General features: G+C 40.5%; 11 protein-coding genes and 2 long non-coding RNA genes across 32 annotated transcripts; 5 read left to right on the top strand and 8 right to left on the bottom strand.

The window, feature by feature from the left end:
• The first annotated feature begins 20,593 nt into the window (after positions 1-20,593).
• LOC131110193 (melanin-concentrating hormone receptor 2) lies at positions 20,594-25,417 on the top strand. Its single transcript, XM_058063027.1, has 2 exons — positions 20,594-21,161; positions 24,321-25,417. Exons 1-2 carry the CDS (start codon positions 20,770-20,772, stop codon positions 24,958-24,960), a joined length of 1,032 nt encoding a protein of 343 aa, XP_057919010.1. The 5' UTR covers positions 20,594-20,769; the 3' UTR covers positions 24,961-25,417.
• A 17,043-nt stretch (positions 25,418-42,460) lies between these two features.
• Positions 42,461-61,137, bottom strand: tspan17 (tetraspanin 17). 3 transcript variants are annotated; one of them, XM_058063029.1, is made up of 9 exons: positions 60,840-61,137; positions 60,648-60,745; positions 53,375-53,425; positions 49,840-49,986; positions 49,034-49,204; positions 48,516-48,641; positions 47,535-47,582; positions 45,930-46,064; positions 42,461-45,713 (listed from the first exon to the last, which is right to left on the bottom strand). In XM_058063029.1, exons 2-9 carry the CDS (start codon positions 60,732-60,734, stop codon positions 45,648-45,650), a joined length of 831 nt encoding a protein of 276 aa, XP_057919012.1. In that variant the 5' UTR covers positions 60,735-60,745; positions 60,840-61,137; the 3' UTR covers positions 42,461-45,647. The 3 variants fall into 3 exon arrangements, with proteins under 3 accessions (XP_057919012.1, XP_057919011.1, XP_057919013.1); XM_058063028.1 differs by having other exon boundaries at positions 60,648-61,136; XM_058063030.1 differs by lacking the exon at positions 45,930-46,064 and having other exon boundaries at positions 60,648-61,137.
• A 2,739-nt stretch (positions 61,138-63,876) lies between these two features.
• On the bottom strand, positions 63,877-126,560 carry LOC131110189 (synaptopodin). 6 transcript variants are annotated; one of them, XM_058063016.1, is made up of 10 exons: positions 126,463-126,560; positions 125,293-125,345; positions 111,873-112,908; positions 103,706-103,812; positions 92,355-92,387; positions 91,438-92,077; positions 89,390-89,505; positions 78,433-79,402; positions 69,556-71,492; positions 63,877-66,797 (listed from the first exon to the last, which is right to left on the bottom strand). In XM_058063016.1, exons 8-10 carry the CDS (start codon positions 78,593-78,595, stop codon positions 65,595-65,597), a joined length of 3,303 nt encoding a protein of 1,100 aa, XP_057918999.1. In that variant the 5' UTR covers positions 78,596-79,402; positions 89,390-89,505; positions 91,438-92,077; positions 92,355-92,387; positions 103,706-103,812; positions 111,873-112,908; positions 125,293-125,345; positions 126,463-126,560; the 3' UTR covers positions 63,877-65,594. The 6 variants fall into 6 exon arrangements, with proteins under 6 accessions (XP_057918999.1, XP_057919001.1, XP_057918998.1 ...); XM_058063018.1 differs by having other exon boundaries at positions 111,873-111,959; positions 126,463-126,535; XM_058063015.1 differs by having other exon boundaries at positions 125,849-126,530.
• Positions 126,561-132,638: 6,078 nt separating this feature from the next.
• dctn4 (dynactin 4) lies at positions 132,639-141,360 on the bottom strand. 2 transcript variants are annotated; one of them, XM_058063130.1, is made up of 14 exons: positions 141,110-141,360; positions 140,351-140,421; positions 140,072-140,250; positions 139,889-139,932; positions 139,376-139,483; positions 138,869-138,889; positions 138,081-138,154; positions 137,365-137,477; positions 137,167-137,276; positions 137,007-137,080; positions 136,016-136,070; positions 135,798-135,905; positions 133,460-133,557; positions 132,639-133,384 (listed from the first exon to the last, which is right to left on the bottom strand). In XM_058063130.1, exons 1-14 carry the CDS (start codon positions 141,242-141,244, stop codon positions 133,162-133,164), a joined length of 1,413 nt encoding a protein of 470 aa, XP_057919113.1. In that variant the 5' UTR covers positions 141,245-141,360; the 3' UTR covers positions 132,639-133,161. The 2 variants fall into 2 exon arrangements, with proteins under 2 accessions (XP_057919113.1, XP_057919114.1); XM_058063131.1 differs by lacking the exon at positions 138,869-138,889 and having other exon boundaries at positions 141,110-141,355.
• A 285-nt stretch (positions 141,361-141,645) lies between these two features.
• On the top strand, positions 141,646-152,637 carry gpx3 (glutathione peroxidase 3). The gene is made up of 5 exons (XM_058063132.1): positions 141,646-141,792; positions 142,525-142,675; positions 142,938-143,055; positions 150,700-150,799; positions 152,149-152,637. Exons 1-5 carry the CDS (start codon positions 141,709-141,711, stop codon positions 152,368-152,370), a joined length of 675 nt encoding a protein of 224 aa, XP_057919115.1. The 5' UTR covers positions 141,646-141,708; the 3' UTR covers positions 152,371-152,637.
• Positions 143,353-153,301, bottom strand: LOC131110236 (uncharacterized). Its single transcript, XR_009120861.1, has 3 exons — positions 153,152-153,301; positions 151,418-151,501; positions 143,353-151,333 (listed from the first exon to the last, which is right to left on the bottom strand). It is a non-coding gene; the product is annotated as an uncharacterized LOC131110236 (long non-coding RNA).
• A 481-nt stretch (positions 153,302-153,782) lies between these two features.
• Positions 153,783-169,302, bottom strand: tnip1 (TNFAIP3 interacting protein 1). 7 transcript variants are annotated; one of them, XM_058063124.1, is made up of 18 exons: positions 169,150-169,302; positions 165,032-165,213; positions 164,428-164,571; positions 164,239-164,324; positions 164,062-164,121; positions 162,713-162,922; positions 161,700-161,794; positions 160,731-160,950; positions 159,659-159,751; positions 159,517-159,582; positions 157,839-157,970; positions 157,621-157,749; positions 157,412-157,534; positions 157,206-157,331; positions 157,025-157,108; positions 156,442-156,675; positions 155,507-155,594; positions 153,783-155,272 (listed from the first exon to the last, which is right to left on the bottom strand). In XM_058063124.1, exons 2-18 carry the CDS (start codon positions 165,177-165,179, stop codon positions 155,157-155,159), a joined length of 2,154 nt encoding a protein of 717 aa, XP_057919107.1. In that variant the 5' UTR covers positions 165,180-165,213; positions 169,150-169,302; the 3' UTR covers positions 153,783-155,156. The 7 variants fall into 7 exon arrangements, with proteins under 7 accessions (XP_057919107.1, XP_057919105.1, XP_057919108.1 ...); XM_058063122.1 differs by lacking the exon at positions 169,150-169,302 and adding an exon at positions 166,247-166,364; XM_058063125.1 differs by lacking the exon at positions 169,150-169,302 and adding an exon at positions 166,247-166,364 and having other exon boundaries at positions 156,475-156,675.
• Positions 169,303-172,328: 3,026 nt separating this feature from the next.
• anxa6 (annexin A6) lies at positions 172,329-230,443 on the bottom strand. 3 transcript variants are annotated; one of them, XM_058062831.1, is made up of 32 exons: positions 230,408-230,441; positions 230,264-230,315; positions 230,120-230,171; positions 229,976-230,027; positions 229,687-229,738; positions 229,543-229,594; positions 200,254-200,323; positions 190,873-191,047; positions 190,382-190,433; positions 187,946-188,030; positions 187,782-187,876; positions 187,577-187,690; positions 187,409-187,499; positions 187,252-187,331; positions 187,117-187,173; positions 185,774-185,867; positions 185,525-185,620; positions 185,396-185,454; positions 183,803-183,925; positions 183,664-183,722; positions 183,487-183,565; positions 182,321-182,402; positions 181,060-181,154; positions 180,837-180,950; positions 179,716-179,806; positions 179,543-179,622; positions 179,338-179,391; positions 178,386-178,479; positions 178,151-178,246; positions 178,018-178,076; positions 175,363-175,485; positions 172,329-173,056 (listed from the first exon to the last, which is right to left on the bottom strand). In XM_058062831.1, exons 9-32 carry the CDS (start codon positions 190,382-190,384, stop codon positions 172,997-172,999), a joined length of 1,983 nt encoding a protein of 660 aa, XP_057918814.1. In that variant the 5' UTR covers positions 190,385-190,433; positions 190,873-191,047; positions 200,254-200,323; positions 229,543-229,594; positions 229,687-229,738; positions 229,976-230,027; positions 230,120-230,171; positions 230,264-230,315; positions 230,408-230,441; the 3' UTR covers positions 172,329-172,996. The 3 variants fall into 3 exon arrangements, 2 of the variants coding, with proteins under 2 accessions (XP_057918814.1, XP_057918813.1); XM_058062830.1 differs by having other exon boundaries at positions 172,330-173,056; positions 175,348-175,485; XR_009120846.1 differs by lacking the exons at positions 172,329-173,056; positions 175,363-175,485; positions 178,018-178,076; ... (4 more) ...; positions 179,716-179,806; positions 182,321-182,402 and having other exon boundaries at positions 230,408-230,443.
• On the top strand, positions 193,071-204,011 carry LOC131110112 (cationic amino acid transporter 2-like). Of its 2 annotated transcripts, none has more exons than XM_058062836.1 (13): positions 193,071-193,141; positions 193,761-193,829; positions 195,247-195,673; positions 199,337-199,492; positions 200,639-200,804; positions 200,949-201,085; positions 201,174-201,396; positions 202,302-202,438; positions 202,565-202,667; positions 202,741-202,874; positions 202,943-203,109; positions 203,194-203,302; positions 203,495-204,011. In XM_058062836.1, exons 3-13 carry the CDS (start codon positions 195,304-195,306, stop codon positions 203,623-203,625), a joined length of 1,833 nt encoding a protein of 610 aa, XP_057918819.1. In that variant the 5' UTR covers positions 193,071-193,141; positions 193,761-193,829; positions 195,247-195,303; the 3' UTR covers positions 203,626-204,011. The 2 variants fall into 2 exon arrangements, with proteins under 2 accessions (XP_057918819.1, XP_057918818.1); XM_058062835.1 differs by having other exon boundaries at positions 193,080-193,141; positions 195,244-195,673.
• On the top strand, positions 205,281-210,233 carry LOC131110113 (platelet-derived growth factor receptor-like protein). Its single transcript, XM_058062837.1, has 7 exons — positions 205,281-205,540; positions 206,564-206,721; positions 206,804-206,946; positions 207,023-207,174; positions 207,250-207,543; positions 209,691-209,830; positions 209,902-210,233. The coding sequence occupies exons 1-7, from the start codon at positions 205,459-205,461 to the stop codon at positions 210,109-210,111; spliced, it is 1,179 nt and encodes a 392-aa protein (XP_057918820.1). The 5' UTR covers positions 205,281-205,458; the 3' UTR covers positions 210,112-210,233.
• On the top strand, positions 211,104-237,238 carry n4bp3 (NEDD4 binding protein 3). 2 transcript variants are annotated; one of them, XM_058062833.1, is made up of 10 exons: positions 211,104-211,269; positions 228,742-229,013; positions 229,086-229,248; positions 231,469-231,678; positions 233,757-233,878; positions 233,949-234,144; positions 234,216-234,308; positions 234,380-234,631; positions 234,725-234,974; positions 235,175-237,238. In XM_058062833.1, the coding sequence occupies exons 2-10, from the start codon at positions 228,775-228,777 to the stop codon at positions 235,546-235,548; spliced, it is 1,899 nt and encodes a 632-aa protein (XP_057918816.1). In that variant the 5' UTR covers positions 211,104-211,269; positions 228,742-228,774; the 3' UTR covers positions 235,549-237,238. The 2 variants fall into 2 exon arrangements, with proteins under 2 accessions (XP_057918816.1, XP_057918817.1); XM_058062834.1 differs by lacking the exon at positions 211,104-211,269 and adding an exon at positions 215,742-217,701.
• LOC131110115 (uncharacterized) lies at positions 230,551-234,603 on the bottom strand. Its single transcript, XR_009120847.1, has 5 exons — positions 233,994-234,603; positions 233,725-233,891; positions 230,880-230,995; positions 230,707-230,758; positions 230,551-230,603 (listed from the first exon to the last, which is right to left on the bottom strand). It is a non-coding gene; the product is annotated as an uncharacterized LOC131110115 (long non-coding RNA).
• Positions 237,239-238,667: 1,429 nt separating the features above from the next.
• On the bottom strand, positions 238,668-246,341 carry rmnd5b (required for meiotic nuclear division 5 homolog B). 2 transcript variants are annotated; one of them, XM_058062838.1, is made up of 10 exons: positions 246,209-246,341; positions 245,094-245,274; positions 244,883-245,025; positions 244,047-244,184; positions 243,867-243,967; positions 243,627-243,793; positions 241,673-241,838; positions 241,456-241,558; positions 241,225-241,379; positions 238,668-240,197 (listed from the first exon to the last, which is right to left on the bottom strand). In XM_058062838.1, the coding sequence occupies exons 2-10, from the start codon at positions 245,230-245,232 to the stop codon at positions 240,134-240,136; spliced, it is 1,176 nt and encodes a 391-aa protein (XP_057918821.1). In that variant the 5' UTR covers positions 245,233-245,274; positions 246,209-246,341; the 3' UTR covers positions 238,668-240,133. The 2 variants fall into 2 exon arrangements, with proteins under 2 accessions (XP_057918821.1, XP_057918822.1); XM_058062839.1 differs by lacking the exon at positions 246,209-246,341 and adding an exon at positions 245,844-245,985.
• Between the last annotated feature and the right edge of the window lie 1,411 nt (positions 246,342-247,752).

Genomic DNA, 247,752 nt, shown 5'->3' with positions numbered 1-247,752 from the left:
GCATAGATAATTGTCTACAACTTTCTATATACAGTTTTAGCATTATTAGCCATCTTGACATGAAACAACAGCCAGTTTTATACTCATTCATTCATTCATTTTCTACCGCTTATCCCCACTAGAGTCGCAGGGGGTGCTGGAGCCTATCCCAGCTGTTTTCAGGCGAGAGGCAGGGTACACCCTGGACCTGGATACTCCGGTTTCCTCCCACATTCCAAAAAAAACACTTTACTAAAAGCACTGAATTCATCACACAGCAACTTAATGCAAAATGTGTACATACAAATATACAAACATGTCCCAGGGAGGGTCGCTAGGGTGCTGGAGCCTATCCTAGCTGTCTTCTACACCCTGGACTGGTGGCCAGCCAATCACAGGTCACATATAGACAAACAACCATTCACACTCACATTCATACCGATGGACAATTTGGAGTCGCCATTTAACCTAGCTGTGAGGTCTGCGCGCTAACCACATTCCAAAAAAAACACTTTACTAATAGCACTGAATTCATCACACAGCAACTTAATGCAAAATGTGTACATACAAATATACAAACATGTCCCAGTATCATTCATCCATACATTTCTATGCCGCTTATCCACACTAGGGTTGCAGGGGTATGCTGGAGCTTATCCCAGCTCAATTCGGGGAAGAGGCAGGATACACCCTGGACTGGTGGCCAGCCAATCCCAGGGCACATATAGACAAACAACCATTCACACTCACATTCATACCTACGGACAATTTGGAGTCGCTAATTATTAACCTAGCATGTTTTTTTGGAATGTGGGAGGACACCGGAGTACCCGGTGAAATACGGTCAGACTGAGCTGCACTAAGTTCTTGCCCGTGACTTAGTGCCCCATGTCGAGTATTAGGACAGGTTTCCCGTTGATTGAAATTGATTTAGCCATCTCTGTTTTCCAAATCTTTGCGCGTCCTTTGATTAAAAAGCTGTTAGTGTGAGTTAAAGTAAAGCCAATGGCCGTGTGCATGCATGTCACTACAGTCATTATTTATTTATCGTGTTGCAGTGCTATTAACTAGCCTGAGTATAACTAGAATAAAGGCATAATAAGTCATATGGACTAATATTAATTCATATTTAAATAGTTATTGATTGTACATTTAATGCTTTCTTTGCTTCTGTTCATTTTTTAGTATGTGTCCCTCGATGGGAGAATTTGGACACCCTCTGAATCGAGTTATTTTGAGTACACAATAAATATAATTTGAATTATATCAAGTGTAATTTCTTCACTGTTGTCCCATGAAACAATATCATAACATATTTTCAGAAACGTGAGAGGCATACTCACCATTGAGAGGTGGTGTATATTAGTGACTGTCACCCTTTTCAACTGTGGGGAAAAAAAAAAAAATGTCATGTTGACATATGATACATAATTTATATGAAACAACTTCAATGAATAGCGGTGGATGTGAAAATGTGTCAAGAGTGTTGTATTAAAAGTCGTGTTTTTGGGGAACGCTGGAACGAGTTTTCACACAGAAAGAATGTTATAAAATAAAAATAAATAAATCGGCTTGTCATTTTTATTTTTATTTTATTTTTTTTTTTAAATGATGCGTCTCTCAGCAGCAAAAATGAAAGGCAATTAACCACTCGGAATCTGTTATCCCAAATTTCCCATCAGCGATTCAGCCCTCATGACTGGATGTGTCACGATGTGGTTGTTTTGCTTCTGCAGCTCATGTATGTGTGTGTGTGTGTGTGTGTGTGTACATGCACATTGCCCATTTTATTAGGTACACTACACCTGCACAATCTAATTACGTCTAATAAAAAAGCTGTCACAGCTTTATGTAGATATATAAAGGAATCTATTAAAAACATAATACGTGCATACAACAACCACAACCATATGTCAATCAAAACCCGTCATTAGCATAACAAATGCATTGGAAAAAAAGTGTCGTAGCACACAAATGAAATAATGTCTCCATGATTTTAAATTATTCGCTGATTATTATTAGAAGAGGAAGCAAATGAAAAACAGATGGAACAAATACAATTTTAATAGGTAATCTTTCTCCGGGGACACGGCGGAAAAAGATGGTCAGTTTCTTAATTCCAGCGCGCGTCTAAATGGATAGATAGAGCTGACGATGCTAACATCGAAGAGGTGAGGCAAAAATAGCTGGGGAGAATTTTCATTTAAAAGCAGAAGAAGAAAACTAATGACTTTTCAATTGGATGGTGGACGTAAGTCATGGTTGAAAGTCTCCTGCAAAGCTTTCATCACAACGCTCCACTGGCTGTGATATATGTCTAATGTAAACAAGAAAAAAGGGGATCAAAAACTGAAAGAAATAAATGAATCCCGGCTTCCTCGTTGGGAGCCCCCAGGGATCAATGCTGCCTGGCCTATATTGCAAGCATATCTGGGAAATTCAGACAATAATATTTTACACTGACTGCATTCCGAGTTTGTTTGTTTTTAATCCAGTTTTCTCATTAAAAAAAAATTGGGTTTTAAAATATTATGATTCAATATTATTATTTTTAAAAAACAAAAAAAAACATTTGTGGTCTTTTTTTTTTCAGTGAATGAACGCCGTCCCTTTAAGAACTGCATTGTGCAAAGTCGAATGTTATAGTTCTGTGCTTGATGGGGTCTTCTACGTCCTGATTGGCTTTCGTTCACTGTCAATCAATCAATCTCCTGATGTTGTCATGGCCACCAAACTACAGTAGTAGCTGAGCTAACCGTCGGTACTGTAAACGTTCCTTCTATAAACCTAAGAAGGAACGAGAGAAGCTAACCATGTGAGTAAAATACAACGACAGTAGCGATGCTTTAACAAGGACACAAAAACGCTACAGCGAGTCACTAAATATCATCAAATTATCATAAAAATTGTGTTTTTTTTTTTTTTTTTTTTTTTTTTTTTTTTTTTTTTTTGTCCCGTCCAGCCATTGGGGCAGATAGTATTGTTGATCTAAATGCCCTTACATGCTAGACAGATTTGCTCTGTGTCAGGAAAGGTGTTGGCTACAACTTCCCTGTACCATGAAATTTTATTTGCCGTTATTTGATGTCTTTGTTATGCCATTTGGGACGACCGGACCGGAGCAAGAAGAAGAACAGAAAAGAAGAAGAGAGAAGAGAAAGGTGGGGTCGGGGGTCGGGGGGGGGGGGGGGGGGGGGGCAGTAGAGGGAGAGACAAAAACAGCAGCAACAAGAATTCCCAAAACAACAACAGTGACAAACAGAACAGTTAAATGTCAATGATGGCTAAGGGTCACACTGGAGATGATATCAGTGGAATGAAACAGTCCAACTTACCAATAGCAATAGTAACAATGAGGACATGACCCATGATAGTAAACACAATTGCAACCATACAGTTACAGTAATTAAAATCTCATTGCTTGGCATCATTATTACTGTAATAATAGCATACCAATACTATATAAACATCAGGGATAAGAGAGTAGATTGTATAGAGAAGCACCCATGTGCTGTGAGTGCCCATATGGAGGTGTGTTGTGTATGTGAATGCGAGTGTGTGAATGTGTAATTGTCACTGAGAATGACAAAAGGAGAGAGACTGCCTTCTACCACCCAGCAAAATTGTGTTTTTAAACTAGAGAAATGTTAGAAAATATTAAAGTTCATATAATACAGTAAACCTCGGATATATCGGATTCAATTGTTCCCACTGGTTTTGTCCGATATAAGCGAAATCCGTTATATGCGTATACCGGAAAATGTCCGTTTTACGCATATATCGGATTTATATCCGGTATATGCGTAAATCGGATTTTATCCGTTATAAAAAGGCACTTCCTTGACTATGTTTCCAATGTACCTGGACGCGCAGGCAACGCTGCAAACGCTGCAAATGACGTCGTATAGCGGCGATTGTCACGATTCGGCGAATCGGAGCGCCACGATGCGGCCATCCGATATATGCGAGGGAAATTTAATGGAAATGCATTGGAACGGGACTGGAGATTTTGTCCGAAATAAGCGAAATCCGTTATAAAAAATCCGATATATGCAATGAATTTTTATTGGAAATGCATTACAGAAAAATCGGTTCTTTTTTATCTGTCCGTTGTGAGCGAATTTCCGATATATCCGAGTCCGATATATCCGAGGTTTACTGTATAAAGTATATAATAAGGCATTTCACAGCCTTAAAACATATATCAGTGTTGTATTGAGGGCTATTTTGGGAACATATCCACCTCGATAAGCAAGGGAACACTGTACAAGCGCACTATCCTTCCTTCTCCTGGAAAAGTTCTCACGCCATTCATAAGTCCATAAGTCAAAAGAAAATATATATCTATATAAAACATGTACCGAGTTGAATTATAAAATATTAGCAAGCTGGAATTTGATCCTTTCCTGGTTAAATTTATCATATCGCATGCTCAGATATGATGTAACACGCAGATCCAGACGTTCTTCAGTTTTCAAAATGGAGGCCAGCAATCGGCACTGGACTGATACGGAAAGTTTGTTTTTGATTCAAACTAAATTTCAAGACTGGACAAAAGAAAAACTGGCAATACGGAGTTATTCCAACAAGTGAAAGAACAACTCGGTGAAGCCGGTATCACGGTATTTACAGGGCATGCCCACGTTGACTATTCCGGTTGATTATAGCGACGCATGTAGACAAGAGATTGGAATATTCCTTTCCATGGATACCATTGTTTCCGGAAAAGTCATTCGGAAAGAGAAAAACTCCTCATGTAAAAACATGGCTACTGTGGAGTGTCTGTGGTGTAAAGACTGGCAGAGCAATGTAATATCGGTCCGTGTGGCAACACCTGCCTTGTTCCTCCTATAGACTTAGTGATGTTTTCCAATGTAAAAAAAAAATGTGCCGTGGCTCAAAAAAGGTTGAAAAACACTGTAATAATGTAATGATGTGTAAAAGTCTCACCCTCCCTCCTGAAGATGCCGCAGCCAGCCAGGGTTCACAGCCAAATTCAGGAGCCCTGTTGCAGTAGATTGCGGGAGGACATTGTGAATGCATGTGGAAACATTTGCAGATGTAGTTTTCATGTCGGATGAGAACAGAGTGGGCAGAGACAACTGCTCACAAATGCAAACAATGGAAAATCACATTACCCGCCGTGTCGCTCTTTCTTTCAGCGACGCCGGCCAGCACTTAAAACTTCAATTCGGAATTGGATGGAATCCCGCGGTTGGACTTTGAAAAGTCGGCTGATTTGTTGTTTGAAGGTACGGCTCCAGACCTGCAGGAACACGGGGCCTCCTGAATGAAATCCAGTGAAAAGCTGCTATTTTTACCTGCATCACGAGACCCAGTCAATCCAAGCTTAGGCTGCCTATAAAGACGAGAAGCAATCTTGGTCCTGAATGGCTCTGAACATTCAATCAGCAATACATTGCTCTCCGAAGGAAATAAGGCAACCACTTCAAGCCCGACATTGATTTCTTTTGCTTCCCTTGCAGATATTGTCTTCATGAGCGGGGACTGTATTCCAATTATGTATTGACGCTGGGATATGCGCCTAAAATGCAACAACCGCGCTCGTCTTGCTTAGTTTCATCTCAACAAGTGAGCATCAACATAAGCTTGGATGACATGTATTCCGTAAAGTGCACTACAAGAATGTCTTAGGATGCACTCGACAAACGACATGCAACAGCATCATATACATATAAATACATATTTATGCATAGAACATAAACTTCTGTTTCACTACATGCAGTAAATATGTTCCTTCTTTACACACATGTCCTATGTTGATACAAATCTCAGTCAGAGACTGCAAAAAAAAAAAAATCCCTGATGAGTAATGGGGGGGTGAGAGTGACGTGCAGTATCAACACTTGACCAGTAGGTGGAAATACATACATATTAAGTAGATGAGTCACTGGCAAACAACCATTTGGACTGCAGTGCCACAGGCAAGGAAAAGAAGGCATTTGGGATTTAAAAGCATCAAAAATGTGTTACAGTGGCCGTTATTTTGGAACGCTTTTAGAAAAGGAAGCTGATTTATAGTTATATGATTCATATTAGATGATATATATACTATGTTAATGTATAATTAAATAAATACATAGCATAGAAACAGTTAAATAACAGTTCTAAATGATCATTAATAGGTTGGATTTATGGCTTCTACTATCCTATTGGTTAGTGCTTCTCTATTGGTTTGACTTCTTAAAGGGGAACTGCACTTTTTTTTGGTGGGGGGGGATTTTACCCATCATTCACAATTTTTGTTTCATTTGAACATGCATCAGATTACAATTGAATGCATCACATAATCAGTTCACAGTTCCACATGTCCAAAAGGAGTAGGAAGAAGCAAAGCTTATTAAATCCTACCCATCCATCTGGTACTTTTACAATCAGGAACTGTTACATTTGTTCACTTCCTGCTTTCCTAATTTCGTTATTATTATTATTTTTTTTTGTCACATACCGAAGTACAAGGTGATATGATCATACAATGACATAATGGTTACCATAGTAACTGTGTCCAAAAGCAGTAGGAAGAAGCAAAGCTTATTAAATCCTACCCCTCCATCTGGTACTTTTACGATCAGTAACTGTTACATTTGTTCACTTCCTGCTTTCCTAATTTCGTTAATTTTTTTTTTTTTTGTCACGTACCGAAGTACAAGGTGATATGATCATACAATGACATAATGGGTACCATAGTAACTGTCAATATAGTGAACTGTTACATTTGTTCACTTCCTGCTTTCCATAATATTTTTGTTTTTTTTAATAATGTACCTCGTACCGAAGTACAAGGTGATATAACCATACAATGACATAATGTGTACCATAGTGAGTGTCAATATAGTGAACTCTTACATTTGTTCACTTCCTGCTTTCCAATATTTTTTTTTATAATGTACCTCGTACCGAAGTACAAGGTGATATAACCATACAATGACATAATGGGTACCATAGTAACTGTCAATATAGTGAACTGTTACATTTGTTCACTTCCTGCTTTCCATGATATTTTTTTTGTTTTTTTTTTTAATAATATACCTTGTACCGAAGTACAAGGTGATATAACTATACAATGACATAATGGGTACCATAGTAACTGTCAATATAGTGAACTGTTACATTTGTTCACTTCCTGCTTTCCATAATATTTTTGTTTTTTTTAATAATGTACCTCGTACCAAAGTACAAGGTGATATAACCATACAATGACATAATGGGTACCATAGTAACTGTCAATATAGTGAACTGTTACATTTGTTCACTTCCTGCTTTCCATGATATTTTTTTTGTTTTTTTTTTTAATAATATACCTTGTACCGAAGTACAAGGTGATATAACTATACAATGACATAATGGGTACCATAGTAACTGTCAATATAGTGAACTGTTACATTTGTTCACTTCCTGCTTTCCATAATATTTTTGTTTTTTTTAATAATGTACCTCGTACCAAAGTACAAGGTGATATAACCATACAATGACATAATGGGTACCATAGTAACTGTCAATATAGTGAACTGTTACATTTGTTCACTTCCTGCTTTCCATAATATTTTTTTTGTTTTTTTTAATAATGTACCTCGTACCGAAGTACAAGGTGATATAACCATACAATGACATAATGGGTACCATAGTAACTGTCAATATAGTGAACTGTTACATTTGTTCACTTCCTGCTTTCCATAATATTTTTTCAGTTTTTTTTTAATAATGCACCTCGTACCGAAGTACAAGGTGATATAACCATACAATGACATAACGTGTACCATAGTAACTGTCAATATAGTGAACTCTTACATTTGTTCACTTCCTGCTTTCCAATAATTTTTTTTTAATAATGTACCTCGTACCGAAGTACAAGGTGATATAACCATACAATGACATAATAGGTACCATAGTAACTGTCAAAATAGTGAACTGTTACATTTGTTCACTTCCTGCTTTCAAATAATATTTTTTTTAATTTTTTTTAATAATGTACCTCGTACCAAAGTACAAGGTGATATAACCATACAATGACATAATGGGTACCATAGTAACTGTCAATATAGTGAACTGTTACATTTGTTCACTTCCTGCTTTCGATAATATTTTTTTTGTTTTTTTTAATAATGTACCTCGTACCGAAGTACAAGGTGATATAACCATACAATGACATAATGTGTACCATAGTAAGTGTCAATATAGCGATATATATATATAGCACATCATGACTGGTTCAAGACTCTTTAAGACCAGCAACCCAGTGAAAAGCGGTCCGCTATAGACTTAGCGCACACTTCTTAAGTGGCCACGTTAGACTCAAGAGGCTTATTTTAATGATCACTTATTGGACGTAAAAAAACATTCCCACCTGTTCTGTGCTGTAGGGAATCATTTATTGATCCTCTTCCTTTACAGGCTCGACTATATCTGAGACGTGAAAGCACTAAAGTCCGCGGAGGATCATGTTTAACGTTACAGCTGCAGGTCGACACGCTCAAGACTATTTGCACTTGCGGTCTCTAACGGAAACGTGGAAGGAAATTTGAAGCACATTCTGTTCAACATGCTTGCTTTTAAAGCCCGGAGGTTGCATTTTAGATTTGGGATCGGAATCCACCGGAGAGCCTTGCTGCCGTGTAGGTTTACCTCAATATGTTTAAATTATGCAAAATATTTGACCATGTATGCATTAGTACTAAATGATGCATTATAATATGTGAGGGAAAAATAGATTGGAATGACAGTGAATGAATCGGAAATATGGCAATAACGTGCATATCAACAAAGAGGGGGGGTGGGTGCATGTTGGGCACGCCACAGAGATATTTGCAGACCTGAAGGCGTGTGTGCGGCATGCTGATAGAGAGAGAGACGCTGTACCACATGCAACAGAAAGGTGAAGAGCGCTTGCTGTGGAGATGGCACGCTCTAATTCATAAACCCTGCAGGATGCGGCTAGATCAATATGCAGTGATTTCCACCCTTCCTGGGGGGTGAAGGAGAAAAAAAAAAAAAAAAACAACAACTAGATTTCCAACTGATGTGCAGTTTGAGCTGCTTGGAGGTATTGTGCACGTCCGACGCTCACTTTGATGATTTCTATAGCATGGAAATGTGTCAGTTGTGCATTTAAAACCTCTACTTAAAGGGGTCTCAAACATGCGGCCCGTGTGCCAAATGTGGCACGCAGGACACTAGTTTGAGGCCCCCGCCTTGATATGAAAGTTTAATGCGCAAGTTTGATGTGGATGCTGTATGGTATCATGTACCCAGAAAAAATGATTACGTTTGATTAATGTTCATGTTAAAGGTTAAATAACTGTTAATAGTTATCCTCCCTATCCGTGTGGAAGTGGTAAGTTTTTGGCTATTTAAGTTTAAAGGAAATAACTTGGAGGCTACCGTTTAGGTCGCTAGCGCTCTAGTTTGCGAGTTAGCATGTGTCTCAAGACCCTGCAGTTGCGCAATATGTTGTAAATAAAAATAGTATAAATGTGACTATAGTCGTGTTTTGTCATGTCTACAGGGCTCTAATAATGCTTTGTTCATTTTAATCTGAAAAAAATAATTTGTCTACCCACCAACTATATGTGGTTTCTTAAGTTTTTATTATTTGCTGTTTTATTATTATTATTATATTTATTTATTATTGATTGATTTTCTTTATTCTTGATTTGTTTATTTATTTTTCATCTTATTTTGTGCAGAAAAATAAAAATTAAAATATTTGAGAACAGTGGAATGTTTTATCAGAGCTTTTCTTGTAGAAAAAATTGTATATTTTTCTGTTTTTAATAAATGCGTTTTTTATTTTTTTATTTTGGGGGGGGGACCTGATGTGGCCCAGTGTCACCCAGACCCTAGCTCCAGTGGCCCCCCAAGTAAATTTGAGTTTGAGACCCCTGCTCTACTTGATAAAACGACAATGTTTGACCCATCCATCCATCTGTCCATCCATCATGGCCACTTTCTCCCGCTGTCTCCTTGTCTTTCCGTGGATATGTGTGCTGTGAAATCAATTTTTGGAATGGTTAATCAATTTTCAAGCATTTTCTGACACAGCCATCATATTTTTTTTCCTCTACAGGAAAAGTCAGACAGCTCAGTCTTGTCCTGGAGGAATCCATGCGACGGATGTCTGTGGATGAATAATAATGGTAATTCTACCTAAATGTGAAGGGGCTATGAGTCTTACTAAAGGCATCCATACATCCCTTCTCTACTGCTTATCCTGTCCAGTCATGGGATGCCGATCCCAGCGGACTCGGACATTGGACCCGACACCCGCACATGTATGTCAACAATGTTGATACACAGAAAGTGTTTATTTTGGATGTAAGAATTATTATATTATCTAAACCACAGCAATGATTTCAGTGGAACTAGAGGCGTACCTCATGGTCCACTGCTCTCACCACTTAATATCCTAAACAATGATATTCTTTCAATTACAGTCATGTCTCATTCATCACGGTTAATTGGTTCCAGACCCAACTGTGATAAGTGAATTTCCACCAAGTAGGATTAATTAATGGTATAGATAATTGTCTACAACTTTCTAAATACAGTTTTAGCATTATTAGCCATCTTGACATGAAATAACAGGCAGTTTTAAACTCATTCATTCATTTTCTACCGCTTATCCCCACAAGGGATGCAGGGGGTGCTGGAGCCTATCCCAGCTGTTTTCAGGCAGGAGGCTGACTGGTCGCCAGCCAATCACAGGGCACATATAGGCAAACAACCATTCACACTCACATTCATACCTATGGACAATTTGGAGTCGCCAATTAACCTAGCATGTTTTTGGAATGTGGGAGGAAACCGGAGTTCCCGGAGAAAACCCGAACATGCAAACTCGACACAGAGATGGCCGAGGGTGGAATCGAACTCGGGCCTCCTAGCTGTGTGGCCTGCGCGCTAACCACTCGATCACCATGCAGCCAGTTTTACACTCATTCATTTTCTGCCACTTATCCTCACGAGGGTCGCTAGGGTGCTGGAGCCTATCCTAGCTGTCTTCTACATCCTGGACTGGTGGCCAGCCAATCACAGGGCAAAAAGAAAGACAAAATAAGTAGCCAAAAAATTACCACTTCAACACAAAATAAGAGGAGAACTCATTCATTCATTTTCTACCGCTTTCCTCACAAGGGTCACGGGGGTGCTGGAGTCTATCCCAGCTGTCTTCAGGCGAGAGGTGGTGTACACTCTGGACTGGTCGCCAGCCAATCACAGGGCACATATAGACAAACAACCATTCACACTCACATTCATACCTATGGACAATTTGGAGTCGCTAATTAACCTAGCATGTTTTTGGAATGTGGGAGGAAACCGGAGTACCCGGAGAAAACCCACGCATGCACGGGGAGAACATGCAAACTCCATACAGACATGCAGAGGGTGGAATCGAACTCGTGTCTCCTGGCCTGCGCGTTAACCACTCTTTCGCCGTGCAGGCTGTTTTACACTTATTCATTTTCTACCGCTTGCTAGGGTGCTGGAGCCTATCCTAGCTGTCCTCTACACCCTGGACTGCTCGCCAGCCAATCACAGGGCACATATAGACAAACAACCATTTACACTCACATTCATACCTATGGACAATTTGGAGTCGCTAATTAACCTAGCATGTGCACGGGGAGAACATGCAAACTCCACACAGAGATGGCCGAGGGTGGATTTGAACCCTGGTCTCCTAGCTGTGAGGTCTCCGTACTAACCACTCGACCACCGTGCCGCCCCAAAGAAGACTTTCCTTGAATAAAATAAAGTTCCCAAATGGATTACATTTGTTAATCGAGCTAACAGGTTTTTTTTTTTGCTAAGAATACACACATCCGACCCACACAAGCATCGGGTGAACATTTAGTGTTCACCCGATGCTTGTGTGGGTCGGACCTTGTGTGGCTCACCTTTATGTCGTGAGCCACCACTGCACCACCTTCAGAAGAACATCCTACTGTTTTGTAAGTGTCATTTCCGCTGAGAAATGAACCAAATGCCCTTGTGTGCCTGGGAGATATCCATGATTCATGTGATTAGCTCATTTTAAAGAAGACTCGCTGCACCGAATTGTAAATCACACAAAGTGAAAAAAGATCAGAGCCAGGTGAGCGCGACAAAGTCTTTCCCCTTCCTGCCATCGCCGCCACTGTGAAGATCACAAGACAGGGTGAGTCAGGCTGCACCTCCCATCTGCTCGGTGGTCGACGGCAGAGGACACCGTGTGACCCCCGGTCATGGATGCGAGGGCGTGCACCTGCGTTAAATGTCTAATACCCAAATCCAAATTCTATTGGCGAGGAAATAAACATGATGAAGTCATCGCTTATTAAAGTGCTGCAGACCATCTCAAACTTTGTGGCAATGAACTCTTTAACTTGTTAATTGGAAGCCGCCTCCGATGTGTTGTTCCTGATTCCTGAGATGAATGCACACAAAGCTCGACTACCCCGAGGCGGCTCATAAAAACTTCAACACATTAATTGGGAACTTTAAATGGTCCATAGGTGGAGACGGGTTTCTCCCAATGCGCAACCTAAGGCCACCAAGCCTTCCCTCAAACGCTAGCATCATCAGTCATTAACTTGCCATGGACCCCAAGGCCAAATCCTGTTGGGGGGGGGGGGGGGGGGGACAGATGTCCAGAACTGCCACTGCATCATTGTGAATGGCTCTTTACAAAGATCATCTATTCTATGTATATTACTGACTGGTGGCCAGCCAATCACAGGGCACATATAGACAAACAACCATTCACACTCACATTCATACCTATGGACAATTTGGAGTCGCTAATTAACCTAGCATGTTTTTGGAATGTGGGAGGAAACCGGAGTACCCGGAAAAAACCTGCGCATGCACGGGGAGAACATGCAAACTCCACACAGAGATGGCCGAGGGTGGAATCGAACTCGTGTCTCCAAGCTGTGTGGCCTGCGCGATAACCACTCTTTTGCAATGCAGCCAGTTTTACACTCATTTTCTACGCTTATCCTCATGAGGGTCGCTAGGGTGCTGGAGCCTATCCTAGCTGTCCTCTACACCCTGGACTGGTGGCCAGCCAATCACAGGGCACATATAGACAAACAACCATTCACACTCATATTCATACCTATGGATAATTTGGAGTCGCTAATTAACCTAGCATGTTGTTGGAATGTGGGAGGAAACCGGAGTGCCCGAACATGCACCCGAGGGTGGAATCAAACTTGGGTTCGTAGCTGTGTGGCCTGCACGCTAACCACTCAGCCCGTGCAGCCCGTTTTACACTCATATTTCCCGGAGTATCCGGAGAAAACCCACGCATGCACGGGGAGAACATGCAAACTCCACACAGAGATGGCCGAGTGTGGAATCGAACTCGGGTCTCCTTGCTGTGTGGCCTGCGCGCTAACCACTTGTCCAACGTGCAGCCTATGTATATTATATTGTAGGTGAAATTAAAATAAAATGAATCATGCATAAGGCTTGTTCTTTTCTTGACTGCTGATTTAATGCTGGATCGGGGAAAAAAAGATACCGATATCAACCGATATCGCATTTTTATGCAGATATCGGGCCAATAATTATCAGCACCGATAATTATCGGACATCTCTATTTTTAAGTCACAAGACTTCAACTTGGCAAGCATCAGAGTATGTTTTTCTTTATCAAAAAGCCCAATAGAGATCTATTCAATCTATTCATATAGCAAAATGGCGGATGTAGTTGCCAGCTAAATGAGCTAACCCATGACGACATGGGAGCAGATTAAGACCAAACAAACAGAAAGCCAGAGGTGAACAACAACTAACACTAACTAACATGTGTACTAACGTGTACACACAGGAACATTTATTCCACCATCTTGTCCCTGGTTGCTGGACAGCGCTACTATTGTGTACTGTAGTACCTTTGGGCCATCATAAGACCTGCTTCTGCAGCAAGACAAATTCACATATTGTGATGAATACATTCCTTCGGGAATAAAGCAGACATTTATTCCGGTTTTACAAAACCATCACTGTGCTCAAGTGTTGAGGTAGCACAGAAATATGTGCTGGCATTTTTATCAGAATCAATGCAATGCAATAAAAAATCACAACTATAATGATAGAGGTGATTGGAAAATACATTTACCAACATGGAATGGGAAAAATAGTTGTATAGTCTCATTTCTTGCTACTGGTACTTGATAGGAGACCAGGGTTCAATTCCACCCTTGGCCATCTCAGCTGGGATAGGCTCCAGCACCCCCGTGACCCTCGTGAGGATAAACGGTAGAAAACGAATGAATGAATGAGTTTTCCTCTTATTTTGTGTGGAAGTGGTAACTTTTTGGCTACTTATTTTGTCTTTACCCACCCTCGGCCATCTCTGTGTGGAGTTTGCATGTTCTCCCCGTGCATGCGTGGGTTTCCTCCCACATTCCAAAAACATGCTAGGTTAATTAGCGACTCCAAATTGTCCATAGGTATGAATGTGAGTGTGAATGGTTGTTTGTCTATATGTGCCCTGTGATTGGCTGGCCACCAGTCCAGGGTGTACCCCGCCTCTCGCCCGAAGACAGCTGAAATAGGCTCCAGCACCCCCCGTGAACCTCGTGAGGATAAGCGGTAGAAAATGAATGAATGAATGAGTTCTCCTCTTATTTTGTGTGGAAGTGGTAAATTTTTGGTTACTTATTTTGTCTTTCCCCATCCTCGGCCATCTCTGTGTGGAGTTTGCATGTTCTCCTCGTGCATGTGTGGGTTTTCTCCGGGTACTCCGGTTTCCTCCCACATTCCGAAAACATGCTAGGTTAATTAGCGACTCCAAAATGTCCATAGGTATGAATGTGAGTGTAAATGGTTGTTTGTCTATATGTGCCCTGTGATTGGCTGGCCACCTGGCCAACATTCATCAATTATTTGTACAAACGACTGTTTACGCTGTACATTGTTCATATTTGATGTCATCTATTTATTCTCCACATTATTATTTATTATTAATTATTATACGGGAGCCAGGCAACAACATTTCGTTGGCCATTTCACTGCTGTGTTATTGTGCAATGACAATAAAGAAAGTCTATCTATCTATATTGGGTAATCAGAGTGTAAATATGACTATAGGGGTGTTATTTCATGTCTAGAGGTCTCTATGTTAAAAAAAAACATATATATAATGACAAACAGGGGTTTTCTATGGTGTAACTACGATGATTTTTAATTTATAAATAAGGACCCTTAATCCCGGGAAATCACTGGAACCAATTAGCCGCCATAAACAAGAGAGCGATTATGAGAGATTATGCTAAGGGAAGTAAATAAAATATGATTGACTGGAGCTATTTCACTGACTTCACACAGATTTTAGACATGTCAGGGTCCCTGTTTGAATATCAAAAATGAAAAGTAATTAACAAAATTCATAATTAAAGTCCAATATTATATTATTTTGCCAAAAAAATTAAATGAGTCTCAGAGGTCCTACAATAGCGTATTGAAAGCGTGTTGACCCAAATCTAGCCTGGAATTGCTGTTGGGGTTGAGACAGTTTAAAAGTGCTTTTAGTAAGCCCTACTGGGAAGACGCAGCGTTCATGCAAATGAGCTCCGAGTGCGAGTCTCCAAGACACGCTATTTTTACATATATACTGGAACTCTGCACTTGTATAGCATAATAGATGGCATATATCATATACAACAATGTATCATTTAGGAATGGGGGGGGGGAACACAAATGAAATGATTTTGCTTTTCTTCATTATTATGCTCGAGCCGCTGTAAACTCTTGTAACAGAAGAGCTTACAGTGTTCCTCGTGCACTGTATGATGATCAGATGAGCAAAAATATTCCGCAACTAGAAGATTTAATCAAGGACTCTTGATTAAAAACTGCGAGTGCTGTGAAACTCTTGAGTGCGTGCTGAGCTCTCTGTGGATCCGGAATATTCAACGGCATAATGAAGAGGGCCACAGTTTCGAAAATGTAAAGGGCCCAAGGACCGGACCTTCGCCATGGACACCATGTGACTTTCAAACATGGCTGTCGGCAAACGCTGAACTTAAAAGTGCATTTGACAAAAAAAGAAAGTGTATTGCAGAAGTATTTCAAGTACATAAAACAAAAGTGTATTCAATGAAAAGAAGTCCTTGTGCAAAAAATGTTAGATTCCAGCATTTCAAGTAAAAGTGCATCAAAGAAATGACGAGAGTTGGCCACCATTTGCATACGAACCGATGCTGGTGCCAAAGTGGTACTTCGGAAATGTTCTGGTACTTTAACTGGGCCCAAATTGGTACTTGGAAAATGGGAATCATACGCCCATCCATCCATTCCTTTTCTATGCCGCTTATCCTCACTAGGGTCGTCTTGGGATGCTGGAGCCTATCCCAGCTGACTTTGGGCGAGTGGCAGTTGGCGACTTTTTTTCAAAAAAGAATGCCTCTTTAGTTTTGAACTGACTTGTGTGACATGCAATTTGAACAGAATAGTAATTGAAATACTTCAATAATACTAAACTACACTACAAAGTAAAATACAAACATCTGGATGTGACTTTAAGTACATATGTACGTACCGCACAAGTTAACCAGATATTGATCATTGGTACACAAAAATACAGTAGTTACCGAGGAACTAATGACTAAGGCACATACATTTAAAGTAGTTAGTGAGGAACTCAGGCACATTCATTTAGAGTAGTTACTGAGGAATAAAGGCATATAGATTTAGAGTAGTTACTGACGAACACATGTATATAGATTTAGAGTAGTTACGGAGGAACTAAGGCAATACATTTAGAGTAGTTACTGAGGAACTAAGGCACATGTGTTTAGAGTAGTTATTGAGGAACTCAGGCACATACGTTTAGAGTAGTTACTGAGGAACTAAGGCACATGCGTTTAGACTAGTTACTGAGGAACTAAGGCACATGCGTTTAGAGTGGTTACTGAGGAACTAAGTCACATACATTTAGAGTACTCACGGATGAACTCAGGCACATACATTTAGAGTGGTTACTGAGGAACTAAGGCACATGCGTTTAGAGTGGTTACTGAGGAACTAAGTCACATACATTTAGAGTACTCACGGATGAACTCAGGCACATACATTTAGAGTGGTTACTGAGGAACTAAGGCACATGCCTTTAGAGTAGTTACTGATGAACTAGTGATTAAGGGACATACATTTAGAGTAGTTAATGAGGAACTCAGGCACATTCATTTAGAGTAGTTACTGAGGAACACATGTATATAGATTTAGAGTAGTTACAGAGGAACGAAGGCACATACATTTAGAGTAGTTACTGAGGAACTAAAGCATATACATTTAGAGTAGTTACTGAGGAACTCAGGTACATACATGTAGAGTGGTTACTGAGGAACTCCGGCACATACATTTAGAGTGGTTACTGAGGAACTCCGGCACATACCTTTAGAATAGTTACTGAGGAACTAGTGATTAAGGGACATACATTTAGAGTAGCTATTGCGGAACTAGTGAGAAACCAACAGGTAGAGTAGTTACTGAGGAACTAAGACATATTGATTTAGAGTAGTTACTGAGGAACTAATGACTAAGGTACATCTGTTTAGAGTAGTTACTGAGGAATTAAGGCAGATGAATTTTGAGTAGTTATTGAGGAACTGATAAATAGTTACTGAAGAACTAATGAACTAATGAGGAACTAATGAGTAGAGTAGTTACTGAAGAACTAAGACACATGCATTTAAAGTAGTTATTGAGGAACTAATGAAGAACTAGGCTAGTTACTGAAGAACTAATGAGGAACTAAAGAGTAGAGTAGTTACTGAAAAACTAAAGAAATAATTAATTACTAAGGAACATACATTTAGAGTAGTTACTAGGGTTATGTAGCTTGGTTCCTCATTAACCATTGTAATTTTGTGTTTAAGTGTTACCAATAATTGATACATTGATAAATGAATGAGCACTTCTCTAGTGAGACTGAACGGCCTAAGTGTAGCCCACGGGCCACCAGTTGATTGACCCTACTGCAGCTGACGGGAGCGCTGGTGTTGCCTCGAATTTGAGCGTCCAGGCCGACACGGAACGAGCACAGGAAATGAATAGCCGTTACCTGGGGGCCGCACCAGCAAAGGAAGGCTCACTGATATTTCCTCCAACTGCTGATCTGAGCCCAGGGGAGTCCAGCTCCTGCATGCTTGCATCAGACTCCTCATCAGACTCTGCCATGAACGACTGATTGCAGGTTTTGTCAGGAGAAAGCTGCAAATAAAATCTTCATGCTGAGGTCCTACGGTAGCCTGGAGGGTATATGTTTCCTTTGAAACAATTAGTCTAATTGCTGGTGACAGCCAGGATCACTTCAATTGCCATCTAATTAGAATTCAGAGGCAAAAAGACCCTCTGGCGTTGGATTTGATATAAATGCTAAACACAAATCCTTGTTTGTGTGATAAATGAGCCAAATGTTATTTGTAAAGTCCACAAGAATGTGCTTGCATATTGTTCAACATTTAATGGTACAGACCGGGGCCGAGGGATGAAAACAACAAGTGGAATGTACCAACTCCTGCATTCACGGGGGATGACAACATTGCAGATCATCTGATATGGGGATTTGGTACATGGTACATGGTACATGGTACATGGTACATGGTACTTGGTACTTGGTACTTGGTACTTGGTACTTGGTACTTGGTACATGCTACATGCTACATGGTACATGGTACATGGTACATGGTACTTGGTACTTGGTACTTGGTACTTGGTACTTGGTACTTGGTACTTGGTACTTGGTACTTGGTACTTGGTACATGGTACATGGTACATGGTACTTGGTACATGGTCCATGGTACTTAGATTGGCGGCCTTGGCTCGATTCTCTTCCTGAACCATTTGACATGGTAATGTAATATATAATATATAATATATAATATGTATTATGTAATAAGTAATGTAATTTATGGTAATACCTGAAATGCTAGTTTGTTTGACCTTTAATGTGTTTTGCATATCCCAGCCATCGTAGTTTAATTAATTAGTATTATATAATGAATGTTTGGTCATATTTTCAACATGATAGGTATTGTGAGTATATACCCTTTTAGGGATGTTAGAATCCATAAACATATCACTGGTACACAGGTATGAAAAGGAACATTTGTGGACTATGAAACCCATGATTTTTTTTTTTTTTTGGGCGGGGGCACTAGATTGCTGTCTGGGCTCATCCACCTGGAAGTGTGGTGGCCTTTAAAGGTCAAACATATTTTTTTTTGGCTAAAGTGCGAAGAAGTTGGACTTGGGTTAATGGGTTTTTCCCGGTAATAAGATGCATGTTTCAGCTGTTATGCAAATATGTCATGTTGACTATGGGATATATTCTTATATTGTTTTTATCCTAAAGGAAGTGTATAAGCGCTCCCGCTTTTTGCAGCCGTGATAACGCGAGTGACCACAGAATGGCCAAAAAAACGGGACTAATTGATATTCCCATAAAATGACTCCTTTTGACAAACCCTCCTGCTAGCCTGATGTTGATGTTCTCCGATTTTGGATCAACATTTGTCATAATTTGGACTCACGTTGTCGCCATTCACAAGACACAACTATTACTATATGATGCATTCAGGGGCTGCCAAACCAAGTGTGAAATTTCAACATTTCTCATAATACCGTTTTTGTTGGATTGGACACATATAGCACATATAGACAAACAACCATTAACACTCACATTCATACCTATGGACAATTTGGAGTCGCTAATTAACCTAGCATGTTTTTGGAATGTGGGAGGAAACTGGAGTACCCCGAAAAAAACCCACGCATGCACGGGGAGAACATGCAAACTCCACACAAAGAAGGCCGAGGGTGGGGAAAGACAAAATAAGTAGCCAAAAAGTTACCACTTCCACACAAAATAAGAGGAGAACTCATTCATTCATTCATTTTTTACCGCTTATCCTCACAAGGGTCGCTAGGGTGCTGGAGCCTATCCTAGCTGTCTTCTACACCCTGGACTGGTGGCCAGCCAATCACAGGGCACATATAGACAAACAACCATTCACACTCACATTCATACCTATGGACAATTTGGAGTCGCTAATTAAGCTAGCATGTTTTTGGAATGTGGGAGGAAACCGGAGTACCCGGAGAAAACCCACGCATGCACGGGGAGAACATGCAAACTCCACACAGAGATGGCCGAGGGTGGGGAAAGACAAAATAAGTAGCCAAAAAGTTACCACTTCCACACAAAATAAGAGGAGAACTCATTCATTCATTCATTTTCTACCGCTAGGGTCGCTAGGGTGCTGGAGCCTATCCTAGCTGTCACAGAGATGGCCGAGGGTGGAATTGAACCCTGGTCTCCTAGCTGTGAGGTCTGTGCGCTAACCACTCAACAGAGTCATAAACTTTTATTTTTTTAATATTTTCCTCAAAACTTCATACTATTATGTATTTCAAATTGACAGTAATACTCCGTGGTATGATTTACCCCAGGAGGGGGTGAGTTCTTGAAGGGAGGGAACTTGGGTCCTGCGAGGCGCATCTCCAGACATGGCAAACCCACCCAGCGCGCCTTCTGGCTTTTTTAGTCAGTCCACTGTTGTCTTCCACGGAGAGATAAAACACGCTTAACAGACCAGCACAGTTAGATTAAGTCCCGCCTGTTTTCAATCACAGTGGGCAGCTTTGAGTGGCACAAAAAGGTCGAGCAAGGCATCGGTGGTGACTTCCACTTCCACTTTGGCTGCTGTGACGCGCCGTGCGCACTTCGACGCAGCTCGCAAAAGAGAAGAGCAGGACGCCGCACTCCACCAAAAAAAGATGAATGACACGGATATTTTTTGCCCAAAGAACTTAACCGAAGCGCCATGCGGAAACGCAACTCTGCGTCCACTCAGCCACATCGACATTGCCACTTTTATGCACATTTTCCCGTCCATTTACGGCATCCTGTGTTCGGTGGGAGTTCTGGCCAATGGCTTGGTCATTTACGCGGTGGCCGCCTGCAAAAAGAAAATGGTCTCGGACATCTACGTGTTGAACCTGGCTATAGCAGACATGCTCTTCTTGATGGTGATGCCCTTCAACATCCACCAGCTGGTCAGGGACAGGCAGTGGGTCTTCGGGAACTTCATGTGCAAAGCGGTGGTTGTGGTGGATGTCAGCAACCAGTTCACCACCGTGGGAATTGTCACTGTGCTGTGCATTGACCGGTAAGCCCACTCAAGTCTTCTATTGCTATTAAATGGAACCAATAAGCCCGGTTGAGTCATCAAATTCACTTTATTTGAATAATTGAATTAATAACAGTATTTTATATTAACAAGAACTGTAGTATAATTAAAATACTATATAATTACAATTAGGTCTGTGTATATTTAACACATTCTGTGGCAAATTTACACACCTGAGGCTTTCATTTAGCAATAAAATAATTTTTCCTGGTATTAAAAGTTGTAAAATTTAGATTTTTTTTAAACCCCTCATTAAAATACAACATAATTCATGGAAAATTACAGCTGTTTGATCCCCCATTTTTGCTGTTTAAATTTTCTAACAATTTAAACTTTGTTTTAATATAACATAACATAATAATAACATAATATAAATGTGCCCTGTGATTGGCTGGCCACCAGTCCAGGGTGTGCCCCGCCTCTCGCCCAATGACAGCTGGGATAGGCTCCAGCACCCCCGCGACCATCGTGTGGGAAAAGCGGTAGAAAATGAATGAATGAATGAATGAGTTCTCCTCTTATTTTGTGTGGAAGTGGTAACTTTTTGGCTACGTAGAAAATGAATAATATAACATAACATAATCTAATATGATATAATATATAGGGCTGCATGGCGGACAAGTGATTAGAGTGCAGGCCACACAGCCAGGAGACCCGAGTTCGATTCCGCCCTCGGCCATCTATGTGTGGAGTTTGCATGTTCTCCCCGTCCCACATTCCAAAAACATGCTAGGTTAATTAGCGACTCCAAATTGTCCATAGGTATGAATGTGAGTGTGAATGGTTGTTTGTCTATATGTGCCCTGTGATTGGCTGGCCACCAGTCCAGGGTGTACCCCGCCTCACGCCCGAAGACAGCTGGGATAGGCTCCAGCACCCCCCGCGACCATCGTGTGGGAAAAGCGGTAGAAAATGAATGAATGAATGAGTTCTCTTATTTTGTGTGGAAGTGGTAACTTTTTTGGCTACGTAGAAAATGAATAACATAACATAACATAATATAATATAATATATAGGACTGCATGGCGGACAAGTGATTAGAGCGCAGGCCACACAGCCAGGAGACCCGAGTTCGATTCCACCCTCTGCCATGTCTGTGTGGAGTTTGCATGTTCTCCCCCTCCCACATTCCAAAAACATGCTTGGTTAATTAGCGACTCCAAATTGTCCATAGGTATGAATGTGAGTGTGAATGGTTGTTTGACTATATGTGCCCTGTGATTGGCTGGCCACCAGTCCAGGGTGTATCCCGCCTTTTGCCCAATATAATATAACATAATATGAGTAAACACAAGCTGAGGGATATCAGTGCCGTACTACGGTGAAAAAAAAACCTTCATTGGGGACATTTAGAGTATTTTGGAGCCCAGCCGTCTAACAAGTCACCGTCCATTGTGAAAAAATGACGGACAGGAACGGTAATTGCGAGCCATTATTGGAACCATCTTAAACCACTGCACTTAGTCGTGTCAAGATGGTGAAAAAAACCTACAGCTAATTTAAATGCATTACTTTTTCACACAGCATGCTTGGCTTTTACCTGAAGTCATGTCTGTTGTGGAGCTAAAGTGACCTCCAGTTAAAGTAAGTTATTTTCAATAAATACATTTATTTCAGGGTTGGACATTGAAAGAAGAATATAAGACCAGAGGGCAACATTTCAGTACTACTGTATTGTGTATTTAATACATAAATACCTGGCTGGAATAGGTTTTCTTTGTGTTGACTGCATTTAGAGGTGAAAACAACATGAAAACCAGACAGCTGTCAATGTGAGAGAAGGTGACAACAACAAAAATAGCGAATATGGGTTGAATTTCCTGGAAGCACAATGCTATAGCTAATGCTATATGCCATGTAAGAACTGATGTGATTTTGGTTACTATCAAGAAAAACATAAACATTGGTAGATATCAGCAAAACAGATCAATAAAGAATATTTGTAAAGAAGTAATGTAGAAACATCACGTATCAACTCTTTGTCACCCCTATCCGAATTCTGCTCTCATTTCAAAAAATAAATTATCTGGCTCCATCACTGATTTTGGGATCTATGGTTATCATCATCATGAAGATTTGACATGACAGTCGAAAGACTGGGTCACCAAAACCACTCAACACAAACACTGACATCACAATTTGGACGGTAATATTAGCGTAAACATTACAAGACTCGGCTGCACAGTGGGCGAGTGGTTAGCGCGCAGACCTCACAGCTAGGAGAACAGGGTTCGATTCCACCCTCGGTTATCTCTGTGTGGAGTTTGCATGTTCTCCTTGTGCATGCGTGGGTTTGTGGGTCCAAAAACATGCTAGGTTAATTAGCGACTCCAAATTGTCCATAGGTATGAATGTGAGTGTGAATGGTTGTTTGTCTATATGTGCCCTGTGATTGGCTGGCCACCAGTCCGGGGTGTAGAAGACAGCTGGGATAGGCTCCAGCACCCTCACGACCCTCGTGAGGATAAGCGGTAGAAAATGAATGAATGATTTCTCCTCTTATTTTGTGTGGAAGTGGTAACTTTTTGGCTACTTATTTTGTCTTTCCCCACCCTCGGCCATCTCTGCGTGGAGTTTGCATGTTCTCCCCGTGCATGCGTGGGTTTTTTTCTCCGGGTACTCCGGTTTCCTCCCACATTCCAAAAACATGCTAGGTTAATTAGCGAATCCAAATTGTCCATCGGTATGAATGTGAGTGTGAATGGTTGTTTGTCTATATGTGCTATATGTGTGATTTGCTGGCGACCAGTCCAGGGTGTACACCGCCTCTCGCCCGAAGACAGCTGGGATAGGCTCCAGCACCCCTGCGACACTCGTGAGGATAAGCGGTAGAAAATGAATGAATGAATTCCAAGACCCCAATGCTATTCATTGTATACTAATTGTGTACCAAGCAGGAAGCTATGATATTGCTGTGTATAAAGTAGCTATACAAACATACAGTATACTGTATAGTCGCTATAGTAGGCTTTTGCTATATTTACTAGCATGCTGAGATATCATAAGTGTTGGATTTGACTGCATTTGCATGCACGGAATGAAAAGAGATGTTGCTCATTTGAAGTCCACCGGTGATGTGCTTATCAACCGAGTACCAGACTGCAGTACAGGTCTAAAAATATCCCCTCTTCCCCACAGATACATCGCGATTGTTCACCCCACCTCAGAGCGGAGGACCATCCAGTGGACTATCATCATCAACATGCTGGTGTGGATTGGCAGCTTCCTGCTCACCGTACCGGTCATGATGTATGCAAAGGTTGTACGCAGACAGCGTTTGGAGATCTGCATGATGTATCTGGACGGACCGGAGGATATGTACTGGTACACGCTGTACCAGTCCATACTGGGCTTCATCATACCCCTGGTCATCATTAGCACCTTCTACTCTCTTACGCTGTACCATGTGTTCAGCTCCATTCGTCGTGTCAAGCGGAAGCAGTCTGTATGGGCCAAAAGGGCCACCAAAATGGTCCTGATGGTGATTGCGTTATTCCTGATCTGCTGGTCGCCGTACCACGTCATTCAGGTCATCAACCTGAGCAACAACTCCCCAACCATCGCTTTCATCTACGCCTACAACATCAGCATCTGCCTCAGCTACTCGCACAGCTGCATCAACCCGCTCATGTTACTCATCTTCGCCCAGAATTACCGTGAACGACTTTGTCACAGAAACAGCATGCATAGTTTCCAGCAGTCGTCCAAGGTCACTGTGGTCAAAACTGAGGGTTCCAGTGTGGCGGCGGAGATCAGTTATCGCTCTACAGCTATATGAACTTCACCAGCGTGGACAGCAGTCAACCATCCGCGGGTGTCTGGAGCCTATCCCAGCTGAGACAGGCTCCACTCTGAACCGGTCCAAAGCTAATCAATTATTCATAAGTACCGTATAATCCGGACTATAAGGCATACCTTTTCCACATGGTTTGACCGGTCCTGCGACTTGTACTCCGAAGCGACGGGGAGAACCCACACACAGGAAAACACCGTAAACTCCACACAAAGCCAGAACTGGAAAATGGAGATAAGAGTGTTGGGTGACTCTCAAAAAAGGACAACCTAATGAAACTGTGACTAAATCGGGGATTCTAGCACTGGTTTCAACTATGAAGACAATGGAGCAAGGGACAGTGACTGCAGCTATGTGACATTAAAAGTCGATTATTTTCAATAAATACATTTATTTCATGGTTGGACATTGAAAGAAGAATATAAGACCAGAGGGCAACATTTCAGTACTACTGTATTGTGTATTTAATACATAAATACCTGGCTGGAATAGGTTTGTGTTGACTGCATTTAGAGGTGAAAACAACATGAAAACCACACAGCTGTCAATGTGAGAGAAGATGACAACAAAAATAGCGAATATGGGTTGAATTTCCTGGAAGCACAATGCTATAGCTAATGCTATATGCCATGTAAGAACTAAGAAGTGATTTTGGTTACTATCAAGAAAAACATAAACATTGGTAGATATCAGCAAAACAGATCAATAAACTAAAGAATATTTGTGATTTCCTAGTCTGGAGTCAAGTCCCAAGTCCAAAAATAAATTATCTGGCTCCATCACTGATTTTTGGGATCTATGGTTATCATCATCATGAAGATTTGACATGACAGTCGAAGGACTTTGTCACCAAAAACCACTCAACACAAACACTGACATCACAATTTGTATGGTAATATTAGCGTAAACATTACAAAACCCAACTGCATGGTGGTCGAGTGGTTAGCGCGCAGACAGGGTTCAATTCCACCCTATAAAAGGTATAGTCATAATTGATGTGACAAATATCGAGTGATGTTATGCTAAGATGTCTTGATGGTTCAGCATATTATATTATATATATATTTTTCCTTCTTTTCTATCCCCTCCTGCTCTCCAGTCAGCATATTATATGTATAGTATAAGTATTAAAAAATATGAGGGGGTCCAAACATTAAAAAAATGAGTGGCGATGGCATTTTGTTGTGTAAGGAAACACTACACGAGTGCATGTGCAGAAAAATTGCATATTTTTACAGAAAACATCATATTTAGACCAAAAATTTAAGCGTTTTCGATGCCACAAATGTTGAATCAGGTGCTGTTTGTTATCCTGTATGTTGTTATAGTCACAAAACATTAATAACTAGTGTTAATAATGAAAAAAAGTGATATGTAATTATGAATAAAAGTATTGTCCAGCGTACTGAAAGAGCTCCAGACATGAAAACCGACATGTGGCTATTGTGCACCATTTCATAAAAAGCAACAGGGGCTCATATTAAAGAGAATTTGCTGAGGCTTAATGGCAGTGACGGGAATTTGTAGAGAATTACTGACAGACACAGCAAGATCCAGTGTCTTCTTGCTTCACAGTGAAATGGCTGTAAAATGCTGCATGAAATCCATTTTCATTTCCAACTTGCAGCCCACTAACCTGAAGAATAACAAGATTTTTTTTGAGCTTGCAGAGAGATTACCGCAGTGCAGTGTGACTGCTTTGATAGTCCATTCAGCGTTTTTTTTCCCCAGGTAGACGAGTGGACGTGGTGCTTTTAAAAAAAAAAAAAAAAAGGTAGCTGAGGTACTCTTCATTGTTCTAAGCACCGGAGGATCATTGTGATGAGTTTGTCGTCGTCATGCGTGTTAACTGGATAACTGGGGATAACAATCATAAGATGAAATGGTCTCGCAGCAACACTTCACCAAAAAAGGAAAAAGAAGTGTTGTGAAAAAAAAGTTATGTTATGTTATGTGAAGGAACATTATTGTATTTATTATAATGTATAATACAAAATGTACTATAAGTTCTGCATCTTTTTTTCTAATTATATTCTTAAATGTCCTTTCATAATGTTGGAACTTTTTCACCCAATGTAATTTTCCAAAAATGACAACTTTAATTTGTATTGTTTTTTTCTCATATTCCGACTTACGTGTATTAAAAAAAATACATATAATATTTCAACTCTACGCTCCTTAATTATTTTTTTTTTTGCAGTTTTTTCTAGTGAAACCGCAGTTTTTATCCTGATTAGAATAAGACTTTATTCTTAGAAAATGACCTTTGTTTTATAATAATTATAATAATAATAATAATTTGATTCAAAAATTTACCCCAACCCGCTTTTCAAAAAAAAAAAAACAGCAAAAAAAAATATTTTTGAAATTTTTTTGAAAAATTAAAAAAAATAAAACCATATTCTTTGTTTCTCTTCATAAAATATCACATATTTCTGTAATATTTCAACTTTGTGCCAAAATTACAGTATTTTTACTCACAAAATTAGGACTTTTTCTCCTTAATATTATGACTTTATTTTTGTAAAACCAAATCTGAGTTTTCCATGTTTTCTGTTGTGTTTTTTTTTGTTTGTTTTCTTGTTAAAAGGTACCACACTTATTTCTTCTTATTATTATTATCATCATAGTTTTATAATAGTTTTATTATAGTTTTTCGTGGGCCGCATGACAGTTTTCCCGTGTAATTTGAGGTCACAACAAACTGCAGCTTCTTAAGTGTTGTGGTCACCATTTCTGTTTTGGGGGGTGTTTTTATCCATGGTTGTTGTTTGCCCCCCACCCCATGTGTGCTTTTGTTTTAATGCAAAATAGCAAATGTTAGTGAATATGTGTATTGTTATTGAACATGCAGATGGAAAATGTACTGCATACTTGAACTGTGTACTCGCCAACTGAGAAAACGTCAACTTAAAAATGTCACATGAACTTTCTTGGGATTAAAAAAAAAAAAAAAAGACTCAGATATGAAATATTCCGCTTTGCTATCTTTTTTTTTTGAAAGAGGTATTCATTGACAAAAAAATGCTGCAAAAATATTGTGGTTGTAGTTTGTCCTGTTCTAAATGAGAGTCAAAATATTAGAAACAGAGCATAAACTCCAGCCATAATAATAAACATATTTTTAATAGGCAGACTTTTACTGCCTGCTATGAGCATCATAGTAGATGAATGTACAGCAGAATTATGTATTTCTTACTAATCAGACAATAAAGTCCATAGAAACGTCATACGGGAGGCACTTACGGTACCGCTGCATCTGCTCCTGATGACCCCTGAAGGGGTCAGGCATGCATATTCATGCATGGAAGGTGCTTGTCACTGCTGTTCTTCCTTAGAAGAACATCAGCTCGAGCTGTGCTGAATGAATTGGATTGCCAAAATGGAGGATTATATACACAAGCTCACCAGGAGGTGATTAGACTTTTACAACTAAGTAACAGAACTTTTCCTGGAGAAGGAAAAGCTGCATGTACGAAAACACTATTTTTTCAAATTTGATATGTTTTTTTAAAACAAAGGTGAATTCTTTTCTTTTTCTTGTTAACTTATTAATAAGCAAGCTGTATTAACATACAAAAAAAAATCTCATCAGCCTCATCAGACGTGAGCCACACGTTTATTGGAGCGTCTATTCAAGCGTATTCAATGCCACAGCTTCTATTCAGTTTTAATGTTTATTTCCACTTAAGTGACTTTCACCTATGTCCTTGTTCCGGCCTGTGTCAAAGGCTGGAAATTCAACTTGTGATTTCCTGTTCTTCACTTTCTTTCACTTGCATCTCCACCCACCTCTTCCACTACAAATTCACGTGGCTGTCAAAGAGCATTTGCAGGCGATGATGCGCATCATGGTGTGACTTTGGTATGGTGGGTTTGGGCCACCAAGTTTTTTTTTCTTCTTTTCTATCCCCTCCTGCTCTCCAGTCTCCAGTCAGCATATTATACGTACATTATAAGTATTAAAAGATATGAGGGGGTCCAAACATTAAAAAAAATGAGTGGCGATGGCATTTTGTTTTGTAAGGAAACACCACAAGCGTGCATGTGCAGAACAAAATGGCCTATTTTTACAAAAAAACATCATATTTGGACCAAAAATGTGAGAGTTTGCGATACTACAAATGTTGAATCAGGTGCTGTTTGTTATCCTGTATGTTGTTATAGTCACAAAAACTAAAAAGAGCGATATGTATTTTTGAATTATTATTCTTCTTTTCTATCCCCTCCTGCTCTCCAGTCCGGCCACTCCATATAACAAGGAAGGTGTTACATTTACAGCTTGTTCACGGTTCAGGAAAAGAAAAAAATCAAAATGTAAAAAAATGATTAAAAATTAGGGAAAAGACTTAAGACTTTCTACCACGTCTGATTTCCAGAACTTCAACTTTCAGCAAATAAGTAGACAATAAGGCTTATTGTGGATGTGATATGAAAGCCAGGTTTACAGGCCATCAGAGGACCAGCTGATGCTAGCCTGGGTGGTATTGGCAAAGCTTGGGAAAGTCAGTGCTCGCTGCTGTTGTCTTGTGATGCTATTTTCCCGTGGCTATGAGACTTTGTTGATTGAACTTGACATTGGACTTGACTTTGCTGTGTCGGCGTATGGTTTTGGCCTATGGCTTTGACGTGATACATTTCTTGTGTCAGTAATGTTGAATGAGGCTACTGTACATGATCATTTCACACCGTTCAAGTTCTCTGTGAAGGCATAGCTTCTTATACGGCCATTAATAGTAATGTTTAGACTCGGGGGCGTACATTATTTTAATTTAATTTTTTTATTTTTTTATTTTTTTCCTCAAAAAAAATTTTTTTACTCCTATAACCACACCTTTATGCTTGTAAAACAATGTTGTTCTTTTAATATTCTAATTATAAATGACTAAATGTGACTTTAGGGCGGCACGGCGGTCTGGTGGTTAGTGCGCAGACCTCCCAGCTAGGAGACCAGGGTTCGGTCCCCGCCCTCGGCCATCTCTGTGTGGAGTTTGCATGTTCTCCCCGTGCATGCGTGGGTTTTCTCCGGGTACTCCGGTTTCCTCCCACATTCCAAAAACATGCTAGGTTAATTGGCCATTCCAAATTGTCCATAGGTATGAATGCGAGTGTGAATGGTTGTTTGTCTATATGTGCCCTGTGATTGGCTGGCGACCAGTCCAGGGTGTACCCCGCCTCTCGCCCGAAGACAGCTGGGATAGGCTCCAGCACCCCCCGCGACCCTCGTGAGGAAAAAGCGGTAGAAAATGAATGAATGACTAAATGTGACTTTATTGCAATATTTAGTAAAACCACTGCATTTTTTTTTCCATCTTTGGACATCTAAAGTTGGCCTACTTTACATTTACTATTGAGCATATTGTAATAAGTAAAAGTAAACAGAAATGTAGAGTAAGGAGTTATATTCCTTTATAGTGCCAATTATCCTTATGGGAAAAAAAATCATGTCTTCTCTATGGTCACAAAGAACAACTGTTACAAGCCAAAACAACAAAACAACAGCCATCATTGTGTTCCAGGATTTAGTCCTTGGGCTATGATGTAAACCAGGGATGTTCTACTTGGTTTTCACTCAAGGCCCCATCGCAGTTATGATTTTGATTTTTAATATTAAAGTTAACAAGAATTACACTACATTCATGAGATGTTTTGGACTAGACTCATCCTTCGTTTATAGTAGTTAATTGGTTCCAGACCCGACTTCGTTAAATAAATTTACGCTATGTAGGATTCAATGTTAATAAATTGAATATTTAAGTATTTGGCGCATAGAAACATTCTAAATATGAGTCTTGTAGACATAAACTAACACCCCTATAGTCATTATTCTATCCTTCTTTGTTTACATCACGTTGCTCAACTTGTATGCTGCATGAACTTGAGACAACTGCTAGCAAGTTAAGCTATTTTGTTAAAACCTAAGAAGTTAAAGAGTACCACTTCCACACGGGATAAGAGGATAAAAACACATACAAAAAAACGTAACAGTGAGGGAGGGATAATCAAACTGCAACATTTGGAGGGATGACAATACAGCACGCTTTTTTGATTCAAGTTCTTAAATATTCCTGAAAGTTTTCCTAGTACTCGTATTATTTCTTGGATGAGTCTTAGGCTTTAGTCTTTGTGTTCCGTCCTAGCTTTGTTTGCTGTTTTGTAGTTTGCTCATGCGGTTATCACTAGCTCAACTTGTATTTATTATTAACGACTGAAGTAACCGTTCGTCAGTGGCACGTCACCTGTAGACAACCATCCACGCTCACCTTCACACAGCGAGAACATCAAAAATCCACACAGCGATTGACGTGCCTCCCACAAGCGCGACGGTAATGCCTAATTTGTAGAACGATATTCTAATATAACCGTTTTTTTGCAAACTGAGTGAATAAAAGGAAGAATGCATTGCTTCAGCAACATCCAAAAGACCTGGAGGACATGAACTTGATGATGGCGTAAGACTTTCAAAGAGTTTTTTTTTTTTTTTTTTTACAACATTCAAGCACATCAAGGGAGCTTGATGTGTCCTTGCCGTAGTCCACAATACAAGATATGCTGCCATGACTACTACAAAGTCAAAAAACATTCATAGGAGAAACATTTGATGCAATATAATGGAGGAGGTCACATCCACCAACATCACATTAGCGGTTGCCACAGCAAAGCAGGTTTTAGTCCCCCTTGGGACAAGGCCTGGGACTGGCACTGGACATTTCTAATGGCTGCGTGTTGGGTATCGAAACTACACAGTCTCCACAAAAAGCAGCAGCGTGCTTATACACCCTTATACCACCAGAGAATACTAGTTTAATGAGCATAATCCCTCGTTTATCACGGGTATTTGCTTCAAGGACGTGATTGGGTCTCACCTTCCTGCCTGAAAGTCGGACACACATCTTCAAGAAATCACTGAAGTTGGGCCTGTCCACAGATTCCTGACTGACAGGAGGCAGTAAGTCAGGCTGTAACTACTCAACTACTCATTAACTACTCATTAGTTCCTCAATAACTACTCACTAGTCCCTCAGTAACTACTCACTAGTTCCTCAGTAACTACTCACTAGTTCCTCAGTAACTACTCACTAGTTCCTCAGTAACTACTCACTAGTCCCTCAGTAACTACTCACTAGTTCCCCAGTAACTACTCACTAGTCCCTCAGTAACTACTCACTAGTTCCTCAGCAACTAAGCTGTTCATCAGTAACAACTCAATTCGCCAGTAACTACTCTATAATTAATCAGTAACTACTCATTACTTCCTTAACTACTCATTAATTCATCAGTAACTACTCATTAGGTCCGCAGTAACTACTCACTAGTTCCTCAGTAACTACTCACTAGTTCCTCAGCAACTAAGTTGTTCATCAGTAACAACTCAATTCGCCAATAACTACTTTATAATTAATCAGTAACTACTCATTACTTCCTTAATAACTACTCATTACTTCCTTAATAACTACTCATTAGGTCCTCAGTAACTACTCCTTAGTTCCTCAGTAACTACTCCTTAGTTCCTCAGCAACTAAGTTGTTAATCAGTAACAACTCAATTCACCAGTAACTACTCTATAATTAATCAGTAACTACTCATAACTTCCTCAATAACTACTCATTAAATCATCAGTAACTACTCATTAGTTCCTCAGTAACTACTCATTAGTTCCTCAGTAACTACTCATTAGTTCCTCAATAACTACTCAGTTCATCATTAACTACTCAGTTCATCAGTAACAACTCATTAATTCACCAGTAACTACTCTATAATTAATCAGTAACAACTCATTAGTTCCTCAATAACTACTCATTAGTTCCTCAATAACTACTCATTAGTTCATCAGTAACTACTCAGTTGATCATTAACTAAGTTGTTCATCAGTAACGACTCATTAGTTCCTCAGTAACTACTCATTAGTTCCTCAGGAACGTGCCCATGGAGCATCTCCAAGCTTGCATGAGGAAGGGTTGCTCCAAATGATAGATGATTTGGACCCGACGGTGCCCCCAACGTGTGTTTTCCTCGCCATAGCTCATGTAGGTTTTAACGCAGGCACGTCTTAGAGACTCTTTTCCTTCACAGAGACGATAAAGCCTATTTTATCTTAACTATTGAAGACTGCTTTCTTCTCACCATCCATACACAGCAAAATACGAGCAGGTCAACCATCATAAAGCAACGCTGGCGCACCCAGCATCACGTCTGTGATTTAGCAAAGGTGCGCCTCAGTAAACAAAGCCGTGCTGCATAGCTGGGATGATAACAAGGGGCCAAATAAGTAAGATTGAATATTGATCAGATGCCTTTTTTTACAACCCCAAGGCACCTAAATATCATCCACAAAAGGTTTGTTCGATGCCGTGACAGAGGATGCAAGCTCACTTTTTCAGCAAATCCTAATTGGTGTGATCGTGTTAGGAAAGTTTTAAGATCAAACATTATGCCGAGCTTTTGTTTTACCTGCTGAGTGCATCCTTTTTTGATTGTAATACAAGTTTAATTGGACTTTGTCAGCAGTATTAAAAAAAAAAAAAAAAAAAAAAAAGAAGATGCGAGAGGCATATTGATGAGAGGCTTCTCATCTTCTTTCCTGGACACATCTCCTGCTGGGCATCCACCCTAATATGAAGTGACATTTCTCAACAATATCTCAAATAAATCTGCACATTGATTTGGACATTCAATTTTAGGGAAATATATTCCAGCTTTTATGCACACAGTCAGACACTGGAGTGTTTCTCTTGTCAAAAGGGACCCCCTGCTGGGGCCTATTATGTGCCAATACAAACTTGCTTTTTCTGTTTCTTCTTTTATTCAACTCAAAAGTCTCCGTCCCGCATTGATGTTTAACAAGTCCATCTGGCTCCGTCTAAACATTGACGTCAGACACGTGACTGACATCTGAGTAATGAACGAGATAAGTGAATTACGACTATCAACATCCAGTTTGCGGCTGCACGGCGCACGAGTGGTTAGTGTGCAGGCCTCACAGCTAGGAGACCCGAGTTCAAATCAACCCCTTAGCATGTTTTTGGAATGTGGGAGGAAAACCCACGCATACACGGGGGTGCTGGAGCCTGTGAGTGGCGGGGTACACCCTGGACCGGTCGCCAGCCAATCACAGGGCACATATAGACAAACAACCATTCACACTCACATTCACACCTATGGACAATTTGGAGTCGCTAATTAACCTAGCATGTTTTTGGAATGTGGGAGGAAACCGGAGTAGTGGGGGGGTGGGGAAACACAAAATAAGTAGCCAAAAAGTTACCACTTCCACAAAAAATAAGAGGAGAACTCTCATGCAAACTCCACACGGTATACTATATCATTCATTCATTCATTTTCGGCCGCTTTATCCTCACAAGGGTCGTGGGAGTGCTGGAGCCTATCCCAGCTGTCTTCGGGCGAGAGGCGGGGTACACCCTGGACTGGTCGCTAGCCAATCACAGGGCACATATAGACAAACAACCATTCACACTCACATTCATATTCATATCTATGGACAATTTGGAGTCGCTAATTAACCTAGCATGTTTTTGGAATGTGGGAGGAAACCGGAGTACCCGGAGAAAACCCACGTATGCACGGGGAGAACATGCAAACTCCACACAGAGATGGCCGAGGGTGGGGAAAGACAAAATAAGTAGCCAAAAAGTTACCACTTCCACACAAAATAAGAGGAGAACTCTCATGCAAACTCCACACGGTATACTATATCATATATATGCATTGTACTATTAATGATGTTCAAATTTAATGGAGGCGATCCAGGTTGCCATGGTACTATCTCAATATCGACTCTGACTACTGCTGTTTGTACCGTATACTGATCATTAAATACAACACCACATTTTTTGCTTGTCTGATTTTTTTTTTAATGGAAACACTCAAAAGTTTCAGTGGAGTTTTTCAATGTGGATTTCAACCAAAATGCTGTGGGGAAAAAATAGGCTTCAAACAACCGTGGAGTTCAAACCATCATAATGAACCCAGGCAATTCTCCACTCTGTTGGGACCCAAGGCAAAAAGTCACAGAGGGCCCACCCCCCCACCACTTCCACTGCTGTAGAAGTACAGAGTACAAAGTTTGCCAGCCCTCAGGGGTCGCCTACTGGGTTGGGACCGCGAGCGGTTGCATGCCTCGCCTGGTGGCAAGCAGCTCCCCCCTTAAGGAGTAATGCTACGTGAGACTTCAGCGAATCCTACTTGACTTGGGCTAAAGTTATTTCCTTTAAACTTAAAAAGCCAAAAACTTACCACTTCCACATGGATAGGGAGGATAACTATTAACAGTTATTTAACCTTTAACATGAACATTAATCAAACATAATATTTTTTTCTGGGTACATGATACCATACAGCATCCATATCAAAAACTTACCACTTCCACACGGATAGGGAGGATAACTATTAACATTTATTTAACCTTTAACATGAACATTAATCAAACGTAATAATTTTTTCTGAGTACATGATACCATACAGCATCCATATCAAACATTAAACTTTCATATCAAGGCGGGGGCCTCAAAGTAGTGTCCTGCGTGCCACATTTGGCCCGCGGGCCGCATGTTTGAGACCCGTGATGTAAAAGGTAGTAACCGGACTGACGATGACAATGCTCAGGCTCAAAAGTTTGCTTGCACTTCTCAAAAAGATGCAAAGTCAGCCACCTGCAAGTACTTGAAGGTGATATTCTGCAAGTAATGTTGTGTAACTTCATTAATACAGAAGTTTTGCATGTAGGATTAACTAGCCGGTGTGGACACCATCCCAAAAGGACCAATTCGGCACGGATAATATCAAAACAATACACATCCATAGGCACTATGAGCGTTCCAGGCAGGACCGCGTTTGATGCCACATAAAGCTCATCGGTACATGAAATGTGTCAGGATTTTTACAGCCTCGGGTTCAGTGGTTTTCCAAGTGCCATTAGCTGATTCCTTCATGGCGCACATGATCAATATCACGGCAATGTGATCATTACCTGTTCATTAACACCATTCAGGGCCTTTAAAAAGCTTTTACAGTTTAATTTGCCCGCAGGCGAAGACATAAAGACTGATTTAATCAGTCAACGAGGACATCTAAATTTGTGTGTTGAGGAGGAAGAATGGCTTGCGAATGTACAAAGTCGTACATTCTTGTGTGTCTTTATATCATCTGGAATCGTGCATGTTTTTTCCTCATTCCCGGTAAACAAATTAAAAATAATTCAGTTAATATTACTTCTAATTAACCACATAAAGTTAGTCTGTACCTCAGACAACATGACCTAATTTCATAAAGACATTTGAAGAAGACGTAAGCATGTGTGGCTGATATCCAATACCCCTCAATAAAGGTTAATGTCATTTCATTTAATGGAGGGCGGCGTCAGATGAGACGGCAGACGACCTGCTGAGGCAATTCATCATCTAGAAAAGTGACGCGGCAATTTTTGCATTTATTTATACTGTGAAGGAGCACTTTTAAAACCTAAAACAGAGCCGGTCTACACAATAATAACAACAAAATACTCCCAATGTAGTGAGTTTCCACTCTGGACCATAATCTTTTCCATCATTTCATTCAATTAGATCATTAACCAGAGCTGCACGGTGGACAAGTGGTTGGAGCGCAGGTCTCACAGCTAGGAAACCCGAGTTCAATTCCACCATAGGCCATCTCTGTGTGGAGTTTGCATGTTCTCCCCGTGCATGCATGGGTTTTCTCCGGGTACTCCGGTTTCCTCCCACATTCCAAAAACATGCTAGGTTAATTAGCGACTCCAAATTGTCCATAGGTATGAATGTGAGTGTGAATGGTTGTTTGTCTATATGTGCCCTGTGATTGGCTGGCCACCAGTCCAGGGTGTAGAAGACAGCTGGGATAGGCTCCAGCACCCCCGCGACCCTCGTGAGGATAAGCGGTAGAAAATGAATGAATGAATGAGTTCTCCTCTTATTTTGTGTGGAAGTGGTAACTTTTTGAAAATATTCAAATACGAGTCACATGTAGTACATATTCTGGTCAGTAGATGTAAGGTAATGCTACATTACCTTACCTTACCTTGTACCTTACCTTGACTCGCAGCCATCTAACATGACACACTGAAAAAAGGTTGTACATTTTTGCATTCTTCCTTTCGCGCTCTTCCCCACTCAGTTTCAATCCTATACAATAAACAAATTGGAGGCGAACTAGTTAGCTCATGCTATGTTTAAAGTGTAAACAAAGCTAGCAGTATTGTCAGGAGTTTACATCTGTATACCAGATTAGTGTCAGACTGAAGTCCCCATGTCTTATTATTGCTTATCGTGTCTACTTTATGAAGTAATATGAGTATAAAAGTGACCATAGGGGTGTTATGTCATGTCTACAGGTCTCTAATGATTTTCAGAAGATCATAAACAAATTTAGTATGCTCCAACTAGAAAAATATTCCATTTATCAACACTGAATCCTACTTCACTGAAATGGAGCCAATAAATGATAAATAAATGTATTTTGTCAAAGTGCATACGCATTCATGGCCCTTCCCACTTTGCCCATGCAACTGGCAAAGACCGCCTTTGAATGCAGCACATGAAAAGGCGAGTGATGAGCTGAGTGCTGTCATGTGGTGTACCGTTTCTCCGAGTCATCTGACGCCGGCGCCCACTGGTGAATGCGTACCATTGACTGTTTAGCCGAGTCATTTTGCATCAGTTAAATAATTTGCGAACAATCTTAACTGCAGGCTAGAGTGGGCCTTCTTCCTCGTGGACACCCACAGGGAATTTCGTTATTCCATCTCAAGGTGCTAGAATTCCTTGATGACCAGCATCGGGTCGTGGCTTTAGAGCAGTTTGGTTAAAAATACTTGAGTTGTGTTCATTCCCATAGGGCAGAGGTCGGCAACCTGTGGATCTAAAGCCTCCTTGTTAGTGGTGTGTCGGTCATGAACGAACGGGTCAAAAGAACTAGTTCTTTTTTTGTGAACGGAACGAATGAGGTCACAGCCCCTAAAATACCTGTTCAGTGCGTTCAGTTGCAAATGCTTTTAATTGATTGGCTGATGAGTCAGTTCACCGTTCTTACACAAGTACACCAGTCTTATCCCGGCTCTGTGGGTGGGCGGGGTTAGCTGACTGAAAAACCGAGACCGAGAGATTGACCGACACTCGTCGGCTGTTCATTCATGACCGACAGTTGAATCGGAACGAATGTGAAAAATGAGTGAACGGACTGACTCGACACGGCTAACCGGGTCTATGCACAAGCTAACGACCAATTGACCGAAATGAACGGATCTTTTTACTGAATGAACCGAAATGATCAAAGCCAAAAAATGTAACCACTTCACTTGTATTTCAATATGTTTTGACTAATAATGGACCATAATCTACCACAAAACAGTGATCATTTATTCATTTCTGAAAAAAAAGACGATAACTGAGGGACAAATGTATATTAAAATATTATGGCAAGCTAGCAAGCTAGCAAGCTTCTATCAAAGCCAAAAAATGTAACGACTTCACTTGTATTTCAATATGTTTTGACTAATAATGGACCATAATCTACCACAAAACAGTGATCATTTATTCATTTCTGAAAAAAGACAATAACTGAGGGACAAATGTATATTATAAAATATTATGGCAAGCTAGCAAGCTTCTGTCAAAGCCAAAAAATGTAACCACTTCACTTGTATTTTGATATGTTTTGACTAATAATGGACCATAATCTACCACAAAACAGTGATCATTTATTCATTTCTGAAAAAAAGACGATAACTGACAGACAAATGTATATTAAAATATTATGGCAAGCTAGCAAGCTAGCAAGCTTCTGACAAAGCCAAAAAATGTAACCACTTCACTTGTATTTCAATATGTTTTCACTAATAATGGACCATAATCTACCACAAAACAGTGATAATTTATTCATTTCTGAAAAAAGACAATAACTGAGGGACAAATGTATATTAAAAATATTATAGCTAGCTAGCAAGCTTCTGTCAAAGCCAAAAAATGTAACCACTTCAATTATATTTCAATATGTTTTGGCTAATAATGGACCATAATCTACCACAAAACAGTGATCATTTATTCATTTCTGAAAAAAGACGCTAACTGAGGGACAAATGTATATTGAAATATTATGGATAGTAATGGATTGGCTGGGGGGAGCACAACAGTAACAAACAGGCGCACCAGACCAAAATAAAGGAAAAAAGAAAAGGCCTGGCACATAAACGATAACAATCTGGTGAACGCGTTCTTCTTAGAAAGGAAATGGAGCAACATTGATATCATACTGCAGCCATTAAACATGATTGAATAATGTGATTTGGAATGATGGACGTGTACACCGCCTACTGTTTTCTCAGAGTCCACACACAAAGAGAAAAAAAACAAACAAAAACAAAACAGACCAAGGAAAATTTATTGTAAAGATAATATCCAAATAGATAATCTCCTCAAATCAAATCAAACAGAAGCAATCTAAATTGAAGCTGCTGTCCTTGCAGCTATAAAACTGCATGCTTTATGTTCACAGGTACGCCACCAAATCTATAAATTATCAAGCATATCTCGGGGTTGCAAATGATGCTTTGCTATCACTGACTTAGCACAGAAACAGCAACATTAATGCAACAAGAGCATACGTACATATGATACTCTAATGCAGTGTTTTTCAACCTTTTTTGAGCCACGGCACATTTTTTTTACATTGGAAAACATCACTAAGTCTATAGGAGGAACGAGCTAGGTGTTGCCACACGGACCAATGAGGACCATGAGGAGTTTTTCTCTTTCCGAATGACTTTTCCGGAAACAATGGTATCCATGGAAAGGAATATTCCAATCTCTTGTCTACATGCGTCGCTATAATTAACCAGAATAGTCAATGGGGCATGCCCTGTAAAACATAAACATATATATACACATATAGACAAACAACCATTCACACTCACATTCATACCTATGGACAATTTGGAGTCGCTAATTAACCTAGCATGTTTTTTGGAATGTGGGAGGAAACCGGAGTACCCGGAGAAAACCCATGCATGCACGGGGAGAACATGCAAACTCCACACAGAGATGCCCGATGGTGGAATTGAACCCTGGTCTCCTAGCTGTGAGACCTGCGTGCTAACCACTCAACCGCCGTGCAACCAAGAAATGTTACTATTTGCTCTAATTTTTTTCTTCTAATTTACCACAGACATTGTAGGGAACAAGTGGTTAGCGTCTGCACGCTAACCACTAGACGGCCGTGCCGCCCAAATGTTGATTAATAAATGTTAATTATAAAAAGTGATATTGGATAATTCCTCACGGCACACCTGACAATTTCTCAAGGCACACTAGTGTACCGCGGCACAGTGGTTGAAAATCACTGCTCTAATGGTTTCTTATTCCACTGTCAGACATATTGTAGGCAACCCGTTGGGCTCAGATTGCTATTGCTTTGGAGGCAAAAAGTGAAAGAGCATTTTAATGGATTCATCAGAATACTTTTTCTTTGATCACAACTTCTAAAAAGCAGCCGAGTTCAAGATCCCGGGCCACCAAATAGCAAGCTCACATCACACTTCGCTGCCTGCCTGCCTGCCCACTCGGTCTTATTTCTCTTTTTCTCTGGTTTCCAAAGCCTGTGAAGTGGCTGTCACTATTTGCCTCCCTCTATTGGCTGACTGGGGGTGTCATGTGATGAGTTCAAGCATATTCCAATAATGGGAAACCTCAAGACACACAGCGTGTCAGTCAAATAAATTAGCGGATAGACACTTTTGAGGTGGCTGGAGCTTTACTAAATGAAAAACAGAAAAGAAGAAAGAACATAGAGTGTCATAATTTTCAGTTAGGCCCCAGCAGCCTGAATTGGTTTCCACGCCACACCACTTTTTTTTACTGCATGTATGCAGTAATTCCGAGGCAAAATGAACATATTTCGCATCATCACATTACAATCCAACATACCTGCCATCTTGTTTTGTTTATATGGCTTAAAGTTGAACCTTCAATGTCCAGCACTCAGTTGAAACCCAGTGTAGAGTAGCGATGACAACACAGGCAGACTGAATCGAGTATGTCGTCCGAGGTATAGATAGTCTAAAGTCATTCTTTAAAGGACAAAAACCTGGCAGAGGAGGCGTTTGTTCAGTTTATTCAACTCCACGTGTGCCAACTACACTGTAACCCTTGGCAACCACAAGTCGCCTTTACATGACGTCATCTGTGCGCTGCCTTTAACAGCCATGACCAATACTTTATCATTAATAACGATAAAAAAAGAACACATATATCCATAGACAGCATTAAATTAAGTTCTTTATACGGATTTGTTGCCTTTTAGACAATGTTACATCGATATATATATCGTTTGGATTAGAAATCTGCTGTACAAATCAATGGAGGAATTTTCCTGCCACATTACAATAATATGCATGCTAGGTTAATTGGAGACACTGGAGCAGAGGTGCCCAAAGTGCAGCCCGGGGGCCATTTGCGGGCTACATTTGTTTAATATTGGCCGGCGGCACATTGTAAAAGTTGTAGCAATAAAATAAAAAAAATAAAAAAAATATATACATGGACACCCCTTTCCTAAATTGTCCATAGGTGTCATATGTGTGAATGGTTGTTTATCTACATAATAAACAACCATTCACCCATGTGAGGCTTATCTAACATTGTGTGCCAAAAAGTAAAATCAGGTAACTGGAGGGGGGTACTAAAAAAAAAGACAGTTGTTATGATATAAATCCTTTAATATATGAAAGAAGCACATTTCAACACAATGTACAGTGTAACAGACCACGTCCCACAGGTTTCCTACTCAATGACAGGCCATCTAACCCGAGCTGTGTTTACAATATTCATAGTGGTTTCTGCGAGGCAAAAGGATAAATGATCAGATATCCATCTCTGTTAAAAAGAAAAAAAAAATCATTGTGGGAAGATCAAAATCCAGACATCTTACATTTGATTGCTGATGCAGCGTTTGCGACCTGAACAAATGCAGTACTGTTAACAATCTCACTGGTTTGAATGCAGCCGCGGTTGACCACCAGTGAGATAAAACGTGTCTTGATAATGATGCTCCTGTTTCTAACTACAGAACTGCCTGAAGAGATTTTAAAGCGTGGGAGGGATGGCTTCTTTTATAAAAATATAAAATATGGGTCAGCCCACATGCCTGGAAACACAAAGAACGGAATGTTGAATTGCTTCATGCTCATAAAACTAAAGAAGAAGAAAAAAAAAAACCCCAAAGAAGACACCTTTCTATTCACATTCCTCATTTGTGTTGTGCACTGCTCTGCATAAAGCAAACTTGTGATGTGAGCGCCAGGTCCATGCTGATTCACACTTATACATTCATGGGATGCATAAGGCTGCTCCGTGGGAATGGCTGCAATGCTCACAGGGAAAGCGGGGAAATTATCAAGCTGGTTCATGATGAAGGCCCTTACAAAAAAAAAAAAAAAACGACTTATTTCTCCCCCCCCCCCCCCCACACGTTAAAAGGCATACAAAGGCAGAATAAGATGGACAGCATCAAGTGCCCAACAACATTAGAAGCTCCCTCCGGCCAGACATTGTCGTCTGGTCCGTTCCATATATTCCCTGTAGAAGTTGAGTATCAAGGTTTCTCTGGGACCTCCGCTCGAAGATCTCGCTGGAGAAGCATAGCAGGGTACTTTTTGGCTCTGGCTCCGGAGCAAACACGGGGGAAGCAAAGGAGCCTAGCAGGATGATGGATTTGGTATGTGGTGAGGCTTTACGCCGGACTCAAGGAAATGGACCCCCTCCTTGCCATGCATAGTCCTCTTAGACTCAAGTGCAATAACAGATGGGACAGAAAATTAGAGAAGGATCCTACATCCAGATGTCTCCACCACCTTGAGATGTTGCGGGGTTACAGGAGCGAAACATCAGCGAAGGGTGGCTCCTGGCTGATGACCACCCGCAACGTCGGAGGTGCGTCAGGCGGTGATGCCCAGCAGGAACACACACCTGTGCTTGTATCTAGCCCAGGGGTGGGCAAACTACAGCCCGGGGGCCACATCCGGCCAAAATATTTCATTTAAACTCAACATACAACCTGGCATCATGGCTTGAGCCAACCTTTTGATGGTTGAAGTAGCTGTTTTATCAATTTCGTAATAATAATAATAATAATAATAATAATAATAAATTCATTTTCTACCGCTTACCCTCACGAGGGTCGCAGGGGTGCTGGAGCCTATCCCAGCTGTCTTGGGGCGAGAGGCGGGGTACACCCTGGACTGGTCGTAATAATAATAATAATAATAATTCATTTTCTACCATTTATCCTCCGAGGGTTGCGGGGGTGCTGAGCCTATCCCAGCTGTCTTGGGGCGAGAGGCGGGGTACACCTGGACTGGTCGTAATAATAATAATAATAATTTTATAATGCACTTTACATCAAATAAATGATCTTAAAGTGCACGTATAGCAGACTGCATGACACTTTTATGTGTAAAATATGTGTAAAAATATATGTGTACAAATGGACTGTCACGTGTAAAATACTATATATTCGCCCCCCCCCCCGTCAATTTTATTAAATCAATGCGGCCCGCGAGTCAAAAAGTTTGCCCACCCCTGATCTAGCCTATCTAATATTATGGCATATTATCCATCCTGCAGACAAATATGACGCCATGGCCTCGATCTGCTTCCTAGACCCCTCAAAATCTGGTGGGGGATTTGTGGTAGTCGTTCCTCGTTTATCCCATTTGCCCCTGTGCATCCCACTATAAACACTTTCCCGCAAGGTTTTCCTCGTGTGTGTGTGCGTGTTTAAAATGACCCAAGTCCTGCGTCGATGGAGAACAAGCAAAGCAAAAAGTGGAGGTGACCACTGGTAGTGGTCCACTACCAATAGTAGACACCGGGACAACGGTGGAGCTCGGGATTGGACTGGAAAACTGCAAGATAATTGTGGTGATGCATCAGCCAAGCGAGGCTGTGAGAATTTAAAGTCAAATAACATTCTGTGTGTTTTCAAACAAAGCCTATAAAAAAAAAAAAAACATCAGAATGACAGGCTTCCAAACACCGATGTGTGGGCGAGCGCGACATGTGACATGTACCCACCGCTAGACATCACATGGCGCTAACAGAGTGAAGATCTTTACATATTTCACAGAAAAAGTGTTGCTGTGCTGTTCCCAAAATATGAACGCGGCTCGTCCTTCATGTATTTGGCTTAGTCTAGTTAAACGCATCCCACCGGTGTGCTGCATGGCTTCCAAGCGGATGCAAACATCCCGCCATGATGGGAAGCCACGTGGCGTGACTGACAAGGGGACACGATGCCGCTCCTCAAATTAAATGAGCGGCTTCAGACAAGGCGAGACGAGGCATGACGTCCGTTAAAAAAAATGGCGAGGTGCAAACAATCTGAATAATTCAACAACCTAAGGCCAAGAACATGTTAAAATGAAGTGAGCTTGTTGCTGTACTATATCGTAATAATCTAATTCAAGTTCAAGCAGCATTCATATTATACAGAGACTGTTCAAATGGAACATCCTTTCATTCCTAAGCTATTTTAAACACGACTGCATGGAGGATAAATGCGATGTTACAGCTACGTTCGCCGTCTTGTGTAAACAGGCATTAAAAGAGGCGGTAAATTCACATTAAGGCTATCTGGAAATACTAAAGTTAGCTTTAAAAGTCGGGAACCTTTGCTCGTGGGCAAAGACTGATATTATTTGGTCAAACTAACAGAGCAAATCTGTTGCAGCTTGCTCAAAACAATAAAGACAGGAATTTAAAAATCTGTATACTATACATTTATACGTACATATATCTGTGTGTGAAAGAAAAAAAAAGACATATTTGCAAATACAGAAGAAAGAATTTAAGCGTAAGACGACTGTAAAAGGCCCCAAACAAGCAATTCCATGTGCCTGAGGAATGCTCTAAGAAATAAAAAGTCTATGGCGGCTAACCATAGACGATCCAATCATACCAGTTCTGAACTGAAGTGGATGTTTTTCTGCATTGAGTATGTCCATTCCAATTCACTGGATGTGGACGGAAAGAGAAAGGTTTTTTAAAAAAGGCAGAGACGGTGCAGTTCCGGCCAGGTCCTGAGGTACTAAAAGGCTTGTTGCAGACAGAAGGACAATCACTGGAAATTAATGGCACTTTTTTACAGTTTGACTCCGGCTTTAAATCTGAAAAGATTTGAAGTGTCATACGGGACCAGCCAGTGTTCAGGGGTTAGAAGAGGTCATCATGGAGAAGATGACAAAACAAGAGGGATCCGTGCGTCTGGCACCGGGGGCCCCTCGCTGAGCGGTGAGAATTGACAATGTAACGCTTGACCTAAAAGGAAGGGTTCTTTTTTTTTTTTTATCTTTTTTTGTTTTTGTCGCTTCCTGTGGCTTCTAATCTCCCAGCTGACAGGTGTCCTTGTGCAACAACTTGACATAAACGCACTTATCCGAGAAGATGTCAAAAAAAATCTGATGAAACTGAGTAAAAATAAAAGTGTGCTGCATCTTCAAATCCCAGTTAGGTGAAAAATGAAAGACCTCACGAGGAAGTACATGGAGTTTGTTTGTGGATGTGCTACTCAGCTCAGAGGACATGTCGCTGCCGTCTGTCCTCAGCACAAGACACCTTGAAGTACTGGAGTACTGGTCTCCATCTTCACGGTCACCAGTTGGCTTTGACTGCTTTGATGTCGCTGACCAGGTTTTGAGCAAGGCAGATGCCAAATATCTGAAGAGGAAGCCACACAACAAAATTAAGAGTATTAAGAATGGTGATATTAAAAAAAAAAAAAAATGGGTAATGACTTCTGCTGTGCTGCAGAGAATGTGTTTTGACGGTGGGGTTCTTGCCACAAGGTGGCAGTAACAACACAAAATCAGTGGCACAGGTCTCATCTGGTAAATGTATTCAAGTAAATATAACCCCCATACAAGGTGACCATACCTGTAAAAGTGCAATACCAACAAAGATGCCAGCGACAATGATCAGGTTGTCCTGCAGCCACTTTTCAAACTGTCCCACGCAGCCTTTGGTGTAGATGTGTGTATGTATGTACGTATGATTTTGTCGATCCAGGACCTTTTCAAAGTAAAAACAAAAAGGCACATTATGTGATCCACTCTGACAGGACAGTGACCTGCTGAACTCTGACTTGTGACTAAAAGGGACCACAAAACAAACATGGCAAAAAAAAAAAAAAAGCGTTTGACTCCTGCGTTGCAGAGGAAAGTGTGAGTGATGGTTGAGTCACTCTCTCCGTGAGAACATGTGGGAGTGTTTCTCAGAGGGCACGGTCAGGCCTGAACAAACCAAGAGAGGCACAGTCTGTTTCCTGCTCCAGACAGATACTCCTACAGAAGTGCTGTTGTACACTATGACCGATGATGTGCTCGGTAATTGAAAAATGCCACATAAAAAGTGCAATGTCAGGCCGCGATAGTCTTTGTTGACGCTAAAAACGAGTCAAATCAGGAGACATTTTGTTCACGTGAACCTCCTGATGCTAGCTTTCAACCACCAAAGAATGAATAGTGCTACTCTGCAGCCAATTACCAAGGCAAGGAGCACTAAGTTGTTCAGGTGGTTAACTTTCTTACGAGCTATTTCGCTCTCTGCCCCGGCCGTGCTGTGGGCTTCCTCGTCTTTCTCCATAAACAAGCTGCACATTGCTGATAGCTCTGGCAAAATATTAGTGGCAGGGGCGTAAACATACGCGAGGAAAATGAATTCATACCTACTCTGTGGCCAGCGGTTCTCCGTGCTGCAGTGTGCCTAGCAACAAGCAATCTGTCGGACTGCAGTGCAGTCAGTCGTAACTGCCACACCCACGCTAACACGCACACACACACACACACACACACACGGAGGAGAGCGCACTGGCATAACCCAGCCGATTGCCAATTACAGAGTGGAATAAGGCTGCTCCCTAGGCTATAACGGGAGGCTAATTATACCTGCTAGAGGAACAATCTGTTATTAAGGCAGGAAGCGTGCAGAGGAGCCTGGGTAATTAACCCAGTAAGATTCAAGTTCTGCTGTGATGCTCCACTGATGTTTTTGGACATTTCTTCATTGAATTTTTAACATGCGCTGCATCGAGATGACTAGGCAGATTAGGCATTTAAAGCTCAGCAGAAATTAAAGCTGATTGCCACTTCGCCCTAGACTGCTCCGGTCGGATCAATCAACTTAACATAGTAGCATATTTAAAAAGTAAAGTAAAATACCTCAAATCAAATATAGACTGGAACATCTAGGAATATGCCCTGAGGAGTTCTGATCGCGACCACTTGAGTGGTGATGGGGGGACCCATGTAGCGTCTTCAAGCTATGCCTGGCTGAGCTCCATGGGTGAAGGCCCAGCCTTCTAGGCCTGGCTACAGAAGGGGTCTCCGTTGACCCGCGTCTGAGTGAAAGAAAATGTTTGCTTTCATCGTAGGGGTCTTTTAAGTACACTCGATTCTGCCTCAAATTAGTCAGGATTGATAAGCTGCTTCAAAATGCGATATTGATCAAAATCGGGGCGATTGTATGTGTGACAATACCTACCCCTTTACGTCGAACATCATAACCACACTGTGTGTTGATGACGTCCTCCTGTAAATAAAAGAAATCCAGCTGTCAAATAGCGAAACAAAAACAGCATGTAATGGATATAAAAATGTGCGATAAAAGTGACTGTTGTAATTGTTACATTCGCTATTAATTCGCTTAATCGCGATTGTTTATTCGTGATACAATTCTTTAAGTTTAAGCACTAAACATGCGTATGATGATGAGAGGCGTGGTGTAGCCTTTACAACCTAGCCATGCGGCTAGCGCTAGCGGCGTTTCTCCAAGCATTCTACATCATCCACACCGATTTACTGTTATAATTCCAGTAACGACTTGCAATATCGCTAATAGTGATGCTTGTGTTGACCTGGCGGCAAGTTAATATCAGTGATATTGACTGTCGCAGCATGCGCTTGCGTCAGGCAAACCAACTTTTGCATCGCACAGCACACAATTTACAGTGCATTCAACGACTGCAAAATCTCAGCGCTTGACAAAAATACATGATCTGTGAAGCAAAAAGACAAAATTGCGGGCATGCTGTGCATGCTGTACACTTTGTCTGAATTAGTACGTATTTATACATTATTACCAACTGTGAATGAGAGCATTTTCTGTGAAAAACCAGCCTATTTTGGGGGACAAAAAATTATTTGCAATATTTATTTTTGACCAAAAATCTGCAGATATGCAAATGCTGAACTGTGAATATGCAGGGTTCCATTGTATAGTCACAGGCAGAATAATTAGATTTGCTTGAAAGAGATGGCACAAAGTACATAATTAGCCTGTGTATCCACCTGTTGGTATCACTATAAAATTTTCGCTCAAATATGTGCCTTGGCACGATAAACGTTAGCAAACACTGACTTAAATCATTTGAACTCATCATTGCATTTCTTGGCCATATTACGTTTGACACCGGAGGTCCACTGTATTACATTTATGGCGCATTCATGTGTTTCAACGCCTCACCGCAGGGTCTTTGACACAGCAGGAGAAAGGGACACCACAGCGCTCCCTGCTGGGGTTCTGGTCGGTGCAGTTGAAGTACATGTTCAAGTTCCAGTCGTCGGGCCTGTGAGCGCCGCAACACAACCACTGAGAAGGCAATAACAGGCAGCAGTGTAACTGGCAATTAGCGAACAACCAGCAGACATGGATTCTGTTTGATCTGGTCTTGAAAAGGCTCTGCAAAGGCGGCCTCATTCATCTTGCGTGGGCATGCGCCTGACTGTGGCAAGACAGCGGCCACAGATAGCGAGACAACAAGAGAATCTAATCGGCTTTATGTAGTAACGAAGCCCATTGTTTACACATGGGAACCAATTATCTCAACCGCCCCACTCATATAATTGGATAAACTCAATTATATTAATCGTGACATTTATAGCAGACTTGTCCACTCTGCCCAGAACATCTGCCTGCAAACAAGGCTCGAGGACGGCAGGAATGCAGAACACAATGCTGCAGGCGGCAGAAACTAGACTCACATATTCCTGGGCAAAGTCAATGAGGTTCTGCAAGTCGATGTCATCACGGTAAGCCTTGATATTGTTGTTGATGAAGAAGTTGAGTTGGTCTTTGATCCAATCCTTAAAAACGAAGGCAAGGATTCCCGCGGTGAGCTCCAGGAAGAAGATCAAACCCAGGAAGACCGAGAACTGAAAAAGGTCACATATGCGAGGGTCAGCACACAACACCATACGTGTCACTTCACTGTGATACATTTTTAAGTCACACAATTGGTAATATGGTCTAATTCAAGGCTTAGTCTCAATTTGCTTGGCAAAAACCGCAGTCCCAGACGGGCCATTAAATCATCCCTTTACAGTAGACGTAGAAGGAGACAGGCTAATGATTAATGTAGCAAAACCCTATTAGCTCCTCTCTCTGACGCCTGACTTACTGCTGCTAATGGAAATCGGCTGGAGGTAATAGCTGCTCAAAATCGTAGCTAGCGAGTTTGTCTCTGTCAGCTGTCCATGGAACCAAAATAAATCTCCAGAAATGTAGTTGTCATTGATTTCGGGTCTCCAAACAATTCCGTTTTTTTTTTCACAACAAAAGGAACGGGGGAAAAAGGTTGGCGAGCTCGAATCAACATTTCTTTGATGTTTACATGCGAGACGTCACGTTTCTGCACAGCGCCAACCATCAATTCAGCTCGGGTGAGTCATCGGAACACCTGTGACTGCGACAGCCTCTGCGCTCTGGCCGTGAACTGCTCTTCTAAAGAGGTCTCGGGTGGTTAGAATGATGTGGGGGGGGGGTCTTTGAAGGTCACAAGGCGGCTTACAAATTTTAGCAGGACCGTGTTCTCTCTGAGTGCGCCGATGCAGCCAGCAAAGCCCAGGATGAACATAACCCCTCCGACGACAATGAAGAGCCAAACCGGGTCAAAACCTCCAAGATCTGTGATGGATGACAGATTGGACAGCACACCCTGAGGGAGAAGGAGACAAAAGAGGTAAAAAAAAAAAAAAAAACTGTAAAAATTCTGACTATTTCTGCCAAATGAGACAAGTGCGATGTCAAAGAGAAATAGTTAATACTTATGATCTTATGACACAGCCACGAGACCGACTGGGCTTTCATCTACCTCCAAAAAAAGCTTCACTTTTATTACAAAAACATTGTCAATGTTTGTAGCTTTACGAATCAAACCGTTTTTTTTTTTATTATTTGAACTTGACATATTTCTATCCAGATGACAAAGCTGTGGAACAAGTCACATTTGTAAGAAGCACAGTTCACAGCTTCCTGCCAACATTCACAAACGGCGTACTTCCTCTCTGCACATCCTGTCCACCATGTTTTCCTCTCACTGTCTTAAAGTAAATGTAGTCTTTGCAAGCCTGATAAAATGTCTACTTTTTATGTAAGGATGCCAGGTTATTGTGACTTTTATAAAATAACATCAACATCCAGACCCTGTCCTTTTTTATAGTACATGTGCAATACAATTTGAAATGGTTTGTGGACTGTCACAGCGTATACCAAATTTTTGTGGTCCAGCACTTGACAGTGTACACACTCTGTATGGACGTGTCATAGAAATAATGGGTTTTCCTTATTTCAGTGCTGTCAAACCAGCCATGTGACTGTTGCCGCTGACAAGTCGGCTACTGTAGTCAACCTGATTCTAGACAGGGTGCTAAGAGGCCTAAACCTTGTCAATTTAAGGCATACAATGAGCCCCCAATATCTTATCTTTCTACTGAAAGTGAGTGTTGTCACCCAAAATGTTGAAGTATATACCTTTTTTTCTTTTGTAAAAAGGCTAAAAAAGCATACATATTTTCAGAGAATGCTTTGTGTTGTTAGTAATTAACATCAACATTACTGCTTTTTCCTCTCTTTTTTCACTTTAATGGCTCTTCATCAGGGTTCATCGAAATGTGATCGAAATCGGAGAACTGCACGTCATGCTACGCATGGAGACTTTAAAGTATTTCTCCTTCTTATCAGAATGTTTTGGACATTCATTCATTCATTCATTTTCCGGGTGCTGGAGCCTATCCCAACTGTCTGCACGGGGAGAACATGCAAAATATAAAATAAGTAGCCAAAAAGTTACCACTTCCACACAAAATAAGAGAACTCATTCATTCATTTTCTACCGCTTTTCCTCACGAGGATCGCGGGGTTGCTGGAGCCTATCCCAGCTGTCTTCGGGCGAGAGGCGGGGTACACCCTGGACTGGTCGCCAGCCAATCACAGGGCACATATAGACAAACAACCATTCACACTCACATTCATACCTATGCACAATTTGGAGTCGCCAATTAACCTAGCATGTTTTTGGAATGTGGGAGCATGCACGGGGAGAACATGCAAACTCCAAACAGAGATGGCCGAGGGTGGAATTGAACCCTGGTCTCCTAGCTGTGAGGTCTGCACGCTAACCACTCGACCGCCGTGCCGCCCAGAGACTGAACAATGAAACTGAAATACCACAAACTGTGTACTTGAGAGTTGCACAACATGCATGCATGCTTGCAGGTCTGATGTCTGATCTTCTGTTTGAATAAAAAGCATTACTAATTCTGACTAAAACAAGAAGGTTCTGAATACATACAATACAATGTACTTGCTGGAACACAAGGCACTACACATGTACACATGTACTACACATGTGCAAAAGAAACGACGTCACGTTATATTAGCCCGCATCTAACATCTCTGCTATTGGCACTCCGATACAAGCAGTCGATTCTAGACGGATATCCAGCAGCGACCGGATAGAGCTCACGTGTGTCAAACATGGAGTAGGATTCACTTCGGCCGTGTGCATTTTTCGAAAGAAGTTCCTGCTGAGTGCAACACTTTCCCATGGTGGAACAGCACCAGGGAAGATTAACGCGACCAAACTCATTGCGCATTTGAAGCAGCATCATTAGCTATAATGGAAAAGACGACCGGCCTCTGTCTGTGGTGAGTAAAGTCGGGTTTAAACGCCTCATTGAGTACCTCCTACCTCCTTTTATTATGCCCAGTCACCACTATATTGTGGATAGAACTATACCCCAGATGCTTAAAGGGGGATAGGAAGTGAAAAGGTTGTATCGGGACACACCTAGTGAGCATGGAGAAATAACAAATGCAAACCGGATGGTTAAATGAAGCAGGGATGAAAATAATTATTTTAGTCCCCGAGACCCAACTAACCATTATGCCAATCCGGTACCTGCTATTCATCATTCAGGCTAATCCATTTAAATTATTCACGTTGTTCCACAAAGGACGCAGGTGCAGACCAATTTGCACAGAGTTCATGACCACGCGATACTAATCAGAACGTGCTACCACACAAATGCACTATTCTGGGGACCGGGCGGAATCATTTCCAGATAATTAATGAACAAATTTACTGTTAACAAGGACTGGGAAGAAGTTTTAAATGTTTTCACTGGTCCATTGATAACGAGAGGTTAATGACAAGAAGCGCTTTGATGATGGAATACGGTTACAAATGCACACATAGTTGTAACACACGGAAAAACGACTCACTTAAGGTACGTTTACACGGCAATGACCCGGTAAAAACAGAGGCACAACAACTCCTTAGGTTTTTTAATACTTTTGTTGCAGTACACTGCTGATGAAAACTTCAAGACCAGTTGAAATATTGCAAGAATTTACACTTTAACCAGCTGTCGTTTGACGCCCCTGCACAAACTGAAGCGCCGTTGAAAAAAGCACCGCAGGTCATCAATATCAGGTGTGATTTCCTTGTCATGCCAGTGATTTTGGAAGATTACGTTCTTTTCTCATCAGTGAATAATAATAAAACTTCGTTCTACCTTTCACTGTGCGTTGAAGGAGACAAGGCCTTCCTTATGCAGCTGAACAATTTATTGCCTTTGCCATCAAGAGATCACAACAGTGTGAACTGCGTGTGAAGTACATTACCTGACAGGAAATTATGTTGAATCCACATTTTTGCCAAGATTTGGGCTTTTAAAGGCTGTGGTCTTAAACGTATGATGAGCCGACTTCACTTTAATGGTTGAATAAATTGCTTACTCAAAACATTTTTGTCTCACTCCCGTTTCTTCGTTCTGCATTTTGAAGCTCTACTTAGAACCTCGTTAAGATCCAACAGTGCAAAATGAAAATACTTGTAAATTGTAATCAAAAGTGCATATGCAGTGAGAAAATGAAACGGTTGGTAATGTGAACAGAACAGTTCATACTCCGCATCCAACTTAATCATCCAAATCTGACTTTTTCTGGTAATAAAAAAAAAATATATATAGTGTATATATATTGGAAGAATCCAAGCTATGCTATTGAGCACTGTATGTTTGTGTGCATGTGTTGACACTTACCTTCTCCGCCCATGCCCACAGGCCTATGGCAAGGAATGCTGCTCCCATTAACTGTAAAACACAAAGAAGCGAGGCCTGTGTGAGATAGAGCACCCAACAATGCAACACTAACACGTATGCTTACAATTCCCTATCAACATACATAACACTTATTAAGCAATTCCATACATACACAATAGTCTATGCAAAAGACGGCACATCATGATGTGGACCTGAATCTCATATAGCAAAACCTTCTCAACCTGTAAAACAGGTTTCCCGAGTCTTTAATAGTGAACTGAATTCTGACAGGATGTCCTGTGGACAGACTTAATCATTGCATTTGCAGGTTGAATTCATTGCTCCGGGCAACTTAAAAGGTTGGGGATGTGATATCCTGAGGATTTGGGAAAATGTTCCCAGCATTAATTTCCTGTCCCTGTTAGGGATGTATGCAGGGGAAAAAAAAGAAAGAAATGTATGACTCTTTCTGGTCAAACCCTGCGAAACTCCAAGCTTTTGAAGAAAAAAAAGAGATAACAATCAACATCTGACAATGAAAATGATCGATATCTGGAATTGTGCTGTGTTATTGCTGCTACAAAGTGGAAGTGGTACTTCACTTTTTCTTTTGAAGATGAACAAACACTGAAGACAAAAGTCTACCATCCTTACTTCCAAACACCATAGCTAATTAATACAATGCAAACAAATGTACAGTCGTTCCATTCTACATGATGGTTCGAAAATTGCCCCCTCACTCGATCGCATTTTTGCAAAAATTATTTAATGACAAGTATATGATTGCTGTTTTCTTTGTTGACTATGGTCTATTAATTCAATTTAATTTAATTACCTTCCATTCCATCAGCTATGGATGCAGAGTCTGTCATGACACAGTGAAAACAGGTTCTCCTCCCATTCTGTGTGGAAGTGGTAAGGTTTTTGGCCGTTATTTTTGCTCCCAACTACAAAAAATATTAAATTTATTGATATTGAATCCTAGTTTGTGGAAATTCACTTATCGCATAGCGCTGGGCCTGAGACCAATTAAGCGCAATAAACAAGGCACGACTGTATATAATTTGTCAGAACCCAGTCTGATGTACGAGTATAAGGTGTTGGAACTACACTGCAGTGATGTGATCAGGTCAGAGTAAAAGTGTCAGATTGTGTGACTCTGTAGCGACAAAAAAACAATAATTTCATAATTTATATTTTGCAGCATTCCACTTGGCTGTGACCCTATTGAGGCCGAGCAGTATAGAAAATTACAAAAAAATAAAATTTTAAATACACGAGTTATCCCCGTTATGGCATTTTTAACAGTCCTATTATTAGTTCTTTTTATTTTTAGAATGAACCACAGCACAATAAAAAATTAACCCCCTGGTTTACAGCATTTGTAAGGAAAGTGCAAGTGCAGACGTAACGTGTGGGAATGAAGTACCAAAGGCTTCATACCGAAAATATCCTGTTGCACCGCTCGTCTGTATGAATCACATCTCATGTCCTGCAGCTGCTGGAGTGCGTCTACCTGTAGCTGCTGGAGTGTGTCTATCTTTAGTTGAGGTTAAATACCGTTAATAGAATGTTGATTAAGTGTCTTTTGGAAATGTGCATGGGTCTAATGAAAACTTTCTGCAAAATGTCAGGGTTAAAAGCGAACTGATGAATGACATATATAAAACTAATGGACAGTCACCAATATTTTCCAACCAGCAGCCCACAGCAATCATGTTTGCGTGCAAGTATGAGTTGAATGTCATAGTTAGACAATACTACCAATTATTAGCGCTGCTGTATCTCAGACTGTTAGCCAAGGTTGATATATTCTTGTGACTGACTGGATGTATTACTGTTTTTTTAATTATTAACACAGAGCCAAATGATGTATTTGCTACAAGGTCAGTAATATTATGACAAGTCGCTGCTAAATTGTATACATTAATTCCTTTTGAACAGCTTGAGGCACCCTGAAGGCAAGCATGAATTGAGTTGGTCTTATTTCTGCATCTTGCTATTCATAATTATTCAGAAAATGTGTTCAACACAGAGTTTAACAGAGTAAATATAGGCGGTCCTCGTGTTATGACTTTGCGTGTCATAAACTTTCATGGTTGCGTTGGCACTACAATAAATTACTAATACTGTGCAAGAAAAAGAGAACTAGGATACATATGTAGGCGGAAGAAAATGTGGGCTGAGTGATACGTAGTTGCTACACTGAGGAAGGTCGTTTTAGTTCACTTTTGCTCAAATGCAGTGACCATCATCAAGGATGAGAATGGTACCGTTAAACATGTTAAATAATCGAGTCCTGTGATATGGATAGTGATAACTAGGCAGTGTAGTGGTCTCATTATTGAGACTTTTTATGACTTTGTTTAATATGCCCTTCAGTGTTCTGTGTACATTGTGAGTGATTAAGATGTTAATTTCAATATAAGAGAACTCGTTCCTAGTCCAAGGACCTCCTGTACGCGTTCAACCAAACATCAGCAACTGCAGACATTTCCTGTAGTTACCTAAGCCTCACCGCAAGCTGCAACGTATAATATTTTGTTATTACAGAAGTCTTTTCAAACTTCCCTTGTACACCTGACAACCTGCCGTGTTTGCCTTCAGTCTTTTCTTTTTTCGAGACCACAAAAAACAAACATTCCCTCAGGTAAACAATTGGTTCTTGATTGAAGTGAACTTCGTCTGTATGTCTACATTCAAAGGGAACTGAAGTACCTTGTTGTAAAATGCTTAAAGAGCTTGACTTCTTCTTGAAATCCCAACACACACACACACACACACACACACACACACACACACCCCTTGTAATGTGACGGCAATCAAAACAATGGTAAAAAAAAAAACAATACTAATATGCAGCTGCCAAGCAAATTGTTTTGATTTACAAAACCAGTGTTTATATATTTCCCAAGACAATTATAATCATAAAGGATTACATTTTCAACAGAATCGTCATACACATGCGGTAATACTCGAGGATTTATTGGTCTTACAAGTTTAGAATCCACTATCCAATCACCTTTCAATCAACAAAGTGCTTTTATGAGTTATTGTAAAATCCTCATAATGCAGGTTCAGTGGCTTTGCTGGTAACTCATTCATTAATTTTCTATGCCACTTGCCCTCACTCGGGAGCCAATCCCAGCTGACTCTGGGCGAGAGGCGTGGTACACCGTGGAGCGAATGATTTCTTGGTTCAAATGTGCAATAAGTTTGGTCCTATGAAACTTTCTTGATTGGGTGCCAACACAAGAAACCCGTGCATGGCATGTTTAAGGACATGAGCTCACACATTGTTGTTGTGTTCAAGTGGGCTCTATGCTGCTTCTGCTGAATGGATGTTCTGGGGCGGAGTCTGCAATCGACGGCTTGAATCGGAGTGCCAATATAACCCGATACTCCTTATTTGGTAATATTAGCCCGATATCAATTTCGGATCGGATAGCCCTAGCTCTAATGGTAAGTCAAATGGATTCAGATGTGCAACCGAACCTCTATGTGAATTATATGATGATAACACTAAAAGTAGATGCCGTCCTTGTTTAGCCAGCCAATACTCTTAACTACCACTAACTACAGCATCAACCTAGACACACAACACACATAGGGCCGCCTTTCCATTGACCCATCCTGACAACACTAATGTGGCTTGCTGTGCGGAACCTTTCATCTGTGATGACGGGACAACAGCAACTGATGACACGGTCAATAAAACGTGGCGATCGCCTCCTCAGAATGTATTTATTAGAGCTGAAACTGCCAAATCAATGTGTCACTCTGACTGATGAATTACTATGAAAAGTGTTTAAGTGGCACTTAGCCAAAACTATCACTACATAGTCAAGTCTCAGGCTATAATCACAAAGAGCCGCAGCTAGTTCAGAGTTGTTCTCTGTCTAATTTTCAAAATTATTTTCAATATTACGACCGCTATTCACCATTTATTTTAGAATTTTGTGTTTGTCAAAAACTTTTTCTCACTCTGTCATATGTGGAATTGTGAATTGCAATATGTGATGTATACCAAATATATATATTTATATTTATCACATGGCCTGATACCAGACAAACCATGTGATGATCTTATTATCACATACTATTTAATCATGAGCTTATTATCACGTACTATTTAATCAAAAGACCGTTTTGTTTCCAGAAAATGTTCAGTTTATTACATGTAGTATTATATCTAAACAGTGTAAACACAATAATAACACAATAAACACAATAAAAACACAAAAAATATTTCAGCAATAATATTTTATCAACAGTCTTATCTTATCAATGTCTGACAATTAAAGTTCCATTAATCAAGTTTGGGTTTTTTGGTGACTGGAGAAGCACTGGGAATATTTATAGTTACAGTGACAAAACAAACGCTGTGTGTTCACGCTCGTGCGCTGTTCTCTGATTGGTTGTTTCACGGGCACGATACCAGAGCAGCGTGCTCTGAGTGGACAGCTACGGGGGCTGATATTGGACATGGTTAAACTCTATATTTTATCAGTATCACTGCCCTGGGCTTTGACACAGTATCATTTCGGCCTTTTCCCGTATCATTCATGGGCGGTTTCTAGGGTACAGGGCCAATTAATACTGTAGTATGTGATAAATATGTATATCGTAATATGAGTTTTGGTCCATATCGCCCAGCCCTGGCACAGATGACAAATCTCAGCAAAAGTCACCTTTGGTTGAGTAAACAGAATTGGGGAATCCAGCGACCTTTAGACAGTACAGCGTTTCAGTATAATCCACACAAATCTGCATGTTTCCAACCTTCTTGTAGACAAATTGTCTTTCTAAAACAAGTAATACTTATTAGAGGAACACAAAATTCTAATCAAAACCCACTCCAATACTCACTGCAGAAAATGGCTTCAGCAAAAGAATCCCATTAAGGCCTCAAATACATCCATTCACACATCACACAATAAGCATTTTGGTGCCAAATAGGAGTGTACAGCGAGAGTTATAGCTGGCTAATAACACACAGCCTCCATCCAAGCAACTCAGCAACCTGGTTAGAGCTTAACAAGCTCTTAATTACAGCACGCAGAGCTTCCAAACATTTCAGTAGCTCAGGCAGAAAATGTGATTAATTATGTGGATGTGAGAAATGTGTCTATTCCGAGGGACGACAGAACACGTTTTGTTCCTAGGCGAGAATGCCTGGCTGTCAGAACCAAGCATGCACAGGCACTGGAAGAATCCAAGTAGAAAGGATTTTTATTTGTCTGTTTCTCTCACAATATACGTGCTACGCTTTGGCATTTGGTTTCATTTTAGGCAGTATTTTTTAAGGCTGACAAGACAATACAAATCAAGACAAATGGGTTGATTTGAAGAGAATGAAGCGCATCTCTCGCCATTCAGCAAAGCACGGGCATGTCCGACAAGTCCAGTCGCACAGCACCTACACAAGAGAGCATCTTCTGCTGTTTCTTAACGAAAAAAAAAAAAACTAAGCAAGTCAAGACTTGCTGAATGAACCGAGAGAACGCAGAAACACAACCTTTAGCTCGGCCAGAGTGTCAAAACAAGAAGGCAACAGGAGTCAGGCACAACACATTAGCTCTATGACTCAATGCTTCCCACTTCGTTACTCAGCTCAATTGAATTAAAGCAGACTTTTTTTTTTTTTTTTTAAAGGAGATGATAGCGTGAAGTTCATACAGTCCATACAAGTATGGAGGACACTTAGAAGGGCAGTGCTTATTTACAAGAAGGGAGTGAAGAAAGGATGGGGAAAGAAAGTCATTTGCATGTGGACCATATGTGTCTGAGGAGCCTGACACAAGCAGAATATATGTGAGAAGACGACCGAGCACTGCTCTACCCCCCCCCACCCCTCTGTCATTGTTCTCAGCATCACTCTTTGTGCATTTATGGGTGTGGAAGTGCGAGAAACAATGCCGTCCCACAGAGGCCAGGCTCTGTATTGGTGGTGCGAGTAAAAGGGGTGCGTGAAAGGAAGAGGGCCAGGCTGTAGCCAGGCATGTGTGTGTGTGTGTGGGAAGACCCCGTGGGTCATGCAGACACGCCATCCCTTCACCCACAGACATTGTACTACCGCGCCAGTCGCACTGGGGCCCATGTAGACGGTTGAAGGGGTGGGGGCAAAGAGGGTGAACAGAAGAACTTTGGTTGTAAATGGGACATGGACAGAGGAGTGCATAAAGCAGATGGAACTTGTGCCATGTCCAACGGTGCCAACTAGGGATAGGCGGATTCGATCTTCAGGATCGGGATCACCGGCTGATCCGCTGTATTGTTTAAGAGCGTACAATATCGGCTTCGGCCAAGAGATCGCACAAATCAAACGTCCAAAGTGAAGTTAGCTTAGCTCCGTAGGTACAGTGGTAGTTACCCCTCACTGCATCCGAACTGCTGTGTCATGATGCAGGAAGCTAGTATGGGACGTGCCACTCTAACCGCCCGTCAATATATTACTATGGCAAACAATATTAAAAACAACATTATATGTAATAAATACGTAATTTCATCAAAGCTTTGGTTGCATTATTGTTAATGCTTTGAAAAGCTATTTTCATGACTATATTCAATTCCACAAAATCATACTTCATTCATGTTACAAAGCTTAGTATTACCGTTGGGGGGAAAAAAAGGATCGGTATCCAATCGGCAGTCCGATCGGAAGTCCAAAAAATGTGGCATCTCCTTCAGATGCTACCTCAGCTATTTTAGAAGCTCCTGGTTACATTACGGTAATAACAACCAGCCATTTATTATTTATGAATAGCTCAAGATAAGCCTGGAAGTAGGGTTTGATTCATACAAAAGTTGAAGTTATGGCAATAATGCCAAAAATAATTATTGTTATTATTTTTGTCCTTTAAAATGAGACAGGAACAGCAGCGTGCAGCAAAGTATATGAACTTCTTTATTGGCGTTACTTCAACAACCGAACCCTCAATTCTCGTCCGCGTGCACACTCTTCCGGCTTCCTCACTGCGCAAAGCTTCATGGGTAATATAGTACCGTAACCAACACAATTGACATCAACAAAAATAGGATAGGTAAACAAACTACGTATTCTACCAAAAGAAACCACGTATACATTATAAATAAAATTCCTTTAAGACCTTTATACACCATTTCAGTGAGTGTTGGTGCGGTTTGTCAACAACAATGCCGCTAACGTTATGCTAACGTTGCAAAATTAGGCTGTTTAAGTTAAACAATGAAATAAATGGAAAACATACATTGACAAGTGATGATAAATGTCTCAAATACTCCGATTACTTACCCAGAATATAATATTGAATCCGAACAGGAAGTATTTCACGCAGCAGCTGACTTCGGCTCCTTTAAATTGCTTGTGTTTTCTACTCATTCTTCCCAAGACTGTGGCAAACAATCATACTAAGTAACTACTACTCTCGCTTCTGAACAATCTCCACAGAAGATTCGATTTTTAAACACATGAAGCAAGAGTTACCTGGCTCCACAAGACAACAAAAATACGCTTCCTGCTCGGAGAGAGCTGTGAGCGACGAACATAATTAGCCTTCCTCGTTAGCCTGCTAAGCTAGCCAGCGCCGAACTTCCTCCATTAGTATTATTAACTATAAACAAAAAAAGGCGTGTCACTGAGTCTTAATTCTCATTCTTATTTCTCATTACCCTCGTTTTCGAGAGTATTGGCTAATTTACTAATAGTTTTCCTGGGCTCGTCTCCACCGTCTGCCGAACGGGACAACACCCATACGTCATCACTTGTCGTCGGGGCAGTTAGTAAACTAGTAGTGGGCGGGTCGATCCAAATATCGATAATATCGATACCGATATTGATATCAGTATCGATACCAATATGAAAAGATCGATACTTGGCCTTCAATGGTTTACGGTGTGTCTCTGCTGTCTGTCACAGCACAGATAATGCTCCCTTTGCTCCCCAATGGTTTACATGTTTTAATGTAATGTAATACAGTGTATGCAATAATACACTTTGTTGTATATAGTTATGTTGTATATAGTTTTTGTTTATCTTTTCTATTGTATTCTGCAACTCTGCAGTTGTATTCAATAGAGGGAAATTGGGGCCTAATATATAATAATAAAATAATAACAATAATATATAATAACAAACCTAGTGAGCCAATAACTCCCACTTTCCAAATATGGAAATGTTTGCCATTTGAACTTCTGTCTGAAGTCCTACAGATGGCAGTCTAGGAACCTGAGATGAATGAGAATTTGGACCTCGGATGCTGGCTGACATTTTGGCCAAACACTTTTCAAAGTATGTAAACAAATTTCAAATGGCCACCATTCCTAGTGGGGAACTCACCTAATGACACAACACATATCATAAAGCATAAAGCGCTTCATAATTTATATTAGCACTAGAAGCACCAATTCAAGTACTATACTTGAAGTCTGTAGGAGGACACAAAAATAACAAATGTAAATCCATTTGGGCCTTCAACCCAAACTGATTATAATCTGTCATTAGATTAAGTAAATTGAGAAAATGTCACAACGCTCATTTACGGTCATCACTTTGTTATTCATTGATTTCCTGACATGATGCAATTGTGGGAAATTAGTTGTGTAAAAATGCAGTTGCACAATCACAAAGTCCAACTTGCAATAGTCTCCTCCACTCGGTTCTAAAAGGTGTCTAAAGTGATGGGTTTAATCCTGCTTGAAGGTCAACACCAAGCAGGTGTCCTTGCCTCTCAAAAGACGCCCCGGGGTCTGGGATATGCTGGGTGGTGGATGGATGGGTGGAGATGGTGTAAAGAATGTGTGTCATTCTCTGAACTGATTGTGAAATAAAAGTGAGCAAACTACTTGGCAACCACCGGCAGAAGCGCCGTTGAATCAGCTAGTTTGTGGTCTAAAGAACATAACATCAGTTTTCTCGTGTTTAATTGGTTCTGGACCTGATCACAATCACTGAATTTCTGCCAACAAGTATTCCTTATTTAAATTGAATATTTTTGTAGTTAGAGCACAAAAAACTATTTAAGGACTAAGTATAGGTTTTAACATGATTAGAGACCTTGAGACAAAAAATAACACCCCTATTGTTAGGTCCAAGAGTTTTGGACCCTAAGATGCGTTGACAAAAATAGTTTATTAAACAAAAAGTGTCCAACACGTGGAAAAGGGCAAAACTGAAAAACGGATTCCAGGGTGACAGGCTACCTTTGACCCATGGTGGCCCCACTGGAGTACTTCTGACCTTAACTCAGGGGGGCACGATGGTCTCAATAGTCTCCCTTTTGGGCACCATCTGTGGCCTCGGTTACCGTCTTCTCTTACCTCCCACTGGAGCGCTGAGGACCCGGGCTACAGGTTTCATGGTCTCAGGGGTGCTTCCCGTCTGCGCTGGGCAGAAGACTCTTGTGGACACCTTGAACATTACCTCGTATCGTAGACATCATAATAGAAAATGTGACAAAACGTACGACAAAACATCCTCACGAGGGTCGTGGGGGTGCTTTCCCGTGGGGGAAACACAAAATAAGTAGCCAAAAAGTTACCACTTCCACACAAAATAAGAGGAGAACTCATTCATTCATTCATTTTCTACCGCTTATCCTCACAAGGGTCACGAGGGGTGCTGGAGCCTATCCCAGCTGTCTTCTGACGAGAGGTGGGGTACACCCTGGACTGGTGGCCAGCCAATCACAGGGCACATATAGACAAACAACCATTCACACTCACATTCATACCTATGGATAATTTGGAGTCGCTAATTAACCTAGCATGTTTTTGGAATGTGGGAGGAAACCGGAGTACCCGGAGAAAACCCACGCATGCACGGGGAGAACATGCAAACTCCACACAGAGATGGCCGAGGGTGGGGAAAGACAAAATAAGTAGCCAAAAAGTTACCACTTCCACACAAAATAAGAGGAGAACTCATTCATTCATTCATTTTCTACCACTTATCCTCACAAGGGTCACGGGGGTGCTGGAGCCTATCCCAGTTGTCTTTGGGCGAGAGGCGGGGTACACCCTGGACTGGTTGCCAGCCAATCACAGAGCACATATAGACAAACAACCATTCACACTCACATTCATACCTATGGATAATTTGGAGTCGCTAATTAACCTAGCATGTTTTTAGAATGTGGGAGAAAACCGGAGTACCCGGCGAAAACCCACGCATGCACGGGGAGAACATGCAAACTCCACACAGAGATGACCGAGGGTGGGGAAAGACAAAATAAGTAGCCAAAAAGTTACCACTTCCACACAAAATAAGAGAACTCATTCATTCATTTTCTACCGCTTATCCTCACGAGGGTCACAGGGGATGCTGGAACCTATCCCAGCTGTCTTCAGGCGAGAGGCGGGGTACACCCTGGACTGGTGGCCAGCCAATCACAGGGCACATATAGACAAACAACCATTCACACTCACATTCATACCTATGGACAATTTGGAGTCGCTAATTAACCTAGCATGTTTTTGGAATGTGGGAGGAAACCGGAGTACATGCAAACTCCACACAGAGATGGCCGAGGGCGGGATTGAACTCGGGTCTCCTAGCTGTGAGGTCTGCGCGCTAACCACTCGACCACCGTGCAGCCCTCCTGAATGTCTTATATTTGTATTTTAGTTCATGTCATAATTTATATGCTCAACAATACTTCATTTTGAATGTACTCAAATGCCTATTCCTTATGAATACTCGTCTTACGTAGACATGTATTCATAAAAATGGGGCAGTCAAAGCATTTCAAAATCAGGGAAATTATATGAAACATTTTTATGGCAAAAAAAAAAGGAACAGTGTTTAATGAAATGGGTGTATCGATCACACATCACATCCCGTTTCAACTCCCAGTACTGTGTTTCTGTAAAGATTCCATTCATTTCAACAAAGGCATTATATAAAGAAACACATACACGTTATGTCCAATTCATTATTGCACCAAGTCTTACAATTTTCCATGAATTAGAATAACGATCCGCGATTAACTCTTCAGCCGTGTTTGACAGTGTGATTAACAATCGGCGTACAATGAAAATGAATAGTCTCCAGTATGGAATGAACAGTAAAATACAGTAAACCTCGGATATATCGGACTCGGATATATCGGAAATTCGCTCACAACGGACAGATAAAAAAGAACCAATTTTTCTGTAATGCATTTCCAATAAAAATTCATTGCATATATCGGATTTTTTATAACGGATTTCGCCTATTTCGGACAAAATCTCCAGTCCCGTTCCAATGCATTTCCATTAAATTTCCCTCGCATATATCGGATGGCCGCATCGTGGCGCTCCGATTCGCCGAATCGTGACAGGACGCTATACGACGTCATTTGCAGCGTTTGCAGCGTTGCCTGCGCGTCCAGGTACATTGGAAACATAGTCAAGGAAGTGCCTCCACCCAGAGATGGCCGAGGGTGGGGAAAGACAAAATAAGTAGCCAAAAAGTTACCACTTCCACACAAAATAAGAGGAGAACTCATTCATTCATTCATTTTCTACCGCTTATCCTCATGAGGGTCACGGGGGGTGCTGGAGCCTATCCCAGCTGTCTTTGGGCGAGAGGCGGGGTACACCCTGGACTGGTTGCCAGCCAATCACAGGGCACATATAAACAAACAACCATTCACACTCACATTCATACCTATGGATAATTTGGAGTCGCTAATTAAGCGTTTGCAGCGTTGCCTGCGCGTCCAGGTACATTGGAAACAAAAGTGCCTTTTTATAACGGATAAAATCCGATTTACGCATATACCGGATATAAATCCGATATATGCGTAAAACGGACATTTTCCGGTATACGCATATAACAGATTTCGCTTATATCGGACAAAACCAGTGGGAACAATTGAATCCGATATATCCGAGGTTTACTGTAATAATATTTCAATCAAGGTACTGCATAGTTTCATGGTCTGATTTCCATATTCACTATTTGTTGTAAAAGTCTTTGCATTTTAACTCTTGTCAGACCAGTAAACAATAACAATAACATTCAAAACTATCAATGCTAATGAGCTAGCATAGCCTTGGTATGCATGTTGTGAGGCTGTAAAGTGTTACATTTAAAGTGAATATAAAAAACGATAATCTTTGGTTATTTGGAGTGTTGCTCTTTGGGTTCACCAGAAGCGTACAAGCTCCAACAACTGCATGTAAAAAGCTTGTTCTTGTCATTGTTAGAGCACGTTTTCATGGTCCAAACGTGAAGTTCATGGAAGCAAATGTGAGGACCTCACAGGTCGGTGGAGATGGTGCTTTTCTTCACCCTTAAACTTCCGCCCCAGCCGCGAGGGCAAGTGTTGTAAGAATGCATGCCAGGTGACCTCAGGCCCGAGTCTTCAGACTCGATGGAGGCATCAGAATCCGTGAGGGAACGTGTGTTGTAGAGCCTCACAGGAGAGCAAATCCCCTGCGTCGGTGTTGGTGGAGGACTGGTGAAGGTCGGCGACTGGGCCCCCAGTGGCCGAGAGTGAAAGGGGTTGATGGGAGCTTTGCAATCGTAGCCGTGGTGGGTAAATCCCACAGGTGAGATGGGTAGACTGTGAGAACTCAGCGCACCTGGAGACGGGCTGTTTTTACGTTTGGCTGCGTTGATGATATTCTTTGCTAGCATTCGATGGTTGGCTTTAGAGTCTAGATTATTATTGACTGGAGACATACAGCGACTGTCCTTGGATATTGAAGATACGGATAGACGCTGACCGGAATGAAAGGACAAACTACCGTGAGAAAGTGCAGGCGACTGGGAACGTGAGCCCCAAGGTGGAGAAACCGGAGAAGTGGTTGTGAGTGGTTTGGAAGATCTAGAAGAGGACCCAATGGAAGGTTGTATTACCATCGGTGACTGACTCCTTGGACTCCATGGAGGAGAGCGCTGAGATGAAGTTGCAGATGTTTGAAAAGGTCTGGAAGAAGAAAGTGAGGAGAGGGTGGCGGAATGGGTACTCGTGCTCGCCATCGGGGAATGGCATCTCGATCCCCAAGGTGGACAAAGCGCGGAGGTGTTTGGAGATGTTTTTGAAGAAACGTGCGGTGCATCTGAAGATTGCAGGTTGACTACCGGGGACTGGGATCTTGAACCCCATGGAATCGAACGGGAAGAATTTGATCTTTGGGGTTTGTAATCATGAACAGAGGAATTGATTGAGCCAACCATTGGGGAGTGGCACCTTGAACCCCAAGGCGGGGAACATGGAGACGTGGGCGTCTGGGGCGGCTTGGAAACTGATGAAACGGTGGAAAGCGGAATATTTTGGCTACTCATCGGAGATTGGCATCGACTACCGGGAAACCAAACAGGGGAAGTGACTGATCGGATGGGATTGGTTGAGGAGGGGCGGTTGTTCTGAAGGTTGGGCGGCCATGTTGGACTGTCTGCGCTGATGGACTTCTTGGTGACGCCGGGGTTTTCAACCGTGTAGGCCTCCTTTGGTTTCTGTTGGACCACAAAAAAAACATCTTTTACTACACATGTACACAAATACTACCATTCCTAACACTAATAACATAGAGAGTACTACACGGCCAAATGTATTAATTTACTGTACATATGTAATATTTGTTATTTATTAGAAGCCTAGTATTACTACATGTGTTTTTGCAATAACCTGTGTCGACCTACCCTGTACTTGCCACTCGGGTTACAGTTATGTAAAAACCGATGACCTTTGCGGGAACACGAGGTTACGTTCCCGAAGCTCCCGATAAACACAACAATTAATCTTCAAGAAGACAGCTGAAACTATCCAATTAAAGCTTGTAAGACTAAATTTGGGGGCGGCACGGTGGTCTAGGGGTTAGCGCACAGACCTCACAGCTAGGAGACCAGGGTTCAATTCCACCCTCGGGCATCTCTGTGTGGAGTTTGCATGTACTCCCCGTGCATGCGTGGGTTTTCTCCGGGTACTCCGGTTTCCTCCCACATTCCAAAAACATGCTAGGTTAATTGGCCACTCCAAATTGTCCATAGGTATGAATGTGAGTGTGAATGGTTGTTTGTCTATGTGTGCCCTGTGATTGGCTGGTGACCAGTCTAGGGTGTACCCCGCCTTACACCCGAAGACAGCTGGGATAGGCTCCAGCACCCCCGCGACCCTCGTGAGGAAAAGCGGTAGAAATGAAGACTAAATTTGGAAGGTGAATCGAGTCCACGATGACCCGTAAGACCTCGGGTCAAATACGTACTTTGTACCCCTGATGGGCAACAGAAACTGAATACAGTTATGCGAAGGATTATCAGAACCGTATTATTTATTAGTGTAATCAAGTGTCTGCGGTGTCAGCAAGAAAAGCCAAAGAAAGTGACACACGCATTAAAAGTGAAATAAATGCTTGAGTGAAAATATGAAATTAGAAAAAGGAGAACAAGGTCACAGACGAGTGAGCGCATGAAGTTTTAATCAGAGAAGAAAAGAATTCAGCTAAAAACACACAAAAAAACACAATTAGACCAGACAGTGAATGAAGGTTTATGAAGTGAAACAGACATGCAAACCCCGGATACTGAATCAACAACGACTGATCGTTTCCTGTGAACAAACACTTCTGGAATCGCTGCTTGAAGTCATGAAAACAATTTTCGATGGAGATCCCAGAAGCAAATTAGTATGCAGTCTGCAGATGGGAGACATCAAAGAATCCAAGTATGCAGCAACATTTGGAGTACAAAAAAAAAAAAATGGTGGTGAGAGCAGAGCACATCACCCTGAAGATATAGAGACATAAAAGGAGCTCTCTGGCTGCATTTTGGTGTCAGCGAGAAGCATTAAATTGCAAATCATAGCTCATAAAGCAGATGCCACATCTGTCAAAGGGTTTTGTAACAGCAGCACCCTGTTGTCCAAATCACTAAAAGACACAGTGGAAAAAAAAGGGGAGCGTCCTTATTCATTTTATTTACATACTCAACATGAAAGCATTTAAGCTCCTTGCAGCATCTGATTTTTTTTGTATTTTAACTAAAAAAATGCTTAACGCGGAAAAGTTGATAGAATATTTGTATTTAAAGAGCTCAAAGAAAGTAGACAGGAAGGTGAGGAAGCAAAAGGAACATGCAAGTATAAGGAAAATGCTGTAAATCAGGGGTCTCAAACATGCGGCCCGCGGGCCAAATGTGGCCCGCAGGACACTACTTTGAGGCCCCCGCCTTGATATGAAAGTTTAATGTTCGTTTGATATGGATGCTGTATGGTATCATGTACCCAGACAAAAATGATTACGTTTGATTAATGTTCATGTTAAAGGTTAAATAACTGTTAATAGTTATCCTCACTAACCCGTGTGGAAGTGGTAAGTTTTTGATATGGATGCTGTATGGTATCATGTACCCAGAAAAAAAATATTATGTTTGATTAATGTTCATGTTAAAGGTTACATAACTGTTAATAGTTATCCTCCCTATCCGTGTGGAAGTGGTAAGTTTTTGATATGGATGCTGTATGGTATCATGTACCCAGAAAAAAATTATTCCGTTTGATTAATGTTCATGTTAAAGGTTAAATAACTGTTAATAGTTATCCTCCCTATCCGTGTGGAAGTGGTAAGTTTTTGATATGGATGCTGTATGGTATCATGTACCCAGAAAAAAAATATTACGTTTGATTAATGTTCATGTTAAAGGTTAAATAACTGTTAATAGTTATCCTCCCTATCCGTGTGGAAGTGGTAAGTTTTTGGCTATTTAAGTTTAAAGGAAATAACTTGGAGGCTACCGTTTAGGTCGCTAGATCTCTAGTTTGCGAGTTAGCATGTGTCTCAAGACGCTGCAGTTGCGCAATATGTTGTAAATAAAAAGAGTATAAATGTGACTATAGTCGTGTTTTGTCATGTCTACAGGGCTCTAATAATGCTTTGTTCATTTTAATCTGAAAAAAATAATTTGTCTACCCACCAACTATATGTGGTTTCTTAAGTTTTTATTATTTGTTGTTTTATTATTATTATTATTATATTTATTTATTACTAATTTATTGATTTTTTATTCTTGATTTGTTTATTTATTCATATTTATTTATATTTATAGTTTATTTATTATATTTTTCTGTTTTTAATAAATGTGTTTTTTTTGGAAAACCTGATGCGGCCCAGCCTTGCCCAGACCCTAGCTCCAGTGGCCCCCCAGGTAAATTGAGTTTGAGACCCCTGCTGTAAATTCTAAATGAGATGACGTCTTAAAAAAGAAATGGCCTCCACACCTGCGGTTCAATCCCTGCCTTTTTGGCAGAAAATCTGGGCCTCGGTGCTTGAACTCCCGTGCGAGGAGATGCAGAAAAAGCAGCCGATGGCTGCCCACAAGCTGGGCTTGACGCTGGGTACTCTGCTCCTGTGGTGTGGCTGGGGGGCACCGAGGTGGATTTACACTGGATGCTGAAGTTCGAAACAGGGTTGCTGGGTAAGGAAGTCTGCCTGGAGAAAGACTGGGATTGGGACATCTGGTTCCTGGACTGTGGAGCTCCTCTGGGTAGGGTACTCAATGGGTCTTTGACTGGGTTGAGTATGAAGAGTGAAGAGTTAAGCTGATAGGGTCGATGTCTTGACAAGTCCATCTCGATCTTGGAGCAACCGTTCTCCAGAGGGGGTGGTTCTTGAACCTGAACTGTTGGTGGTCTTGGTTTTGGTTTGGTGCTTTGTTGGGTTTTTATGTTGTGTGCAAGTTGAGCGCATATGTCTGAGTTTTTAGCAATGGCTTTGACTCTACCCGGCATATTTGATGGATAAATCCAAGATGGCGGCAGAGACATTGTTGGAGAAGGAGCTCTCATACGGTGACCTGGATTCTCGTTCTCCACGACAAACTTCTCCATTCTGGATCGCCGTTTGGCAAACAGCTCCGCACCCTTCCCAGATGCATCGTTAAGGGTCTGTTCTGGTTTATGCTCCACCCTTGCATAGGTTCTGGCGCTCTTAAGGCAGGATGTCCACTCTGGAGCTTTGGCATCTTCGGCTTTGTCTTCCACCTTAGTAAGGAAGTTGGATGCCTCCGCGCCGAGAGCCAGTAACTCCTCCTCAGATGATGGTGGCTCGGGTATGGATCTCTGTCCACGTTTCTTCCTTTCATCTACGCCCTGCACGAGCGACAGAAGCTCCGGGTTTGGTGCTACAACCGGTTTCTCTTTGAACGTGAACATTGACTTTTTATTTGCTCGTCTGGCGGCAATATCTTCTAGTAGTCCTGTTTTTATTGGCGGTGTAGACCTTCTTTCCAGAAAGGACTGGGGAACTAAGGTGGACGGCTTCGGGGATGTAGGAGGTCCATACTGCAGCACCGGGGATTGGGATGGAGGAGCGAGAGGAGGAGATACGACCGGTGGAGAGGAGTACTCAGTTTTTGGAGGCTTGTTTGTGAAGGCCGGCAGTGGAGATGTGGGATATGCCGGAGGAGGAGGCGCCACTGGCTGAGGAGCAGTGAACGCAGAAGAAGCGTGGAGGTTCTCCATGACGGGACTGGTGGACTCTTGGATTTGCACCGTCAGCGGTGAGAAAAACGGCCTGGCAGTGCGATTGAGGATGGTGTTCGGCTTCGATGGAGATGAGGAGATCTTCTGAGGTCCATCCGTGCCATTAGGAAGCTTTGACGTATGACCTCCATTCATCTCCGCCTCGCTCTCAACGAGACTCATCACAATTGGATTTTCTCTTCCAGGGGGGAGCTCATGCTTGACTTCGTGTTCTCCTTCCTCCTCTTCTTGCTCCTCCACCTCCTTCACAGGGAGGAAATGTCTCTCTTGTATAACATTGTGCTTGGTGTCATCTTCTCTTCCATAATGGTCACCTTGTTCCTCCATGTTGTCACCGGCAGCCGGTACCCCGCCAGTCGGCACTAGTAGCGTCTTAGTGGTAGCGCAATTCCGATAGTTCAAGTCTTTAGTCTTCTCCTCACGACTCCTCTCTTCCCAAGTCAGTTTGTTGCATGAAGAGGAGGTGGCGTTCACATTCCTGGCGATGTCCTCCTTGGATACTTCTCCGCTGCTTTCCAGTGTAAAGGCGGTGACTCTCTGCTTGCGGCGGTTGAAGAGCTGAACGCCTCTGGAGTTGGAGTTGGAAGCGACGGTGAGCTGAGCCGCGATGATGTGACTCCTTAGGCGAGCCTCCTTTAGCTCCTTTTCGGATAAGCTGACACTCCTGGTTAAATCTGGGAGGGGACAGAAGCGGGAATCTGGTTAGTAGGAACAAGATAATCACAGATGCTTTCATAAGCAAAAATATAACTTTATTGTCCAAAACATAGGAGTGGTTAGCACGCAGACCTCACAGCTAGGAGACCCGGGTTCAATTCCATCTCTGTGTGGAGTTTGCATTGACTCCCCTGTGCATGCGTGGGTTTTCTCCGGGTATTCCGGTTTCCTCCCACATTCCAAAAACATGCTAGGTTAATTAGCGACTCCAAATTATCCATAGGTATGAATGTGAGTGTGAATGGTTGTTTGTCTATATGTGCCCTGTGATTGGCTGGCCACCAGTCCAGGGTGTAGAAGACAACTGGGATAGACTCCAGCACCCCCGCGACCCTTGTGAGAAAAAAGCGTAGAAAATGAATGAAGAACTTTATTGTCCAAAACATAGGCTGCACAGTGGTCGAGTGGTTAGCACGCAGACCTCATAGCTCGAAGACCCGAGTTCAATTCAACACTGGTATTACATTTCTACAGAGGTCTTGAGAAAGGCACTCCCAACTCATTCTACTGTATATGTTTCATAATTGCACGGTGGTCAAGTGGTTAGCGCACAGACCTCACAGTTAGGAGACTAGGGTTCGATTCCACCCATCTCTATGTGGAGTTTGCATGTTCTCCCCGTGCATGCGTGGGTTTTCTCCGGGTACTCCGGTTTCCTCCCACATTCCAAAAACATGCTAGGCTAATTAGCGACTCCAAATTATGTATGAATTAGGTATGAATGTGAGTGTGAATGGTTGTTTGTCTATATGTGCCCTGTGATTGGCTGGCCACCAGTCCAGGGTATACCCTGCCTCTCGCCCAAAGAGAGCTGGGATAGGCTCCAGCACCCCCCGTGACCCTCATGAGGATAAGCGGTAGAAAATGAATGAATGAATGAGTTCTCTTATTTTGTGTGGAAGTGGTAACTTTTTGGCTACTTATTTTGTCTTTCCCCACCCTCGGCCATCTCTGTGTGGAGTTTGCATGTTCTCCCCGTGCATGCGTGGGTTTTCTCCGGGTACTCCAGTTTCCTCCCACATTCCAAAAACATGCTAGGTTAATTAGCGACTCCAAATTGTCCATAGGTATGAATGTGAGTGTGAATGGTTGTTTGTCTATATGTGCCCTGTGATTGGCTGGCCACCAGTCCAGGGTGTACCCCGCCTCTTGCCCAAAGAGAGCTGGGATAGGCTCCAGCACCCCCCGTGACCCTCATGAGGATAAGCGGTAGAAAATGAATGAATGAATGAGTTCTCTTATTTTGTGTGGAAGTGGTAACTTTTTGGCTACTTATTTTGTCTTTCCCCACCCTCGGCCATCTCTGTGTGGAGTTTGCATGTTCTCCCCGTGCAGACAGCTGGGATAGGCTCCAGCACCAGAAAATGAATGAATGAATGAATGAATGTCCAAAACATTCTGATAAGAAGGAGAACTACTTTAAAGTCACTTTGATGCTAATCACTTCTATTATTGAGTGTTCCTTGTTTTCCGTGCTTAAAAGTCTCATTCCAGCCAGCAAAGTTATTTCCCCTGCAATCTGTTCAAGTCCCTCCCAGAGCATTCTTCCACTGCTGAGAAAACCCCCTGCTTAAACTTCCAACATGCTTGCTTTCTGACTGCGACGCCTGCCCCTCAAACTACAGCATAATTATCGTCCATAACCATATGATCCAATAAAGTATCCCGTTTACGCCTCACAACTGTTCTAATCTGATGAACAATGCAGATTTAAAAAGGATAATAACCGGCGCCGGTCACACATGTGATACATTATTCTGCTCGTTCATGTAATACCGAATAGCGGAAGAAATTCCAAATCCCTCCAGAGGCGTTTCTATGACAACCGGAGCCACCGCAGCTCACTCTTTCATCGATCAAGGCAGCTACATTATTAAAAGTAATTACGTGTCATTCAAAATAATGATGCATTGTTATAACAGACGGCATGTGAATGCAACTGTAATTGAATTAGCATGATGTCACATATATGTCATGTATTTATTTGGTCTTAAATGAGACTTTCCGAGAGTTGCCAGGTCCACAAAAAATGACTTTTATTAGTCATTAACTTTGAATAATTTGTCCGATTGGAATACATCAGAGCAGTGAGGCTTGAAATGAAATGTCCTGACTGTAAACATCCACCTCTAGCGGGGACCAGATTGGTTATCAGGTAACACGCAGGTGCAAAACCCAGGCAGATATTCACGTCCCAAAATAAACCTTAGCCACCCTAGCTAGCAATTAAATTTTGTTTGTTGATTTGAATCCAATCATGTCCAATTCGATGTACCACACCGACCTTGACAGCCGGAGCATTTTTTCCACATTTTAAATCAAATATGTGACTTTAAAAGATGTTTTCAGGGATAAAACTTCATGGATGTTTCTCACAAGAATAATATTAAATCAAATTATGAATTCATAATCAAGTTCTTGAAGTTTTTCCTTTGCTTACCTCTCCCTGGTCACATTCAGAGCTCCACGGTTTTGTACTTCCCAAAGAGTTTTCCACTGAACTGAACTGCGTCTGCTGGCCTCACACACCCCTTTCCCTTTCGGGAGTGTGGCACAAGCTCCAATTTCCTTTTCTTAGCGAGTCCAGCAACACGCAGAGAGAGGGAGGGAGGGAGGGTGTCTGCAGCTGGAGACCACGCCGCCTGCCTGCCCGCAGCTCAGTTGCACGACTTCAAACAGTGGTCTCAAACATGCGGCGCGCGGGCCAAATGTGGCCCGCAGGGACACTACTTTGAGGCCCCCCGCCTTGATATGAAAGTTTAATGTTAGTGCGCCCCGCGCAAGTTTGATATGGATGCTGTATGGTATCATGTACCCAGAAAAAAATATTACGTTTGATTAATGTTCATGTTAAAGGTTAAATAACTGTTAATAGTTATCCTCCCTATCCGTGTGGAAGTGGTAAGTTTTTGACTACGGACCGCGGTCTAAATAAACGATTCTGATTTGTCTGTTTCAAGATTTGCAAAGATTGGTTTGCACGCATCATTTGTGTCAAGAACAAAAGCGGCAGATCGTATATACCAGGGGTCTCAAACATGCAGGCCGACACTACTTTGAGGCCCCCGCCTTGATATGAAGGTTTAATGTTAGTGCGGCCCGCGCAAGTTTGATATGGATGCTGTATGGTATCATGTACCCAGAAAAAATTATTACGTTTGATTAATGTTCATGTTAAAGGTTAAATAACTGTTAATAGTTATCCTCCCTATCCGTGTGGAAGTGGTAAGTTTTTGATATGGATGTTGTATGGTATCATGTACCCAGAAAAAATTATTACGTTTGATTAATGTTCATGTTAAAGGTTAAATAACTGTTAATAGTTATCCTCCCTATCCGTGTGGAAGTGGTAAGTTTTTGACTACGGACCGCGGTCTAAATAAACGATTCTGATTGGTCTGTTTCAAGATTTGCAAAGATTGGTTTGCACGCATCATTTGCGTCCAGAACAAAAGCGGCAGATCGTATATACCAGGGGTCTCAAACACGCAGCCCGCGTGCCAAATGTGGCCCGCAGGACACTAGTTTGAGGCTCCCGCCTTGATATGAAAGTTTAATGTTAGATTGATATGGATGCTGTATGGTATCATGTACCCAGAAAAAATTATTACGTTTGATTAATGTTCATGTTAAAGGTTAAATAACTGTTAATAGTTATCCTCCCTATCCGTGTGGAAGTGGTAAGTTTTTGATATGGATGCTGTATGGTATCATGTACCCAGAAAAAATTATTACGTTTGATTAATGTTCATGTTAAAGGTTAAATAACTGTTAATAGTTATCCTCCCTATCCGTGTGGAAGTGGTAAGTTTTTGGCTATTTAAGTTTAAAGGAAATAACTTGGAGGCTACAGTTTAGGTCGCTAGCTCTCTAGTTTGCGAGTTAGCATGTGTCTCAAGACCCTGCAGTTGCGCAATATGTTGTAAATAAAAAGAGTATAAATGTGACTATAGTCGTGTTTTGTCATGTCTACAGGGCTCTAATAATGCTTTGTTCATTTTAATCTGAAAAAAATAATTTGTCTACCCACCAACTATATAAGTTTTTATTATTTGCTGTTTTATTATTATTATTATATTTATTTATTACTGATTGATTGATTTTCTTTATTCTTGATTTATTTATTTTTCATCTTATTTTGTGCAGAAAAATAAAAATTAAGATATTTGAGAACAGTGGAATTTTTTATCAGAGCTTTTATTGTAGAAAATCGGAACCAAAGCACTGATTTTTTTTTTTTTATATTTTTCTGTTTTTAATAAATGCATTTTTTTGGGGGGGGGAAACCCAGCCTTGCCCAGACCCTAGCTCCAGTGGCCCCCAAGTAAATTGAGTTTGAGACCCCTGACTTCAAATATATATTAAAAAAAAAACAAGGGTCTTGTGACTTCTCTTGAGAAACTATTGATATCAGCATCCATGTCAAGTATCGAACGCCTTATCTCCGTCTAATGTCCAGTGATAGCAAGAAGTGTTTGATGCTTGTTCTCGTCACCGGAAAAGGAGATCCTCTAGTTTATGTGCATATGGATTAGTGCACCGAGACGGCAAAAACTCCAGTGGCTGACCTCTGCTGCCCTGCCTGTCTGTGTGGGTGTTTATTGTGGACTCTCCCTGAGTGCCTGGCCTCTTTCAACCCTCTGGGCAGAAACTCCAACCTGCAAGGGCAGGGAGAGGAATTTCCTGTCCTCTAGCAAAGACAAAACTTAGCCCTAAGCCATGATGCAACATATTATATTGTTAACGCCCCAATCGGCTTTCACGACCTCATCCCGCTGCTATAAGCGTCCTGTCCCCCCGTCCCCACCTCGTCCTTCCGTGGGCTGGAAAACTCCCACACAGCAGGAGGGTTTTAAAGTGTGGGGGAGCAACCTTGCATTTTGTGTATCAAAGGTCAGATTACTGTGTCGGATGTTATCTTTCATCAGGCGCTGGCGGTGGGATGAGTGGCGATGGAAGCACTGGCCCCCACGGCCCCCACGGCCCCCACGGCCCCGGTGGCTGATGTGTGTAGCAGAATGGAAAGACGAGGATTAACAAAGGTCCTGGGATCTACCCAACTGAATGTGAGCTAAACTCCCGGTGGATCCCTTGGGGGGAAATAAAAGACCATGCAGCCCGGAGCCTGAAACCAACTCTTTAGAGCAAGGGGTCTCAAACTCGCGGCCCGCGGGCCAAATGCAATGAATTGGAACAAAATGCACAGGTTAAAAAGCTACAACATTGAACCATATTTCACCTTGAACTAATCTAGAGTGAACATTTTGGAACTTTGGTTCGCGTTATTAATTAATTCCAGATGTATTTTGTTCCGGAAAGCCAAAAGTATTAACAAAAAAAACATTTTTATTGTTTAAAAATGGGAACAGTGATGTTATTTTGACTTATATGCATTTAGAATTATTGCTTTATGTATGGAAAAATATAATTGCAAGTACCTAAGTCACAATTCTAAGTCATTTCTGTGGTGGTCTCAAACTTGCGGCCCGCGGGCCAAATGCGGCGCGCGAGACGCTACTTTGAGGCCCCCACCTTGATACCAAAGTTTAATGATACCACTCTGATACCACTGAAAATGGCCGATGTACATGGTTGAGTGTAGTGTAAGCATCATACTGAGACGTGTGTAATATTTTGCCGGTCTCATGTAGCAACAAGCTAAACCGTTAATCTTCTTAAGATTAGCTCAACACTTAGATTAGGGGTGTCCAAACTTTTTCCACCGAAGTCTACTTAGGGAATGATGAAAGGATGCGAGGGCTACTTTGATATTTTGTAAGATACCTAAGAAGTTGTATATATATATATATACAACTTTTTTTTATAATGTACTTTTTTTTCTTGATATATATCTTGATATATATATGTATATATGATCTTTTTTTTCTTGATATATATATATATATACTATATATATATATCAAGAAAAAAAGTACATGATATACTAGGTAAAAAAGCATATTATTGGTACAAACTTCCGTATTTGCTCTTTTTCCCCATTTAAATTTTTTTCTAAATATTTAAATTTTTCTTAAATAGTCTTAATAAATTGTCATCTCATATTATTATTATTTCTATAATATTATTAATATTTTTCCATAATATTTTAAATAATATTTAATAATGTTTTAAATAGAAAATAATAATATTATTAATAATAATAATTATAGGCGGCACAGCGGTCATGTGGTTAGCGCGTAGGCCTCACAGCTAGGAAACCAAGGTTCAATTCCACCCTCTGCCATCTCTGTGTGGAGTTTGCATGTTCTCCCCGTGGGTTTTCTCCGGGTATTCCGGTTTCCTCCCACATTCCAAAAACATGCTAGGTTAATTAGCGACTCCAAATTATCCATAGGTATGAATGTGAGTGTGAATGGTTGTTTGTCTATATGTGCCCTGTGATTGGCTGGCGACCAGTACTCTCGTCCAAAGACAGCTGGGATAGGCTCCAGCACCCCCCACGACGCTCGTGAGGAAAAAACGGTAGAAAATGAATGAATAATAATTATAAATAATAATATTTTTCTCACTAAATTCACTAATTTAATTCATCGGCTTTGCTGGTAGTGAAATTATTCAATTCAAATTCTATTCAAATTTCCTTTTGAATTATTTTGACAGCACGGTGTTTGTTGAATGGAAGCTAAAGAGGATTATCCCGTCATGGCTGCCAGTCAGTCGGTTGTATATTTTATTGATTACATTTCCATTCCTGACGGACTCGCTTGCATGGATTGCGACTGCATGGAAACAGATGTTTCATGGAGCATTGCGGTCTCCAGTTTCAGTTTTTTTTTTATTTTGTCGTCACCGTGACCTTTTCTTCACGTGTTCCATGAGGATGGAAGACACATGTTGGGGATCCATTTAAAAAAAAAAAAAGGTATTAAAACTCACTTGTTTTGCTGCTCAATTGCTCCATATTGAATCCGGTCATTTCCTGTGATGCGCCGCGCTCCCTCCCGGTGGCGTCTTGTGCCGTTTGGAGAGGCGTCGTCAGTCCTCCCGAGCTCCAGCTCACTCCTCTACGCAGAGACATGTGTTCCTTCTCCATCTCCATGGTTACCTCCGAGTATAAGTAACTCTTCTTTAGTCCTCCTTTGGATGAAACAGTCCCTTTTTACGCTTTAGTCCTTATTGGCGTGCATAGAAAATAAAAAAAAAAATGGTGGTTTATTTTTCCATTTGAGCACACATCCTTCCAAGTGTTTTCATGTAGTCAGCTGGAATTTGCCAAAAAAGTAACTGCCCTGGCGTTGAGTATTATTCCCGAACTGTCTAACTGAACCTCCCTCCAGGCAATGTTCCCCAGATGACTTCCACTGGAAAACCGCCACAAAAATTGCACAATTTCGCAGCTCGTCTTGGCCAGCGAAGCAACGAAACAGCCCGGTCTGATCTATTTGCATCTCTCTAATACTCCTTTTTTTTCTTTTCCCAGACGTTGCTTTTCCCTACTTCGCTATTTTTGGTCACCGCAGCGTCCAAATCTGCAGCCTACAGATTATTTTTCTTTCAGCGCGACGATCTGGTCTTTATCTCGAAGATCGTAACTCCACTGTGACATAAAGGGAGCTGTGCATATGACCGCTTCCTGCTGTTAGGTGAATGTGAGGAATAACAGTTCACTCTGCAAAGGTCATTCCAAAAACGGCTTTGCATTGAAACGCTCCTGTGTTATTAAAAGTTACTAAAAGCTGCAGCTGACTATTGAAATATAGTTATGATTAATACCAAAAGGCAATAAGGGAACGGAGTTGTGGTGCTTAAATTTGACTTTTGCCAGCCTAAATGTCTTATTGAGGGGATTTTGTTCCTGGAAACTTTATCGAATCCGTCAATGAAAGCAAGTCCGGTCCAAGGTCACCTGCAAAACAAGACAGACATATTTTATATTCTGATGGAGACTTGGTCCAAATCTTATTACTAAATCAAACATTGTGCAGAGAAAGTCTCCTTTTCCTGAAAAAAAAAATCTTCCTCAAAAGTCAAACGTCATGGATAATGTTCTTCCCAGATGTGTGTGGGTTTTCCTGGTTTAAAAAAAAACATGCATGTTAGGTTCATTGGCACCTCTTACCCTCCATATTGTCAAGGGTTTGGTGACCCAAAGTCAGCTGGGAAATATGGAACAAAATATCAGTCATTTCCGAGACATGGAAAAAAAAGGAAGATAAAATAAACTCTGCTTCTTCCCACTCCTTTTCAAACATTATTAATTATACATGTAAACATTCATTCATTCATTTTCTGCTGCTTTTCCTCACGAGGGTCGCGGGGGGTGCTGGAGCCTATCCCAGGCGGGGTACACCCTGGACTGGTCGCCAGCCAGCCAATCACAGGGCACATATAGACAAACAACCATTCACACTCACATTCATACCTATGGACAATTTGGAGTCGCTAATTAACCTAGCATGTTTTTGGAATGTGGGAGGAAACCGGAGTACCCGGAGAAAACCCACGCATGCACGGGGAGAACATGCAAACTCCACACAGATAATGGCCGAGGGTGAAGGGTGGAATTGAACCCTGGTCACATGTAAACATATACTGCGATTTCTGGACACTTTCCGGCACATCTGAATAGAAGCCCCACCCACTCAATCTGTAACATTAGATTTTTTTTTACATAGAAAGACACTATAAACCTTGCAATGATGCCTACAATCTGTGTTCGGTGATTCTATGTACAAAAATATGATATTAGCATCCGCGTCAGAAATTCACGACCTCATCATGGGAGCTGTTATTATAGCAGTCAAACACGTGGCCCGCGGGCCAAATGTGGCCCGCAGGACACTACTTTGAGGCCCCCGCCTTGATATGAAAGTTTAATGTTAGTGCGGCCCGCGCAAGTTTGATATGGATGCTGTATGGTATCATGTACCCAGAAAAAATTATTACGTTTGATTAATGTTCATGTTAAAGGTTAAATAACTGTTAATAGTTATCCTCCCTATCCGTGTGGAAGTGGTAAGTTTTTGGCTATTTAAGTTGAAAGGAAATAACTTGAAGGCTACCGTTTAGGTCGCTAGCTCTCTAGTTTGCGAGTTAGCATGTGTCTCAAGACCCTGCAGTTGCGCAATATGTTGTAAATAAAAAGAGTATAAATGTGACTATAGTCGTGTTTTGTCATGTCTACAGGGCTCTAATAATGTTTTGTTCATTTTAATCTGAAAAAAATAATTTGTCTACACACCAACTATATGTGGTTTCTTAAGTTTTTATTATTTGCCTTTTTATTATTATTATTATTATTATATTTATTTTTTACTGATTGATTTTTTTTATTCTTGATTTATTTATTTTTCATCTTATTTTGTGCAGAAAAATAAAAATTAAGATATTTGTGGAATTTCTTTATCAGAGCTTTTATTGTAGAAAATCGGAACCAAAGCACTGAAAAAGTTTTTATATTTTTCTGTTTTTAATAAATGCGTTTTTTTTTTTTTTTTTTGGAAAACCTTGCCCAGACCCTAGCTCCAGTGGCCCCCAGGTAAATTGAGTTTGAGACCCCTGTTTTATCCAAAGAACCACATTAGTAACGGACAGTAATCATTGTTATTAAATGCCTTTCAGTGTTCCCTTTTGGCTATGCGAGTGTGCAGCATAAACCTTGATGATAGCGGCGTATTAAGCATAGACGCTTGCCAGTATGTTAGTAGCTTAGTGCCCTTGAAGACAGTCTAAACAAAACAGTGCTCAGCCACAAAAATGCTCCAGTGGCGTGATGAGAGGCGATGAAGGCTGGTACTGTTTAGGCTCTCTGACAACAGCGCTCTTTGAGGCTCCCAGATGTGTCACTGATTTGGATCTCATCTTTTTTTTTTTTTACTGACTCCCTACCTTCATTAGCCAACATTTTCTCGTCCATCCATGCTTCCTCATCATCTGGGTATTACGTTTCTACAGAGGTCTTGAGAAAGGCACTCCCAACTCATTCTACTGTATATGTTTCATACTTGCACGGTGGATTAGTGGTTAGCGCACAGACCTTACAGCTAGGAGACTAGGGTTCGATTCCACCCATTTCTGTGTGGAGTTTGTATGTTCTCCCACATTCCAAAAACATGCTAGGTTAATTAGCGACTCCAAATTGTCCATAGGTATGAATGTGAGTGTGAATGGTTGTTTGTCTATATGTGCCCTGTGATTGGCTGGCCACCAGTCCAGGGTGTAGAAGACAGCTGGGATAGGCTCCAGCACCCCCCCATGACCCTCGTGAGGATAAGCGGTATAAAATGAATGAATGAATGAGTTCTCCTCTTATATTGTGTGGAAGTGGTAACTTTTTGGCTACTTATTTTGTCTTTCCCCACCCTGGGCTATCTGTGTTTGGAGTTTGCATGTTCTCCACGTGCATGCGTGGGTTTTTTCCGGGTACTCCGGTTTCCTCCCACATTCCAAAAACATGCTAGGTTAATTAGCGACTCCAAATTATCCATAGGTATGAATGTGAGTGTGAATGGTTGTTTGTCTATATGTGCCCTGTGATTGGCTGGCCACCAGTCCAGGGTGTAGAAGACAGCTGGGATAGGCTCCAGCACCCCCCATGACCCTTGTGAGGATCAGCGGTAGAAAATGAATGAGTTCTCCTCTTATTTTGTGTGGAAGTGGTAACTTTTTGGCTACTTATTTTGTCTCCAAAAACATGCTAGGTTAATTAGCGACTCCAAATTGTCCATAGGTATGAATGTGAGTGTGAATGGTTGTTTGTCTATATGTGCCCTGTGATTGGCTGGCCACCAGTCCAGGGTGTAGAAGACAGCTGGGATAGGCTCCAGCACCCCCCGTGACCCTCGTGAGGATCAGCGGTAGAAAATGAATGAGTTCTCCTCTTATTTTGTGTGGAAGTGGTAACTTTTTGGCTACTTATTTTGTCTCCAAAAACATGCTAGGTTAATTAGCGACTCCAAATTGTCCATAGGTATGAATGTGAGTGTGAATGGTTGTTTGTCTATATGTGCCCTGTGATTGGCTGGCCACCAGTCCAGGGTGTAGAAGACAGCTGGGATAGGCTCCAGCACCCCCCGTGACCCTCGTGAGGATCAGCGGTAGAAAATGAATGAGTTCTCCTCTTATTTTGTGTGGAAGTGGTAACTTTTTGGCTACTTATTTTGTCTCCAAAAACATGCTAGGTTAATTAGCGACTCCAAATTGTCCATAGGTATGAATGTGAGTGTGAATGGTTGTTTGTCTATATGTGCCCAGTGATTGGCTGGCCACCGGTCCAAAAGCGGTAGAAAATGAATGAATGAATATCATCTCGTCTACTTTTTCCATCCATCTCGCCTACTAATTACCTCGAACATCAAAAGGTACTCCACAGTGACACAACCTGTCCCGCATCTTTTCCCTGTTGACCTCCATGATTAAAGGGTATCATTTACAGTCTGGCTCGGAGGAGACTTTGGTGTATAATCCCAGTGTTCCTGTTCATTGTCAGCTCATGATGCATCCACATGCAGACAGCGCTACTAAATAAACCGTAATCAGTCGTTTGTCCCCTGTGGTCTCGAACATTTATCACACATACTGGATGCATCCATGGAAAGCATGTCCGCCTACTTTATCTCCGATTCCTTTGGGTGATCATGCAATAGGATATGTGATACGTCGGCATGTTCAAAGTGCCGTCTAAACGACTGTAAGCCTTGAAGACATATCATTTAACAAATATATGAAAGGACATCTGCTCACAATTGACGCCCTCGGGTGGAGTTATGGATCTGCTGTCTTTTACCTGCACACCGCGCATACCAAACCAAACCAAATTCCTGGCTTTAGTTGCACCTTCCGCCGTCTCAGCGAGACAAAGAACCATTCAACGCCTTTCTTGGCGAGCTGAGAAATGATTTTTTGGTTGGGATCCAAAATTGGCATTCCTGGTTCATTACTCCTGAGGAGGCCGTGATGGTCAACGTGCCTCAGCTTGTGCTGGGCGATGACTGACATCTATAGCATGGCGGAACTCCAATGAATTTCATGTAGGTCTTTTAAAAGTTTTTTTTTTTTTTTTTCCGGAAATAAAAGAACGTGGGTCGCTGTGCATTTCCATCTCCTGTTGACAGGTGGGAAAAAAAAAGATAAACACTTGAGCGAGGCGTGTATGTTCCGGTGCCAAGCGCTGAAAATTGTTAGACACCAAAGTACTTTTTAAACTATTATCCGCACTGCAGGAAACTAAATACTGTAAATAGGCAGGGGAACATACAATAATAATGACTGAAGTAAATATTTTACTGATATATCATTATTAAATACAGTAACCCCTTGTTCATCACAGTTAATTGGTTCCAGACTCAACCATGATAAATTAATTTCCACAAAATAAGATTCCTTGGATGGACTATTTTCCTATTTAGAGCATAGAAAACCTGTTTAGGTCAATATTTTATTAATAACTCATTATTATATACATTAACGCCTTGTTTATTGCGGTTTATTGGTTCCAGACTCAACCACGATAAGTGAATTTCCACAAAATAGGATTCCTTGGATGGACTATTTTCCTAGTTAGAGCATAGAAAACCTGTTTAGGTAAATATTTTATTAATATCTTATTATTATATACAGTAACCCCTTGTTTACCACGGTTAATTGGTTCCAGACTCAACCATGATAAATTAATTTCCACAAAATAGGATTCCTTGGATGGACCTTTTTCCTAGTTAGAGCATAGAAAACCTGTTTAGGTCAATATTTTATTAATAACTCATTATTATATACATTAACGCCTTGTTTACCACGGTTAATTGGTTCCAGACTCAACCATGATCAATGAATTTCCACAAAATAGGATTCCTTGGATGGACTATTTTCCTAGTTAGAGCATAGAAAACCTGTTTAGGTCAATATTTTATTAATAACTCATTATTATATACATTAACGCCTTGTTTATTGCGGTTTATTGGTTCCAGACTCAACCATGATCAATGAATTTCCACAAAATAGGATTCCTTGGATGGACTATTTTCCTAGTTAGAGCATAGAAAACCTGTTTAGGTCAATATTTTATTAATATCTCATTATTATATACATTAACGCCTTGTTTATTGCGGTTTATTGGTTCCAGACTCAATCATGATAAATTAATTTCCACAAATTATTATTCCTTGTATGGAATATTTTCCTATTTAGAGCATAGAAAACCTGTTTACAACCTACTAAATTTGTTATTTACATGATTAGAGCCCTCTAGGCATGAACTAACACCCCTACAGTCACCTTTACACTCATATTACCCAATATAGTAGACGTAATTACAGTAAATAAGTATAGTTAAGTAAGTATTTTCTTTGCTATAAATGCATTCGCTAGGGGAGCTGTGCGGCGGGCCAACAGGAAGTGAATAACAAAGTGGGTAACAATAGATGATATATCCTGATCTGAAGCCCCAAGGCAAATTATTTATCATCAACTCCTACAAAATAAACAATTTTCGCAAAAAAAGCACAAAATCAAAGCAAATACAGCCGGAATAGGTGCAGATTCTGAAAGATCTAGAAAGCTTTTTGTGCTTGTTAGCATGTGTAGCTGCTCTGTAGGAGTCCACAACTCATAATAGGTCCACTTTAATATATTTTTTTAAAAAGCGTGAGTGTGAAGCCACAAAATTTGAACTGCAAAGTGGTGACGGATGACTGTAATTAATAAAAAAAATGATAATTTTGAAGAAAATAATGTTGCAAGTATTCCAAGTATTTGAAAGAGTGCAATCAAAACACCAGTAAATATCAAAAATACAAATAAAAACCAATAACTACAAAACAAACCGTTTTCAGTTTTTCGGAAAAAGCACAAAATCCAAGCAAATACAGCCGGAATAGGTGCAGATTCTGAAAGATCTTGAAAGCTTTTTTTGCTTGTTAGCATGTGTAGCTGCTCTGTAGGAGTCCACAACTCTCCTTTAATATATTTTTTTAGAAAAGCGTGAGTGTGAAGCCACAAAATTTGAACTACAAAGCGGCGACGGATGACTGTAATTAATAAAAAATTATAATTTTGAAGAAAATCATGTTGCAAATATTTGATAGAGTGCAATCAAAACACCAGTAAATATCAAAAATACAAATAAAAACTAATAACTACAAAACAAACCGTTTTCGTTTTTTCGGAAAAAGCACGAAATCCAAGCAAATACAGCCGGAATAGGTGCAGATTCTGAAAGATCTAGAAAGCTTTTTGTGCTTGTTAGCATGTGTAGCTGCTCTGTAGGAGTCCACAACTCTCCTTTAATATATTTTTTAGAAAAGCGTGAGTGTGAAGCAACAAAATTTGAACTACAAAGCGGCGAGGAATGACTGTAATTAATAAAAAATTATAATTTTGAAGAAAATAATGTTGCAAATATTTGATAGAGTGCAATCAAAACACCAGTAAATATCAAAAATACAAATAAAAGCTAATAACTACAAAACAAACCGTTTTCGGTTTTTCGGAAAAAGCACAAAATCCAAGCAAATACAGCCGGAATAGGTGCAGATTCTGAAAGATCTAGAAAGCTTTTTGTGCTTGTTAGCATGTGTAGCTGCTCTGTAGGAGTCCAGAACTCCCCTTTAATATATTTTTTAGAAAAGCGTGAGTGTGAAGCCACAAAATTTGAACTACAAAGCGGCGACGGACGACTGTAATTAATAAAAAATTATAATTTTGAAGAAAATAATGTTGCAAATATTTGATAGAGTGCAATCAAAACACCAGTAAATAACAAAAATACAAATAAAAGCTAATAACTACAAAACAAACCGTTTTCGGTTTTTCGGAAAAAGCACAAAATCCAAGCAAATACAGCCGGAATAGGTGCAGATTCTGAAAGATCTCGAAAGCTTTTTGTGCTTGTTAGCATGTGTAGCTGCTCTCTAGGAGTCCACAACTCATAATAGGTCCACTTTAATATATTTTTTGGAGTTTTTTTGGAGTGTGAAGCCACAAAATTTGAACTGCAAAGCGGCGACAGATGACTGTAATTAATAAAAAATTATAATTTTGAAGAAAATAATGTTGCAAATATTTGATAGAGTGCAATCAAAACACCAGTAAATAACAAAAATACAAATAAAAGCTAATAACTACAAAACAAACCGTTTTCGGTTTTTCGGAAAAAGCACAAAATCCAAGCAAATACAGCCGGAATAGGTGCAGATTCTGAAAGATCTCGAAAGCTTTTTTTGCTTGTTAGCATGTGTAGCTGCTCTGTAGGAGTCCACAACTCTCCTTTAATATATTTTTTTAGAAAAGCGTGAGTGTGAAGCCACAAAATTTGAACTACAAAGCGGCGACGGATGACTGTAATTAATAAAAAATTATAATTTTGAAGAAAATAATGTTGCAAATATTTGACAGAGTGCAATCAAAACACCAGTAAATAACAAAAATACAAATAAAACCTAATAAAATCTTTGCGCATGTAAGTCCAGTGAACAACAACACTAATATTAAGAGTTGTCGGAGCAACTACACAACTTGTTGTCTAGCAAGACAACCACGCAATAAGAGAACAGGAATAACGCCAAACACAAACTTTTCCTGCTTTGTTTCACGTAGCTTCTTATGTGCTCTCTTTAAACAAAAATTGCATCTTACCCCGTGCAGATAAATGGAACGGGCCGCAGGTACCAAGCCACTAATAGCAGTATTCCTTGTTGTTCACGGTCATGCAGCTCACCTGTACTACTACTGGGTCTCTCACTGCGAGGCAGCAGCATAGTGGACTGCCCCCTTTTTTTTTTTTTTTTCGGTTTCCTATATGACTCTGCACACACCTCCCTCCCTCTGTCACCACCCCCCCTCTCATGAAACAGACGATAGATGGGGCGGGGTGGTGGGTCAGCTGGAACACAGAGAGCTCTTTGTCTGGGATCTTTTTTCATATGGTTTCCTTCAAGCTTGCATACTGAACGCATTAAGGCTGTAATATATTTTCATATTCAACACGAGGATGCTGAGCAGCCTGTGGGCTACACTTTCTACCCCCCCACACATACCCCATCCTTGTTGTCAATTCTTGACCCACTTTTACAATCCAAACAGAAACAAAAACAAATGTAAGCTCAAGTTTCTGTTTATGTTTTCTGTTCTTTTCATTCAATTCATTCCATATTGATATATCGACTACCAATAAAAAGCAACCTGTGCATCGGCATTGATCGTTAAATACAATATCTGCACCTAAACATATTATCATTTTCCTCCAAAAGCACCAAATGTATCTCCACAAATACCTCCAATATTAACCTAGCAATAATTTCAAAAGGGGAAACACGACCGGAATTGGTTCTAAAGACGCCATATGATGGAAACGTAGCGAGTAACTAGTGCGTGAAATTCTGAGTCGGATTAGTTTATTTATGTTAACCCAAAAACAGGGCAGCGACACAGATAATTCCGAGCAGACGTTGTGTGTTGTTGTCATGAACACACACACAAATAAATCCCACATTCCCTGAACATACATAGTTACAGTATAATAGTTGTCTCATTGACTTATACACAGACACAGCACACTTAATACATTTAACCGAATGAAGGATCCCATTCATGGAGGTTTAATATTCATGTTTCGGTCTTTGGTACATTTTTTGAGGTGGACATTTCTTATTTTGCTTTATGAACCTTTACATAAGTAGTTAGTGATGACTGTAAGGCCTGGAGGTGCCTTTCTACCGCTTTTTTCTCTGAACTCTGACTCTGAACGCTCGGTTTCAGAGAGTTTTTTGTAACACCGGCTCCCTGTGATGTCATTGTGAGAAGTTGCTGGCTGAATGGGCATGCCCGGGTACAAGCTATAGGCTGCGGAGTAGGCACGCCTGGAGTATTTGGGAATTCGAAGGATAGGTGCAGATTTCTTTGAAGATCTAATAAGCTTTATGTGCGGGTTATTGTGTGTAGCTGCTCTACAGGAGCCCACAACTCAATACAAAGGGCCGAAAATGAGCATAATAGGTCCTGTTAAATCTTATATTCTTGCGATTTACTGCTTATTCCAGTCAAAATAAGAATGAGACACGGATACACAGATACTGTCAGGAGGAAATACAGTAAACCTCGGATATATCGGACTCGGATATATCGGAAATTCGTTCACAACGGACAGATAAAAAAGAACCGATTTTTCTGTAATGCATTTCCAAGAAAAATTCATTGGATTTTTTATCACGGATTTCGCCTATTTCGGACAAAATCTCCAGTCCCGTTCCAATGCATTTCCATGAAATTTCCCTCGCATATATCGGATGGCCGCATCGTGGCGCTCCGATTCGCCGAATCGTGACAGGCCGCTATACGACGTCATTTGCAGCGTTTGCAGCGTTGCCTGCGCGTCCAGGTACATTGGAAACATAGTCAAGGAAGTGCCTTTTTATAACGGATAAAATCCGATTTAGGGCGGCACGGCGGTCTAGTGGTTAGCGCGCAGACCTCACAGCTAGGAGACCAGGGTTCAATCCCCACCCTCGGCCATCTCTGTGTGGAGTTTGCATGTTCTCCCCGTGCATGCGTGGGTTTTCTCCGGGTACTCCGGTTTCCTCCCACATTCCAAAAACATGCTAGGTTAATTAGCGACTCCAAATTGTATGAATGTGAGTGTGAATGGTTGTTTGGCTGGCGACCAGTCCAGGGTGTACCCCGCCTCTCGCCCGAAGACAGCTGGGATAGGCTCCAGCACCCCCCGCGACCCTCGTGAGGAAAAGCGGTAGAAAATGAATGAATGAATGAAAATCCGATATATGCGTAAAACGGACATTTTCCGGTATACGCATATAACGGATTTCGCTTATATCGGACAAAACCAGTGGGAACAATTGAATCCGATATATCCGAGGTTTACTGTATCAACCTGATCCAGCCTCACCTGGACATCACGTGTCGTCTTCGAGGATGGTGACCATCCTGTGCTTGAACATCAACCATCCAACTTCATGATCACGTCTTTTTTTCTCAGCAATGAATCTGCTGATGCACTTTTTCCTGCAGAGGAACAATAGAAAATGAATGGTAAAGCTGGAGCTTTATTGAGAAGATTAAGTTGCTCGAATGAAGATACGTCCTAATTTCCCTCCGGCTGTTGCATAAGCCAACCTTAGAGTGTATTTTCCGTGGCTGTGATTCATGCTTCTTTTAAAGAGAAGGTCACAAAAAGCTTGAGAAATCGGCTTCGCTGAAAAAAAAAAAAAATGAAAACGAATGGATAGAAAACGATGGAGGTTTACAGTGGAGATCAAGTCGCATTGGTGGTAATGGTTCTTGAGGCGCTGTCGGGTTTTAGGAGAAACATCTTAATTACCCTCCAGCCGTTTGGATAAGCCAACTATAAAGTGTATTTTCTTTGGCTTAAAAGTCTTCAATTCTAAATAAGACTGCAGTACTTCAGCCTGTAGGGACTTGGCTTTCAATCTGAGGCCCGCATGTTAAAGAGCTGCCACAGAAGAAAAAGCCCAACTTCTCAAACCACAGGGGCGCACCCCTTTTAGTGTCATTTGGATTGTACTTTATGTACTTCATGTTGAGGAGTGGCAGAACTGCAGGAAGTATTTCTTTCGGAATATGTATGCGATATTTAATAATGTCCCCGCCATTAGTATATCAATCAATCAGTCGTTTTCATTGGACGTTGCAGAGAACAGGTTTCGCTACACGTCTTAAAATAAAGCCTGGAGCTCTTTATATTCATGAGCTACAGATGTGAGATCAGAAAGCAAGAGAGACCTCTAAGTGGACCCAAACTTGGTGTGGGGTGGCCATCTGCCTCGACCAGTTGTGTTGAGATAGAGGGACAGAGTGTAGAGGGTAGAGGGTAAGGTTGGGATTGGGATGAGACACTGTACAGCAGTGATTCCCAAAGTGTGGGCCGTGGGCCATGAGAGGTCATTAAAAATTAATCCGCTTTTTCCTCATGAAGGTGACAGGGGGTGCTGGAGCCTATCCCAGCTGTCTTGGGGGGAGAGGCGAGATACACCCTGGTCTGGACTGGTCACCAGCCAATCACAGGGCACATATAGACAAACAACCATTCACACTCACATTCATACCTATGGACAATTTGGAGTCGCTAATTAACCTAGCATGTTTTTGGAATGTGGGAGGAAACCGGAGTACCCGGAGAAAAACCACACAGAGATGGCCGAGGGTGGAATTGAACCCTGGTCTCTGGTCTCCTAGCTGTGAAGTCTGCGGGCTAACCACTCGACCACCGTGCTGCCTGTCATTAAAAATATTATTTTTCATTTTATTATTTTTTAAATGGGCGGCACGGCCGAGTCGAGTGGTTAGCGCGCAGACCTCACAGCTAGGAGACCAGGGTTCAATTCCACTATCATTTCATGCTAGGTTAATTAGCAACTCCAAATTGTCCATAGGTATGAATGTGAGTGTGAATGGTTGTTTGTCTATATGTGCCCTGTAATTGGCTGGCTGGCCACCAGTCCAGGGTGTACCCCGCCTCTCGCCCGGAGACAGCTGGGATAGGCTCCAGCACCCCCTACGACTCTCGTGAGGATAAGCGGTAGAAAATGAATGAATGAATGAATTATTTTTTAAATGGGCGGCATGGCCGAGTCGAGTGGTTCGCGCGCAGACCTCACAGCTAGGAGACCAGGGTTCAATTCCACTATCATTTCATGCTAGGTTAATTAGCGACTCCAAATTGTCCATAGGTATGAATGTGAGTGTGAATGGTTGTTTGTCTATATGTGCCCTGTGATTGGCTGGCTGGCCACCAGTCCAGGGTGTACCCCGCCTCTCGCCCGGAGACAGCTGGGATAGGCTCCAGCACTTTTTTATATAGGCCGGGTGCCTGGTGAGCATTTTCTACAGAGAAATATTATAATAATATGCCGTATTATTTCTGTGTGAAAGGGTGTTAGTGGTGATTTTAGAGACATTTTAACAGCCGTTGCTCACCTGATGGATGGCGTCGCAAAGGTGTGCACGCAATCCATCACCTGGAGGCTTCTAAAGGATCATCTTCTCTGCTTCGTCTCCTCCCTCGTCACTTCTTTGCTCCTGCTATTTTTCTAACCTTATCCTTCTCATCTCCTCCCCTTGCTCACATATTGGCGGGCATAGATTGATTCCCCCTTTTTTTTTTTCCTTTTGGTCCCACTTGAGAAGACTTATTCCTGGTTTGCACCAAATAGCCGTGTCTCCATCACCATTCCTGTGTGTTGACCGAGCCTCTCCCGAAGATGTTTGTGTATGTTAGACTCCGTGCAGCTGGGAGCAGCCATTAGCGGCGGCGTCTGACTTTTTCTTCCCCTCCCTCTCCAGCGAGCGTCCTGCTTCGGCGGTGTCGTGGCGTGACTCTGTGAAGGGCAGCTGTGTGGGAGAGCAGGGAGCTGAGGGGAAATGTTAGCGCACATTCCATCGGAAGAGGGGTTCTTGCTACAAAGAGAGCGGCATGGATCTGGTTTGCATTGCTTCTCAAGTCAGATCCGTTCTCATCGCTCCGCCTGAAGTTATTAGACATCGTTTCCTACAAGGTCCGGGTCTGGATTGATTGGAATCATACACGGGCCGTGCTCTGCCGACCCTGGCTGCGTCCCTGCGGATGTAATAGGATACAGTGACCGCTTTGTTCAAAGGCAAAGTTTCGTCCAAACACACACAGACGGCAAGGAAAAGGAATGATTTAGCATGCTGGTAGATGTTTCACCATGATTAGCGATGATATGAGATCATAATCAGTTTGGGATAGGATATGCATCTAACAATAATTCATTTACTGCAAAACTTATTTTTCAGTTTCCTGTGTTTATTTTCAGTGGAATGGACTTGTGTATTTCATATAGTGTAGAACAGGGGACTCGAACTCAATTTACCTGGGGGCCACTGGAGCTAGGGTCTGGGCAAGGCTGGGCCGCATCAGGTTTTCCAAAAAAAAACAAAAAAAAAACGCATTTATTAAAAACAGAAAAATATACAAACTTTTTCAGTGCTTTGGTTCCGATTTTTCACAATAAAAGCTCTGATAAAACATTCCACTGTTCTCAAATATCTTAATTTTTATTTTTCTGCACAAAATAAGATGAAAAATAAACAAATCAAGAATAAAGAAAATCAATCAGCAATAAATAAATATAATAATAATAATAAAACAGCAAATAATAAAAACTTAAGAAACCACATATAGTTGGTGGGTAGACAAATTATTTTCTTCAGATTAAAATGAACAAAGCATTATTAGAGCCCTGTAGACATGACAAAACTTAAAAAATTTATACTTTTTTTATTTACAACATATTGCGCAACTGCAGGGTCTTGAGACACATGCTAACTCGCAAACTAGAGAGCTAGCGACCTAAACGGTAGCCTTCAAGTTATTTCCTTTAAACTTATATATTGCCAATCATTCATAATCCTTATATTATATTATAACACGAGAAAACAAGTTAATTTCAGCTAGCTTACAATGCAGTCATTGGGATACACCTATTTTGACTATGAAGCCCCGTAAAAAAAATAACAACATTGCATCGTTTGATATACACGCTGTGATCATACATTAACACATACAGTACACTGATGATAATATGTAATATTAATTTTTTTACAGTCAAAATACTGTCGGTGTATCCCAATTACTGCATTGTCAAATAGCTCAAATTAACTGTTTTCGGGGGAAGCAAAAAAAACAAAGAAATACAGTTGGAATAGGTGCAGATTCTGGAAGAACTAGACAGCTTTATGTGCTGGTAGGAGTCCACAACTCAATACAAAGTGCCAAAATATGAGCATAATAAGTCCCGTTTAACTTCATTTATCATTATCGGGGAGTAAAAAAAACGATGCCGTGTGAGCCGATTGATAATTTTTACGCCGATGTCGGGTGTACGATATTATCGGACAGCCCTAGTGTACAGTTAAAAAGCTTTTGTGATGGTTTAACCTTGGAACAGACGTTCTACTTGTATAATTTCCTACGCGAACGCCAATTTCAAAGGCAGCATTCCGACCTGAGACGTTCCAACACCTAATTTTTTAATATCTGGGACCCGGTACTGTTCCGATATGACGGATTTATTTGGAATCTCAGGACGGAGTCACGAACAAAATGGCTGAGCATGTCTGTTTTTCATCACATTTCAATGTAATACATAATACATGATGTTATCCACTTTAAAACCACACTCATCAGTGTTCACATGGCCCCAGGAGCCAAATCAAACAAACAGCGGATGTTGCCTTTCGGTTCATTGTTTCCATGTAAGAAGAATGCAGCAGCACCTATTACATGCGTGCGGCTTCATGAATATCTCCTGTGGGATGTTGGATTGTTATGAGGTGTGACAGCGCCGAGGTTTGTGCGCCACTATGCAACAAACAGCTCATTCGGTATTAAGAGTTTTAGTTGCAACATGATGAACACGATGCATTCAAATGCGCCTCTGACATTAAAAGCATGGAAATATCTGTGCGTGTTATGCGCAAACATACGAATGATTGCATGTGACAGCACTCCTGCTTCCGTTTGGTTCAGACCATTCCCATGGAAATGCCTTTCTGCTGAGTCGCCGGGCCTCTCGGCAGATGGGTGGAAACAAGGCGGGAATTATTGTCCCGACAAAGCGAGCCTCTTGTTGAGACAATGAACGCTGCAGAACGCAATCAAGATTTACCAGGAGTTGAACATGAAAGTGTGAATGTGGTTTGCAGACTTGCTCTGTAATGGCTTTATTTACGGCAGGGGTCTCAAACATGCGGCCCGCGGGCCAAATGTGGCCCGCAGGACACTACTTTGAGGCCCCCGCCTTGATATGAAAGTTTAATATTAGTGCGGCCCGCGCAAGTTTGATATGGATGCTGTATGGTATCATGTACCCAGAAAAAATTATTACGTTTAATTCATGTTCATGTTAAAGGTTAAATAACTGTTAATAGTTATCCTCCCTATACGTGTGGAAGTGGTAAGTTTTTGATATGGATGCTGTATGGTATCATGTACCCAGAAAAAATTATTACGTTTGATTAATGTTCATGTTAAAGGTTAAATAACTGTTAATAGTTATCCTCACTATACGTGTGGAAGTGGTAAGTTTTTGATACGGATGCTGTATGGTATCATGTACCCAGAAAAAATTATTACGTTTGATTAATGTTCATGTTAAAGGTTAAATAACTGTTAATAGTTATCCTCCCTATCCGTGTGGAAGTGGTAAGTTTTTGATATGGATGCTGTATGGTATCATGTACCCAGAAAAAATTATTACGTTTGATTAATGTTCATGTTAAAGGTTAAATAACTGTTAATAGTTATCCTCCCTATCAGTGTGGAAGTGGTAAGTTTTTGATATGGATGCTGTATGGTATCATGTACCCAGAAAAAATTATTACGTTTGATTAATGTTCATGTTAAAGGTTAAATAACTGTTAATAGTTATCCTCCCTATCAGTGTGGAAGTGGTAAGTTTTTGGCTATTTAAGATTAAGAACATGCAAACTCCCCACAGAGATGGCCGAGGGTGAAGGGTGGAATTGAACCCTGGTCACATGTAAAGATATACTGCGATTTCCGGACACTTGAGCACATCTGAATAGAAGCCCCACCCACCCAATCTGTAACATGAGATATTTACACAGAAAGACACTATAAACACGCGGGCAATTGTGCGGTTCCCCTTTAAGGCAGGGGTGTCCAAGGTGCGGCGGCGTACAAAGTGGCTTTTTAATGTACAGTACGTATACTCAAAATATCTTATGTAGTCGTTGTCAGTGTGTAATGTGGTGGAAGTGACTTTCATGGGATGTTCTGACCTGCTTTTTAACAATTAACACTTTCATTCCAGATTAGGGGGTGAGTGAGTACTGTGTAGACTGGGATAATAACACATCTCTCTTAAACCCCCCCCCTACACAAAAACACACACACACTTATGCACTCTTGCTTGCATTGCATCTGTAAGCAATTAAATTGATTGGTTCATACCTCCAACCATCTGGCCCCCCTCGCGTCTTTACTTCGAATTAAGAATCTACATTAGATATTTTCCATTCTGGGGGCTCATATTTTTTTTTCCAAGGACACTAGAAGCTTTGCTGCTTTTCTTTTCACCCCTTCGTTCGACATTTCTCAGGGTAAAATACGCCACCGGAGACGTGTTCAGTGTCAGCTGGGAATAACAATTACTGTAATAAGATTTACTTAGAAAAGTGGAAGTAATACAGCGGGAATTAAACGTTCTTGTTAAGTGATGTTGAGTGTGGTAACAATGTGGCACTGTTAGGGGTACGGATGGGGTGGGAAAATTCAATGGCGGCCATTTTTGGGAATATTATTGGACAAGATTTGGATTATTATTATTGAGATATTATTAATTCTAACACATTTCTGCAGGGGTACCACAGATAAATAAATATGATGTTATGATTATTCATATCCTGGGTAGATTTTGAGATAAAGTTATATTTTATTTCCCAAACATGAGAAATATTTCATTTTTCTCCTCTGGAAAGACTGCACAAAAAAAAGAATAAAATTTTTTTTCGGACAAATACGCCATATTTGTGCCGTAAATCTAGTTTCCTCTTGCTTGTTTCTCTCACGGTTCTATGGTTTACACTCGGCTTGGGGCCAAACACCGAAGTGACCGGAGATCTCAGAAATGCAGAGGAGGAAGAGAGCGCTGACAGCGGAAAAGACGGTAAAAAACATGGTTACTGTCTGTCATCATGGGGAACATGAGGTTCCGCCCCAAAAGGTCGAAGAACTGGCGAGCCCGGCTGTAGAGAGACTACTATGAGAGTGGGTATTTTTCTATAAAAAATATTTTAAAGGGGACCCTTTTTGACCCTTTGTATTAAGTTGTGGACTCCTATAGAGCAGCTACACACAATAACCAGCACAGAAAACTTTTTTAGATTTTCCAGAATCTGCACCTATTCCAGCTTGTTTCCTTTGATTTGTGCTTCCTGCCAAAACATTCATTCATTCATTCATTTTCTACCGCTGCTGGAGCCTATCCCAGCTGTCTTCGGGCGAGAGGCGTGGTACACCCTGGACCGGTCGCCAGCCAATCACAGGGCACATATAGACAAACAACCATTCACACTCACATTCATACCTATGGACAATTTGGAGTCGCTAATTAACCTAGCATGTTTTTGGAACGTGGGAGGAAACCGGAGTACCCGGAGAAAATCCACATGCAAACTCCACACAGAGATGGCCGAGTGTGGACCTGTCAAAACAGTCTGTTTTAATTTATTCCACCCATTCCGGGCACACCCACTCCTCTGTGATTGGTCACACGCCCAAACTATAAACCATATAAGGAAGTCTGTCCCTCTGTGACATCACAAAAGGTCAGATTTACCACGCCTTTTGAAACCGAGCGTTTTGAGCCATCCCAAACTTCTTTCAGGTCTCACTTCCAAATTTGCAAACCTCATTATCTGAAACTTTAGCATTGTTTGACACGAGAATACAACAATTTAACAATATTTATACATCAGAAAAAGCGGAAAAAACACAATATATTGCACGCATATTTGGCTTTGACTTTATGGAAAAAACATCGGGGAAGTATATCATATATATATATTCAACCTAAATATATGGAGTTTTTTGCACTAGTTGACTCCGCCTCAAGCCCAAAGACAGAGACTGGGATAGGCTCCAGCCTGCCCACGACTCACGTGAGGATATAGAAAATGGATGGATGGATAGTTTCGGTGAAGTAAAATGTCTTTGCAGTTGAGCCTAACTAAGTCAGTGACCATTTGTCTAATCATTATAAATATTGGAGGGTATCTGTATTCCATGTATGGAAGCGTGTATTCCAAGGAATTTTGAGGGGCACTGCAAATATGAAAAAAATTCCGGTAGGGTGTCCTGAGTTTTTGTTTGTTCCTGTAATTTTGCTAGAGATTCATTGATGGAAAGGAAGATCATTAAAAAAAAAAAAAAAGTAAATTTCTGTGAGGTATTGAAGGATGTTTTTCCAAAATGGCTGTAGTAAGTATTCCAATTGTTGGTGTGAAGAGTCTCCACCGGGTGCTCCTCTTATCGCCATCAAGGGACAGGTGTAATGAGCTCCCACTGACCTGCACAGGATCCCATTACTTGGGAGATAAGTCAAGATAGAGGAAAGGAGGCATTGTCGCCATTAGAGGGGCAAAGTCAGTGAAGGCCACCAGATGGGTCATTGAGAAGCTACACATGTCGCCAAGAGGTTTTGGATGGTTATTTATGTCTCTGGTCCAGGAGATGCGGTTTTTAAAAGGATCACTGAGCTGTTTTTCTGATTTGGACTCTGGAAAAGTCATTTTCTGAAATGAACTGTCATCTATGGTTAGCATCACTTTTTATACATAATAATGAATAAATGTGTTGTTATTGTCTTTGCGATATGCAAGTAAGCACACGTTCTTCCTGCTATTCTTCACACATTTTATATACTCTCCACGTCTACATGTATTGAAAGTGGTTTGTACAAAAGAGCTTTGCAACCTCAAGGAAGAATTTCCTGCATGAAGGTCTCAGGAAACTTGATGATGCTGAGATGTTAAGGAAAGTTTGACTCATTCTCAAGTGCTCACACGCGAAGTAAAGTTGTGAGAAAGGGAGATTCCCAGATTTGATGGAAATGCCCGAGTTGGCGATGGAAGTGGTGGACGAACACACACACACACACACACAAAACGCAGACGTTTTGATGAATGGGAGGCAGCTTCTCACTTTTATCTCTTCTTTTGATTCTTCAGCATCAGAGCAATGTTCCTTTAAGTGGTTTTACATCACACACATTTTTTTTTTATATATATATTGGATGTGTGTTTCTCACGGATTTGAAGTCTAAATCACTTAAAATCAACAGGGTTCTCGCTTGGGCATCGAACACTGATTTTTGAAAATCTCATCACTCAGTGTTGCAGTCACACTGTGATTCACTCATTCATTCATTTTCTACCGCTTATCCTCACAACGGTCAAGGGGGTTGCTGGAGTCTATCCCAGCAGTCTTCTACACCCTGGACTGGTCGCCAGCCAATCACAGGGCACATATAGACAAACAACCATTCACACTCACATTCATACCTATGGACAATTTGGAGTCGCTAATTAACCTAGCATGTTTTTGGAATGTGGGAGGAAACCGGAGTACCCGGAGAAAACCCACACATGCACATTGAGAACATGCAAACTCCACACAGAGATGGCCGAGGGTGGAATTTAACTCGGGTCTCCTAGCTGTGAAACCTGCGTGCTAACCACTCATCTACCGTGCAGCCAAGAAATGTTACTATTTGCTCTATTTTTCCCATTTTTACTGGGCTTAACTCATTCCCTACCACAGACATATTTATATTTTTTGTACAAGATGCACAAAGAAGTGATGATGCAACTCCACAATAGAAGAGAGCATGTTTGGTGGAGTTTTAAGCCAAAACAACGGCCACAAGGAAGTGCATATTTCACGTCGCCAATCATGAGCTCACGACGGAGTTGTCAACCCATTGGAAACCGCAATAGGTCATTACTCACGTCTGACTATTACAAAGAACGCTAAACTCATCACACGGCAACTTAACAGGCAAAGATAGCTAAGAAAAAAGCTAAGAAAAGTACCAATAAGGGATTCAAATAAAAAAACCATACCATTCACATTTTTAACTTATCTTTTATACATTTTAAGAAATTTTTGTTGTTGTGTTACTACCCCAACCTTCCATAAGTGGGTCAAAAAGGACCAAATCAGGTTGTTTTCTTGAAATATCTTAGTAATGAAAATTGTTTATCATTTCATATTCCAGGTATTCCTCAAAAAACATGTTTTTGATATCATGGCATTCACATTTTTAACTCAACTTTTATACATTTTAAGACATTTTTGTTTTTGTGTTACTACCCCAACCTTCCATAAGTGGGTCAAAAATGACCCGGTCAGGTTGTTTTCATGAAATATCTTCGTAATTAAATTTTTTTATCATTTCATATTCCAGGTATTCCTCAAAAATCATGCCATTCACATTTTTAAATTGCCTTTTATACATTTTAAGACATTTTTGTTTTTGTGTTACTACCCCAATATTTCCAAAAGTGGGTCAAAAATGACCCGGTCAGGTTGTTTTCTTGAAATATCTTAGTAATGAAATTTTTTTATAATTTCATATTCCAGGTATTCCTCAAAAATCATGCCATTCACATTTTTTACTTACCTTTTATACATTTTAAGACATTTTTGTTTTTGTGTTGCTACCCCAATATTTCCAAAAGTGGGTCAAAAATGACCCGGTCAGGTTGTTTTCTGGAAATATCTTCGTAATGAAAATTTCATCATTTTTCATCATTTCAAATTTCATCATTTCATATTCCAGGTATTCCTCAAAAAACATGTTTTTTGATATTATGCCATTCACATTTTTAACTTACTTTTATGCAACACACAATGGATCCTCACATTTTCTATTGTTGTACGGGGTCTTTTTCCTTTTCAAAGATGTAAAAAAGTAAAAAATTAAGATTTTTGTGTGGTCCTGAATATAATACTAAATATCATATAAGTGATTATTCCTAACCAAAAGGGCAAAATTGGCATAAAAACACATTGATTCTAGTATGGGTCATTTTTGACCCACTTATGGAAGAGTGTTGGGTCCAGTCACTCGTGCATCTAAGAGTTAAATATTCCGATTCCGGATTGACCAGGAGCATTGTTGTTGTTAAATAGTTACCCTAATGATAAAAACATCCAAATTACCTAATAATTGCGCACGCATGCTGCATTCACTGACCTCACTGCCAGCGATCAGCAGGGTTCACATTGTAAAATGTTCACTCGGAACCACTACAAAGCAATGGAAAAAAACAAGTTATAGTACTTAACGTAGACTCCTGGCTGTTGTCATGATGACAGATTCATGTACTTTTCCAACAAAGTAGTGTCAGTATGAGAAGACTGCGGTATTTCTGTCTACTTTTAATGACACCAAAAACTTTAAAATACCCACAAGAGGACAGAAAATAACACACAGGAGACAAAACAGTCTGTGTTTGAACTTGGTGTGAACCACTTCCCGCTCATATCAATCACCGTCGTAGCTTCACCTTGACTCCTCGCCGAAAAATGTAAATGCTTTACATTATCTTAGCCCCTCCAAAGTGGAGCTAGCGCCTATGACCCCGCAACACGAGAACAACGTGTGTGGTTGTTCAATGAGCCTCAGGTGTATTTTGTCTCTGACAGCAAAACGTGTGGAGTGAGCAGTGATTTTCAACCTTTTTTGAGCCACGGCGTGGTTTTTACATTAGAAAAATCTTGTTGCACACCACTAATGAAAAATGTTACAAAATGTCACCACGACCTCACACGTGCATTAATAAGTCTATAGGAGGAACAAGGTAGGTGTTGCTACACGGACCAATATTACATTGCTATGCCAGTCTTTACACCACAGACACTCCACAGTAGCCATGTTTTTACATGACCAGTTTTTCTCTTTCCGAATGACCTTTCGGGAAACAATGGTATCCATAGAAAGGAATATTCCAATCTCTTGTCTACATGCGGTGTGAAAATCAAACAGAATAGTCAATAGGGCATGCCCATTAAAACGTAAACATCAACATCACGTGATACCGGCTTCCCCAAGTTTTTCTTTCACTCATTGGAATAATAATAACTTAATATCAATATTAATATTCATATTAATATGAATATTAATAGTATTTTATTTATTATTATTATTTTATTTTATTTTATTAATAATATTAATAATATTAATAATATTAATAATATTAATAATATTAATAATATTAATAATATTAATAATTTATAATTTTTATAATAATAAAAATAACAGTTTTTCATCCGTCCAGTCTTGAAATTTAGTTTGAATCAAAAACAAACTTTGCTTAGTCCAGTGCCGATTGCTGGCCTCCATTTTTAAAACTGAAGAACATCCGGTTCAGGCGGGGTACACCCTGGACTGGTCGCCAGCCAATCACAGGGCACATATAGACAAACAACCATTCACACTCACATTCATACCTATGGACAATTTGGAGTCGCCAATTAACCTAGCATGTTTTTGGAATGTGGGAGGAAACCGGAGTACCCGGAGAAAACCCACGCATGCACGGGGAGAACATGCAAACTCCACACAGAGATGGCCGAGGGTGGAATTGAACCCTGGTCTCCTAGCTGTGAGGTCTGCGCGCTAACCACTAGACCGCCGTGCCGCCCCAAATGATGATTAATAAATGTTAATTATAAAAAGTGATATTGGATAATTCGGTTTCTAAAGGTACACTAGTGTGCCGCGGCACAGTGGTGTGGCGGATACGCTTGGGCTTGGACACGGTCACCTCCGCCTTTAAATAGCAACTTCTTGGTCATGTCTGCCGGTGCTTTTACGCCACGCGGGCGCGTAAAGAATGTCGAATGAATCTCAGCATTTATTCACGCGGCGTTCAGAGGTCGTGTCCTTTCCGTTTTAGGGTGAACTTGTTTGTTCTTAAACACCGCAGGCCATCCCACTTGTGGACGCCATCTGTTTAGCATATGAAGTGGAGATTAAAAAAAAAAAAAAAAGCTCTCCGCTGTGTGCAATGACCGATTAAGAAAACATGTTTTTTTTTTCACCTGATGCAATTTGTAATGGAAAATCAAAGTCTACCCCCTCATCCACTACTGTTAGCATGCAGCCACCCACCTCGATGCATACCGCTGGGGAACTTTCTGTGCTTAGGAACGCAAGCAGGCCGTATCAAAACAGACAACAGAGGCTCTTTTTTAGGCCGCCTGCGAGCTTGTTTTCCAAGCCAGTGCTGTGCTGTGCCGTGACGGAGAAAAAGGAAGCCGAGTACATTTCATGCAAAAATCCTCAGCATCCATTGTCTCCCTTGTGTGGACGCCATTGCCTGCAGCCTGTCTTCACGACCGCTCTTCCAGGCAAATGAAGGCATTCCACACTGCAGTGACTTGTGCTGGAAACATGCTTCAACAGGCTCCCTTCATTTTATTATGTTTTTACCTTCTTTTTCTGACAACTTGGACAAAATATATGGACACTTTGCCATTGCATGGAAGTGTCGAGAGTGTCTTGCTGTAAGGTAGGGGTCTAAAAAACTCTAAAACTCAAACATCAGTCTGCAAAACCTGGATGAGTTCCGAGGCACTTGCTAGGTAAGGTAAGCGCAACCTGATCTCACAGTAAGCTTGTCACGTAGTGAAGACCCACAAGATTACAAACAACGCTAAACTCATCACACAGCAACTTAACAGACAAAGATAGCTAAGAAATATACAAGTACCAATAAGGGTTTCAAATAAACAAAACATTTCAAAGCTGATTAATTCAAATTCCTGTCCGCCAGAGGAGCCAGAGGAAGGGTAAAAAAAAGGTTCTCCTCCCATTCCATGTGGAAGTGGTAAGTTTTTGGCTTCTTTGGGTTCAGAAGAAACACATTTGAGGTTAACTGATGAGCTCACTAGATAGTGTTATAGAGTTATAAAGACACTTGCTAGGTAGGGTAAGCGCAAGCTGATCTCACAGTGAGCTTGCCACGTAGTGAAGACCCACAAGATTACAAACAACGCTAAACTCATCACACAGCAACTTAACAGACAAAGATAGCTAAGAAATATACAAGTACCAATAAGGGTTTCAAATAAACAAAACATTTCAAAGCTGATTCAATCAAATTCCTGTCCGCCAGAGGAGCCAGACAAAGGGTAAAAAAAGGTTCTCCTCCCATTCCATGTGGAAGTGGTAAGTTTTTGGCTTCTTTGGGTTCGGAAGAAACACATTTGAGGTTAACTTATTAGATAAAACATTATTAGAGCCCTGTAGACATGACAAAACACGACTATAGTCACATTTATACTTTTTTTATTTACAACATATTGCGCAACTGCTGGGTCTTGAGACACATGCTAACTCGCAAACTAGAGAGCTAGCGACCTAAACGGTAGCCTTCAAGTTAATTCCTTTAAACTTAAATAGCCAAAAACTTACCACTTCCACACGGATAGGGAGGATAACTATTAACAGTTATTTAACCTTTAACATGAACATTAATCAAACGTAATAATTTTTTCTGGGTACATGATACCATACAGCATCCATATCAAACTTGCGCAGGCCGCACTAACATTAAATTTTCATATCAAGTCAGGGGGCCTCAAACTAGTGTCCTGGCCTTGTGTTTGAGACCCCTGCTTTACACTGACCTTGCTTTGTGTCCTGGCTGGAACAGCAAAAAGGACCATCTTTAATTCCATACTCCTTTCTCCATCGTTAGGTTGTGTTTGTTTTGTCAAATGTTCCATCCTCTTTCCTGCCAAAACAACAAATTCAACAGGTTATTTCAGAAAATGTAGCGGAATTAACTTGTCAAAAAGTAATCCCTGCACTAGAGTTGAATATTGTTTTGTATTTTCCCAGAGCCCTTTGCAGCATGATGGGGGTTTTTTTTATTTTTTTTTTCATTTTTTTTTAGGGGGAGTAAAATCACAGCTGGCGGGGATATGTGGTTTTGTCTGTCTGCGAGCGTCACTAAGTCACCACATTAGGAACACAGTCCAAGGAGTAGCAGCTCAGTATCAAAAGACTTTTTTTTGCATATATATATATATATATATATATATATATATATATATATATATATATATATATACAGCATGTCTCTATGTATGAATATATAAGTTTTAAAGTGTCTGTGGCTGAGTGGGTTTGCATTAAAAGATTGCTGGCTATGACTGTGTTTAGTCTACAGGGTGCAAAGAGCACCAATAGTGAGGACTAAAGTAAAGCACTTTATGCAGTGGGCACATACACAATAGGCCGCATGCATGGGTGGACGCAGAAAAAAAAAAAGAGGTTTGACACGGCTGTGTGATTTACTGTAACTAAGCTCGGTTATTTCAGCCAAAAATAACACTTGTTGAAGTCCTGAGTTATTACTTTTCAGCAAGTTGTTTTCCTAATAACGCTCCAAAATCGTGCAAATAAATCTAATTCTAGGAATGCAACGTTTTTAAGCTGGTTATATGTGCAATAATACACATCTTGAACCTCATTTAATTTAGTTTACATAACATTTTGTATATACATATATATACACACCGTGATTTCTAGTGCATAAGACACACCGGACGATAAGTTGCATAAAATAAGTTGCATATAACGGCGCACATGAGTCTGTAAGGACCAGGAAGCTCTTTGACAGGCGCCAATCATGAGCTCACGACAAAGTTGTCAACCCATTGGAAACCGCAGAAGGTCATCACTCACGTCTGACTATTACAAAGAACGCTAAACTCATCACACAGCAACTTAACAGGCAAAGATAGCTAAGAAATATACAAGTACCAATAAGGGTTTCAAAGCTGATTAATTCAAATGCTTCTGTCCACCAGAGGGAGCCAGAGGAGCCAGAGGCGAGGGTTAAAAAAAAGGTTCTCCTCCCATTCCATGTGGAAGTGGTAAATTTTTGGCTTCTTTGGGTCCAGAAGAAACACATTTGAGATTAACTGATTAGCTCACTAGCTAGCGTTATAAAGTTGCTATAAAGTTTCCTGCATATTTAACAAAATATCAACATGCAAAAATGGTGTATCAATATGGTATCACAAGAAATAGCTTTACAAGTACAGGTGTGTGACTCCCACACAACTGACCTTGCAGTGTAGCAATATAGTACTGAGCATCCTGGACAATAATGTGTTGACCACAAAATTCCATCTTTCCCTATTCCCGGTTGTCCTAAAGAAGTATTGTTGGAGATTCACTCTTTTTTTCAGCACCAAAGAAATGCATTATGCTTCTATAAACTTCTGTGTTTTATGACATTATTATTATTATTATTCCCCCACCCCTTTCCCAATGAATAGTGTTTTAAGGGGCTTTGTCATATCATAAAATTCACCAAACTTGGCAGGAAAGTGTATGCTAGTGAGATTTACGTATTTTAGGGGTCCTAGACAAGTGATTTGCTAGCATGCATTAAAGAGTAAAAAAAAAAAAAAACACAAAAAAAGTCCTGGTTATGTTATAATATTTCATTATTATTTGTAACGTTTTACTTGATGTGCATTGTTCAGTTATTAAACATTGGCACAGAAGGGTATATGCCTTGCAAACATTTCACAGCATTTCATAAATCTAACCCCAGGCTGTGATCAAGTTCTCAGTGGGGGTAAAATCAACGTGAAGCCAACAGTGTGTTTATTAGTTCACGGACTCTCTGAAGAATTGTAATTTGTTACCGTTATCACATTTCCTGCATTTCTTTTCGCTCAGACTCCTTAACGTTTCCCACCATTTTCCTTTGATTAGATGCACATCTGACTCCCATTAAAACTTCCACATACACGTCCAGAGGCTGCCTCGGAGCTGGTTGGATTCCCACCCACTTTTTTTTTTTCATGCAGTCAAGGCCAAGTTGAGTCCTCAACATAAAAGCTGGTTCTGACCTGTAGAAAACTTGTCGGTGGCTGAGAATACTGTGGAGCAGGGGTCTCAAACATGCGGCCCGCGGGCCAAATGCAGGACACTAGTTTGAGGCCCCCGCCTTGCTATGAAAGTATGGTATCATGTACCCAGAAAAAATTATTACGTTTGATTAATGTTCATGTTAAAGGTTAAATAACTGTTAATAGTTACCCTCCCTATCCGTGTGGAAGTGGTAAGTTTTTGATATGGATGCTGTATGGTATCATGTACCCAGAAAAATTATTACGTTTGATTAATGTTCATGTTAAAGGTTAAATAACTGTTAATAGTTATCCTCCCTATCCGTGTGGAAGTGGTAAGTTTTTGGCTATTTAAGTTTAAAGGAAATAACTTGAAGGCTACCGTTTAGGTCGCTGGCTCTCTAGTTTGCGAGTTAGCATGTGTCTCAAGACAATGCAGTTGCGCAATATGTTGTAAATAAAAAGAGTATAAATGTGACTATAGTCGTGTTTTGTCATGTCTACAGGGCTCTAATAATGCTTTGTTCATTTTAATCTGAAAAAAAATATTTGTCTACCCACCAACTATATGTGGTTTCTTAAGTTTTTATTATTTGCCGTTTTATTATTATTATTATATTAATTTATTTATTACTGATTAATTGATTTTCTTTATTCTTGATTTGTTTATTTATTTATTTTTCATCTTATTTTGTGTAGAAAAATAAAAATTAAGATATTTGAGAACAGTGGAATGTTTTATCAGAGCTTTTCTTGTAGAAAATTGGAACCAAAGCAAAGTTTTTTTAATTTTTTTGTTTTTAATAAATGCGTTTTTTTTTTTTTTTTTTTTTGGAAAACATGAGCTCCAGTGGCCCCCCAAGTAAATTGAGTTAGAGTCAACGCCACTGTTTTCTAATCACACACAGTCCACTCGTTCATCACTCCCTGTGGTTGAAGCTTCCAATATAAGCAAGTGTTTTATTCATGAATGTAACCTGCGCTATGCAGGGATACTGTTTGGAAAGCTTGCCTGTCTCTGGCTACTCAATGAAAATCCCCTGAATGTTGCTCAGCGTCTGGGAATGATGTTATAATGACACTTCCATTCCTTTTGGCTTTTAGAAGTTCAAGTCCATGCAGGGCAACATTTTCAACTTTTGTGTCACTTTTATGTTGAGCTTCAAAATGCACATTGGTACAGTCTGAAAGACCAGATATTCCATGGACTACCATGACCAGATCTAGCTCAGGATTCAATCTTCACATTCACGCCTGCAGACAATTTAGTGAAGCTTAGGTTTTTGGACTGTCGGAGGAACCTTCTTTCTTTGAGACAGATGTGTTTAACACAGGGGTGGGCAAACTACGGCCCGGGGGCCACATCCGGCCCGCCAAGTGTTTGAATACGGCCCGCCCAATCTTTCAAAAGTATTTAATTTAAACTCAACATACAACCTGGCATCATGGCCTGAGCCAACCTTTTGATGGTTGTATCAATTTCGTTGTTTGACATGGTCTGTTGTTTACAAAGTGCTCCTGAAAAAAGAGACACAAGCACATAATAATAATAAGAATTAAAATAATAATTATTATATTATTATTATAACTATTATGATTATTATATTTATTATATTAATGCTAATTATTATATTAATTATATATAATAATATTGTTATATTTGCATATTTTACATAATAATAATATAATAATTATTATTTTAATTTTATTTTAATTATTATAATATTTTATTATTTTTAAAATATTTAAATATAAATATAAAATAATAAATAATTAAATATATTTTTTAAATAATAAAAAAAATGACCATTTTACAGATACAATACTACCAGGTGGACTGTTACGTGTAAAATATATAGTCTGCCCCCCTCCCCCGGAAATTTTGTTATATCAATGCGGCCCGCGAGTCAAAAAGTTTGCCCACACCTGGTTTAACATATGCGCCCATTCCCAAATATGCCTATAACGTAAATGTCACCCCGAGAGGTAAACTTAGTTATCACGTGTCCAAGACTTTAAAAGTCTTAAAGGGAAAAAGAAAAGCAAACATTTGTGCTTTGCAGTGGGCAGGGCTCACCAAAAGGCCACAAAAATAGACACGGACAAAGAAAGGCCGAGTGGGCGGCAGCTTGGCAAGGACAATAGGAAGTGATTTCCCTGATCTATGGATTCCAGAGAGGAAATGACACAGTGTGGAAAGCCTCAGAGGCCTTGAATCCCACAGACCATCGCGCCATGTGGGTCCAATCGCGAAGGAAACAATCATTCCTGTGGCGCAATGCCCGCTAACTCCGCCGCTCCGCCACTTTCACATTGGAGAAGAGGACAGAAAAATCAATAATCCGCATGCTTTGCACCTTTTCCGCGAGTGACACCCATGACGCATGGGGTGTTATTACTGTAACGTGTGGGCCGTGCAGGAATGTCCGGGTGGGGTCAGCAAAGAAAATGTGCATGTGTGCCACACACTTAGCAAGCAAACCTTCGGTCTCAAACATTTCCTCAGTGAGTAGTCTTACTCAGAGCAAAGTACAAAATTATGGAGGACCAAAACTGCCAAAATAATAAATAAATAAATAAATGAAAGTGAAAATAAAAACAAAAATGCAAAAAAAAAAAATTTAATACACAAAAATAAATATAAATGGCAATAAAAACAAAAATAAAAAATATATAAATAAATAAATAAATAAATAAAGGCAAAAATAAATACAAAAATAAAAAAACAAGATTCAAAAATTAAAAATAAATACAAAAATAAATGTAGAAATAAATACAAAAATAAATATATAAATAGAATTACATATCAATAAATAAATAAAAGCACTCTGCTCTCATATGTATTTATTTCATGCTGCAGACAATGTCAGCTTGAAATGCAGAAGGAAAAACTATTCAAATGAGGGGGCGGTCCTAAGTGTGTCTTGGGTTGAACTGTTCGCCTATTGGTTGATCGACATGTGAGTGCGAAAAAGCTCCGTCGGGGAGGAGAGAGATCAGGCTCCAATAAGGCTTCCACCCGGAAAAGCAGGTAATCCGGGGAAGCATTATCCGAAATATCTGCTAGCAAACGGAGATCCCTGGAGATTGCAGCCATATTTACCGCCATTGAGAGTGGTGTGGTGACTTCCTCTTGCTGTGGCTGTTTGCAGGGCATACCTAGTCGATTTTCGCACTGACATGTCGATCAACCAATAGGCGAACAGTTCAACCCAAGACACACGTAGGACCGCCCCCTCATTTGAATAGTTTTTCCTTCTGCATTTCAAGCTGACATTGTCTGCAGCATGAAATAAATACATATGAGAGCAGAGTGCTTTTATTTATTTATTGATATGTAATTATATTTATTTTTATTTATTTATTTTATTTATTTTTGTATTTATTTCTACATTTATTTTTGTATTTATTTTTAATTTTTGAATCTTGTTTTTTATTTTTGTATTTATTTTTGCTTTTATTTATTTATTTATTTATGTATATATTTTTTTATTTTTGTTTTTATTTCCATTTATATTTATTTTTGTGTATTTAATTTTTTGATTTTTTTTTCATTTTTGTTTTTATTTTCACTTTTATTTATTTATTTAATTATTTATTATTTTGGCAGTTTTGGTCCTCCATACAAAAATAGGAAGAATCAAATAAATGTTACGGATTTAAAAATGCAAGCTACTATATTGTCGTCTCGTGTGCTAACATGCTGGTGCAATCACACAACTATGAAAGTGGTCTGTGTTCTCGGAGCCAAAATGTCCATCTGCTGAGTTTAAAAGTCTTTAAAACATTTAGATTCCTTTGAGGATTGATGAAAGCGAGGACGAGCACATGTGGCGCGTATTAGCATTGACACCCAGCTACCACATTTTATCATCGCAATGACAGATCAGCTATTTCAGGTCATCCACCCCTGCAACAGCGGCACAAGCGTGTTGTAATTTGAGCCTGTCACCGGAGCTTAATTGTTTGCTTTTTTGCCAGTAAACATAAATCAGTAGTCCGTGTCTTTTCTTGAGCACGAAGCAACAGGCAGCGAGGCCAAATGGTGATTACCTTTAGCTATAACCAGCCATGAAAATCATACTTAAACCAAATACACGCAAAAATATCATATTAGGGGAGTCATTTTATGAACTGTATCAAAAATTGCGCCTTGAATTACCCATAAATGAAAGGTGAACCAGGCTGCACGGTGGTCGAGTGGTTAGCGCGCAGATCTCACAGCTAGGACACCAAGGGTACTCCGGTTTCCTCCCACATTCCAAAAACATGCTAGGTTAATTAGCGACTCCAAATTGTCCATAGGTATGAATGTGAGTGTGAATGGTTTGTTTGTCTATATGTGCCCTGTGATTGGCTGGCGACCAGTCCAGAGTGTACCCCAGCTGGGATAGGCTCTAGCACCCCCCGCGACGCTCGTGAGGATAAACCGTAGAAAATGAATGAATGAATTTAACGGAGGGCGGCACGGCGGTCTAGTGGTTAGCGCGCAGACCTCACAGCTAGGAGACAAGGGTTCAATTCCCACCCTCGGCCATCTCTGTGCGGAGTTTGCATGTTCTCCCCGTGCTTGTGTGGGTTTTCTCCGGGTACTCCGGTTTCCTCCCACATTCCAAAAACATGCTAGGTTAATTAGCGACTCCAAATTGTCCATAGGTATGAATGTGAGTGTGAATGGTTGTTTGTCTATATGTACCCTGTGATTGGCTGGCGACCAGTCCAGGGTGTACACCGCCTCTCGCTTGAAGACAGCTAGGATAGGCTCTAGCATACCCGCGACCCTCATGAGGATAAAGGTAGAAAATGAATGACGGAGGCAAGGAAAAACTCCCTCTGGGAAACAAAAACCTTGAACAGAGTGCAGGTTCTCCTTGACCGGTTGGGTTATGATAGTCTTTATCTTAGACCAAGGAACAGGGAGGCGTACGCCTGATAGCTATCAGAGTATCAGTAGAAAGAGGTCAACTCGAACTCTATATGCGCTTGCAAAAATTTTTCAGTTCAATAAAATCCATCTGTCGTGTTCTTTAACTTGGACACACCCATCTTTACCTTTGGTAACTAAACCTGTCAATCCTGGGAGATCCTTTAAGATCCTATTGTTTTTCACTATATGGTCCTCTGTGGAAAAAGCTTGGACTGTACCAACTTCTTATCACAAAAATATGTTACCAAAATTCTTATTATTAAGTTCCACAAATGGCGGCACGGCGGTCGAGTGGTTAGCGCACAGACCTCACAGCTAGGAGACCAGGGTTCAATTCCCAGTTTGCATGTTAGAGTTTGCATGTTCTCCCCGTGCTTGCGTGGGTTTTCTCCGGGTACTCCGGTTTCCTCCCACATTCCAAAAACATGCTAGGTTAATTAGCGACTCCAAATTGTCCATAGGTATGAATGTGAGTGTGAATGGTTGTTTGTCTATATGTGCCCTGTGATTGGCTGGCCACCAGTCCAGGGTGTATCCCGCCTCTCGCCCGAAGACAGCTGGGATAGGCTCCAGCACCCCCCCGCGACCCTCGTGAGGATAAACCGTAGAAAATGAATTAATGAATTTAAAGGAGAGCGGCACGACGGCCTAGTGGTTAGCGCGCAGACCTCACAGCTAGGAGACCAGGGTTCAATTCCCACCCATCTGTGGAGTTTGCATGTTCTCCCCGTGCTTGTGTGGATTTTCTCCGGGTACTCCGGTTTCCTCCCACATTCCAAAAACATGCTAGGTTAATTAGCGACTCCAAATTGTCCATAGGTATGAATGTGAGTGTGAATGGTTGTTTGTCTATATGTGCCCTGTGATTGGCTGGCGACCAGTCCAGGGTGTACCCCGCCTCTCGCTCGAAGACAGCTGGGATAGGCTCCAGCACTCCCGCGACCCTCGTGAGGAAAAGCGGTAGAAAATGAATGAAAGTTCCACAAACTTACTTACCTGATGTTGCGGTTGATATTGCGTCTCGGGTACGACTGTAGAATGTGAATGAGACTGTACTATTTGTACTCTGCGGCGGGCAAGTTACTGCAACACAAGAGAAAAATATCTTATCCACACTTTTTTTTTTTTTTTCAGACATTGAATGCATTCTTGGCAACCGAAACCGAAAACAAAAGCTCTGGCATTTCTGCACTTGACTGAGGTATTCATTAAAAATGTCCTATTGTTATTCAAGTGCTTCTATTTAATATCAGTGCTCTGAAAATGAAACGATACCATCTGTACACACAATCAATAGTAATATATTTATAATGAATGACGGGCCCGGTTGACTGGGTGGCTTGTTTTCGTAAGTTCCTGTTTCTCGAATGCTTGGCATTTCTCTCATGGTTTGCAAAGTGCTCGCGAGGTCCAAGTAAAACAAAGATGACGACGCCTACGATGGAGCCGTGCCTCAGCCCACCAGCCCGGCTATCTGCTAATCTGGGCCCAGATCCTGTCCAGACAATACCCTGCTTCCCCGCAGCTACACCAATCCAAACATGCGCCATTATATGGAAGCCGGGTGCGAAGGCTGAGGGACCAAAAACAAAGCAAAGGAGAGAGGGTGGTAGAAATAGAGCAGATGGCATCAATAGTGTTTTACTGCCAAAAAAAAAAAAAAAAAAAAAACACTGGAATGAAAATCTGTCCGTGTTGTCTGTCCAGCCTACGAAATAAAGCAACCCGCTTTCACCCGCCTCTCCATTGTCGGTGTCACCTCACTGACATCATCATCTCCTCTCCACTGGACTCAAATAAAAACCATGCAGCGCCGTCTCCAGTCTCTGCGGACCAGTGCTCTCATGATGGTTGCCAGTCGGGGGGCAGTGAACTCCGTGCTGCTCTGGTGCTCTCTGACGGAGTCTCCAAACCACCGAGGTCAAGTCCCAGCTGGGAATTTGAGGCCTGACAAAGCCAAGCTCTGTTTCTTTGATCCATACCACCAGGGGTCTCAAACTCAGTTTACCTGGGGGGCCACTGGAGCTAGGGTCTGGGCAAAAATAAAACAAAACGCATTTATTAAAAACAGAAAAATATACAAACTTTTTCAGTGCTTTGGTTCCGATTTTCCACAATAAAAGCTCTGATAAAACATTCCACTGTTCTCAAATATCTTAATTTTTTTCTGCACAAAATAAGATGAAAAATAAATAGACACATCAAGAATAAAGAAAATCAATCAGTAATAAATAAATATAATAATAACAATAAAACAGCAAATAATAAAAACTTAAGAAACCACATATAGTTGGTGGGTAGACAAATTATTTTTTTTCAGATTAAAATGAACAAAGCATTATTAGAGCCCTGTAGACATGACAAAACACGACTATAGTCACATTTATACTTCTTTTTATTTACAACATATTGCGCAACTGCAGGGTCTTGAGACACATGCTAACTCGCAAACTAGAGAGCTAGCGACCTAAACGGTAGCCTTCAAGTTATTTCCTTTAAACTTAAATAGCTAAAAACGTACCACTTCCACACGGATAGGGAGGGTAACTATTAACAGTTATTTAACCTTTAACATGAACATTAATCAAACGTAATAATTTTTTCTGGGTACATGATACCATGCAGCATCCATATCAAACTTGCGCGGGCCGCACTAACAACTTTCATATCAAGGCGGGGGCCTCAAAGTAGTGTCCTGCGGACCACATTTGGCCCGCGGGCCGCGTGTTTGAGACCACTGTGGTTTGTTTTTTTTTGTGTTTTTTTTTTTTCTTTTTAGTTTTTACAGATGTGAGGAGAAAGCGGGCATGAAGCAGACCAACTTACCCGGACTCGAGGCACTAAATGTGCCTTTTAACAACAACCCGATGGAGCTTTTGTGTCTGCTTCCCGTCACCGCGCAGCCTTGCAAAGCATCACAAACAATACATCCAGACAGCCACTAACTGCCTGGTGGCCATTTCCATTACTGGCTGCGGCACATTTTTGGATGTGGGGACAGCTGAGCCTGATACGTTGCCGTTGTTTACAGGGCAAGCGGCCAAGCGTCTTATCAGTCCTGATCTTGTCTTTTTCGGTTTGTGTCCCGAAACTTGATATTGCTCAGGATGCTCAATGTTTCTGCAAGCATTCGGTAGAAAAAGTGAGAAAATGACTTTGAAACATACTTCGACAACGCCGTGTGTATCCCTGCGTCCTTTTCTAGTCACTAAAATGACTTATGGAGATCTATTATCGTTCAGCTTGATCAAGGCGTAACTTGTGCAAGAGGCAGCGCATCATAAATCTATTAGAAGGTGAAAACTGCATCCGATGTCCTCAAAGGAATTTGCATGAGCCAAGATACACATTTAATACAATGAAGTTATTAGTTATGTGACGCATCGCAAAGGGGTGAGGTGACAGATGACCATGTGACATGTTGATTCGGCGTGGGCAGACAGCGGGTGTGTGGGTTCAAACAAGTGTGACACACTGTGGGGGTTTGTCAAAAGAGACGAATGAGGGCATCCGGCGCAAGAGAATAGGTGCGATGTCATTGTGTTGGACAGAGTGGATAACTCGGGTGTCACATCCTGGCCACTTGTGAGCCAGCGGGCATCAACAGGAGGATGTGTCGCCGGTATCCTCGACACCGCCCTTTTCCGCCTCCTCCTCGCCACTGAGGGCCAACCCATCTGTCATTTTGTCAAAACTATCAAGTAGTGTTACATAACGTGGGCTGTACTTTGGCATCGCAGCACCATTGTTGTTTTTGACAGGGGGGTTGACAGTATTGACGTTAGCCCAAAAAAGCTAACTTTAGCCGGAAGTCGAAGATACTTTATTCATTCATTCATTTTCTACCGCTTATTCCTCACGAGGGTCGCGGGGGGTGCTGGAGCCTATCCTAGGCGAGGTAGACCCTGGACTGGTGGCCAGCCAATCACAGGGCACATATAGACAAACAACCATTCACACTCACATTCATACCTATGGACAATTTGGAGTCGCTAATTAACCTAGCATGTTTTTGGAATGTGGGAGGAAACCGGAGTACCCGGAGAAAACCCACGCATGCACGGGGAGAACATGCAAACTCCACACAGAGATGGCCGAGGGTGGAATTGAACCCTGGTCTCCTAGCCGTGAGGTCTGCACGCTAACCACTAGACCGCCGTGCCGCCCCTGCCGATATTATCGTACTCTCAATTTCCAATACAATATCAGTCGATACCGATACATCTAACATGGCATATATCCTGTGATGGAATGAACAGCATTTTTTTTATATTGGTTTTTATGATCGGGAAAATCTGATACCGATATCAACCAATTTTTATGGGGCCGATAATTATCGGTACCAATATTTATCGGACATCCCTAGTTTTTAGAATCATTGTCAAGCAAGTTCCGTTTTTTTTATATTGGTTTTTATGATCGGGAAAATCTGATACCGATATCAACCGATTTTTATGCCGATATGGGGCCGATAATTATCGGTACCAATATTTATCGGACATCCCTAGTTTTTAGAATACTTGTCAAGCCAGTTCTGTTTTGTGTCTATGATAATAGATAGTAGACCTCACAGTGTCCGAATGGTTAGCATGTTGGCCTGCATGTTCTCATGCATGTTCTACCCGTGTGTTCTCCCTAGTAGGCTGCAATTTTGGGTAGCGATACCGCGACCTGTCTGTTTTATATTCTCTGAGAGGCGGCTCAACGTATGAAAAGACACTTTTTCTAACCTCAAAAAAAAAAACCAACAGCTAAATATTTTGGAGTTCTCCAGGGCTCTCTACAAGAGCCATTCCATTTTTGTCCTACAGTAAACCTCGGATATATCGGATTCAATTGTTCCCACTGGTTTTGTCCGATATAAGCGAAATCCGTTATATGCGTATACCGGAAAATGTCAGTTTTACGCATATATCGGATTTATATCCGGTATATGCGTAAATCGGATTTTATCCGTTATAAAAAGGCACTTCCTTGACTATGTTTCCAATGTACCTGGACGCGCAAGGCAACGCTGCAAACGCTGCAAATGACGTCGTATAGCGGCCTGTCACGATTCGGCGAATCGGAGCGCCACGATGCGGCCATCCGATATATGCGAGGGAAATTTCATGGAAATGCATTGGAACGGGACTGGAGATTTTGTCCGAAATAGGCAAAATCCATTATAAAAAATCGGATATATGCAATGAATTTTTATTGGAAATGCATTACAGAAAAATTGGTTCTTTTTTATCTGTCCGTTGTGAGCGAATTTCCGATATATCCGAGTCCGATATATCCGAGGTTTACTGTATTTATTATAGTCCCTTGTGCTTCCATGGTATCTTGTACTTCATTTATTTAGATTATACTCTGAGACTTTACTACCTTGTCTAAGGACATAATGTTATTTATTAAAATAGCCAAATTTTAATGAAACCTTGTCAAAGGATAAAAAATGGCACCTGAAGAACCCCTTAAATAAAGACTGAATCGGGATAAAAGAGCCCTTTAAGGGTTAATTCTGTGCTCTGATGCATTGATATGATTAATTTGTCAGTGTGCCAGACTTACAGTATGTACAATTATATACTGTATTATGTATTTATGTACTGTTTCGGTCAACAGCTAATATACAGTAGCAGAAAATGCACACACGTTGGTCATACATGGAACTTTTAGCTTTTGATCCTTTTTCAATGAACTAAATGCTTCATGAGACACATTGTTGATTGTTTCCACTGCACGCTGAGGTCAGGTTATGTAAATGCAGCCCACGACGATGAAGTATTTGCTGGTACTGCGGTCGGAACCACTGTAGTCATTGTGGTCTATTATTTTTTCATTACGGCCTTGTGTGTACAAAGATAAATAAACCTATTATAAACGTTTTTAGAACATAATGTCACTACCAAGCTTGGTTTCACGTCGCAGCTGTGTTTTGTTATTGAAGGCTTTTTAGTGTTCAGACTAAGTCAACAACTATTAAACAAAGTTTTAAAAAAAAAATCATCTTTAGTGCGGCATTTTCTCGAGGGACAACACAACCTTTTACACTGACGACTAAGTTATATCCAAGTTTCATTTCTATAGCACCGCTCCTTAGGGAAAATAAATGAAATGTCAGGAGTGAAGTGAGCTTTGTAAGATACTGTGAATTCTGTATCCGTGCCATAGTTCAAGTGTAATTTAGCAGCATATTCCCTAAACGCCATGTGAGCAGAATAAAAACACAAAGTCGTGCCGCATAGGTTGAAAAACATATTAAAACTGAAAACTGGTATAATAAGAAATAATAAGACAGATATAGTGTTGGAAATCCTGCTGTGTTTTTTTTTATAGGGAACTGTCATATCTTTTCTGAAGTGACAGATCATTTGCATGTTGGAATAAACGGTGACATTGTCAAAATAATGGAAAAAATGCCCTTCGGGTATTGTTGCAATGCAGGAAAAAAAATAATAAAGTATCGGGGTGACAGCTGTGTAAGTTATGAGACACGGCAGAATATAAACAAGCTGAAATAGACACCTCACACTGAAGGTGTGTCGCCTTACAAAGCTGATTAAGTTTAAAACAAGCTCGGAGGCCATCTTGTTTTAGTCCAGCCCACAAGTTCATTCATTCATTCATTTTCTACCGCTTTTCCTCACGAGGGTCGCGGGGGTGCTGGAGCCTATCCCAGCTGTCTTCGGGCGTAAGGCGGGGTACACCCTGGACTGGTCGCCAGCCAATCACAGGGCACATATAGACAAACAACCATTCACACTCACATTCATACCTATGGACAATTTGGAGTCGCTAATTAACCTAGCATGTTTTTGGAATGTGGGAGGAAACCGGAGTACCCGGAGAAAACCCACGCATGCACGGGGAGAACATGCAAACTCCACACAGAGATGCCCGAGAGTGGGATTGAACCCTGGTCTCCTAGCTGCAGCCCACAAAGTTGATCCAGTAAAAGTGAAATCCGGGTAAAGCATCCAGCACCACATTCCCTAAGGTGTCTGGGAGTAATGTGGGGGGTGGAGGATCAGAGCGAGGGGGGTGTTTGACCTTCTGCATCCCTCTGCCTCCAGAGGACTGTTTAAAGCGCTAAAAAGTCATGCCTGGGTTTGGGTTTCCTGACCCACTTAAATGCACCGTGGTGTACATGCCCGCAGCAGTCAGCAGCTCATCTGGCAGAAAACTGGAATTTTCATGCTCTTGGATCATCAAGTTAAGGAAAGTGGTCTCCAAGTTGTGGAGAATAACCAATAGAAAAAGAAAGCAAATGTTTTATCTTTGACTGGATAAACTGCGTTGGGTATTTTTTTTTTTTTTTTTTAGCTTTGTGGGAGGCTGTGTGATGATAACCCTCAGCATGAAAATATTTATGAATTCGGTGAAGTCGGGAGGGAGAAAAGACCCTTAATAACAGATCATGTTGTTCCTCATGGCTGCCAAATTCCTACAAAAATGTTGAGCAAGCTCCACACAGGAGACACCAGCTCATGCTGTATGAAGCCTCCACCCACATGTTGACTCCTCCATTGGAGAAACAGGAAGAAGAACATAGAAATGAACCGCAATTCATTCCGAGATAAAAAACATAAAAAAATAAAATAAAAGATAAAAAAAACAGAAATAAAAATACAATGTGGCTGCACGGTGGTAAAGTGGTTAGCGCACAGACCTCGCAGCTAGGAGACCCAGGTTCAATTCCACCTTCGTGTATCTCTGTGTGGAGTTTGTATGTTCTCCCCGTGCATGCGTGGGTTTTCTACCACATTCCAAAAACATGCTAGGTTAATTAGCGACTCCAAATTGTCCATAGGTATGAATGTGAGTGTGAATGGTTGTTTGTCTATATGTGCTCTGTGATTGGCTCGCGACCCTCGTGAGGATAAGCGGTAGAAAATGAATGATTGAATGAAAAATCCAGTGCTATCCAGTGGCGGGTGTAGCTAGTGCCCCATATGGGCAGTCGCCTGGGGTGACATTCTCGAGTTTGTACGGGTGAGCAAACTACGGCCGGGGGGCCACATGCAAAACAGGGCGTAAGGTAACAGTATGGGCGGGGCAAAATCATGTTAATTATGTTCGGTGTGCACACAGCTTTAAGCTGTCATTTCAACATTAAACTTTGGTATCAAGGTGGGGGCCTCAAACTAGCGTCTCGCGGGCCGCATTTGGCTCGTGGGCCGCAAGTTTGAGACCCCTGACATAGACCACCATGGAAATGACTTAGAATTGTGACTTAGGTACTTGCAATTATATTTTTCCATACATAAAACAATAATTCTAAATGCATATAAGTCAAAATAACATCACTGTTCCCAAAGACACAATAAAATAAACGCTTCCTGTTTTCTTATGAAGGATTCATATGCATTTTGAATTGATTTCTGCATATAAAACTGGAATTTTTAAACAATAAAAATGGGTTTTATTATTAATACTTTTGTCTTTCTGGAACAAAATACAGTAAACCTCGGATATATCGGATTCAATTGTTCCCACTGGTTTTGTCCGATATAAGCGAAATCCGTTATATGCGTATACCGGAAAATGTCCGTTTTACGCATATATCGGATTTATATCCGGTATATGCGTAAATCGGATTTTATCCGTTATAAAAAGGCACTTCCTTGACTATGTTTCCAATGTACCTGGACGCGCAGGCAACGCTGCAAACGCTGCAAATGACGTCGTATAGCGGCCTGTCACGATTCGGCGAATCGGAGCGCCACGATGCGGCCATCCGATATATGCGAGGGAAATTTAATGGAAATGCATTGGAACGGGACTGGAGATTTTGTCCGAAATAGGCGAAATCCGTTATAAAAAATCCGATATATGCAATGAATTTTTATTGGAAATGCATTACAGAAAAATCGGTTCTTTTTTATCTGTCCGTTGTGAGCGAATTTCCGATATATCCGAGTCCGATATATCTGAGGTTTACTGTACGTCTGGAATGAATTAATAACGGCAACCAAAGTTCCAAAATGTTAACTCTAGATTAGTTCAATGTGAAATATGGTTCGACGTTGCAGCTTTTTAACCTGTGCACTGTGTTCCAATTCATTTTTCTAAAGTAAAAAAACAAAATATTGAATTGAATATTATCCAAAAATGTAAAAAAAATGTAAAAAATCCAGTTGCTATAGTCCCACTTGTAAACAGGACTAAACTAACAACCCTACACCCACACCAAACACGTCAGAGGCAATAAAGATAAGACAAATACTGTAAGCAACCATGATTAATACAACTTCAAATAACCTGCTGTGCCCCCCCCCCCCTCTTCCATCATTAACATAACACTATGTGTTATGGAACGTGTTCCTCTCGCAGCAGGTCGTACAAGGTCAAGTGCTCTGAGGTCAAACCCATCTATCCTTGGAGGAGCGTACGCCGATGTCAGTGCGTGCTACCGCTCCTCCTGCTCCTCCTGCTGCTGTGTGGAGCTCTGCTTCTCTTGCACGCCTGCAGCATTTCGCTTGAAATTAGGCCTGCTGAAAACTATTAGCATTTTATACGAACACAAAGAGAAGACATGTGCTTCATGAGGAACTGTTGCTCGTTGTCGACCATTGAAGAAGAAGGTTGCGGAGGAAAGCGGTGACAGATGTTTCAGATTGCTCCCAGGCCCAAATATTTGCTCCTTTGAAGACACTTTCTTCACTTACTCTGTTTTTTTGTTTTGTTTTTTTTGCTGCTTCAACCAAGCAAAACGCATATGATTTCCCATTTAAATCATCTGACGGTGGCATGGAGACGGCCATTTTGGTCTGGTTATACTGGTCTCATATTACTTCAATACTATATATTCTCATATCATTGTTCCCTGTACTGAACCAGCAGAATTACTTCATTCAGTACGTCAAACAAAGTCAAAGATAAGAACTTATTTATCTACCAATTTCCATAGTTAGAGGACAGAAAACCTGTTTACAACCCTCTAAATGAGCTTTTTAACATTATTAGAGCCCTCTACACATTAAATAGCACCCCTACAATCATCTTCACACTCATATTACCCAAAATAGTAGCCGTTTCAGACATAAATACCGTATTTTCTGGACTTTTCTGGAGACGCCCATTTTGGGTGGGCACCTTACTGTCCCCTAATTACTCTGGTTATACTGGTGTCATATTACTTCAATACTATATATTCTCATATCATTGTTCCCTGTACTGAACCAGCAGTATTACTTCATTCAGTACGTCAAACGAAGTCTTAAAGATAAGAACTTCCACAAAGTGGGATTCCTTATTTATCTACCAATTTCCATAGTTAGAGGACAGAAAACCTGTTTACAACCTTCTAAATGAGCTTTTTAACATTATTAGAGCCCTCTACACATTAAATAACACCCCTACAACCACCTTCACACTCATATTACTAAATATAGTAGCCATTTCAGACATAAATACCGTATTTTCCGGACTATAAGTCACACTTTTTTTCATAGGTTGGCTGTTCCTGCGACTTATACTCCAGAGCGACTTATAAATGAAAAAACTCTTTATGTTACATAAACACTGGACACCTTTTAAAGATAAGAACTTATTTATCTAACTAACTATTTCCATAGTTAGAGGACAGAAAACCTGTTTACAACCCTCCAAATGAGCTTTTTAACATTATTAGAGCCCTCTACACATTAAATAGCACCCCTACAATCATCTTCACACTAATATTACCCAAAATAGTAGCCATTTCAGACATAAATACCGTATTTTCCGGACTATAAGTCACACTTTTGTTCATAGGTTTGCTGTTCCTGCGACTTATAAATATAAAAACTCCAATAAAGTAGTTTGGGTAAGTACTTTGTAAAATAAATTACCCGCAAAAAATGCAACTTATACTCCGGAGCGACTTATAGTCCAGAAAATACAGAAAGTGGATTGGAGTGAATTATGTAGCTTGTGTTATGATTATCATATTATTATTATTATTGTGACCTGCAAGAAAAGCAATCAAAACTGGTGCTTGTGTGCCTCACATTACTGCCACCTAGTGACCAGTGTAGAATACTACATCAGGTCTTTCAATGCATCTTCTTAATGCCAGTCCACTTATTAAAAGTCATAGTCATAGAACAGGGGTGGGCAAACTACGGCCCGGGGGCCACATCCGGCCCGCCAAGTGTTTGAATACGGCCCGCCCAATCTTTCCAAAGTATTTAATTTAAACTCAACATACAACCGGGGCGGCACGGCGGTCTGGTGGTTAGTGCGCAGACCTCACAGCTAGGAGACCAGGGTTCGGTCCCCGCCCTCGGCCATCTCTGTGTGGAGTTTGCATGTTCTACCCGTGCATGCGTGGGTTTTCTCCGGGTACTCCGGTTTCCTCCCACATTCCAAAAACATGCTAGGTTGATTGGCCACTCCAAATTGTCCATAGGTATGAATGCGAGTGTGAATGGTTGTTTGTCTATATGTGCCCTGTGATTGGCTGGCGACCAGTCCAGGGTGTACCCCGCCTCTCGCCCGAAGACAGCTGGGATAGGCTCCAGCACCCCCCGCGACCCTCGTGAGGAAAAAGCGGTAGAAAATGAATGAATGAATGAACATACAACCTGGCATCATGGCCTGAGCCAACCTTTTGATGGTTGTATCAATTTCGTTGTTTGACATGGTCTGTTGTTTACAAAGTGCTCCTGAAAAAAGAGACACAAGCACATAATAATAATAAAAATTAAAATAATAATTATTATATTATTATTATAACTATTATGATTATTATATTTATTATATTAATGCTAATTATTATATTAATTATATATAATAATATTGTTATATTTGCATATTTTACATCATAATAATATAATAATTATTATTTTTATTTTATTTTAATTATTATAATATTTTATTATTTTTTAAATATTTAAAAATAAATATAAAATAATAAATAATAATAGCAGATTGCATGACAATTTTACAGATACAATAATACCAGGTGGACTGTTACGTGTGAAATATATAGTCTGCCCCCCCGGAAATTTTGTTATATCAATGCGAGTCAAAATGTTTGCCCACCCCTGTCATAGAAACTATTCCATTCCAGTCTTTTATCATGGATTCTGAGCTGGAACCTATCCCACCTGTCATTCATCAATCACAAATAGACAAGCAAGCGTTCACACGGTCGCTGATTGGGAATGGAACCATCAAGTATTTGAAAGCTTCCCATCAAAACAACACACATAACAGGAACTATACATGTACAATCCAGGAGTGAACACGTTGTGAGGAACTTCTCACTCACAAGATTATCTTTCCAGCATGAGCAGGAAACCAAATCTATGAGTCACATCAACAGGAAATTAAAATGGAACGACGGTGTACACAAACTCCGAGCAACCTCCACGTCAAGCCAGCAAACATCTGCCTTGTGACAAGATTTGGCAATGTTAGAGGACGTCCTGACAGCCAAACACACCCTCGGTGTGTCCACTGTTTAGATAAACAAGCACTCAGACAGAAGCAATCGCTCAGTTCTAAGATATATTTGGGATATTTCCCACTTCAGACGCCAGAGAATGTAGTCTAATCTCTGCTAATGTTCACCTCGCAGTGACAGCTGAATTACTGTGGGTGCACATAAACAACAGCAGTTGCTGTTTACGGCTTTTTATGGCTGAAGGCAAAAGACACTGAAAGTCGTATTTATGCACACCGGCCACTGTATTAGGTACGCTATTCCAATCAGTTTTGTTTATCAACAAAAATAGAAATGCAACATTTTTGTTTTGTTCCCGTCTTTTATGAGATGAACTCAAAGATGTAAGACAGGCTGGCCACAATAAAAGGCCATTACAAAATGTAAGCTGGGTGGACAATTTTGGCAAAGAAGAAGTGCTGTGTTGGTTTTGTATTAAAACAACTTAATACTACAATATAGTCGGCGATGCAAAAATAAATAATATTTGTTGATTAAATTATATAATACATGTATTTTTGGAGGGATTTTTAACATTTTCTTAAGTCAAAATCACTCAAGTGGCATATTTCCTGATCAATAGACAAGCTGGCCACAATAAAAGGCCGCTCCAAAAATGTAAGCTGGGTGGACAATTTTGTCAAAAAAGTGCTGTGTTGGTTTTGTATTAAAAAACTTAGTACTACAATATAGTCGGTGATACAAAATAAATAATATTTGTTGATTAAATTATATAATACATGTATTTTTGAAGGGATTTTTAAATTTTTCTTAAGTCAAAATCACTCAAGTGGCATATTTCCTGATCAATAGACAGGCTGGCCACAATAAAAGGCCATTACAAAATGTAAGCTGGGTGGACAATTTTGTCAAAAAAGTGCTGTGTTGGTTTTGTATTAAAGCAACTTAATACTACAATATAGTCGGCGAAACAAAAATAAATAATATTTGTTGATTAAATTATATAATACATGTATTTTTGGAGGGATTTTTAACATTTTCTTAAGTCAAAATCACTCAAGTGGCATATTTCCTGATCAATAGACAGGCTGGCCACAATAAAAGGCCGCTCCAAAATGTAAGCTGGATGGACAATTTTGGCAAAGAAGAAGTGATGTGTTGGTTTTGTATTAAAACAACTTAGTACTACAATATAGTCGGCGATTCAAAAATAAATAATATTTGTTGATTAAATTATATAATACATGTATTTTTGGAGGGATTTTTAACATTTTCTTAAGTCAAAATCACTTAAGTGGCATATTTCCCGATCAAATAGGCAGAAACTTAAGATAATATAATGTTATTAATAATATAATGTTATGTTATAATAATCATTCAGTATAAACTATCACTTACTTTCACTTTTCACTTATTATATAACTATCAGTATCACTTTGACTGTATTTACTGTAAGTGTGATGTTATCATTCTTGCCAATCAGAGGACAAATTATCAAGGCATGTCATAAGTGCTTGTCATTGCTGTCCTTCCATATAGCAGAAAAGTCAGCAAATTTTTGTTAGTTTTTTTATTTTTGACAGCAGCATTATATGCTTGGAGTTAGTTAAACAAAAATAATAAATCAAACTAATAAGTACTTGATTTTTTTTTATCAAAAAAGTTAATTATTCTCCTTTTTTATCCTCTTCATAAACATGTATTAACATACAAACAACTCCGAAGCACCAGCCATAACGTTAAATGAATCCCGCTCAAGACTAAACGAAAAGCCTGAATTATTGATACTCACAAGCAAGCTGAGCTCAACTCCTCAACGCAGTTCATCGCTTTAGCCGTGACATTCCCGACTTTGTGCTGTCGGTGCCAAATCCCACCGTACCCTTGTATAAGACTATTCAGCTAGTTGTAGCACTTTTTTTTTTTTTTACACATCAAGGGCTCATTAATACATTTTTAAATGATTGCATCACTACATCTGTAGCTGCTGCGGGTGCGAGATGAATCATTATGCAAATACCAGGGATAGAAGCTTACTTTCAAGATGAGATGGGCGACACAAACTGAATCCTGAGTGGACTCTCGCTGGCCTGAGATGAAGATTAATGCAGGATGAACATTACATGCACAAAAAAAAAAAAGAGTACAAAAATGTAGGATGTTCTATTATATTGTTGACATTTTGCCTGCTATACCGTAGACAGTGACATGCATTCAAGTGAAGCCGCTGGCCAGTCACGATAAAAATTACACATAAAAAATAAAAATAATATTATAGAACAAACTGAAATGTATTTTCTGTATGAGTCCAATCATTTTCAGTAAAGCAATGAATTTGCTAATTTCCTAATCCTGAGGCTGCTGGGAGTGCGTCTGCCAACCATGACACTGCACGCTGAGCCGGATCATGGCGCTTGCCAGTTTATGTTTGTCAGTTTCTGTTTATCAGCATGTCGCCAATAATTTTGCAGAAACATTTATTATACACAATGACTTTCTACCACCTGTTTAATATTATTAATGTAAATGTGGTGTTATTCTTGCTTATGTGACAAACAAAAACACATAGAAATGTCACACAAGAGGTACTTACCTACTCAAGAGTTAAGGCCTGCATGAGCTGGAAGGTGTTTGTCACTGACGTTCTTCCATTGAGGAAAAGCTACAGATTGTTTTGGGTTGTTTGTTTTTTTTAGCTCAAGCTTGCAGAAAGTCAACTGCATAATGTTGCTATGTAGCTATGTAAACATGCATTAAATAGATTGCTGACTACAGTACAGTAATTAGTTTGTTGCTCACACTAAAAGAACTACGTAAAATTCCCATGATGCTTAGCTTACCGAACCAGGAAGTAGTGGGTAAGTCAGAAGTAACCCTAAAAAATAAAAAAAGAGTAAACCTAAATTAAAGATAGTATAGCATTTTATCAGAATTAGCTTTATTTATATTTTATTGGCCAAGTATGCTTACACAAACAAGGAATTTTACTTCGGTTAAATTCGCTCTTACTCTACTTGTAAGAATTATAATATCCATTCCGTTTCCATTTCCGGAAATGTCTTGTCAGCTTCCGGAATTAGTGACGAAGCTAAACTAAGCTAACTTAGCTCAGCGTTTTAGCGACCAATTCGGCGGCTGGATGCTTACAATGCATTGTCACAACACGGTGCAAACAGTGTCTAAATTGAACGAATAACAAATACTCACCTTTATAGACGGACACTCTTATTTGAACATCAAAAACAAGCTGCGTGTTACGACAACATCTCTCATTGGTGTGCGCTGCCCAGTTGCATTCAGGTGCCCATCTAGCGTCGTAATTGAGAGCTACGTTTAATCACAGGTTAACTTAAAATAACAATATTTTTAAATCGTTTATATGTATGTATATTGTCATTTCAAGTTTATATGTAAGCCATTTAAACAGGAATAGCAACCGAAACAATTAAATGCGGCTCACTTGCTATTTGAGCTATTTTTAGAACAGGCTGGCAGACTATAATAGATGTATTCAATAAGGCAGAATCAAAAGGAAAGATCATAACAATTATGTTTGTTGATTACTTAAAATGGTAGCACATTATACTCAGCACACTCACTTAAAAAAATAATTATTTTCACAAGTTCTGAGTCATTGTTCGTTTTATATGGGGAGAGGCCAGCCGATCACAGGGCACATATAGACAAACAACCATTCACACTCACCTTCATACCTATGGATAATTTAGAGTCATCAGTCATCAATGTAATGACTCGAGTGCACACCTCTGCTTCATAGTAATAACTGCTTTTAATATAATATCTAAGATTTTTTTTCCATGTTTGGCATTTATCATTGTGAGTCATTCCTTATGTGAGATGACGTCTGTTGATCAGAGACTCGGTATCATCTAATTACCTTCTTCCTGCGCATATCTGCAGATGCACGACTCTTTTCTGCAAAATGTCATCGAAGGAACTCGAGTTTCATTCTGTATGCTGATACAAATAAATACGTGTCATTTGTGATCCGGCGCCAAAAGTCTTGCGACTCAAATTATATGTCAGTGCAGAGACAGCCAAAGCCTTCTGGGAAGTTCAGACTGAGGTGTGATAAGGGTGACTCAGTGCATGCTGTGCATAGTGAAAATGACCCTTTGTTACGAGGGGCCAAACACGGACATACTGTGAAGAAAACGTTCATTTACGTCACTGGGAAATGTCATTGGTGCCTACGAAGAAGCATACATTGCTTTTTATACCGTACAATTACATTTACCCTACACTGCATTAAGTCAGTCATGGCATGTTCGACATGATAGAGTGAAAAATAATTTTCCTCCCATTCCATGTGGAAGTGGTAATTTATTGGCTTTAGTTTAGCTAGCGTCTCAAATCCCGGGAGCATGAGTTGTGAACAATGAAAAACAGGAGTGTAAAGGTGACCATGGGGTGCTCTAATAATCTAACAGCAAGTTGGGGTCTCCGATTTACTTCTTGTGAACTTGAGAAAGTGTTTAAAAAGAGTGGAGAAAAAAAGGACAGACAAGGCAAAATTATACCACTTCCACACTAAACGGGAGGAGAGCTTTCTTTTCACTCATGGACAAAAAAAGAACAGACAAGGCAAAATTATACCACTTCCACACTAAACGGGAGGAGAGCTTTCTTTTCACTCATGGACAAAAAAAGAACAGACAAGGCAAAATTATACCACTTCCACACTAAACGGGAGGAGAGCTTTCTTTTCGCTCATGGACAAAAAAAGAACAGACAAGGCAAAATTATACCACTTCCACACTAACTGGAAGGAGAGCTTTTTTTCACTCATGGACAAAAAAAGAACAGACATGACAAAATTATACCACTTCCACACTAAACGGGAGGAGAGCTTTCTTTTCACTCATGGACAAAAAAAGAGCAGACAAGGCAAAATTATACCACTTCCACACTAAACGGGAGGAGAGCTTTCTTTTCACTCATGGACAAAAAAAGAGCAGACAAGGCAAAATTATACCACTTCCACACTAAATGGGAGGATAGCTTTCTTTTCACTCATGGACAAAAACAGAACAGACAAGGCAAAATTATACCACTTCCACACTAAACAGGAGGATAGCTTTCTTTTCACTCATGCATAAAGGTATGTGCTGACTGCAAATATCAGAAATTTGGGAGATGGGGTTCAAAGGACCTCAGTGAAGACCTCCATCCATCTACCCATCCAGCATTGGAGCCTCTCCCAGCCGACTTCCACCAGAGATGGGGAGAGAGGCGTTCACCACCCCAAAGCATACATCACCAACGTAATGGGCACGTACAGTTCCACCAAGCTGTTTTCAACCATGCAGTTCATCCTGGGCACGCATCTCCGTAAACATAAAAGCTTTTCCGGTGACCTGGCATTCCTCAGAAGCGAGACAAAAATGAAGGGAATTATGATTTATATTCACCCTCAGGTTTGAAGTGACCACTGGATGAATCACATCAGAAAGACCTCAATTCTAAACTTGACTTGGAGCAATTTGTCATTTCATTGCCAGTTTGTCTTTCTAATGAGTGAGGAATGGTTTCCTCCCTCTGGTGACTCCAGTGGTTCCCGTTAGGACACAATTTGTGTGGTGACCTCAGCTCGGAGTGTGTGTGTGTGTGGGGGGGGGGGGGGGGGGGGTCTGATGCACGTAATCAATTGAGCAAATAACAAATGAAAGCCCTCAGCGACCGTCTTCGTCAGCCGGGGCGTCCTTGAAGGATCTTTTTCGATCTTTTTTCATCCAAAGTCAACATTCCATACGCTTCGGAAATGAAGAAAAGTTTCCCATTTGTACCCACATGTGTGGTTGTTCCTGTCGGTGGGTGTCATTAGTTATGACCTTTATTTAAGCAGATGATGGTCTGGTGAGCAGAAATGTAGGAGGTGATTCATATAAAACACACCTTCATCCCCCCCCCCGTCTGCTCATCTGTACAGTTCATTCACTGCAGCCTTGTCGATGCAATCTTTTAATTAGATGTTAGAGACTTTAAAGCTTCTCCTGAAATGTGTGTGTGGGTTTTTTTTTTTTTTTTCCTCTTTTTCCGACCGGTCTTCTTCTGTGGCTGACTTACTGGCAGTTGTGAGCATGATGTCATTGTGGAAAGGTCTACTTGATGATGGAGTGAGGAATTTTACATCTGGCTCCCTATTTCTAAATAAAACCCCAAAGAGCACAGCAGCAAAAGAAGAAGAAGAAGAAGAGAGGAGACATTCTCACTGAATGCACCAATAACATTAAAATCACATTTATATGGATGAGATTTCAGTGTTGTTTACAATAAAAAAAAACATAATGTGTAATATATCCTGTCAGATTCAAACAATCTTTTTCCCAGATGTTATTTTAGGGATAGTGTTACTCAAACTAGCTGTGGTGTGTTCAATGACGATTGAGCAAAGTGGGACGGGTTGTTTCTCATCAAAACACAATGAAACATTCATTCATTCATTTTCTACCGCTTTTCCTCATGAGCGTCGCGGGGGTGCTGGAGCCTATCCCAGCTGTCTTTGGGCGAGAGGCGGGGTACACCCTGGAATGGTCGCCAGCCAATCACTTGGTGAAGTGGTCGTAGCCACTTAAGATAAAATAAGTTACCACTTCCACACAAAATAAGAGGAGAACTCAATTCATTCATTCATTTTCTACCGCTTATCCTCACGAGGGTCACGGGGGGTGCTGGAGCCTATCCCAGCTGTCTTTGGGCGAGAGGCGGGGTACACCCTGGAATGGTCGCCAGCCAATCACAGGGCACATATAGACAAACAACCATTCACACTCACATTCATACCTATGGACAATTTGGAGTCATCAATTAACCTAGCATGTTTTTGGAATGTGGGAGGAAACCGGAGTACCCGGAGAAACATGCAAACTCCACACAGAGATGGCCGAGGGTGGAATTGAACCCTGGACTCCTAGCTGTGAGGTCTGCGCACTAGCCACTAGACCGCAGTGCCGCTCCACAATGAAACATTCATTCATTCATTTTCTACCGCTTTTCCTCATGAGGGTGGCAGGGGTGCTGGAGCCTATCCCAGCTGTCTTTGGGCGAGAGGTGGGGTACACCCTGGACTGGTCGCCAGCCAATCATAGGGCACATATAGACAAACAACCATTCACACTCACATTCATACCTATGGACAATTTGGAGTCGCCAATTAGCCTAGCATGTTTTTGGAATGTGGGAGGAAACCGGAGTACCCGGAGAAAACCCACGCATGCACGGGGAGAACATGCAAACTCCACACAGAGATGGCAGAGGGTGGAATTGAACCCTGGTCTCGTAGCAGTGAGGTCTGCACGCAAACCACTAGACCGCCGTGCCGCTCCACAATGAAACATTCATTCATTCATTTTCTACCGCTTTTCCTCATGAGGGTCGCAGGGGGTGCTGGAGCCTATCCCAGCTGTCTTCGGGCGAGAGGCGGGGTACACCCTGGACTGGTGGCCAGCCAATCACAGGGCACATATAGACAAACAACCATTCACACTCACATTCATACCTATGGACAATTTGCCTAGAATGTCGAAGAAAACCCACGCATGCACGGGGAGAACATGCAAACTCCACACAGAGATGGCCGAGGGTGGAATTGAACCCTGGTCTCCTAGCTGTGAGGTTTGCACGCTAACCACTAGACCACCGTGCCGCCCCACAATGAAACAAAACAACATAAATGCTAAATCTGTTGGATTTCTAACTGTAACTAACAATAATAGCTCTTGTTTCCAAAACCAATAAGCATTTACATCAAATTTGATTACATTATTTACAAAAATTACTGCACAGTCAAAAGAGTATAGGTCATTTCCAATAATAAAGAATAGTTCATCGCTTATCAATAAAAAATGCCACCCCCTCCCAGGAGACAGAAGCTGCAGGTATAGAAGTCACTTACTGACTTTTAATGGTCGCCCAGGCCGTTCCTGTGGCATGGATTCACTCTGTGACGATTTTATTACCTCATTTTCAGGGTGTGCTCTTCTAAGCTGTTTATGTCTGCTGAAGATAAAAGAAAATCATTGCTTTATTACCCAGACGGAAAGGGTCTGTTTACAGATCTGCCTCTTATAGCCTATAAGCTGTCCCGTGTGTAAAATAGCATTCTTTTCCCAGCTAATCCCAACGTTGAAGACGATTTTTCATCACAGCGACGCCTCTCCAAATAACATTTAGTCTCGCTTGGCTTCTCGTTAAACATTGCGGTGCAGATTTGTTGGTGTCCTCTAGCTTGAAGCAGTGCATCCGTGGAACATCATGATCGCCGTTCAGGCAAATGCTGCTGGAGCACATCGTGTACGATTATGAGTAAAGTGCCATCTGATGACCGCCGAGCCGCACTGCCTTTATTATTACGTGGATGAAAAGTCGGGCTGCAGCACAACCTGGTGGTGGGACTCGGTACTGCAACACTTGGAGCACATTCTAACAGCCACATGGGCATTTTTTTCTATTATGGGTGGGTTTATAATATGTTTATATAGTAGTTACACTTTTTTAAATGCTTAATACATTAATAGTAAACTTTTGTAAGGCAGAAATGTTTCATTTCAGTAATGGTAAATATTTTTTATCACCTACCTATAACCTAAATTAAATATAAAAGTAGTTGGGAAGGGTTTAGAACAGGGGTGGGCAAACTTTTTGACTCGCGGGACGCATTGATTTAACAAAATTGACAGGGGGGGGCAGACTATATAGTATTTTACATGCAACAGTCCTATTTTTACACATATTTTACATGTAAAAATGTCATGCAATCTGCTATATGCGCACTTTGAAATCATTTATTTGATGTAAAGTGTTGGAAATTAAATGTATTATTATTTTTATTATTATTATTGTCTTTATTATTACTATTTTATATATATATTATTATATTAGATTTGTTATTTGTTATAGTAATGTTATTATCATTATATTATTATTATTGTTAATAATACAAATAATAAAAAACAATAATAATATTGCGACTATTATATTAATATTATTAACAACAATATGAATATAATAATAGTAATATTATTATTAACAACATTCTTATTATTATTATTATCGTCATTATTTTTATTTTTGTGCTTGTGTTACTTTTTCCAAGAGCATTTTGTAAACAACAGACCACATCAAATAACGAAATTGATAAAGCAGCTACCTCAACCATCAAAAAGTTGGCCCAAGCCACGATGCCAGGTTATGTGTTGAGTTTAAATGAAATACTTTGGAAAAAACAGGCGGGCCATATTGAAACACTTGGCGGGCCGCATGTGGCCCCCGGGCCATAGTTTGCCCACCCCTGGTTTAGAATATACTGTCTTTTTAAAAGCGCAATTTCACAGGATTTCCAACAAAATCCTCAAGAGACAAACTTCACAAGTTGACAATTTATTAGGCAGCGCAGCGGAAAACTTGCAATTCTACTTGTACAGAGCTTGTTGTAGTGTCAAGTTACTTTTCCATTTTGCGCGGAGAACAAAGCGGAGTACAGCAGCACGTCGGACACAATGACAGTTGTAATATTTATTATAGATGATCCATGCGGGTTTAGTACGCCGCCGCCGTCTGAGGGAAGCGACAGGCGCTGCGTGTGAGCAGTTCTCTGATATGATCTCCTATTATGCTTTTTTTTTTGTTACACTCACCAGTTTCTTGTGAAGTTGCTGTTTTGTTGCATTTCGTCTGATATGCAAACTGGAAAAAAAAACTGTAGTTGCTGTTAACGAGATAAAACTTGCAACTGATGGACGCGGGTATAGCCTACACCGACACTTGGATCTTACGGGACTATGATGTGCTGCTCACTTTCAACTTATTTAGTGGAAGCAGGGAAACAAAAGCATAAAAAAAAAAATAAACAGTATGCTAATGTTGATAGAAATGGTGATTTAACTTCTAAGGGACAAGCGGTCCCAGTCTCATCTCGACGTGGTGCGTGAGCCAAATAGCCTCGGCGGTGGCGTCGCCGCCGCCCTCCTCGCTGGCCCGGACGGGAGCGGTGAGGTTGCGGAAGTCGTGCCGGATCTTAAACGAAACGGTGACATCGGCATCCTCCTCTTTGCGGGGGATCACTTTGATGAAGAAACCAATTTTGTTGGATTTCCTGAAGGCAACAACACTGCGGAGAAGACCACTCGAGGCGTAAATGTTGGTGCGCCGTCCGGTGTGTGTGTGTGTGCGCTTATCTACTCACTCGGGGTCATCGTGGAAGTCTTGAGGTTCAGCCAATTCATCATACTCAGCAGCAGCATCCTTCCCTGCCAACACCAGCTCCTTACGGGGCACAATGACCTTAAAGACAAACACAAGCCAAACACTCAATCCTCTTTTTTACGGGAGGTCAAGCAGGAGTCTCATCTCTATTTTTTCTCCCAATTCAATTTTACGACTGCCTAAACACATTTCCTCAACCCGAAAACGGAGCAAAGATTATATTTGGGGGTCATAGAGTTACAGAAGAAATAATGGATCTGGGTGTATGTGATCATAGCAATAAAATAGTCCAGAATTATGTATGATTAGTAGAAAGCTTCTGTAGCAAAAGGAAGTCCTGCCAACAAAAACATTTCCAGCAAACGAGCAAGACTGCATGGGTCAGCAACATGATGTCACACTAAGAGGTGAGCCAAATCCCCCCCTTTTTTTGGGACGAGCTGGTCAATGCAAGCAGCCAAGCGTGTCCCTATGCGGTCCGCGACGGCCTCCAGGTGTTTGAATATCAAATCAGGCAGAAAGATAACTGCACGCTCACTTTTGGTCGCAGCGCCAATAGAAATGGGTCGGGTTGTGTTATGGCCAGGAGCTCTTACTTACCTAGTCAGGTCTGTGACTTCATCATTATAAAAAAAAAAAAAAAAGAGGCCAAGACAAACAGGCTGTCATCAGAGCTGGCCGTTGGCAACAGGCGGCTCAGCAGACCGTCCTCCAATGGGATCACAGCGCCACTTGCTGTGCCCGAGACAGCTGACAAATGGAGCTCAAACAGGACTTGACTCCTCAGTGAGTAGGGTTGACGGCTAGTTGTGTGGAGTACTACTAATACGACTATTACTACTACTACTACCACCACTACGTGCTCACCCTACACATTGTACAAGACACTTGCCTGACATTGCCGTTGCCTTATGTCCTGTTTGGCAGCAAAACAGCCCCAGACCATCACACTACCACCACCATATTTTACTGTTCTTTTTCTGAAATGTAGTTTTATGTTTCCCCACAGATGTACCACAGAATATCCTTGGGGATCATCGAGACGTTTAGTGGCAAAACTTAAACGAGCCTTAATGTTAATTTTGTCCGGCAGTGGTTTTTGTTTTGGCCTGCAGTTGCTGTGTGGTTTTGTTCGGACCTCTTGGATGAGTGCTCGCCGCGCTCTTGGGGGAGTTTCGTTTGGCCGGGAAGGTTCACCACTTTGTGGTCATTTGTGGCAAATAGCTCACACTGTGGTATGCTGGAGTCCCAAAGCTTTAAAAATAGCTTTTTTTTAACCTTTTCCAGACTGATAGATCTCCATTAATCTCAGTTGTTTTGTGTTTTAACGCACACACACACACACACAAACAAGGCTGTGTAGGTTTTAACCCCCCCCCCCCCCCCCCCAATAATAAACTGATTCATTTAAAAGCTTCATTTTGTGTTGTTTTTGTTTGATGATCTGAAACATTTAAAGTGTAACAAACACAAAAAATAGGTAATCGGGGAGGGGACAAACACTTAAAATGATCTACATCCTATCAATTTCAGTGCTTAAATTGTAACAATAATATATTCTTAGAGTGATATACTGTTGAAAGACACTCAAAAGTGTAAAACGTTTAATAATATTGCCCATATCTGGCCTATTAAAAAGTTTTCACTGTTTTCCACCACACTGCACCACGTCTCCTGCACTGCCTGAGGGACAAATAGATGCTATTTTCCTCCCCTCCACGAGCAGCCTTTGCGCCATCATTACAGAAAGGTGAGTGTATATTGTGTGCAGTAGTGCCAGAAGGACCAAAACCTGGCAGTTACATTTAATTTCAATGAAACCCTTTGGTCCCCGAGCTCATAACTACACACGGTATGTATTACAAACAAAGCATAGAGCCCAGATCGGAATCCCCAAAGACAAAATAATTTCCAAGATGTATGAAAATTGGATGAGCTCAGCAAATATGATCCCATAGCGTCAATGAAAGCCAAATCCCCCCCTCCTTCCCCAGAGTTGCTCGCTTGGCCAGGTAGTTTCTCAGCATTCTCCAATAGCGCTGCTGACTGATGGTGGTGAAGTGAGTAATTCATGTCAGCCAAACGATAAATTAGGCAAATTAACAAAAGACCTGCTAAGTTAATCAGACCTGGCGGTCATGTTTTATGTGATTTTCTTGTTTTCATTAACATTTTACCCCAGACTATTTATATTGAACAGGTGCAGCTTAATTAAATGAAACCCGTAGTTGTGCCCTTTTGCAATAATAGCAGGAATACATAATATAGTGTAGATATTTTGTGTGATTTAAGAAAACTTCCGAGGGGAGTTCGAATACCTCTGCAGTGCTGTTGATGTCATCGGGATCGTCTTCCTCACAGGAAGCCAGAGTAACGTGGGTGATGTTCTCCACTGGGTTGGTCAGGGTCAGCAGCACTTGGCTTTCCTAGAGAAACCAGAAGGTATAAAGGTTTCATTAACATCGCTGATGCCTCATGGAGGGATTCTAAACAGGAGTTCACAAAATCATTTGCGGATTGAATGCATATCGCTGACCTTCATGTGGCGCAGATTTGGAATGGACATAATTCTCACTTCAGGGATGTAACTCCTACGGAAAGAATTTATAGTTCATTATGAGAACATTGAATATGAGAAATGAACAACACTTAAAAATAAGAGGCAACATAAAAAGAGAAAGCCCTTGGTAAGTAAAAATAAAATAACGGTACACTTTAGAAATACATTTACTACATTCTAACTATCAACTCATTTAAAGACCTTTTTATAAAACCCAACATGCAACTCCCGATGACTGGATTTAACATCAGAGTAGTTTGAAGCCATGAAAACGGCCACAAAGTGACAGAAGTGCATTCGGTAAGAGCTCACATTGAGCATTGCATGCAAATTGTAACGCATGTATACATATAGTTCAGTTCCAAATGTGAAACTTTTTACTGAAACTTACTAATGTTCTACTGCTAACTGCTAAAAAAAACTTTTTTTTTGCTGAAAAATGAGCCTTTAATTTGGTAGGTTCCACAATATTCTGTGTGCCTCACTGAAAATCTTCTAAAATGGCTGTGACTGAAGGGGATGTCGCTTGCAAAATGGCTGTGCTTGAATGAGTTGAATCATTACAATAGCAGATAATCTTCTACAGTGGAATATCAAAGTCACTCAAAAAGTGGCACGATTTGGTGTTCGCCCAAAAATGTTCTGGAAAAACTGTGTCTCCTGTACACAGGAGTTAACTTCTCATTTTACTTGGACAAGGTGATTAAGGTTTTATGGTTCCATCTAGGAACGTGTTTTTCCACTATATTATTTCTTAGGGGGAAATATTGAGTTGAAATGAGAACATTTGGATGCATCTTTGTATTGACACTGTAAGAGATATTTATTTACTTAAACAGGGCTTTACTGTCATTGAAGTTCATGGGAAACGACCGCCCATTATAAGGAGAATATAAGGTGTACTGATAATAATTCTAAGTGGTGCAAGTGTACTGTGTAATGTGCGTCTCCATGAATTGACACTCACACAGCCACTAGCTGAATTTTAAACTTGATTGAAGTCGGATTGAATTCGGGCTTGCTCAGGTTGTGCTCGCATTTCTGGAGGGAAACGACATAAAAGTGATGCAAAGTCAGTCTACGGTACACTGATGTGAAATAACCAGGCAAGGATTTGTCCGTCTGACCCTGCAGCGCAGTGAGCGCTTCATGAGGAGGTGTTTGTGTCGCGGATGCAGCTGGGAGGCTCCGGCAGGCTGGAAGTCGGGCTGCAGGAGTCGCTGGCGCAGCGTGGTAACTGAGACGACGAAACTCAACTTAAAAGGTTCACCTCGTGTGACAGTGTATATCATTACAAATATGATTGACAAGAGGGGTTGGCTTACCCTCTGGCAAACTGATGGGTCGAGTGTAACAATCCTCAGGCAGAGGCTCCACCTCATCAAGAGCCTGTGCAGGCTCAATAGTGATCTCCCTCTGGTCCTCCCCCTCTTTAAGGCTGCCAAGAAACACATGTCCGGTTATCAATATACCCTTATAATGAAGGCTATTTCTTCCACTTGGTTGTAATCTGCCACCATTATTTTAAGCTTCCAACATCCTTCCTAATCTCACATTTAAACACATTTAAAAAAAAATCAATAAAACTTATTTTAATCATCCAATTCTTCACAGTCAACAGCATTAGTGCCTATTAAATTGATAGTTTTAAAAGAAAGAGCATTTAACATCCCATTATTCTTCTTCTGCTTTGTAATAGTCTACTAATGAGTTAAGATTTTATAATGGCCATTATACGCTATCAAAACTGTTTTTTTTTTTTGTATTGTCAGCCACTTATTCATACTCATAGAACAGATGGAGGTCCTTGAATGCGACGCCCAGAGGGCAGTTGTTCTCCACAGTAATAGTGTAAGGACAAATATGTAACTAAGGCAGAGCGGCCCTTTCAATTCACAACTTAGAAGACATTTTATGAGTACTCCACCTTTGGGCCACTATACATACATAAACATTTATATATATGTATTTTTGTTGTTAAAATGATATGAAAAAAACAGTAGGGGAGTGTAATTGCAGCTGAAAAAAACATGTAACTCACGAAAGACCAGCCAGAGTCGAAATGGGCGCTCCAGACCTTTGCCGCTGCAGTCGTGTTCCAAGGCCATATTTTTCCTGCAAGACCCAGAATAAACTGAATCAGAAATATGTATTAAACACAATCTACAGCTACTTTTAACAGAAGGTGTCGTCTACTAAAGAGATGTGAAAAATTCTAAAAAAAGCAATACAGGAAACAATTGTAAAGCAAAATGAAAGAAAAGAAGAAGCTTTAAAAACCTTTCTGCCATGATTAGCAGGAGAGAATTAACTGAATGTTTTAGCTATTGTAAAAAGGGTCGTCAGAGTTAATGCTCACAAAGTATTCTTTTACTGTCATTTATACAGTGCTCTCGACTAATGAGTGTGTTTTAGAGTGAAGCCGCAATATTTTTTTTGCTTTGAACGGCATGCTGTTTGAGTTATGAGCTGCTAGTTGCCGGCAGTTATAGTAAAGGACTCAATAAGATTATTAGCATTTGCATAAAGCAAACATATTATCTGGTCTTATGTGAAATAATATTCCAAATGTACAGAGAGTTGTAAATGTAAGGTGGCTGCATTTTGCAAAGATAAATATGCACTATGCTTTTAATTATTCAAAGAAATGATAAAATACATAAATACTAATGTCGCCCCTCTCCTGCTAACATGCACAGAAGGTTCCAGTGTGTGAATCTCAAGCCTCATGTCACCACAGAAACATTCATGTGATCTGTGAGGTCACGCTAATTTCGATTAGTGATAAAGACTAAGAAGTGCTACTGTGAAAAGGCAAATATAACTCACCACCACATGAATAGTGTGTTGCTGTGGGGGGGGAGGGGGGGTTCAAAAATAAAATATCAGGATGCATTAGCAAAGGAAAAAGGGGAGAGAGTGAAGATGTGAAGTGATTAAGCAAACATCAGTGGCAAAAGGTGACCTGCAACAGCAACACAGACAACTCTCAAGTGGAAAAACACAGCTAGGCCGTCACAAGTTAAGCGATTAGAGATTGTTCTGCAATCAAGGGCTGGAAGACTCAATGAAACATTACACACAGTCAACTAACTTGGCTGTTTAACATACAAATCTTTTTATATAATATATTGTTATTAAGGTAGCTCACACAAGTATGTCCATTCTCAACACAACCTGATAATAAAATGCTCCACTTATGTATTAAATGAATCTCTTAACATTAAACTACTTTTCTGAAAAATGACACACTTGTGTGACATTTATAGAAAGGTTATAGAAAGGTACAGACTTTACAAAATGGGTTTCGTGTTTGTCTGAGTGCTAGCGGTGTACCGAGAAAGCCAAAGGCATGCACTGTCGTCTCCTGGCCAGCTTCTTCCTGTCTCGCTCCTGCTTCTCTCTGTGAGCCAGATGCTGGTAATACTCTATCAGCTTGTTGATCTGCGAGGAAGGGAAATTCACAACAGAGACATTGGTTTTGCATTCTATCGGTATGAAAATGGCAATGGATGTCAATAACACAGTATAAGGTGTCAAGTCAGCAGAGTCAATGGGTGCTTAATGTCAGCTGACTGATGCCAAATGACATCTACGGTGATGTCGACTCAAACTACTTTGCCGTTCTATCTGTATAGGTCGCGATCGACGTCATGAACATCCATGCTCTAGAAAGTGTTAAAAGTTTGGTGATGGCAACAGTTTGACCCTACACTACAGTATTTCTCCTATACAAAGACACACTCTGAGCCACTGGTGTGTTGGGGAGGGGGGATTCAGTCAGAGACATCTATTCACAACTAAACATGTGATCAACCCAAGGGAATTTAAATGACTGGAGAAACCTACCCGCTGAGTATGAGAGTTTTCAGGCTCCTGCCACCCACCACTGGCTGCAAAGGACAAAATAGAAAGGTGTTTACATTTCAAGACATCACAACTGTCGTATGTATTTAATATTTAGTATGTCACAGATTTGAGAAAAATAAATACATGCACACCTAGGCGCCCGATTCACATAGTAGTACGCACCCACTGACTTGTCAGCCATTCCCACATCCCTGGAGGTCCAGCGGCAAAAGCCACAGGCCAGGTAGTAGGCTTTCTTCATAGCGGTCTTAGTGGGATCATCGGGCAGAGGAGCAGGGATGTTCGTAGCTCGAGTGGACAGGGTGTGCATGCAACATGGGCAATCAAAACAGTTGGCACACCTGCGACACCAACAGAGAAATGTTAATAACAAAGGAGGGTCACATGTGGAGACATAATCAAATACAGAATCTTCTGCAGACTCTATCAAGTGAACCTTACCTGTTCTTTTTAAGTTTAGCCTCTGCAGAGGGCATGTTTTCCAAGCAGCTGGGGCAATAATGGGAGTCCACCTTCATTGAGAGGTGTAGAAATTGTTAATATACTGGAGAAATTAAAGGAAACTGAGCAATTTAGGGGAGAAAATGCCTACTTGGTTAACATCCTTACTAATGAAAGACCTGTCGGGGAATCTACCATTGCTAACGTCTCCCACAATTTTGCTGTCCGGGAACGATGCAAATAAAAATGTGGACGCATAGTAACATTCATTACATGTAATTTTATTGTAATCACAAGCTATCGAGCTGGTGCATGCAAGTCAAAATAGTAAAAATATTTGTTGGAAGCTCAACTTGGCCCTTCTGGGCGTGGTGTTCGTGACTGTGTGCTAAATTTGTAAGTTTCTTTAACAATGGAAATCACAACTGGCTTATAACATAATAGCGTGTAGAGGAACAAGAATATTATTTTATAACTGTCAAATACTGAGCTCGTCAATGATGTTTTGTACATCCGGCTAGTGCTAGGCTAGTTAGCGTTCCTGCGAGGGCTAGGACCTAACGTAAGCGGAAGCTAAAGCGCTCACAACCAATCGAATGAAATTATTTTGCACAAAATCTTGATTGGCAGTTTGCACAACCATTCGATACTTGTGAATGCTCCCTCTGACTCCGCCTATCTGTCATAGCTGCTAGCAAAGCCAGCTAACACATAAGCTACAAGCTAACACAAAAACGAAGGCAAAACAGGAGAACGTACCTCGTGAGACACACATTCTAAGGATCTTAGCTCACTGCAGTATCGGCAGAAATACAGATGGGATAAAGGAGCCCTGATCTTCTTCTCTCCGCGAGCCAGATAGACGACTCTCTCTGGCTGGAGAAGGGAGGCCATCTCTGCCAGACTTCCACCGCCGCTGTGTTGCTTGGATGTCACGGATAGTCTGTTTTCTCCGAGAGCGGACCCGGAGCTCACAATGTCGACCTCTTGTGGTGTTCACTGGAACTGGTTGCATGCAAAACTGGAAACAAAAAAACTGGATTTTCCTCTCTCCGTATTATGTAGTATTAAAACAATGTGTGCTCACAATTCAGGCATTTAAGAAACACATCCAAAAGACTCACTATTGTTTGATTCAGCACCTGAAAATTTTACCTAATGCGGTGGATAAGTATAAGTAAAAATCTAAACTAGATTTTAAAATGTCATCCTGTCCACCTTGCACCGCCTCCATGGCTATGACGTCATTATCTGGCATCGTCATGCCAACCAGCTGTAGCGTCCCTCCCCCTCCAGTAAGACTCTCCCAGACGAAGCAGAGGACATTTAATCCACCGGAGGTGTGGTGAAGGGAGGGCATGACGTGGATGTCGCCGCTGCTACTGCTGCTGCTGCTGGGCCCGCTGCGGCCCTGCACCGCCGGAGGAGCCTCGCTCACTCAGGTACTGTAGGGTGGAACTCATTAGAACCAAGACAGTGGATTTCTGGCATGATATGCATACATTAGAAAAGAAGGGATAATGGTGCAATAGCTTTTGTAGACCTCAACCAGGAAAAGTATGAAGTACTGTTTTCAAATAAAAATGAACTACTATGGTAGATGCAGCAGATCAATAGTGTTTTGGGGCCACTATGCATACTTAATTGTAGGGGTGGATGGTTGTAATGTTGGCCAGGGGTAAGATATCACAACCAGAGGAATTTGATGAATCATCATCAGGATTTTGCATGGATATGTAAATGTACTGCATGTCAATAAACAACCTAGGAGCAAGGAAAACATCAGATCATGTGACAAACCGCAAGGAGGAGGCCAAGACAGGATAATGTTTACAGCCTACATTGTCATGAACAAAAAGAAAGATTAAATGTTAGGCGGTGTATTAGTGGCTATGGTGAAACCAACTGCACATTTTGGTAATGGAATTACCTAACAACTGGGAACAAAGAGTGTTAATGAAATAAAAAAATAACAATATATACCAAGCATATGTATTGCATTCCAATTTAAGCATGACACATTATAATAAATAACAATTATACTGTACTGTTATTGTTTCAGGTCTGGTAAGTTAGCAAAAATTTGAAAAAAAATGTGTTTTGTCTGTAAAAGAATATTTCGGTTTCACCCCGCAATAGAATAAATAACATGTGTGTCTGTGTGTTACCTCCAGCTGTGCGACTCCTCCATAGACGGCACCATCTACAAATACCAGGCCAACACCTTGAATGGGAGCTGTACTGTGAACTTCAGCGACTACGCGGGAAGGAGCGTCCTCATCGTCAATGTGGCCACCTACTGAGGATACACCTTTCAGTATGTGGGTAAGATACGTAGTATGAAGAGAGGTTAACTACTATATAAAAATACACAATACTGAGATAGTCACCTATAGTGGTGTTTTAAAATACTGTTTGAATTGTTGGGCTGTCAAAGTGAACCATTTTTGCTATCAATTGTGGCATTACAGAAACATGAAATTTTTTTTCTTGCCTTTTGAGTCATATTTTTTGTGAAATTGTACAGTTTTTTTTATGTTAGTCTTTGGAGGTTCATTTGTTTATGTGTACATTTTCCGCTCTGCAGAACTGAATGCACTTCAGGAGGAGATGAATACGCTTGGACTCACTGTTCTCGGCTTTCCCTGCAATCAGTTTGGGAAACAGGAACCAGGCAACCGGCATGAAATCCTGCCGGCTTTACAGTAAGGCCTCTCTCTGTCACTGTTTGGTTAAAGATTTAATTAGGGTCGCTCAACCTGTGGAGAGTTACAGACGAGAAGCTTATATTGTACAACAGTAGTATGCCATTAAGTGGTCAACTGCATTGCTAAGATGGACTCATGGTAAATCCTATCCATCAACAGGACTTCATTTAATCCCTTTGTTCAGAATCAGAATCTCAGATGCCATCAGTCACCTTCTAGGCAGGACACGGACTCTGCAGTGGACTGTTGCAGCTTAGACGGAATGTGGGCTGGTGTCAGGTTTAATCACCAAACATCTGTAAAGCAACCTGCTCAAAGAGGACAAAGAGACTGGGATAGTTTTACTTGCAAGGAGAGTGATTGAAGTCTGCTCAGTAACAACCTCCAAATCAACTCTGAAACAGCCTTCACTCTCTTGCCTTTTATTTAGGAATTCCCTAGGTCACAGGAGGTCTCAACTGCTACGGGGGAAGGGTGTCCTGACTATCCAGTTGAGACCATTTAAAAACAAACCACTATCTTTATCATACACGCATTCTTCTGCTTGTGGTTGACTGCTTGAGCAATCAACTGTCCCCTTCTGCTGATGCCACATCCTGCAATAAAAGCAAGTCATGCATACATACACAGAGAACAAAGCTATACCTATCTTACCAACTTGTAGCTAGAAAGGCAAACAGTTAGACCAGCAAATTGGATAACTTATCTACAACAGTTCCAACATTTCCCTCCTGTTTATCCAGTTTGCACTAAATAGGTTATCATTCAATGACCTCTTCTAAAACGATTTTCAGTCAAGAAATCATTACTTTAGCACAGCATGTTACACTCAGAGGGGAGACTCATAGTCTCCTGGATCTGGGAACAAGTCTGGTAGATTGAGAAAGCTATCTTCTCGGTCGTCATCGCCTTTTTCATCTGCTTAGGGCAAGAGTGCATATACCTGACACTTCTTGCTTAATTGGTTGGATAGCAGTGTATCCTCTTGCCCAACGTCAACTGGGATAGATAAGTGACACAGGAAAAAGACGAATGGATGTCCAGGTGTCTTAAAGTCTTTGTCTTCAACTTTTGTGGTAGATGTTTTCCGTATGACATCAACGATGTGGTGAACTTGATGTGTATGATTTGAGATGTTAGATTGCCGAATCATGTCGAAGTCCTTGTGCCTCTGTTGATGGTTTGCTGTCAGTCAGTCAGTCAGCCAATCCTCTTGATTGTAGGCTGCAGGAGCTCACGGTGCGAACTCGTGGACTCCATCCAAACACGCAGTTGAGAAGGTTGAGTGTGCATGGACATTTCTTCCGTTCTGGTTGTCGTTGTAGTTGTAGTCCTCTAGTGTTCAGGTAGTGTCTTGACCTTGACCGATCTGTGTGCAGGTCTCTCATTTGACCACGCTGACAGTGGAGTCTTCCCTCTGCTGGAACTCCAACACGTCCTCTCCATGCCCGCCAGGGCCAACAGATGTCAGGTCACTCGACACCCACCAAGAACATAGAAAGAAATGAATGAGCAACACAACATTTTACCATCTACGTGATACATGTCAGATGTGTTCCCTACACATGACTAATCTCACTAATCTCGAGAGCAGTAGGCAACCTAAGAGCAGTAGGCAACCATCATGTAGTGTCTGACTGAATACAACACTTTGTTCATATTTTGGCCATTGACGTTGATTGTAAATGAGCCTTAAAATTTTCTAATCGTCAGGAGAAAGCCCACGTAAGCATGAGGAGAACATGAAACTCCACACAGAAAGGTTCTCAAACCTTCTTGCTGTGAGACAGCAGTGCTAACCACTCTGCCATCATGCCACCAACATCTATTTTAACTTTAATTTTAACATCCACCCTCTGCATTTAAGTTTTTGCCAAACAACACAAGGTTTCACTGAATTTAAACCAACACACCATCTGGTCTGAATTTGCATTAAGATGGACATTGTCACACTGTAGTAGTGTTCCTTGCTCACAGCTGGGAATTTGGGTTTCAATGAACCATTTGCTCTCATTAGCATGACCATTGGCACTATGGAAGGCAAAATACCAAATACAGTAATATAGTTAAGAAAAAACAAGATACAGTAACTTACCAAAATCTTCAGCATGTTGTACAATCCATGGAGTGTCACTGCCACTGCTGATCACTGATCATTATCAACCTCTAATGTTAGAACTCATACCTACCTTTGTTTCACTCACTTTGGTTTTGGAGAAACCAATTTTAGCAAAAAATAATATATCATGTCCAATTCTTAACAATGATTACTCAACAAAATGATATTTGTCCCCCCTTTTGACACATGTTTTTCCCATGTGTCAACTTCCAAAAGCATTGGCAGTTCCCTGTAAAGTCAAATGGTGGTTATCTGTTTATACATCTGCAAACAGTAATCTGTGAAGCTGGACAACATCAAACAAAGTTCAACAATTCATACTCTGGATCCTGAAGAAGTGTCCTGTGGAACAAACTGAAGTTAAAACGATGACACACCCTGCCAGGTGTGTGAATGACTTCAAGTGTTACAGTGTTAATGTTAGTACATGTTAGTACTGTTAAACAGTTTTAAACAAAAAAGATGTCATGTTTCGGCCACATATGACATTTGTCTTCTCCTCCTCCCGGAGAATGTGCTTTCCTAATGTGGAACAATGAAGGTTAGGTTGGAATATATCATGGTAGTTGATGTATTCCCACAACACAATAACAACCCTAAAAGAACACTCACATTTAATTTTCAGTCAATTTAAATTTTTGTCACAGTCCACTGTCCCCCTGAAGAACCCTGCTGTCGGTGTGTCGCACTCATAGTCGTCATGTCAGGATGTCATTTGCAACATTTAAAAGGTCCAAGTTCCTTTGAAAGTCGGATTGTCCTAATTTACAAGGCCTTTTTCGGAATAGCTAATTTTTAGATGAAGGTCCTGCATACCCTAAATTAACTATCTACATTTTAGCAGATTTAATTTATGCCTATTGATGCTAAAAGAGCAGAACAACCTAATATGTTCTTTGCATGCGTCTATTAATAAACTAATCATTGGGTTTGTTCTGTATTGCAAAACATTTGTTTCCCTTTCCCAAAGTGATGGTCAGGGATGGCTTCAGCCTCACATTCACTCTCACAGACAAACAAGACAACACAACAATGAAAAACCAGCTGGACAGTCCTTTCTGAGTGTATTTTTGCCGAAAAACACTTTTCAAAAAATCCAATTCCGGACTGTAATAAATTAACAAATTGTTTTTGCATTCCCGATCAAATGTAAAATAGCATGCTTGTACAAAAAAGGCCCACATTATTCCATTTGTCACTGTGTCTCTTTTAGATAGAGACCCATGAGGAATGGAATCATTGACGTCAAAAAAAAAACGGTACCTGAATAACCCAAATGTGCATCAAGGCAGCACTTATGCCCAGAACAAAATATTTGTGAGATAAACATTCCCCTAACAGCTATCCCTATGTCAATATCTTTTATCAAATTTCTCATCACCATAGAAAGGTATGATGTGCATTGAAGACCTTGCAGAGCATCAATTTGCATAAATTGTGTGTGTGTGTGTGTGTGTGTGCGTGAGTGCGTGAAAGTACATTCTTAACCTCCTCCACCAGTTGAGCACTCATGTCACCAGTTTGCATCTTCCTTTGAAATGCATACAGCTGATTGGCCTCTTGCTTCACCAAAGTGTGAACATCAGGGTCAGTGTCAGTTTTTACACCTTCACCTCCATCTGGATTAGAAAATAGGCCATTTGGTCCTTTGCACCATATGCCAACAAACTTAATTTTTGAAGTTGAATTTTCTCTTAAACAGAAAATCCAATGGTGACTTGTCTTTGGTCCACTTCACCTGATTGGCCAACAAAGTTAACATAATTGCCATTCAACTTTGGAGAGGTTAGGAATTTGTCATTCTTAGTGAGTGTGTTTCATCAGAAAGGAAAAGAAATAACCTTGCCATATTTTGTACTACGTCTTCTTATAGCATATTCTAAAAGAGAGAAGTAGATCATATTCTACATAGTTATCAGCAAGAGGGCTGATTTAAGCCAAGACTCTAAACAAAAGGAAGAAAAGGACAGGGCATATAGATGTGTATGTGTGTGTGTGTGTTACTGTCAACTTCAGTATCATCCTTGGCATCAGATGAGTCAGAGTAGGCATGATCCCATCACGCCCCACCTCCTTGCTTCCTTCCACCTTGCTTGTTAAGAAAGTCCTTCATCAAGTCTTTGGTCCAAAGTCCCCTTTTGCTGCACATGCCAGGGTCATATTGCTGTCCCAGTCTCTTCTCTGGATGTCCTCCTTGCAGGTGGCCATTTGTTGCCACCCATGGATTCTGGTGCATGGCTTGTCCTTGCATCAAAGGTGTGATCCATCCAGTTCTAATTCGGCCACATTCCGCTTTAGTGGCTGGTGATGTGATTGTCGTCACCGTGATCACCATGTCAGCAAACGTCTTCAGAACTCTTCAGTGGTCAGGGAAAGTGGGACAACTTCACTAAACACAAGCAGGGCTGTTATGGCCTCCCCACACGCCTTCCTTACACCATTGTCCCACTCATGGTCTCCACCATCAGTCACAGGATACTTCCTAAGCATCCGTTTGGATACGAGCAACAATGTATGTCTGGAAGGGATCATTTGCAGTCAGAACACAGTTCATGTGTTGGATCTTCTTCAGGTCTTGGTGGAGATGAAACTGGACATAATGGCATGGCTGATGATATTGGACTCATCATGCATGTTGTTGTATCAGGATATTGTTGTCAGGTTGTTGGCAGAGCAAGGGTGGAGGTCTGTGATCAAGATCATGGTCCACTCTGAGACACTGAGGCACTGTAGGAGAAAGAGAAGGAAGACCTATTCTGAGAAGTCTTGTCTGTTCTTTTCATGTCAGTGTGTGTTGCAGATCTTCATCATCTATGTAACGATCATCATTGCAAGTCTTAGCTGCAAGCCGTGCTCTCTGCCCTCAATGGTTTTTAGCCTTTTTCATTTTTTTTTTTCAAACAGTCCATGTCCTAAACAAAATTCTTGAATGCTCTTTGATTTTCTCTCAAATAATTATTTTTCTTTTAAACAATGCAATGTGATGTTTTCCCTTATCACCATTTTTCCCAACAAAAATCTCACTTATCTATTTTGTTTAACTCACTTTCTCTTGTTCATATAAAACTCACTCCTCTTTTTCTCAAAAGTTGATTTACAAAGTGACTGCTGTAGTCTAATTCTGTTTCATTGAAAATATATTGCATGCAGATTAGATGAATAGCATGTTAAACTGTGATCAGTACCTGTTAACCACTAGTAGAAGGTCAGGACATAGCATCCTGTGCTGCGTCTCGTGTTATCTTTGCAGAGATCATTGTGGGAGAACCAAAAAGCCAGGATGGTCTCAGGCATTTATGGCCATTCACTCATTGGAAAACTAAACTCAGGAGGTAATAAAGATAATGGGGTGAAGGAGCAAGTATCTGGTCCAGGAACAGGATCCTGGTCCATCTCACACACATAATCCCTACTCCATCCCATCTGAAGCCAATCTACAACAGCTCTGGGATGCAAGAATCAGGGCTGACCTTCCTTCACTTTTATTTAGCTCAATAAAGTCCATGTGTATTACTTGAAATTAATATTGTGGTTTTGGAAATTGGCCACACCTCGGTCACAAGTTGTCCTGGATGTTGCGTTTTGCACACTTTAAAAACGCTCTACAACATTTTTTGAATAAGATTTTTTAAATACGAATTAAAGTGGGTGTTAATAGTGTGACACATCCCTCCTGTTGAGACATGTGTAACACCATGGCTCAAACATCAGCCCACTTTTACACTTTTTTGGCAAGATTGGTTTCTTATCTGGCGACATATAAACATTTTTATCCAGGGTTGCTTTATTCCTAATTCTTCATTTGGTGCTGAGGCTCCCACTGGCTGTTCCAATTGTTGCCTCAACACGTTGTAAGGACCTAAATATTCATTATCTTCCTTCCTGTGAAACATTACGGGTTTTTCTTTCTCTTCACTTTCCTTTTTTTTCTGTTCACTTTCCTTTTCTTTTTGTTTTTTTTTCTTTTTGCTGTCTCTCCTTCTCCTGTTTTTTCTTCTCTTCTCTCTCCTGCCTTGCCCTTCTTTCACCCTTCTCTTGCTGTCCTGCTATTTTCATCCAGACTCGTGTCTGCTCATAACCTTCCTTTTTCATTTTCTTCTCGTTTTGCTTACATTTCTTTTTTATGTTTTGTTGTAACTCCCTAATACATCCCGTAGATAATTTTCCGTTGAATTCGTACTGTTTTATCCAATAATATAGGGGGTCTACTGCTTTTTCAACTACTTTCCAATCCTTACACGGGAGTTCTTCAAGGACCTTTGTTTTTCTTTACCTTGTCCCTTCCCCATTTTGAACTAAATTTGGACCCAGTGGTTCTTAACACCTGTCGTGTTCTAACACTGGGGTTATTTTCAACAAGACGGTGATCAACAACCTTTTGTGGTAAAATTCTCTTCAACCTTTTCAGGTGGAATTTTCTTGCCTATAAGCATCCACAAAGGCTCACCATTTGTTTCTTGTTGGTTTGGCATAAAACACAGTTACCTAGTGGTAATTGTATTTCCATTCATACATTCACACTTTCACACTTCGCGCGTCCCGTTTTTCCAGACTAGAGGACTCCGCCGTCCTTCACAGAATTTAACGTAGTTTATTTCAACTAGAGGAGTCTGTCCTCCCACGGAATTTAACTGTCTGACCTGATGGAGTCTAGAACTGTCAGGGTTTGGTACACTTACTTTTTCAGCACAGAGGACTCCGCCGTCCTGTGTAGAATTTAACTAGTCTGTTTCAACTAGGGGCGTCTACCCACCTACGGAATTTAACTGTCTGACCTGCAGGGTTTGTCTATTCCCACATTCATTCCTTTTAAACAAAATTTGTACTCACAGTCTCTTTGTCCTTGGATTTCCCGTCAACCGTCGGATCCCAGCCCGAGAGGGAGGAACCAGTCCCGGAAAGGGGCTTTTTGCCGTGGCCACGGACTTGTCTGGGATCTCACTCACACGCTGGAATCGTCAGGTATCTTGGGATCCGGCTCGAAGGACCATGTAAATGTCAGGTTTAATCACCAAACATCTGTAAAGCAACCTGCTCAAAGAGGACAAAGAGACTGGGATAGTTTTACTTGCAAGGAGAGTGATTGAAGTCTGCTCAGTAACAACCTCCAAATCAACTCTGAAACAGCCTTCACTCTCTTGCCTTTTATTTAGGAATTCCCTAGGTCACAGGAGGTCTCAACTGCTACGGGGGAAGGGTGTCCTGACTATCCAGTTGAGACCATTTAAAAACAAACCACTATCTTTATCATACACGCATTCTTCTGCTTGTGGTTGACTGCTTGAGCAATCAACTGTCCCCTTCTGCTGATGCCACATCCTGCAATAAAAGCAAGTCATGCATACATACACAGAGAACAAAGCTATACCTATCTTACCAACTTGTAGCTAGAAAGGCAAACAGTTAGACCAGCAAATTGGATAACTTATCTACAACAGTTCCAACAGCTGGCTGCCAGGAAAAAGCTAAAAAAAAAAAAAAAAACATAACCACTGATAAGTGCCCCCGCTTCTGGATTCCAGGTATGTCAGACCCGGCAACGGCTTTGTTCCAAACTTCCTGCTGTTTGAGAAAGGAGATGTGAATGGAAAAGACGAGCAAGAGGTTTTTACATTTCTTAAGGTAGGCTTTCTCCGCTTGCTCAAACTCTACACTACATGGACATGGAAATACGGTTAAAAATAACAGAATATAGAAGAAATAAAAGCTTTGTGAAATAATAACACAGAGAACAGATACACAATCTATGGGGATGTATGTTTACTTGAGTGTTCTAGCCTTAGCCTTCAACTTCTTCCACGTGAAACTCATTAAACAATATTTTCTGAATAATGCTGGAACATACTGTTCCTACAAAAATACAAAATGTTGTGGCAAAGCAAAGCGCTAACTAAATGGGTCTGGAGCAGGAGGTTTTCCACGCATGTCACAGAGAACATAACATGGCTGGGGCCAAAGTGATCTGCAACATATTTTCTGTTCACGCTATTAAATGAAAAAGTTCTGAGGTATGCTATATAATAATGAAATAATGTAGAAATGTATCCACCTTATGATACATTTACTATAAACAATTGAATGGTCAATGCCTACGTCAAGCGGTGAAGGGTGATGACGTCATGCGAATCAAGTGGCGTCCCATTTCTTCGTGGCTTCCTAGATAAATAAAGAGAGATTATTTGCAATAAATAATCATAATCAGACTAAATAAGTCAAATTGGTTAATTTCTCACAACGTACCAGAACTTGGGAATCGAAATCCCTGCGTTTGAGAGGCATGTCCTATTGGTCCACATAGTGTTCATGCTCGTTTCCAGTTATGCACTGCGAATCCCCACATAACTGAACCATTGGCAACCGTGCACATTTGCAGATTGTTGATCAAAACCAGTAGATAGGTGGAAAATCCATCTCAAAAAGGTTGAGCACCACAAAAAGTAGACAGAGGCAAACTGTATTTGCTTGAGGGGGTGTTATTTATATTGTATGCAGTGGATCAGCTTGATATTTACACTCCTACTCACAAACCAACAGCTTATAAATGCAAATGTCCACCTCGCTCATGGGTGCTAATAACAAATAAACCAGGTGTGCAACACACAATGTAACTGTAGGACTGTGCATGAAAAACGCTGACACACTACTTTACATGTAAAACAATATTTTATATAAATGTAGAACCCGCAAGGCATGCTGGCTAGCACACACTTCCAATAGGAAGTTACATAGTTAAAACATCCTTTAAAATAGTATTGTTTTGTATTTAAAGGTTTATTTTGATACCTGCATAGTCTGCGTGTTTACTTTTTGTGATTGCACCATGATGACCTCATCTGGTTAGGGTTGGAGGGTCGAAATAGATATTTTTATGGCATCTCAATTACTCTTTGTGGTTTGTCACCATTCATGGCAATGATGATATGATGACTTTGTCTTTAATTATTAACCCATTTACATCCATCTTCCTATAGAATTCCTGTCCTCCAGTTGGAGACAGCTTTGGTAACCCCACCAGCAGGCTCTTCTGGGAGCCGCTCAAGGTCAATGACATCAAGTGGAACTTTGAAAAGTTCCTAGTGGGCCCGGACGGGAAGCCGGTTATGAGATGGCACCCGAGCATCGATGTATCCGAGGTGCGAGCGGACATTCGCACATACCTTCTCCAGCGTTACACACAAGATATTTTTAACTAGACAAAACAGTAGATTCTAGATGCAGTTGTTGTCAAGGCGTAAATGGCAAAAGTTTCTGACATATTGAAGGTAGCATGTTAAATGAAGAAGAGGTTTGAAAACAGAAACACTGTGGAGCCTCTTTGGAGTCTGGGCTTCCAGGCCAGCTCTTCAGTGCATTCAAGCTGTCCTGTGAGCCCACAGCATCATGTTATCTTCTCAAAGCAGGATCTACTGGCATTTACAGCCTCGATGTCAATAACTTCTAATAAATCAGTGTGAACTGCACACTCGCTTGCAATCTTTTACTGGACTGTGATTCATGCATCAGATGAGGATGGAGAATGGTGTGGCAGATTCCGTGTTGATGTCATGAGTCTATTTTGAAATTGTGAATACAATTTACCCCTCCGCCCACATGAAGACATCTGTTAAAGCACCCCAATAATAAATGGCAGTAAAAGTGCACTAATAATGAAATACACACAATTAAAAAAAGCCAGTAAAACTCTTGTCAAAATTTAAAATATTTTTGTTACATATATTAACTTACGAACAAGATACCTTGAATGTGCCTTGGTGTCAATAAAGCCCAAGAAAATGCAAAAGAACAACAGACATGTTGAAAAAACATGTCCCCCAAAAAGTAGAAGAAACCCAAGCAAAAACAGTGAAACACTAACAGGAAGTTAGCTATAGCTCAAACCAGCTAACAAACAAAACACTTAATCTTGCTAACTGAATTCTACGTTTGTCAACTTGAAATTCACATTGGTTTTTCGCGAATTGTTTTGTGACTTACCTCTTCTTTACAAAAAAAATCGCTGATATCATGGTCCATTAATCGACGAGTTGCAGCCAAAGACCGCGGTTTATAATTGAACGCCATCTTGAAGCCCGTGCTGTTTTGTACTACGCATGCGCAAAATGACCCTCGTCTGCTTGATAGCAATGGGCATCTATCCAATATCGAGACTGGATTATTATACATACGAGATATACATTGATTTCGGTAGCAGAAATAAACATGTTAAAATAATTTCTTACACATTGTCTGGTTTCGTGTATATGAACGGTTTTCGTGGGAATTTAATCATAGTTTATTCAAAGTTATATTAAACCAGCGATTAATCTCGCTGTCCTGTCCACTTTGTTCCGATGGATACTTGGTTAGAGAGATTTTTCTCACTGTACTTCTGTATGTTGTATCCTACCGTTGTTGCCAAATTAATAACAAAAAATATTAAGACACTTAATAGTTCCTTGGATGTTATGTTTTTTTCCGGTTCCAAAGTATATATTCTTTGGCGGGACAGGGACAAAATGGCTGCCGTGCTTTAGTGCACCCGATTTCACTCATTGGTCACAAAACAGGTGACCAATAAAGTTTTAAGTTTGAGAGAAACTTAAGCAAACAAATGTGGACAACCAGCTAAACATTTAGAATCAATTTATTAAGCCAGTCAAATACAAAAGTCTCACATGTGCTTTTGCCTACAGCAAAACAGAAAAAGGGGTCTGCAAACCAAGAAACCAACTGCTAGTCGTTCTAAAGAAAACCTTTTCAAAAAGTGCAGATTCAGCAACATCCCCCTTTAGTTCCCACAGATAGGATTCAACTCATTTTTCCTAGTTAATTTATGAGTTAAAAATGAAGCCCACCCCCCAGCGCTCAAACTTTTGAAGCCCTTCATCTGACTACCTCATTGCTCCCATATGTGAGTATACAGGTCACATATTAGATGTGTGACCTTGAGACTGAGTGACCTTAAAAAAAACAGAAGCAACATTGTTATAATCTGAAGTTATGTCTCCTGTGTATCATAACGGGGATCCTGAACCGGCGTGCCAGTTGGCAAGGCAGGTGTCACAGAGTAATAACAGAGGTGTCGGCGCTGCTGCACCATCTGCTCTGCATGCTGATTAAAGATGGTTGGCATGTGTCATGACTTCAGTCATAACTGCTAGATACCGCACACATGGCTAGAAATGCAATTACAAGATGCATTAAGTGGTCAAATAAACCGTCGTAGAAGTGCTGTGTTTTTAATGAGATTAGGTCCATCATCATGGTGAAAAGTAAAAGTTTATGTATGCACTGTGCGTTGGTGTACTGTGTCTGAAACAAACATACAATGTATAGCTACAATATATCAGGTTACACTAACAACATAGAGCAGCATTACTAAAAGACAATGATTCACACTTAATCAATGCAACTATGAAAACAGCAGATTATAAATAAATTATCAATCACAATTGTATGGTATGATACCATCAAAATCCCCTCCCCAAGCCCAAAAATGTTTGTATGCAACAACCACATTTTGACCAGTTACACATATGGGACATTTCTATCACATCAACATACTGCGGAAGTCTTCGTAAATCAATTAAACATTCACTTTTGTAGATGTAGTCCTTGAATTTACCTATGCAGTTACTGTTGGAATGACAATAGTCTTGCTCATAGTGGGGAATGGCTTCCTGTAACCTTACAAGCTGTTGCAGATTGGAACACAAAAAGGTGTATTTCTGGATACAAAGAGTATAAGTGTTTAAGTATTCCAACCCATTTAACAAAACTTCAGTTCAAGAAAAAAAAAAAAAAAACGCAAAATGTAAATAGTTTTATATTCAGAATAGCGAAGTGTTCCACAAATAGCCTTATAAAACGCAAGTATAAACAACATTACAATAGGATATCTACAGTTCAGTAGGAAAATTATAGATCAAATCACACCTTTTTTCAAATCAAAACAAACTGATTTCATGCTACAACCCAATTTCCATCAGGTGGTGACATTTTAGTGCTTTCCAGGATCTATATTCTGTCGCTCCCTTTTTCCAAATCCTGCCCCTCCTCCTCCTCCTCCAACTGTTGATGCTGCTGTTGATGCTGCTGCTGTTGCTGCGGATTGATCTGCACAAAAACATAAATACAAAAATGCTTAAACATCTTCTAATTCCAAAAATATAAGGAAATAATATACTGATGTTTAGTTTTCACGCGAGGTAGAGTCCCTCCCCCCTCACATTCATGAAGGAAGTTGCCCTCTGTCTCAGTATGTCACTAATAATGTATGCAGGTTATGTGCAGGTGATAATATGTGAAAAATGGGTCATGAAGAGTTCAGTGTCGAATGTAATGGTTTACCTGCATTATCTGGTGCTGGTCGTGAACTCTCCCCCACCGCTCTAGGTCCTCTAGGTTGTAGAAATGATGAAGACTGCCATGGAAACCCCTAAATAGAGACAAAGATCCATTACCTCTAAAATATGGAAATTCCCGACAACCACAAAGCCCTCGTTCTATGTCATAACGCTTTAATAGTAATGCTGTTTAATCCTTGTCCTTCAGTATTGGTTAGTCCAGGGGTGGGCAAACTACGGCCCGTGGGCCACATCAGGCCCGCAAAGCGTCTTCATCCGGCCCATCAGGCATTTTGCAATCTGTAGCTTGTACAAAAAAAGCGATCCACAAAACAACACCACATGTCAACACACGCGACACATATAGAACCTACCCACTGCACCATGTGGGCATACAAATAAATATTTACATATACCCATATATTCTGGCCGCAAGGCATGCAGGGTAACTTGTGGTCTCTCCCAACATTTTGCAATGTTTTTCGCAAAATTTGTTGAGGAGGTCGTCAGAGAAGTAAATGAATAGAAGTTAACATATCCAATGTTTTATTGTTCATATTGTGGTTGCAGCTGAACTACCCAGCATGTCATTTGGAAATGACGTTTTAAAGTTACATGTTATGTTTAGCGCTTAGTTGTTGTGAATCACCCACATAGTCATACTGGTTGATTTATGTGATACGGTAACTTGCTGTGGATATGTTGTGTTTTCGTTTTGTTGCACCGTGAGCAAGTATGTTGTTCTGTTTGACGACTGCCTGTGTATAGAAGGTCCCGCCGCCAAATTTTTATGAAGCCAATGTGGCCCGTGAGTGAAAAAGTTTGCCCACCCCTGGGTTAGTCCGACCTAATGAAATTCACTTGTTCCTCCTGACTTAATAAAAAGGGCATACGAGTAGAAAGACAGCCTGCTTCAGTCAGGGAATCAGAGTCACTCACGCCTGAGACAGAGGGACCTTTGAGGACCCTTACCGGGGTACCAGGCTGGAAGTCTCGTACAGGGGGTGGAGCTGCTGCGGCTGCGGCATTGGGCATCCGGGGAGGGAAGTGTATGGGCCAGCCCTCAAGGCCCTGCGGTCCCACCTGCACAAAGGGACCACAGTAGGGGGGGCTCAGCGGGCCGTTCACTGAGCCTGACGTAGGGTCTGAGGTACGTCTTTCCTGTTGCTGCCCCTATGAGGGACCACAAGTGGACATGTGATCCCCAATTAGTGCACGGACGCTAAACTCGGCGAGCACAGAGGAAGGCCCAGGCTATGGCATGTCATGTCATGGCGCACAGCTGACCTTTAACCCACTGAGCAGAGAATCTGGTCCACTGCTGATCCCCGGATGCACTGACAAACAAGCTAACTGGAGTCAGGTTGTCTAGACTCGGTAAACTCATGAGTGACAGTCTCTGGTCACAAGAGGGCGCTAGTATGCACGTTTTACTATAAATCATCCACTGAGGCTACCAGGGAAGTTGGCGCTTTCCATTCAGGACTGTCATTCACACAAAAGGCGCACAAAAACATTGTACCTGCTTATGATGCTGCATCTGTAGTCTCTCCAGCTTGCATCTCTCTGTGTGTTCTCGCTGACACTCATTTTGTGCCTGATGGAGCTGAAAGACACACGGGGGGGGGGCAAACAAAACCCGCTGAGTGATGTGTGTGTTCTGGTGATCACACTCAGTTTTCTTCACTCATCAGTCCATTCACCTGATTGGTCAGATTAGTAATTTGAATCTGCAGTCGCTCCACTTGCCGCCTCAAGTCTTCTTTTTCCTCGTTCATTCGTTCCCTGTCGCTTCGTTCTTTTCGGAAATCTTCTTCAAAGATTTTGACCTGATTTAAAAAAAAAAAGTATTTGAGAAATGAAAATCACGATTGCAGCAAAATTCCACTTTTGTGTATTTTTGTCTGACCTGCTCTTTTAGAACAGCAATTTGAGTGAGTAGTTCCTGTTTCTTCAGGTTATTGGCAGCATCCTGGCCGGGTGGTTGTTGGGAAGATGACGGGGCGTGCAGGTTTAAGGCTTCTTCCAAAGCCTGCAATTTTAAGAAAGGGAATCCAGCAAAAGGTCTAAAAAAAAAACAAACAAACCTGTGAACTCTGAATGGCACATTTCACTCACCCTGTTCAGACGCTGGATTTCCTTCTCCTGGTACTCTCGCTGCTTGCTGAGCGGCAACAGCTGGTCCTGCAGGTAGCGGACTTTCTGCTTCAACTCAGTGGTCTCAGTGTTTAGACACTCCTTCTCGCCCTGAAAGACGTCCCCATAGCGTTCTAGAACCGGGCGTACTTTTGTACCATTTGTGTTCCGCTTTTGAATATATCGGATAGAATAGTCACCTGCACATTTTCAATCTTGGACTTTGCCAGCAACAGTTTCTTGTCGTAGTCTCGCTGCCTCTGCTCTCGTTCCGCCTCCAGTTCAACCACTGTCTTCTGGGATTCTGCGAGCCTTTGTCTGAGATCTGTGATCTGAGTAGTTGATTTTAAAGAACACATACTGTGAGGGGCTGAAGTTGCACTTGATTAATTGCACCACTGGGGTACAGATAAACTTCAGCTAAGTAGGTGACTTTATTATTTAGATCAGGGGTCTCAAACACGCGGCCCGCGGGCCACACACACACTAGTTTGAGGCCCCCGCCTTGATATGAAAGTTTAATGTTTGATATGGATGCTGTATGGTATCATGTACCCAGAAAAAAATTATTACGTTTGATTAATGTTCATGTTAAAGGTTAAATAACTGTTAATAGTTATCCTCCCTATCTGTGTGGAAGTGGTACGTTTTTGGCTATTTAAGTTTGAAGGAAATAACTTGAAGGCTACCGTTTAGGTCGCTAGCTCTCTAGTTTGCGAGTTAGCATGTGTCTCAAGACCCTGCAGTTGCGCAATATGTTATATGTAATATGCAATATGTAAATAAAAAGAGTATAAATGTGACTATAGGCGTGTTTTGTCATGTCTACAGGGCTCTAATAATGCTTTCTTAATTTTAATCTGAAAAAAATAATTTGTCTACCCACCAACTATATGTGGTTTCTTAAGTTTTTATTATTTGCCGTTTTATTATTATATTTATTTATTACTGATTGATTGATTTTCTTTATTCTTGATTTGTTTATTTTTCATCTTATTTTGTGCAGACAAATAAAAAATTAAGATATTTGAGAATATATATATATTGTATATTTTTCTGTTTTCAATAAATGCATTTTTTTTGTTTTTTTTTGGAAAACGTGATGCAGCCCAGCCTTGCCCAGACCCTAGCTCCAGTGGCCCCCAGGTAAATTGAGTTTGAGACCCCTGATTTCGATGAAACCACAGCAACAACACATATGTCCTTTAGATTTGTGTGAGAAATAACAGAAAGCCTGTTGACGCACATGGATATATCGAGGTTTTTGTGGTTTAACTCAAGGTAACATGGTGTCACCATCGTCAAGCAAATCTAAGGGTGCGATTGCGTGGGGTGTGAGAATGAGCCTGTGTCTGTGCATGTGTCTACTACCCCACTAACTGCACCACAGCAGGAGGTCAGCAGGTACCAGAGTGGTAAGGGAAATTCTCACTGACAGCGCTTGTGGTAATATGCTCAGATAGCGCGCTTGCAAGAGTGCATCTTTTCCACTCTAAGTGTTTCGCTGCCATCTGTGATCTTTACGCTGTGCGCCATTTATTCATTTGACTGTTTGTGTTATTTGCGGCAGTAATAACGACTATGCCATAAATGTCAACAAAATTGTATTTAAAACATTGGGATGGTCTTATTTGTGGAGTTAAATGTATTGTTTAAAACCCAGCTGTTATGTTTTGGCGTTCATTTATCTCGCTTTGGGAAACAAAGCTGTACAAAACTACCGTCACCCGTTCGCAACTCTTTATTTAGATGAATATTAAGTACTTTCATTGCATACTTGAGAGTCAGGTCAAATTGAAGTACTACTGCTGTAACAGGCTACTCAATCGAGGGCACGGTAAATTTACATCCTCGTACCACCCTTAGTCATTACCGTACCTTCTGCTCAAACTGTGACTTCATCGAGTTCCACTGAATGTCCCACTGCTTGTTCACTTCAAGTACCTGCGAAGCAGCACACGCAGTAAAACAAATTAGCATATATGAAACTAAACACGATATGCTACTACAAGAGACTCACATCTTTTCTCTGCTTCTCCAGGAGCTTGATCTTCTTTTCGTAAACCTCAACATCACAAGGTTTGTTTGGGCTTTTCCCTGCAGCTTTTCCACTCTGGGGGCACAACATCCCTACGTTACACAGCTCTCATGGTCAATGCTATAAACTGATATAATACCAGAGATGTATTCATGTTTTTTACTTATTTGTGAGTGCTCAAGAGGTAAAAACGCAACTGCACACTAAAAGACAGCCACATGGTGGATTTGATAGGACCGGCATGGATCTTTGGCATGTAAAAATACACTCGACAGCAATGACGAAGTGGAAGCACATGGAGGTGTAGCGTGCAGAAGGTCACGCAGAGTAGGCACATTTGAATGCATGCAAACAGATTAGTTCCAAATGTGAAAATTCTAAGTAGTTTAGATTTGAAAATAAATTCTTATTTTGATCCTAAACAACTTTTTTGTTGTTGTTTATGTCGGTATAGTTGTTTAGATATTTGAGCTTTTCCTGAAACTTATGTTCGTTCTACTGCTGAACTGAAAAAGGTAGAAACTAGCCTTGAAAAATTGGCTAAAATGGGACGGTACTGAAGGTGTTGTCTTTGAAAAATGGCTGGGATTGAATGAGCTGAGGTATTTCAAATCGCCATTTATTAAGACGTTTGTGATACATTTATCACAACAGACATTTGAACACAGTAAATAGTAGGTTAACAAATTAATAATAACATTACGTTCCACTTATAGAAGCTACAGAAAGGCAGGTTGACTTTAATACTTTGGCTAGGTGATTAATTTGAGTTAACTTGTAACCTTTCATGTACAGTCTTAAGACTGTCTGCACCATCTGTCTGACTGTCAGCGCATTTTGGCCAATCAGAAACCTGAAAAAGCTACTAGCTGACTTGGTCTCGCATTATAACGCCTCTGTTTATCAATACAGTGAGCTATTGTTGGATCCATCATGAATGTATGTTTTAATCGCCCCGTGCGTGTTATAATGCACGGGGCGAAAACCCAGAGAAAGCATGCAATACCATGCATTCTCCTAATGTGACAATAGGGATTGCATCATTTTCAAGTACCTTCTGTGGCGTAGTGGCTTCCATCTTCGGCCTCACCGTGGCACACTCCTCTTTAACTGGCTCATCTTTGGTGTCGGGAGCTTCGGTGTCAGAAGCTGCCGCAGATGACGACGATGAAGATGATGTTGCTACTGCTGCTGCTGCCGCCGCTGCCGCTGCTGACGTTGATGCCGCTGATGCTCCTCCAGTTACAAGCTCTTTCAGTTTCTGATTCTCTTGCCTGAAAACGCCAAGAAAGTCAACATTGTGCTGAAGCTCCAGTGTTTGGGCAAGCTCCAGGATGTTTTGGGAATTCCCTACAACACCCAATTGGTGCTAGAACGCCTGCACATGGTGCGAGCGTTTCCCCAACTAAAGTGAAAGTATGCGCAACTGCCAACACCCTTAAAAAAAAAAAAGAGAAACGGGGGAGGGGTCATGATAAAAAGTTACAACTAACATAAACTGTGCTTTCTTTGTGCTCTGACATGTTTTATTGATGTCAAGTTAATACATTTTGATCTGAGACTTAAAAATGCTAAAGAAAGCAACTATTACTGCCTATAACTATAATTTGACTGTTTTTTAATCTAGTAAAACCAAATAGTTGCTTATATATATCATTTGGTAATGGTTTAATTTCATTTGAACATGTATCAGGTTACAATGGAATACATAAATTGTACATTGTACATTACATTGTTACTTTTACAATCTGTTACTTATTTGTCACTTCCTGTATTCCAGGTATGATTTTTTATTTTTTACACAGTGTACACGCAGTAATCTAATGGTGATTTTTTTATACCCATAATAAATAATGATCATAGATATTACCATCAAATTGGTGAGGTAATACCTCACCAATAGTAATGATTCTATTTTTTGAATGGGTTTCATACTGCACCGATAATGACTTGTGCTTTTCTTACCAAAAAAAAAAAAGCACCACAACAAACCGCCACATTGTAAGAGAAACAAAAACATTACCTCAATTGTTCCAAATCTCGATTCCTGATATGATGATCCTCTTCCATTTTCTTCCGAAGCTCATTGTTCTCTTGTCTGAGCTGCTCGCACAAAGTCTGCAAAATCAAAAGAGAACATGAGGCAATTTTCATTTGAATATGTTTTCTATCACAAACCTTGTCCTTAAAGTGATGAAAAAATAATGTGCGGAATGCCTTTTGAACAGTTAAAGGTCATCCAGCTTTCTGACATACCGACACATTTGTGTGGACATTTGTGTAAGCCACTAAAAAATCTGTTATTTGCATCAACAAAACAGAAGGTCACCTGTGATGTCCTTTAAAACCGCCAAGCCAAAGAAAGTTAAAACAAACAGCTTCAGAAAATTGTGCATGAACATGAAGAGATGCTGTCACAAAGCCAAAACGCCTAAGAAAAAGGGATGTCCCGAGAAAGGAAGTAGGTCGGAATTAGACTCTACTATCACAGATTTTGACAGAAGTGAGCATTGTTTGTCTTATGATGTGAAAAAAAATCTTAAGTAACTTTGATCAATTGTGGAATACTGCAGCTTCTGCTTGGACATTAACACAGCGACAGCTGTTGAACTCTGGTGAAAAAACATTGGGAGCGAGGGAGGGAAGCTGGGAATGCCGAGTGCAGGTAGGATTGATGATACGTTTAAATTGTTTCCCGTGGGATGCCGCGTCATGTTTGCAATGAGGTTTATTCGTATTAAACTTGCCAATTCTGTGTGCCACCATTGAAAACATGTGAATAACAAGTATTGCACTCAGCTGCAACGGCCTTTTTTTTGTTTGTTTGTTTGTTTGTTTTGACTGTCACACGGCTGACCTCATTCCTGATACTTTGTTGGCATGCTAGCAAACACTGTTGTTGTGATAATACCCATTTTATATTTATATTTATTATGTATTCATCCCTCATTTATCCCCACAATAACCTTTAATTGTACTGCATTTGTGGTACTGAGTAATGATGTTTCATCAATGGTCTCAATGACTGTTTCATACCTGTAGAAGGGACGTCCTTTGTTCATTTTTTTGGACCTTAGAGGAAAGATGGTGAAACTCCACAGCCATTCGGCCCAGGTGAGCTAACAGCTGGTTTGGGTTGGACTCCTCGGCGAATATGCTGAAGGAGCTTTCCAGTTTCTTCAACTGGCTCGCCAGCTCGATGTTCTCCTGAGGCAGGAGAGGGATAACTCCAGTCGTGGACCGGGCCTGGAGAAAACACACGCCCACATTTGACAGCCAGTCAGTCTTTCCTTTCGAGCTGAATCAGCAAATAGACTATATGCTTTTCTCAAAGAAAGACAGTCATTGTGATACTATTTCTGTCTGCTAACTCAAACCAGTTGACCCTGTTGGATTCAAACTACCGTATCACATAATGGAAGAAGATCACATAGAATGAACATGTCAATAATCACAAATACATAAGTCACATTTTATAGTATACTACTAGTTTTCACCATATATGATAATAGTCTGGTGGAGTACCCTATGACCGTATTCCTTTAAATGCAGCATGTGACTGAATCATCAGCATGATTCCAGTCAGTAATAATCCTGGACTTTCCCCTGTTTGACTCAGGCTAGAAGAGCCAAAATTATTTCTGATGTTACTCAACTAGGATACGTTTCTAATGTTTATGATATGACCATGAAGTAGATGGTACACAAAATGGCAATTCCGAGACACACCAGTATTGTGACTTGAGAGCTTAACCCTTTAGAGTTTTTTTTTTTCAGTTTTACATTACATTACTATTTCAAACCGGCTGCAGCTCTAAAATGGTTTGAGATACAGACACGCTGTAAATGAGAAAAATCATCAGTATGACCCTAAGTTTGTGATAGGAGCAAATTTACTCATCTTATGTGCACATGATGATGTCATCGGGTTCAGAATTGCTCAGATCCCTGTAGCCACGATACCGCCTTATCAAAATATATGATCCAGCTATTCCCCCTCACCATTAGCGGTGTTTTGACAAACCACCATTGTCCCCGCAACGCTAAACATGGTTAAGCAAAGTATGGACGAAAGAATATCCTGCTTGTGGACTGTGACGGCAGACTCGCTTCCGCTTGTACATGGTACTTTAAAATCTACTAATGGATAAGCTTTATGTAAAACTACTCCCACCAATGTAGTTTAGATTAAAGTTACATTTGTCCGCCATCTCCTAGTGTTACTATTGGCACCTTATTTGCTGAAATAGCTTGTTAAATTCAGCAATGTTGCAATTTTTGTTCGACTTAAAACAGAAGCTATGTGTATGAATGTCAGTGTTAGTTGGAAAAGAAATGCTGTATAAAAAAAAAGGTATTTTTTTAAAAAGGTGATTTTTACATACCGTCAACGCATCTGAAGTCCTTCCGTCCATATTGACCAATTCAAACTCTGATAAGGCATCCTGTAAGGAAGGACAGTTGTCAATAAAAAATCCCGCCATTGTGGAAGTACCATAATGTAGCCACGTTATATTTGTTGACTGTTGAAATGTTGTAATTCTCACAAATTTGGCACTCACATTAAGTCTGTTAGGCTGAATGGCCTTGGCGAAACAGCTTGCTTCCTCTTCCCTCGGCTCCGCAGTGGGATGCAAACAAGGTTTGCCTTTGCGCGGCAAAAATAAAAATAAAAAAGCAGACAGTCAGACCCATTTGAGAGGAGTTGCAATCCACAAGCGTCAAAACTTCACCAATTAAGTGCTACCTACTTTGTGTTTCAGTGCGAACAGGTCCTGCTACGCACAGACTGGCTGCGTAGCTGGAGGACTTGAGGGCCTCGTTGTCTCGCACAAGTTCCTCCACTCTCTGACGAAGCCTTGACGCTTCCAGCTGGGACTCTTCAAGCAAGTCGCCTGCGGAGAGATGGTCATTCGCTTTCGCTAAGTTGAGCTTCATTTACTGATGTTCATGCAAACAAAAAAAAAACTGGAAGTATATTGTCAGTTGTAAAGTATTCAAGAACAAGAAACACGCCTTCAATGAGTCATGGATAGCTTTCAAAAGCAAAAGCTATCCAGGAGTGTAAGCAGGTTTAACTAGATTATTTTCTAATTACTACATGCCAGTTTCGCTCCAAAATTTGCACAATTTGTAAAATAATCTGTTCAATTCGGTGAAACTTGAACCTTTGTATATTATGCCAGACTGCCACTACATTGTGGATAAAACTATACCTATTGCAAAGTTAATGGGTGCTCATACCTTCTGATAATGTTCTGTTTGAGTACTATCACCTGATCAAGCCTTGTATGACATCCCCATACTCCAAAAAAGTAATTTGCAGACACTCATCTGTAATTTTACAGCGCTTACCCAGGCTCTTAAGACCCTTCATCCTCTCCCTCAGCATGCTGTTCTCCTCCAGGAGCTGCCGATAACTGCTTCCTCCTCCAACCTCATCCCTGGTCTTGATGTCACTCCCGCCAGGATCATAGATGCGATACGGACCCTTTCCTTCCATTGTGTTGTTCACTTGCTAAGCATGATTCTATAACCTGCAAAGAGTATTTAAACATGCATTAGGTAAAAAAAAAAGGTGTCCTCTGCAGAAAAACAGTTAGTCAGGACTGGAAATGGTGCTTTCTAAGTTTCCCCTCCCATTAAAGACACTGGTAGACTGACTTCAAGTCTGGTACTGAGGTCCAAACCAAAAATATGAAACCTCACAGTATTTTACACAGCTTTCTGTTAGGTGTTGCTATGCATTGCCTGGAAACAGTTGCATTTGGTGACATCATCGCTGGTATTTTGGTCCCTTCGTGAAGCCGTGGTGTTCACACTTTCCTCATTTAGGACTAGAATCCGCTGGGAGGAGAAACTGGACCTATATTTCACATTGTGCGTTTGTTCCAGTTCTTTTGAGTCCTGGACTGCATTCGCATCTGACCAAACAAACCATACCAGCACACTAGAGTTTGTTTTAACAGGACCAAAACTGACACATGTAATGGCAACCTAATTCACCTTTTGTACTGAACAAATAAATATTGTCATTAAAAGTAAAAGCAATAGTATTACTCTTAATTGATTCAGTCTGACGAGCAATCTTTTGCAGGCGCAGCTTATATGATTATACACAGAAAATACTCCAAATTACACTATTATATCGCCTGTTATTCAAAGCATTCAAACTATGTACAGTATGCCACGAAACCACTGTACGAACCTTACCTATCCTTTCTTCTCAACACAAAGAGGGCTCACTACAACATTCATGTCAGATAGAAAAACATGTACATGCCATTAAAGCATTCAAACGAAGATATATCCACACAAAGTAGATAAATGATAGCGACCATGATTGGATGAAGAATAGCTAATATTAGTTTTCGTTGTTGTCATGCAAATGACTAGCAACATCTTGTTAGCTGTCGGCTAGCTAACACTGGATAACAATGGGAGACAGGAAGGAGCTCGCTCCTCTTGTTTTAACCTCTCTACAGACACTTTTACCGAAGCGGTTCGTTCGTGACAAAAAGGAGATACGTGACAAACCAACAAACAAAGCGCTGTCCTCTGACAGAATACCTTTCCGCTAGCAGCGGCCTCTCGACTCTGTGGCCAGACAGCTACTGCGGAAGTGGTCTGCTGCTCGATGCCGTAACATGGGAAATTCCACCTTGCAACGTTTGATGTAAACAGCAATGACTGACAGCCGAAACGGCCAATCAGCGCCTTAGGGGTGGAGCGACTGAGCCTTCCACAAAAGCCGCACACAGACGTAATCTATACAGGACCTATATATAGATTTATAGTTTTAATATTTTATTCAAGGCGATCATTTTTAATTAAACGGCGTATTATGGATGTTTTCAACGTTTTAATAAAGATTCTAAAGTTTATTCACTAATATAATGTACTACCGCGACTATGGATTTCCAGGAAACAAACATGCACAAATAAATCAAACAAGTGAGCCTTCACTGTGTCTTTCTATGCTTTATGACTTTATAAACAAAAGAGTGATGCATCAGATCAAAAGTTCTATGCAAGAATTTACATTTTGCACTACATAGAGCTTCAAAATACAAAGAGAGAACAAGACAAAAAAAAATTTTATCCCCTCAAAAATTGGTTTGGCCATCCTTGATGCAAGTGTTGCTGTGAGGCTAGGGGGAATGTTACATGTTACTCTAGGTAGTGAAGATGGCTTCACGGAGGGCATCCACTGTCTGCAACTATTGCCCATTTTTGTAAAATTCCCTTGCCATCCATCCCCAAATGTTTTCAAGTGGATTTAGATCAGGGGAACACGCAGGATGGTCAAAAAAAAGTGAGGTTTATGAACTGAAGCGTTGCCCTGTTGGAAAAGCCAGTCATTACCACATAGATGAGGGCCTTCAGTCATAGCGGATGCTCCCTGCATCATCTCCACATAACCAGGCGCTGTTTGACGCCCCTGCACAACCTGAAGCTCCATTGTTCCATTGATTCCAGCACCCTCTCCACTGTGTGGAAAACATCTCTGGTGGAATCTCCAGTTGGAACGTTGGAAGCCATCAAGTCCGTCACAGTTCCAATTTTTCTCTTCAGAGAATAAAAATTTATTCCACCAATTTTGTGGCATTAGAGGAGACAAGGCCTTTGAAGATATTTTTTGTTCTTAAACCCGTTCTCTTCATTTGGGGTTTCGATCATCCCGTTTCTTGACGGATGGCCAATGGGTTTCAGTGGTTGGTTACAATGAAATGCTTCCTCACACTTTTTGTTGTCTCTTTCCATTTGTTCTTTTTGCATTTTGAACCCAACTTAGAACTTCCTTAAGATCCAAAATGTAAAGACTTGCAATTTTTCAACTGGTCTTCAAATCAGGAGTGTGTCATTTAAAGCAACAGTGACATCTTGTGTTACATTTCCATTGACACACGCCAGATTCCACAGTGTCTTGGCTATATATTGTATAATGGTGTTTGTTGCATGTTTACAGCTTCATTTGTTGTCTTCCTATGATAGAAATTCCATTCATCCATCTATTTTCTATGCCGCTTATCCTCGCTAAAGTCATAGGTATGCTGGAGCCTATCCCTATCTCTGGGCAAGAGGAGGTGTACAGCCAATCGCAGGGCACATTGGAAAAGTCCAAAGTTGCAGAATTATTTAATTATCTGTTCCAGTTTTTTGATATTTTGTTGGCCCTGTTGGAAACTTGTCCTGTATTTTATTGCACAAACAGGCGTATCGTAAAATATTGAAAAATTCAACCAACATATCACATTTCCGTCAATTTCATCCAAATCCATTGAGAACTTTTCAAGTTATTTTGAACACAAACAAACAAAAACATAACCTTTACCATAACTATGAAATAGGGAGTTTTCTGAACCGACGCCATTTTGGTTGTGACGTCACTGTGAGACGACGTTCCGGAAACCTTTGGAGAGGAATCCACACTAGCCATTAGCCATGAGAACGAGGCTAGCATTAAGCATATTAGCAGGAAAAATACAACTTGACTTACTGCCACCTCAGCACGCGTTTACACGGTCGAACATCTTGTGTTGTTTTTTTCACTATTTATTTGTATCTTCGGGGCAGTATGGTAACATTTCTCCTACGAAGTCTGGACAATAACAATAACATTACATTAAAAACGCATTGGAATGAAGGAGAACTTCCGGGTAGTGGGACCGTCTCGTGATGACGTCACTTGTCCCACCGCAGACCCGGAAGTAATGCCTTTCAATGGTGTCATGAGCACTTTAATATTATTTATTATTCACAATTCTTTATTCACGGCGAAACCTATAGTATATAGCAATTTAATTTTTTTAATTTTAAATTTGCAGGTCTGAAAAATGTAATGGCTTTTTCTTGGGTTGGTGGAAATCATTTAAATATAATTACTTTGATACTGTTAGCTAACAAAAACAAATACAGTATTAAGCCACACTATTTTTCTTTTTCCCAACAGCAGAAACCAGCATCTGTTAGTCATTAAGTGGGATATGCAGGGCTTCTTGGTAAAGGAAACTTTATGTTGACTATATTTTGCTTAGATTAGTCTTTTACCTTCCACTCTGCAGAACATCTGAGGTTACATGAATGATGTGACTTAAAAATTAACAGATCATTTTAGGTCATATCAAAGAGCACTAAGGAATTCGTTATTGCATAGACGGCGATCATACCACCCCCTCCACATTTGTCTTTAGCTTGTTAGAAATCACAATATTTTGTGGCAAACAGGGACATAATATTCTGCTGATACAGTGTAACATAAATTTTTGGAGTTTTTTTTATAGCACATAAAGTATATACAACGTGTTTCTTTTACAATCGATGCTGATTCATAGAAAGAGCACAAGATAATTTTTTCCTTGTCCCAACAAGCCAACAAAAAGAACAGATTTAGTAGAAGTAAAGTCTTAAAATACGCTTTTCGTCCCGATTTGAAAATGTTAAAAAAAAACATTTATGTATAAACAACTCACCCACTCAGTTTGGCTTGTGTCGGAGAGCCATGCACTTTTTAAGGAAACTGGTGAATAGGGGGGAAGCAATTTCACTGTGAGACTTGGGGAATTCCCATAACCAAGCAAAATGGCTTCAGACTGGAGACTCAGTGTGAACAGGACCTGTTGCGTGTGTGTGTGTGTGTGTGTGTGTGTGTGTGTGTGTGTGCGTGCGCTTGTGCTCTGCCTTTGGAGAGTGACGCAACACATGAGAAATACTAAATGTATTGAATTAATCTTTTGTGCAAATATTGATGCTCCATATTTTAAGTGTGTGAACTGAAAAGGTCACCAAGAACGTCATGGCGGATGACCTCTTATGAAATTTTATAAACAGCATGTTGTACACCCTGCCAGGAGTGATAAACAGTGACGTAACGGCAAATCGCAGATCATTACTCGGTAAAACAGTCTTCACTGTGTCATCTTACAAAGAGCTCTAAACTCATCACACAGCAACTTAACACTCATAAGGTAGCTAGGAAATATACAAGTACATACAAGTTTAAAATAAATATGTGTCTACTATGGTGCTGCAATGATGTCAGCCTCCCTCTGGTGGAGAGAGGCAACATTGCCAAGCAGCATAGAAAAGCTAGCCAATAGCACTGACAAGAACGTGAGGTGCATTCACGGGCATCGGGTCATTACAGTATTATGATTTATTTTGACCAGGTAAAGACCCATGACCAACTACAAAATGCTCCAAAACCCTTTGGAGGACAAGCGGCATAGAAAATGAATGAATGGATGGCTGTCGAGGTGCTGCAATGATGTCAGCCTCCCTCTGGTGGACAGAGGCAACAGTATTATCATTTATTTTGACCAGGTAAAGACCCATGACCAACTACAAAATACTCCACGACCCTTTGGAGGACAAGCGGCATAGAAAATGAATGAATGGATGGCTGTCGAGGTGCTGCAATGATGTCAGCCTCCCTCTGGTGGACAGAGGCAACAGTATTATCATTTATTTTGACCAGGTAAAGACCCATGACCAACTACAAAATACTCCACGACCCTTTGGAGGACAAGCGGCATAGAAAATGAATGAATGGATGGCTGTCGAGGTGCTGCAATGATGTCAGCCTCCCCCGTCTGGTGGACAGAGGCAACAGTATTATAATTTATTTTGACCAGGTAAAGACCCATGACCAACTACAAAATACTCCACGACCCTTTGGAGGACAAGCGACATAGAAAATGAATGAATGGATGGCTGTCGAGGTGCTGCAATGATGTCAGCCTCCCTCTGGTGGACAGAGGCAACAGTATTATCATTTATTTTGACCAGGTAACAGTATATGGTGGACAGTATCTGTCCACCAGAGGGAGGCTGACATCATTGCAGCACCTCGACAGCCATGTGAATGCACCTCGCGTTCTTGTCAGTGCTATTGGCTAGCTTTGAGAAGTTTAAGATGAAAAATTTCTGCAATTTGGGTCGCCGCTTGTGATTGAGGGGAGCTAGTGGGTTCTGCAGCCAACCCTGGTGAGAACCCACTGTTTAAAAACAAATGTATATGTGATTGTATTAACAATACACAATGTATTAATAACATAATATTCAACACAATATCAGTGGACGTTGTGATGTTTGATGATCACACCATCATTTCATGGTTTATTAAGTGAAAACTTGTATTTTTGGTGTCGTGAGCACTTTAAATGATATCGTGCAAGCTGCTGTTATCGTCACTGCAATGAGAAGTCCCCTTGTGTATCTAAAAGGGAAATTCAAGAAATTATGCAGGGTTTGTGGGGCCGCGGGCGGTGGGGGTGGGGGTGATCATAATAATGAAGATATCTGATGATCTTCTCATAATGATTATTGAATGTGGCAAAATCGGTTTTGGCGTGCCATGAAACCATCGTGTGATTGGCTGCAGCATTCTCTTTTTGTTGCCTTGGATGTTGGCTTTCTGCAGGGGATTTCCTCGCCGCATGTGTCGTTTTTTTTTTTTTTGTCTTCTTTCCTCTTTTCAACACGAAGAGGGGCGACAACAGCTGTGCTCACACGTATGAATGCAGTGAACTGATACGGCAAGAGAAAATGTGTTGCTGAAGAGTGTCAAAGGGAAACAACAGGAAAACGACCGACATGCATTTATTGCAATATTGTCAGGCAGGCTAATGTAAAACTTACTATAAGCTCGTTTTAATCAAGCTGCCTGCTAATTATGCCGTTGTAATAATGTGTTTTTAAGGTTAGGTCTGCACGGTGTTCAAGTGGTTAGCACACAGACCCACAGCTAGGAGACCCGGGTTCAATTCCATCCTCGGCCATCTCTGTGTGGAGTTTGCATGTTCTCCCCATGCATGCGTGGGTTTTTTCCGGGTACTCCGGTTTCCTCCCACATTCCAAAAAACATGCTAGGTTAATTAGCGACTCCAAATTATCCATAGGTATGAATGTGAGTGTGAATGGTTGTTTGTCTATATGTGCCCTGTGATTGGCTGGCCACCAGTCCAGGGTGTAGAAGACAGCTACGATAGGCTCCAGCACCCCCCGTGACCCTCGTGAGGATAAGCGGCAGAAAATGAATGAATGAATGAGTTCTCCTCTTATATTGTGTGGAAGTGGTAACTTTCTGGCTACTTATTTTGTCTTTCCCCACCCTCGGCCATCTTTGTGTGGAGTTTGCATGTTCTCCCCGTGCATGTGTGGGTTTTCTCCGGGTACTCTGGTTTCCTCCCACATTCCAAAAAACATGCTAGGTTAATTAGCGACTCCAAATTGTCCATAGGTATGAATGTGAGTGTGAATGGTTGTTTGTCTATATGTGTCCTGGGTCCTGGGTGTATCTCGCCTCTCGCCCGACGACAGCTGGGATAGGCTCCAGCACCCCCGCGACCCTCATGAGGATAAGCAGTAGAAAATGAATGAATTAATTTTAAGGTTACTTTCACTTTCATGGAAGACATGACTCTAGAAATGACATAATGCGGCAGCCAGAACCACATTCTGGTTTTGCCATGAGTTAATTCTTTAATAAGTGTTTCTCACCTAAATATTCCAAAATGGAGCCATAGAAAGTTGGGAGTGCCTGGATTTTGATACAAACACGATTGAATCGGACTATAGGATAACACGATTGGACCACTAGCAAATAGCAAGTGATTGAGAAACCCATAAAAATGTCTCGCTCTCCCTCTTGCAAGCTTGATTATGAAGTTCTGTCACTGTTGTAATTATTAGATCCTCACCTTCTTTTATCAGTTCCCACATTTCCACATGTATGCTGGACACTTGACCTGTATTATCACATATTTTTAAAATGATTACCAATATAGAGTGAATGAAATGTGTTTTATACAGAAAAAAATGTTCTATTCTTGCATGAATGAATGTTGAATCACGAATGTACGGCCCTTTTGCCAAACACATAATAAAGAAGCATTGACTTACAGGGAATTTCCTGATGTCAAATAGATCCCGTTCTGCTCAGTCCAACACAATAAATCATTGAGCTAGCAGCTAACATGCAAATCCGAGGGCTTCACGTTTTCCCACACACTGTGACAAATAGTAGAAAACATGCTGGAGGAAGTGAGCTTTACTTGTACATATGTCGTTTATCCTGATTTTATTGAGTTATGTATCATCACAGTGATGGCTGCATAGACAGTATATGTGATAGTCTGTCAAGAAAAAAAAAAAAAAAAGAAAGAAATGTCCTGATAAAAGTGGCATGAAAGACGTGGAACGTAACTTTGGCACTTCAGGGTGCTGCCAATAAAATATTGACCCGTGACAGTTTGACGCAGTGACGGCGCCTGTCGATGGCGGGTCTCACCACTGCGGAGATGTGAAGATGTGCCAACGTTAATCCTCCCCTCCACAGAGCACCAGAAGGGTTTTACGGTAATCTCCTGAAGTGTCACCCTGATCAAAGAGGGAAAGTACACAAAGCAAAATATGAAAATGTGTGAATGAGACTCTTCCTGTTGGGTTTGCTTATCATCCATCAATAGTCTGATACAAACGATACAAATACAAACTGTTACTACATGCTGGAATCAGAAAGGGAACATGCATAAGGCAGCAAACTGAATATTAAAAAGTGAAAGAAACATACAAATATTATTAAATATGATCTTGATGAAATAGATTTACTGGGAATACTCGCTACACGAGCTTTTACCTCTTTCCCATGAAAAGTCACCATGACGACCGAACTGAACCTCCATTTTCATTATCGATTTGTTCCAAAAGATAAACAAAAACCGAAACTAACAAAAATCGAACCAAGAAATGTGATGTGTTTCACTTAAACCAGGGGTGGGCAAACTCCGGCCCGGGGGCCACATCCGGCCCGCCAAGTGTTTGAATACGGCCCGCCCAATCTTTCCAAAGTATTTCATTTAAACTCAACATACAACCTGGCATCATGGCCTGAGCCAACCTTTTGATGGTTTTATCAATTTCGGTTTTTGACATGGTCTGTTGTTTACAAAGTGCTCCTGAAAAAAGGGACACAAGCACATAATAATAATAATAATTATTATTATCTAATAATAATAATAATTATTATTATTATTAGATTATTATAATTATTATTAGAACTATTATGATTATTATAATTATTATATTAATGCTAATTATTGTATTAATTATATATAATATTATTGTTATATTTTACATAATAATAATATAATAATTATTATTTTATTTTTATTGTAATTATTATAATATTTTATTATTTTTAAAATATTTAAATATAAATATAAAATAATAAATAATAATAGCAGATTGCATGACAATTTTACAGATACAATAATACCAGGTGGACTGTTACGTGTAAAATATATAGTCTGCCCCCCCCCCGTAAATTTTGTCATATCAATGCGGCCCGCGAGTCAAAAAGTTTGCCCACCCCTGACTTAAACCGTTCCCCCGCAACCTGCATTAACTAGGAACCTTTAAATAACAATCCTACCATCGTATCTGCCCTGAATTCAACACAGTTAGAAACTTTTAAAAAGCACATTCCCCGAACACTCAGAAATGCGCACTGCGCTTGAATGCCTCATTAGCTCACGCCGGAATAGATAGATACACACATGTTTATCATCCTGTGTGTGTTGTATTAATAAATAAACCAACTACACACACATAATAAACATCATGAAAAGGTTCCCCCAGGCCAGAATCTGTCTATAGTGTCCCAACATTATAAGAGAGTGATTCACCAATACGTGGATGCTTTGTTTGTTTCATTCATTCATTTTCTACCGCTTTTCCTCACAAGGGTCGCGGGGGTGCTGGAGCCTATCCCAGCTGTCTTCCGGCGAGAGGCGGGGTCCACCCTGGACTGGTGGCCAGCCAATCACAGGGCACATATAGACAAACAACCATTCACACTCACATTCATACCTATGGACAATTTGGAGTCGCTAATTAACCTAGCATGTTTTTGGAATGTGGGAGGAAACCGGAGTACCCGGAGAAAACCCACGCATGCACGGAAAGAGAACATGCAAACTCCACACAGAGATGGCCGAGGGTGGAATCGAACCCTTGTGTATTTACAATATTTTTTGAGGAAAATCCAATCAGGTTCCACTGTAATTTACTGTATAAGAAGTGTTTGGACTCTCATACTGGATTTAAACCAACAATGAAAAATTGTCAGGGGAAGTACTCTTCGCAACAATCTGGTAAAAAGGCAGCTTTTCTTAACTAACCTTCTTAGAAATGACTCATTAGCTGGTAGGTATTTCTTAAAATTACATATAAATCAATAAGAGACGGGAAATATCGAACAAAGTCAACATTATAGTCACTCATGACAACTTAACCCCCCCCCCAATGAAGCGATAAGACTTGTTGGCAGCACAATAAATAACAAAATGTCTTGCTTATGTCATTTCATGTGGAAGTTATTATAGAAATGTTCCCAGGTACTTCCTGTCTCTCGAGCCGTCAGCCAATCATGCAGCAGATAGAGAGGAAGTAGAGCACACGAGGGAAATTCCTAAACATCTGTGAAGAAGCCACAGATGATTACGCTCCATCGTGTCAGCACAAGACGACGACACACTCAGAACGATGCAACACAACACATAAAACACACAACAACATGAGACACACAACAACATGAGACACACAACACACAGATGAGAATTGAACTCAGCAGCCCGGAGCGTTAGTCGTGGACAAAGATGCTGACTTACGATCATTGTCTCTACCTGGATGAATTCATGGAGGGAGGCGTCCTGCGTTTCTTTAAACTCTTTACGAACGTTGAAAAGGTCGATTTCGCTACGGGACACCATGATGCGGATCAACGCTCTGTCGTCTGTGCCGAGACCCTGCAAAGGAGTTAGTGGGATTAGTAGTTAGTCATGACTAATATTATGATAATATGATTTCTTTTCTAAATATCAGTCAATGACAGCGGCTGCACGGTGGATGAGTGGTTAGCATGTTGGAAACACAGTCAGGAGATCAGGAAAACCCAGTTCTTTGAATATTGCTGTGGGGTCTTTTGTGACCTCTTGGATGTGTTGTCGCTAAGCTCATTGTGTCATTTTGATTGGCCGGCCACAGTGGTTTGCACGCGGCCTCACAGCTTGGAGACCCGAGTTCAATTCCACCCTCGGATATTGCTGTGGGGTCTTTTGTGACCTCTTGGATGAGTTGTCGCTAAGCTCATGGTGTTATTTTGATTGGCCGGACACTTCTGGGAAGGCTCTCACTGTGGCTTGCTGGAGTCCCAACGCTTTTGAAATGGCTTTATATTATTTTCCAGACTAATATATTTAAATTAATCTCAGTTAATTTATGTTTTAAGGAGGGGGAAATCACTTTTTGTGTTAATTTGTGTTGTCATTGACTAATATTTTACATTTGTTTGATGAGCTGAAACAAATATTTAAGTGTGACAAACGTGCAAAAAACATAAAAAAATCTGCAATGGGTTGAACACTTTGTCACATCACTGTACACTATAAGGGCTGCACGGTGGATGAGTGGTTAGCACGCAGGCCTCACAGCTTGGAGACCCGAGTTCAATTCCACCCTCGGATATTGCTGTGGGGTCTTTTGTGACCTCTTGGATGAGTTGTCGCTAAGCTCATGGTGTCATTTTGATTGGCCGGCCACTTCTGGGAAGGCTCTCACTGTGGCTTGCTGGAGTCCCAACGCTTTAGAAATGGCTTTATATTATTTTCCAGACCAATATATTTAAATTAATCTCAGTTAATTTATGTTTTAAGGAGGGGGAAATCACTTTTTGTGTTAATTTGTGTTGTCATTGACTAATATTTAATATTTGTTTGATGAGCCGAAACAAATATTTAAGTGTGACAAACGTGCAGAAAACATAAAAAAATCTGCAATGGGGTGAACACTTTTTCACACCACTGTACACTATAAGGGCTGCACGGTGGTGAGTGGTTGGCACGCAGGCCTCACAGCTTGGAGACACAAGTTCAATTCCACCCTCGGATATTGCTGTGGGGTCTTTTGTGACCTCTTGGATGTGTTGTCGCTAAGCTCATTGTGTCATTTTGATTGGCCGGCCACTTCTGGGAAGACTCTCACTGTGGCTTGCTGGAGTCCCAAAGCTTTAGAAATTACTTTATATTATTTTCCAGACCAATATATTTAAATTAATCTCAGTTAATTTATGTTTTAAGGAGGGCAAAATCACTTTTTGTGTTAATTTTTGTTGTCATTGACTAATATTTACATTTGTTTGATGAGCTGAAACAAATATTTAAGTGTGACAAACGTGCAAAAAATGTAAAAAAAATCTGCAATGGGGTGAACACTTTTTCACATCACTGTATACTGTAAGGGCTGCACGGTGGATGAGTGGTTAGCACGCAGGCCTCACAGCTTGGAGACCCGAGTTCAATTCCACCCTCGGATATTGCTGTGGGGTCTTTTGTGACCTCTTGGATGAGTTGTCGCTAAGCTCATGGTGTCATTTTGATTGGCCGGACACTTCTGGGAAGGCTCTCACTGTGGCTTGCTGGAGTCCCAAAGCTTTAGAAATGTCTGTATTATTTTCCAGACTAATATATTTGAATTAATCTCAGTTAATTTATGTGTTAAGGAGGGGGAAATCACTTTTTGTGTTAATTTGTGTTGTCATTGACTAATATTTAATATTTCTTTGATGAGCTGAAATATTACTCTTATTATTTAAGTGTGACAAACATGTAAAAAACATTAAAAAATCTGCAATGGGGTGAACACTTTGTCACATCACTGTACACTATAAGGGCTGCACGGTAGACAAGTGGTTAGCACGTGGCCTCACAGCTTGGAGACACAAGTTCAATTCCACCCATGGATATTGCTGTGGGGTCTTTTGTGACCTCTTGGATGAGTTGTCGCTAAGCTCATGGGGTCATTTTGGGTGGCCGGCCACTTCTGGGAAGGCTCTCACTGTGGCTTGCTGGAGTCCCAAAGCTTTAGAAATGGCTTTATATTATTTTCCAGACTAATATATTTAAATTAATCTCAGTTAATTTATGTTTTAAGGAGGGGGAAATCACTTTTTGTTTTAATTTGTGTTGTCATTGACTAATATTTACATTTGTTTGATGAGCTGAAATATTACTCTTATTATTTAAGTGTGACAAACGTGCAAAAAACATGAACACTTTTTCACATCACTGTATACTATAAGGGCTGCACGGTGGGCGAGTGGTTAGCACTCGCCGTGCTCGCTCTTTTCTGAAATCAGTGACCTTTAACCTCACAAATGTGAACACTATTAGAAAAGGGGAACCAAATCTATACTTTCGTAGATTTCCATATCCTGTTTTTAATGGTTAAGTTACATACTTTGATACATAAAGCGTCCTATTTATTGCACAACACATACATACCTTCATTGCTTTGTACAAACGGTCTGCAAAATAAGAAGGCTGGTTCTTCACGCTGCGAACTGCAACACAAACAAAGCAAATGTGACAAAGTGAGCACTGAAACTTAGTTATTTATTTTAAAGTCACATATTACCTAAAGCATAGAAGACGTTTTTCACATCTCCTGACATTTCCTTCTTGATGATTTGTTCGATATCCTTATTGGAACATCGGACAAACTCCTGGAAAACTGAATAAATAAATAATTGTTATTACCACAGTTGATCCACTTACAGTGTCACACAATAATAAACACAATAATGCTCACTTTTGTGAGATACTACAGATTATAGGAAAATCATTTTATAACGGGAGTTTGGGGGTGTAACCTTTCCGAAGATGAGGGAAGCTTCTGGTGCACAGAATACTCATGAACTTCATCACCCTGTCATCAGAGTCAGCATTGCATGCGTCAGCAAGTTCCTGGTGATATGAAGGAAGGCAAGAAAGTTAGCCGTCCATTGGTCACACAGTTTCTCTAAAATATATGAATTAATAATATTAATTAACAAATCGTGATGTTTCATAGTGGAAAACTCCCTCAATGAAGCATTTTCAAGCATAAAAATGGCTACATCAAGTAAAAACACAAATATGATGCATGTGAATGATATGTGAATGATAAAAACCTTAAACTGTATTTTGGAAAGCAGGAAGTGAACAAATGTAACAGTTACTGATTGTAAAAGTACCAGATGGAGGGGTAGGATTTAATAAGCTTTGCTTCTTCCTACTCCTTTTGGACATGTGGAATTGTGAACTGATTATGTGATGCATTCAATTGTAATCTGATGCATGTTTAAATGAAATAAAACCATTACCATTACCATTAACATTACCATTACCATATGTCGTATTCTACACTGGTCACTCGGTGTCAGTATTGTTGCTGTCACACAAGACACACAAGCACCAGACTCGATCGCCAGAACAACAGGCTTTTATTGCAGGTTTGAATTATCCCACAACAGGCACAATATTCCCTAAAAAAAAAAAAATCTTGTATCAACTCTGACCTTCCAACGACACTTCCTGTCTGCCCGGCAGCAGTCAGATCCCTTAGGGAACAGATTTATAGCAACGCACACAAGGACCAATCTTATTGTATTTACTCGCATTATGTCACTATATTGGTCATACAAGTGTAAAGGTGACTATAGGGGTGTTATTTTATGTTGCGGGGGTATTTAGAATGTCCTTAACAGGTCAGGAATCCTATTTGACTTATTAAGGTCGGGTCTGGAGCAAACTAACCGGGACCTGTTTGAAATGGATACTCACCTGAGCATCTGAATTGGCTCTTTCCAAATCGGCAGGGCCATCTTCCCTTGCACCCTAGGCAATCACGGGTCAAATGGATCAATGACGTAATCACACTAATATTGTTACAATACAAAACATTTTCATATCACATTAATAATAATAATTATTATTTGCCAATAACATAAGACAATATGTATAATAATATGGAGTAGATCTCAATTACCTGCACAAGTGAAACCAAGATGCGGCAGAAGTGGCCTGATGTGTCCGATTGAATTGCGTCCTCTAAAGACTTTTTGTAGGCTGTGGCGTTTACATGGAGGATGCAATATGAATTCATATCAGGTTAGAAATGTTGGCAAAACAATACATCCTCATTACCGTCCGCAAACGCACCTTCCTGAAAGGCGGCATTCATGGCTTGGATTTCCTCGTTGCTCCTAGTGACCAGGATCTCAATTAGAGCGTGTTCATCGGTGCCAGCGCCCTGCCAAGAAGCGCATAACTCTTTCTCAACAATGATTGGAAATAATTGAATGCATGTCAATTATGGAAATATGAGTTATTGTTTTATCTAAGAAAGGATAACCTGTAATATAAAGGATAAAGAATAACAAAATATTGGCACACAAGCCCAGAGCGACCGGAAAAAAGCCCACAGATAAGATGCTCCGGGGTATAAGTGGCAGGACCAGTCAAACCATGAATAAAAGTGCGACTTATAATTCGGAAAATATGGTAAATATGGAAACTCAATATTATGAATTATTTAAAAAGTACTATTAGATTGAAAACTAAATCACAATTCACACATGGCTTCACTTAATGTCGTTTCAACAGAAAAAGTAGTTCCGACCAACTCTTTGTCATTTAGACAAGATCTCAATAATTACTGTTATGTTACCGAAAATTATTATTTATTAAAATATCGATATTTGGATTTCAGAATCGATTTTACAGCATCTGGTAATGACAGTATCGATATTTCAGGATCGATCCGCACATCACTACCCAGCCAATATTGCTTGAACTGGGCCCCATATGGTTTCAATAACATGGGTCCTATACAGGAAGCCCATGTGGGGTCACCATAGAGGGGATGTGAGTCCACAAAGTGGGCATGGACTAGAAGAGGGAGAGTTACGTGGGTCCCATATAGGTATAACTTGACATGAACCCCACGTGAAAAACCCATGTGGGCCAACTCCATGTGGGCCCCATAAGTGGGCAGACTGGGCATGGGTCGGAACCGGATATCGTTTTTTGGGCCCACATGGTCAACCCACATGGGAAGTGAGCATTGAGTTGAAGTAGGCAGGTTTGTGTAGGCCTCATATGGTTTCAGTAACATGGGTCCTATATAGGAACCCATGTGGGTAGACCATATGGGTCCCATAGGGGATATGAGTCCACAAAATGGGCATGAGATGGAAGTAGGTGAGTTATGTGGGTCCCATATAGGTAACTCGACATGAGCCCCACATGAAAAACCCACGTGTGCCACTTTTATATCATACCTCCATGGCCTTCCTCATCATTTTGGCATCAAACTCAGCGGGGGTCAACATGAGCCCAATAATGAGCCTCTCCAAGTTCTTGGACAGTTCGGACTTCAAGTCTTTCATCAGATCCTGCAAACAGTTCAAAGTAGTTCCAAACTCATCATTGATATTGTTTATCTAAATGTAATGTTTAATACATGATTATCAATGACTATTTTCATAATCAATCATCACTCACCCGTCCCAGTAGTGATTTGAAGGTCTGTCTGATCACTTGTCTCTGTGCATTGCTTCGATGTGCAACTATGTCAATAATTGCATCTTCGTCAGTTCCTGTTACATAGGGTGACATTTGTTAGTGAAAAACTAAAAAAAATAAATAAATGCTTACACCAAGGGGTGTCCAAAGTGCGGCCAAAGAGCAGAAATGGAGGAAATGGTTGTAACTTTATGGGAATATTACGAGAAAAAGTTACAATCTAACAAAAATAATTTTATGAGAATACACTTGTAACATTATGAAGAAAAATATTAAAGGAAAAATATGTTATTTAAGTCGTAAGTAATATTGTGATAAACAAACAAAATAAAGTTGTCATTTTGGGAAAATTAGGTTGTGGAAAAAGTTTGAAGTCAAAATATAATGGGAATAAAGTCATAATATAACAAGAAGAATATTTATGACAAGAAAGTTTCAATATTTTTTGTGAAAAAAAGCCAAAATGTAAAAACAATTATCAATGTTTACACCATGGGTGTCCAAAGTGCGGCCCCCGGGGCACAAATAGCAGAAATAGAGGAAACAGTCGTAACTGTACTGGAATATTACAAGAAAAAGTTACAATCTAACAACATTTTTTATGAGAATAATTTTTTAACATTATGGAGAAAAATATTAAAGAAAAAATATGTTATTTAAGTCGTAATATTGTGAGAAACAAACATGATAAAGTTGTAATTTTTGGAAAATTAGGTTGTGGGAAAAGTTTTAAGTCAAAATATAATGGGAATAAAGTCATAATATTACAAGATGAAAATTTATGAAAAGAAAGTTTAAATATTTTGGGGGAAAAAAAGCTACAATGTAAAAAACAATTATAAATGTTTACACCAGGGGTGTCCAAAGTGCGGCCCCTGGGTCACAAACAGCCGACATGGAGGAAACGGTCGTAACTCTACAGGAATATTACGTTACATATTACATTACATCTAACAAAATGTTTTTATGAAAATAAATTTTTAACATTATGGAGAAAAATATTAAAGAAAAAATATGTTATTTAAGTCTTATAAAATAAAGTTGTAATTTTGGGAAAATTAGGTTGTGGGAAAAGTTTGAAATCAAAATATAATGGAAATAAAGTCATAATATTACAAGATTAAAATTTATAAAAAAGTTTAACTATAGATAACGTGTTAGCATATCCAAAATATAAGTGACCCTTGCATCCTGTCATTTTGGACATCCCTGGTTCATACTGTAAAATAAGATTAGATACCGAATCCCTTCATGGCTTTTCTTAGCGCTTGTGCATCAGCGGCAGGGTCAAAGTTGGCTGCGGGGACAACTGTTGGCCTCAGCTGCAAGAGGAATTTAGAAAATTAGATTTTAGTGTTAACAAACACATGACGAGGTTCCATAGAAAAGTGTTAAAAAGCTCCCATGGTGGTTATTTGGTGCTTGGAATGAACTGAAATTGTGCAGCAGCTCATGAATATTTATTTTTGCTGACATTTGATGGGAAGCATGTCATGCTGTGGTTAGAGACAATGACGTGCGAGTGGGCGGCGTGAAAAGGTGTCTGCTATTGTCAAAACAAATGCTGAATCTTCTGGCTTCCAAAGCAAAGCTAAAGTAAAAATAGGGAAATTGGAATAAGCATGAATGCTAAATATGTGCAATTTATTGATACATGCATTAATTAAAAGGTATGCTCTTATTATTATTTGTAGTAATTCTCATCACTGATCACTTATTGCATATACTTTACACCAGGGGTGGGCAAACTTTTTGACTCGCGGGCCGCATTGATATAACAAAATTTGCGGGGGGGGGGGGGGGGGGGGGGGGGGGCAGACTATATATTTTACACGTAACAGTCCACCTGGTATTATTGTATCTGTAAAATTGTCATGCAATCTGCTATTATTTATTATTTTATATTTATATTTAAATATTTAAAAAATAATAAAATATTATAATAATTACAATAAAATTAAAATAATAATTATTATATTATTATTATGTAAAATATGCAAATATAACAATATTATTATATATAATTAATATAATAATTAGCATTAATATAATAAATATAATAATCATAATAGTTATAATAATAATATAATAATTATTATTTTAATTTTTATTATTATTATGTGCTTGTGTCTCTTTTTTCAGGAGCACTTTGTAAACAACAGACCATGTCAAACAACGAAATTGATACAACCATCAAAAGGTTGGCTCAGGCCATGATGCCAGGTTGTATGTTGAGTTTAAATTAAATACTTTTGAAAGATTGGGCGGGCCGTATTCAAACACTTGGCGGGCCGGATGTGGCCCCCGGGCCGTAGTTTGCCCACCCCTGCTTTACACTAAGTATATCTCTGCCGAGGCCAACCATGCAACGCCAGTTGTAGTTTGCAGCACAAATTGGCATCAAACCTGGACTTTGGTCATGGCGCTTATTTCCCACATCTTGTAGGCTATCTGAGCAGCTTCAGGGAAAAACTCTCCGGCGAGGCTGCAACACAGCAGAGCGATCAGAGCTGACAAAGTGTATGTTGTTGTGGGTGGTGCTCTGTCCCCCCCATCAGGTTGTGACTGCAACTCCACGCTTACTCATCATCTCCCCCACACAGATTCAGCAGAGTCCTCTTGTAATCACCGGATGTGTCATCCTGTTGTCAACAAGCACGAATATATATGATATTATAATATACAGTATACTATATTGTAGCCTTGTTGGCCCTTCTCTTACCTTAATCATGTTGTAAAGTGACTTCTCATATCTGAGCCTGAAACACTCGCGGATATCCAACATGTCTATTTCAGAGCGAGCAATCATGATCCTGATCAAGGTGTTGTCAGCTGTACCGAGACCCTGGAAGTGAAGCAGAGGTTGGTTCAAGTGAGCCTGAATGAAGATGTAATGAGGAACTAAAGACTAAGGCACATACTGTACATTTAGAGTAGTTACCAAGGAATTTAGAGTAGTTACAGAGGAACTAATGACTAAGGCACATACTGTACATTTAGAGTAGTTACAGAGGAACTAAAGACTAAGGCACATACTGTACATTTAGAGTAGTTACCGAGGAATTTAGAGTAGTTACAGAGGAACTAATGACTAAGGCACATACTGTACATTTAGAGTAGTTACCGAGGAATTTAGAGTAGTTACAGAGGAACTAAAGACTAAGGCACATACAGTACATTTAGAGTAGTTACAGAAGAACTAATGACTAAGGCACATACTATACATTTAGAGTAGTTACAGAGGAACTAATGAATAATTCACGTGGAACTAATGAGTAGAGTAGTTACTGAGGAAATAAGCCACACAAATATAGAGCTGTTTAGAGTTGTTGGAACTAAAGACTAAGGCACATACTGTACATTTAGAGTAGTTACCAAGGAATTTAGAGTAGTTACAGAGGAACTTAATGAAGAATTCATGTGGAACTAATGAGTAGAGTAGTTACTGAGGAAATAAGGCACAAAAATTTAGAGTTGTTGGAACTAATGACTAAGGCACATACTGTACATTTAGAGTAGTTACGGAGGAATTAATGACTAAGGCACATGCTGTACATTTAGAGTAGTTACAGAGGAATTAATGACTAAGGCACATACTGTACATTTAGAGTAGTTACAGAGGAACTAAAGACTAAGGCACATACTGTACATTTAGAGTAGTTACAGAGGAACTAATGACTAAGGCTCATACTGTACATTTAGAGTAGTTACACAGGAACTAATGACAAATTCACGTGGAACTAATGAGTAGAGTAGTTACTGAAATTTAGAGTTGTTACTGAGGGACTAATGAGGAACTAATGACTAAGGCACATATTGTACATTTGGAGTTGTTACAGAGGAACTAATGACTAAGGCATAAACTAGTCATTTAGAGTAGTTACAGAGGAACTAATGGCCAAGGCATAAACTGTACATTTAGAGTAGTTACAGAGGAACTTAATGAAGAATTCATGTGGAACTAATGAGTAGAGTAGTTATGGAGGAAATAAGGCACACAAATTTAGAGTTGTTACTGATGGACTAATAAGGAACTAATGACTAAGGCACATACTGTACATTTAGAGTTGTTACAGAGGAACTAATGACTAAGGCAATAATTTTTATTTTTATTTTTATTTTTATTTTTATTTTTATTTTTATTTTTATTTTTATTTTTATTTTTATTTAATTTTAATTTTAATTTTTGATTATTATGAATTATTACTATTATTTCATTATTTAAACAAAGGTAGGGTAGGTAAATTTGGTCACCTTTGTTGTATTAATGTGCCATTAGGTTTTAAATGTAATGCCCAGACATGTACGGTGTTACCTTCATGGACTTGTACAGGCGCCTGGCAAAGAACATGGGAACACTGCGTATGCACTGGACTGGGAGAAAAACGACAAAAAGGCTTGTTGCATTTAACCGCGTCATGAAAAGTCCTGCGAGGCGTCTTACCAACAGCAAGCATCAGCCTCTCAAAGTCTCCAGACAGCTCGCTCTTTATGCTGTCCTCGATGGACGTCTCTGTAATCTTCTCGTATGCATCGAAAACTACATAAACAAGATGCGGGAGAAGGCTTTTAAATCCATGCTACATTCAAGGTCTCGTCATTCTTACTTAATTCTCCATTAAGAATTAAGTTTTACTCTATTTCACAACCACTGAGAGTCAGTCAAGTTCTTTCCTTACTGGCCTGAACTCACCCATGCGGAGGTGGGTCACGCTGCGGTTCCCCAGAATCATGATGAATTTGGCCTCGTCTGTTCCCCACTTCTCTTCCCCGGCAGCATAAAGGTCCTTGGTTGAAACAACAGAGATAATAACGCTTCATTACGCTGATAAATGGATGCACAGCAGTGTTTCCCACAGGGCTGCAATCTATGTGTGGTGGTTAGAGAAACAAACATGAAAACCATAACAAATATGTTATAATGTATATATATATATAATGTATATATAATATGTTATATATGTATAACAGGGGTCTCAAACTCGCGGTTTTATGTATGGAAAAATATAATTGCAAGTACCTAAGTCACAATTCTAAGTCATTTCTGTGGTGGTCTATGTCAGGGGTCTCAAACTCGCGGTCAGCGGGCCAAATGCGGCCCGCGAGACGCTAGTTTGAGGCCCCCACCTTGATACCAAAGTTTAATGTTAAAGCTGCTTAAAGCTGTGTGCACACCGGATACAATTAACATGATTTTGCCCCGCCCATACTGTTACCCTACCCTGTTTTGCTTTGGATTAGCAATGAAGCTAAAGGCTTATGACGCTGGGTACAAATAAATGCAGGAAATGATTTGGAATAAAACGGAAAAATACACGTCAAGATAAAGCATCTCATCAAACATGTTGTTAAAGTTACGACGCTGCTCCCGGGTGGAACTGAGTACGATGCTAACTTGCTAATTGGGTCAAATTATTTTTTTGAAAAAAAACCCCAGAACCTAGCTCACCCCCAAGTAAATTGAGTTTGAGACCTCTGGTTTAGAATTTGTTCTTTAGAAAGATGTATTTATATGTCTTTTATGTTTTTTTAACTCTTTTGTCACAAAGAGGTGATGATGCAACTCCACAATAGAAGAGAGCATGTTTGGTGAGAGGAAGATGAGATGATTTTTCCTCATAATATTATATTTATTCTTGTAAAATTGAGATTCCCACCCCTCTTATAAAATGTCTGCTGTTGTTTTTTTTTTTTTTTTCCAATTTTTTATTGTTATATTTAGGCTTTATTCCCCAAAACTGTTTAGTTAGTTTTTCATAACATTTTAACTTCAACATAAGTAATTTTTCCTTTAATATTTCAACTTTATGCTATTAAAATTATTCTTTTTTAATTGTTATTAATTATATTATAAATCATTATCTATTATAAATTATTATATTAATAAATATGATAAATTATTAATTATTAAAATGTATTTATCTTGTAAAATTCAGAATTATTTGTTTTAGAAATGTGCCCAGGGCCAATTTAAAAACACAAATGGCCGCTTTGGCCACCCCTGGTATGGAGTACCATCGTGGTTTAGACCCTCACTTGTGCATCTTGCTCCACCAGATCTGCGTTCACGACCCCCGACTCATCTCTGGTCCCCTGAAAGCATGACAACAAATTCAACATTATATCAATAATATGATGTCGTTCACCATCCCAGACCCTCGGGTAAATTACCTGAAGTAAAACAACCAGCATCTTCTTAAAGTGACCAGAAGTGTCAGCGATCACATCGTCCTCCATGTTTCTACCATAGGCTGGAAAACACGAAACATGAACATACGAGTAAAAAAGAGGCTGATTTCTCAAAGCTGGCCACAAAAAAAGGCCTCACCGTCCTTGTATGCTTGAACCATGGCATGGATTTGTTGGTTGTTTCTTGAAGCCACGACTTCAATCAAGCACCTCTCGTTGGTTCCAGCTCCCTGGAGAAGGAAGCATGAAGTTGAACGTGACATTTGACGTGACACGAGCAGAAGGTAAGCGAGGATAAGCGTCGTACTTTGAGTGCATCTTTAATTTCTTTGGCATCGTGGTATGCTGGCGTTCTCATCAGACTCACAATGAGACGCTCAAATTTACCCGTCAGCTCATATTTCAGGTCCTCAATGAGATCCTGCAAAAAAAAAAAAAAAAAAAAAGTGCTCCCACTTGCTAATTCTGCAAAACAAACTTGTGTAAAATTCAGTAAATATGAGGAAATATACCTTCCCAAAGGTACACTTGTATGCTGCAATGACTTCCTGCCGCTGAGCGTTACTGCGAGAACTGACCAGATCCAAAATGGCTTCTTTATCACTACCTGGGAAGCACATATTCGACGAGTGTACCAGACTGCGGAAAGAGGACTGTGTAATTTGCAGACACTCACCCATGCCCTTCATCGCGTTGTACAGCGCCTCAGCATCCGCGTTGGGATCAAAACCGGCAGCATCCGCTATTGTGCCTCTGAACACCTAAAAAGAGCCATGTTGTGGTTATTGTTGTTGTTTTAGCTATGCTATAATGACCATATATAGTCATTATGTTTCACTATATTTAGTACAATATAAGCAGAGAATGGGCGGCACGGTGGTCTAGGGGTTAGCGCACAGACCTCACAGCTAGGAGACCAGGGTTCAATTCCACCCTCGGGCATCTCTGTGTGGAGTTTGCATGTTCTCCCCGTGCATGCGTGGGTTTTCTCCGGGTACTCCGGTTTCCTCCCACATTCCAAAAACATGCTAGGTTAATTGGCGACTCCAAATTGTCCATAGGTATGGATGTGAGTGTGAGTGGTTGTTTGTCTATATGTGCCCTGTGATTGGCTGGCGACCAGTCCAGGGTGTACCCCGCCTTACGCCCGAAGACAGCTGGGATAGGCTCCAGCACCCCCGCGACCCTCGTGAGGAAAAAGCGGTAGAAAATGAATGAATGAATGAATGAATAAGCAGAGAATATACATGAGTAGAAAAGGTGCCATTTTTTTAGTGTGACCTCACCATGTCCGATACCAGATATCAGCATGAAAATGTAATATCGGTATCAGATTTTTTTTTCCCGATCATGAAAATCTATCACTTTTTAGGGCCAAATGCATGTTGGGTAACTTCCTGCTGGTAAGCGTACACAGAATAAAATTACATTGTACATTAATGTTTAAGCCAGGGGTCTCAAATTCAATTTACTTGGGGGCCACTGGAGCTAGGGTCTGGGTGAGACTGGGCCGCATCAGGTTTTCCAAAAAAAAAAAAAAACGCATTTATTAAAAACAGAAAAATGAATAAACTTTGTTTTGGTTTCGATTTTCTACAATAAAAGCTCTGATAAAACATTCCACTGTTCAAATATCTTACTTTTTATTTTTCTACACAAAATAAGATGAAAAATAAATAAACAAATCAAGAATAAAGAAAATCAATCAATCAGTAATAAATAAATATAATAATAACAATAAAACGGCAAATAATAAAAACTTAAGAAACCACATATAGTTGGTGGGTAGACAAATTATTTTTTTCAGATTAAAATGAACAAAGCATTATTAGAGCCCTGTAGACATGACAAAACACGACTATAGTCACATTTATACTCTTTTTATTTACAACATATTGCGCAACTGCAGGGTCTTGAGACACATGCTAACTCGCAAACTAGAGAGCTAGCAACCTAAACAGTAGCCTCCAAGTTATTTCCTTTAAACTTAAATAGCCAAAAACTTACCACTTCCACACGGATAGGGAGGATAACTATTAACAGTTATTTAACCTTTAACATGAACATTAATCAAACGTAATAATTTTTTCTGGGTACATGATACCATACAGCATCCATATCAAAAACTTACCACTTCCACACGGATAGGGAGGATAACTATTAACAGTTATTTAACCTTTAACATGAACATTAATCAAACGTAATAATTTTTCTGGGTACATGATACCATACAGCATCCATATCAAATTTGCGCGGGCCGCACTAACATTAAATTTTCATATCAAGGCGGGGGCCTCAAATTAGTGTCCTGCGGGCCACATTTGGCCCACGGGCCGCATGTTTGAGACCCCTGGTGTAAGTGTAGTAAGTATTATAATGGTACAGTTACAATGTTACAGTTAAATTCTTAAATGATAATGAAACAGAATGACATTATATGTACTTAATTTTACTTTATTTGCCTTTTATTTAACAACTGAAAGGTGTTCAACTTTCGAGGTTTCTCTGTTTTTCTCATTTTATTTTGGTGACAGGTCATGTGACGGGACGTGAGGTGGGCAATGTGTCATGAAAGTGTCTGACTGCTTGCAGCTGTCCCAACCACGTGCACACCGGCAGCGTGCATGTACTGTATATTGTGTGTATATGTCTGTGTGTTTGTGTGGCTGCTGCAAGGACGAAGGGGTGGGATGGTGGGATGGTGGGATCGTCGGTGTGCAGCATGGAGTCAGATTACACACGCTCCGTGGGAGTCTTTTTAAAATGTTACAAAAAAAAAAGTTGCATTTTACGGACAATTATGGCTTGATTGTGTTTCAGTGATGTTTTATGGAAGTGTGAAAAGTCTTCCCTGCAGCAGCTGCCATAGAGATCAATGCTGCATTGGGGCAGTGAGCCAAAAAGCAGTGTCTCCAAACCACGACAGCTGGGTAGCCTCAACCAAGTAGCAACCATCTAAACAATCCCATAGCAACAAGGTTTTAAGTGAATCCTCAACATGGGCCTAATATGGAAGAGCCCTTGAATAGCCCATCAGTATGATGCAGCACATTTCAATGGGACGGTATATTTAAGCTACGTTAATATGACACAAAGATTAGAGTCCACTTACCATGTCTGTATTTGGTCTTGTGTGTACCACACAAATCAATAAAGTTCGAGGCCTGCGTAGAAAAAACATGGACGTCAGCAATGCAAAACATTCCACTTCACTCCACATTCTCCATGCAAGGAGTCACAGTCTGCTTCACAGTGGTGTGTTCACTGACCTGCCTCATATACATACATTGCACGAAGCACAGTAAAGAGAACATTTAGGGGTCTTATTCGGGTCTTATTATTAGAAATGTAAGCTAACTTGCACCAGACTTGGACCCCCCCCCCCCCCCCCCCCCTCCCTTTATAAAACTGACATGCAGCAGTGTTAGTTCAAGAAGTGAGTGTGTCATTCCAAAAATAGCAACAGAATGCAAGAGTAAGGGTCCGTGGGCCTCTACTGTATAAATCACAACCACACCCTCCACCTAACTTATATTATTATGATTTATACATGACAAAACACAAAAATAAACTCTTAATGTGTATACAAAAGAGATATCTTACCTCTTAAAAGTGCACGGAGAGTCTAGTGAGAATGGTGGTGCTGCTACCCCGCAGACTGCCTCACTCTTTGCGGACCGTTACGTGTCCTCCTCCTCCTCCCTCACTCCTGCTTGACGTAAAGACTGCAGCGCTCTCGCACGACCGCGCACGGCCTCTCCCACAGCGTGCGCGCGTCCTGAGGGAAGCCGAAGAAGGAGACAAATGTAATTTGACCCCACTAACCCACCCCTACTCCACCCACAACACCCTAGAGCGCTTTACGCACAACTTTACGCGTAATTTTACGCACAGCTTTACGCCGAGTTGAGTGACTTGATTATATTATTTTTTTTTTATCAGATGAAGATTATTCTCATTGTAAAGCCTTTAAAAGAATCTAGATAAGTAAATCACGCAGATTTGACACACCGGAAGATCTATTTTTGTTATGTTAAGACAATAAAATATACAAATATTAATTAAATAATGGTAAAGTGCGAACGTAGTCAGATTTCCGGATTGTAGTTTCTAATTTCATATTTAATTAAGCACTCATGACACTAAAAAATATAAATTTACTCACTTTATAAAACATTTTCGTCATACTGCTGTCATACATAAATAAACGACTATGACATAGGAGTGATTTGGACTACCATAATAAGTTCCGGGTACCAGATCCAAGCCATAACATATTCATAATAATAATACAATATTAACATTGTGTTGTGATAACTATGACATAACACAAAAATTTGTTTTTGACTTAAATGTATGTACTTTTATAACCCAAAACCTTCCAAAACAGCAATGGGAGGTGCCTAAATAGTTCTACATTTAAGTGTTCTACACTGCTCTCTTGTGTTTTAAGTATGCATTGCACTCCAACACTACTTTTTACTTTCTGTAGAGCAGGGGTCTCAAACTTAATTTACTTGGGGGCCACTGGAGCTAGGGTCTGGGTGAGACTGGGCCACATCAGGTTTTCAAAAAAAACAAAAAAACAAAAAACGCATTTATTAAAAACAAAAAAATGAATAAACTTTGCCTTGGTTCCGATTTTCTACAATAAAAGCTCTGATAAAACATTCCACTGTTCTCAAATATCTTCAATTTTATTTTTCTACACAAAATAAGATCAAGAATAAAGAAAATCAATCAGTAATAAATAAATAAATATAATAAAATAATAAAACAGCAAATAATAAAAACTTAAGAAACCACATATAGTTGGTGGGTAGACAAATTATTTTTTTCAGATTAAAATGAACAAAGCATTATTAGAGCCCTGTAGACATGACAAAACACGACTATAGTCACATTTATACTCTTTTTATTTACAACATATTGCGCAACTGCAGGGTCTTGAGACACATGCTAACTCGCAAACTAGAGAGCTAGCGACCAAAACGGTAGCCTTCAAGTTATTTCCTTTAAACTTAAATAGCCAAAAACTTACCACTTCCACACGGATAGGGAGGATAACTATTAACAGTTATTTAACCTTTAACATGAACATGAATCAAACGTAATAATTTTTTCTGGGTACATGATACCATACAGCATCCATATCAAAAACTTACCACTTCCACACGGATAGGGAGGATAACTATTAACAGTTATTTAACCTTTAACATGAACATTAATCAAACGTAATAATTTTTTCTGGGTACATGATACCATACAGCATCCATATCAAACTTGCGTGGGCCGCACTAATATTAAACTTTCATATCAAGGCGGGGGCCTCAAACTAGTGTCCTGCGGGCCACATTTGGCCCGCGGGCCGCATGTTTGAGACCCCTGCTGTAGAGTATTTTTTTCAGCTAATTACCATCCCCAAACTAGAGAAAAGCATTTTAATTTCGAAAAAAAAAAAATGATGCGTTGGAGTTGTGTCACAGTAACCGAATTTAGAACAGGACTTCATGGTGTTCCATTGAAGTACACTCCAAATATGGAACACTATTGAATCAAATAAATATATCATTGCATATAAATTCCCCACAAGAGCATTTTTGAGATTCTCACAGGGATATTTTGTGCACAGATGTGCGTCTTTCCAATAATGAGGACATTATGATCCCAAACAAGGGAGCAAGAAAGGCTACTTTGTAAGTAATTCCATAGAGTGGGAGGGTCTCACTGGTCACTCTTGTATGTACTGTATTGCAGTTTAAAAAAAAAAAACACATTCAATCCTTCATCCAAGTCAGCAGCACTGATACCGCGGCCTCATTTGGCTGTTTTGACAGCAACCGAGCCACTCCTCGGAGGCATAGAAGACAAGGTACAGTACAACATGCATATGTCTTATTATGTAGAAAATAAGAATATCATCAGAATGTGTTTCTGAAATGTTTCAGATTTTCATTTTTGAATAATCAGAATGCATAACAGGCGACAGTAATCCTGTAAAATAATAACGATGACAAAGCTGCAATGTTACATGTGCACTAGTTGTTAATAAGCGTTATCTCGCCTGTAAAAAAAAAGCATATCTCAGCATATAAGCAAGGCCAAGTGTTAAGTTTGGTCAAAGGTAGCCTGAAAAGTGTACACACAGGCTGCTTTTCCAGTTGCCTCATGCCTGCCGAAAGTTTGATGCCAGGGGGGATTAGGTGGGCTGAAATCCCTCCGTTAGTGGATGTAGGTGTAGAGAAAGTGTGCAATGCATGAGCCATGAATGCTGCTTTGTGCTCCCGTTTCTCATTAACTCTCAGGGTTGCTACTTTTGCAAAGAAGTTTGCAAACTCCAACCGAGCTGATTTTATTTCATTTACTATATTTCAAGTGGTGCATTTTGCAAAATGTTAAAGAATTCCTTCCGAGTGAGATTGTACATGCACCACACCTTTTCACTCTTATCTCTCAGTGTGTACTCATGGAATTATCTTATTTGTTTATAGCTGTCATTGAACATAACCCATCCTAAATCCAACTGGGTTTATCTTCTGACGTGATCCTGCATTGATGAGGTGAGGATATTCAATATATTTTATTGTTAGCAAGTGTCGGGATAATTGTTGATGTCAGCAAAAGCTGCTTTTTTCCCCGCATTATACTGTATCATAATGATGTAATTATGTGGAATTATGGTGGTTGAACTATGCTTAGACCATATCGCTTCATATACTCTATATTTATGTACAGTGGTGTGACACTTAAATGCTTCAGATCATCAATTTAATGTAAATTATCTTTAACGACAACACAACAGAAAACAAAATGCAGGTTTTTAATGACATATTTTATAATTAAGGGGGAAAAAAATCCAAATCTACGTGGCCTTGTGTGAAAAAATGATTGCTACCTTGTTCAAACATAACTTAACTAGGATTAATTGAGATCTATCACTCTGGAAAATATTATAAAGCAATTTATAAAGCTTTGGGACTCCAGCAAACCACAGTGAGAGCTAATATCCCCAATAGCGAGTGTCTATCAACCAAAATGACCACAAGAGAGCAGCAACGATTCCTCCAAGAGGTCACAAAAGACCCCACAACAACATCTAAAGAACTACAGGCCTCAGTTAAGGTCAGTGTTCATGACTCCACCTTAAGAAAGAAACTGGGAAAAACATGCTGAACAAAAATAACATAAAGACTCGTCTCAATTTTGCTCAAAAACATCTTGATGATGGCTAAGAACTTTGGGAAAATACTTTGTGGTCTGATGAGGCAACTTTTTGGAAGGTGTGTGTCCCATTACATCTGATGCATTTCAGAAAAAGAACACCATACCAACAGTAAAACACGGTGGTGGTAGTATGATGGTCTGAGGCTGTTTTGCTGCTTCAGGACCTGCTGTCTACCAAAAAAAATGGGTTCTGCAGCAGGACAATAATCCAAAACACACCAGCGAGTCCACCTCTGAATGACTGAAGTAAAACAAAACAAAGACCTTGAAGTGGTCTGGTCAAAGTCCTGATCTGGATCCTATTGAGATGCTGTAGCAGGACCTTAAAAAGACTCTTCATGTTGGAAAAACCTCCAGTGTGGCTGAATTACAACAATTCTGCAAAGATGAGTGGGGCTTAAGTCCTCTACAATGCTGTAAGAGACTCATTGCAAGTTAGTGTAAATGCTTGATTGCAGTTAAACGGTGGGTCAACCAGTTATTAGGTTTTTTTTTTCACAAAAAAAAATTAAGTAAAACTGTATTAACTGCATTTTGTGTTCAGTTGGATTGTCACTTACCAACATTTAAATTAGTTCACCCTACAAAGAAAAATATGAATATTACATAATAGTTGTTATTTTGATATCCTGTTTTAAAGTCCTAAAGGGCTGACCTGACAATTATTCACTGAGACGTTGATCCGCCCTTCCCATCCCTCTCTTCTGCCCCTTCTTCCACTCACTCCCTCTCCCCTTCCGTGATATCCAGCAGCATTCCCACCTGTGTCTTCCTCTCAAATTCCCTCATCTCTGCATCCCGAGCCTAAGCATGGCGTGCGCCACCCTCAAGGCACTTTTAGCGAGCCTCTCCCGGAGGAAACCCTTGGAGCCAGAAGGGGAGCAGTCCACCTTTAAACGATGCCTCACCACGCTGGACCTGGTGGCTCTCGGCGTGGGGAGCACTCTGGGCGCCGGCGTCTATGTTCTCTCTGGAGAAGTGGCCAGAGACACAGCCGGGCCCAGTATTATCATCTCGTTCTTCATCGCTGCACTGGCATCCATATTTGCCGGACTCTGCTATGCAGAGTTTGGGTCCAGAGTTCCTAAAACGGGATCGGCGTACCTGTACAGCTACGTGACAGTTGGGGAGCTGCTGGCTTTTATCACCGGATGGAATTTGCTTCTCTCCTATGTCATAGGCAAGTTCACTGCATCTTTTATTATCATGCTTATTAGTAATGCATTTTGATTGATGCCATGTTTAATTCACGTCTAAATCATATCTTACGTAACATCTTAAGCCACTGAGAACATAGTATAAACTAGAAAATTCCCACGGAAATTTTGATGGGTTTGCCACCTGTGCTGTGAACCTCGGGCCCGGTGCGCCAACGGCTACCGTGCTAGCACCTAGCAAGACAGCCTCAAGTACCGAAAAGGTTGATGCAGTCCCATAGTGTCCCCACATCATGCCATGTGTATATTTGCCTTTAGAAATGAGTAAATTAGCTAAAATGCTAACATGCTAACAGTCATCATGCTAGCACCTAGCAAGACAGCCTCAAGTACCGAAAAGGTTGATGCAGTCCCATAGTGTCCCCACATCATGCCATGTGTCTATTTGCCTTTAGAAATGAGTAAATTAGCTAAAATGCTAACATGCTAACAGTCATCATGCTAGCACCTAGCAAGACAGCCTCAAGTACCGAAAAGGTTGATGCAGTCCCATAGTGTCCCCCACATCATGCTATGTGTCTATTTGCCTTTAGAAATGAGTAAATTAGCTAAAATGCTAACATGCTAACAGTCATCATGCTAGCACCTAGCAAGAGGGCCTCAAGTTTAGAAAGTGCCAAGGTTGTCCTATAACCTCCCTACATCATGCCATGTGTGTATTTGCCTTTAGACATGAGTAAATTAGCTTAAATGCTAACATGCTAACAGTCATCATGCTAGCACCTAGCAAGAGGGCCTCAAGTTGAGAAAGTGCCAAGGTTGTCCTGTAACCTTCCTACATCATGCCATGTGTCTATTTGCATTTAGACATTAGTAAATTACCTTAAATGCTAACATGCTAACGGCTACCAAGCAAGACAGCCTCAGGTCACGAAAGGTTTGGGGCAGTCCCATAGTGTCCCCACATCATGCCATGTGTGTATTTGCCTTTAGACATGGGTAAATTAGCTAAAATGCTAACATGCTAACAGTCATCATGCTAGCACCTAGCAAGAGGGCCTCAAGTTTAGAAAGTGCCAAGGTTGTCCTATAACCTTCCTACATCATGCCATGTGTGTATTTGCCTTTAGACATGAGTAAATTAGCTTAAATGCTAACATGCTAACAGTCATCATGCTAGCACCTAACAAGAGGGCCTCAAGTTTAGAAAGTGCCAAGGTTGTCCTATAACCTTACATCATGCCATGTGTGTATTTGCCTTTAGACATGAGTAAATTAGCTTAAATGCTAACATGCTAGCAAATAGCATTTAGCCACAGGGAGAGTTGAGAAGTTTATCTCAAAAATGAGCCGTTAATCACGTTTCTACAGTCCCATCGTGTCCCCACATCATGCCATGTGTCTATTTGCATTTAGACATTAGTAAATTAGCTTAAATGCTAACATGCTAACGGCTATCAAGCAAGACAGCCTCAGGTCACGAAAAGTTTGGGGCAGTCCCATAGTGTCCCCACATCATGCCACGTGTGTATTTGCCTTTAGACATGAGTAAATTAGCTTAAATGCTAACATGCTAACAGTCATCATGCTAGCACCTAGCAAGAGGGCCTCAAGTTTAGAAAGTACCAAGGTTGTCCTATAACTTCCCTACATCATGCCATGTGTGTATTTGCCTTTAGACATGAGTAAATTAGCTTAAATGCTAACATGCTAACAGTTATCATGCTAGCACCTAGCAAGAGGGCCTCAAGTTTAGAAAGTGCCAAGGTTGTCCTATAACCTTCCTACATCATGCCATGTGTCTATTTGCATTTAGACATTAGTAAATTAGCTTAAATGCTAACATGCTAACGGCTACCAAGCAAGACAGCCTCAGGTCACGAAAGGTTTGGGGCAGTCCCATAGTGTCCCCACATCATGCCATGTGTGTATTTGCCTTTAGACATGAGTAAATTAGCTTAAATGCTAACATGCTAACAGTCATCATGCTAGCACCTAGCAAGAGGGCCTCAAGTTTAGAAAGTGCCAAGGTTGTCCTATAACCTTCCTACATCATGCCATTTATGTATTTGCCTTTAGACATGAGTAAATTAGCTTAAATGCTAACATGCTAACAGTCATCATGCTAGCACCTAGCAAGAGGGCCTCAAGTTTAGAAAGTGCCAAGGTTGTCCTGTAACCTTCCTACATCATGCCATGTGTCTATTTGCATTTAGACATTAGTAAATTAGCTTAAATGCTAACATGCTAACGGCTACCAAGCAAGACAGCCTCAGGTCACGAAAAGTTTGGGGCAGTCCCATAGTGTCCCCACATCATGCCACGTGTGCATTTGCCTTTAGACATGAGTAAATTAGCTTAAATGCTAACATGCTAACAGTCATCATGCTAGCACCTAGCAAGAGGGCCTCAAGTTTAGAAAGTGCCAAGGTTGTCCTATAACCTTCCTACATCATGCCATGTGTGTATTTGCCTTTAGACAAGAGTAAATTCGCTAAAATGCTAACATGCTAACAGTCATCATGCTAGCACCTAGCAAGAGGGCCTCAAGTTTAGAAAGTACCAAGGTTGTCCTATAACTTCGCTACATCATGCCATGTGTGTATTTGCCTTTAGACATGAGTAAATTAGCTTAAATGCTAACATGCTAACAGTCATCATGCTAGCACCTAGCAAGAGGGCCTCAAGTTTAGAAAGTGCCAAGGTTGTCCTATAACCTTCCTACATCATGCCATGTATGTATTTGCCTTTAGACATGAGTAAATTAGCTTAAATGCTAACATGCTAACAGTCATCATGCTAGCACCTAGCAAGAGGGCCTCAAGTTTAGAAAGTGCCAAGGTTGTCCTATAACCTTCCTACATCATGCCATGTGTGTATTTGCCTTTAGACAAGAGTAAATTTGCTAAAATGCTAACATGCTAACAGTCATCATGCTAGCACCTAGCAAGAGGGCCTCAAGTTTAGAAAGTGCCAAGGTTGTCCTATAACCTCCCTACATCATGCCATGTGTGTATTTGCCTTTAGACATGAGTAAATTAGCTTAAATGCGAACATGCTAACAGTCATCATGCTAGCACCTAGCAAGAGGGCCTCAAGTTTAGAAAGTGCCAAGGTTGTCCTATAGCTTCCCTACATCATGCCATGTGTGTATTTGCCTTTAGACATGAGTAAATTAGCTAAAATGCTAACATGCTAACAGTCATCATGCTAGCACCTAGCAAGAGGGCTTCAAGTTTAGAAAGTGCCAAGGTTGTCCTATAACCTTCCTACATCATGCCATGTGTGTATTTGCCTTTAGACATGAGTAAATTAGCTTAAATGCTAACATGCTAACATGCTAACATTCTAGCAATTAGCATTTAGCCACAGAGAGAGATGAGAAGTTCATCTAAAAAATGAGCCGTAAAGACAGATTTTTGGGGGGCTTGCATTACTGAGCAAGCCCATAATGATCAACCATCCACATGAGACATCATGTGGTCTTTCACCTGCTTTAGAAGCAGATTCTTCAACGACAACACTTTGACGGACACCCGTCCTCAGGATTACAGCCATGTAAATAAGACCATAAAACCTAAGTCTAAAGTGTAGCGGATGCCAGGAAGGAAATCAACATTAATCTCTTTATGACAGCACTTAAATGATGACTCAATGGGTTGCATTTTTCCACTAACTTTCCGCAGGGACGTCGAGTGTTGCGTTAGCCTGGAGTGGGACGTTTGATGACCTCATTGGGGGTGTCATGTCCAAGTACTTTGAAGAAAATGCACCGATGGGCCTTCCAGGATTGGCGCCCTACCCGGATGTCTTTGCAGCTTGTCTCATTATGCTCCTATCTGGTAATGTAACCTACATACATCATATAATAGTAGATTAGGGGTGTTGCAATATATGATATTGGGTTTATTTTAACATTAATTTTAATGCCAAAATATCGGACTGGACAATATACCAATCACAAAACAATCCAGGTACATTTTGAAATGTTTTAACCTTGCATGCATGAACTAAGCTACATGACAAAACATAAACAAAACACTAAAAATGATACTACTTCTAATCATTTATGTTAATGTGTATTTATGTAAAGGTACATAGAAAATAGATTAGTTTTACGTTAAAAGAACTACAATTCCCATGATGCTTAGCATGCCGTACAAGGAAGTAAGTAACGTAAGTTACAACGGCTCATACAAGAGGTCACAAAAGACCCCACAACAACATCCAAAGAACTGCAGGCCTCACTGGCTTCAGTTAAGGTCAGTGTTCATGACTCCACCTTAAGAAAGACAGCTAAGTAGATAAGTAGGTGCTGGAACCTATCACAGCTGTCTTCGGGCGAGAGGCGGCAGCCAATCAGAGGGCACATATAGACAAACAACCATTCACACTCGACATAATGTTTTGATCTGAAAAATCTTATGTAACTTTGATCAAATGCAGAATTACTGCAGCTTCTGCTTGGAAATTATCACCACATGGCTCCTCCATTGTCCAATTTCAGGTCAACATTTGCAATAAAACTCGCAACCCAATCCAGGTTTAAGCTTTATATACCCTTCTTAAATACATTTAAAGTATAAAATGTATAGGTACTCACCACTAATGAATGATAATGTAAGATGATGGATGAACAAGTGGAATCGGAGTCATGGTGCGTTCAAGGACCACTGTACAAAAAGCATAAAGAGATAAACATGTAAAAACGGTACATATGTGTTGTGCATTGTACCTGTATTAACATGTTGTTTATAAATTGTTAGACTTAAAAAATGTAATCATTGAAAAATAATTAAATCATTAAAAATTAAATAATTTATTTTAATTAATTAAAATAAAAAAATAACATAAAAATAAAATTAAAAAAATAAATAAATAAATAAATAAATAAAAATATAAAAAAATAAAAAAATAAAAAAATAAAAAATAAAAAATAAAACTAATAAATAAGCATGTCAATTTAATATCAGGTCTTTTTTTCAAAGGTGTGCTCTCCTTTGGGGTGAAAGAGTCAACCACCATCAACAAGATCTTCACTGGAGTCAACATCCTGGTCCTGGTCTTTGTGGCCATCTCCGGCTTCATCAAGGGGGACATCTCCAACTGGCAAATCAGTGAAGACACGCTCCTTAACGCCACGGCTGAGCTCCAGTAAAGTCAAAGATTGCTACAATGCTGTTTGTATTTGGGTGCATAGCGGCATCCTCTTATTGACAGATAAGCTATCATCACATTGCAGGTTACAGTACAGTACAGTAAACACGCTAATAAGATAATGGACGCTGTTTTGCACAGTAACCTGAGCACCACCGCTAATCTGACAAGCGTGTATGGCGTCGGTGGATTTATGCCGTATGGCATCAGTGGAACCCTGGCTGGTGCGGCGACTTGCTTCTATGCTTTTGTGGGATTTGACTGCATCGCGACGACAGGTGAGAAGACTGACTGGGGATGTTTTTTGTTTTTTTTATATACATTTATGGATTCTACATGTGTCCAAGCTTTTTGTATTCTTCTCAGGTGAGGAGGTGAAGAACCCTCAAAAGTCGGTCCCGGTTGGGATTGTGGCCTCTTTACTTATCTGTTTCCTGGCCTACTTTGCCGTTTCCGCGGCGCTCACCATGATGATGCCTTACTACATGCTCAGCCAAAAGAGCCCCCTGCCCGTCGCTTTTGACTATATCGGCTGGGGTCCTGCCAAATATGTAGTAGCAGTCGGGTCACTGTGTGCTCTGTCCACCAGGTACTTATGAATCAATATTGCATCATCTCACATAATAATAATAATAATAATAATAACACCCTTTTTGCGTTTGTGTGTGCAGCCAATACTACTTTGCTAATGTTAGTTGAATGGTAGTGCTAAGTGTATGCGCATGTTAGCATGATAACATCGAGCACAATAGTGTCTACCTATTAAAATGGTAAAAATACTACTTTGCTAATGTTAGCATGCTAACACCTTGAATGGTAGTGCTAAGTGTATGCGCATGTTAGCATGATAACATCGAGCATAATAGTGTCTACCTATTAAAATGGTAAAAATACTACTTTGCTAATGTTAGCATGCTAACACCTTGAATGATAGTGCTAAGTGTATGCGCATGTTAGCATGATAACATCGAGCATAATAGTGTCTACCTATGACAATGGTAAAATTACTACTTTGCTAATGTTAGCATGCTAACACCTTGAATGGTAGTGCTAAGTGTATGCTCATGTTAGCATGCTAACATCGAGCATAATAGTGTCTACCTATGACAATGGTAAAATTACTACTTTGCTAATGTTAGCATGCTAACACCTTGAATGGTAGTGCTAAGTGTATGCGCATGTTAGCATGCTAACATCGAGCATAATAGTGTCTACCTATTAAAATGGTAAAAATACTACTTTGCTAATGTTAGCATGCTAACACCTTGAATGGTAGTGCTAAGTGTATGCGCATGTTAGCATGCTAACATCGAGCATAATAGTGTCTACCTATTAAAATGGTAAAAATACTACTTTGCTAATGTTAGCATGCTAACACCTTGAATGGTAGTGCTAAGTGTATGCGCATGTTAGCATGCTAACATCGAGTATAATAGTGCATCATCTCACATAAGAATAATAATAATAACACCCTTTTTGCGTTTGTGTGTGCAGCCTATTGGGTTCCATGTTCCCGATGCCGAGGGTGATGTTTGCCATGGCAAGAGACGGGCTCCTCTTCCAACCCCTGACCAAAGTCACTTCCAGAGGTAGTCCTGCAGTGGCTACCATATCATCTGGGACTGTAGCAGGTAAACATTGCTATAACAAAATTAGGATTTTAATTTTCATTCGAGTACTCCGGTCCAGAAACATGCATGTAAACGCGACTAGGACAAGTTTCATTACTAGAAGTATTGTCTCTGTGCTATTTTCAGCCATCATGGCTCTGCTGTTCGACCTGGACGCTTTGGTGGAGATGATGTCCATCGGTACCTTGTTTGCCTACACACTGGTGGCCATTTGCATCCTAATTCTGAGGTTCCAACAATAGCTTTATTAATATTTGTTAGCAAATCAGCCTGCATTTTTACTGTATTGGATATCATTCAAGGTACCAGATGGATCCATCCCAAGACCGAGAACTTCAAATCATTGAGAGCAACACCAAGTTTGGCTTCCTGAAGCCTGCATCATCTCCAAATTCATTCACTTCAAAAACAGTCACTGTTCTGATTTTAATCTCCGGTGAGCACACATTCATCGGATTAATTCATTAACTAATTAATTAATTAACTCGTATTGTGTGTGCACAGTTGCATGCGTGGCCGCGTTGTGCATCACACTCAGCCTGGGTATTGATGCGTTATCCGCTATGGAAGCGTGGAGCATCACACTCGTCTGCGTGTTCTCCGTTATACTGCTACTTAGCGTGTTCCTTATTTGGAGGCACCCACAGAACGCCACCAAGGCATCCTTTATGGTAAGTACGTATATACGTACGTACACGTGAATGCAGAATATGAGTACTAATATGTGGATATTGTGTTTTTATGTACTCGTTTAGGTGCCCATGCTACCTGCACTGCCCATAGTGAGTACGCTTATCAACGTCTACCTCATGTTCCAGTTAGAAGGCGCCACGTGGGTACGCTACGCCATCTGGATGGCCGTTGGTGAGGCAATACTCGGGATAAAAGAATTTCTTAGTATTTATTTTTCCTTTTAATTGTGGTAATTGTTTTTAATTCTAATAATAAAGCACTTTATGTTGCATGTCTTTGCAAAAAAAAAAAAAGTGTTATACAAATAAAGTTGTTTTGATTTAATTGTCCAAGCCTATGAGCTGTAACGCGGTGTCTCTGCAGGCCTCGTCATCTATTTTGGTTACGGGCTGCATTACAGTGTTCAGAGGCAGCGGCTCAAATCCAACCTGCCGGTCATTGAAAGCATCAGCGAAAAGACGGACAAGAGCATCTTTAAAGAAGACAAATTCTAAGCTGTTGTGGGCGAAGATGAAAAGATGTTACAGTGAGTCACTGTTTTGGAATTGTGTGTAACGACGCGTGTCGCTGCTGGTTAAGCATCAGTACTTTATCATATTTTCATGGAGTTCAAATAACCGTGGGCATTAAATTTTGTGTTTTTTTTTTCCTTTCACTGTCGGGTTGCACAATGTGTGCCATCGTTAATCATATTTACATGTTTTGCCTTTTGATTGCAAAGTAGTTCTTATACTGTACCTATGTGCTTTTTAAACTGTATAAAATGTATGAAGTAAAAACAATTGTTTCTAATACTATTTGTACTTTTGGAAGTGTATGTAAATAATCTTAAATTGTGATTTGGCGATACGGAATGTAATAATCCTTTTTTTATTTTGCTGTTGACAATGCGAATATTCATTGTTTCAAAGTGTCAAAAGTGTAAATATGAAGAGTGTACATGTTTTCTCATGATATATTGTAAATGTATCTTTTAATTAAAGAGAAACTCATATTTTCAAGATGGTTGTTCGAGTATGCTAACACCTTGAATGGTAGTGTTAAGTGTATGCGCATGTTAGCATGCTAACATCGAGCATAATAGTGTCTACCTATGAAAATGGTGAAATTACTACTTTGCTAATGTTAGCATGCTAACACCTTGAATGGTAGTGCTAAGTGTATGCACATGTTAGCATGCTAACATCTAACACAACAGTGTTTACCTATAAAAATTGTAAAAATACTACTTTGCTAATGTTAGCATGCTAACACCTTGAATGGTAGTGCTAAGTGTATACTTATGTTAGCATGCTAACATCAAGCATGTTAGCACATTAGCATGCTAACACCTCACATGGTAGTGTTCATGTTAGCATGCTAACATCTAGCATAATAGTGTCTATGAAAATTGCAAAAATACTACTTTGCTAATGTTAGCATGTTAACACATTGAATGGTAGTGCTAAGTGTATGCGCATGTTAGCATGCTAACATCGAGCATAATAGTGTCTACCTATGAAAATGGTAAAAATACTACTTTGCTAATGTTAGCATGCTAACACCTTGAATGGTAGTGCGCATGTTAGCATGCCAACATCGAGCATAATAGTGTCTACCTATGAAAATGGTAAAATTACTGCTTTGCTAATGTTAGCATGCTAACACCTTGCTAAGTGTCCAGGATGTACCCTTCCTCTTGACCGGAGTCAGCTGGGATAGACTCCAGCATAAAACCCTGACCCTAATAAGGATAAATGGCATCAAAAAGGATGGATGGGTGGACAAACTAGGAGATAAACGCCAGAAAAAATATAACCTCCGCTAGGTAATTGCTAGTTAAACGTTATATTTACAATTCCTAGTCACAGTCCTTTAGGAATGGGAACGCTTCCATCATAATTCTAGTGGCAAAAGTGATTTTCCTTAAACCGAAGTTTAAAAAACTTGTAAGGCTAAATGCTAAGCAGGGTTTGGGTTTTTACAGCACAGCAAATGCTTTTAATAAGCTTTTCCACAGGTTTGTCTCACACTGCTAGCAGACTTCCAGTCCAGCAGCTAAGCAAACAGGCTCTGTGATTCCACATGGAGGGGCCTCTGTTTTTGCGCCCTCATTGGTCCAGACAAGCTTGAAAGCGTCCATTCAGCCAGTCAGGAGGAATTTGGGGTACTAATGCCACTCTCAGGAGGAGCGCTCATGTGATTGCGGAAAGCAGCTGACCACTCATTTTTACGAGCTTTGCCCACCGCCTCCTGTCCTCGTTCATTCTCCTTGCTCTGGATAGTTTGCATTTTGTGTTGAACGGTGGGGTCTAAAGAACCACAGACGGCTTTGGTAATTCAGTAACATGACTTCGGTGAACTTGATTGGTTGGAAGTGGAGGCGGGTGCTGGGCGCCCTTCTTATTTGTTTCATGATCTGTGATTTAGGTAAGTGATTTCCCCCCCCCCCCCCCGATTGCAATGCTCTTCTGTGAATGTACAGACCGACTGACTTGGGATAGGAATGGGGGAAAACATGATGGCGTTCCAGATTTGTGATTCTTAGTTAGGCTACCTCAGTTTTAGTATATTGTCTTGGTTATCGTACAATATCATTCCCTGTAAATCAAGTTCCCGAACAAACTCAGCATCCATGCATGTTAATGAGTGTGACTGATATATTACGGTGGTCGAGTGGTTAGCATGCAGACCTCACAGCTAAAAAAAACAGGGTTCAATTCCACCCTCGGCCATCTCTGTGTGGAGTTTGCATGTTCTCCCCGTGCATGCGTGGGTTTTCTCCGGGTACTCCGGTTTCCTCCCACATACCAAAAACATGCTAGGTTAATTAGTGACTCCAAATTGTCCATAGGTCCATTTTATACTTTAAATGTATTTAAGAAGGGTATCTAAAGCTTAAACCTGGATTCGGTTGCGAGTCAACAATGGTATTTGAACGGACAAGTAGAAGGTGAATCATCAACACACACTTTTATTGCAAATGTTGACCTGAAATTTGACAATGGAGGAGCTGTGTGGTGATAATGTCCAAGCAGAAGCTGCAGTAATTCTGCGTTTGATCAAAGGTACATAAGATTTTTCAGATCAAAACATTATGTCGAGTGTGAATGGTTGTTTGTCTATATGTGCCCTGTGATTGGCTGGCAAGCAGTCCAGTCAAACAACCATTCACACTCACATTCATACCTATGGACAATTTGGAGTCGCTAATTAACCTAGCATGTTTTTGGAATGTGGGAGGAAACCGGAGTACCCCGAGAAAACCCACGCATGCACGGGGGAGAACATGCAAACTCCACACAGAGATGCCCGAGGGTGGAATTGAACCCTGGTCTCCTAGCTGTGAGGTCTGCGCGCTAACCACTAGACCGCCCATTTGTCGGAAATTTCAAAAAAAAGTCCAAAAAAGCATTTTCAAGCCCCCTCATGAAATCTGTTCCGATTACTTAGCTTATTGTCACAAAGATGCTCAAGAGCAGAAGAGTCCAGGGAGGAAGTCCAAGTCCAGCAAACCCAAAGTGGGGAAAGCAGCACACAAAGAACCCCCAGCAGTAAAAACCAAACCAAAGATTAAAGCTCCAGCGCAGGTCCAAACCTTGCTTACACAGGTATTTAACCAACAACTCCTTCTTTGAACATAACCACTCATTTCCTTTATGTCTGTAACGTCTTTATATCTGACACCCAAAGGTATTAAACAGAGGTAGGTTCACCAAGGTGGGTGAGACTCTGAAGGTTCAGGTTGGAGACACTTTGGAGCTGAGGTGCAGGGGTAAACCTGTGCAGTGGGGCGTCCCGTCATATTTGGAGGAGGATGACGAGGGCAGGTTGAGGTAAGATTCATGTTTGATACCCGTCTTTTATAAGTTTTACTATTTTTTTTTACTATTTCCTGGTTTGCTGCTACAGGATGGTGCAGAACGAGCGATACGGAGTTCTGACGCTAGTCAATAGTACAGGAGCCGACACAGGGGAGTACACTTGCTACCCTATGTTCTGTGAGGACACGGACTGCAGGAAAGACTACGACAAAGCCGGCAAAGTCTTTGTTTTCTTTACCGGTACAGTAAACAAAAAATCAACACTGCAATTTATTTTGAAATTTATGCTAATTTATCTGAATGTTCCAAAAATAGACCCACAGGAGCTTTTTGTTCCGTCATCTGATTACTACGAGGTAATACAGCTGAGAACCAATTGGCCGACGCGCCTCCCTTGTCAGGTGACTTCACCGGAAGCTAAGGTGACGCTGCACCGCGAGTACCCGCCAGTGGAGGTGGAAGTGGACGGGACGGAGATCTCCTTCGACGTTAAGAAAGGCTTCACGATCCATCGACCGAGACCGTATCACGCTGGAGCTTTGTACTGCGTGGCCAGCCTGGGGGGGCTGAGGCAGAGCTCCACCAAGTACATGCTCATCTATGTCAACTGTGAGTGAACATTTTTAGTATTAGTCAATGGCAACACAATTCAATAAGGAAGAAAAAAAGGTTGGGCCAATCTCAACAACTGCAATCAACTGACTTGCAATGAGTCTCTTACAGCATCAGATTTAGTATTACTCAATGACAACACAACTGAATATAAAATTTAGTTTTTTAAGGGAGAAAAAAAGATTGCGCCAACCTTAGCGGCAACAACTGCAATCAACTGACTTGCAATGAGTCTCTTACAGCATCAGATTTAGTATTACTCAATGGCAACACAACTGAATATAAAATTGAGTTTTTTAAGGGAGAAAAAAAGGTTGGGTCAATCTTAGCGGCAACAACTGCAATCAAGTGACTTGCAATGAGTCTCTTACAGCATCAGATTTAGTATTACTCAATGGCAACACAACTCAATATAAAATTGAGTTTTTTAAGGGAGAAAAAAAAGATTGGGCCAATCTTAGCGACAACAACTGCAATCAACTGACTTGCAATGAGTCTCTTACAGCATCAGATTTAGTATTACTCAATGGCAACACAACTGAATACAAAATGGAGTTTTTAAAGGGAGAAAAAAGATTGGGCCAATCTCAACAACTGCAATCAACTGACTTGCAATGAGTCTCTTACAGCATCAGATTTAGTATAACTCAATGGCAACACAACTGAATATAAAATTGAGTTTTTCAAGAGAGAAAAAAAGGTTGGGCCAATCTTAGCGGCAACAACTGCAATCAACTGACTTGCAATGAGTCTCTTACAGCATCAGATTTAGTATTACTCAATGGCAACACAACTGAATATAAAATTGAGTTTTTTATGAGAGAAAAAAACGTTGCGCCAACCTTAGCGGCAACAACTGCAATCAACTGACTTGCAATGAGTCTCTTACAGCATCAGATTTAGTATTAGTCAATGGCAACACAACTGAATATAAAATTGAGTTTTTTAAGAGAGAAAAAAAGGTTGGGCCAATCTTAGCGGCAACAACTGTAATCAAGTGACTTGCAATGAGTCTCTTACAGCATCAGATTTAGTATTACTCAATGGCAACACAACTGAATATAAAATTGAGTTTTTTAAGGGAGAAAAAAAGGTTGGGCCAATCTTAGCGGTAACAACTGCAATCAAGTGACTTTCAATGAGTCTCTTACAGCATCAGATTTAGTATTACTCAATGGCAACACAGCTGGATATAAAATGGAGTTTTTTAAGGGAGAAAAAAAGATTGGGCCAATCTCAACAACTGCAATCAACTGACTTGCAATGAGTCTCTTACAGCATCAGATTTAGTATTACTCAATGGCAACACAACTGAATATAAAATTGAGTTTTTTAAGGGAGGAAAAAAAAGGTTGGGCCAATCTTAGCGGCAACAACTGCAATCAAGTGACTTGCAATGAGTCTCTTACAGCATCAGATTTAGTATTACTCAATGGCAACACAACTGAATATGAAATTGGGTTTTTTAAGGGAGAAATGGAGTCACGAACGCTGACCTTAACTGAAATGGATGTTATTGCGGGGTCTTTTGTGACCTCTTGGATGAGTCAATGCTGCTCTCCTGGGGTTTATTTTGGTTGGCCAGCCAGCCACTCCTGTGAAGGTTCACCACTGTTCCATGTTTTCTCCATTTGTGCATAATGGCTCTCACTGTGGTTTGCTGGAGTCCCAACACATTAGAAATGGCTTAATAACCTTCTCTAGACTCATAGATCTAATTTTTTTCTGCATTTTGTATTCAGTTATGTGGTCATCTTTAAAGCATTTTCTTGCAGCCTATCCCAGCTGACATTGAGTAAAAGGCGGGGCACACTGTGGACGGGTTGCCAGTCAATCACAGGACACATATAGACAAACATGCATTCACACCCATAATTCCATAGTGTCGCTGCCAGTATAGTAAAACCTGCTAATTAGGGTTTGTAAGCTTTCCAATGGTCTTCCAAAGTGTCTGGAAAAAATAACATATGTTTAGAAATGTCAAAACGTCACTTCATGATACTTCAATTATGTAATTAAACAGCTGGTAATTACTGGGCAGTGACTCATTGTGGGTGCACCAGTACCCCAACATAGTTACTAACACGCTGCATCTTTACCACTCAATGCTACTCTCAAATAGAGTCTTTATCACGCCCTTTCAGACCCAATGGCCCCCCCCGCCCCAGTGATCCAAGCCAATGCAAGCTCCGTGGCTACTGGTGATAATCTCCGTGTCAGCTGCACAGTGACGGGCGAGAGGGATGTGGCAGTGGATATCACATGGGAGTACCCCGGACAGCAGGTCATAAGGATACACGGCAGGTAACTCATGCGTGTAATCATCATGTCATCACGGTGTTTTTTTTTATACAGATGGGGAGGCCTCCGTACACGCTAGAGAGCATCCGCCCACTGGGCGGAGGTTCGGCAAGACACCAGACTCAGTCCATCCTCCTGGTGGATGAGGTGAGGGACGTGGACCAAGGAACATACACCTGTACTGCCGAGAACCTGCAAGGTTCCAAATCAGTGTCCACAACGGTGAAAGTACTTCCTGCTAAAGTTAAACCTCGAAAACCATAAGATGTCCTGTTTGACTCCGCTGACGCTGATGTTTGTGCTATTTTTGGATCAACAACTATTCCCATACCGATGTAGTAATATTTTGTATGACAAGTTTGTATTTGAAATACTGCAATTTTGCTTGAATCATTAAATTATATTCAACTTTTATGATTTTCTTTAATCCTTACTGTCAAGTCGTGAAATCTGCAATTTTTTGTAACTATTTACAGCTAGTATTTTATGCAGAGTACCGTTTTTTTTCACTAATATTTAGGACAAAGTGACATAATTATAACTAACTATATTTTACATTTAGACTTAGATGCATTAATGTATTAATGTTGTTACACTGTTATAAATAATTTCTCTCATTTGTTTTAAATTTACTACATAACTGTATGATAATGCAGATGATAATAATAAAAAAATGCTCATGATAAAAAAAATGATAATAATAATAAAGGCATTTTTTCAAACAAAATTAATGAATAACATAACAAAATTATGCCAAAAATTCAGCTTAATCAGAGGAGTATAAAAAAATGCCTTTATTATTATTATCATTTTTTTTCCTCTCATTAAGCTGAATTTTTGGCATAATTTTGTTATGTTATTCATTAATTTTGTTTAATTTGTTTATTCAGACAAGGTGTTTTACAAAAAAAAATAATCTAATATACAGTACCAAAAAAATTTACACATTTACCTGAAACTCCATTTAATTCACTATATAATGACATATAAAATATAGTATAGTTAAAAAACAAAAATAACGAAATAAAATAAAGTAAACATATTCCCAGTACGAAGATGACATTAAATTAACCAAAGCAATTAACCGAGCAATATTAAAGATAAAATATTATGTTCATTTTATGGATCTAAAATGTGTAGTATCATATCACCACCGCTAGATGCCGCCCCTTCCCCCTTTTTCCCCCTATTGGACAACACCATATCCACTCAGCAGCTTCCTCCCCTGCCTCTCATGTTTCCACTCCGTCCAAACGTTTGAGAGGCAAAAGGTTCATCCCAGTTTGTGTTCCTACAAGCGCCGAGTAGGCTGACACTTCCTTGGTGCTGCAGCAACTTTGGAAAATATCCCTTTTTTTTTTAATGATTGCTTTTACGGGAAGTATCCATGCTGAAGAAGACATGTCCTGCATGCGGGATATGGTGAGTACCAATTGGTTTTATTTTATATTTTGATGTGCTTCCACTTTGAAGTCATGAATGCATGCATGACAGTGCAAAGTTCCTATGGATGTTTTGAAGCTCTTTGAAGTGACTTTGTGGAAAGGAATAAGTATGATTGTTAAAAAAACGCAGCTCTCCACTACAGTGTGTTAAAAAGTGTTTGGCATGCACAGCTGGACATGTTTGGCTTGTGCTCACACGCTGCACAGTTTGGGGGACAAAAGTTGTGTGTGGGTGGGTGAAGGAAGAATGAAGGGGGGTCGGGGGGGACTCAGTGTTGGGGACTGCCAGGCTGTCGTCGTGGAGACCAGAGGCCACAGGTGACCTCTGACCTGAGGGCTCTTGTAGGGTCCTTTAAGCGCGGTGGCTATGTGTGTGTGTGTGTGTGATGACGTAAGTGCAGGACAATGGAGACACAATAGATGTGTGAGCCGTTGTTGGAGATTGTGTGCTACGTGCCCCGTGGTGGTTTATTTTTCGTGGGGTTTGAATTCATGCAGTCAATCAGCAGTACCACATTAATATGACGCTAAACTACCGTATATGTCGTCCTGAGAGCTTAACATGCTCATCAAGGAAACATTTTGGAACATAATTGTTAAAAATAAGTAAAACTATTTCTCAAAAATAACAAATCTTGGAGTAAAACCATTAGCATTGCATTAGCATTTGGCATTTAATAAAGGATGAAGAGTCTTGAACCAGTCATGATGTGCTATATATATCACTATATTGACACTTACTATGGTACACATTATGTCATTGGATGGTCATATTACCTCGTACTTCGGTACGAGGTGCATTATTAAAAAAAAAACAACCTTAAACTGTATTATGGAAAGCAGGAAGTGAACAAATGTAACAGTTCACTATATTGACAGTTACTATGGTACACATTATGTCATTGTACGGTGCATTATTTAAATAATAAAAAAACCCAAACTGTATTATGGAAAGCAGGAAGTGAACAAATGTAACAGTTCACTATATTGACAGTTACTATGGTACACATTATGTCATTGTACAGTCATATCACCTCGTACTTCGGTAATTTAATTATTTAAATTAAAAAAAAACTTAAACTGTATTATGGAAAGCAGGAAGTGAACAAATGTAACAGTTCACTATATTGACAGTTACTATGGTACAAATTATGTCATTGTACAGTCATATCACCTTGTACTTCGGTACACCTTGTAAAAAAAACCCTGTAATCCATAAAAAAATCCATACATTCCTGACGCAAGGTATGCTTGGTAGCATACAATATTTTTGCTCGATTGCAAAATATGTTGCAGAGGAGAAGTAAACAAGGATTGCTAACATACTGTTGATACGGCGATATATCAATGTTGGATTGGACTACCCAGCATACCTTGCGGGCATTTGGATATTTCTTTTTTTAAATAATGCACCTCGTACCGAAGTACGAGGCGATATGACCGTACAATGACATAATATGTACCATAGTAACTGTCAATATAGTGAACTGTTACATTTGTTCACTTCCTGCTTTCCATAATACATTTTTTTTCTGGGATGCAGAACCAGCCGAGACAGCTGATGCAATGTCTTCATTCAGCTGTTAAACATCCCAGCAGCTCCCGTGTCTAAATGTGCGTCAGGGCTTTCTAAACACCAGCAGCTGATGAAACACATGTTGTGCCGACTGTTCGATGTCTGCTGACCACACAAATCCGAGACGTTGCATGTAATAATTGTGACTTACATATATGTATGTTTTTTTTTAATGGTTACGTATACATGAGTCCACATGAGTTCACGCATCCAACAGATGGTCCAACAGTGGCGCTCCGTTGGTTCATAGAGGTTTTCCCCTCAAGCCAGTCAGCTAATCAAAGACTAATCAGTACTTCTGCAACCCCCCCCCCCCTTTTTTTTTAGTCCCCACCTCCTGTTCCTTTCACCTCTTTTTCTCACCCTTTCTCTCTCCTAATCCTGAGTTTATCCTGGTTTTATAGGCTCTCTTTGGACCATGCCTGATCGCTCTGAGAAGACTTTTTGGGATAATTTAGTCCAGTTTGCATGTTCTAATGAATGAGACTGGATGCATGTCTTGCAAGTGTGAGTTATCTTAGAGAGAGAACACTGAAGTTAATGATTAATCCACAAATTGCAGGCGTTTCCTCATAGCTAAAGAAGGATGTTGACATTCTTTAGTTCCTTGTCTGGAGTGAAGGTTGACTAGGTAAGTGTGACAATATGCACCCTCATTTGCATTTATAAACGTTAGTTGTAGTGAGACAAGACCAGGTGACCCATAATGTTAATTCCAGATTAGCTATGAAAACATAGCAAAGTAAACAGTTGATGCAGCATTGAACAATAGTGTTATACTCATGGGACAGGCAGGACCTACTGACCTTCAGAAGGGGGAAAAGGTCTGCAAGTGCACGACAGCGGACAGACCCCTCACTGTGTTCTTTGTCCCGAAATGTCACCGACTTCAGTGAAAATCAACTCTGACAGGAACTTATTGTCTTATTATCTTATTGGGCTTTTATTGTGAAGTAAGACGCTGTGTTTACCTTTTTTTTTATTGGTCAGCTTTATCTTGCCGAGAGGTGTGCGTGCGCTCACATGCCTGAATAGCTGTAACGGTCACACTGTCTATTGCAGGGGTCTCAAAAACACGGCCCGTGGGCCAAATATGGCCCGCAGGACACTACTTTGAGGCCCCCGCCTTGATATGAAAGTTTAATGTTAGTGAGGCCTGCGCAAATGATGGATGCTGTATGGTATCATGTACCCAGAAAAAAAATATTATGTTTCATTAATGTTCATGTTAAAGGTTAAATAACTGTTAATAGTTATCCTCCCTATCCGTGTGGAAGTGGTAAGTTTTTGATATGGATGCTGTATGGTATCATGTACCCAGAAAAAATTATTACGTTTGATTAATGTTCATGTTAAAGGTTAAATAACTGTTAATAGTTATCCTCCCTATCCGTGTGGAAGTGGTAAGTTTTTGATATGGATGCTGTATGGTATCATGTACCCAGAAAAAATTATTACATTTGATTAATGTTCATGTTAAAGGTTAAATAACTGTTAATAGTTATCCTCCCTATCCGTGTGGAAGTGGTAAGTTTTTGATATGGATGCTGTATGGTATCATGTACCCAGAAAAAAATTATTACGTTTGATTAATGTTCATGTTAAAGGTTAAATAACTGTTAATAGTTATCTTCCCTATCCGTGTGGAAGTGGTAAGTTTTTGATATGGATGCTGTATGGTATCATGTACCCAGAAAAAATTATTATGTTTCATTAATGTTCATGTTAAAGGTTAAATAACTGTTAATAGTTATCCTCCCTATCCGTGTGGAAGTGGTAAGTTTTTGGCTATTTCAGTTTAATGGAAATAACTTGAAGGCTACCGCTTAGGTCGCTAGCTCTCTAGTTTGCGAGTTAGCATGCGTCTCAAGACCCTGCAGTTGCGCAATATGTTGTAAATAAAAAGAGTATAAATGTGACTATAGTCGTGTTTTGTCATGTCTACAGGGCTCTAATAATGCTTTGTTCATTTTAATCTGAAAAAAATAATTTGTCTACCCACCAACTATATGTGGTTTCTTAAGTTTTTATTATTTGCCGTTTTATTATTATTATTATTAGGTATGAATGTGAGTGTGAATGGTTGTTTGTCTATATGTGCCCTGTGATTGGCTGGCCACCAGTCCAGGGTGTAGAAGACAGCTGGGATAGGCTCCAGCATCCTCGTGAGGATAAGCGGTAGAAAATTTATGAATTAATGAATTTCCGAGAGAGGAGATAAATGATGAAAAAAATAGGATGGGTCCCAGGACAGAGCCTTGATGCATGCCTGAAATGATGGATGAGGGCTGGGCTGTGTGGGGACTTGAACCGGATGAAGTATGAGTCTACAATGTACAGTTTCACTCTTAAAATAGTTTTTTTTGTACTGAACAGCCAGGACAAAGATACTATCTCCGCCCCATTTCCAGTTTTAAGGTGTATTATTCCTAAAAATGTCTGCTCAACTTCCAAATAGTGTGACTTCCAATATAGTGAACTGTTACATTTGTTCACTTCCTGCTTTCCATAATACAGTTTAAGTTTATTTTTTCGTTTGTTTTTCTAAATAATGCACCTCGTACCAAAGTATGAGGTGATATGACCGTACAATGACATAATGTGTACCATAGTAACTGTCAATATAGTGAACTGTTACATTTGTTCACTTCCTGCTTTCCATAATACAGTTTAAGTTTATTTTTTTGTTTGTTTTTTTTTAAATAATGCACCTCGTACCAAAGTATGAGGTGATATGACCGTACAATGACATAATGTGTACCATAGTAACTGTCAATATAGCGAACTGTTACATTTGTTCACTTCCTGCTTTCCATAATACATTTTTTTCCTGTGATGCCGAATCAGCCGAGACAGCTGATGCAATGTCTTCATTCAGCTGTTAAACATCCCAGCAGCTCCCGTGTCTAAATGTGCGTCAGGGCTTTATAAACACCAGCAGCTGATGAAACAGTATATACAGTAATAGTTTTTTTTTTGTACTGAACAGCCAGGACAAAGATACTATCTCCGCCCTATTTCCAGTTTAAGGTGTATTATTCCTAAAAATGTCTGTTCAACTTCCAAATAGTGTGACTTCCATTGTATTTAAAAAGCGTTTTTCCAAGTCAAGCCGCTGCTTTATATCAAACAGACTTTTCCTTATACCGTAATTCCTGACAATGGCTCATTCCCAGCAGGACCTAATCAACTGTTCTTTCTCCAAAGCCACACAGCTTTACCCAAGTCCTGTACTGTCAAAAGGGAGCTTAAGTAAAGGAAATGAGTCTGGTCCGCTTGCCCACCTGACAGTTCCAACAGGTATAGAATCTGTAAGACCTTGTTTTTGTTTCCGTTACCGCTGACATACATTGGTGTCAAGCTGAAGGTCATTCTTTGAAGCAAGACTAATAATACGGCCTCTAATAGCAGGGGGTCTTTTCATGTACAGTATGTTTTGACGTTTGTTTGTTTTTACTAAAAAAGGTACAATCAAGCCCAGGAATGCCTTTAAAGGTGTGCCAGTCTTGGCGTGGCGCTTTATTAAATCAAGATTCCTGCATGCCCACCCATTGGTATGGAGGACCAAAACTGCCAAAATAATAAATAAATAAATACAAGTGGAAATAAAAACAAAAATGAAAAAAAAAAAAATCAAAAAATTAAATACAAAAAAAATAATATAAATGGAAATAAAAACAAAAATAAAAAAATATATACATAAATAAATAAATAGATATAAATAAACAGATAATAAATAAACAGTTCAACCCAAGACACACTTAGGACCGCCCCCTCATTTGAATAGTTTTTCCTTCTGCATTTCAAGCTGACATTGTCTGCAGCATGAAATAAATACATATGAGAGCAGAGTGCTTTTATTTATTGATTGATATGTAATTCTATTAATATATTTATTTTTGTATTTATTTTTAATTTTTGAATCTTGTTTTTATTTTTGTATTTATTTTTGCTTTTATTTATTTATTTATGAATATATTTTTTTTATTTTTGTTTTTATTTCCATTTATATTTATTTTTTTGTATTTAATTTTTTGATTTTTTTTTCATTTTTCTTTTTATTTCCACTTTTATTTATGTATTTATTATTTTGGCAGTTTTGGTCCTCCATATATTGGTGCCATCTTTAAGAAGTCAATGTAGTCCAGTGAGCTCTGCAGGCCCACAACATCGCATGCGGAGGAAGTAAAGAAGCAGTTACTCTGGGGGTTGAAAAGAAAAAAAAAAGAAAAAAAAAAACAGAACAGTGCGCTCTTTTCTTCCCTCTTCGGTTTAATTTATGTAACCTGAGATGGTGTAGAACCCGTCCGGTAACCCATCTGATAATCACACTATTGTCCAAACAGCACAAGACTTTCATTCCAAGTCAGATCCTCAGTGAGTAAACAAGAATGTTGCGTCGGTGGTGTTTGTCCGGTGAGGCGTTTGTGCGTCTACCGGACTGTCTGCCTTCAAAAACGGATCCACATGCAGGTCTTTTGTATGCGGGAACAGGCAGAACAAGTCAGACCACATGGGCCCCTAAATGAGTACACAGTGCACAAAAGAGATGAGCAGGTGCGGGGAAGCTGGAAAGTACCACGCACTCTGAACAGCACTTGGTCACCGTATTCCATACTGGCTACAAAAACACAACAATCTGCACGGATTCTATTGAAACAGCTTTAAAAAGGAGCTTAGCCTCATCTTTGCGTACATGCAAAGTCATCCTGTGGCTGATTGTGTCGGATCATGCAGTTCCCTCCCACCCATCAGTCAGAGACATAGGAAGTCATGTGACGTGATGGTCAGTGGCGGAACAGAAACATCGGCTTGGATAAGTGGCACATTCAGGTAAAGCGGTTTTTGAGATTGGCTAATAGTATCAGTATTTTTGTAAGTAACATATGCTATTTTATTGCCTGATTATGTTGCTTTTATGTATGTTTTTACATTGATGTTTTCATTGGAGTCTTGCATCTTGTTTGTTTTGACTCCTTCTATGGTCAGTCGTTGTTGTTTTTAAAAGTACTATAAAAAAAAATACATTTTAAAAGTATTACTTTTTTTGTAGAATTTTTATGTTTAAGTATTGTAGTAATTAATTAATTCATTTTCTACCGCTTATCCTCACAAGGGTCACAGGGGGTGCTGGAGCCTATCCCAGCTGTCTTAGGGCGAAAAGCGGGGTACACTCTGGACTGGTGGCCAGCCAATCACAGGGCACATATAGACAAACAACCATTCACACTCGACATAATGTTTTGATCTGAAAAATCTTATGTAACTTTGATCAAACGCAGAATTACTGCAGCTTCTGCTTGGACATTATCAACACACTGCTCCGCCATTGTCCAATTTCAGGTCAACATTTGCAATAAAAGTGTGTGTCGATGATTCACCTTCTACTTGTCCCTTCAAATGCCAAACCAGGTTTAAGCTTTAGATACCCTTCTTAAACATATTTAAAGTATAAAATGGACCTATGGACAATTCGGAGTCGCTAATTAACCTAGCATGTTTTTGGAATGTGGGATGAAAAACCAGAGTACCTGGAGAAAACCCACGCATGCACATGGAGAACATGCAAACTCCACACAGAGATGGATGGTGGAATGAAGTATTGCTTATTATTCACATTTGTATTCCAATTTATTGAGTCAAAAATACACACAAATTAAATGACTTAATACTGTAATACTGTGTTAGTTACCTTATGATATTAAGCTAAGTAAATGTACTCATATTTGTTGTGTAATCCCTGAGTGCCGTACCGTTGCAATTCTGCTTTAATGTGTGCAAATCAGCCCCCCGAGACACAGAAGATGCGCCTTTATAATCTATTGGAAACACTTATTGACATGCTGGTGAGTTGAGCATGCCCACAAGTGCAACTGTGACTAATGGATGGGTGACTAATTCACCCACAAAGAGTGTTTGTTTGTTTGCGGAGCTGAATTAGAATTAGAATAACTTGTACTTTTAAAGGCTTTACTGCAGGGGTCTCAAAACTCAATTTACCTGGGGGCCACTGGAGCTAGGGTCTGGGCGAGGCTGGGCCGCATCAGGTCCCCCCCCCCCCCAAAAAAAAACGCATTTATTATTTTACAAATTATTTTTTTCAGATTAAAATGAACAAAGCATTATTAGAGCCCTGTAGACATGACAAAACACGACTATAGTCACATTTATACTCTTTTTATTTACAACATATTGCGCAACTGCAGGGTCTTGAGACACATGCTAACTCGCAAACTAGAGAGCTAGCGACCTTTAAACGGTAGCCTTCAAGTTATTTCCTTTCAACTTAAATAGCCAAAAACTTACCACTTCCACACGGATCGGGAGGATAACTATTAACAGTTATTTAACCTTTAACATGAACATGAATCAAACGTGATAATTTTTTCTGGGTACATGATACCATACAGCATCCATATCAAAAACTTACCACTTCCACACGCATAGGGAGGATAACTATTAACAGTTATTTAACCTTTAACATGAACATTAATCAAACGTAATAATTTTTTCTGTGTACATGATACCATACAGCATCCATATCAAAAACTTACCACTTCCACACGGATAGGGAGGATAACTATTAACAGTTATTTAACCTTTAACATGAACATTAATCAAACGTAATATTTTTTTCTGGGTACATGATACCATACAGCATCCATATCAAAAACTTACCACTTCCACACGGATAGGGAGGATAACTATTAACAGTTATTTAACCTTTAACATGAACATTAATCAAACGTAATAATTTTTTCTGGGTACATGATACCATACAGCATCCATATCAAAAACTTACCACTTCCACACGGATAGGGAGGATAACTATTAACAGTTATTTAACCTTTAACATGAACATTAATCAAACGTAATAATTTTTTCTGGGTACATGATACCATACAGCATCCATATCAAAAACTTACCACTTCCACACGGATAGGGAGGATAACTATTAACAGTTATTTAACCTTTAACATGAACATTAATCAAACGTAATAATTTTTTCTGGGTACATGATACCATACAGCATCCATATCAAAAACTTACCACTTCCACACGGATAGGGAGGATAACTATTAACAGTTATTTAACCTTTAACATGAACATTAATCAAACGTAATAATTTTTTCTGGGTACATGATACCATACAGCATCCATATCAAACTTTAAACTTTCATATGAAGGCGGGGGCCTCAAACTAGTGTCGCATATTTGAGACCCCTGCTTTACTGCCATCTTTACTGCTGGGTAAGACGTCATGCTGAGCAGCCTCGGTGCTAATTAACATGTAATTACTGATTATCCCAAAGTGAAACCACATGCTTAGATAAGGAAACACAGGATGGATTAGCTGACCCTGTTGACCCCATGAAGACCGCTCATTTATTGACATTCTTTTTGTGTGTTTTTCTTTTTTTCTGAAATGCTGTCCGTTCTGTGCCTTAAACGTCCTTTGCATGTGGATGCACGTTCACAGCAGCTGTGGACTGAGCGCAACTGGTTTCGGTGTGGGTCGATGTGGGAACCACATGATTTGTGTTGTGGCAATTACAGAAGGTTGACTCCTACGTGAACTGCTTCTGGAAACAAAGAAGCTTCAGAGAAGGAAGAGGAGGAAACTCTTCCTGCTCTTTGTCTAATGATTTTAATAAGACGCTGGCTCTTTTGTCTAATCAGCTCGCACCCCCCCCCTACCGCCCCCATCATCACGCACTGATGATCTGGTTAAATGAACAGTCATTAGATGGCTCATTTTACACATATGTGGTTCCCATGGGATCATTCCTGTTTTTGATAACAGCTCATTTCTTTTGGCACATTAATAAGTAGCCAGTGAGAAATACTAAGAATGTTTTCTCTTATGACTTCACACTCTTCTCTGACAAATTCCATACAGTGCATCTTTTAAGGGGTGCTGAATGTTCCAGAATGTCTGGGGATGTATCGGTATCGAACTCGGTATCGTTATGGCACCAGTGCCGCCGTCATAAACGAGCGATGAATCGTTTAAATACAGGACCACTAACTATAAGTCTGACTTGCTGTGTCAATTTACAAAGAATTCTAAAGTCATCCCACAGCAACTTAATGCTCAAAATGTACAGGGCCCACTAACTGTAACAGTCTGACTCGCTGTCAACTTACAAAGAATACTAAAGTCATCACACAGCAACTTAATGCTCAAAATATACAGGGCCACTAACTATAACAGTCTGACTCACTGTGTCAATTTACAAAGAATACTAAAGTCATCACACAGCAACTTAATGCTCAAAATGTACAGGGCCCACTAACTATAACATTCTGACTCGTTGTGTCAACTTACAAAGAATACTAAAGTCATCACACAGCAACTTAATGCTCAAAATGTACAGGACAACCAACTTTTATATCAAGGCGGAGGCCTCGAACTAGTGTCCTGCGGGCCACATTTGGCCCGTGGGCCGCATGTTTGAGACCCCTGTTCTACAGTATGTGTGAGTGCACGTGATGCACAACACCGATGTCACGTACTCATCCTTCTGCTCCTAATGCTAATCTTTCACACACACAAACACCCGGGGGGGGGGGGGGGGGGGGGATATCAACACAAACATTCATTTAGCCCAAATCGAACCCAAGTCAGGCATGATGCCATTTCTCTGCCAAACAGTGCATGTGAATGAATAACATAAATAACACTGCTGATACATCGTTCCCAATCCGGTGCTGTTACGTAACATGATCCTAATCCTGATCAATACGGTTCGATGCCCCAGTGCAACCAGTCACCGAAAATAACCCCACACGACTCAGTGCTGCTGATTGAATTGTGTGTAAAAATCCAATACTGTGAAGTCAGCAGAGGTCGATCTACAACGGCTAACAAGAGAGGCTCCAGAGTTTGACATCTATATCAGGATTCAGGGACTTGGGAATAGTAATTAGTAAACAGCAATAGTCGTTAAAAGTGTGCTAATACCCGTCTTATCTTCTTAGCCTTTTAAGCATTTCTATTACACGATGCTATGCTGAAAATGGCTACCTGCTCACTTTGTGTTATTGATAATCAGTCATGGTGTATAGAGCACCATGCTAGTCTCAATAGCATACAACGCTGAATATAAGACGACAATTATTTTTCACTGCCCCACAGTCATTCATAACAACGCCTTCTTTGTTGTTAGCTAACAACAACCTTTTTTTGGACATCTCTACAGGTCACTACTGTATGTGAGTGATAGGGAAAAAAGCTCTGAATATAAGACAACCTGTCTTTTTCAGACTTCTTTCTCAGGTTCCAGGGTTTCCAGTTTTAACAAGCAAGCAAAACATTTGCTATAAATTGTGACCCTTGTAATTATTAGAATAGATTCAGCCTGAGAAACCCTTCTCAGCTATTTATTTATAAATTTCACGTCTCTGCACAAAACTGTGGTGCGTTCAGGTACCGCCGAACAAAGAACGAAATCTCAACGCTTGACAAAAAACATCAAAAAAACACTCACAGTGGTGCATTTATGCTGTAAATATGATGCGTATGGAATTACTTTTTTCAGATTAAAATGAACAAAGCATTATTAGAGCCCTGTAGACATGACAAAACACGACTATAGTCACATTTATACTCTTTTTATTTACAACATATTGCGCAACTGCAGGGTCTTGAGACACATGCTAACTCGCAAACTAGAGAGCTAGCGACCTAAACGGTAGCCTTCAAGTTATTTCCTTTAAACTTAAAAAAAGCCCAAAACTTACCACTTCCACACAAATAGGGAGGATAACTATTAACAGTTATTTAACATGAACATTAATCGAACGTAATAATTTTTTCTGGGTACATGATACCATACAGCATCCATATCAAACTTGCATTAAACTTTCATATCAAGGCGGGGGCCTCAAACTAGTGTCCTGCGGGCCACATTTGGCCGACGGGTCGCGTGTTTGCGACGTGTTAGGGTAATAGGAGTGTAAAGGTGACTATAGGGGTGTTATTTCATGTTTGGAGGCCTCTAATAATGTTTAAAAAAACACATTTCAACCACCGTTTATTATGTCATTGTATGGTCATATCACCTCGTACTTCGGTACGTGATAAAAAAAAAAAATTAAAAACTATATTAGGAAAGCAGGAAGTGAACAAATGTAACAGTTACTGATTGTAAAAGTACCAGATGGAGGGGTAGGATTCACACGTGGCCCAAATGTGGCCCGCAGGACACTAGTTTGAGGCCCCCGGTCTATCTCTAAGAGATGTACAGCCCTACTACAAAGATCTGAAAGCAACACGAGTGTGATGTCGTGCCGATTTAATCACCTTCGTACTGTCAACACGTCATAAAAACAGCAGACTGAAGTGCGCCGCAGGCCTGGAAGAGAGCGTTTATTTCCGATGTGAAGCAAAAGCGGCGCCGCGCTGTGTGAGTGCAAACACGCGCGGCGTGCGACCATGCGCCAACACTGTAGACGACTGCTCAGCTGCTCGGCGTCTAATTGTTTGCTAGTTATTCATTATGTATGAGAGATGCAGACAAACCCTGAAGCTACGCGTAGACGACTACGTTTTGTGTCATGTCTTACTTGTGAAATGTCACATGACTCAAGCTACATGGAAATGTGGTCAGGGATGCCCGTGGCGACACCGCACCGATGTCGTTCTATATACAATTTGGCACAAGAGATCCACTGAGGACGAGAGGCAGCCTCTTTTGGGGAGACGTGGAGCATGATTCAGTGGCGGTCCACAGAGGGGTGGTGTTAAAGCTCAAGTGTTCTCCGTGTCACAGTGTCTTCATTGATGGCGGCGACGTGAGTCACTACAGGGGTCAAAAGGGTGCTATTTGTTCATTGCTGCAGAGAAAAGCAGCCATTGAGGACTAAAATGTGGAGGCATAACACAAAATAGGGCAGTGGGTATTTTAGGGAGCCGACGGCTACAGTGGTGTTTTTATATGAGACGAAACGGTACACCGCTAGCCACTGACAAGCAAGCAAGAAAAAAAAAAATCCAAATTTAAATTTCTCTTCTAACACTAAGAAATTATGAATCAAATGATTCATTATAAAATGTTGATAAAATTGTAAATAACTACAATGTTGTACTCTTTCTCAATACATGGAGTCTTGTTGCTAGGCAGAGTTGACAAGGCTGAAGAATAACATAAACATAAGACGAAAATATGCATGTGGTTAGCATGTCCGTTAGCATGAGGCAGGCGCACACCCTGGATTGGTGGCCAGCCAATCACAGGGCACATATAGACAGACAACCATTCACACTCACATTCATACCTATGGACAATTTGAAGTCGCTAATTAACTTAGCATGTTTTTGGAATGTGGGAGGAAACCGGAGTACCCGGAGTAAAACCCACGCATGCACGGGGAGAACATGCAAACTCCACACAGAGATCGCCGAGGGTGGGGAAAGACAAAATAAGTAGCCAAAAAGTTACCACTTCCACACAAAATAAGAGGAGAACTCATTCATTCATTCATTTTCTACCGCTTATCCTCACGAGGGTCACGGGGGTTGCTGGAGCCTATCCCAGCTGTCTTCAGGCGAGAGGCGGGGTACACCCTGGACTGGTGGCCAGCCAATCACAGGGCACATATAGACAAACAACCATTCACACTCACATTCATACCTATGGACAATTTGGAGTCGCTAATTAACCTAGCATGTTTTTGGAATGTGGGAGGAAACCGGAGTACCCGGAGTAAAACCCACACATGCACGGGGAGAACATGCAAACTCCACACAGACGGTGGAATTGAACTCTGGTCTCCTAGCTGTGAGGCCCGCGTGCTAACCACTCAACCACCGTGCAACCCCAGCGTAATTTAAGTATTGGAAATTGCTGAATGCCATGCATTTCAACAAACATAACCAAAAGTGTATGACTATGCTATTTGAAATTAATGCACTATATTTTTATACATTTTTACATGATGATCATGTGACAGTACTTCCTTATAGTGTTGCATGCGGGGTTCAACACCCGCTTCAGTGACTAAATATGGTCTCCAGTCTGACTTAAGTTCTTTCCAATGTGAGGGATGGAGTGCTTAGTGGGAGAGACAACAAAGCGATGAAAAGTCTCAAACAGACCATAAAACCAAAGGGGGTTCTTAGATAAGAGAAGCGTGGAATGTTGAGCAAATCTTTACAGTATTGCTGTCCATTGACTTTACATTGAAGGGCGTTAGTGGTTGTACGGAATAACAGGAAGTACCAAAAGCGCTGGAGTCCAAAGACAGGATTTTCTCATTCTATTCAGTTAAATACCGTCCATTTCAATATCGACTGATAAGTGACTGGTTTCGCTTGTAATTGGGTTAAATGGATGCGTGCTACTTCGAGGTATTCCTGTGTAAGTCGATGATTAACTCGGGTCATTGTGATGTTTGCCGATGCTTCACCGATGTCGTCATTATTCGTTTTTGTGTAACCGAGGTCATGTTAACGCTTTGTTTGGATATCCTCATAGTTATCTGTCGGTGTCATGTGAACCCTCGACTCATGGGGTTTATAGGTAAATGTTTACTAAAGCTAATCAAGGTTGCATGGTGCGTTTCAATGATGATGTCATAAGTGTGAGATTATTTGTGGATTAAATTAAGCGAAGGCTGATTTGGGTTTTGCTGGTTTTTTTTCCAGCCTTCATGTGATCATGTGATGTAACTCAATGTTTGCCGTGTGGGAGTTTGAGATGGAACATGCACCGTTACCCCTCAAATGTAAACAAACTTTGATATGAGGGTGATCTCTGTGGGGGTAGAGGATCTAGAGCTTTAGAATTTTTTTTTTTTTTTTTTGACCTGCATGCATACACTAGTGTGAGTGAAGCATCCGTGGGAGTGAGCGTTTGGTGCATCAAAAACCCGACAAGTCCGAGCTTGTGTTCTGTGAACTATCTTTGGAATTTTTGGCTTTCTCTCTATGTTGTTGATGTTGTTATTGTGGTACTGCTGACTGACCCGTGTGTCTCTTGAGGGTCTGAAATGTCCCCCCTCTTCACGCTCGAGTGTCAGACCTCATTCCAACTATTTTCGGCGAAGTTTGTGCTTGAGAATCCACTTGAAAAGCTGCAGGTTTTGTTGTCTTTGTGGTTGTCGGAGATGTGGCAGTTGTGTGGTTTTCTCCACGAGTGTGGTCATTATGCTGAGAAGACGAGGGGCAGCTAAAATTTCCATACATGGACCATAAAGGAAACACTAGGCATTTTATTTTCCATATAATTACACCATTATAACATTTTTTCATGTCTAGGCAACGTTTGACGTATTTTAACATTCTTCACGATCACACAAGTGTATAAATAAGTTAACCCCTATTAATAATGGTAATGGTTTTATTTCATTTGAACATGCATCAGATTACAATTGAATGCATCACATAATCAGTTCACAGTTCCACATGTCCGAAAGGAGTAGGAAGAAGCAAAGCTTATTAAATCCTACCCCTCCATCTGGTACTTTTATAATCAGTAACTGTTACATTTGTTCACTTCCTGCTTTCCTAATATAGTTTAAGTTTTTTTAAAAACGTTTTTTATTTATTTATTTATTTATTTTTGGTTGGTCACACTGCCGAGTACATAGAAACACTTCCGGTTTGTGCCGGAATTAGGAGTTAATAAACGGTATAATGGCGGCACAGCGGTCGAGTGGTTAGCCTAGACCTAGACCTCACAGCTAGGAGACCAGGGTTCAATTCCCACCTTCGGTCATCTCTGTGTGGAGTTTGCATGTTCTCCCCGTGCATGCCTGGGTTTTCTCCGGGTACTCCGGTTTCCTCCCACATTCCAAAAACATGCTAGGTTAATTAGCGACTCCAAATTGTCCATAAGTATGAATGTGAGTGTGAATGGTTGTTTGTCTATATGTGCCCTATGATTGGCTGGCGACCAGTCCAGGGTGTACCCCGCCTCTCGCCCAAAGACAGCTGGGATAGGCTCCAGCACGCCCCACGACCCTCGTGAGGAAAAAGCGGTAGAAAATGAATGAATGATTGAATGAATAAACGGTATAATAGTCAGTTAGAACATGATAAAAAAGTCAATGGGGGACCTTTAACAATACATCGGATCTCATTATTGCAGGTGTACCTAATGTTGTGGCCAGACATGCTAGTTTATTGTTATTATGAGCATATGTGATCTCAGTCAGTGCTATATTGGCTTATGGAAAGCTTTACATTGTGGCAAATAGCTCCATGAATAAAAACATGAGGAGCTTTGATACAAGTCTGTTCGAGAGGACCCCGGCAAAGTGGGCCAAAGTTGCTGCTGCAGCGCTCTTTTGCTTCACTCTTTTTTTACACATTTGCATAATTGGTGAAACTGCCGAGGGCACCAGTGCAAAGCACTTGATGATGTATTCCAAGTAAGAGCCGCCAGGATGTTTGCATGTGACAGCACACGGACCAAAAGTAGGATTTGAGAGGCGGGCGGCACAATGGCTTACCTTTCATCCCTTATATTCCATTATTACCTTTGTCCAAATATTATCATGACAATGTGTTGGTGTCACATTTACTCTATTTAATCATGTATTTTATCCACCGTTGTATTGAATCCACTAAAGCAGGGGTCTCAAACATGCGGCCCGCGCAAGTTTGATATGCATGCTGTATGGTATCATGTACCCAGAAAAAATTATTACGTTTGATTAATGTTCATGTTAAAGGTTAAATAACTGTTAATAGTTATCCTCACTATCCGTGTGGAAGTGGTAAGTTTTTGGCTATTTAGGTTTAAAGGAAATAACTTGGAGGCTACCGTTTAGGTCGCTAGCTCTCGAGTTTGCGAGTTAGCATGTGTCTCAAGACCCTGCAGTTGCGCAATATGTTGTAAATAAAAAGAGTATAAATGTGACTATAGTCGTGTTTTGTCATGTCTACAGGGCTCTAATAATGCTTTGTTCATTTTAATCTGAAAAAAATAATTTGTCTACCCACCAACTATATGTGGTTTCTTAAGTTTTTATTATTGTCCGTTTTATTATTATTATTATATTTATTTATTTATTACTGATTGATTGATTTTCTTTATTCTTGATTTGTTTCTTGATTTTTTTATCTTATTTTGTGTAGAAAAAATAAAAAGTAAGATATTCGATAACAGTGGAATGTTTTATCAGAGCTTTTATTGTAGAAAATTGGAACCAAAGCAAAGTTTTTTTAATTTTTTTGTTTTTAATAAATGCGTTTTTTTTTTTGGAAAACCCAGTCTCACCCAGACCCGAGCTCCAGTGGCCCCAAAGTAAATTGAGTTTGAGACCCCTACACTAAAGGATGATGCATTAGTGTGATGTTGATGCACACTAATGCATTCACCATGCACAGTTTACTGTGAATTTACATTTTAAAAATGTGATATATCTGTGTACATATTTATACAAACACATAATAGTCAAAGTATTCCACGAGATTCCTTCATACACATTGAACATGTGATTATTATGGGATGCCGGACATTTGCAAGCAAAATAAGCTCTACAGTAGATTGAATTGCCCGTGTGGCCTGACAGGAAAGCTTTTTTTTTTCCCATCTTTGAGCTGTGCAGTTGTAACCTAGTTGGATTTGAGTTATGCAACAGGCTTGTGATTTAACATATGCTCCCTGAGCCATCACTCTCATATGCTGCGTGTTCTTTTCTGCTGGGATGGGAGAGCATTTCTGCAACAACTGCAAGTACGCAATATGTATTTTTTCAATAGCCGTGTAATGGGGGTGGGGGGGTAGGGGGGGTTAAGCTCCAGCTGGGGTCTGAGACATCTGTCTGAGCACAGCTGATGACATCCGCTCAGGGTGACGGAGAAGACAATGTGTAAATCTTTACGCCTTATTTGAAACACTCATGTTTTTGTCATCTTGACAGAGCGCCTGCCTTCCTATGTGAGCCGTGTAACCAATGGCAACCTCAGTCCAAACTCTTCCTCGTCCGAGTAAAAACTTCCAAAACCCATTCCCGGCACCGTCTTTTGCACCGCGCTGCAGCATGGGAAGTGTCGGCAGTCTGGTGGAGAGGCCGGATGTCTCTCCGACTAAAGTGAACCGAGCTGTGCCCCAAGTCAGGCCCAAACAGTCCAGCAGCCTCCTGAAGAAAGGCTTCGCTCAAAGAGAGCTCCTCAACTACCTCAATATCGCCAGGTGAGTGCTGCCCTGGAACACGGCCATGTTGTCATCACATGACGATCGCTGATGTACCGTTTTGCCCAACAGAAAAGAACCCAGAAGCAACCAGAGTGGCGGCGCCAAGAAAGACATCATCACCTCTGTTGGCGGACGGGAGGAAGAGAACCTGTATGCTCGGGTCTTCCACAAAGATGGCACTGAGATTGACTTGACAAAGAACTCACTCCCAAGTGGGGGCAAGTATGAAAAGGTAAGCAGGTTGTCTTGTGGACAAAAGTACATTTTTTAAAATTAAAAATAAATATACCTACTCGACCTTTGACAACACTGTGGCGTTAGAGGATCTCTGAAAATGAGTCGACTTTCTTCATCAAGCGTTTTAGATGTCATAAAAGTGTAAAGAGAAGTTAACCACTAAATAGTTATTAACACGATTTAAAAATACACTAACCATTTAGTGAAGTTGAATGGGAAGACTGCTGAATGCAAAGAGACTTCATTGTTAAACACTAAAATAAAACCAAAATAAAACAAAAACACTCACCCTTTGATAAGTGATGGGAACCAAGTGTTTAGAGACGTTTGGAGTCCTTTTCCTGCAGAAAGATGATCAATTTGATCAGTCATGCAAGTGTAAAAAGATGTTAACCTCTGTAAAATAAAACCAAAATAAAACAAAACCACTCACCCTTTTATAAGTGATGGGAACCGAGTGTTTTGAGACGTTTCGAGTCCTTTTCCTGCAGAAAGATGATCAATTTTTATCTCTCATGCCTATGTAAAAAGATGTTAACCTCTGTAAAATAAAACAAAAATAAAACAAAACCACTCACCCTTTTATAAGTGATGGGAACCGAGTGTTTAGAGACGTTTGGAGTCCTTTTCCTGCAGAAAGATGATCAATTTTATCTCTCATGCCTATGTAAAAAGATGTTAACCTTTGTAAAATAAAACAAAAATAAAACAAAACCACTCACCCTTTGATAAGTGATGGGAACCGAGTGTTTAGAGACGTTTGGAGTCCTTTTCCTGCAGAAAGATGATCAATTTTATCTCTCATGCCTATGTAAAAAGATGTTAACCTTTGTAAAATAAAACAAAAATAAAACAAAACCACTCACCCTTTGATAAATTATGGGAACTGAGTGTTTAGAGACATTGCAAGTCCTCTTCCTGCAGAAAGATGATCAATTTGATCTCTCATGCAAGTGTAAAGAGATGTTAACCTTTGTAAAATAAAACAAAAATAAAACAAAACCACTCACTCTTTGATAAGTGATAGGAACAGAGTGTTTAGAGACATTGTGAGTCCTCTTCCTGCAGAAAGATGATCAATTTTATCTCTCATGCAAGTGTAAAGAGATGTTAACCTTTGTAAAATAAAACAAAAATAAAACAAAACCACTCACCCTTTTATAAGTGATGGGAACCGAGTGTTTAGAGACGTTTGGAGTCCTTTTCCTGCAGAAAGATGATCAATTTAATTTCTCATGCCTATGTAAAAATATGTTAACCTTTGTAAAATAAAACCAAAATAAAACAAAACCACTCACCCTTTGATAAGTGATGGGAACCGAGTGTTTAGAGACGTTTGGAGTCCTTTTCCTGCAGAAAGATGATCAATTTGATCTCTCATGCAAGTGTAAAAAGATGTTAACCTCTGTAAAATAAAACAAAAATAAAACAAAAATAAAACAAAACCACTCACCCTTTGATAAGTGAAGGGATCCAAGTGTTTAGAGACTTTGTGAGTCCTCTTCCTGCAGAAAGATGATCAATTTGATATCTCATGCAAGTGTAAAAATATGTTAGGTGCTATAAAATAAAACCAAAACAAAACCACTCATCCTTTGATGAAACAAAAATAAACTGTGTACTCACCAGTTGTTGTGCTGAGCAGCCAGGACATGGATGTGTGTACTGTACTGCTTTCCAATGTTCCATTTTCAGCTCTATGGTTATCGTTATACATTTCCTCTTCCATCATTCTCTGCCATCTGTGGTACCATGACAAAAAAAAAAAGCCAAATGGAATATATATTAAAAAAATAGATCTATGTCATATTCTCGCATCACGTGGGTGATGGAGCGGCATACTGTGAGTTAGGACACATTAATGACTTGTCAGCATCCAATGTGGGTGTTTTATACCGATATACAGTCAGTGGCGGACTGCCAAGGTTGTTTTAAATGTATCAGTATTCCATTTAGACATCTCTGGCAGCATCCTCCGACACCCCGCATTGCCTGTCAGAAGCATCAATCAACCTTTTATTTCCGTGTTCATGGATTTCGACTCTAAGTTTGTTGTGGTCTCAGTTTATAGCAGCAATAAAATCCATCAATCGATGCAGATAAACCTGGAGGCTAAAACTGTATTGATTTAAAAATGGATGCTTTCCACGGCGATGGAATTCACTAACTCGGTTGATTGCTCTTTTTTTTACCCCCCCCCCCCCCCCCCCCAAAGGCTCGTTTGAGGTCATCCGCATTCAAACCTGTCACCCCCAAAAACTTCAGCTCCATGCAAAACCTGTATCCATCTTCTAAATCAGAGGAATTGGACCACGGTCTCTCCAATGGGCTGCACAGAGCCTATGGCCATGTCACCAAAGCCGTGTCCAGCTCCTCTTCCTCCTCATCACCCTCTCGCCATGGAGGGCCAAGCACTGGTAACAAGGTACAATGTTTCTCCTATCATTTTTTTTGCGTAAAACCGTATTTTGTGGCCCCCTAGTTTAGTGATTTTCAACCTTTTTGAGCCACGGCACGTTTTTTTACATTGGAAAAATCTTGTGGCACACCACTAACCAAAAATTTCACCACAAGCTCACACGTGCATCAATAAGTCTATAGGAGGAACAAGGCAGGTGTTGCTACACGGACCAATATTACATTGCTATGCTAGTCTTTACACCACAGACACTCCACAGTAGCCATGTTTTTACATGACCACTTTTTCTCTTTCCGAATGACCTTTCGGGAAACAATGGTATCCATAGAAAGGAATATTCCAATCTGTTGTCTACATGTGGCGTGAAAATCAAACAGAATAGTCAATAGGGCATGCCCATTAAAACGTAAACATCAACATCACGTGATACCGACTTCTTTCACTTGTTGGAATAATTCCGTATTGCCAATTTTTTCGTCTGTCCAGTCTTGAAATTTAGTTTGAATAAAAAAAACAAACTTTGCTTAAGTCCAATGCCGATTGCTGGCCTCCATTTTTAAAAGTGAAGAACGTCTGGATCTGCGTGTTACGTCATATCTGAGCATGTGCTGAAAGAACGCACCTGGGATCAATTTAAATTTAAACAGGAAAAGATCAAATTTAATATTGCTAATATTTTATAATTAAACTCAGGACATGTTTTATATAGATATAAAGTAAACCTCGGATATATCGGACTCGGATATATCGGAAATTCGTTCACAACGGACAGATAAAAAAGAACCAATTTTTCTGTAATGCATTTCCAATAAAAATTCATTGCATATATCGGATTTTTTATAACGGATTTCGCCTATTTCGGACAAAATCTCCAGTCCCATTCCAATGCATTTCCATTAAATTTCCCTCGCATATATCGGATGGCCGCATCGTGGCGCTCCGATTCGCCGAATCGTGACAGGCCGCTATACGACGTCATTTGCAGCGTTTGCAGCGTTGCCTGCGCGTCCAGGTACATTGGAAACATAGTCAAGGAAGTGCCTTTTTATAACGGATAAAATCCCATTTACGCATATACCGGATATAAATCCGATATATGCGTAAAACGGACATTTTCCGGTATACGCATATAACGGATTTCGCTTATATCGGACAAAACCAGTGGGAACAATTGAATCCGATATATCCGAGGTTTACTGTATATTTTCTTTTTTAATAAAACTGCACTTGTGAATAAAGTATAGAAGGGTTTAGATTCTGTTCCACAGAAGGCGCTAACGCACACGAAAGCTGCTTGCTAACCGCCAATAAACAACAGAAGAAGAAAAACACCACGAAGAAGAACGCAGTATGACAACTGTCCGTTTGAGCGGGTACAAGATACCTCAATCGGATTGGTTAAAGGAATATTCCATCCCTGTTCAATTCTTTCCGTTTGAGCAAATAAAGCAAATTCAATTGGAATATTTGGATCCATGTATACTATTGACATAATATTTGCAAATTATGATTATTCATTCATTCATTCATTTTCTACCGCTTTTTCCTCACGAGGGTCGCGGGGGTGCTGGAGCCTATCCCAGCTGTCTTCGGGCGAGAGGCGGGGTACACCCTGGACTGGTCGCCAGCCAATCACAGGGCACATATAGACAAACAACCATTCACACTCACATTCATACCTATGGACAATTTGGAGTCGCCAATTAACCTAGCATGTTTTTGGAATGTGGGAGGAAACCGGAGTACCCGGAGAAAACCCACGCATGCACGGGGAGAACATGCAAACTCCACACAGAGATGGCAGAGGGTGGGAATTGAACCCTGGTCTCCTAGCTGTGAGGTCTGCGCGCTAACCACTAGACCGCCGTGCCGCAAATTATGATTAATAAATGTTAATTATAAAATTAATAATAATAATTCCTCACGGCAAACCTGGCGGTTCCTCAAGGTAAAATCACTGCCCTACTTGACATTAAAGATTAGTGTAAGTGCAGCCCCCAAAAAGTGGGCGCCACAAAGCTAATAGAATTGACATGGAGCGGTGACAATAACCTTATTTCCGCCATATTGCCCCTTCTGTGTAGGCTCATTCTTCAGCGCGTGGGGCGAGCCAAGAGGATGACAATCTATCGGACTCGGGCCATAACTCCATGACCAGCCTGCCGCCATACCGTCCCCCGTTCCGCCCACACCTGGCTCACATCAGGTTGATCTCCGCTCTGTTACAACTCAAATGGTGTAGATATCGTTATGTTAACTTTTACGGCGCTTTATAGCGCATCCATGGGTCATATCAACACCATCGGTTCACTGGATCGCACCTCGTTTGGCGGCAAGGCTGTTGGCTCAGGGGGCGTGGCTTTAGGGGAGATGGCGTGTCGCAGCATGGCCACGCTGAGCCGCTTGGTGCCATACGGAGGGGAGGCGCCGCCTCCATATGATTGGACTCTCTCCATGTCTGTTGAAGAAGTGGTGAGTACTGTTCAAAAAAGCGTGTGGCACGCAGAAACCATGTCCACACTGAAAAGCTGACCTCCTCCAAGGTGCGGGATCTTGAGGAACGTCTGGTGGAGAAAGAACACGAGCTAAAGCAGATGAAAAGAAACCTGGACGAGAGCGAGGGTGCTATAGCTCAGGTGAGTCGCTCCTCAGTGTAAACATCTTGTATGAAGCCTGAGCCGCATGTTTGTGTCGGCATTGCGTGCAGGTATTTGAAGGCAAACAACGTCTGTGGGAGAAGGAGGTGGAGGAGCTGAAGCGCCTCTACGCCGCGAAGCTCCGACAAGTTTCCCAGCATGCCCAGCAATCCCAGCGAGGTCTCCAGTTGCAGCTCTACAAAGCTCAGCAGGAGAAGAACCGGCTTCAAGAAGAGCTGGATATTGGGAAAATAGGAACAAGCCAGGATGGAGTAAACAAGGAGAAGCCCATCAGTCCGACCCTGGAGGAGACACAGTGGGAGGTGTGGTCCTGAGAGACGCTTTATGACAGGGAGAAGCACTCACTTTGATGTAATTACAGGGAAGTAAGACTCATTTGTGTTCCCACCTTGAAGGTTTGCCAGAAGTCGGGAGAGATCGCTTTGCTCAAGCAGCAGTTCCGAGACTCTCAAGCTGAGGTGACGCAGAAGCTGAGTGAGATATTCCAGCTGAAGACGCAGCTGAGGGAGACGCGTATGGAGCTGAGGAACAGGGAGAGCCAGATAGATGCTCTGAAGGTCATCGTGCAAAGCTCCCAGCAGCATAGACGACCTTCTCAGAGTGCCAGTGACCACGGAAAAGGAGAGGAGATCCCTGGGGCGGGAGGTACTTTGAACTTTTTCTATTACTTAGTACTCACAAAAGTGAGTACACCCCTCCTGTTACAGAAACAACTTATATTTATGAAGGTACTTGGTTATTCTGAGTATTAAAAACGAGGTTATTACCTCATTAATGTAACCAGGTCAGCTTCAGACTGCTCCATTGGACCGGAGATGAACCGTGTGCCCATGTTCTGCTTGTAGGAGGCTGTGTGGGCCCGAATGAGGAGCGTCTGCGCGCCGAGCTGCTGCTGGAGCGCCGCCAAAGCGAGGCCCAGGCCATGGCTTTCGAGGAGGAGAGGCAGACATGGCAGACAGAAAAGGACAAGGTCATCCGCTACCAGAAAGAGCTGCAAGCCAGCTATTTAGAGATGTACCACCGCAACGCAGAGCTGGAGAGGGAGGTGTACCAGCTGAGAGTCGACCGAGAACAAGGAGGAGGAGGAGGAGGGAGCACGCATGGGACTTTGGAAAGAGAAGCGCCAGAGCTGAAGAGTGAACAGGAAGTGGAAAAACAGAAGGACACCCCATCCTCGGGTTTGCCATGGATAGACAGGATTGAATCCTCTGAAATTTAAATGACTTTTATTTTTGTTGACGGGAAAGACAAGGCCTGCTTGGACCAAAAATAGGAGAAGATAGAATATCAACTTTTATATTCAGGATATTGACCCAAGATATTGTGTCAAATGTTTGATACGTAATGATTGTCATCTGCTAGAATGACGCACTAACGCTGAACAATCATACACTGCAACAACCATAATGGCTCGTAAAAATAATTTCAATCAATTAAAAAGACTTGCACCTAGGCACGCCCATATAAGGACTTCTCACCAGGCTCACTGTGAAGTCACAGGGAGCTAGTGTTAGAAAAAAAACTCTCTGAATTGTATAATTCAGAACCTCCGTGGTGAAGGTGAAAGTTGGACTTACCTGGTGAGAGGCACGGTGGTCGAGTGGTTAGCGTGCAGACCTCACAGCTAGGAGGACCAGGGTTCAATTCCATGCGTGGTACTCCGGTTTCCTCCCACATTCCAAAAACATGCTAGGTTAATTAGCGACTCCAAATTGTCCATAGGTATGAATGTGAGTGTGAATGGTTGTTTGTCTATATGTGCCCTGTGATTGGCTGGCGACCAGTCCAGGGTGTACCCCGCCTCTCGCCCAAAGACAGCTGGTATAGGCTCCAGCACCCCCCGCGACCCTCGTGAGGAAAAAGCGGTAGAAAATGAATGAATGAATGACTAAAAAGAAATTTTTTGTCTTGTACCTAGGCATGCCCATATAAGGACTTCTCATCAGGCTCACTGTGAAGTCACAGGGAGCTAGTGTTAGAAAAAACTCTCTGAATTGTATAATTCAGAACCTCTGTGGTGAAGGTGAAAGTTGGTCGAGTGGTTAGCGCGCAGACCTCACAGCTAGGAGACCAGGGTTCAATTCCACCCTCGGCCATCTCTGTGTGGAGTTTGCATGTTCTCCCCGTGCATGCGTGGGTTTTCTCCGGTACTACGGTTTCCTCCCACATTCCAAAAACATGCTAGGTTAATTAGCGACTCCAAATTGTCCATAGGTATGAATGTGAGTGTGAATGGTTGTTTGTCTATATGTGCCCTGTGATTGGCTGGCGACCAGTCCAGGGTGTACCCCGCCTTTTGCCCAAAGAAAGCTGGGATAGGCTCCAGCACCCCTGCAACCCTCATGTGGAAAAAGTGGTAGAAAATGAATGAATGAGTTTGATGTATATGACTAGCACGGCCCTACTGTACACATCCTCCATTATCAAGCTCTTCCTAAATGTGAATCTGTACATAAACAAACTATTATTGTGGGAATATTGATGTTTTGACAATAACCAAAGGATTCTGAAGGGATTTAACGGCGGCTTTGGGAAGCTTGCTGTGGATTCAGGGAGGTAAGCTGTGTTGTGGAGGTTAAGTATCCGGGACTAAAGCTGTCTGGTGCCACGACTGTAACACTATTTGTATTGACATTGTGAAAATGAGAATGTTAAACCATATTTTATCCCACGTTTCTTGTCGGATTGATGTATTGATGCCACCGATTGACGCTTATTGACTGAATTTGCGGGACACTCCTAATGCATGATTTTTTTTAACGCAGGCACAAGCATTGAAATAGCAGCTGTCATTTCACTTTTCAGAATACTACTGTGACTTTTATCTGTTGTCTGAGATCAAACTGCAAGGCATATATCTGCTGCTCTGAATAAAAAATAATTTCGAGTGTAAAAAATTGTTTTTTTTTTTCCTGGAAGTCTTAACTAAAATGCCTGAGGTGGGACATCCAGGATGCACCCGAAGGCCCAGACGTCTGTTGCTCCCTCAAAGGGGCTTAAGGTCTCACAAAGTGTGCCAATAAAAAAACCAAGGACAAGCGCTTTATGGTGGAATGAACAAGAGAGCAGCAGAGGCTTTTGGAACTAATGTGGCTTTTAGAGGTTTAGCCTTGGCTGCTTATCTTGCAGAGGAGGAGGAGGAGGAGGGGGGGGCTGGATGCAACTGGAGGATCCATGCTTGCTTAGAACGACTATGAACTACACTAGGAATAAGATACGCTACTTTGATTTTTGTGGTATTATCTAGAAAAATGATTCACCGGGTCCCTACCTCGCCATTTAAAAATATTATATAAACCGGCCTTAATATAACTGCAGCGCCCAGGGGAGCTTGAATGATTTGTTAAAGTGGGATGTGAGGAGATTCCTACCTCACATGGTACAATTCCGTAGGAGGGCTGCACCACTCAATTTGCCTGCTTTTCCGGATGAGCTGCAATGATTTAAAAGCAAGAAATCAGTACTTAAAATGAAGGTAGCTCCTTGCTGTTAAAAATGATTTTGATTTTTAAATTGACAAATTTGTCATTTGTGTTATGTTGGCGTAGCTTACATACTGAAAGCAGGAAGAGGCAAGATATAATGCTGGCAGTATGTTGAAATGTCAGCAGCCCTCTAAAGGAGCAGGAGGAAACCACTGCATATTGTTCCTGTAAGGTAAAAAAAAAAATTTTTAGAACATACAAGACAGCAACAGTGACACCTTGTGGCAGAGTTCATTCATACTGTATTAGAATAGTACTACCATCTTACTGTATCATATCAACACTAACATCTTTATAAAAAAATAAATAAAAAGAATAGAATAAAGAATAGAGAATAAAGAATAAGAATAATAAAAAGAAATATTTTTCATTTTAACCCAAAAACTGAACTACTTATTGGAAAAACTATTCAACGCTTCCTTGCAATTTCTATTTAAGTTTACATAAAGTTTAACAAAAAACATTTTGCAACAATAACATATAAAAAACAGTCATTATTTTAAACAGAGGCCATGCACCGACAGTACATTTTGAGAATAAATGTGATTTACAGTGAAACTAAGAATCCCATAAAGCTATTTTCATAACTTGCCTCACATACAAAAAAACAATTGAGTTAAAAGTGTAGCTAAATTATTTACAGCTTTTCTGTTAAGTTCCACAATAAAAAATAAAAATGATACACAAATATAAAAATAACCAATGAAAAACTTATTTTCACTTATTTTCAGTAAACAGCAAAAAAAAAAAATTGTAAACAATTTCACTCAACATAATTCGGTACCCTTTGTGCACACACAAATATAAGATTTCCATCTGTAGTTTTACACATTTATAAGCCTTACAAACCACCTTGGAGTATAAAGTTTTATTTCTGATGCAAGTATATGAAACATGTCAGGATAAATATGTACAATAAAGTTGCATCACACACACACAGGAAAGCAGGAAATAAGAGAAGACTGTATAGAGAGCATTATAGGAGTCTACCTGAAGGGACCACACGACAATGCGATGAATGAAGTCGCAAACAAAGAAAGGAAAATCTTCTGAAGCTCCACACACACACACATGCACGCACACAATAAAATTAAAAAAAAATGTGCTTTGATGCATTTCAAATTAAATCCAGAGAAGCTTTGTGTAACACTGAATACGCACTATATCTAAATGTTGCATCATGAGTGAAAGCTATGCTGGTGCAGAGCTAATGAGCCTCACCCAATGATGTGAGGTGACACTGGCAACATGCATCCACATCCCTGGGAGCGTCGTGCGAGTGTTCCAAAGAATTCCACCTGTCTTATCTGTCTAATGAGCAGCTTATTCTTACCTATCATTAACACTACCTGTGTGTTGTGTCGATGAACCCTGAGGAAATAAGTTCAGGTTTATGATTTCTATTGCAAAAGATAAACCAAACCTATGAAGCATAGGTCATTTTAGAAGAATATATTAAAGAACAAATACGATAATGAGCAAACTTCCCCCAACCCCACGACGAGTAAAGCTGAATCACAACCTACAGTCACTGCAACGCAGACCATACGGCTACCATCGCATCACTTCACATCTCCAAGTCACGCGGCGTGAAAAGCATTAGGATGCCAGGCGGCGTGAGGCCGTGATTTGGCGAGCTGTTAGTCGTGTTGATTACACATGTTCACTCGGCTATTTTACATCAGCCTATCGGGGCTGTGGCGATGAAGAATGGAAAGAAAGCACATTTCACAGTAGCATACATTTTCTATTTGTTGTGTTTGTTAAATACACGTGTGGAACAAGACAAATGGCTTCTATGAGGAGGATCTTGCTGGTGCAGTTTGTCACACAAGAAAATTAAAAAAAAAAAAAAAGTTCCATCGTTCACTAATGGCTGGATCTGAGCGGCTCCACAAAATAATAGTCAGTAAAGCGCTACTGCACATTTCTTCTGAAAGGTTGTGTAAACCCACTTGCCAGTCCAAATATCATTCCAAAAAAAAAGCAGTCTTTTGTCAGATACTACTCAAACACTATAAATAATAATTTCATTTCCAAAAAAAAGTTTCAATGAATGATTCTTAGTCAGCGTCGCTTCTTAGTGAGGACATTCTCATAGCGCTCCTCGTTTTCCAATGCAGGTCGCGGTTGGGACCATTGGTTTGTACAGGGTGGCCATTGCTGTCCCATCAGCACTGAAGAGAAAACCTTAATGCTTACAAGAACGGGTCATGGGCCAAGGACAAGAGGAAAAAGGATCGGAGTAACGGGGCCCTGGAAAAGCAAGGCGTTCCAGGGAACTTAATCCTTTCTCTCTCACAGAAGGAGTGTGCGCTATCAAAAGTAGATCTGCTTGGCGTGTGAGGGATTCTGCTCCATGGGGCAGTACGGGCACTTCAACCTGGCAGGATGACAAAGCACAGCGAGGAGGTTGATACGGTGGCTCTCCGCAATGAACACACATGTGGGGGAGATTTGACGTGGGCTATGCAGTGCTAGTCCAGATGTATAATGCTACCTATGGAAAATTTGGAGTCGCTAATTAACCTAGCATGTTTTTGGAATGTGGGAGGAAAACCGGAGTACCCGGAGAAAACCCACGCATGCACGGGGAGAACATGCAAACTCCACACAGAGATGGCCGAGGGTGGGGAAAGACAAAATAAGTAGCAAAAAAGTTACCACTTCCACACAAAATAAGAGGAGAACTCATTCATTCATTCATTTTCTACCGCTTATCCTCACGAGGGTCGCGGGGGTGCTGGAGCCTATCCCAGCTGAGATGACCGAGGATGGAATTGAACCCTGGTCTCCTAGCTGTGAGGTCTGCGCGCCGTGCCGCCCACTAAACTAACTCATTCATTCATTAATTTTCTACCGCTTTTCCTCACGAGGGTCGCGGGGGTGCTGGAGCGTATCCCAGTTGTCTCCGGGCCTGAGGCAGGGTACACTCTGGACTGGTGGCCAGCCAATCACAGGGCACATATAGACAAACAACCATTCACACTCACATTCATACCTATGGAAAATTTGGAGTCGCCAATTAACCCACGCATGAAAACCCACGCATGCATGGGGAGAACATGCAAACTCCACACAGAGATGGCCGAGGGTGGGGAAAGACAAAATAAGTAGCCAAAAAGTTACCACTTCCACACAAAATAAGAGGAGAACTCATTCATTCGATTTCTACCGCTTATCCTCACGAGGGTCACGGGGGTGCTGGAGCCTATCCCAGCTGAGATGGCCGAGGGTGGAATTGAACCCTGGTCTTCTAGCTGTGAGGTCTACGCGCTAACCACTAGACCGCCGTGCCGCCCACTAAACTAACTATCAAAATTAAATACAATATGCAAATTTTGGTACTGTATATCTGATGATGTACTTAATTGCTAAATCTTTCAACATCAAAATGAGTGGCGACATACTTCCCAGCGTTGGTTAGTTTGTTGAGAGCATCTCTGGAGATGACGTGGCCGCAGATGAGCTTCATGGGGGGGTTGCTCTCTGAGGTTTGCTGTCTGAGGATGGGGCAGGCGAACACCGAGTGGTACCAGCACTTCTTGCCGAGGTCAATTTCAATCTGCATATTTGGCAGGGTACAAATTAGCCAAGAGATTTACACTAACGGACGCTAATGGAGGTCAAAAGGAACTCACAGGCAGCTCGTCTTTGTGCGTCCAGACGCCGCTGCATTGTCTCTGCTCGATCACCTGCTTGATGTTCATCAGCACAGGCAGAGCCATGCAGCCTGATGCAAAGCTGGGGAAGAACATGCGGCATCTTACATAGCTTCTAGCCAACTACCTCCATCTTAATGTGGAGGTAGAACTTATTAATATTATTATTAACTCATAGCAGAGGACATGTTCTCACCTAACACTTAGAGGAGACTCTACAGAGAGGCCCAGTAAAGCGCAGGCATCTCTGGTGAAGATATTACAAATCTCCGCCCACTGGTTGGTCTCCAGCAAAGTGCGGTATGGAGAGTTCTCGATGCCGTGACGCAGGTACACCAGACTGCCCATCAGGATCTGAATATCTGCAGGAACAACAGAGGATATGGCTGAAAATAAGATGATTAAAAAATGACATATCATACATTTCTTATGACAGAACCCAAAAACTCAGTTTTACTTGTACACACACACAGTCTGAGCTTTGCGTCATGGACAATTTTGCTAATTTGATGTGGACGTCAACTCTGAACTCGCCTCCAGTATTCAAGTGGTTGCAAGTTTCCATTTGCTGTTGATTACCAGCATTAATGGAAACAAATATTGTCACACTTTGAACCCTGCATCTTAAAATAACTACTTTCCGTGTTGCTTAGAGTGCAGCTTCAGGAAGCATTGACTTGGACATCACGTTTCAAAGTCTTATGCGGCGATTGTGGTTTGTTCTGGCAAATATTAAGTAAGTTTGATCAAGTGTAGAATTACTATAGCTTCCGTTTGGCGGTAGATCGGCACTAACAGGTGATGCAGGGAATATGGTTTATATACATGTTTCTTTACAGTATGTCAAAAAGGTTCACTGTCACCAAAATGTTTAGAAAGGCTGGATGGACTGCTGAGTGATAGAGAGACAAAAGTACCACAGAAAGCGACAATGAAAGAGAGAGACTGACAAAGTGTGTGACGAAGGACTTATGAGACTGTTCAATTCTGATGCTAAAGAAGACTATTTTAATGGTTTTAGTTCCTAGGAGGAGAATGAAAACGAGGAAGATTGATATTACAGTAAACCTCGGATATATCGGACTCGGATATATCGGAAATTCGCTCACAACGAACAGATAAAAAAGGACAGATTTTTCTGTAATGCATTTCCAATAAAAATTCATTGCATATATCAGATTTTTTATAACGGATTTCGCCTATTTCGGACAAAATCTCCAGTCCCGTTCCAATGCATTTCCATTAAATTTCCCTCGCATATATCGGATGGCCGCATCGTGGCGCTCCGATTCGCCGAATCGTGACAGGCCGCTATACGATGTCATTTGCAGCGTTTGCAGCGTTGCCTGCGCGTCCAGGTACATTGGAAACATAGTCAAGGAAGTGCCTTTTTATAACGGATAAAATCCGATTTACGCATATACCGGATATAAATCCGATATATGCGTAAAACGGACATTTTCCGGTATATGTATATAACGGATTTCGCTTATATCGGACAAAACCAGTGGGAACAATTGAATCCGATATATCCGAGGTTTACTGTACTACTGTTTCACAAGCTGTGGTACACACATTGTCCGGCACTGTTGAACTAGCCGTATTACATACACTTTTTTTAAAAAAACGCATTTATTTAAGTAAAAAAAAAATCTTTGTGTACGAAATATCCCATGTTTGTGAAGTGGACAACTGCGGCTTGGTGTATCTTATATACTGGTGTGTTCTATAGCCTGGAAATTACAGTACTGGGGAAAAAAATGGGAAAAACAAGGCAGAAGTTCACTGCCAAAAGTACCACAGAAAGCGACAATGAAAGAGAGAGACTGACAAAGTGTGTGACGAAGGACTTATGAGACTATGTAATGGTTTTAGTTCCTAGGAGGAGAACGAAAATGAGGAAGAATGATATTTTTGGTAGACTACTTATCCGGCACTGTTGAACTAGCCGTATTACATACACTTTTTGGAAAAAAAAAGTGCATTTATTTAAGTTTTTAAAAATATTTAATATATATGTTGCAAAGTGGACAACTGCGGCTTGGTGTATCTTACATACTGGTGTGTTCTATTGCCTGGAAATAACGGTACTGGGGAAAAAAATGGGAGAAACAAGGCAGAAGTTCACTCTCTTTCACTCCAGTGTTTACCTCTCTGGTGCTGAGAGGCAAAAGGCTGGAAGTGCCTGGAATACTGTAGCGCCTCCATCTGGTTGCTAATGCCACCACTCAGCAGGCTGATAAAGTACAAGCGATGCAATTTAAACTCTAAACTGCTGTTGAGGTCCAGAAGACGCTGTCTGTTCGTCACTGCCCACCTAGAAGGGGTCAAAACACGGACGATTTTAGTCATAAAAGACAACAATTAACATCACGTTAAAGCAGACATACTCAAGTGCCGGCCTCAGGTTCTGCATCCTTAATGCTTCAAGGATCCTGTTGAGCTCAAGGAAAGGCTGCTTCATGCTCATATCTATAACCACACCAGATTCCTAGAAAACAATACATTTTGGCTTATTAAAATAATGCTTGTGTAAAATACATTACCCTACAAAACTTTTAAAAAATTACCTGACAAAGATCTTCTGCTACACTGAGCATGCCTTGTCTGTACAAGTGTTCCACTATGGTTTCACTCAGGTGTTTCTGTCTATCTGGGGTGTCCCAAACCGTCTCTGCAACCACAGCACTAATCTCTGCATCAAAGTTCTGCAAAGACAGAGAACACATGTCAGGTACAGTATCTGTGCTGGCTCCAAGTGTAACAAAAGGGCTAGGTAGGTGGGCAAACTTTTTGACTCGCGGGCCGCATTGATTTAACAAAATTGACAGGGGGGGGGGGGGGGGGGGGGCAGACTATATAGTATTTTACATGCAACAGTCCTATTTTTACGCATATTTTACATGTAAAAGTGTCATGCGATCTGCTATATGTGCACTTTGAAATCATTTATTTGATGTAAAGTGTGTTGGAAATTAAATGTATTATTATTTTTATTATTATTGTCTTTATTATTACTATTTTATATATATATTATTATATTAGATTTGTTATTATTAGTTATAGTAATGTTATTATAATTATATTATTATTATTATTATTAATAATAATAACAATAATATTACGACTATTATTATATTCATATTATTAACAACAATATGAATATAATAATAGTAATATTATTATTATTAACAACATTCTTATTATTATTGTCATTATTATTTTTTTTTTGTGCTTGTGTTACTTTTTCCAGGAGCATTTTGTAAACAACAGACCACATCAAATAACGAAATTGATAAAGCAGCTACCTCAACCATCAAAAAAACAGGCGGGCCATATTGAAACACTTGGCGGGCCGCATGTGGCCCCCGGGCCGTAGTTTGCCCACCCCTGGGCTAGAACATACCCTGTCGATGGCTTTGCCCACTTTGGAGACACTGCCGTGGATGTCCTTATGTCGAGAGGCTAACATCTGCACCGTCTCCTTGATATTCTTACAACACTGAGCCATAGTCTGAGACAGGACAGATAAGTCTCCATCTTGGACTCCTGATAAAAATAAAAAGTCATCATCAAGACAAATGTCTAATAATTGAATCAATCCATTTTTTCCTCACCAAAAGCGACAAGCTGTCCTCGTATCTCACAGACGCTACGCAGGAGCTCGTCCAGCCTCTCTTCAGATTGGTGGCCGTACATGACGAAGCGATGGAGCACTTTCTCCAGCTCCCGTTCCACACATGCACACTGTTCCATGATTCACACTGGGACACACACCCACACCCACTCACAAAACACCTAAATGGGAGGCATAGATAAATACATGTTACCTTACTAACCCTAATAAGATGATGCTTTTTCCTTGAAAAACTCCAAAAACAACAGGTTGTCTTTATATTTGGTGTAAATGCAAACCAATGGGTGATGTCAAAAGTGGGTCTCACTCACACACAGCAGTGACTAATAATAATAATAATAATACAAATAAACACGGTATTTATGTTATAAAAAAACAGGTTACTGAAATTCTTTTAATTTTTACTCAAACACTGAATTAGAAGAAACTAAATTTAAACACGACAAAAAACCAAACGAGAGACTTCTAGCGTCCAGAGGAACTACTGCAGTCTACCGGAAGGCCTGGTTAATGTTGAAGTCACACTATATTATTATTTGAGGCCTGGTGTTTACTCATGCCTCAAACAGAGGGAAATCAAATGTACTCATGATGTAATCTACGATAAAACAGCACGCTTATTAGTTTTCCCGTAATCACAATCACTATAAGGCTAATATCCCAATGTAGTCTATTGTTTTCCAACTGTCTAGGCTACACACTTGCAGAATGCTAGCTAACAAGAACGTACCCTGTATTTTGATTCCGTAGCTTTATTATAATCAAGTATAAATTGACATTTGCAGATGTAATGTCCACCCCAATGTATGCAGCGTTTCCACTATAAACACGGATATAGTGAATTTGACCAATTATCCTGTCGCAGAGATAGCGTAAACAAACGGTATCACCGCTAACGGTTAGCTACAGCAGCTAGCCGCCGCTCACTAGCTGACTTCTTCGGTTTTAGCCAGCTGCTGATCGCCTAGACAAGGCCCAAATTGTTTCGGAGGAAAATGACAACACACCAGCTTTGTTTCTCAGTGCTTTCCCGTCATTTAACATATGAACATTTAGGACTGAATATTCCCACATATTAAAACTGAACACACTTACCTAGCTTGAATAGTTAGCAAACATTAGCGTTAGCCACTTGTCAGCAGTTGAAAGCAGTCGTAATGCGGATGTTCCTGTGTCGCATCATCGTTGGCGTGATCACTTCACAATAAAAGTATCCATCTGCCACAATAAAATTCACCCTTTTTAAAAATGTGAGTCAAATCCCCTTCCTGAGTTCTATGATTAATTTACTTGTTTATGTCCTGTACAGCTATGAAATCTACGTGATAAAACCTCAACATAAAATACTACCATCATTATCATCATTGTAATTATAATAAAAAATACTATAATAATAATTATTACATTTATAACATTGCATAAATAATATAGTGTATTATATTTAAATGAACTGAAATATGCTGCTGAAAATCACCTCTTTCATCTAAAATAATGAGAAGAGATCTGATGAATCTAAACCAGGGGTCTCAAACACGCGGCCCGCGGGCCAAATGTGGCTCGCAGGACACTAGTTTGAGGCCCCCTCAAGTTTGATATGGATGCTGTATGGTATCATGTACCCAGAAAAAATTATTACGTTTGATTAATGTTCATGTTAAAGGTTAAATAACTGTTAATAGTTATCCTCCCTATCCGTGTGGAAGTGGTAAGTTTTTGGCTATTTAAGTTTAAAGGAAATAACTTGAAGGCTACCGTTTAGGTCGCTAGCTCTCTAGTTTGCGAGTTAGCATGTGTCTCGAGACCCTGCAGTTGCGCAATATGTTGTAAATAAAAAGAGTATAAATGTGACTATAGTCGTGTTTTGTCATGTCTACAGGGCTCTAATAATGCTTTATTAATTTTAATCTAAAAAAATAATTTGTCTACCCACCAACTATATGTGGTTTCTTAATTTTTTATTATTTGTTGTTTTATTATTATTATTATATTTATTTATTTATTACTGATTGATTGATTTTCTTTATTCTTGATTTGTTTATTTATTTTTCATCTTATTTTGTGCAGAAAAATTAAGATATTTGAGAACAGTGGAATGTTTTATCAGAGCTTTTATTGTAGAAAATCGGAACCAAAGTACTGAAAAAGTTTGTATATTTTTCTGTTTTTAATAAATGCGTTTTTTTTTTTTTTTTGAAAACCTGATGCGGCCCAGCCTTGAGTTTGAGACCCCTGATCTAAACACTATTTCACAATGAATATATATAGAATTAACGATAGAAACTGATCCAACACCGTTTATATCATTAAGCAATACTACCTTGCTCTAAGTTGACATCAAGTCTCATTCTGGCAAGTCACGCTATAAATGTGCATATGTTATAAGAGTATACCGGACCCAAGATGTAAACGTTATAGACTGCTGAGTGAAATGGGCAAATGAGTAACTTTAACCTTGGCTGCAATCAAATATTTTCCATTAGCGTATACTGAATGATGTAATAACGACTGAGAATTAATGTTGATCTCATGCGGTATTAGAGCAGAGACAGTTGGCTTATCCAAACTGACCAGCGTCAGACAGACATGTCCATGGCAGCCTTATGTGGCTTATTTCTGTACTACTGCCAACTTTAATGAAT

Source organism: Doryrhamphus excisus, chromosome 23 (genome assembly GCF_030265055.1).
Source record: "Doryrhamphus excisus isolate RoL2022-K1 chromosome 23, RoL_Dexc_1.0, whole genome shotgun sequence".
Taxonomy (NCBI): domain Eukaryota; kingdom Metazoa; phylum Chordata; class Actinopteri; order Syngnathiformes; family Syngnathidae; genus Doryrhamphus; species Doryrhamphus excisus.
This window is presented reverse-complemented; position numbering and strand designations above follow the sequence as displayed.

Bases quoted from the DNA above. Each gene is read 5' to 3' on its own strand.
- anxa6 (XM_058062830.1), bottom strand. The intron at 187,174-187,251 runs GTAATTTACCCG...TCATGCTTTCAG, and splicing joins TGCTGGTTGTTTTACTTCAG to GGGACCAGAGATGAGTCGGG. The intron at 182,403-183,486 runs GTTTGATGCCAA...TTCCTCTTGCAG, and splicing joins GCGCCATGACCAAAGTCCAG to CTGAGGCCAACAGTTGTCCC.
- tnip1 (XM_058063124.1), bottom strand. From the start codon at position 165,179: ATGGAAGGAAAGGGTCCGTATCGCATCTATGATCCTGGCGGGAGTGAC. The intron at 159,583-159,658 runs GTGAGTCTCTTG...GCTGCTTCGCAG, and splicing joins TGGAGAAGCAGAGAAAAGAT to GTACTTGAAGTGAACAAGCA. The intron at 157,332-157,411 runs GTCAGACAAAAA...TTTTTAAATCAG, and splicing joins TTGCTGTTCTAAAAGAGCAG to GTCAAAATCTTTGAAGAAGA.
- n4bp3 (XM_058062833.1), top strand. From the start codon at position 228,775: ATGGCAACCTCAGTCCAAACTCTTCCTCGTCCGAGTAAAAACTTCCAA. The intron at 229,014-229,085 runs GTGAGTGCTGCC...TTTGCCCAACAG, and splicing joins AACTACCTCAATATCGCCAG to AAAAGAACCCAGAAGCAACC. The intron at 233,879-233,948 runs GTTGATCTCCGC...GGCGCTTTATAG, and splicing joins CCACACCTGGCTCACATCAG to CGCATCCATGGGTCATATCA.
- LOC131110113 (XM_058062837.1), top strand. From the start codon at position 205,459: ATGACTTCGGTGAACTTGATTGGTTGGAAGTGGAGGCGGGTGCTGGGC. The intron at 205,541-206,563 runs GTAAGTGATTTC...CCGATTACTTAG, and splicing joins TTTCATGATCTGTGATTTAG to CTTATTGTCACAAAGATGCT. The intron at 209,831-209,901 runs GTCATAAGGATA...TTTTTTATACAG, and splicing joins GGGAGTACCCCGGACAGCAG to ATGGGGAGGCCTCCGTACAC.
- rmnd5b (XM_058062838.1), bottom strand. From the start codon at position 245,232: ATGGAACAGTGTGCATGTGTGGAACGGGAGCTGGAGAAAGTGCTCCAT. The intron at 241,839-243,626 runs GTAAACACTGGA...TTGTTCCTGCAG, and splicing joins TGCCTCTCAGCACCAGAGAG to ATATTCAGATCCTGATGGGC. The intron at 240,198-241,224 runs GTATGTCGCCAC...TCATCCTGCCAG, and splicing joins AAACTAACCAACGCTGGGAA to GTTGAAGTGCCCGTACTGCC.
- tspan17 (XM_058063029.1), bottom strand. From the start codon at position 60,734: ATGAGTAGAAAACACAAGCAATTTAAAGGAGCCGAAGTCAGCTGCTGC. The intron at 49,987-53,374 runs GTAAGTGTCAAC...CTTCTCCCTCAG, and splicing joins TGTGGGCATGGGCGGAGAAG to GGTGTGCTGTCCAATCTGTC. The intron at 49,205-49,839 runs GTAAGCCGCCTT...GACCTTTTTCAG, and splicing joins ACACGGTCCTGCTAAAATTT to TTCTCGGTCTTCCTGGGTTT.
- dctn4 (XM_058063130.1), bottom strand. From the start codon at position 141,244: ATGGCCTCCCTTCTCCAGCCAGAGAGAGTCGTCTATCTGGCTCGCGGA. The intron at 139,933-140,071 runs GTGCGTACTACT...TGTCCTTTGCAG, and splicing joins AATGGCTGACAAGTCAGTGG to CCAGTGGTGGGTGGCAGGAG. The intron at 137,081-137,166 runs GTCAGACGGACA...GTTTCCCTCCAG, and splicing joins AGCGCTCACTGCGCTGCAGG to AAATGCGAGCACAACCTGAG.
- LOC131110193 (XM_058063027.1), top strand. From the start codon at position 20,770: ATGAATGACACGGATATTTTTTGCCCAAAGAACTTAACCGAAGCGCCA. The intron at 21,162-24,320 runs GTAAGCCCACTC...TCTTCCCCACAG, and splicing joins ACTGTGCTGTGCATTGACCG to ATACATCGCGATTGTTCACC.
- LOC131110189 (XM_058063016.1), bottom strand. From the start codon at position 78,595: ATGGAGATGGAGAAGGAACACATGTCTCTGCGTAGAGGAGTGAGCTGG. The intron at 71,493-78,432 runs GTGAGTTTTAAT...GTCCCCTCCCAG, and splicing joins GCAATTGAGCAGCAAAACAA to ATTTAACCAGGAGTGTCAGC. The intron at 66,798-69,555 runs GTGTGGAGGCCA...GTGGTCCAACAG, and splicing joins AGGCAGGGATTGAACCGCAG to AAACCAAAGGAGGCCTACAC.
- LOC131110112 (XM_058062836.1), top strand. From the start codon at position 195,304: ATGGCGTGCGCCACCCTCAAGGCACTTTTAGCGAGCCTCTCCCGGAGG. The intron at 199,493-200,638 runs GTAATGTAACCT...TTTTTTTCAAAG, and splicing joins TCTCATTATGCTCCTATCTG to GTGTGCTCTCCTTTGGGGTG. The intron at 202,875-202,942 runs GTGAGCACACAT...GTGTGTGCACAG, and splicing joins TGTTCTGATTTTAATCTCCG to TTGCATGCGTGGCCGCGTTG.